Below are 260,421 nucleotides of genomic sequence, written 5' to 3'. Positions count from 1 at the left end.
AGTGTCTAACAAGTAACATGTAATGTAATAACATTTCTTCACAACTATTGGATGAAAGTGTCCAAAAGAGAAGAAAAAAAAAAGTTTATCCAATAACTAACTTAGCGCCATCATCAGATTAGCATTTGGTGGGTACTTAGCTCCACCCTCCTGTGTCACTTCTGGTTCCAAAAATATGGACGCCCAAAAACCAAGATGGCGACGGCCAACATGCCAAACCCGACGCTTCAAAACCCTTGTGAACACATGAATGGATGACAACAGTTGACTACATTTACTTTTTATAAACAGCCTATGATACAAAATCCCTAAACTCAGATGATGATAATGCTACACATGTTAAATGTCAACCTGTTAGCACTGTCATTGTGAGCATGTAGGCAAGCTGTGTTGGTATGTTAGCATTTAGTTCAGAGCCATTCTTCAAGTAGCCACTAGCTTGTCTTGTTATGACCATCCCTGGATTGACGCACTGTGGTGGAGCAGTTTCCTTTTGTTATGACTACTTCTAAATTACATTTCCAGTTTCTTAATTTGGTAAAGAACCAGACCCACAGGGTGTGTGCTGCTTTTCTACTGTTATGCTAACTTCCTGTGGGTACATAGTTTCCATCTCTCTCAGCCTTGTTCTTTCTCTAAACCAAACATGGAGCGTGTTTGATATAAGTTATCTACTGAAGGTGTAAAGACTCCTTTGCTACCAAACATGGCAGTGCTTATAAGTCCATGAGTGTTGCTCTCTCTGTTGAACAAATGTCCGCATCCAGTGCCAAAAACTTGTGTTTATCCTTGTGAACCAGCCCTGACCCGCTCCATTAAACCATCAGTGGTGCAAGATTTTCTCAAAGATGTCTTCAGTTGTAATCGGAAATGATAGAGGCTGTATGCTGTGTATATCTTTAGTATTCACCAGACCAACTAATGGAACAGTCTTGCTTTTCTTTTAACTTATCTAGTTTGGATTCAAAGAGTCTTTCTTGATCAGTAGCTCTTAACATTCTGATAATGGAAGCCTTTTCATGTGGTTTGGAGAGACAAAACTGTTGTTGTGTTTTCCCACCACAGTTTAACCCCTATTTTTAGTGAAGTAATTACTCTGTGATTTCCAAATTCTCTTTATTAGCTCTGTAGAACTGTTGTGGTTGTGATGATTTTCTTTCTTGTTTACCCCCTAAACACATACAAACACAACACACTTCTCATTCTTCCTATCTTATCCTAGCCCTTTTTCAACCACAGGAAGTTTTGCCGAACCAGAGATCTTTTGAGGACCGTTTTGCATTTCAACCGCAGGAAACTAAATTGAGTTCCGGGGACATTATTTGACCCCTTGAAATGAGTGCCTTCAGTCATGTGAGATTTTGAGCCAGGCTTAACGCTGTTAATATGTGACTTTGTAAAGTTAAATATGTTCTCATCCAAAACAGTAACCATTTAGATTCCCGATATGTGGTCAGTTTATGTAAATAATGCATGTTTGGAATGTCCTCTGCAGGCTTGGAATTTCGTCATTTTAGGGGAAAGGCCATTTGGCCTTTGGTGTCAACAAAATATTTTAGGGCACAAAGGCCACATGCCAGGGCACAGGCCATTGAGTGAAACATTAGGATTTGGAGCTTTCAAATAAATAACTACACTTTCTGATAAGAAAAAAGTGATTTGTTCATGCAGAACAAATCACTTTTTTAATATCAATAATGTCAAACATTATATCATCACAGGCCTGTGCCTCCTTAGTATTACTGTATCTAAAATAAAATACTCTACTTTGAATAATTAGTGTTTGGTATGTTTTTCTATCTACTACAAATAAAAAAAATCTAAAATTCTATAAATATGTAACAAATATATTCCATTTCAGAGCAGAAGAAACAGCCTTCAAGGGTCAAACTCTGCACATAAATCATTCAGCAGTGCACAGTGAAGCTCAAACAATCAACTGTATGAACAAGCAATACTTTGAAATGCAAAAGTCTGTGTGTGTGTGTGTCTACGAGAGTCTCTTTAATACATTTTTTCAACTCGAGCGTCAAATTCGTGTGACGCGTTCTCGCGGTTGCCAATCAGCGGTGAGAATCTCAGCCTGCCGTCACTGACGTTGAATCAGAAAACCAAAACATCAGCCGTCTGTTCAGAAACTGGACAAAAGTTATACATGAACAAAACACAGACTGTCTGTGTCATGGCGAATACAGTCGCTGTTGTATCTGTGTCTGTATCATGTTGTTGTGAGTGTGAGTGCTACAACGTTAGCTTAGCCTGATCGATCCGATCTCCATTCAGAAAAACACGCATTTTAAAAGTTTTTTCCCCTGCCATCTTGTCTGCACACTTGTCAAAGCATTAATTAATGGTTTTTACTAACCGTTATCAGTATGTTGTTACTTCGGCATCATTTTGAAACATGTATTGCAGTTAAATCACGGTAAAATATGTTCATTTTGTTGTAGTTGGTTTCTACCACAGTGTTTACATGGATATAAGCCCCGCCCCCTCTCCAGCGTGTCCTGTTTGAATGACAGGAGTAAACACAGCCGCGGTGAAACTCGAGCGATTAGAGCAATGCGAATATTCGCATCGCGTCCGGTGTGAACGCAGCATAATGCAGTTCAGAGACCAGACCACTGCTCTGATGCCTTTAAAGCAACTTCGAGATGTTAACAGTGTGAGGTGCACAAAGGCCATGGTGGCCGTAGGACTTACAATTATTTTCGGGGCATCACGGCCAGACCGAGGGGCAACGACGGCCATGGCCTTCATGGCCGCCGTGAAATTCCTACCCTGGTCCTGTGACATTTCCAAGATGTGACAGAGGTCCCGGTTTTCCAGTACTTGATCTCAAACATTTTGTGTAAAACAGCCATCGTTTTTTTCATGCGTCTGCGGTAATTTATGCCGAATCGTTGAGACTGCGGTGGACACATTGACATCATTGGGCTGAAGGCATCTTTTGCTTCCTATAAAAGTAGTTCCTTTGGGTGGCAACCCCAACTGCTGACATAATTTGTTCCAAAGCCCCCTAACCTTAACTCAAACCATAACCACCACAACTAAATGCTTAACCCCAACACTTACCCTAACCGCCTCTCTCAAGTAAGGACTAACCAACATTTCTTGGTCCTCACAAAGGTAAATGAACAAGAACCATAATTAAACCACCATCCCCTTCCTCACAAAGATTGTTGCAACTGTTACCACTGTAATTACTAAACAGATGTATTTTCTAATCACACATACACATTAGCCTGCTTTTGTGCATTTTTCGAGCTGTTGCTTTACAACGTAAAAGCTTTTTTTGTTGTTGCTGTTACTTGGTGGTTTTCAGCAATGATCATTTTTTGTAAAACCCCAATTGAGTAAAGAGGAGTTTGAAGCAAACAAAAAAAAATCTGACCTGGGTCATTCTTCTAGAAAGACTGTACTTTAGAAAGTTTGGCCTGTTGTCTGCTCCTTCAGTCAACTTGAAGCCTGTCATAAGAGTCTGACGCCACATGACATTATTGGCAGTCGTCGTTGAGGTCATTTGTCCTCTCCCTGACAGATGGAGGGATGCTGAGCGGAAGCGAGGCACACCCTCCAAAAGCCCAGGCTGATAAGTGACCTCATTACAGCTCCACTGGGCTTGTTTTTCTTATTCACAGAACACCATGATGATGGCTGGCTCTTGAGCCGTGCCAAGATTTTGGACTTTCTGAGAGTTTTTCTTTACTTGGCCCATGGCACACAATCAGCATCTAGGACTATCACTAACAGCCTGAAACACTTAAAAAAACACGAAGATGCTCGACATCCCTCTTCACAAGTTGTTTATAAGTACATTCATGGCTTGTAAATGTTCTGTTTGAGTGGATTGTAACCAAAGCAGAGCGAAGACAGCAGGCCTTAAACATGTTATGTAAGTCTCCTTTATCTGCCCCTCAGTCATCAACACACAATACACGCAAACGCCCATCATAAAAAACACTCTAAATCATAATATTAGACATAATACATTGTGTTTCCATGCCCAGAAGCTCTCAGACCTTGGGTTGCAGTGCTGCATCTGTAAGTAATTCTCTCTCTGATTCTCTCTTTCCCTCTTTCTCTCCTCATCCTCCCCTGTGTCTGGAGAATGTAAACATCAAGAGGGAGGCCCAATCTCTGCCATCACAACTTTTCTTACAGCTGACGTGGAGACAGGGCTACACTGACCGGGGGTCTGAGCCCGAAACAGTTTCATGTACACAGCGGGTCGAGTGTGATTAGGGTTTGCAACAATTTGTTGATAGTTTAACTTTATCCTGGAGCTTTTCCAGTTCTAGATCAACATTTCAGTCATGCATCTCATGTGAACAAACTCCCTTGAAATGTTGCCATAGAAGTCTCTCGAGGATGCAGGGCTAAAAATCAAAACCATTCCTTCTTCATATTATTTTATTGCTTGGTACAGGTTGGGGTCTAACAATGATGACACCTGCCAGTGTATTGGTCAATCACAATTACTCAACGTCTGGAAAACAATGCATTCGTATGAGGAATCACTTATTTAGCAATCAAAAGCGTTCCAAGAAGAATTTAGTTAGAGCTGGTGTTGAGAGGAAAAGAGGTGGAACGCCTTGGCCAAAATGTAATCTCTGAACTCTTTGGCTAAACTAACTGCTTGTGAAACCATCCGTTCTTAGACGTCATCTTTCAACTCCATTATGGCGTCTCAAGTTGCAAATCATACTGTAAACAATTGACCGGGGAACGGAAAAGGAAGTCTTGACCCTGATATCCATTATACTGAGATTCTGCTATACCCAGAAATATAGGCCTTTATCACCAGAACCTTAGGGTTATCAGGCAGATAGCTGACGTTTTTCAAGATAAGCTAAACAATAACTGCTATAAATGTAGTTCTGAAAATTCATGGCAGCGTTCCTAGTGTCAGCCCGACCTTTGCCCCGACGGAGCTTAATATAAAACAAGGTATCCAATGCTGAGTTTAGAACCCCAGGAGCTTTTCACTAGCTCAATGATCGGGTGACATTTTAAACATGAGATAAGTGCCAGATTTCTATCATTATAATGTATTGTTACTATTCATGGTTCCCAGAGGAGAAATGCTTATGAATTGGCTTTGGACAATTTTGCTTTGCACTATTTAAAAGGAGTATTGTCATGACATTTGCTGAACACTTCAGGGAAAGATCTCTTGTAGATGTGGTTGTATCACTAATAACCTTTGACCTAGTGACATCCTGAGGACAAACTGCAGTTTTGACTGAGTAGAGTAGTAAGAGTAGAGTCAAACTTTGTTGTTGAATCTTTCAATTATTTTGTGTGCTCATCAACAAAGCTCTACTAGTGGGGCTTTAGACTTGTTGTATTGTTTTCTACTAGATGTTTCAATCGTGTAGGGACTTCCACGAAATCTCCTTACTACACTATCATGTTACTTGAAGTTCTTTAAAAGGCATTTCTCTAAGAAACCCCCATTCCTTGTCCCCCCAGTCACTCCCAACCTCTCGAACTGATTTCCAAACCCCAAAGTCCCAAGGCTATTGCCCCCTCCTCTTATTTCTCTCTCTGCTTAAGAATTTGAACAAATTACCTCCATATGTGTCTGAAGGAGCCCCATGGGAAAGGAGCCAAGAAGAATTTACTGCTGACGGAACACAAACATTGACTTCATCAAACATTGCGAGCAGCGTGCTCTGATGCTCTCCGTATGCTCACCTGGCACAGGCAGACATTTGCTGACAGCACAGCAACATCTCACCAGCGAGGCCCTTTATCTTCTTATGCCACATGTTGTTTAGTATCTCAGATGAAGAGGTGGATGGAGGTTACAGTAGGTTTGCTGGATGGAAGTTAGGTTTGCTGGATGCTATCACTAATGAGGTAACATGTCAACGTGTAGAGGAGGGTTCGTGTTTCCTCAGGCCTTTACATGATAAGGTAACCAACAGATTTAATGTGTCAATCAAATGTTAATGTTTTTAACGGAGCTGAACGAAATCCCAGAACCCCTCTTTAGGGCCTCATGTGTTTCCAGTTAGTAACCAGAGAAATGGCAAAAAGGAGGAAGCGTGAGACAGGACAGAAAAATGGGGAAAATGAAGAAATGTAGCTGAGTAGGAAGACGTGTGATTAACTTTAAATCTCAGGTACGGCGCTCGTTCTCCTCAAAACCTGTATTTCTTTTGGCACCTGGCCAGAGGCTTTTGACCTTGTTCACTTTCCTTCACATGTCACTCCGCACGGCAGGCGCTCGGTTGTGACCTTTCTGGCAATGAATACATGTCTCTGGAGAAATATCACTTACAGAAAGCCTTCACGGACCTTACGTAGAAAAATCACCCAATCAACAGCGGCTATATTTCACGTAACCATCAATGTGTCTTGTGCTGTAGTCAATGCTGACCTCCAACACTTGGAATGTGTGACTCACCGGGGGGGGGAAAGGGTGGACTGCTCCTATCTGACTAACTCCAAGCTGCACTATAACAGAGCTACAGGTTGATGCAGAGGAATCCTCCTCCCTAACGTGCCTGGAGAGAGTGAGGGGGAGAGAGCGTCAGGGTTTTGGCAATAACAGACTTTCTGAGTGAAAGTGGAGCTCTGAAATTGCAGGGGGGTTCATTGTGTTGCATTCCATTTGGTTACACACTGGTCAGCTGTTTGACAGGTCGTATAACGGCGATTAGAGAAGAATCGGATCCCAAGCCAGTTGACGTAAGACTGAAGAGTTAAAGAACAGAGCGACTGATTGGTCATGTCCAGGAGGGTTTTCGTTTGGCAAGACAATGACACCCGCAGAGGGAAATGTCTTTAAGGGCAGATTTGGGGAGTTTGGCTGATTATATTAACGTAGTTGATGATGTGGTGGAGAATGTCTCAGGAAATGCTGGTTTGCCAATGTTCTTGGCAACATGGACTGGTAAAAGAAGCAGCTGTCAGATGTATTTCGTGAAAAAAAAAAAAAAAAAGGAACAACTGAACACTACATGCTCAGTGCCACAGACTTGTTGATGAACGTAGTGGAGCATTTAGCAGCTAAAGAGCCAGATATTTCCCTGGCTTGATGGAAAAGCAAAACGGAGCCAAAAGGAGAGTGAATATTGGACTTATATTTAACACATGGACACAAACCAGACCTAAATGAGTGCTAATGTTGCTCTTTGTCTGCAAAATGTGTGCATAGAAAACATCGCCATAACAACTTCAATATTGTGTTAACAGCTAGAAGCACTAACTCCAAGTGGCCAAAAATCTATTTAAGCAGGTTTAAAAAAGAGAGATAGACATCGAACAGTTCTTCCTAAAATGAGATTAGGCATTGATTGAAACACTCACATTTTCTCCATATTTGAATCAATATTTCATGATTGGTTCCAACTGTGTATAAATGCCTGAATGGAGATTATATTATGGTTGTGTAAGATGCAACTCTTAACACCCTTAAAATATATTCCATAGGTCTTTATGTCAAAAAGGTAACAATGCAAGTTTAAGACTAATTTTAGCACAATTTACCAGCCTAAGCATTTGCGTATGTGTATATACCATGAATTATGGATGTCTGATAGCACAATCAGCGACATTTTTCTAAATGTCACAATATGAACAGAGCGGTATATACAGGAACTGCCAGGAAACAATCAATCTTTATATATTTCAACACAATGACTGACTGTATAGAGCAGTAGACAATGTGACATAGTTTAGCAACCATCAACTATGTATGTGCTTTTGGCAGTGCCTCAGTATACATTTACATAATACATTCATAATGCTGTACATGAAGTGAAAAACCCTTGAATGAGGTAAATTGTGATATTGGCTCCATAAATAAAATGGACTTGACTTGACTATACTTGACCTACCCCCACTAATCCTCTTTAGTACAAACACATGTCACATGGAAAATAATAGTGAAATATTGTGGAATGAGGAAAGACATGGAATTTTGCAGTACCAGGCAACCTTTTTGGCAAAGACGAACAATATGTAAATTAGGACAACACATTGTCAAAAGGCAAAAGGCTTTCCCAGTGAGGATTTAAAGCCAGAATCACCACAAATCTTTCATCTGGTGCAATTTGCTGCAATTCCTCTCCAAGGAACGATGGGATGAAAAGGGGTTTTAAAAAGCTCTTCACTCTGACACCGGGTGCTTTGCTCCTGACCCGGGGCGATGGAGACGCCAGAGTGATGCCTGGCTGTTCTCCTGGGCTCTGGAAGGAAAATCCTGTTTAACGTCTCCACAATAACATTCCCTGGGGTTATTTATTCAGGAATGTTAATGTGCTTAGAATCTCCTGGCCCCTGTGGCCTCTGACACAGGCTCCTCCGGGCTTTCCTATCAAGCGTCCGATCAGGCACAGCACAAGCTCTTTGGTGCCGCTGCCATCTGGTTAAAGTACAAAGATTGATGCAGCAGGGATCTATTGATAACCCTGCAGCCGGACAGCAAAGGCTATCCATTCGGGCCTTTTGCAAACACATCTCTGTTTATGTGTTGCCTCAATTTGACATTGCACTTTGGAAGTTGGTGTTGCAAGCCTTTCAGTAGAAATGAACTGACTTCTTGATATGCCTCTCACGCACTGTAAACACTGTATTTCATGTGTCTTCTCAGCTGCGGGATCTGTGCTTTATATCATGGTTTGAATAAACACAACACAATTACAGGATGTAAATGGGCCTCTCCATACATATGAGATCCATTACTGTTCCACACTCATTTAATCTCTCTGTAGGTCCCTAAATGGAAACAGATGCACAGAGCAGCATGATCACTTAACTCAAATTCACGAGCGGCGGGAGTTATTAACTAACTGCTTCTCTTTAAACATTGGGCCTTTTTGCATAATTGTTAAATATGTCTGTCAGGTCCTTAAAGGAAAAGTTTAGCATTTTGAAAAACAATGTTTTTTATTGTACATTAGTGTGTTTGATTTTTGACAAAGACTTACATTAAAAGGTGGATACCATTCCCATACCTTTACAGTTAACATGAAGGCTAAATAAGCTTAGCATAAAGAATGAAATAAGGGGATATTGGGACAATAGCCCCCTGGGCCCAACCTCCTCTCCTACAAGGAGCAAGAAACACACACTTTGTGGAGGTTTTGCCTAGTTTTGTTATTGTTTTGTGTTCCTTTTGTAGTTATTTTGTGTCTTTTCTCGTTGTTCCTTTTCCTCTTTGTATTTATGTTTACTGCAGCTTTTTATGGTTGGTACATGTCTTTTCCGGTGACATTTTGCAGGCGAAGGCCAGGGGAGCCTCTGACAATTTGGGCCTCTTGGCCTGTACTCCAAGGGCTCGCTTAAGTAATCCATCCATCCCACCAGCGCCCCTAAAGCAATTCTTGTGCACTGTACATTTGAGGATTTCCATGCTGAGTGCTTATTTTTCTTGGGAAACTTAAATGGACCATTTAGTTATTTCTGGCCTAATTGGGCTTTAAATAAGGAGGGGTTCCCCCCCTCCCTGATTGGCTTTGTTTGCATGATAGGGTTTTTCCACCTAATTCCCAGTGCCAGGACTTGAAGCCGTTTGTCATAGTGGCCTAACGCCAACTTTTGGGTTGTGCCACATGATGCCATTCGGCCGAAAAATACTTTGGCTAAAACACTCACACTGGGAAAGAGATGATTGTAAATGAGTTAAACATTTATTTTTTATGCAACACACCCCACGCAAAACTCCGAAATTAATCTGTGTGGTCCAATAACATCATTATTGTAGTGTAATGAAGAAGTATTCATATCCTTAAGTAAAAGTTATACCATACTGAAAAAATACCTTGTTACAAGTAAAAGCCCTGCATTTGAAATGTTACTTAATAAAAATAAGTAAGTGTAATCGGTATTAGTCAAAGTAGACAATGAAAATCGAAACACCAAAAATGTACAAATACTTTAAATAAATTAGAAAATTGTTCATAGATGCCCATTACCTATCCCTACATAAGAGAGATGGGTGATTAATTGACTAACCTATCCCCCACCAACACCACCATTGTTGTCGACATAGTGACATCACTATGTAAAACTCAACCTTCTATTAGCTAGCGCTCCAACACAATGTACCTGATAGGATAATGGGCGGGTCATCTCTAAGCAGTTGACCAATCACAACAGAGCTGACCAGCTAACCAATCAGAGCAGACTGGGCTCTGGTTTCAGACAGAGGGTGAAAAGAGGTGCTGCAGCACAGGCAGTAAGAGAAAAATAAAGAGCTTTTTGAACATTAAAGCATGGAAACATGTCCCAGTAGAGAAACTAAATACCAATATGAACCTGAAAATTAGCATTGAAAGGCCCACAAATGTGCCCCTATGAACAATTCTTGAGTAAATGTACTTAATTACTTTCCACCTCTTTAGAATGAACTCAGCCCCATCTCAAACACTGTATCCAGTTCTCTTCATGTATGCTTCCCATAGACCATATGAACTCAGAGGATTTCCTGGCCTCAGTGGCCTCACTGCTGTTTTTCTAACCTTTGACTCAATGCATGCAAACACAAACTCCACGCTTCAGGCGTATTCACTGGGGAGTTATGCTACACCACAAAGATGATCAAATGTATTTTCCTCTTTTCCCAGTAACATGTTCTCTATGTAGTTATGTATTCAACCCACATGAGTGAAAGTGGCTTAATGTTCATTCCTGTTCTCTTCACGTTTCAGGTGGTTTCTCAAAAAATAAAATAGTAGGGCAACTCCCCTAATAAACCCCACATCCTCTTTATGATTCACAGTAAATCAACCTTAATTGCACTGACAGGTGCTGTAAAACCCTATCTGCTCATAATTCCAGCCTTTCAATGGCATCCACAATTCGACCGGTTCTTAATGTTTGTGTAAGTTTATGATTTCCCTAAACCTGGAAGTCAGAGGCCCTGACTCGTAAAAAACATAATTCTTTCTGTGTGAAACATTTTTATGTTTACCCTCTACCTCCTGTAACGCTCACCCCGGGGTCACTGAATGCTGAAAACACTTGCTTATACGTGGGTAATTTTTTTAAGCCCCCCCCTGCGTCCAGGTAACCTGATTATGTGCCCACATCATCGTTTTTTTCCAAGGAAATTACAAGAATGTTGTTTCCAATATGACATATTTGCTGTCAGTATTACGCCTCAAGATGAAATCATGGAATGCGCTAGCAGCCGTCCAGCATGTTCGTCAAGAAAATAATTAATGGCTGAGACTCTCCTATAAAATTACAGAAAACATATTATTCATATTCCTGAGTGGATGGGATGACCTCAGAGTGTTGACTTAGGCTCAGTTTTCAGGCTTGCTGCAGGTTGGACAGCCTCATCGGTGAAACTTGATCTGCACTGAGAAAACAGAGCTAATGAATGAAATCCCAGAGGTGAGGAAATCAGGCTTGATTGTTCAACCTCTGAGAATGTCATCGTGTACCTGAGGGTTTAGAAAGGATGAATGTCTGCTGCCATCTACAGGCATTACAAGGGGAAACAAGCTAAATGAATCGAGTTGGCTGCATCTCAAAACAAATCAGTTACCAGATCACGTCAGGAGGAGCTTTACAATGTTATGACCAAGTGCGGTTCTGAAGATGTTTCCTCACTCCTAAAGGCTTTTATGTTGCAAGTAGGGAATAGTAATGCTTTTGTAGTAAAGTGAAAGGATTGGACGAGTCCATACATTTCTCAAAACAATTAGACCTTAGGAGTCTTTGTTGCTGATTTGTGTACTTACATTATCCCGAATGTTTTCCTAACCTGGAGATTAACATCATTTTATTAAAAAATATAAACATGGGATACTATATACATTATCAAAGTGTGAAAAGTAGTTGCAGTTTTCTCAAAATATATGTGTGCCAATTGTTTAAGTAGCATGGTTAAAATGAAACTTTGAAGCAATTCGTCATTAATGTACGGTTCTTCTTGCTTTAGGCCACATTTTATCAATACATTTTTAAATCTTGGTCTACATTAATATTTTTAACTGGAATAGGTATTAGACTTCTTTATCTCGTGTTAGCGGAAGAACAAGATTGTCACATATTGTAGTTTTGAAACTTAAAAAACACATATTATCAACAGCCGAGGCAGTGACTAACAGTTTCAGGTCCATTATCTGTGTACAAACGTTTATTATCCTCCTAAATCAAATGTTAAATCCCTTCAAAAATGTGGCTTTTAGCTTTGTTACTCAACTTGTGTTTGCCCTTTCTTCCTGGTTTTGCCTGATTTAAGAATAAAATGGATGATACAAAACAATTTCACATTTTATGTAAACCCTGTAAAAACAATAGCTCTTAGAAGACATGTCAACATACCTCAGTTCATAATATGGTTATAATTCTCAACACTAACTAATAAGATTAATATGTAACATTTCCCCGAAAATAATAAGGGAATAAAGCCTTTAACTGAATCCTACATTCATTTTCATTCCGCTTGGGACTGCCTATTACCTGCAGTGTTATATTGGTCTCTGCAGAGCTGCTCCAGTAAAAGCAACCAGGAGATTCTGTTGCACTGCTGAGAGTTAGGAGGAAAGGTGAGTGAGCTTTATGAGGCCCTAAACTGTGGAGCAACCCACAGAGGGGGGTGAGGCTGGGGGCCAGTAAAACGTCAACTTTTAAATCAAACCTGTGACATCCAGATTCAATTGTAAAACTTAACTTACCTTACATTGATATACTGTCTCTTAATTGTTGTGTAAGTATTGTACAGTAGCAGCTGTTTGTTGGTTGTGCTGTTACTACTGTGTAATTGTATTTTTTACATTAGATTAGGTATTGGGCTCTAGTTTCCGACGGAGGGTGAAAAGAGGTGCTGCAGCACAGGCAGTATGGGAACAACAAAGACCTTTTGACATTTGAAGCATGTAAACATGTCACAGTAGACGCACAAAATACAAATATGAACCTGAGAATGAGCATAATAGGAACCCTTTAATTGTATGTTTATTGAAAAATCATGTATGCTAATTTCATCCTGCATAAAATAATAATACAATAAACCTAACAGCTGGCACTACGCTGTGTTTGTCTCCCTCTATCAGTGCCCAGTAGTAAAACCTTCCTAAAGGTTTTTTTCCCTCAGTCACAAAGCTTCACATAAAACCAACTTCTCTTTGTTTAGTTGTTCTGTAAGCTGAAGCATAATAAACGTATATTCAGCCATGCAGTCTCCATGTTGCTTTACTTTTTCTATCTTTTCTCACTGCATCATCAATTTGTATTTTTTAAGAGATTAAGATCACCTTTATTACTTCCAGAGGGGAAATTCAGTTCTTCACTCTTGTGTTAATTTACAATTTCACACATAGGCCGGACATACACACCCACATGCACAACAGGGCCTATAGACATGCACCAAATGGAGAAGTGGCTGAGCGATGGGGCTGCTTTTCCTCACTCTGCCAGCGCTCCGATGCCTGGGAGTTGGAGGTTCGGTGCCTTGCTCAGGGACACCTCGAAAAATTGAACGGGCGACCATTCGGTTCCATGTCCCAACGGACTGAGCTACTGCCGCCTAACTTAACTTAACTGGTCTTACCCTTAATGTTGAGGCAGAAAGAAACTCCCATATCAGCTGCCCTCAATTTTGAAAGACGTCAATATGGGGCAAGATGACAGATGCATTAAAATAAACCCTCTATTTTAGTGGATGACAGATGTTGGCCTCCTCACTGCTAACTTGGCCCGTCTCGGTGTCTAAACGTGGGCTAAAACTCTGCAGATCTGTTTCTTTTAAAGTCTCTTTGGAAAGTTGTAAGCATTAACTCACAACAAAGTACAAGTTTACATATTTCTGATGCAAAAAGTTCTAAAACTCATGAATGGCAATACAGTCAAAAATCTATTGACAATCAGTCAAAATATGAAACACCATGATGTTTAATATTTGATAAGCATGGATATTCAACTCACTTTTTTTTTAGGGTGGATGTGGACTTTTACATTCATTATAAATGTATCTCAAAAAACCACTTTCATTTTTAAATGTGATCAAGCATATTTGCAAACATTAATCATAAATGTTACCCATTTTGTTGGAAATTGAGGTACTTACTTTTAGCAAAGTTCTATATGTGGCTTTATCTAATTCTTAATTTTAGTGAATGTTGGAGAAATCTACAGATGCAAATAGACAAATTATAGCAGAATAAGCTAAACAAATTATTTTTTGGAAGTTTTCTTACCACTAGTCTGAAAGAAGAAATGTATCAGGCATCAAATCCCAAACTCAAAAAATAGGCCAGTACAATCAAAAGGAAATGCCTGTTGTGTATCACCTTAAGTCTTTTATTATGCTTTTTCCTTTTGCTTGCTTCACCTGAATCCACCCGTACAGTCAGTACTAATATAATCTGTCATCTATACCACTTGTTGTATTTTATAATTCTTACATTCAGGGAATCTGAATGAGTATGAGAGCACTAACTACGATGAAGTTCACATGAGCGCCTTATCCGAGGAGGAGAAAATCTATCTGCCAAAGCAAACAAAAGCCTTTGTGAGCTTGTAATGGAAACCCTGAGAAATGTAGAGAGAAAAAGAGTAAAACAGTATCAATAAGTTAAGATCTTGGTAAACGATTGGTCTATTATGGAGAGTTTTAATTCATTATTAACATTTCATATTGTATATTCTTTGGATATTCTATTGATATGTATATTTTCGAATGAACAATTGTCGGGCTAAGCCCCTGATGTTACTAGATCGAGGGAACGCCCCTTCTATCACCTCCAGGTAAATTCCTCCCGCTAGCCTCACACACAGGATTCACAACATCTTTGCATTTAGAAATGAGAAAAGAGGTATCTGGTCCTTTTTGCATTAATATCTGAGACCCCTTCTTTTTTTTTGGTGGCACCTTGGCGTTTAAACAAAAAAATGTGTATTGTGTTTTTTTCGACTGAACACACAACATTTATTGCACAACTGTCAGTGGGAGAGGGATCCCTCCTCTGTTGCTCTCCCCAAGGTTTATTCCATATTCTGCCCATCATTTTGGTTGTTTCTATGTGGAGTTTTTCCCTTCTGCTGTGAGGGTCTAAGGACAGAACGTGTACAGTCTGTATATCCCCCTTCTGAGACAAATGTGAAATTTGCTAAATTTTGTAAATATAGTTTGAATTAAATGTGACTGTAAAGATAAATACAATCATAATAATTTCCCTTGATGTTGCTGGTGTTTACTTTTGGTGAGGATATGTAGTCTGTCGTTTTGACAAATACATATCTTGACGTATCTATTTCCAATCCAATCCAATCCAACTTTATTTATAAAGCACTTTAAAACCAAAGCGCTGTGTACAGAGAGATACATAAAATATAAAATCACACAGCTCAGCTCACAAAACATAAAAATAAGTATAATTTTATACTTATTTATCAGAAATAATCTATTTTGAACAAGTATTTCGATCTTTCTGTGTGTACAAACATATTTTGAGATTGACAATAAAGTTGACTTTGACTTTGACTTTGAAGGAGCTATCTGGATACATTTTCCAATATAATATATAACTTTTCTTTTATATATCACAAGTTCCCAAAACATATGTGAAACAAACACTATAAGCCTACATTTTTTTATTTTAGGCTACTTTTTCCATTGATGGTGATGTTTTAACCATTTATATGTGTCAGCACAATGGTTTAATATATGAATTACATATTTATCCTTTTTACCAAATAGACTAATGTATAATTCAATGGACTATGTTTAATATCAGCATCATTTAGAGTAAAGTCGTTTTATTGTAAGTGTGAGCTTACTGAAATGGCTAACTAAAAGCATTAGCGCTAGCGAAGCTGCTTTTTTGCAACCAAGTATCTTTTATAAAACCTAAAATAAAGGAACATGTTGCACATAATATCGTTTTGCTTTTTGACTTGAATTATGTAACAGGAAACAGGTGACATTTTTGCTTCAAAGTTCAGAAAGAAACTAAGGTAATGTTGTTAGTTAACGAAAGCCTAAACTTAGCATAACATTAACCAGACATTAGCTAACCCAATGTCTAATTTAAATCACATTCTGATGTAATATTTTACAATATAAAATAAATATAAACCAAAAAATGTTAACTAACACTCCATGTGGAAGAAATTCCCGTGTTTCCTTCATGTGGTGCACCAAAGTTAAATACAGTAGGCTAATACAGTCGGTCATCACATGAATTCACCGATTTAGAACAACGTAATGTGCGCACTTGTGTTACTGTAACCACGTGACTGCTGGTATGAAACACACACCTTTGTTTCAGGACACCACAAAGAGCATTTCCACTTTCCAGCATCACATTCACGGCTGCATACCATCAATACCTCTGCTGCCTGAATGGTGACAGCAGTCAGCAGGTGAACAGGTGACATGCTCGCTCACTTCCAGCGTTTTCATGGCTCGTTCTGCGCCTCTGTGGCACGTTTGTCATTCGTGATCGCGGTTTATTGTGGACTGTTCAGGAATATAACGAGTGGGACATTATTGTGAGTGTTTGAGAGGTTTATGGTGTGTTATTCTCCCGCTACGGGGTCTTATTTGGATTTGGAAAGCGACTTTACGCACAAGATCTCCTCAATCCAAGATTTGGAAGTGATTACTGCGCGGTGGGATGGCGGAGGAAACCTTCAACGAATCATTTCCAGATCTGAAGGAAGTGGAAAATAAAGTTGGCAGGAAGACACCGGAAAGTCTTCTAATTTGGATGAGGGATGCTGCGGACGGCGAAAATGGATGGAGGTCTGATGTGGTGGACATGGGAGACCGCAGCTCCGATAGTTTTTCTGACAAAATAAGCAATTTAAAACAAGAGATGGTGAGTATTCTCACCCTAAAGATATAGATATAGGCACTACATGTTTTCTACATCTGCTGTTTATTGCACAACTTGTTTCTGCCATAGCCTATACTTTTATTCTAATTACATGTTTTTCTCTAGACGGAAGAAATGTCAAAGTCACACCTGCTTATTTAGATTCCTAATGACAGTCAGAATCACCTGTCTCTTCACCACACCCCTCACCTGGCCTCTCTGTTTCACTTCCACTCCACTCACTTCTGGATACCTCTGGTCATACTCTGGAAGCCTTGCACATCTTCTTTGTTCCTCCCTCATTTTCCTAAGGTGTTTTGCTCTTTCTTCTGCCTCATGTGTTGTGGCTATAGCAGGGGTCTTCACTAGGGGGGGACAGAATTGTTCAGGAGAGAGGTTAAATGCACACAGCTCTCCACACTCGTATAACTGCAGTGCACATGGGCGAATTATGATCAAATAGGCACCTGGGCACAGGCATGCAAAAGGCCCCACAAAAAAGAGACACTTATAGATATTCTTTCATTATGTGTGTGCCTCTTTGTATTCTCCTGTCTGTGATTGTTTTGCACATTTTTAAGACATTTAAAAAAAAAAAACATAATGTTTTCAAATGTTCCGCCCATTCGTCTGTCCACATGTCCTGCTGAACGTGATATCTAAAATATGCTCTACGGGAATTTCTTAAAATCAGCAACAACCGTTCACTTGGACTCAATCATAAACAGATTTTTTTTGGGAGGCAAGTGTCAAAAGTAATGATAGCTGTAATCTCACAAAACATATTGTGGCCATAACTCATGAATTCATACCCTATTAATGAGTGTTATACATTTCTAGGATACAATGACAAAGTGTTGAGATTTTGGATTGACATGGATATAACTGTATATACTGAAACTTGACTGGTTGGAAGAAGTATACAAACCACAGTTATTGTAGTTAGTGGTAATTGTTTTGTCCCTTTGTATTTGTTTTGTGTTAATTTAAACTTGTTGTAGCTTTTTTGGGGGGGTGTTTTGCCCCTTTTTGTCACCATTTAAAAAGCCAGTCTGGCCCATGATACTTTGGGCTCCTGGTCCTGTGCCCGGTATGCCCAGGCAGTAATCTATGAGTGCACATACTTTAATCACAACCTAAGTGTCCTTATTTGCTTCACGTTCATATATATATATATATATATATATATATATATTATATATATATATATATATATATATATATATATATATATATATTATATATATATATATATATAACTCTGCACTGTTCCTGCATATAGAGGTGTCTGCGTTCTGCTGATGTGAGGATTCTGCGGCAGCTGGTAGCTGTGCACGAGGGAATCGAGGCGATGCGTTGGCTGATGGAGGATCGGGGCGCCTTAGCCAGCCATGGCAGCAGCCTGACAGGCAGCCTGAGCAGCCTGGCCACGGTGGAGGAGGCCTCCATGTCCCCCTGCAGGTACTGTACAGTGATTCGATTGGCAGGTGTACAGGACCATGTCCTCATTTAAATCCTATATTTTTATAAAAACTAATTTCAGAATAAATGTATGAGGGCCGCCATATAGCTCACTTGGTATAGCGGAGAACCTGAAGGTTCCAATACAGGTAATTTGCTGTGTGTCATCCCCCGCTGTCTCCCCCTTTCAACACTGTCACTTCAATAAAGGCACTGGTTGCCCAACAAAACATTTTCAAAGATAAATACAACGGGTATGAACATTTGCAATAAACAAAGTAATACCATGACTTACATCTTACCAAACATATTGGTGTAGTGTAGTTGAGTCTTCCTATTATCACCAGGGGTGTTTGCATTACAGAAAGTCTGCAATACGCAATATATGACCAGATAAGACACCCATAAACATACACAAGTAATTTAAGCTAAATGTCGATGTACTTTCATATTTGGCATATTAATGGACAGTATTTGACAGTTCATTTTTCAGGATATATACACACTTTTTATAGTATCACTGCTGTGAGAATACACTGACCAGGATTGTGTTACATCTCTTGAACATGAACTGAGCATTTCCTTACATCCTTGTAAATGACCACAGTTTTTTGACCGGGTCCATACAGTGTAGTTGTGTACATTCAACCTTTGCTCCCACAGAGAAAGCCAGAGTCCAACTCAGGATTTGACTGAAACATCTGGAGAGGAATCAGCTGATCACACACTATCCTCTGATGACGCGGATACAAACCACATGGAGATCCCAGAGTCTACTGAAGCAAGGCAATCAAGTCCTTCCACCCCTGAGTTTGAAGTCAGTATTTCCACACATGGCAGGCGTGATGGGGCATCATCTACTCCTGTTAATGGTTTGGTTAGAGCCAAATTTCCAAAGTCACAACCACAAGACCTTAAAGCCGGCACTGACATTGTCAGAAAAGCTCTCCTCAGATCTAGCAGAGCAAAAAAAGACATGAGAGCAGAGAGTGGTAGCTTTTCCCTCACTGAACAGTCACAGACAGATCACCAAGCTCAGGAGAGTCCCCGAACCTCTCTGAACAATACCATGGAAGAGGAAGAGACTGCGCCCAATAGAGAGACGGCTTTGCTGGGCTATGACGCTCAGTGGTGCTGGGTGGAGTCACTGGACGATGTGGTGTTTCTATGATCTTCCATAAGCACCATTTGAATGGATGATCTCTGGTTTGAAGCTATTCCTTTCAAATTCGACAGTAATGCAGTAGGATTTAAATTGCACTTTAAAACTGCTAAATAAATTAAGTAGATGTAAACTGTTTGATATGTGTATTTGTAATACTTTCAAAAGCCCAAAAACATGTTTATCCTATGAAGGCAACCACAAATGTGAAGAAGCTCTTTTAGAAGATTACTAGAATTGCAGAGATATTGATCATGAACTTTTCTCTCGTTTTCATGTGATTGCAATTAATTTAATTCAATTGTCTGATTTGTTCATATACTTTAATGGCTGCTCGCTTTCTTGTGCTTATTTCTCTCATATTGTTCAGTGTCTTTTAAATATTTGACAGTTGTAAATATAGGACAACAATAAATATGAGGTAAATAGTGTACTTTTAGTTCACTACATTTATTTTGTACCGTTAATTTCTTTACAGATTTGGATTAATAATGTGAAATATAATCAACTCTTAAATCAGACTTTAGTTTCACCTGGAGTAAATTCACAAGCTATCCAGGAGTATACAAAGTCATTAAACTAGCTGCACCTTTACCAGCTTTGATAACACTTTAATGATCAATCATTATAATCAGAACATATAATATCTATTATTTTGTAATGGGCCAATCTGCGCAATGAGTAGGCTACTTTTACTTTTGGTACTTTAAGTATAATTTGATGCTAATACTTTTGTACTTTAACTTGAGAACCATTTTAATTGCAGGACTTTTACTTGTAACATTGTATTCTTACACTGTGGCATTTCTACTTTTACTTAAGTCCAATATCTGAGTAATTCCTCCACCTCTGGAATAACCACAAAAAAAAAGAATAGCAGATGAAGTATGAATACTGTGTGTAAACATCACATTTGTTGTAATATAATATTCAACTATTAAAATGCTGGATATTAAATAAAGTTAAACAAGTCCTTCGTGACAGATACTACACATTTTAGGTGGTTAAAAACATGAATTGCAGCGTTGTCTTTTTGGTATCTAAAGCTCGTAGTTTTAAGTGTCAATATCATATAACTACAACACCTAAATGTAATTCATTGTGTGTATTATATTTGATTTATTAACACAAATGTGTAGTTACAGGTGCTTTATTTGGATTTGTTTTACATTATATCTTTCAAAATGAGTTAAATTACAAATTAAAGGCGGATGTATCACTGTTTTGTTCGTTTCTGTATATGATGATCATCTTTCCGACAGACAGCAAAGGCAGCACCCGTTAAATTCGTGACGTCGTGTATTTACACAGAAACAAGGAAGTGCTGTGCAGGTGGAATGATTTGTCCGTAGCGTTAGATTTGTTTGACATTAGTGGACATTACAAGTGGATACATAACAATGTAATGGTGCAAAAACTGGCAAAGAAAACATGGAAATGTGTTTTCTACGTGCTCTACTTTTCGTCGCCCTGTCAGCTTGGACTTTAGCAGACGGTAAGTGTTTTTTAAGCCAAAGGGACGAAGTCAGATATAACTGGTGTTAGCATGTTTGCTACTATGTTTGCTCCGAGTTTAGCTGAATGACAGAAATCTTTAGCGCAGTCTGTGCTCTGTAAAATAGTCTCACACTTCTCTCACGTGAACCTTTTTGTTTAAACAATGTATCTATTATTGTTAATATAATTATGTTCACTATACCATACTACTAATTGGTTATGGAGCTTAGAAGCGTTGACATGCACCAATGTTTAGACTTTTTTTTAGCCCTTATGAGTGTGTCAGCATTTTAGTGTAAACTATTAATTTCGTCACATGAGCTGTATACGTTATTCTTTATCTCTGTAGTTAAGATTACCACAATATTTTGTAATTTTTTTTAACCCAAAGATTATATCTTGCTTGATTTGGGAAACGCCACAACATTTGTTCTGCCTGGTTAAAGTCTTGATATGTGCTAAGGCCAATACAATATGACAAGTTTTGATCACAATAAAAGTGGGACTTTTTATAACAAAAACTATTAAAAAAACATCAACAACAGACTACACGAGATTAACAGGGGTTACCTTTTTGCATGCTTTGCAGTTTATAGATTTATCAATTTTAATAAAGTATTCAAATAGTCTAAAAAATGATATGAGTGGTCAACTAGGATTTTCTCTACAAATTAGCATAGCCTACACCATTTTAGCATAATGATAAAAAAAACGTCTTCCCCATTTCCATATTTCTTTCTTCCCACTATCCGCCCCTAACAAATACAATATGCATTAACTACATTCAGTAGAAAATAACTGTGTCTTTTATCTTACCCACTACAGATGGACAGGTGACATTTGTCTCGGAGCTCTCGTCCAAACCGGCTCAGAAGTTGTCAAAGTACGGTTGGTATGGCAACGTGAGGCTGCAGAGGTTTCATATACCAAAGGAAACTGCCATCGCCCGCTGGCTGTTCTCCGTCACCAAGGGCAACAACTTCAACTGTGGAAAGCACAATGTCACCATGTAAGATATACAGTACTTATTCAGTCTATCCATTGTCTATGATATTTATTTTAGTTTCTGTTCTATTTCTCTTCTTCATCTCTATAAAGCAGTTTTGTGCTGAATGTTAAGCCAATAACCTTACCGTTTTTTATCAAACTAACTTTGGAACTCTCTTTTTCTGTAGCCATATCCAACACGGTGCTCCTCCAGTCATAAATCCAACAGGGAAGGTGTTTCCCAATGCAACACTATGGAGCCCCCCTCTGTCTCTGATCCTACCGGTGACATCACAAAGCTCCATGACCTTTAACCTCTCCAACCCTGCTCCCGGAGACTGGTTCGTTGGTGCCCACCTGCCTGAACATGATGGGCGTATTGAGCAGAAGGTTTGTATGGAGTCATATACAGTATTTTGCTTTCTGATGTGTCTGTTGTTTTAGTCCTGATTTCATGAGTCCCCCCCCCCCCCCCCCCCCCCCCCCCCCCCCCCCCCCCCCCCCCCTCTTTAACTGAACTGTCACTCTGGACGTAATGCACACATACACCATGCTAATTGAAATTACTGCAATTTTTTTGAAGACTGTTTAAAATAAAATCCAGTATAACACCAGTATTTCAAGAGTTCCATGGTTTTAATGTTCAAAAAGGTCTTTATTTTGATCATACTGCCTGTGCTGCAGCACCTCTTTCCACCATCTAATTTTCAGTCTAACATTTGTCCATTATTTTGTCTGAATTGATGTAATGGTAATATTAATAATCATAATAATACATTTCATTTAAAAAGCGCCACTTCAAGGTACTTTTTTAAAAGGTTTTTTTATGTAAAGAATTATTGAAATCACTGAAGATATACCGAACATAATGTTAATACCAGAATAAAATCAGTTCCGAAGAGGTGAGTTTTGATTTGTTATTTGAACATGGAGAGATTGGTGCACTCTCGAATGTGTTGAAATGAAAAGGCCATGATAAAGTGTTCCCATCATGCTCCACTTGTAGATTTCCCTTTAAACCCAACCTGTTCTACCTGAGCAGGGGGAATCTAGCTGCGCCACATTCTTCACCTTCTTTACTTTGGCTCATATTGTTGACTTACTGAGTCTTACTTAATGTTTTATTAAGATTACTCACCTGAAAGACTTTGAAGTGCCTGTATGAACTGGCACTTCAAAGGTTGATCAATTTAATAGAAATATGTGGCAGTATATTCATATTTTTCTCTTCTCTGTTAGGGGTTTCCATCTTGTTCGTACCTCTTCCAGCCTCAGCTGTCAATCAGGAGAGCGGTGGACACTCCCATCATGCAGCAGGGCACATTCCTCCAGCAGACCGCAGCTCCTGACACACCTGCACGCCTTAAGTAAGAACTGCCTTTGTGGTTACTTCCTGTTTTCCATCTCGGCAATGTCAAAATCTCATGTCACAATTTCATGCCTAAATAATTGGCATTCATCTTTTTCTCATCGATAATCATCAAAATACGCAAAATCAATAAAAGAAATTGGAAACTAAAATGGCACCAAAACATACTGGACTCACTTTGTTTTAAGAAAATCATTTTGTATTACATTTGATAGGCCCCATCTTTATAAGTCATCAACCTTTTTAGTGAAAAACTAAACATTTGAATTGAATCAGTTGTATTTCCTCCTGCATAAATATTGGATAAATACAATTTAAAAAATGGCAACATTGTGTCCTGTATTATATATAATGATGATATTCTCAATTGCCTCAATAATGGACATTTACCAAGATCAACTTATTATGATGTTTTTCTTTCTCTTTTTTTTGCGATAAAGTCCCAAATTGTCCCATCCCAAGTCCCTCTCATTGTTCTGTTTTATATTTTCTTACAAAATCTGTCTGTTAATGTGTGTGTGTGTGTGTGTGTGTTAGGTTATATGTTCCAGAGTTTGCGTCCTCCCTCTCGGTCTCCGTGTCGGACTGTTCCTCTGGTGAGGCAGCAGGCGATGGGAACTGTTCCCTGGTGCTCCGGCTGGGCTCCACCTCCCTGCAGCAGCGCCCGGTAACAGTGAACTGCTCAGGGATTGGCTGCTCAGCTACTCTTTCCAACCCGCCTTGGGATACCTGGTTACGGGTTGTTGTGGAGAGCGGCCTAGACAACCGCACCGTCACCTTTAGTATCGTCTCAAACTACACAGGTGGGCACAGAAACACATGTCCATAAACACACGTACAGTACACACTTATATGTGTTATAGAGCTAATTATTATTTTCGTTATTGATTAGTCTGCTGAATACTTTCTTGATTAATCTATTACTTCTTTGTTCTATAAAATGTAACAGTCCATTACAGTTTTTTTTTTATGTGTTTTTTTTGTCAGTCCAAAACCCAAAGATATTCAGTTTAAAAATAATATGAAACTGTCCTGGGAGGGAAATGTCCATATTTGAGAGACTTAGGGACATTATGTTTTGACTAATGATCTATCTGTTATCAAAGTAGTTGACATCTCTACTCTGTTCTAATCTGCTTCACAACATGTGTGTGTGGAAGTTATTATATTTGTCTTTATTGATAAGTTTGCTTATGATTGTTTAGGTTTATTTATTAGTCGTTTCAAATGTCAGAAAATGATATATAAGTTGGTCCCAGTTTCCTAAAGTCCAACATGATATGTTGTTTTATCATCTGAAAACAGCATTTTATGCCTTTTTTTTCAAAATAGTTGATGGGTCGCCCATCTGTCCCCCTTTTAAAATCTATCTCTCTCTAAAAATAGACTAAAACTGATCAAATGTTTTATTTGTTCTATCTATAAGATATCTAATGATTGCTATTTTACTCTATTCCAATCCACTTCCTGACCTGTGTGCGTACTGTATTCTATTATTTTCAATATAGATATTTTGTAGATTTATTGCTTTCAAATTTCAAATTGTGAAGAAAAAAGAAAGTCTGCCCTAACTTCCTAAAGTCTAAGGTTGCATTCACACCTAATAGTCCGCTTCTCTGGTGCGCACCAGACGACAGTTTGTTACATGGTTTCATTTTTCAGAAGGTTCGGTTTGCGTTCACACGGGCAAAATTCAAACGGACTATAAACTTTAAACACAAGTCATGTGCTCGGAAATGCTGTTCAACAATTGGTCAGACATTAAGGGGGAAAAACGCAAATCCCGGCAATTTCTACCGGAGCCTCCGCCATGGAGCATCGGCACTTTCGCCAGGTTATTTTCATGCTGCTGTTAATCTGGAGAGCATATCAACAGATTCTAGCAACGGCGCATATGATTATATAATCAGACAACGTGCGATACAAAACATGATAACACATATAATGAGAGACGTTCTGCAGTAAGGAGGGGGTTTCACCAACGGCAGGTGGCTCTGACTTTAATGTATAGTTTTTAGTTTGATAGTTGTTTTTACTTTACACAACACTGTTCAACACTTCATTCTGCTTCACTCTTTCGCTAACGATTTTGAAGACATCCGCGTTCTTGTGACACGTAAATACTACGCTTCCTATGTTTTGGTGCGGACTGCGTTCACACCAGCTATGAACCGCTCCAGAGTTCACTAGCAAGCGGTCAGAGACCACCTCTTTTTAGGCGGACCAGAGTCCGGTTGTTTAGTTCACTTAAGAGGTCTCGGACTGTGTTCACACCGACCCAAACAAACCGCAACAAGCGGCTAAACGCACCAGGGTTCGATTCAACCGGACTATACAAGGCTGGTGTGAATGCGACCTTAGATGATGTTGTGGTTTATAGTTCAAAAACCCAAAAGTATATTGAGTTCAGTATGATATAAAAAATATATTACCACATGATCTCTATATTATTATATTTGAGCAGCTGGAAACAGCATTTTCTCCCATTTTTGCAATTAAAAACTATTTTAAAGCATTAATCAAATGACCCATGTACTTTGGCTTAGACCCTGAAGCAAAGGACGCAGCTTTGAATCCAGCCTGTGGTCACGTTACGCGTGTGATCCCCACTATCTCCCCCTTTTTAATCTAGCTCTCCAAGAAAGGCTACAATTGGCTCCAAAAATAAGCTTAAAGAAAACCAAAAACATAATTTTTTCATCTATTATTTATCTTGTCTTTGCAGCTGTATTCTGTTTTAATCCACTTCCCGACCTGTGTGTAAGTATTCTATTCTGCATGTGTGTGTGTTCCTCAGTGGGGTGTAAGCCAAAAAGTGTCGGCCTTAAAGTAAATGACGACATCAACACGCTCCGCAGCAAGAGCAACCTCACCAACTCAACATCAGCCGACAACGACACGGTGGTTACAGACGCGGTCGCCCCGAGCAACGACTCAGCATCCCCGTTGACGCCACTGCTGGCGTCGGCGTGCGTGTGGAGCATCCCCGTCCTCTACGAGGAGCTGGATGTCCTGTCCATGCGCTTCACTCCCGCTAACGGACCCAACGTCAGCGTCACTGACACACACCCTACGCTGCTCACCTACCCCCTGCACACACAGGCAACCGGGGGGACGCTCAACCTGCAGCTCACACTCAACACTGTGAGTACTACTGCATTATCACACACCCACACACACCATTACACACACATGAGGATGTTGAAGTGATCTTTTGTGGTCTTCTACTTTTAAATGATATCATATTTGTCCAACATCGGGGAAATTCACAGATAAATACTAAAAAATAAACATTATACTAACATATTAAATAAAGAAGTAGGCAAATAGAAAAATAAGAATACATTCAAAGAAGAAGAAAATAAATAGGTAGCAGCATTTTAAAAGTAGTTGGAGCATACAAAAGTAGGCTACAAGATCATCTGAAGTATTGCACGGTGTTATCTTGACAACATTGTTGTTACAGTATCAAAACACTGTTATAAGTGCAAAACAAAAAAGGAGCAGCCAGTTATAACATTGTGAAATCAAATATATAATTTTGTACATTTTTTAGACAATCTATCAAGACACGGCTGAATTCCTTTGAAATTCGTTTCACATGATCTTGACTGTGGCTTAAGAAACAACCTTGCTACAGAATTTAGTCGATCAGGGCTGTGTGCAATCCAGCGTCCATATATATACTTTATGACAAGCCATTGTGTTGTATGTTTTCAGGTTTAACTTTGGTGTGTGTGTGTGTGTGTGTGTGTGTGTGTGTGTGTGTGTGTGTGTGTTTCAGACTAATATAACCATGGCGAACAGCAGCAGTGTGGTGGCCTGTCTCTCTCCCTGGGCTCCAGTCCTCGACCTGAACCACTCTCAGCCCTGCCGCACAGGTGAATGAAGACATGGATATAACTGCAGTATCATAATGCAGTGGTTCTCCGGCTGGCCGCTCTCTTTTATCTCGAAAACGAGGGCTAAGACGTGTTCCATCTGTGTCTCTATCGCTCTCCTCCACCCGGTCCAATCAGTACTGTGGACAGTGACACACATGCACAAGCAACCCCTAGTTAAACCATATTTAGCAGCACCAACACCCACTTGCTTAGAGGTAGAAGCCACCTTGTTAATCCCCTAGGGACAATTCAGGTTTTCACTCTGTAAGTTATGTATACACACAACTACGCACAGTACCTATATACATTAGACGCCAGGAGGCAGTTGGGCGTTCATTGCCTTGCTCAAGGACACCTCAACAGTGCCCATGAGGTGAACTGTATTCTTTTGATTTATATCAAAAATCTGTGTTATTTTTGTTCAATCTGGACTTGAACCTACAGTACAACCGTTCGGAGCATTAAACCATTGTTTAATTATATTATATTATTTATTTATTTATCATTATTAGAACCCAGGGCTTAATGAGTCTTAAACTTTTCATCAGAAATATTTTAATTATCACAGAGGGAAATTGGTTTTTGTGACAGTTCCATTACATTACAGAATGAATAAAATGGAAGATAAATAAAATATAATGTATTATATAATATAAGAATAGCAGGAAATATATATGATATAGGATTGATGATTGAAAAAGGAAAGGGAATGTACAATTGAGTTCATCTTATTAAAAATAATGGAACAAGTCAAATTTAGAAATGTATAAAATATCACGGTCAATCTTTCAAATATGTTTTCCTGGCAACTGCCAAGTGCATGCTGGAATAGGTTTCAATAATGCTTTGACTCCCAAAAAAAGTCACAGTAAAACGTCCAAGCTTTTGTAAGGAATTGTGTCTAATTTAGCGGCAGCATGTGGACAGTAAACAAACAAACCAAGTCGGGAAGCTTGCCTCTGCGATATGGAAATGAAATCCTCCTGTGTGTATCTGCAGCTTTGTTCGGAGGGTACGGAGTCCGTGTGAACGTCAGTGATCCTAAAGCTGTGGTCAGGCTGCCTTTCCCTCAGTCAACAACATGGTACCTCACCCTGCAGCTCACATGCAACAGGTAACACGCACACACACACACACAAACTCTCTCTCTCTTTGTGCATTTTTCAGATAACACTGCTATTTGTTCAAGGATGTGTTTGGGTGAATTTCAGTCTACAGATAAAATGGCTTCTAAATATTGGAGTATATCTTCCATTTTTCTTCCATTTGAGAATAAAGTTTAAATGTCAAGAATAATGTCTAACTTTCACTACTAGAGCCACGCATCCAGAAACAAAATCACAGGAGGAATATTTTTTATTTTGCATTTTGAGAGACCTCATTTCGAGACTGTATAATCTAATGCCTGACCCTAATTCTAGAACTGTCCTGTGTTTGATATGTACATGTGTTCTCTGTTCTTGCAGCAGTGACTGTGGTAATGCCTCCTTGGTGTCTGTGGTCCCTGAGGTGTTCCTCAGTGCCTGTGTGGAGGACTGTGGGAAATATGGAGAATGTAGACTGCTCAGATCCTACAGCTACCTGTACGCCGCCTGTGTCTGCAAGACTGGTACACACACACACACACACACACAGATACTTTCTTGCTTTCAGTTAAATAACAAAAAGGTTCATGCAAAGTCTTGAAAATCTACATTTAATAGTTCTTGAAAAAAATCCTGTCATCAGCTTTCTTTGTCTCCCCTGCAGAAATGAGGGAAGTACTCAGATCTTGTACTTAAGGAAAAGTAGAAGTACCAGAGTGTAGAAATACTGTACTATACTATAAAAGTCCTGCATTCAAAATGTTACTCAAGTAGAAGTACAAAAGTACTCATTAGGCAGATTGGCCCAAGTTTCTCAAAATGTTACTTAATGACAGTACTACTAGATACTAGATACTTTACACCACTGCTCCCCTGTCGTCTAACCACAAACACAGAGAGGACTAGCTAAGCATTGAAATAATGATCCAAAAATGCAAACACATGCACAGCCGGTTTTATAAAAAAGCTAGGGTGTACATGTATTGATGCAGGTATAAGTACATTAACTCTCTAAACGTAATGTGTGTGTGCGCAGGGTGGAGCGGGTGGGGCTGCACCGATGGCTCCTCAGCTCAGTCGTACGGTCGCCAGCTGACGGCCACTCTGCTGCTCACGCTCAGCAACCTGGCCTTCCTGCCCGCCACCGTGGTGGCCGTCAAACGCTGCTTCATCACCGAGGCCTCCGTCTACCTCTTCACCATGTTCTTCTCCACGGTAACAGAAACACAGTCTTGCGTACATGTGTGGGAATGTTGCATTCTAGCCATGTTCCTAGAGTGCTGTTCATCCTCTTGAGGCCCTTTGGTATAATGTTGTGTACGGTTTGACATTGTGTTAACACTTGGCTGATTGCTATGTATCACAATTGATCATATACTGTATTGTGATATTGTTTTAGGAGTTAGGGTTTGGAGTAAATTGTCCCTCAGTTTATGTATTTCAGGACACTACAGACTTCATGTTGATTTTTTTTACTATTACTATGTGTGTATTAAATATGCTGACTATTTATTTGATTTATTAATAGAGGTATTAATAGAGCCTATATCTATGATGATACATTTCTTGAGTTAAAAAAGAAACAAATGAACCCACGCAAGATTAGATCAACATTTCACACGATTTCACCTCAAGGATTTCTTTCTTACTTATGCTGTAATAAGGTCATTTGGATATACTTATATTAGTATATATTTGTATGTAACTTCTTGTTCTCTTTTATATTTCAGTTCTACCATGCTTGTGACCAGCCGGGTGTAGCAGTAATGTGTATAATGGACTACGATGCCCTGCAATACTGTGACTTCCTCGGGTCAATCTGTTCCATTTGGGTCACCATCCTGTGCATGGCCCGCATCAAAGACATATTCAAATATGTAAGACACCGACTATTGTTTATTACTGTAATACTATTATGTACACTTATATTATCATTAGTTATTACATTTAAAGGGATAGTTTGGATCATTTGATTTGTGGTGGTTTGAAGTACTTATCTATAATTAGTGTATTAATAACAGTAGATGGCACCTGGCAGGTCCTCAGCAAAGTGTTTATCCACCTAAAAAGAAGGCCCACCAAAAACAATCATCATTTCACATGTACACTATATTTTTTATATTTTCTCTGCCTTTTGTTGCCATCAGATTCCATTGATAAAAACTGTGTGACTTGATGAATCAAAACTACGTCCTTTTAAACACCAACGCCACACAATAACACAAACAAAATAACTATTAGAGCAAGCATTAGACCGGCAACTTCTGTGTTCTGCTGAGGTAAAATGATTGTTTTTGTCAATGATAGAGCATAGATAAGGACCATAGTTCCCAGAAAAGGCTCTCTGATGGCAAAGTAAAGTCATGAAAATATTCATACACCTTAACTAATATTGATCTACCACATCTATAGGGCTCATAGAGCATGTGCACTTGCGTTTCCCCTTAGCCCCGCCTCTAATCTGCTCTGTCACATCCGGTCAACTGATTGGAGAGGGAAAATAACTCTAGTTTCGACTTTTAGCGCATTTTACAACTTTTAAGGTCCTATTGGTTTAAAAAAAAAGAAAACACCACGATCTACCTTTTGACAATACATATGGATAAGTACCTCATACAACCTCACTTCAGAATTCCAAACTTTCCCTCAAACTCAGGAAGAACATGATATTTGAACAGTTTTTTTTGTATACCTTGTGTGTGCAGACTCTGTTTATGCTCGGGGCTCTGCTTATAGCCATGTCAATGCAGCTGGACCGAAAAGGCCTGTGGAACCTGCTGGGCCCTGTCATCTGTGCCATACTGCTCATGGTCACTACCTGGGTAAGACATGTCCTTCAGTGAATGGGATTCGCTGCTAACTTCGCTGTTAGCTGCCAAAACAGAAGATTGATAATAAAGCGGTGTTCTTGAGTTGTGCTAAACCCAGTTCTCTTACAGGTGTACCGAGGGGTGCGGCGCCGACACTGTTACCCACCTTCTTGGAGGCGCTGGGTCCTCTTCCTGATCCCCGGAGCAGTCTGCGCTCTTGTGGGGGTTTGTTTGTACATTTTTGCTGAGACGGAAGACAACTACTACTACACCCACTCACTGTGGCACATCCTGGTAGCCAGCTGCGTGGTGTTCCTGCTGCCGCCAAAGGAGAAAAACAGGGAGGTGCTGGGCTGGAGCAGAGGCTGGAGCTGGACCTGGAGCTGGAGACCCCAGGTCTGTGGCTACACGCTATGTCAGAATGACAAGGACGAACTCTACACTGTCACGTAGTAGGACAGGAACCACTGTAAGGAAGTGACGAAGCATTGATAGTTTAACGGCACTGTAAACAATCACAAAAGGTAAAAAGACACACGGGTAGGGTAACCTCTGTCATTTTTTTAAACTGCATCCTATTTACACTTGTTTTCCTGTCTAAGTGGGATGGGAACACCATTTTCTTTTTTATTGGCAGCCATAGCTTTCTTGCGGGGTCTGCAACGATCGTTCATGGCAAATCCGAAACTTCAGAGAACGTTGACAAAAAATATTCTGTTTTTTTCACTGACATGCTCAATTTGTTATATCATTTTTTTGACAACATTATGGAAAGGACCCTTCAGAAAGTTAAATGTTTTTCACATGAGCGTATTTAGCTAATTCAGCGAATTCTGAGAATTTTGATGCGATGCAAGATATCAGAAAAATACTTCTCTTTCAGCAAGACTTGCACAATTATGTAAGGAAAACATTTTATTTCTCTTCTTTTCTCATGATGCCCGATATTATTACTTCACAGCCCATTTAAACCATTAATAACAATTTAAGTCCCCATAAGGCACTTAAACAAAAAACAGGGTTCAAGTTGAATAGTACTGGAGTTTTCCTTTATGACTCTGACTCTTCAAAGTGTATTAGTATGTTTAAATACTAAAATACCTTAAAGGTTTGTAAAATTCTTCAAATTTAAGTTTGGGAAATACATACCACATTTAATCCAAATGGAACCTGCTAATACCTAAGGCGGTCCCTTCCACAAGCGAGGGTATAAACAGCCAAACCGTCAGGTGGCACACCAACTGACCTTTGACCTCATGACGGTCAATTGTACATATTGTGTATGTACATATTGGCTACACAATTAATCTTTTGAATATTTATTAGGAATCAGACCCTGTGGAGCTCTTTCAAATCTTTATATTCTGCCTATTGTATGATAAAGTATAACATATATTTATAGTCAATTTAAACACTCCTCATTCTTGTATCCTCTTGTATTGTCTTTTTCCACCCAGGCCTGGGCTAAAACTTTATGATCTATTTTAAGATATGCTTGTATTTTAACCGCCATGTGGTTTAAACAGCCTTTAAAATGTTATATTTACTAGCTAATAACAAAATTATTAGTTATTTCAAGCTTTTTTCTGAAATGAATCATTGAATAAAAGTGATCAAAACAGCTCAAATAAATTGCTTAAAGGGGCCCTATTATGCTTTTTGGGGTTTTACCTGTAGTTTGTTATTTAGGTCTTTGTGCATGTAAATGGTCTTCAAAGGCTAAAATCCCAAAGTTGCCTCCATAGGGAGTTTCTCTCCCACACACTCTCCCCAATCAGAGCAGACTGGGCTCTGGTTTCAGACAGAGGGTGAAAAAAGGTGCTGCAGCATAGGCAGTATGAGAAAAATAAAGAGCTTTTTTTAGCATTAAAGCAAGTAAACATGTCACAGTAGAGCAGTGGTTCTCAAACTTGTTTGTCCTTTGGAGAAAACTATTTCTCAACACAAATAGTCACATAATGGGCCAAGTTAACATTTATTAAAATACATCAATATGAACGTGAGCATTCCTTTAAAAAAAAAAAAAAAAAGAATCTGTGATAATAAAACAATGCTCCATAAGTCTGTGTGCTCAAAGAAATATATACAATTGTGCAATCCCTTTGCTAGAACAATGAGTTATAATACTTTGCCACTTTGCAATCTGTGCAAAAAAATGAAAAGAAAGAAAATGCTGATATTTGGTAAAAAGGTGTCTTATCATTAGTGGCTGCAATGAGCCTGTTTTGCACTGCACATTTCTTCAAAACGGGGTTGCAGGCTCAGTGGCGGAGCCAGAGATTTCTTTTGGGGGTGCCGTGGGGTAGCTTGACGTTTCATAGAGGGTGCTCAAACATTTAGGGTTTCCCATTAATGTACCGGGCCCGACAGTGGAATTTTCTACTGCAACACTCCCCACGCAAATACACAGTGTACCCGCGACAGTTACAATGAAGGCTCGATAATCAGCTCATGGCATATAGGTGTAAGCAGGGGTAAAGTGCTATTTTTATAAGTGGTGTGTGGATCTCACATCCTCTAGGGGGGTCCGGGAAGATTTGTTTTTTAAATATTGAAGTTAAAAGCATCAATCTGGTGCATTTTGAAAGCAAAATGAAGAGATCTATGGATACATCTCTCAACACCCATATGAAACAGAACTGTAAACAGATTTACTTTTTCTTTATGGATATTTTACAAATCGCTCTCCTTTTAAACTCTATTCTTTTTTTACTCTCATTCTCATTTATTCTCTTATTTTTTTTATAACTATAATGATCATATAAACGTGTGCCTCGGAAATAATTGTTAACATTAATCGTGACCAAACCGTTTGAGACCCACTGAGATAACTTAGACTAAAGTTAACTATCTAAACACTGAGAGAGTCCTTTAGCTCACTGAGCCTCTCAGTCTGACAGGAGAGGACTCTCCTCCACTTTGTTGTGGAAAAAGCTCCTTATATCCGTTAGCGTAGCTCGCTAGCACCAGAAGCTAACAACAGCGATCTCCGGTACCGGTGCGCTCTCTCTCTCGCTCGCACACAAAATGGCTTGTTCCACACACACACAGAGCCGAGCTTGAATGAAACAGAGACCCAGACGTACTTGTACTGTATCATATTATTTTCTAATCAATAATTTTCCAAATTATGATTTTTTTTTTTTTCATAACCATTTTTCCTCCTGGTCTCTCGTGCCCCCCCTGTCATGCCTCTGCGCCCCCCACTTTGAGAAATACTGCAGTAGAGGCACAAAACACAAATATGATCCTGAAAATGACTGTAATAGGGCCCCTTTAAAACCAACGTCTCTTTTTGCCTGCCACATGTATCATGCCTTCTAAAAATCCACATTTGTATGTACATGGCAGAAGGCTATGTCAATGTTCAGTTGTAAATGTAGCTTCTAATGAATCTGAATGGCAGTATCATTTTTTGGACTACTATCTTCTCCTCTGTTTTTTCCACTCTGAAACCTTATCAGTTCTTACTTTTGTCAACACTCATTCTTAAGCACTTTGTAAGGAAAAAATCCCTACGCTATGTACTGTGATGTACATAGGCAGTATGCGTATGAATGGGCACTACGATTGTATATTTAGGTTACTGTGTCCAGTGCCTCCTCTTGTCTTCGTGTTTTCTGTGAATGAGTGCACTTTACGCACTTGTACATGTGTGGGTGAATGTGTGATTTGTCTCTTGCACCTGTGAACCTACTGAGCACTTTCCATTCAAATGTAAGTCATATAGTATGTTTATTTCCCATGCTGTGATGATTTTCTCATTAGAGATTTTACACAAATTGAATGTTTCCGTCACATTTGCCTTTCTTTTTTTTGAAATATTGTTTTTTCCCTTGTATCCGAGTGTGCATCACTTCATTTACATGTCATATTCAAGTAGGAATATGAAAGGTATTGTACCACTACAACATATTATATCTCTTATGCATTAGGAGGAAGATATGTAATGTTCTATGTAAAAAAAATAAAAAATAAATGTCTTCCTTCTACTGGTAGGCTACTATTCAATCTGCTAAAAAAATCCAAACAGCATTCAGTCTTCTGAAAATAAATCTATGGTATAAAGAGAAATGTATTTTTGTTATTGCTTTTTATCTGAACAGTCTCTTTTTTTCCTGAAGCACTCTCTCACACACACTCACTCAGGCCAAGAGTGGATGGAGCAATGGGAATAAGCGGATTAGGATAATCCTGTGTGTGTGTGTGTGTGTGTGTGTGTGTGTGTGTGTTGCTCACCACTCTATTTTAAATCAAAAACAACACAGGCTGACATTTAATCTCTAGTATGTATCAGGTTTAAATCATTGGAGTGCCCCTTACCTGGAATTGTCACCTAAAAGGTAAACTTGCTCAGTCATAGTGGTGATATGTCATCAGGATAGACTACAGTATAATTATGTATGTGGACAGCGATTTTATGTGATGCATTTACAGCAGTGATTCACTAACTGAGATGAATCGGAGAGGGTCTCAAGATATTTAAATGGATGAAGAAAAAGTCTTCCCACAAAATGGCGTTGAAGAATGATGTAACTATTCACAACCTGTTTCACGCCTTCCCCCCGGTACCGGGCGGATAAACGCGTCATTTGCAGGAAACAACGTCTAAGGAATCTTAATATTGAATAAAACTATGAATGTGTTATATCCATGTAACGGGAAGAAACTCAGCTAACTGATCTTTTTAATTTTTTTTTTCAAAAAAAACCCACATTGCTAGCACTCAGCCTCTGAATTAGCCTCAAGCGAAAGAAACGTAACATACTAAGGCAACTAAACTCACTCTAACTCCCTTATTACTTATCCTAGATGCACAACCAACCACTCTTTTTTGGTGTCCTGGAGACACTGAATCTACCGGTGCCCTCCTCAACACTCAGTGATAAACATTCGCGACGCTCTAAACGAAAGCGTACATCATCACATGTGGAGCTAAGAAGCTAAACACGTAAATATGGCTTACCTTGGTCAAAAGTGGTCTTCAATGGCATTAAAACGATAAAAAAACGATGCTGCAGTTAATCCATAGGTTCATCCTATGTGTCTGTGCCTTCTTTGAAATTATTTCTGATAATCCATAAGCAATACAACTGCGTTTTAGTTTTCCAAACTCCAGAAGGAGACATTCCTCCAGTTTGGTTTCGTTTTCCACACGCGAAGCAACCACATTTTTTCTTTACAACGTGTCTGGGTGGGAGCCTCCCCCTTCGATTCTATTGGCTCTAACGGTCACAAGGGTATGTCAACCAACCAAATCGAGCAAGGGGGGCCAGAGATAGGTCAAATCCACCCAAATGACCCCAGATGGCCCAGTTTTTGGCTAAATCTCTCTAAAAAGGTCAAATTTCACTTGTTTTGCATCAATCTTGATACAGGGTACTTATTATATGTTGTACTTTGGATTCCTAAAGCTTTTAGTCTACTAACCCATCATCCAAGGGTAGTTTTCACTATCTGTAAAAAATTATTTTTGGACGGACACTATAATTTACAGTTTTTTACTATGTAAAATCTGAATTTTCTTTAAAATAAAAAACATTTATATTGATTCTGACACTTCTACATCCAACTCACAGGTTTATCATTACTTTGAGAACAAAGATTATTAATTTAACCCTTTTAGAAGGGAAGATATGGTCATTTGTTCTGGGAATGTCATTTTCGAGCCTGAGACCTGAAAAACAGGCTCAGAGTGGACCTATCATGCTATATTTGAATAATATATTGTAAGGCCATACCTATATAAGGTATATTTATACGTTTTCTTTTTCAAAATACCAAACAGATCATGCATTTTAGCCATGCCTCATTTCGCTCTATTTTGCTCTCCTCCACCCTGTCTTTGCATGCGCTGCAGCTGACCACGCCCCCCTGCAAAGGAGGGGGCCGAGTTACGAGCAGGCGGAGCTCCTCTGTCCTGACATCAGAGAAATGTTCAAATCTGTATCAGTCTGTATCAGATCCGTTGCAGCCCCGTTTTTAGAGATTTGGGTATGGAGGAAAAGAGAGAGGGTTGTGTTTTCTGACACTTGGTGAGTTCCCTGACACACCGGGGACACAGATTCATGTATAAAAGACGTACAAAAGTGCATTTTGCATGATAGGTCCCCTTTAAATCAATAGCATACAAATACGGAAAAAGCGTAAGGTTTTAAGGCGGTAAGTTGATTTTGGTCAAACTGGATCATACTGATATAGATATTGTACAGCTCCTCTTCCTTAATTATTGCAGTTTACTAATTGTGAAATAAATCTTTACTTGTTGCTAAATTATTGCTGACGGACGCTATTGTTAGCAATGGTTAGCACTATTTTGGCAAAGAGTCAAGCTTTTTTCAGTTGACCATTCTGTCAGTACTAGGAGCTCAGAGCACTGGGGAGCTTTGAACCCATGGGATGAAGAGGTTTTCAGAACGGAAGCCATGTGAGTGGGCTAACGTAACCGGGTGAGTAACATTTGCTGGCTAGCTATGTCTTCTATTGTGGCATTTGATTGATGTTTGGCTGTGTTGTAAAGTTGTCAATTTGTTTTTGAAAGTTATGTTATATAAAAAATGCATGTGTAACGTTACAGTTGTCAGTCATAATTACAGAATGGAAATTTGACGTCATCAACACCAAGGTGGCAATCTTTGAAGGGAACCATCGACCATAACCCGTTACCTAACCATTTCGCAAGCAAAGTAGCATTAAACCTTTTTAAAATGTCTCGATAGGCACTGTTGTGTCTATGACTGTAACAGCCAATCCAACAACCAACAAACAAAACGCAGAAGGGACCATGGGATTACTCTAAAAAATGGAAACTTAAGGTAGGCTAGACAGTAAGACTAACCACTACTCGGGGAATAATATTGAAGTCAATGTTTTATATAAATTGAATGCATCGCAATCCAGATATTTTATAGGCTAATTGCGATTTAAAACTGTAGGGGCGCTAACTCACAAAATTGCAAAATCTTACAATAAGGTGCCTTAACCTATGATAAAGGGGGGACATTTGTTAACTTTGAAGTGGCACAAGCCAAACCGGTGGGAACCACTTATTTACAGTGAGTATGAACATTTATGTTACTTTGACTTCATGCAGCCAGAAGATGGAGCCAGTCCGGTAGGAGAAGCACTAAGTTCAGACACAGTACTGAAAGAGAACAGCATGGAAACAGACCTGAGCCTTTTGAAGTAGTTGTCATATGGGCTGAGTTACTGGAAGTCTATAATTCAATGCCTTCACATCTGGAGTTAAATAAATGCAAAAAAAAATACAACATATAAAGGCTTTGTGCTTAAAATACTCCCAAGGCTATAGAAACAGGACACATGAAAGCAAGTGAGGATAACAAAAGCCTGATCACACACACACACACACACACACACTGTTCACCATAGCATGCAGCACTGAGAGCACAACACAACACAGAATGCTGTTGTGACATTTTTTATTGGGATGAAAACATGCTCGAGCAAAATTAACAGCAACAACCATTGCAATGTGAAGCTCCGGCATGGAATGATGAAGACAAGCAAACTGCACGATAATCACACACATGCTGAGACAACGTTTTCAATAAATACATATTTTACATTTCTATTGCTTTTTGAACAATCGTTCTGCCTAAACCTGCTTATGAGATACAGAGAAGTTTCTATATGAAAGCTATTGAGCGAAAAAGGAAGACTTGTTTTAAGGAGTCAATATCAAAAACAACAGGAAAGACCTTTTGGACTGATATTAGATAAAGGATGGCTAAGCAGCTGTAAAAGCTATTTTTCCTTTGCGGTTCACTGCTCTGGGAATAAGATGTGGCGCCGCTGAGGTATGCATTAACACCTGTGCTCAGAGAGGAAGCTTAAAGGTTGATATCCTAGCTTTTGTAATGTTGCAGTAGAAGTGAAGCTCTGGCTTGCACGCAGACAGTTTGACTAGAAAAGAAAGCAAAGGAGGACTGTTTTTTTTTTTTGCCCAGCATCAGACATTGGAGCCAGCTGCAGAGTTGGTACCTGCTTGCCCGGCCCCCTTGGCATTCCCGCCTTCCTCTGTCGCCTGGGTGGCAACCTGAGCAGGGGAGGGGCTCGAGTGGCGCTGGCGTCTCATGAAGGGGAACACACTGAGAGGAAGAAGAGAAATAAAGGTTTCATGTTAGAGAAATAATGTATGTAAGTAAAGTGAAAGTGGTAGTTCATTGTTAATGTTACCTTTTCTTTGTCTCCTGGGGGACAATACCTTTGGCCAGCATGTTTTTGTATAGGTCAGACTTCAGATATCTTGGATAAGAGTCCTAAAAGAACAAACATACACACAAATACACCATTATCACCTACAAATGTTCTGATAACTGTCAGCTAACCTTTAAATTTGCCATTTTAGATGTGCTTTTAGTTAATAGACGACAGACAAGGATATACCATATATACCCAAAGGTGACAGAAAATGTATGTTTTAACCAAATTAAAGGGTCTTGGTTTGCATTCTATCTGAATGAATGGCATTTCAAAATGTGGTGTCCCTCAGGGGTCAATACTGGGACCACTGTTTAGTTCATATTGTGCTTCTTATCCACACAATCCAGAATACCCATGCTAGAGGTTAAGATAAATATGCTGATGACACACAGGTATACCTATGTTTCTCCTAAACCTAAACCCATCCCGAAAACAATTGAATTTTCCCTTTTTGAATGGTATGATAAACAATTAACACATTTGTGAAACTTGCTCAGGTCGTTACTTTTATCACACTGAATACCAAGACTGCAATCATTTTCGGCAAAGTCACATTATCTTTGCATTGTAATATAATTTAGGTGCACTGCATTGTTGCACAACAAAAAGTTAACTTCGACAATGTTTTAATCTAGACTTGAAAGTCCTCATAAATGACATAATTCCAAATACTAAAAAAGGCGGATTTTCATATTCTATAGAATTTAAGTTAAAGCCATTTGATGCATGGAAGTGAGGACAAAGTACATGTATATGCTTCCCACAGTAGCATGGCTTGGAAAATAATCGGTAGAATTGATTGAGGAAAAAGAGGCAAGAAATTATAATTGTGCAGTATTTTAAGATCTATATCCAATGGTTAAAGTTCCAAACTACAGTGGATCAGTGGTCAAACCTTCTTGATGAGAAAGTAGATGTGCATTTGTGCATCTTCCATGACAAAACGATGTGGGTGTCTGATCCCCGATAGAGTTTTATCCATTGTTTTACTGTCGATGTTGACCCATCTGGGAGCTCCCGGAGCCAGGAAGTTTCTGAATCACACACGAAAGAATGGCAGTCATCTGACCTATTATACGTGTCTATTTCAGCTTGTTTGTTTGCTTTTACGCTTACCTGTAGATTTCTTCCACTTTCTCGACGATCCTTGAACTTTCTCCATGCTTAATATCCTCACAGGCCTGCCAGAAACCCAGGTTCTCCCCTAGCAGAGAGACAGATCATCAGGTGTTAGGAACGTATGGTGGTGAATAACACAACAATGACGCAGGAAAATGTGACAAACAATTAGGGACTTTTTATAGCATCGCTGCCCTCTGCGGAAAACTTTGGCTCCTGGGAATATTTCATATGCATGGATGAACAGATCCTTTTTCTTCTTCATGTCACCTATTCCTTATCTATTCTTTCCATCCTCTCAAATAACCATATCATGAAATGAATCTTCCACTACCTCAACTGTTCCATTATCACCGCCGGGATTGGAAAATGTTACTAGGGGAACTAATTAAATGCTGAATGCTTATAAGAGTTAGAATAGATTTGAGATGATTTTCCTATGATAACAATCCAATTAATATTTCTAGCTTCTCCATATATAACTTTGTTTGCAGTATTCCATCTCCAATTTTTACCATATAATAGTGATTCAACATGTTAAACAGAAATTAGCTTTGAATAGAAATAGATGAAAGAAATATCTGATATTTTGTGTTTGAATTGGATTTGACTTTTTTTGAATTTTAAATTGGATTGACTCTAATTACGAAACGTTATAACCAAAAGTTTTAAGATTTGAATTTAACTTTAACTTTTTCTGTAAAATTGCAATATGAGGTGTAATGAAAAAAAGCACAGTAAAGATAGGCTATCTAAAATGTACAGTAATAATATTAGGACAATGCCAAACTAAAAAAGTATGTTTTAAGATGTATTTTCAGGTTATTCAGGCTATTGAAAAATGGTGGTGCCACACACTAAATTAAACCTCCCCTAAGGTTAAAAATTAATTAATTAATTAAAAGCCCAGTGTCAGAGGACCTTAGGGATTTAGAGGGAGCATACAGGGACAGCATGTCTGACAAGTTTTCAAGTACTAGTTCGTTGAGTTATTTGAACACAAATGAAAGATTCTTAAAAGGTTCTATGAAGGGAACGAGATTAGATATGTGCTCTCCTTCTGGTGTTGGTCAGTACACGTGATGCGTCAATCTGCACGATATGTAGCTTATTTATAGCATTCAGAGGTAGACCAGAAAGTAGAGCATTGCAGTAAATTAAGCTTGCTTGCGATAAAAGCATGCATGGGTCTCCTCTTATCTTCCTTGGATAGAAACCGTTGCACTTTCTTTTGTTTTAGGTTTGTTCTCTCTGGACAATTGCTCCAATAATTACAACCTGTCTTATGATTGAAGTGTTTTAGGGCTAATGTCATTGGATGATAAGGAGATGAACGGCAGTGTATCATTAGCATGAACGTTCAACCCGTGTTCTCTTTTGATATTTTGAACTTGGTTAACATTCCAAAATGTTTGTCACTCTTGCTTACCACTAAACTCTTTCTCCAGGTAGGTCATGAACTCCCGCCTCCCCATCTCGTCATTGAGAAGCTCCATGAAGCTGAAGCTCCAACGCTCCACTCGGAGACGTGTCGGTGTAGGTACCCTGCTCACGCAAACACACAAAAAAAAAGAAGTGATACGTTAAGAGATGCTACAAAACCTGAAACATGATCAACTAAATGACTCCGTTTGAGAAGTGTGGATTTCCTCACATTTCTAAATTCATTGTCCAATGAGCGGAGTCATCAGAGATCCAGGGGTTGCTTGGAAGGCACCCTTGCATAATGGGGTCGTGGTTCTGGTACTGCTCGCTGTATTTCACAAAACTGGACGTACACACAAATGTAGAGGCATTCACGCACACAAAAACACACACACAAACAGACACACACAGTATTATTGTATTAGTGAGATCATAACAGTTAATGGAGGAAGCATGCTCAGGAAGCATCCATTAGTGGCTCTTATAGTGGGAGCACTAAGCCTTATGTGCATGTGCGTGCGTGCTGGAGAGCTGGAGTTCAGCCGCTGCAAGACTTCAAGTCCATTAGTCCTTGTGTGTATGTTTGTGTGTGCACGTGTGTTCGTCAAACTGACACGTACCCTTCCAGGCAGATGGATGACTTTACACGGTTTCTTCCAAGTGCCCTTTTACAGGTGTCAATCTGTAAACAAAGGCAAGAAGCAGAAATGTTAACTCACACATTGCACGCTTTAATGTACACTCAATGTACTTAAAGTGAAGGTGTATACATTATATATGATGTTTACCTCATTTTTGTAGTGCTCACTGTTCTAGTTCTGTGAGAGAAACGCAGTGTCATCACTTTAAGTCACACAATAACTGTATTATGCATTTAAACTGAATCATATCAGTAGTAGAAGGCAGCTTTCCTGCTTTCTATATGTGTTCAGGCTTTAAATATTAAAACCCCATATATTCTGGCTAATAAGAAATTCACAGTGGGAGGTTATACACGTGTCATAAAGTAGTATATGTTTAATTATCATCACAAATGGGTATTTCTATGTTTTGCTGCTTATTAGTAATTGTTTTAATCTGCCGTAACTTCTGTATGGCATAAAGTAACCTTTATTTAAAATGTTAAAGTGCCCTATTGTGCTTATTTCAGGTTTCATATTTGTATTTTTTGCCTCTACTGTTTGACACATTTCCATGCTTTAATGTTCAAAAAGCTCTTTATTTTTCTCATACTGCCTGTGCTGCAGCACCTCTTTTCACCCTCTGTCTGAAACCAGAGCCCAGTCTGCTCTGATTGGTTAGCTAGCCGGCTCTGTTGTGATTGGTCAACCACTTAGAGATGTCCCCTCCCCCTTATCACGTACAATGTGTTGGAGCGCTAGCCAATAGAAGCGCAAGTGTTACATAGTGATGTCACTATATTGCAGAAGTAAACAAAGGACTACATTTGTGGCATTTTAGACAGGGGGAGAGAAACTCCCTCTGCCTTGAACTTTGGGATTTTAGATAAAAACCTATGTTACTTGTTACCCAGTTTATCAGTTCATACTGTCCTGACTGAGCACACACACCTGTAGCCTTGGCTGCTGTGCTCTCAGTGTTTTGTCTCCCTGTTCCTGCCTGTTGGCGTCAGCTGATAGAGGTGTTATGATTCTATCTTGTTATGCACAATGTTGATTATTCTCTCTGAACTAGCTAAATACACGGGTCTGGGGTAGAGTTCTTCAGAATTGACGTGGCAACTCTACCGTGAAGTCAGAACCTCTGACTCTTTGACTTGTTTTGTGAATTCTCCGGCCGAAGCTCCTAAATAAACCCATCAGTGTTTGACATCAAAGCTCCAGCTCTCCCTGTGTCTCCTTTTGAGTCGGTGACTCCTCCTGCATTGCTACACAGAAGTTTCCCCCACATTACTCACTACAGGAAAGGGAAACTTCCAAAAAAGGGGCCCCTCTTTAAAACATTATAACATTCTGTAATTGTCCAATGTATAGCATAGCTGTCTTGGAAACTTACTTTGAAAAAATCAGAGCAGCAACAAAGAGAAAGAGAGAAGAGATACATAGAAGAGGTGTTATCACATTGAGTTTTTCAAAGGGGAATAAACAGTCAAACAGGAAGTAAAAAACGTGATGATGTCACTGACCAGTGTAACTCGTGCGGTGTTATTTGGTCTCTCCAGACCCATGTCCAACACACTACGTGCCCCGGGCTGAAAACAAATACTCACACATAAGCACACTTATGTGTGTGTGTGCGTGATGAGCCTGTGCGCGTGGGTGAGCACTTATCCTTCCCTGAGCTTTCCACTCCACTGGCTCTGATTTTTACTCTCGAGTTTCTCTTTCTTTTTCTTCATGTCCTCGTCCCTAATTTATAAGAGCAATACAAGATGGAGTCCCTCCTGCAAACCCTTGCCCTCGGCTTCAACCTCTGCTCTGCCCACAGTACCTCCACTGGCCTTCCTGCAGCCTTCCCTCCCCCAACAGACATACATCCACTTTTCCTTCCCTTCTCTCTGGTCCTTCTCTCTACCTGTCTCCTTCTTAAAACAAATGGACTGCTATGATGTCAGGGCGACATAAAGAAAGATGAATATGATGACTGATATATCTCTATCTATCTATCTCTCTCTCTCTCTCTATCTATCTATCTCTCTCTCTCTCTCTCTCTCTCTCTCTCTCTCTCTCTCTCTCTCTCTCTCTCTCTCTCTCATATATTCTCATTCTCATTCCCTCTCTCTCTCTTTCCCCTGTTGTCAGCTGAAGCTTTTACCAGATGGGTTGAATATTTCATGTGTGAGGCAGAAGGGACTGTGAGGGAACATTAGTGGGACTTCAGAGAGTTTAATTCTGTAAAACATGTTTCTATAGAAGTATGGTCAAGAGTATTATAGTATAGCATAGTACAGTATTGTACATTGAAAATATAATATAAGCAGGTTTAGTGATGCACGACACAGGATAGCAGGCCTATAGTATAATATAGAACAGGTTTGAAAAGTAGTAGAGTAAGTGCACTATCATATAGAATAGCATAATATTGTATTATGAATAGTACTATACTATAGTTTAGTATTTATTTTAACCCAATACAGTGGAGAAAAACCTAGCATAACATAGCATAGTGATGTGTAGTATGTTTTCAAATCTATCACAGTAAAGAGAACTATACTATAGTATAGTTTAGTGTGGTATGGCATAGAAGGACATAGTATAGCATTGTTTCGTACTGTATATTAGTATTTAATGCAATATAGTAAAGTAAAGTATAGTATAGTGTGGTATAGTATAGCATTCTATCGTATCGAATATCCTATTGTATAGTATAGTATAGTATCATACTGTGTATTTTAATCAATTACGGAAGAGAAAAGTATAGTTTAATATAGTTTAGTATAGTAGTGTATAGTCTAATCCATTACGGTGGAGAAAGATATAGTATGGTATTAGTATAGTATTGTATAGTGTAGTATATAGTTCAATACATCACAGTACAGGTTGAATAACGTACCGGGGGTCTGTTGATGAGCCAGTAGGCCTGCTCCTGACATTCTAGAACAATGCGGTCTGCCTTCCTCCTCTGTTTGGATGCTCTAAACATAGATCACACTGTAAGGATGTGTGTGTTCATGTGTTTGTATGTGTGTGTATGAGTGTGAGAGTACCTGAGTTGCTCTCTTGCTTGCATCACCACAAAGTCCCAGGTGTGGTTGATCCTCTTGTGTAACACACTGTACCTCTCCTAAAAAAGAAGAGGAAAAAGAACCAGGGATGAATAAGAAATGAAAACCGAGAGAATAGGACTAGAATAGTGAAGAGTTCAAATGACATGGGCCTGGTACCCCAGACTACTGCATAATTCATGATGCACTGACACATGCTCTGTCTTTCTTTAACACACTCACACGTTACTCACCTTTTCATATTCCATCAATTCTCCTTGTTTTCTTATGTTCTTTTTAGCCAAATAGATGGCTGATGGCACGTACAAAGGACCACAGAAACAGTCAAGAAAGAAATAAGAGGTTAGGAGGTTTCTGCCCATATGTTTTGCATAAATCTCATGTAAATGCTATCTATGTATAAATCAGAACTTTTGTTAAAAGTTATATTTGAGCTGGAAGCTTTGTTGCTTAGAATTATTGGTAGTTTGTTTATATTTTAAAATGTGATGGTGGGTGAAAAATGTTCTCCATCCTATTTAAATACATAAAAGTACTTAACTGATCATTCCTCTTGACCCTTCAGTTTGTTTTTGGATTGCCTTACCATAGTCTAGCTCTGATGCAGGCCAGCGGGTACTGGTCCAGAAGTAAGGAGTCTGAAAAAAACAAGCAAAATTGTTACAAATTTCTGATAGAAATGTATCGTAAAACGGGTAAAAAGTGCAAAGGGGCAGATGGAAGGGGGATTAGAAAGTGGAATAGAAGGAGGGATATCCAAAAGTGATTCAGCATTTACACTTGATGGTGTTTTCTTTACCAGCAGGTGAAATGATTATACTGAGCAACGAATGACTAACCTGGAAGCGGTAGGGCGACTCGTCGGGCCGTAACACCAGAGATCGGGGCTCCTTGAGGGGGTAAATGTACCCGTACCTCACCAGCAGGCCACTGATGTGCAGCGACTCTGTAAAACACCACAGAAGAAACTCATCGGGGCTATACACTTAAAGTAGTTCGTCCAGCTTTTTACTTCAACCTTTAAGGATACCGTAAATGTTTTGATGTCTGTTTATAGGAGACATTATTAGGCTACGCTAAGTAATTACATATGAGGATATCTAGGTTTTTATTTGTTTGATGTCTCATGAAAGAGATTTTTCATAAGCTCTCAAATTGAACCATCATAACATGGAAAATCAATAATGCTTATTAAACCAGCCACCAACGATTATTTTCACCCCTCTCTTTAGGTCTATGAAACGTACGAAAATGTTGACATTTTTCCATCCCAGATACTCAGATTCCTAGGATTCACTTTAATATGATATGAAACAGACAAGAAGGGAACCTCCATATTTGAGTCTAAAAAACAACTTTTTGTTGCCAATTTTGCATTAAAAAAAAACTTTTTCCTATGATTTACCAATAATAGAAGTTATAGGCTACTAATTTCTGCAGCTGAAATACATTTGTTTTATTTTTAATCAAACATTCATACTCTGCCAGCAATCTCTCAAAAATCAAGACCCAGTGATGAAAGCGTCATCAATCTTCAGTCTTTCCTCATTTGGTAAAGAGCCCTACTTTATGATTGACAGCTACCCCAAAAAAGAGCTGTGCTATGCATTCTAATCAGCTCTTACCAGTCTCTCTCTCTTGCTGACTGGCTCTTCTCTTTCCTCCTTAAGTCTGCTCTCAGGCCAAAAGGGACCTATGGGCTATTTTTTCCAACCTCTAATTTACTTCAGGTACAGAAAAGTCTCCTGAGGTTCATCCACAGGGATGCTAATCAAACCCAGATCATCAGGTGAGTTAATCAAACTTTTATCCTCTGGGGCTCACCCCATTTCTGTTTACTGGAAACCGCTATTACACACACACATGTACACACACACAGCATTACCATGTCAGCTATAGCAACGACACACAACAAGCAAGGGAAACGGAAATCACACAGCAAATACTCTCTTCACACAAATTGTATTATTACTTACCCTCCTCACAGATATTATATTTCTTCATCAACCAGTCAATAATATCACGGCCTGAAAGAAAAAAAAGAGACCGACATAAGAGACAAACTTCCTTCCTCTACTCTGAAAAGCACACACAGTATTCTCCAAAAATCACTGCTGCATTATGCATGATCGCTGCCTGGGACACACACACAAGCTGCATGTCCACACACAGAAGGTAATGCACTCTGACATAAAGGGACTCACACACACTCACACACATACCTGTCATAGCGTGTGGAATGACGGTGATAAGGAGCCTCTGGTTTCTCATCTTCATGCCCATGTCAGGGTCCTGCATGGCCACAATCACTTTCTCCATCTGTCAAGGGAACAGACACAAATTCACACACAGATGCACATGCACATGCAGATGCAAAGAAAATAGAAAATAATAACACAAAAAGTAACTCAAACTAAGTAAGTCAGAAAATGAGATTAACAATGCATGTTCTACCCTTTTATAACTTGTTCTCATCATCACCATGCTGTAGGATTTACTCAGGGTTATATATAGATATACAGTATATTGTTTTACATGATGAAACGAAAGGAGACAGAATAACATATTCTTACCTTTCGAAAGCATGACATTTGATCCCGGTGCCAGCCTCCTTTAGCCATGGTGTTGATGGTCATCTTGTTGCGGGATGCTTTGAATCACTCGACGGGACGGTAAAGTGCTGGAGACCGAAGTGCTGTCCGCGGGAGCGCGCAGCAGAGCGTGCACTCTCTTTCCTTTTTTTCCCCAGCAGGCGGTCCGGCGCCTGGTGCGCGCGCCCCTGTGTAGATTAGAAAGGATTAATGTGCCAAAGTGATTTGAATATGATATAAAGTTCCTGTACAGAATGAAAACAACAACATGTGTTTATATCTCCGTTTCAGTATTTAGTTTCTTATAGCTTATGTATATTTACTTTTTCGATGTACTTATTGCAAGTATGCTGAGGAAAAAAAACATATTTAAAAACAGTTAGCATACAAATAATATCAATAGCACATTTAGATATAGAGAACCACTTACAGGTATTTTTTTGACAAACATCAAGTTTGGTTTTTAAACTTTATGTTTGGTTAAATAGGCTAATACATTTTATTTTCAAATATTATTAATACAAATTAATGAGCAATGTTTTTTTATATGCCCGTTTAAGACTATGAATACATTAAAACATGTAACCCTAAAGTCTTTGTTATCTTATAAGTGTAGAGCCATAATAAATACATATTTCAATCGTTTTACATTGAAATATTACATTTTATGTAGTTGTGGTTTATTTTTTGATTTAAATAAATAATATGCCTTTATTGTTTTTGGATTTTAATTATGAAATACATTTCTGTATTGACATTTTAGCACGCGCGTTAAAACGCCTATTGCCTTCGTTTTATCCTACGCGGGCTTCCGTACAGCAGGAAGTGGTTCCCTCGTCGCACTGAGACAATTCACTAGTCACTACGTCGGCTAATTTATTAAGTATATTAAGGGCTTTCCCCAGAGGTAAGAGCTTAGCTAAATACTTGTGTTTCATTGTTATGGCTCAGACCATAACTAACGCACATTGAAGCTGCTGCGGGTTACAAACCAGTATTTGTAGCTAACCTTGCTAGCCCTAGCTGTAGCAGGATGGAGGAGAGCGACTGACTGTGAGCTCCTCAGCCTGGAAAGAGTTGACTGACAACCTACAGTTTGAAACCCTGATACAAAGTGATAGATATGTAACGTTAAAACTCGAGATTGTAATTACTTTCTCTTTATTGGTCGTTTTACAGTCGTTGTTCGTCTTACGTGAATGGAAAAGTAAACAATGGCTGAAGATTAGTGCATTGTGTTTGTTATATGACCATAATGCCAATTAATTAAATGTTGAAAATCCCAGTTAACTACAGCATTACACTCTTATTTTTAAGCAGTTTTTTAACTTGTCCATTTTAAACTTTCATCAATTTTACTTGTCATGAAGGTTTTAAATGTGTCCCATTTTATTTGTATTGTTGTATTCTATTATATATGTTGCATTGTTGGAGGAGCTCGGGTCAGAAGAATTTCATTGCCATTTCTACACTGTATGTGCATATGACAATAAAACCTTTGAAATGAATTTTGTATGGGTTTCTGTCAGGTGGTGATGGGTGACATCCGTCAGTCGCTGCTGCCTCGCGACGTGCTGAATGCAGCCAAGGAGCTGCTGTACCACCTGGACATCTACATCTGTAACCTGGTGCAGTCCGGCCGGCAGCCCCCCCAGGTGGACTCCAAAACCCAGGAGCTGGTGGAGGAGTTCATTCTTCATGCACCGAAGGACAGAAACACACCAGCCAGGGTAATGACCGCCACATGTACATACACTTTATAAACACACACATAGAGGCAGCCATTTAACTGTCTGTGTGTTTCTTTCAGAGGATGAGTGCCCTCCAGGAGCTCCAGCTGTTGGAGATCATGTGCAGCTGTTTCCAAGAGCAGAGTCGTGATACTGTCCGTCAGCTTATGTTCTCTGCCCTCTTTAGTCTCCAAGGCAACCAGGCAGACGAAAGTCGGATGGCGCTGTTAGGCAAACTGGTCTCCATGGCAATTGCTGTGGGCAGGGTTCCTATCTTGGAATGTGCTGCTTCGTGGTTACAGGTGAGGAGTCAAGCATGCATACATACTTTAAATCACGATGTGAAAATATCTGGCACAAGACAATAACATAAGTCAGAGGTTGGTGACGTCATGAGGAAGCATGGGAAAATGGGACAGTGGAGTTTGTTAGCAGTCAACCCCTGTCGGTTAGTACTGTTCATTGTTCAGGAGGTTTTCAACAAGAGGTGAATTAAATGTAGATGTCTCCTCTCCAAAACAAAGAGACCAGTTGATCACATTTGGTAAAAACACCAAATAAAGCGGTGTTGCGTTGAAAATCTGCGTTTTCCGTCGCAGCTCGCCAGATAATTGGGGCTGTTAGCTGAGTTGCCACTAATGATGGCCCAGCTTGTTTGTGTAAGACAGTTATGCAACAAATCAGTTTCACTTGCAATCTTTGGCTGCCGCTAGGGTTTGTTTAGCATGTTTTTAAGAATACTTCAATCCAGACTTTCAATGACTAAAACCATTCTCATGGTTAAAATAAAAACAAAAAAAATGACCTATATCTACAAAGCATATTGTGAAAAGGGCCTTGAAACTGGATACAAATTATATTAATGACCACTTGTAGCAGACAACCAGAATACTGACTGGCCTAAACGTTTGCATATGCATACAATACATGTACAGATCATATATATATATATATATATATATATATATATATATATATATATATATATATATAATATATATATATATATATATATATATATATAATATATATATATATATATATATATATATATATATATATATATATATATATATATATATATATATATATATATATATATCTATATCTATATCTCTATATCTATATATCTATATATATATATATATATATATATATACAACGATAAGTCAAATCAAGCAATCTGATTGGTTCTTATCCGTGATATAATGAGCGTATATCACGGGTAGAATTGTAGTTACTTTTCTCAAGTCAGTATCCCTCCGCGTCTGAGAAAAACGAAACTAACTAACTAACAAAGCTTAAGATGGAAACATTTAAGGTTAACTTCGACCTCCGGGGTGGCCTTACTATGGAGGAATGGATTGAGCAGTGCCTATCTCCAGAAAAAAAAAGCACCTAAACGACGACATGTAGAGCTACGTGAAGAGCAGGTAGACCAACTGGAAAAGTATCACCATTCAAAAGCTTTCTGATGCGGGTCTTGAAACAAAGCAGAGAAATTATGACCGTTAGTGGCCACAGGTGAGAAAGCTCTCTCCAGAGCTACTGGAAGCCGAATCTCGGGGACCGGAGAAAGTGGAGCAATATTCTCGCCACGCCAAGCAACAGCCTAGAACAACCTCAGCCTATACAAGTAACCACGTAAGCCATGCTACTGATGCTGGACAGTTTTTCAGTGGCTGCACAACAAATGGCAACATACACATTAATGTAAATGAATAGCCAAATAATGGATCAACGCTGTCTGTCTAATATAGCTAGCTGTTAGTGTTGTTGCATAGCAACCACCTCGCATTATGTTTTGTGCAGAAGGCAACGGAGGGACTATTTTATTTTGAACATCATTATTTACTAATAACAACTATTTGAATTAGAGTGTGTATTTTTCTTTCATATTGCCACATTTGGTAACCGTTTTATTAAAGCAATAGCTCACTTCAGGCCGTGATATATGCTCATTATATCACAGCTAAGGGGCGTGGTTCGGCCCGACGCGAAGCTTATAGCTTTATTTAAATATAAATATATATATATATATTGCATGTTATACCTTTTTTAAACTTTTTATACTTCTATGCAGTCTTAGAGCTTAGACCTTGAGGCGGAGGCTTGTCTTGATTGAGTACTCAAAGTCATGTGAGATATTTCAACTCCCTTCTAACTCCAAATGTATGTCCTGAACATGACTCTGTTTGTGTCCCCAGAGAACGCACCGTGTGTACTGTGTGCGGCTGGCTCAGGTTCTCGTAGACGACTACTGTAGCTTGGTGCCGGGCTCGGGGCCCACGCTGCAGAACATCCACAGTGCCAGTCCGCGCTTCTGCTGCCAGTTCATCACGGCTGTCACCACGCTCTACGACCTCACCACAGGTGGGACAACACCAAAGCACCAAAACACATCTAAAACTGGGCCCTAAAAAACTATAAAAAGAGATTTTCCCGTTGTACATTTTTTTTGGGGTGGCTGGAATGCAGTTAGTCAATTGTTTGTTGACTAACACTGTGTTTCCACACAGTTTTGTGACAGTAATTCTGTGTGGTGTACGCCCCCTCGTGTGAACATTGCCAAACAGAAACAGGACCACAACTACAGAATAATAGAAAGTATAACTTCATGTAATAATCCCACTTTTATCAAACTTTGATTTGGGTGGCGTAGGCTGTGCTAACCATCTGCAATTTTAGCAAAAATAACATTTTTTAAATTCAAGTGTTAATTAAACTAGCTGAATTTGTTTTATTATGCAATTACACAATTCAACTATTTCACTCATTCCACAGGAAGTGAGCAAAACACTTTTTTAGCATATGGTCTTTCCTTAAACTGCCACTAAAGGTTTCACTTTTTCACCCACTCAAGGCAGTTGATCAAAATCAGAGCAGATGACTGAGGTTTCCATGGAAATGAATGAACTTGTATGTGTCAGCTATATGGAAACATTATTTGACTATTAGCCCAGTCCACAAGACATTAGCATAAAATGCTAAGCCCAAAATGCTAGCTAACTCTGATAAATGGTCACATTTTTCAGATACATTTCTGATAAAAAAAATTATGAAAGGAGGAATTTAGCAAAAACAATGAAGATCACAGAGGTTCCCATAGGAATGAATGAACTTCCAGTTAACTTGCATATGTGCAATAGCTTTATCTAAATGAGAGAATTCCCTGAAAAGTTTCCTCATAATGTTCTCATCTTTTTATTCACCTTCTCTTATCTTTGCGTGTGTTTTCAGAGGAGCTCACCCCCCCGTTAGAACTCCTCCAGATGATTGTGTCGTGGATCCAAGACGACCCCCGTCTAGTCCTCATCAACTTCCTGAACACGCCCCTCTCCGGCAATCACCCAATCAGCTCACTGGATGTCACACCTTTAGGGGGCTTGATGCGCTGGTGCGTTAAAGCCCCCCTAGCATACAAGGGAGACAAGGGAGACAAGAAGCAGGCCTTGACCAATGGCAGCACAGAGAGAGAGGGGGAGGTGGGGCCTCTGTTCTCTGCTCTCCATCTGAGCGTCCTACAGGTGCGTGAGATACATTTACCCACAGTACACATGTATGTACAAACTGCAAAACACCAACAACATGAGGATCATCTCATGTCTTTATCAAACGAGGACCAGGCATACATGTACATTCATCTCAAAAAGAGAAGCTATTAGCTATTAGCTCATTTCCATGTGCAGTTTCTGTGCAGCTACTCATTTCATCAACAAGCACTTATACAGAAAGATCAGAGTACAGATCTATGGATTATAAATACCACTACATTTTACATTTAAGAAATATATAATTACGTTATGTTGACAAGAATGGTTGCTCAATATACATTTTCAGAATCAGATTTTATTACATTTATCCTCGGGAAAATTGGATTTTTATTTTTAGAATAAAATATAATTAAAGGATTAATAAAATAAAAGATTTATACAAACATAAGAAGAAGGTATGTGCAATAACCAATATAATACAGTCAAATAATATATCAATACTTCTTTACTGCACTATGGGGAAAAAGTGTTCACCCTAAAAGCTGAGCTGGAAGCACTTGTCAATGTGTGACGGCTGTAAAGGGAAAATCTGATTTTGCAAAAGCAGTTCCTCCCAGCTGGATGTTTATAAGTCTGAGTAAAGAGCACATTTGAGGTTTTGCCCATTTGCTAAGAAAGAATTGTATTTTTTTCTGAGTGAGTGCAGGTTTGAGTGTCTTACGTTTAATATTTCAAACTCTTACTTGATTTAATGTCTTCCAAAAAAAACACATAGAGGATCAAAAACAGTTGACATTAGGGCTGCCCTCGATACAAGATGTTTCTAGTCGTCAATTCAGGCAATCAGTTAACTAATTCACTTATTTTTTCAACCGAAAACGTTTTCAGTTTCAAAGGCTGATAAAGAACGTTATTTTTAACAGCATGGTACGTTATGCCTTGCATCAAATATATGTATAGGATTTGTAATGTGTGTCGGAACAAGCAGCGAGGACACACACTGAGCATTTTAGTTCTAGTGCCTATAATTCATATCTGAATATAACAACCCAATAAATACTACATAGGAAACGGAAACACTGAAGATATGCGCGTCGGCAAAAATCCCTCTGCAAATGACGCCCTCATAATGAAATGAAAGGTTGAATTGATGGTTTTCTGAGGTCAGAATGATTATATATTATAGCTACTGCCTGACTCACTGCTGCGTTTTTCCTCCGAGTCTGAGAGAGGAACACACGTTGTCGGGGATAATTAAGCTCTGTGTTTTGTTATAAAGCCGGCACTCAGGAAGCTGCTCTCCGATGACTTTGATATGGAGGAGACCTTTTTTGCTGCGGAGTTCTCATGTCCCCTTGTGGGCTCGTCCTGTTCTCGCTCAGAAAGACACAAAATAACCTTAATGAGTGAAGTCTGAGGGGTTTTCCAACTGACGTGTCAAAGCACAGAAGTAATAGTGGACTAATTAGGGGCAGTCCTAGTTGACATCACATAATATGACATCCCCTCTCACACATACAAGCATGTAGATACATACGTTATCTTGAATTCCAATTGAACTTTTGAAAGCAGAATGAGATCTTTAAACTCGTCTCCTCCCACCACTCTCAGGTCCTCATGCTGTTGCCGAACATCCTGAATGAGAAGGGTCTTTACGGTCGCCTGGCGCTGCTGCAGATGGAGTCTCTGGCCTCGCTGACTTCTGACCTCTCCAGGCTGTTGGACCAGGCGGACAAACACGCCCCATCCACAGATACCCGAGCGCTGCCTCAGCTCGCCCTGGACCGGCTGGCTCAGGCTCTGCAGGTGTCCATGGCCAATGGGGCGCTGCTCTGCTCCAGAGGTGAGAGAAGGGATAGAAGCATAGAGGACATTCATAACATATACATTACACTTGTCATAGTTGGCCTCAAAGGCAAAAGAAGCTGCATTATTGGGCCTCATTTGTCATGAACTTGACAAATATTAAAACTCAGCTGAGTGTACATTACATAATGTTTTATCCAAAGCTGTTAAGTATCTTCCCAACGGACACTTCTACATGGTGCAGGGGCTGGGGTCAAACTGCTGACCCTCTGATTGGTAGATGCTTATTGACCCCCTGCAGCACAGTGGCCTCATCTCTCTTTATTGTACAAAGCACACATACAGCAACAAACACTTTTATAAGTCTTTATTTATTTGTTATGCTATTATCACACTCAATAAAGCTGGTATCTACATTTCTTTATCTTTTATGTATCCAGGAATGTTCTTGGGATACATTGTGCTTTTATAAGAGAGACCTCAAAGACTCCATCCGTGTGAGGTGTCATAAAACAAATAGGCCCTTTTACAGAACAGTGAGGACTAGTTGAAGCTCCACTAATCATGCTATGTTTGCATTATCTGCATAAACCCTTATATCTGTTTCCTAGCTATTGCATTTTCATATTTCTTATATATATATTAAACGCACCAAAACCAAAATGATTATTAGGCTAATGATTTAGCTGTGTGGAAAGCTACAGATTTGAATTGATGAATGAACAAGTAACTAACAGGTTTGATCCCTCGTCATATGGATTGTCTAATCTTGCTTATTCCATGCTGCCTTCTCTGCAGAGGACCTGAGAGCCATCTGTTCCCGCCTGCCACACAACAAGTAAGAACCATCCTCTGTCTTAAGCCCATTGGACCTAAGATCTTGTCCATGGTCGCCTGGTTTCATCTCGATCTAGAGAGAAGTGGCTCGGGTTACAATAGAATGTATTCCTTCATTTAAATGGCGATAGCTGCAACACCTGTCTTTCGGGTTTGACCACCATTTTAACACATCTGTACCCCACCAAATCTTTTTTCTTTCAAATATAACCATTGAATATTTTTGCAGTTTAGAACAGGATCCTACACAGTGAGGTAGATCCCTGATGAGATTTTAGATTTGATCATAGGTGAGACCAAGTCATTTTTTGCAAGTCACAAGTTGGTCTCAAATGTTTGTGCTTAAGTCCCAAGTCAAGACTGGCAAGTGCCAAGACGTTAGTTTTGAGTTTCAAGTCGTAAACAAATAACATTGTGTCTCCACCTGCTCATTTTTGTTGACCACCATGTTGTATGCAGACTAAGTTGATTTTGCTTTGAGTTTTTCCCACTGATTATCAGTCAAATTAATAATTCATGGTTGTTTCCAGTAACCTGATTGATTGTTGTCATATTTGTTGAAATGAAGTGAGGGATTTGGTGAACTGTCGTCAAATCTCCCAACAAAATCTATAAAGCGATCCCCAGCTTTCACACCTGCGCTTAAAATGCAGAGGTTTGGACTTGAGTCACAAAACACACATTTCATGACCTAAGAATAAATAGTATTATCAATAGGTGATACAGGAAATGAAGGGGAATGACTCATTTCATGTCACACTTTTTAATCTTTAAGGTGGGGGAAGGTAGCATGTATTTTCAAGTCATAAACCATTGGGGTTGAGGTACAAGTCGAGTTGCAAGTATTTTTAGATTTTGTAAAGTAGCGTCTTTAGACAACAATTAGTCGTTCAATTGTTGACGATTAATTGTTGTTTTTATGGAGGCCCTTTTGTATTGTGGATGTTTCTCAATCCTTGTTTTGTATGTACCTAAAAATGACTTATTCAATTAAATTCCATTCACTTTATAATACGTAAAATAGTACACTTACACCATATAAGACAGATTTAAATTGTACTATTATTTATATATATTTTCTTCCATACAAACATTTACTCACTTTTTGTCCTTGTTTTTCCCCCAGTTTGCTCCAGTTGGTGTTGTCCGGCCCTGTGATGTACTACAACAACATCCACTCTCCTGCAATGGCCTTCAGCCCGCACGCAGCGCATTCCCCCATCGCCTCACACCCCACACACCCCCCACACCCCCCACACACACCTTTACCCACACACCCCTCCTCTCACCCTCAGTACCCGGCTCAGCCTTTCATGACGGGGATGCCTTTCCCCTTCAGACCCAGCCACTAACGCAGATGATGTGTTTGCAATGTGAAGGTGTGTGTTAATGTGTGTGTGGACGGGAAGTGTTTTTGTCAGTTGAATGATGTGTGTGAGTGATTTATTACGATGCGAGTGATTTATAACGATGTAAACAGGCAGAGTTGCTTTTGCTAAAAGTCTGTGAGGCTAACGTTGTCCAATAAATATTTTTTTTACCTAACTGATGATGTTGTTCCTTTACCAACCACTTGGTGTCACTGCTGTCTCCAAATACAGCACACCAGCTTTCAGAATGGGTTATTAAGGGCATCATTTGAATTTTTGAAAAATACAAGATGGCATGGAGAGGATTTTTTCTAAGGGTTGGTTATGCTTTATGCAAATCTTATGTGTTTCTTTTTTAAACCTTAAATGGTTTCTGTGTCCCGGGGGAAACGGTCATTTGACAAGCTGTGTCCATGTGTAACATACGTGTAAATTGGGTGTAATAACAGTAGTAACGTAGGTGTAATACATGTACAATAGGGGTGTAAAAATAAGTTGATGATAATCAATGAATATTTCTAAATATTTATATGTGATTTCCCATTTAGGAGTTAGTGTTTGAAAGACAAATTAAAGAGCTCTTAATGTGGAAAAATATATATATATTTCTCCACATTAAGAACACAATAAATATTTTGTGCTTGCTAAGAATAATGTGAATTAATGCTTTGTATTACCTCTAAAATATAGGAATATTATATCTGTATAACACGCAAAAAGTTTGAAAATAATCAGCAGCCAGCACGAATCCTGCCTTTTTCATTGAAAAAGATTATAAAGGGGGGATGCAAAGTTACAAATATCTACCGGTATACTGTTCACTTCTGCCCTAACTATAACGTGGGTCATTACGTTGCCAAATATGTCAGTCTTCTGGAGCCAGCCCTGTGTGCATCAGCAGCGCTGCCATTAGACAGATAGCTTATCATCCATCTGCAGGACCCCAGGAGAGTTGCATCATCCCCACCCCTCTTTTTCCTCTTTACCTTACTTCCTCATAATATACTTTTGTGTGTGTTCTGCCTGCGCTGAGAAGGAAACAAACGGAGATTTATTTTGTTACTTTTAATTTCAAGATTAAAGTCAAATGTTCCGTATATGAGCTAAGTTTGAATTGATGAAAAGTTTGACATTAATCCTTGACATTTCGAGTTTATTCTTGACTATTCATTTTATTCCAACATTTTGTGTTTATTTTCTAAATTATTTTTCTATTTATTTCCATGATTTTAGAGTTTGTTCTTCAATACTTTTTTTTTAACCTTATTTATCAGTTTTTCATAACAGCACAAATGGTTGAGCATTGAAGTTGTAAACCCCCAATCCCACCCTTCCCCCCTCCATGAAGCGTTCCCAAATGTACATACAAATATATAGCAAATACCAATTCAATTGATATTTTATTGGGTACATATATTCATATATACACAATTGGTCCTCTTATCAATAGGAGTATACATTAATGTAGGAAACTTCCAAAATATGTTTTTACTTAATCCCTACGATTTCTAATTTATTCAACAAGTGTTTGTTTTTTTACTTTTCAATTTTTGGGGAGTTTGTTCTTAAGGGTATTGAACATTATTCTCAACATTTCAAACTTATTCTCGAAACTCAAATAAACAAAATCTTCCTCCTCAATTTGTTGCCCCTTTTCCAGACTCTAATACTCTTCTGTACCTTCGTGTGCTCAGTATCGTTGCCGTAATTAGAAATCACTACTTCCCTATTTATTTAGTAACGTCTTACAATGGTGCAACTGTACTCTCTTTAAAGGTCCCATGTCATGGCCATTTCTACTGATCATAATTCCATTGTTGAGGTCTACTAGAATAGATTTAAATTGTGCAATTTTCCAAACTCACATTGGTTTCTCATACAGCATATATGTGTATTCACTCTCTGTCCTAAACGGCTTGTTGGAGCTCCTGCCCCCCCCTCCCTGTGAGCCCAGTGTGCTCTGATTGGTCGGGACGTTGCGAGGCTCGTTGCTGCTTGCCGCTGCTGCGAGCTGCTGCGAGGAGCGGACAGGTTTCCGGGTCGGCGATACAGCGAGAACAAGCGAAACTCATCCTGAGCACACACAAACACTCACAGCTGAAGTAAAAACAATAAGTGTGGCTTGATATTGAGTAAGAAAAAGGTTTATAACGCTGTGAGAATGGGTCTGCGGAGAGCATTTCTCCGCCATCCCAACTCGTCTATTACCAGCGTTCAGGGAGCTCTATGCAAGTCAATGGGGACTCCCTGTTAGTTAGCCAAGGGATCCTGGTGTGTGAGGTGCTCCGCGGATTGGTCCATTTGGGCCAATCCGGTCATTTGTTGTTGATTTGGGTATTGACACGTCACAGAACCCAGGAAGCAAACAATGGAAAAAGAGAAATCTCCAACGAGGCGTTCTGGGGCAGCATAGACAGGTCTTTTCTGTGTTAGAGTTTTACTCGCTACAGGGTGTACTTTGAGGGTTTGTGACTCTGCAAACCGTTTACATGCAGAAAAAGCTTCATAACACACAAGGGGACGGGTAATAACCAGAAAAGCATGACATGGGCCCTTTAAGACTTCCTGGAACAACTGTGCCAAGAATCCTGCTCTACTTGTTGCTGCACCTTGGCTTCCAGCTGTCGCCTCACATTGTCTCTCACGTGTGCAGTGGGGTTCTGTTAGAGGCAGATTGTTCTGTTCTCATAATGCAGATTGCACTGTCAGTGCAGGGCTCAGTAGGGCTCATGGGTGGGACGTTGATAAGGACATCTGTTTCTGAGAAAGTGATGCATTACTGTTCAGCTGTTGGAAGGCGACAACAGATAATATTCGAGTGAAAAAGGCGCGATCGAGAGAATGAGTGTGAGTTCATTCTGAAAGGCTGTAGGAGGTTTGTTTCTTACAGGAACTGTGTAGGTGGACCCAGACTTGATGGGGCTTACAAATGATGTAAGACAAAATAACATCTTAAGACAGTAAATAAATGAATCATATCTTATTGATATAGCCTTATATCACAAATTACACCTTTTGTTCAGGGTGCTTTACAATGTGTACACCATACAACACCATCTGTCCTTAGAAAATCGTTGTGGAAAAGCAAAAACCACAATTAACTGTGAAAGAATATTATCTATAATGGTCATTTTCAGGTTAATATTTGTATTTAGTGTCTCTACTGTGACATGTCTCCAGGCTTTAATGTTGAAAAAGCTCTTTATTTTTCTCATACTGCCTGTGCTGCAGCACCTCTTTTCACCCTCTGTCTGAAACCAGAGCCCAGTCTGCTCTGATTGGTTAGCTGGCCGGCTCTGTTGTGATTGGTCAACCGCTTAGAGATGTCCTATCCCTTAGCAAATCATGTGCAATGTGTTTGAGGGCTAGCCAATAGAAGCACACACATTACGTAGTGATGTCACTATGTTACAGAAGTTAACAAAGGAGTTTGTGGGAGAGAAACTCCCTCTGGAGGAAACTGTGGGATTTGAGTCTTTGCAGATCATTTACATGCACCAAAACCTATATAACACACTACAGGACAGGGAAAACCCACACAGCCTTTAATAAAGTTGTCATTTTGCAGGACCACGGCAACAGGCCCAGCCATGAATCATAATAAAGACTTAACCGTTAATACTGGCGACCTGCCAGGCGAAAGACAGAAACTCTAGAAAAGATGCCCTGGATGCTAATTTAAAAACATGCAGTTTTGGGACATGAGTGCATACAGGCTAGGATAATATGAGAAAAAGACAAATTAAAAGGGAACGTGTATGCCTCTAGTTTATGCCCAAGACAAGCCTGAGCCAGCCCTTATTTATTGGCATATATTAGCTATGATCTAATTTTCCACCTAATATATGTAAAGATGTTACGATCATATGTGGCTTTCATGGTGGGATCAAACAATGCCCCATTTAGTCTGGAAACTCAGCCTACATTAGAACATTGTTTTGCCAGAGTATCACCACAGCACCAAGCATGCTGGCCAGAGCTGGTTTTGTCTGAGTTTCAGAAGTTTGGTTTGGTTCCACTTCGTGCTTGCAGGTGTGTGATGTGGTTGCATAGGAGTGTGCAGCTGCATAATCTTGGTTTCCTGTCAAATCCTTACCCAAGGCCAAACACCAAGTCCGTGTCTCTACAAACTCAGTTTTATAAGCTAATCATTACCAGATGGGTGAACCTTTAGTTAAAGCCCCTCAGAACTTAACCGTGTCAGTTTGGACTACAAACTCTAAAACTGATTTTTGCTTGAGATAACCAAAAGCAGAAATAGAGAACAGTATATCACTTTTTTTCATAACTGCTTCCCCCTCCATGTTGTTATTATGCATGACTCAATCACAGGTGTTCACTGTTTAACACTCTCTCTCTCTGTCATTTATAACAGAACAGAGGGTTAATGTGATGCTCTTCAAACCAGGTAGTCAGCAGTTGGATCCCACCCTCTCCAGTCAACATGTCAAGGTGTCCTTACTTAACCCCAAATTGCTCAGTACGCATGTCGACGGTATTACGTTTATGTTCGTCGCTTTCGATAAAACGTTAGCTTAATACCATGTAATAGATAGATTGCAAAATGAGGAGACATCAAAACCTTCGTTGGAGGAAGACAAAGAAAGGACATAAATCTCCTTCACCTGGCTTTGTTCTGTCAGTGAATGTGGATATAAGCATAAGGTATCATTACCAGCTTCTTCTGTCCCATATTCAACCAGGACTCTTGGTCTATGAAAGACTTTAAATCCAGCTTGGGATAATGTGAGACCAACATTGTTTGCTTTTCTCAAAGAAAGGATCACTGCTTCTGAATTTACATCCTGCAAAGTCTGCTCTCATTATTGACTTTAGTGTTTATTGTTTTTCAAGAGTTCTTTATTATGGGATTTAGAAGCATTGATGGAAACGGACTTCCTTTCTCGCACAGGTCCGACGTCTTCAGAGAAAATGAAGGATTCTCTGAGATCAGTGTCGGTTTTACTAGCAGCAGGAAAGTTTTCACATTAAAGAATTGTATTTCATTTACCAAAGCATATTTTATGGTCCATGAAGTGTGTTTGATAAGCAATGCTGAGAGGTGGATACATGCTAATGTGCTAACAGTGACAAGCTAACATCAAGGAGAAGTACCATGCCACTAACAGCCCTAAATATTGATTTAACTTCAAATCAAACGGGGGTTATATGAGTTTCTAGCAACAGCCCCTCAACATGTCTGCACTCGTTTCTAGCATGAAGATGTTAAGCGGGTAATATTTGCTAAGTATACTGGCCGTTTCTCAATGTCGAGTATACCTGCTGCAGAGCCACTATTTCAAGCATACTACGTCATCGAGTGCCGCCGAAGGACTGTTCCAATGTCCAGCATACTTGGAATTCTACCGAGCCCGGCGTACTTCGTAGCGAGAAATTTCGAGGCTGCACATGTGTAGACTCCGCGGTCTTAAAATCCCCATAATGCTTTGCGCACGGACCAATTTCCCCAAATCACACACTTGCTCGCCTGTTCCACTCTTCGTTTTCCGAATGCCAGGAAGTATTCTTGCCTCGCTTCTGAAGCAAGTGGGTGTTTCTCAATGTAGAGTACGCTTGCTTGGTAGCACATGTCTTCCGAGTCACTTGCTTCAGAAGCGAGGCAAGAATACTTCCTGGCATTCGGAAAACAAAGAGTGGAACAGGCTAGCAAGTGTGCAGGTGTGCGTCATATGAGAGGCCCCGCCTTACATTTTCCGCCACAGATTTGGGGAAATTGGTCCGTGCGCAAAGCATTGTGGGGATTTTAAGACCGCAGAGTCTACACATGTGCAGCCTCGACATTTCTCCAAACGAAGTACGCCGGGCTCGGTAGAATTCCAAGTATGCTGGACATTGGAACAGTACTTCGGCGGCACTCGATGACGTACTATGCTTGAAATAGTGGCTCTGCAGCAGCTTTACTCGCGATTGAGAAACACCCAGTGACTCCGAAGACATGTGCTACCAAGCAAGCGTACTCGACATTGAGAAACACCCGCTGTCTTGGTTTATCCTGAAAGCTAATTGTTTAGTGCTCTTTGTAAAATAGCACCAAACACAGATTTCCAATGAGACTAATTGTAAACCTTTTTAATCCATGGAAAATTAAGTAGTCAGATATTTTACTCAAGTAAAAGTATACCACAGTGTAGAAATATTCAAGTAAATTCCTGCATTCAAGTAAAAGTATACACATATTAGCTTCAAAATGCACTTCAAATACCTAAAGTGAAGGTACTCATTCTGTTCATTGGCCCATTACAGAAAAATACATATTATTTATAGAATTTTCCTAATTGATGCACCAATGTGGATCATTTCAATGTTATTGTTTTTTCGTATTTTTATTTTGAATCTTCAGATTGAGCTGTCAAATGTGCAGTGAAAAGTAGAATATTAAAAGTGAAGTGGCAGGCAACTGAACTACTCAAGAAAAGTACCTCAATACTTAATTACAATTCTTTATTTAATGTACTAAGTAACTGTCCAACATAATCTATATCCACTTGAACTGTTCTGCCTTAAAGTGTTCTTTTGTGATGCCTATGATGCTCTATTTGGGTGGATAGCCATAGAGGTGTTTCTTAAATGATAGGTTGGCGTCATAGTTAGCAGTGGTGCTGTACTTGTCTGCATTATATTTAGAGGTGTTTGTAATATTCGTCACCTCTTATGTATGTAAATGAAGGAGACAAACAAATAACAAACACCTCTCAATATAATGTGGTCCAGTTAATCACTACTTTTAATTTTGACCCATTTAACAAGAGCAATATGAGTTTCATAAGCAAGTTATGTTGGATTGAATTAGATTTACCTTTAAAAGTGGGATCTGAGTGTATTTTCCTGTGCGGGATAAAATCGTTTCTGAAATCAAGTTTATTTGCAGACGTTATTCAAATTTGTAGGCAGTTATGGAGTGGTTCCTCAACAATATTAACTTCTCTAACGTCTCCTTGACCAGATGGGATATTATGACTTAGCTGGTTACTTGTTGACATTAACAAAACAGATATCAACACTTTATAACAAGCCTAAGCTATAATACATTACAGACATCATACTGAGAGAAGTCTCTCTGTGGTCACTAGATTTAAGGATTTTTCTCATGACTTAAAGCAAACAAACTTACAGTACTAGAATGCATAATAACTGTAATTATATTACATTTTTAAAACTAAGAATGTATTACAACTATTGGAATTATTGTCAACTTCTATCCTTGCAAACAATTGTCAGTGCATGACCAGTAATTTTGAAGTATTATGTTACTTAAAAAATATTTATAATATATACTAATTAGGATGTTTTCACATTCTAGAAGGGAACTAAAGTGTTGCATGAGTTGTTTCTCAATCATTTCATCACAGTTTGATCTCTCGGCCGACTTACTGCAAACTGCACACATTTTCCATGTACCATGGAAGGCCCAGAACCATCTCCACCTCCACCTTGAATTTAAACTTTCTGTGAGAAAACATTCCCTTTTTCACACAGTAGGTACAGATATTGTGGAAATCTGTTAGATGTGCTGTCTGCTCTAACATATTTGCTCCAGAGTGATCAACAACACAGGCTAAGACATTATTACCTGTTGCTTGACACCAGCCACAGAGTGTCAAGTAATAATTACACAGAAAAGAGATTCATTCAATCTGCTGACAGCTTCTACTGGGACTTCACATTCTTGGCCTAGGGACGGCACAAAACTAGGACAACGACTCACCGTGGACAATGCTGTTAAACTTTCAAACTCTAAATCCTTTCCAAGAGAGAAGAGGAATAAATTGCCATTATGCCCAGTGTTTTGTTTAGCAGAAGATATACAGTGGCTTTATAAGGGTAAGAACATATAGCTTGTAAAGAACCAAGGTGTTTAATATACATGGAGAATATAGATATTTTAATCAGCTTGCCTGAACATTTGTAAGCAGGGAATTTGACCCAAACTGTGGGAAGATCACGCTGTGGGAAAAATATTAAAACCTAAGCTCTGACAATAACATGGTTTGCACAAAATATACATTAGCAGCTTAGGAATAGCCATAAACATGTAATTACTGAAAGTACCCCAAATTAAAGGGACGGTCACACAACCTTGCTAAGGCTGTTTTGGTCCAAGAATCAATAATTAAACGTGATGGTAAATAAATGTTATTGCAAAACTAGCTATCAAAAAAGTAAAAGAACCACGTGTTTACAAAGACTTACTAATAATTTACCACCACAGACGCCTGCTCTGCATCGACCCACCTCAAAGGCCCAATCCCAGGAGCTGCTGATATGTCAACCCTGTCTGTATTGACACAACAAGGTGCCGAATTATCGATATTGTCTCCATTTTAAGTGTGTGTTTTTCTGTTATGTAAAAGCAAATGTATCCTCTTTTGTGCTAAATAATTTACCAGAGATGGCTACAGACGCTGGAAGTTTTTCAAAATATGGCAAACTAAGTTTTCCTTATATATTACTGTATTAATGGTGGATCATAGAAAAAGCCGGAATAGACCCAGACAACCTTACTGGAAAAAATCTGTGCTGACCAAACTAAAAAGGCCTACACTCACTTTCCTTTTCCAAGCTGATATTTTCACAGCTGCAGCATAGAGAAAACTCTGTCTGGTTCTGAAAAGTGAACAGTCTGTGGCACACTGGTGTTATGTTTGTTCTCATTTCAAGGCTTCGGGATGGAAGTCCCCAATTTGTCTGTGACACACTGGGGGCTATTCAAGGTAATCCACAACTTAGGTGGCTTTTCTCTAAACTAGATTTTGATTGTAATGTTATTAAAATAATATTAGTATTAAAAAAAGTGGGAAATTATATGAAATGTCAACTGCACACATTTTTACTTTTTGTTTTACTTAATATGTTTCATGCTATGGTTATAATATAAATAAGCCATTAAATCAATCTAGAGGAGTGCAAATTGCTATTTTCCCATTAAAATTAAGTAGGTGTTTTACTAAATAAAAAATATTCTAGTAAACAAGTAGGTCAAATTTGTAAGTAAAAAAAGTGAACGTGTACAGTAGGCTACAAAGGAACGATGGGTACTTCCCTACACTAACCACGACCTTATTTCAACTCTGTATCTGTTTGATCTTCAAAAGAGCAGTATAGTATGATTAAAGTGATCTCTTCAAATGTATAATTACTTCCTAACAGCTTACTTCTTCATACAAAAACATATATGGTAAAACAGAAATAAAAAAAAGTTGCCCCATCCTATACACATACTGTATGAACCATATTGTGTCAAAAATCACATGGAGCCCTGAGCATCACCAACCAAATCTCGCGAGATCATGTCTGGAAGTGACGTTGAAGCTACGCCTTTTGTAGTAAAAGCTAACCAATCATATAGGCATCGCTGCTAGACGCATGGTCAAGGGCACCGGCTCAACTACATCAGAAAGCAGCAAGTAGGAGCGGTACCTCGTGTCAAAGGCTGTCACAGAAGAAGTCAGTGGGTCAAAGCTGTTCTGAGAAAAGAAGGTGAGAGTTTTTACCCCTCACATACAGCTAAGCTCTAACTAAGATGTGAAATTGTACTGAAATATAAACGTTACCGTGACTGGAGGAAGAACAGCTCCGTTTTACCTCAGAGAGATTGTTATCACATGGCAAATGTATGACCTGTTTAAGTTGTGTTACACTTATGAATGTAATGCTAACGCTGTAGTGTCCTAGCTTGTTACACAAAGCGTGCACCAGGCGTTGTTGTTTGAAGTCATGCCTCCTCTCATTATAATAATGCTCACTGGCAGGATACGGTAGTAGTGGCTGTCATGTTGCCGGGGCTTCATAGCGAGGGAAGCCGGGAGACACGTTCAGATAGTCCGGCTAGGCTCTAGTGGTCTACACAGTGCTGGGGTTAAAGCAGCTAGCCTCCCTGAATGACCCCCAGGGGTAACCGTGTCAGTAGGTAGACATTACACCGTCCCTGTGTGGACTGACCTTGACAGGCTTCAACTGTAGAGATAAGATATGATAACTAAAACAATCATAAATGTTACCTCCAGTCTAGACTGTTTACTTTTATTTTTACAAGCCAACATGCTGGTCTATATTTAGGTGAAAATATAAAGCTCAAAATGCTTTTTAGGGACTTTTTAAATTTGGTTGTGGAGGAAGTTTCTCAATGGTGATACAGTGTGATATTACTCATAACTGAAGATAAAAAAAACCTGTTCAGACTAACAGCAGGTGAAAAGCCAAACTGTCGCCTTTATTTGTTCTGCCAATGGGAATGAATTTGATTTTAAATAACAACCACAGTATAACAGGTTTAACTAGTTATTGAGTCAAGCAGTACAAATAAAAGTTCTGCTTTAGTTTTAAGTGTGTCTGTAGTAGAAGTAGCTACTTGAATCTATCTGAACTTATCTGAAATAAAGGCATATTGTGTTGCCTCCCTGTATTCATAGCTAGGGACCTCTATAGTGAAATTGACTACATAACATGTGTTTTGTATAAAAAAAGAAAACCCAGTTAAAAATAGGGCAAATCTGTCAAGTTGTGTCCTTTGCTTACAATACAACCAAGTCCTGTGTTGCTCCCTCCTTACGTTTTATTATTGTGAATGTCCTGCTTTTGAAAATCTGCAGGCCTAATACTTTGGATTCGCCCGCCTAACTGTTCTACTTTGGCCCATTTTCCCATGAGCTACTTGCAGCTTTTCTCCAATGTGACTCTCACATGATTTGCCACTGCACAATGACTCCTCCGTACGCTTGACCCTCTCCCCTTCTCCTCTCCTACTCCCCCGATCCTTGTTCTCTTTTTCTCACCGTTTCTTTTTGTCTCCCACACTCTTATCTTTTTTTCCTCACTCGATAACAACAATGTTTTTCTACATCTCTGGTCTCTCTGTGCCATGGTCCTTTTTCAAAGTTGGACAAAGTGTGGTCGAAACGGTGCATGTTGCAAGAAGCCTGCAGAGTTAGACTAATTTGTGTTGACAATGTTTGGCACAACATGGGATGGTAAAGGAATTGTTATGTTCATGATTACTGGGGATTTTTATGAGACACATTGGACAAATTCCTTAATGAAAGGAATTATCGAACTAATCAAATCTTTGAAAATGTGTTTTTGTTTGGCAATATACTTGTCAGTTTGTATTCTACAAACTTTTGGATGAACTGGATTTGGAATCATCAGTTTAGTCACGTTTAATCAAAGCTTGGGCTTTCAGCTGCAAGTTGTTGTTTTGCCTTAAATAAATTATATTAATGGTTAAACTGTTGAATAAGGATTTGTATTAATGTAATTGGTAGTTATAACATATCCGTATCTACAGATGTGATAGGTTTGTCTCTTTGCACCTCCAATTTCTCTTAATCTCGTACATACATAGATGCATTTTCTGCTTAAAAAACACTTATATTTAAAACTGTGTTGTATCCTGATGCTTTGTGTGCGTGTATCTACAGTAGTTGAGGCTCAACCACTAGTTGGACAGGATTTTTACTTAATTGTATAGTATTTGAATATGTGGCACGAGGATGTTCTCGCTGTACCAGGAAGAAGAGAACTTCCTGGAATTATAGTGTGATGTCTTTTAATCAAGTATATCTGATCATATCTCTTCATGCTGTACAAGACTTAGCCTACTTGCCTTTTACAGAAGTAAGCTAGGTCTTTAACAGCACAACTAGGTATTATATTAAAATCCCTTTGGCAAATTCATATATTATTGCACTGAGCAATTCACATAATGCAGTGTTATGTTACAATTTAACCTTTAATATGGTAGTGATTAATGATGTCAGCGTTTTTAAATAACTTAATTGGATGGTTTGCTAACAGTAATAACAGTGCATATTCAATAAAGTGTATTTAGCAACAAAGTATGATTTAATTTGTTATGTGAAGAGCTTTAACACTTCCCACTTATTTCACCCCCCCAATGACCCCTAACTGAGTTCACAATAGTTCTGTTTTAATGTTAGAACAAGAGTCTTTTTGCCGCAGTGAGCATCATTTAATATATGAAGCAATGGTTTTTAAAGGAATTTGTTCAGTAACTGAGCAGACTATGAAGAAACTACTTTTGCAACACGTCCGACCCTTGAAACCAGAGAACAGTTCTCTCTTCAAACACTGAGAATGATTTAAAAAATCTGACTGCGGGACTATTAGGACCTTGAAGTTAAACATATTTTGAAATTCAAGCTCTTAATTGGAAGCTGTTTAATTCCTATGCATTTAGCCGTGTCTTCCAATGGTTCATTGGTCCTGCTAACAGGTGAGAAAAGGCCATCTGTTCCAGACCATTTTTCAGTTCTTTTTTTACTTCAAGTGCTCAGTGTGCAAATAACCTCTGTCCAATATCACCTCTTGTTAAAGTTAAGGGACTGTGCTGACTCACCTTCATTAAGCACGCCTGCCTAACAGGTCATGTCTTTCCCAGAAGGGCGTGACTCAAGTTTGCTCTTACCACTATCTCCCCTTTGCACACACTTGGCTACAAATTATTCAATGGAGAGATACAAGTAGTGCCTCTTTGTGGTCATGGTTCGAGGAATGATTTACGCAAACTGACCCCTACAAGGACACAAAGCCCATGCTATCACGTGGAGATTTTATAGTGTCAAAAGTCTTGTTTGAAACTTTAGCTATCTCCTTCATGATTTGTATTCTGTTTTATAATGTTAATATCCATAGGTCTCTCAACTGAAAGAGAAGCTAATCTGATTAAAGTATTAAGGGCCGGTATGTTTGGTATGTAAGATTATAGACAGCTCTGCCCACCTTTACAGGGTAATTAGCCCTACAAAGTCTGGTCTGATAACATTTTAGAAGTCCATATTCTCCAAGCGTTGCAAAGCAAGTAATGAGGCTAGTAATTTCTTTAGTTTTTAACCTTTTTTAGGTCTACCGTACTGGGTTGTATCTCCCCTCAAGGTTGTAGAAGTCAATGGAGTCCTAGGGTTGTCTGAGGCCAGGGCATGTTCTAAAGTTAGCCGTTCACAATGCTTAACATAGCCAACGTGGTTTGCAGAGGTAAGTTATTGTATGGCTGGGCTCCAACATGACTGTATCCTAGTTTGAAATAGAAAAACACTTGGAGTTCAAGGTTAGGCTTTTTATCTATGCTGTGTCTATGCTAAACGCTGTTGGAGTTTTACAAGGCCCTTCTGTGGCAGTGCAAATGAGTGCCTCTACGTTTCTGTCCGCTTGGCATTTGCCCACACAAGCTCTCCTCACGCACGGCCCAGTTTGGGATCTCCTTCCAGCAGAGCTTGTATTTTAGCGCGTATGGATCATTAACAGTTTCTCTCTGATTTCTGGCTGCACTGCACACATTATAATTACTCCAGACAAGCTTGGCGTCTTTTTGTCTATTTTGAGTTTAACCCTGACCTTTAAATATTACAGAATAAACTGAACACATGGCGCACAAATATAGTTGTGAGCAAAATTAGACTTTGAATATATGGTTTGTAGGGATGCTCCGATCGGCAATTTTGGGGCCGATCGCCGGAATCAGTATCGGCCGATACCGATCGCCGATCCGATCGAGTGGGCGGGGCCTATGGGGATCTTCCATTTAAAGTGATGTTTAAAACTCAGTTAATGGGGCTCATTCACTGGCGCTTCCACAAACAACCAACATCATTATTACATTCAAATGAAGTACATTATTCAAGTTCACATTACATTTGGATAATAACACGGGAGAAATTAGCGGAAGTGCTCTCTTTTCCTCTCTCTCTCTCCTGACAGCCCGTCAGTATCTCATGCAGCTCACTGATCCAGTAATGAGTGACCCGACAGTGAAGAATACATATATTTATAACTAGTTTAGCTTGTTCCAGAGGTAGATAAAATAGTGAAGTGTGTTAGGTCAAACTCTTAGCGTGTGTTTTGGTCCGTCACAGCAGGCGGAGCTGCAGGATTTCTGCTTCACACACGTTGCATACCGCTATTTTATTGTCATTTTCAGACACCTTAAAATACTGCCAGACCGGTGAAGCCATTTTGGCGAGCTTGTTTTGCAGCGCACAGAGAAAAGTCTCATGTATTTTACGTCATGCGATCGGCTCTCGCGATCGGCATTTTTAGAGAGCACCGATCGATCGGCAGAGAGTGAGTATCGGCCGATATCGATCGGCGGCCGATCGATCGGAGCATCCCTAACGCAGCGTCCACACGGCGGCGTGCGTTGAAGCTTGCCGGTGAGCTTGTCTGAAACTCGACCAACAACCAATCACATGAATCTCCCATCCCGGACACACAAGCACGCGGTTTGATTGGCTAGAGCAGGGGTAGCCAACACGGTGCCCGCGGGCACTTAGTCGCCCGCAGGGGCAACGTGAGTCGCCCGCGGGGCATGTTCTAAAAATAGCTCGCCAAGACAATCCAAAATGTATAAAATACACAAAACAAAAAAGGAAATGTAATTAAAAGAATCTACCCTATGCATAAACGAAACCCCAATCATAGCGAACTCTATCTACTTACTACAACTCTATATCTATCACCCCTCCTCCCCCCACCCCCACAATGAATATCGACCAATCACGTTCTTGCTTGATTTGCGGGACCAGCGTTGCAGTCGGGAAGAAAAGCAATGTGGCACCTCCCCGCTGATTTTCCTTCTGGCAGAATCTACACAACACATCAGCCCCATTGAACAGCCTATCATGCCAGCCTATACAACACATGGGGGGCAGAGTTTTACTCTGTGTGTGTTGCAACTTGCATATATATTTATTGCACTTGACGCACACACGCGCATGGCGTAATCTCCACCTGGGACAGGGGGGAAATGTCCCCCGCTCTTTTCGAAATCCCGTTTGTGTCCCCCCACTTTACAAATATGTTTATTATTATTTTTTAACGCAAGCCGTCATCGCCACGGAGGAGCACACAGCCTCTGTGAGCGAGAGAGACAGAGAGAGAGAGCTAGGGAGGGAGAGAGGGGGCGAGCTAGGAAGGGAGAGAGAGAGAGGGAGAGCGAGAGAGAGAGCTCACCTTTATCTATTTAATATAGATAAAGTAAGAAATCATTCCAATGTGTACTATAGGACAGTAAAAAAAACAAAAAACAGTTTGAAAGGGGAGTGATTAGTAAAATATGCATAAATGAAAAGAAAGAATGTAACTAGGTAACATAAGATAAGAATAAACCAGTTTAAATGATTTGTTATTGGTTGTGATCATATTCTAAAGATGTTTGGATTATTGAAAAGTATACAGCTCCCTTTCATCTGAGTGTTGAGAGCTGTATCCATGCATTCATGTTGTGCTCAAAGTGTACCAGATTGATGCATTTCACTTCAACATGCCCCCGGACCCCCCTTGAGGAGGTGAGGACCCCCCTTGAGGAGGTGAGGACCCCCTAGAGGAGGTGAAGCCCGTCCACCCCCAAATAAAGCAGGTTAAAATAATTAAATTGCATACATGTTCTTTTAATAAACCCTGAAAACGGGTCCCACAGACCCAAACAGCACACAAAGGTTAAAGGTCAGCATATTATAATGTTAAAATGTGCTAAATATATACACTGCAAAAAACAAAAAAAAGAGGAGTAAAAGTAGCCCCCGACTTGTTTTATTTTTTGAAAGTAGCCCTCACCCTAAAAAAGTTTGGTGACCCCTGGGCTAGAGCTTGTACTGGCATATGATTTGATTGGCTGACGCTTCCGCCGAAGCTTCAAAAGTTGAACATTGCTCAACTTTTGAAGCGAGCAACGCGAGCAAAGCGAAGCAACGCTCCCACAATGCAGTTCGGCAAAGTGTGACGTCACCCCATTCAAAGTGAATGGGCAGAAGCGTTGAAGCTTCAACGCACGCCGCTGTGTGGACGGGCCGTAATGGTTTGTGCTTGAGCCTCCTGTCAACAAAGCAGTGTTTGAATCAGTCCAAAGGCTGAACCGTGTTGTAATGGTTTGACCTATATAATTATCTACTTGGCTAGATAAGAACAGGTTATTTGAGAATTTGTGTTCTGTTTTGTTGCTGGAGGTCAGACAAGATAGGAGGTAAAGAGCACTCTTATCAGTAAAATCCTCCTATACGCACACACAACAGTAGGAATGTCTGTCTTTGTAGCCTTAGCAGAGAAAAAAAACGTTGGAGGGGACACTTGTGATTTCTCTGCGTCCCGTTTTATACCGTCCCCGTCAATTGTTTATAATTTTTTCATCGACTTGGTACCAAATTATCGGTATTGAAAAAACATCCCACTCTTTGAAGCCACATTTGGGAAAACGATATCCTTTTAGCGGAAATACTGCCTTTTTTATTTTCCCTTCTTGATCATGTCCGGTGCTGATATTCCTTCACCCATTCGTATATATTTAAGAATACATTGTTAAAAAAATCATGAACAGAACTACATACAGCCAGGAGATTAAGATAAGGGCAAACAAGTACAATGATCTAGTCGTGTTATATGGCCTATTGTTGTCGAGTGATGCCCTGTTACCTGTTAGACAGCTTTAGTTCACACCCACATACGTGCTGTCTACACTGTTGCCTGGTGCATTAGTTGTAGAAACGTGGTGTTACTTTATACTACTTCTATTGTTAATGTCTCCTTTGTTCAAGCTATATTAAAAAAGAAAGCCTTTCCAACAAAGAGCTATTATGGCGAACAAGGAAGTGATGCCACTGTTATTTTTCTGTAGCATACCACTTGTTGTTCATTAGTTAATTCCCAAATGGGTATAAATGTCACTGCAGTAGTATAGTTTCATTTGGTGTTGATTATTCAGACCTATCACTTCAACTATGGTTGCAGTGAAGCTGAATATGGTAAGCCAGATGGGTCAAAACCTGCTTATTACTTTAACAAATCTCACAAATACCATCATTAAAAACCCCACACTTATCCATTTAAGGAATATCTCCACAATGGAGCGAGCTTTCTCACTTTCGATTGCATGATATAGCCCAGCGCAACACCTTCGTCACACATGTTGCCACTTGTTTGTACCATTTTTAGGCGATTTGTAATCTGTTCTAGAAAAACGATGTGTTATTTTTTTAGATTTCAAGAAGCGTATAAAACAAACAATGGATGTATTTTATGAACATTTATCCATGCTGAAAGTAGATTTAGATGTTTTAGGAGTGAGATAGAGATTATTATCTAATATATGCATCCAATGAAGCTTTCCATGAAGTCTGTTGATGATCAGAGGCTGTTGTTGGGGCTGCATAAACGTTTTTTTATTTTAGTTTTGTAGGCAGACCATGCAGGCCAGCCCGATGGTCACCAAGGTTCATGTTTTAATAGCATTTTTTCAAAAAAGCCCAGGCGAGCCTAACATGTGAAAAAAGGGCTTAGACCTCAGAGAGTTAAACTTGGGCCTGCGACCATAGTTTTACTGTATTTTGTACAGCGGAGGTTTGTCTCGTACTACATGCGGTGTATTTTGCATATCTCGGCTCGGACATAAACTCCGTAATAATAAATGTAGTCTACATTCCATAAGAGGTGTAAAACCTGAGAGCATTTTAAATCGCATTTGAACTAAATGCTTATACAATCTGTAGTTGTATTTGTATTGTTGATTTATTGTGTGAACGAGGCGATATAGAGAAGGTCACGTTAAGCTGTCATTATTAGGCTGTTATGTACTGTTGGAGTGGTAAGCAGGCCTATTGTTTTTGGATATTTGTGGAGTTAGGTGGCTATTTTTGTGTTTCTTACATTACAAACCCATGCCACATTTTGTAAAGCTTAATCAATAGTTGCATTGTATTTGGTGACCTTTGGAATTGGCTTATATAGTGATTCCGGCTCTGTAGTCGGTTGTATTCAGAAAATTCTCACAATTGTTACAAAAGAAAAACCCTTAGCCTGCTTTGGCAAAACAGCAGTAGAATGCCACGAAATGACTTTGCTGTGTCAAATATCAGCAAATCAATTTCCGCTGAGAGGACAGAAATTCTATACTGTCACATAGTATCTCTTATGTGAATTACATGTGCATTTTGGTTTGATGTGATGATTCTACTGATGGTTGTATGATTATAAGCAGGGGTGCACATAACTGGTACGCAGGTACGCATGCGCGGCAACAATCTGAAATGCGTACCGTCACTTGTGTCACAAAGCGCATTTGCGAGTTAAGTCGTTTTTGATCAAACAAAAGAGTTACGGGATTGTTGGCCCTCTGTAGCTGAAGCTCCTCTCATAACCAGCCTTTCCCCTGAGGGCCAACACATGCATAGTTCTTATTTCACTGATATGGCTATACTATATGAAAGAAAATATGTACAGAAGACTTGCATTTCAGGTCTTGTTTCTTCAGAAAAATTGAAACCCTGCTTTGTTTCGCTCCTCTTTGGAATTGAAGCTAGTTATTGTATTTTCGTGGCAAAGGAGTTCACATGGAGGCATGGTGTCTGTGTTGACCCCTGCTGGACACTGGTCTTTTGTGTAGGAACAGTGCTGCCTTTCAAGTTAGCAGAAAAGGAAACCCCGTGGATGTTTGGACAAGAGGTGGGACGTGTTCTTTGGACACCTCATTATTCCCAGAGGTGAAACGGTAACACTGTACACACTGTATTGAAATTAAACCTGAAAAAGTGAGTTATATTATACAACAAATCTATTATTTCAGTAAAACACACTCATCCCTTGAAAACCTGAAAATTGTTCTCCTGAAAAGCTTATTTTATGAATAGCCATCAAGTCTATAGGGGATTCATGTTTAATGGGACATATGCACATTTTCATGTTCATATTTGTATTTTGTGCTTCAAAAAGTGAGTTCTTTTCCTGCTGCACCCCCTTTTTCCACCCTTTGTCTGAAAACTGCTCTGATAGGTTAGCTAGCAGGCTCTGTTGTGATTGTCAACTGCTTAGGCTAAAGGGCGGGAAATCTCTATCACGTACAATGTGTTGGAGCGCTAGCCAACAGAAGCGCAAGTGTTACTAATGGCGCGTTTCCACTACACGGCCTCGCTCGGCCCCGCTCGGTATGGCTGGGCCTCGTTAGGACTGGCTCACTTTATGGCGCATTTCCATTACAGTTTAGGAACTGGGGTAGTATCTATAGTAACGCAGTGTAGGCGGAGCCGTGACGTGATCTTCAGAGGACCCCAGAAAATCAACACAGCCGTTAGCTGTTAGCACTCAGAGCTCACAGCTCCTCATATCTGTTCAGAAACTAGACAAAAGTTAAACAAGTACAAACCACAGACTGCCTGTGTCATGGTGAATACAGTCGCTGCTTTATTTATGTCTGTATAGGCCGTTGTTGTGAGCGTGGACGGTCGGAGCATATACTGCGTTAGCTTAGCCAATCTCCATTTAGAAAACACGCATTTTAAAAGGTTTTTCGCCTGCCGTCTGTCTGCAGACTTGACAAAGCATTAATTCATGGTTTTTACTAACCGGTATCAGTATGTTGTTACTTCGGCATCATTTTGAAACGTGTATTACAATTAAATCACGGTCAAATATGTTCATCTTGTTGTAGTTGTAGCCCCCTTGCCAGCGACGCTCTCTCTAGTTTAGCATACTCAGCCCGACTCAGCCTCGTTGTCTCTGGCCCTGGACCCGCGATTTTATGAGGCCAGAAAAACTGTGAATTAGGACCCGCCGGCCGGTACTAGGCCAAGTGGAAACGCAACCAAAGACGGGCCGCTGACGTCACAGCCCTCTTAAACCGTGCTCCGCGCTGTAGTGGAAACGCGCCAATAGTTATGTTACAGAAGTAAACAAAGGAGTCCAATGAGGCATTTCAGGCAGGGGGAGTGTGTGAGAGAGAAACTGACCATTTGCAGACCATTTACATGCACAAAAACGTATATAACTCACTACAGGGAAGGGGAAAACCCCAAAGAGCATAATAGGGACCCTTTAAGATTGAGTTTAATCTTTTCTTAAAGCCTCAACCACATAGAAAAATGACAAATAACCTATCTTTTGGCCTGACTCTTCACTAATTATATCCTTGTTTGTTTTCCTCTTTTAGATTGACGCAACCATGGACCAGGCAAGGTCAACAATATCTAAAATTGTGAGTATTACAACATAATACTTCATGCTTAATTTCCTTGTTACCACGTGAAATGAGTGTCATTATAAATGCCTGTATTGTATAATTTTAATGTTTTTTCATCCTGGGAACAAATCAATATGACTTTACCTCACCATGCTGAAAGGGTATCCTGAAGAGTGCAGTTATTGTTGCATATTATTTAAATGAAGCTTGAGTAAAACTGTACCACTTTCGAGTAAAGGAAACTGAAAATGAACCAAAATTACATTTTGGTTCCACCAATGGTGAACTACGTCAGACTTTTGGACAAATTACAACAACAAAAAAGATAGAAAGAGGGAGTGTTCTCCATTGTCCTCGAGGGTAGTCTCTCAAGGCAGCTCTTCGTACTGTACTTCTCATTCTCAGTCATCTACCATCATTCTATTGTAGCTCTCCAGAAACAAAGGCTTGAAGGTAATTCTGTAATATGCTTGTTTGACATTCTATATTTGTGCATATTATTGATAAAAAAATAGATTTTTGATTCTTATAGTCACATTAGGAGATTGTGTTCTTTCTAGAGTGTCTGCCTGAATGCCTAACCATGATTTTGAAGAAACCAAAGTCAGTTTGCCGAATGTAAAATGTTCAGATCACATCAGCGCACAGTGAATGCTACGCTAAGTTTGCTACTTTGAACACATGACAGAGAAAGGAGAAAGAAATGTAGAAAGAGTGAGCGATAATGAAAGTGAAATGAAACTGATACATAATGTGGGTGTTTTGCTACTTATTTTACTTAAAAATACAAATAAACTTAAATTGGTGCAGTTTATACAGTAGGCCAGAAGTTCCGGGGACTTTTTTTCCAGAAGCTAAGTAGTCGAATGATTTCATTGGAGAGGTCTTTCTGATGAATGCAAGCTTAAAGAACAAATCAACTCATCCTGGAAAAAGAGATTTCTCACAACCTAGCAAGATAAAAGTTGGTCCGTGTTACTTATTATCTAGGCATTATAAAGGATTTACATTATTAAAGTCATTCGCTAAAATTAGTTTGTTCATTTTTTATTTGACGCACATTTAGAAAGTAATACCAAATACTGATGTTGGAGCATTTAAAGGGGAACCTTTTATTCCAGCTAATGTCCTGCTTCCTTTTTTTAATAAAGATTAAACCCAAACCAAATAATAAACCCTATTTTCTCCTATCTTTCTCTTATCACAGTTTAACGGGGAGCCTCACTCCTACACACGTTTCAACCTGACCCAGAACATGGAAGGGGATAACAGCCAGGTGGAGATGAAGCTGTCGTCAGACATGGATGAGGACACAGGGGGCAAAGGCGCGGGAGAACACCTCAATCACAACTCCAACCGCAAACCCTACGTGGCTCAAAAGCTTGGGCGCACACCAAAGAACCTTTGCTTCATGGCCGTCGCCACCCTCCTCATCTTTATCATCGGTAAGAGGCCGCTGATTGAAGATTCTGCACCTTATAAGAAGTTTGGATGACTCTAAAACACCTTCGGAGTTCCTCTAGAATCTATCATGGGGCCACTCATTTTTTTTATTTCAATCTTTATCTTTCTATAGTGTTACAAGGAAACAGGGAAATCACACAGGATAAAACCAAATCAGTTATAGGCCGTTGTCTCAGATAGGTAAACTGATGTTTCTAGGACCCGCTCTAAGCCAATAGGCATGACAACTGGTGTCACCTACAAGCATTTATATCAAGTCAGCCTTTTGCATAAAATATTTGATGAATTTACTGCATTAGACGGGTGAAGTTTCTCCTGCAGTAAGAACTATACATTACAGTACTTTTAAGAGATTCTGACTGTGCAGTTTTGGAAGTAATACAATGCTACTGGTCAGTCCTTATTTCCGTCAGTGCTTTCAGTTCCTCTCGGTGCGCCTGGCTGTTCCTCATTTAAAGCTGCTGCTATTTACAGGCTACTTGATTGGCTACTTGGTTCATCGGAAGAAGGACTTGGCTCCCACCTGTGATGACTCCACGGTCATTTTTGACAACGGTGCTGACATCGAGACGGGTGCTGCCCCCCTCATGAACTGGGACAAGGTCAAAAAGCTGCTTGCTAAACAAGTCTCTGCAGACAAATTCGATTCTGTCTTTAGGTAAATATAAACCCCAAAGTTGCCTTTTTAAGAGTCTGGATTAAGAGTATCTCTTTAAAAGTGAGCCTTTTCCTGTTTTCTTGTCTCTCTTTTCCCCTCGTGTTTTATTCCCTCCTGTCCTAGAGAGTTTTCCAGTGACAACCACCGGGCCGGTTCTCTGAGTGATGAGGTCCTGGGAGAGAAGGTGGTCAAGAGGTTCAGAGAGTACGGGATGAAAACCTGGACCGACGAGCACTTTGTTAAGGTTCAGGACCCCCCAGCGTCTGGCTCCAACAGCTTTAGTTACAAGGGGAAGCAGGAGCGTCCAACGGGATTCCTGTCCTACAGTGCCAACGGAACAATAACGGTAAACTATAGGAGAAAATGAGTAGTGAATCCATTTCTATGACACCTGTGTCTATATTGCATTATAAACATAGTTATCATGTGTTATAATCTGTTGATTCCACTTTAATCTGTTAATTCCACTTTTATAGTTTTATTATAGTCTTAAGCACTCATAAATCCTCAAAATGCTTTGATACAATATGTATAACGAGTTGTGATTCATTATATAATGACTTCTAAAGTCAGTATCATAATACTTTATAATCGCTTTTCACTCACTGACACTTGTGTTGTTGCGTGGATCATATGTATTTCAATTCCCATAGTTGTAATACATTTCAAACATTACATTTCGGGGTGAAAATAATCATAAAATCTGCAAAATAATGAGTGCTAGTAATTTAAATGGCACAATAGATTATAATGTATTACAATTATAGCAGATAATAAAACAATATGACCCTGTCAAAGAAGGTAAGGGAGTGACCAGCTTTTTGAGTAATGTGTTATGATTTTAAAGCATTATGAATAAGTGCTTATAATGTATATAACTTGTGTGCTAAGCATTATAGAATGCATTTCATGAATTTATTCTGCATGAGGGTCATGGAAGGTATTACAGATGTTTTTTGTTTTTTTTAACTCAGAACTTTACACTAAATGCATTTATTAATCTTTGTTCAAGGATTCCGTCTTGTATGCGTTTTACGGGGAGGAGGAGAACTTGAGGTTGCTGAAAAGCCGTAACGTCAACATGACAGGCAGGGTCATGCTGGTCAGAACTGGTCGGATCAGCTTTGCTGAGAAGGTGGGTGGTTTGAGAAAGAAATTCAAGATGACTTAATATTACTTTGCGTGTGGATTTTTTACGAATTATTTTGTTGTGGACTAATCCTTTCCAAATCCTTTTTTTTCTTCTTCTTTCAGGTAGCCAATGCTGCCAAAATGGGTGCTTCTGCTGTGCTGATCTACCCAGATCCCTCTAAATCCTCTATTGGTGGATCCACTCAGCTCTATGGACATGTGAGTGTGGACAGTTCAGAAACATTTTGTTGGAAGATGAGACCCATTTGTGCCATATAGCAATTTATTGATGAGGCGTTCCCTTTTTGATTGTATCTTGTGATTGACTAGACTTTTAACAATTTTTGTTGGTCAATATTTTGTCCTGGAAATAATTGGATAAATGATATTGTGATTGTAGGCCAGTTTTATACACAAATAATTAATGATAATAACATAACATAATTTATGCAAGAAAAAAGAAGAATTTGAATTCTCTGCAATATTCAGACAATGGAAATGTAATGTATGATTTAAATATAACACAAAAAAACCCAACCAAACTAATAAACAAAATGGTGAACAAAACATTATTTATATTCAGCATGACAACTCTACTTTTCTTTCCTTAAAAACATGTTTCAAGTAGAGCCTGCAATTGTATGTTTAGCCCAAAAGATTAAGTCTTAAAACTAATACGTCATCATAAGTCTGATTTTTAGAGTTTAGAAGTTAATGTGTAAATTACCTTTTTTTCATATAGTATTCTTAGTTTCAAATGTTGACGTTTTAGGCTTGGGTTCAGGCTGCTGGGAAGACGAGAAAACATTATAAACCATATCTTTTGAGCAATCTTATCAATCGAAAACTCCTGTCTTTTCATCCCACAGGTCCACCTTGGTTCAGGGGATCCCTACACCCCCGGCTTCCCTTCCTTCAACCACACCCAGTTCCCACCCGTCCAGTCCTCAGGCCTGCCAAAAATCCTGGCCCAGACCATCACCCTAAACATGGCCATGAGCATTCTGCAGTATGCCTCAATACTCTGTGGACCCCCTGAAACAATGCACTACAGTTGACTCTGTAGCAGCTCACGTTAATATACATTTTCTTCACCCTACAGGCAGCTGGGGGGTGCCAATGCGCCGCAAGAATGGGAAAGCTCCAAACTTGGGGATGACAGCGATGTTATTACCTTGGGGGTCGACAACGTGCTCAGGGAGAAAAAGATAGTAAATGTCTTCGGGGTCATCAAAGGCTTTGTGGATGCAGGTACAACAAGATTTGTATCTAACAACAACGGGTACTGTGATTTCAGAATTCTGTGTATTGAATAAGAGTGATGATCGCGGCTCTGTCTTTTTGTCATAGATCGATATGTGGTCATCGGTGCACAGAGGGACGCATGGGGTCCAGGTTTTGCCGCGTCAACTGTCGGTACCAGCGTCCTTGTCGAGCTGGCACGCTCCATCTCAGATATGGTGGAGAATGGTAAGACTCAGTTGATTCAGCGATACCTGGTTATTCATTTTAGTTCATGTCAATGTTAATGTCCGGTAAATATCAATCACTCCGGGCACAATTTCCACTTTTGGCTACTTTAAAGACGTTACCGTTGTATGTGCCACAGAATATTTTTTTTAGTAAAGGGTTGTGTAAGTCACATGGAAAACAAGATGGGGAACTTTCATTTCATGATTGTGTGAGATGGTTTACTCAGTTTTTGGACCCAGTTGTGTTAAAAGGGGAAGACTACAGTGGGCTCTGTTAGGGATGAAGTTGTTTAGTAATCACCAGCGGATACGTGCGAGGGCCGACCAGTGCAAACGCGCTGCAACGGCCCAAAACACTGTTGGGAGAAATGCGCTGCAGCTTCAGAAATTATTCAGTTCTAAAAACACAAATGAGCCAAAACGCATGCAAATAAAGAAACGTCTTCACCAACTTGACAAAACATGCACATCGTTTAGTAACAGTGCTACATAAACAAGACGCTGAGAAACCCAAACGGCTGTGTCCCCTGGTTTCAGTTTTATTTTGCGCTCCTTTCATTGTTTTTCATTTGCAGCATTTGTTTGTTTGCAGCGTTTGATTTATGCATCACTTTTAGTAAACTCTGCGCATGTTTTGACAAGTTGGTGAAGATATTTCTACACTTGCATCAGTTCCCCTATCTTAGTGTTTTGGGCCATTATAATGCGTTTGCACCTGTCGGCCACCGTACATTCTTGTTGAGGGGGACTCAACAATCTGCGCATTGCTGTTACGCCAGTTTCATTGAGAACTCATTTATATGCACATCCCTTTGATGATGTCATACTGTCCTTATAAAGCTAGCACATCAATTCCCTTTTTTTTGAGCTTATTAAAAACGGATGATTTTGGACCTGTAATTCCTCCCGTATGTCCAAGACATTAAAATCTTGAGCTGATGTTTATTTTTTTATGTGAAATAATGCCATATTTTCACTTTTCTAATATTGATTGGATAGATCTACACTTCACGTCAGATCCTTTCTGCTTGAAATCATTGAAAAGGTTCTCGCTTATCGTTCTGTTAATGTGTATTTGTTATCTCTCTGGCAGGTGGATTCAAGCCGAGGAGAAGCATTGTGTTTGCCAGCTGGAGCGCTGGAGAATATGGGAGTGTTGGCGCCACCGAGTGGCTGGAGGTGAGAATTGCACAATGTACTTTCTTGATCAGCAGCTTTTATGCACAAGTAAACCTGATTGTTCTTCCTTCATTTTTTTTGTATATCCAGGGTTATCTTTCTTCTCTGAGCATGAAAGCCTTCTCTTACATCAACCTGGATGGAGTTGTAACAGGTATTGACTTCAGTTATGTAGGCTTTTAAATAATTAACAGTTTCCAGTATACCTGCAATATGTGATTTTCCAAATGCCTGCATTTTTTTATTGTCTTTTTCAGGTCAGAAACATTTCAAAGTGGCAGCCAGTCCCTTGCTGCATGGCCTGGTCGAGAGCACTCTGAAGGAGGTAAATCCACAGACTTTAACCTGTTAAGCCCTGAGCCTGTTTTTCAGGTCTCAGGCTCGAAAATGACATGCCCAGAACAAATGACCATAACTTCACTTCTAAAAGGGGTAAATTAATAATCTTTTTTCTCAAAGCAAGGTTACATCTGTGAGTTGGATGTAGAAGTGTCAGAATCAATATAGATGTTTTTATTTGAAAGTAAAAAAAAATGTAAATGATAGTGTCCGTCCAAAAAGAAAAAATGACTTGCAGATGTAGCACCTCATTTCGGACGCCCCTACCCATGTGGGCCCGTGATCGGCACGGGGTGGGCCCCTGCTGAAAGGAAAACCCCCCGCAGGACTTGATACGCCCCCTTGATAAATAAATAAAATTATAATGAAACCAGCTGCAATGGATCATGGATCCACCAGGGGGAGCAGTGATTAAAAAGCTGCCACACTACATCTACAGGTATCTGATATAGCGGATCTTTAAGATCCATATGTCACGGATAGGATCATATTCTGTGCTAAAACATCACCATGTTTTTATTTAACAAAAAATAATGTTGTTTAATCCACGTAGGCGTACTACAAACCATCGGTTTGTTTTTTCATCAGGAAATGCAGCCAGGCTCAAACAAACAATTTGTAATCATCCTCACGATCATTTAATGTATCATATGTTCGCCGAATTGACATGAAAGCACTAATAAATAAGTTTAATCCACGTGAGTTTACAACTACAAAAATAATCGGTTTGTTTTTATATCACATCCGACGGGAGGAAATGCAGCACGGCTCTCACTACCGATTTTAAATCATAATTTAATCATCATCTTCACGATCATTTATGTTTATGTTCGCCGAATCGACATGAAAGCACTGACAAATATGAATACTGTAGTCAACTTCATTAAAACGTTATTAACTTGCCCAAACTCAGTAATTCACTAAAAAGAGGTTTATTTTTAATGGAGCCTCGTCATCTCACCATGGGCAAACGGGCTATAATATTATACTATTGTTAATAGTTTAATGTATTATTAGTGTTTAATATTACTGCTACAGTATAACCATCACACATTGAGTTCATTGTTGTGCAATGTTAAAATCAGACCGTTTTTTTTTTTAAATAGTCTGAATGAAACGGCAGCTCTCAGGTGATCAGCTGTGTGTGACTCTCTTTGTTTACACACCTAATGGCCCATCAGCCACAGCTCTCCCCCCCCCCCCCCCCCCCCCACCCCTGATCTCTCTTCTCCAGCAGTAAAGTTAACTGTAGATTTGGGCTTGCATATTTATGCAGTGACCTGTCTCTTCCTCTCTCCCGCAGACAGCTGATTCTGTAGAATACAGAAGAATTGTGATGCCGTGGCTTTATCTGAAAACTGACAGCATAATTGCATTTATGGCCCAGGACACACATATTTATTTAGATATGTTTTAAACAAGTTTAAATAAAAGGCTGGAGTGTTTCTTGCTCTGCCAGGTACAACAAGTGGGAGCGCGGTGCAAAGTATCTAGATAGAATACAGCGCTGGGTTGTTGTTGTTCTTATTATACATCATGTAGAAAACTGTAGTTTCCCCACAGCAGCAGACGCACATTCATGACGTCCGCTGGCGCATCATAAATACGTAGATAGTGAAAGTGCAGTCGGATTCTCAAAGCACTGCAGTCTCTTCTCCTAAATCCTTTTGAATTCTCCTATCCACTATTCATCATCGGTGTGACAAAGCTCTACCATCCCCCGTCTGTTAACAAGAGATAGTAGCCTAGTAGCCTATAGCCGCGTTCACACCGGAGTTTAGTTCCGTTAGTACCCCTTATGTCGCCTTCACACCAAAAAGAGCACTTAATCTCGGGAACTTTTACCCCCATTTTTATGCCTGCTGAGAGATGGTACTTTCCTGGGGAAAAAAGTGCCCCAGTTCTGATTGGCTGGGCGAATTGCAAACCACGCCCCGTACAACTCTGAAATGTTTTGTTGAGCCGCCATTTTATTATCCTGGCATTAGCATTATTAGCATTAGCATTCGCTGAGTGCACAAACGCAGAGAGACTAACTTATGGCAACACAAAAGAAAACATGGGAGCGGTGGAGATGAGGAGGTGTCGGCGTTCTGGCGATTTACTCGGAAGGCTTCAGTAGAAGCTGCTGGGAGTCCCAGCAGCTTCTACTGAAGCCAGTCCTCAACTCCGGGGACTTCCGGCCGGGGACTCCGGGTGGCAGTATACGCCGTGAAGTTGTTTGCGGCCTGCCAGTAAACCCAAAGCAGAAGAAGACGAAGTGACGTCAGCGGCTCATTTGCGTAATCCTCCCTCAGGGAAAAGTACTCCGGTGTGAACGCGATCTGTACTAAATGCCCTGGGGTACTAAGTGCTGGGGCTCTGAGTGCCGGCACTAAATACGGCAAAGTACTTGGTGTGAACGCGCCTTATGTTTCAAATAATTGCCCATCGGAATGTGTGGAGAAAGTCTCCCAAGGGGGATGGGAGACTTTTGACTTTTGTGACATTCCGATGGACAATCGGAATTACATGCAGGGCAGCATTGCCGGTCTGAAAGGGTCTCTGGAAATATCAAACATTTAATTCAAGTTTTAAAAACAGTGACAGGTTCAAATCCGAGGTGGAAGAAGTATTCCGATTATTTACCTAGGTAAAAAGACGTGTTCGAAGCAAATGTCCTGCATTCAAAATTGTCAATCGCCCAAGTGAAAAGTATTATCATCTGAAAGTAAAATTAATCATTATGTTATTAGTATTAAATACTTATAATTTGTACAACTTATATTTAGAAATACTCCGTTGTAATTATTGATGCATAAATGCATCCATTCAATGTGGCATCTGCTATAATGGGGTTAATGTATGATATTACTTAATAATACAACACATTACTGTATAATACGTGATAATGTATGAGTTGATTTACTTCGATCTACTGTACTGTGTACACCACAACAATATTACAAAAAATATACTGCACATTAAAGCAAACTATTGTAAAGGTAAAAGTATGAGCATAACAAATAAAGAAGTGTAAACATTTACATTATGATTATTTAATATATAAAGACTATATATTATTGAATTACAATTAAGATAATACGATTAGATATACTTTATTTGATCTAAAATATTGATGTTTTTTCGTTATAGCAGCCTGTGAAAACCATAACAAATAAGTGATTAAATGCTCTTCAGCAAACACAACTGCAGAGCTGCAAACATTGCAAACAAACTAAGTTCTACAACACCAAGTTGTCTGTGTGTATTTGTGAATGAAGCGCCATCTCATGGTTAAATCCTGTAATTGAACAAATGGGGAAATTTGGCAACGCCCTCTAGCAATTTGGCAACGCCCCCAGCCACTGGGATCTGCTGGGTTTTCGGTTGGAATCTGCTGGGTGGAGTCCTATCTGGAGTGCTACATCTGTATAGTGAAAACCACCCTTGAATGAGGGGTTAGTAGACTAAAAGCTTTAGGAATCCAAACTATAACATATAATAAGTACCCTGTATCAAGATTGATGCAAAACAAGTGACATTTGACCTTTTTAGAGAGATTTAGAAAAAGAAACCCACTTCTGGGGTCATTTGGGTGCATTTTCCATATCTCTGGCCCCCCTCGTTCGATGTTGATGATTGACATCTCTTTTTAACCATTAGAGCCAATATAATCGAGGGAAAGTTCCTAAAATCCATCTAAACATTACCCATTGGTGAATAGAGTGATGTGCAGCCAGAATGCTTCGGAACCGGAATCTGCGATACACTCTGGTGGCTACCATTAGCAGCTAATATAAAAACTCAGTTTTTGACATAAAAATGGAATGATGGATTATCAGTAATGATTTCAAAGTGACAGACACATTGGATTAACCATTGGTTTAACCTTCAGCAGCGTTTTTATCGTTTTAATGCCATTGAACACGACTTTTGATCAGAATAACAGCTAAGGTGAGACGATCTCCCGTAAATGCTCCGTAAAGCTACGTGTTGTGACGTCTGTGTTTGCTTCCCCTGTCGCGAGTTCTGATCGCTCAGTGATGATACTAATACCTATAGAATCTGTGGAATCTCGTACGTTATGCTACATATTAAATATAATATAAAACTATAATAATAAGCCTTTGAAATATAAATTCAATTTTACATGTGAAAAGCGAACGTGGAGCACGCGTGTCAGAGTGCCCCGTCATTGGTAAAAAAAAGAAACAAAAGATAAAAACTAAATTTAAAACTAAACATTGTAATTTATGACGTAAATAAATATAACCAACCAACCAACAAATAAATAATACACGTCAAACTGAAAAACTCAAAAATATGTGCGTCGGCAAAAGTGCCTACACACTGCATTACATCCTGATCATGAAACACAAACATTTAAATGTTTTCTGAGGTCAAGATTGTTATATATTAAAGGTCTCTATATTGGTATTTATATTTAGAGAAGGCTTGGCTGCTGCCTGCCTCACTGCTGCTGTTTTCCTCTGATTATGAGAATAACAGAACACACGTTGTCAGGGATAATTAAGCTCCGTGTTTTGTAGTCCTAATGCTTTCCATATCTTTGTGAATGTTAAGGCTTAACCTGCATAAACATTATCTCCTCCTCAGGTGAACTCCCCGAACAAAGCTGGGTCTCTCTTTTCTGAATTTGCAAAGCCCAGCATGGAATCAAATGTGTAAGTCTGACCGGTCTCTGCAGTGTTTATACATCACCTCCTCGTCCACGCTAGAATCACGTCCTCACGTGTTCACTTCCCAATCATCTTTATTTTACAAATCCTCACCCAGCACAGCTCAAGCTAACCCATCTTGTTTATTTCCCAGGTTGGAGCCTCTGAAGTTGGATAACGCTGCGTATCCTTTCCTCGCCTTCTCTGGCATCCCGTCAGTATCTTTCAGATTCACCTCTGAGAACTCGGTAAGTCATCCCCTTGTAACATACGTTTTTTAATTGATCTTGTTTTGCCAATTTCGCCGTAGCCCAGAACATCCTTCTCTTTAAAATGTGGCTTTCTTTTAAAGGCCATGTCATAACATGTCATGTAAACCTTTCCTTAGAGTAAGACGAAGTTGGAACAGTTTTAGTATTTCACATTTCTGTGTTAATACTCATTTAAAATGGGATGGGGCAAGGCTGATTACACCTACGTCCTTGCACCAATCCGAATTTCGCAACATTTGAATGAAAATGGTTATACATTTGTGAGAGGTTGTTGTTTATCTTGCCAGGCAACTGTCAATCGATTGTGATCAACCTCCGTCACAGAGTATAAGAATTGTATTTATTTAGAGTTGCATAGTATTTATATTACAGTGTGCACCTTCATCATCAGTTTTATCAATACAGTGATCCATCTTTATTCATTCTTTCCAGTATAATTACACAACCAAAGAAAATACAAAAAACAGTAAACAGTGTAGTAAAGTATCAGAATTAGAAAAAACTGCTTTTACAAACTTTAATTAAATGTTTTCTTTTTTAGTGTTCAATATTCATTACTACTAAAGAGTACTTTTATTTTTAACCCTTAACAAAAAGTTCTTACTGTAACTATTATTCTTTAGCTGGAAATCTCTTTAATCAATGAAAATAAATGCATATTTTTTATACGTAGAGTAAATAAAAACTTGAAGAATCAACAAAACAATAATCCAGTTTCTTAATCCTCAATGTCACCATGATGTTTGCTGTTATGCAAATTACACCCAGCTCTACCTCTCCAAAAAACTATTTCTGCAGCCACACGGACATTTAAAACTTGTCTGTAAAACCTTCTCTAATTGGACTTTCACATCGGGCCATTACATCAAAGATTGTGTCATCTCCATTTCTGAACACGTCTTGTGTTCCCCTCTCAGGACTACCTGTACTTCGGCACCACGCTGGACACCCGGGAGAAACTGAACGAGGCCACCAACAACAAGGTGCCTGAGCTGGCTGAAGCAGCCACGCGGGTCGCAGGTCACATGGTGCTGAGGCTGGTCCATGATCATCTGCTGCGCATGGACGTGGAGAAGTACAACAAAATCATACATAATCGCGTGGGTCAGATCAACAACAAGGTCAATTCTATGCTGAGGGTAAGTTGTTTGTTTGCGTCCCAACAATTGACCCTGCTGTTCTTTCTCTTTTACTCCCAATTGATAGTCCAGCTCTGTAAAGTAGCCAAATAAAGGAGCAGTGTGTAGAGGCAAGGCGGAAGAAGTACTTAGATTCTGTACTTAAAGTGGACCTATCATGCTATATTTGAACAATATATTGTAGGGCCATACCTATAGTTTTTTTTTTCAAAATACCAAACAGATCCTGCATTTTAGCCATGCCTCATTTCGCTCTATTTGCTCTTTTCCAGCCCTGATTTTGCAAGGGGCTGATTCTGTGACGTAGCTTTAATGCAAATGAGCTGCAACTGACCACGCCCCCCTGCAGGAGAGGGGAGCGTGCTTTGAGATCAGCTGCTGGGCTGTCAGAAGAGGGGGAGAAAAAGAGATCTCCGTCCTCCGTGTTTTATTATATAGAGTCATTATTCATTTGTTTTAAAGCTCAATAAATAACAAAGAAGACCTTTGACCGGCACTTTTCTAATTTTGTCCGGAAGATTTAAACTTTAACGGACATGTTGACCGGCGAAAAAAATATCTAACTGAAACTCTGCCGCACGGTCCCCTCGTTCCTTGGAAGAGGCGGAGAGGTGGGTGTTTGTCATCTGCTGGTGGACTAACCGGAGAGAATTACAGTGCTTGCCTCGACGGGGAGGGATTGCATTGAATTAAAGCAGCGGGATCAAACGCTTGCCTCGGGGAGGGAGAAAAAAAAGCCACAGCGGAGAATAAACAGAAGGGCAACCATGGCAACCATGCGCGGGAAGTCTTCTTCGCTGCTTTTGTGGCAGACTACAGCACCACTTACAGGCCTGGCATATGTACTACAGCGTCTCCAGCGCTTTCGAGCAGCAATGGCCGGCCGTGGCCCAACCCCACATTCCCCTGATCGGTGGAGAGTTGGCCATATAGGCGGAGCTCCTCGTTCCTGACGTCAGAGAAATTTCAAATCTGGATCAGTTTTTATCAGATCCGTTGCAGCTTTTTTAGAGATTTGGGTATGGAGGAAAATAGAGAGGGTTGTGTTTTCTGACACTTGGTGAGTTCCCTGGAACACCGGGGACACATATTCATGTATAAAAGACGTACAAAAGTGCATTTTGCATGATAGGTCCCCTTTAAGTAAAAGTAGAAGTGTGTGGGAGAGAAACTCCCTCTGTAGGGAACTTTAGGATTGTAGCCTTTGCAGACCATTTACATGCACCAAAACCTATATAACACACTACAGGAAAGCATTAAAGGGTCTCATAAAGTACCATACTTGAGTTTTTTGTTCCTTCCCAATAAAGGATATATTATGTTGCTTGAATGTTTTTTCTTCAATTTAAATTTTTAAATATATTTGTTGACAGCCCTGTAAATTTTAAATGTTCATTATTTTGCAAAACATTACGATTCTATCAGTTTTTTATAAAAAGAACAAAAACAAAGTTATAAATATTCAGTGTTTCCCCTATATACAAATAGTGGCGGCGCAGCGCCGCTGCTGAAATATGCGCGCCGCTGCTATGGGGGCGCCAGCCAGGTACCCAAAAAAAGAAAAGAAAACGTATTAATAATAAGTGGCGACCCTTATTCATTTTTGATTGTTTGTTATGTGGGTTTGTAGTATTTGTGTTACTGTATGTTCAATAAAGGTGTATTTTTGCTGAATCTTGAGACATTGCCACTGTATGTACTAGGCTAGATTTTTGGCATAGGAGACATAGGCGGTCGCGAGTGTATTTGTCTTTTGTAGAGATTTTTCATTTATTCTTTATATATAAAATCTCGCCTAGGGCAGCAAATTGTCTAGAACCGGCCCTGGTACTAGGCCTCAAGAGCCTTTCTTGTGCTGGCAGACACATAGAAACAAATTGGCGGGGCGCACTTCGCACGTGCACACACTAAAAAATTCCACGCGCTCCGCGCTCACATTATGATAGGCCCACGTGCCTTAGCACCGCTGCTATGACTCCATCCTAGGGGAAACACTGATATTATTTTACTACGTATAAATCAAATGCTTCCTGATGAGGTGTTTGGAAGATGTGCAACCCTTTATTCTTCCTGCTTCCTCAGAGCACCTAGCGACCTGTGTGTTCTCTCTGTGTTCCAGATGCAGCCCCAGCTGCTGCCCAAGGCGCTGACCATGCAGTGGCTGACGTCGGCCTCCGGCTCCTACAGCCGGGCCTCCAGAGATCTGGCAGCAGACATCCAGAACAGCAACATGGAGGACATTGAGATGTGCCGTACCCTTAATGACCGCATCATGGCGGTAAGAACCAGGCTAGATGAGTATCTAAAAAGTTAGTTCTGGACATCAAGGTTCAAGGTTCTTTATTGTCAAACTAACATAGCTACAGAGTAATTATGTCGTTGAAAATCTTAGGTCACAGGCTTCTCCAACAATGCAACACAATAATACAGATAAGCAGACAATATTAAAACAATATTAAAATATACTATATTAAAAGTAATACAAAAAGAAAAATAGTTAAAAAAAAGTGGAATAGTGCAATACGAGTCTATATAAAAGTTATTGGAATGATATATTAGATAATAGATAAATAATTACTAAGTAGCAGATGAATGTTATGAAATTGTTTCAGCAGTTCAGGTGTTTAACAGTCTTATTGCCTGCGGGATGAAACTGTCCCTGAATCTGGTGGTTTTAGTCCGGATGCTGCGGTACCGCCTGCCAGACGGCAGCAGACAGAACAGTTTGTGGCTGGGGTGATGGGGGTCTTTTATAATCCGGAGGGATTTCTTCCTGAGCCGCTGGGAGTAAAGGTTCTGTGCAGTTTTCACCACCCTCTGTAATGCCTTACGATCGAGGTCGGTGCAGCTGCCGTACCAGGCCGTCATGCTGCCAGTGAGGATACTCTCTATCGTGCACCTGTAGAAGTTGCAGAGTATCCTGGAACCCATTTTGAACCTCCTCAGCCTGCGGAGGAAGAAGAGCCGCTGTCGAGCTTTCTTGGTGATGGTGGTGGTGTGAAGAGTCCATGTCAGGTCCTCAGTGATGTGGACCCCAAGGAACCTGAAGCTGCTGACTCTCTCCACCGTAGTCCCATTGATGGCGATGGGGGCGTGTCCCTCTCTCTGCTGCTTCCTGTAGTCCACAATCAGCTCCTTTGTTTTGCTGACGTTGAGATGGAGGTTGTTATCCTGGCACCAAGATGTCAGGTTTTCGACCTCCTCTCTGTACGCCGTCTCGTCGCCGTCTGTGATCTGGCCGATGACGGTCGTGTCGTCAGGGGGGACTCCTATAGTAGAATTGAGCAAAAGCGATCTTCGCAACCTTTTTTAAAGAAAAACCGGTTAAAGAGTTTCTGATGACAACCCTTATAGTAAAAGTGAGTTCCGGAAAATGATTATGAGGTGTTGTTTATTTTGCCAGGCCACTATCAATTTATTGTGATCGCACCATTTTAATTATTTTAATTTTAAACCAAAAAACGAAGCTTGCCTTTACAAACTTTCATTTTGTTTTTGCCTTCATTAAACCAAGTTTTAAGGGGCATAAAAGGGAACTACCGTAATTTTCGCACTATAAAGCGCACCTGAATATAAGCCGCAGCAGCTAAATTGAATGATGTGTACATATATAAGCCGCACTGGACTATAAGCCGCAGGTGTTTTAATGTTTAATTACCATATCTAAGGGTTCGTGCACAGAGGGGATTGTCGGGAAAGAGATGGCTGTTTGAGGAAGCTCCCATTTATTAACATTTCAACAAACAAGTTGCATATTTGCATAACGTATTCAAGTGTTACCATTTAGTGCAATAGTAGCTACAGAACATGTACTGTGCTGTGTAAACTGTACTGTATCACATAGCGTTTCAGACACACAAACTTTTCAACTTTCAAACTTAGGAGAGGTTACGTCTTCTTTGTGTTATAAGATAGGACTGGCAGGGTCAGTCAAACCTGGTCGTTATCCCGCGGAGCTCCTGTCCCGGTCCCTTGCGCTCTCTCGGCCCGGTGTCTACAGGGCTAGCCCGAGGATCCCCCGCTAGCATCCCCCGCTAGCATCCCCCGCTAGCAACAGGCCTTCAAAACAATGTTAGAGGCGCTCCTGAAACAGCGTCAAAACGGGTATATTTCCCGGGCTTTAATATACGCTTTGTTTCACTCGTTTGTTGTTTTGTTCCTCCGTGTTTTCAGAGCAAGTCGTCGGAGCTGTAAAAATCCATAGATTAGCCGCACCGTTATATAAGCCGCAGGGTCGAAAAATGGGGAAAAAGTCGCGGCTTATAGTCCGAAAATTACGGTATTTATCATATTGCTTAAACTGCTTTTCAGCAGTAAAACAACGTAATAAAACACTTAAAGACAATAATTGTTCCTGAAAAAAACCTGACTGAGTATTGAAATGTCAACATCAAAGAATCATCCAATCAAATTGAAAACATAGGAAATGACGTCCTTTCCATCATTCTATTTCTGCCTTGTTTCTGTAGGTGGAGAGGAACTTCCTGTCCCCCTACGTGTCCCCCAGAGAGAGTCCGTTCCGCCACATCCTGCTGGGCTCGGGCCCCCACACTCTGCAGGCTCTGCACGGCCACCTGGAGGCCCTCAGGATGGACCACCCCGAGGCCGACGCCGACCTGTTCCGAAGCCAGTTCGCCCTCGCCACCTGGACCATCCAGGGCTGCGCCAACTCACTGGCAGGGGACGTGTGGTCTCTTGATAACGAAATCTAAAAAAAAGTAACCCCCCCACTTCCTCCCTTGTTCATCATTTGAGAGGATCAAACGCCAGTGTAAAACAGCTTTAAAATTCATTTAAGCTTAGATTTAAAGTGGAGCCGTTCAGTAATTCATTCAACTTTGAGACATGAGCTCATGTTCCTCCTTTCTGAAATTCTTTAAAAAAAAAAAGCCTTACGTCTTAACAAAAAGGATGTTTTTTCGTTTCAATGAAATGCAGTATTCTGAATACTCTGGTGCTAGCAACAATTAGCTTCAAATGGTCCTATAGGTGACACTTACAATGTAGTCACAGTAAGTCTGTGTAAAGCAGCTCGGAGAAGAACAAAATGCCAGTATGATAATATAAGATAAAGAGCATAATGATTACAAATCCAAACTGCTGGTAATATTACTGCTGCTGAAGCCCCGTCAGAAATTCGGGAGTTGCCTAAATAGAAGAGATGATGAAATAACACTCAAACAGCAGTTCTGTTGCACTGAATTAGGGCTGGGCAATAAACCATTTTAATATCAATTCCTTGAATATCTTGGATATCGAAAATGATGTCATTTCCTGCTTTTAAAGGCACAGTACAATACATTGATGTTTTTTTCTAAATGTGCCATTACTGTTCTAGGAGTTCTATTTGTTTCTTATTAGAAGTTGTTGAATTGACATTACTGATGCCAATTATCCAAATTCTCATTGTTTTTTTATATGCACCAATGGTCAACCCTACAATATCTTCACGATATTGCGGTTAAAAAATATCGCCCAGCCCTACACGGAACTTGTTTAAAAGTTTGGCGGAATCGTTACAAAAAAAAGTCCACGCAACAATCAATAATAAAAAATGAAGGCCTTTGAAAAACCAAGGGGAGGGTCTGAAGGCACTGAAACAAACCGTACGTCTATTTATTGTGTTATTTATTTATCAGTGGCAGGGTTCACTATAAATAGTATTTTTTATTGCCTTTTATAAAAAATGAAAAAGAATGTGTTTAATTATCGGGAGCAGAGCCTTCCATAATTATGACAGTTATACTGTTGAAATATCAAGAGCAGCATCTGCTTAAAAAGAAGTGTACATGTCGACCTGGACTGAAGTACGAACAATCGTAACGCACAACTCTGGATTGTGTTTTCCTTTTAAACTGACACTGGATTGGTCTCTTAGTTGAGGCCTGGTCACACATCAAGTCACATGTACACTTCTCGTCCTGACAATATTATCGGGAGCAGTGTCTTCCATAATGTGAATAAAAGAAGAAGGTAGTTTTTTCCTACCAGTATGTGTCCGTATCGGAGGCAGTGCCCTCCATATTTCACTGTAGGAGTGGATGTTTTTATTATCGGGAACAGTGTTTCCCATAATGCGTGTAAATATACAGAACATTGCTGCACCATGTCCGCATCTTTAGATCCCATTTCACGATGCTTACGTTGTTTCCCGCTTATGAAAAGCTTAGTCATTGGCTCTTACGGAAGAGGATAAGGGCCAAAAAGGCTTTTTTTTTGGTTTTTAGTTCTGAGAGAAAGTCAGAATTCTGAGAGAAGAAAAGTCTGTGGTAAGAGAATTCTGAGACTTTTTTTCTCAGAATTCAGAAATTATTAGTATTTCAGATTTTCATTTAAGAATTCAGATATTTTTTCCTCAGAATTCTGAATTTAATATCAGAATAAAAAAATAAATAAAAAAAGACACTTTGGTCAGATCTAAAAATCTGTCCCGAATCCTCTGCAGTAGGCTCTTCATAAAAACATTTATAACATAAAAAAAGCTAAGCTTAAATTGTTATGGGTTTATTTATGTATCATTTTAATCTGATAACGTGTCGCCTTTTCTTTCGGTTTTATGCTATGTAAGCCTTTTCTTTTTGTAACGAACATTTTTGCGGCCAGAGCGGTGGTCAACTCTTACAAAAAATGTTTGTTTTTGATGATTCAGCCGTGTGAAAGTTACATTCTACCTTCTTTGTGTGAATTCATTGTTGTTTAAAATTTCCTTGTGCCTTTTTTGTGTGTCATGACTGCATCGTAGAGCTGCATTTCTACATACAGTACTTAAAGAGTTTGCAGAGTATTCTTGTTTGGCTTGTTTAGTTTTGACATTTCTGCGTTTAGTTTGTTTCTGTTGTATGCTAAAATCAAAAGTTACTGGGTTAAAGACCTGTTAACACTTTCTTTTTTTAGATGATGTCACTGGACGAATGTTAATTGTAAAAAATCAATGTAAATGGGATTTAAAAATTACACATTGAATGTTACAGTAGTTAACTTCCTTTAGCTAATCTGCTACATTTGGTCACTTGAATTCTTATTTTTGTATGAAACACACCATGCCTCGGCAAAACAACTTGAATTGTTTTAGATCACCAGCCTTTTTAAAATGGTCCAATAACCATTCAGAGTTTGAGTGATTCAACTGATCTGTCGTGGAAGTTACATTGCTAATATTGCCATCTTGCTGAGGATACAAACATAGAAATGAGGTCGCAATACCAGTCTTTGTTGGACTTTCAAAATTCTGAATTTGTGGATAAAGAATGTGTTTTTTTTTTTTCGACTGTATACAAATTTGCTTAGCTTCACATTTTTGTTGCTTCAATAAACAATCACATCACAGCTGTTGACTCGTATTGTTATGATTGTTAGGTGTAACGTCATCTAGTTTTTAAACCTGCTTTTTAAAGTAACATCTGGACACAATGTTCACCTCATTTGAATGATAACGCATTGCAAACATTCTCATAAAGACGTCTCTTGGCATGAGCTGTAAATTATTTCTTCAGATATACCTTCCATGAATAGTTCCCCAATAACATTGTATTGAATAGAGATAGTCAATACAGAAGAACATTACTAAATCCAATTACATTCATAATATTTGAGGGATCTTTATACTTAAACTTTGAGAAAAAACTTTTGAATACATTGCGTTTGTAAAAAAAAGAAGTTAAAGTTAGTACAATAATGCAATGGGTACAAATAAATCTCTTAACTAAACTCTGTTAAGTCGATTTCATGGAATATTCATGAATACTGTAAAAGCCCGCTAATTTTTAAAACACAAGTTAATGTTGAAAACGGCAATGCGTCTTTAAACACCTTTTTCATCAATGACAACAAAAGTTGTGACAACGTTTGACCAGATGATGGAGACAAAGTAAACATTGTTTTTAATTCCAGTTTGTTACCTTTAGTCTCAGTAGGCCTATGGTTAGTTGTGAAGTGAATGGTTGCGTTTAAAATGGAGTTCGCCATTAGAGGATCTTAAACCTCTTCCTGTCAGAACTAAAAAGTCTATTTTTGTCAGGGAAGTTATTTACCATAGATTAATTCCATCACTTGTACTTCAGCTTGAATTGGAACAACATTGATAAACTAATTTTGTAACGTTTTTACTGCTTGTAGGTGAAATGGCAAACATGATTTGAATATTATGTTTGAATACATTTTGCAAACCAAAGCTCTAAACTTGCTTTTAGAAGTTTAGAAGTTCACCCACTAAGTGGAGAATATTGCAAAAATTGTAGCATGTTCCTTTAAGAGTGGGCAGACAGCCTGAACGTTTACCAGAGATATGAGAGAATTAAAGAGCTCTCACTTCGCTTCTGATTCCGGCTGCAAATAACATCATAAAGAGTGGTGGACAAATTAGGGAAAATAATGCAATCCTATTTTAATGTAGATTGTCATAACATGTATATTTTCTTATAATGAAAGATTTCAAAAATGATGCTTTGTAAGCAAGTGGAAATGTAAAGTATTAACTCATACAATAAAGTATAGAAAACAAAGATGGAAACATATATTCATCACATTCAGCTATGCCCAGCTGTTTCTATAGGAAAATATAACAACTAACTAAAACAAGTGCAGAAAAAAGAGTCGGTTTGTTTTCACGTATTGGAGTGATGCATCTTCAGAAAAACAAACGATCTTTGTGTCGTACAAAGACAGCACAGAACCGACGCCAGCGCTCAAACTCAGACAGTGTTTTCGGAAAGGGCTGACAGTTATACCATTCAACAAGGATTGCTGCAAATATAATTTGGTCTCTTTTGCGCCATTTAAAGCGTTACAAATGTCAGAACTTGTAAACTTGTAGCCTGTTTGTTGGAGTAGCAGAGCACACCGGAACAGCAGGCGACAGCAAGTGACAGTCGCTGAGATTGACAGGTAGGCACACTCACTGGAAATTCGTATGTAGCACATATAACTACACTTGTATTAATAATATACGTTTTAACACGTTGGTTTTGCGATTTATAACTAGTACAGAAGATGCTCATTCCTGGCCACTTGTCGGAGTCGTTTTTTACCCAGCAAGCTAGCAGGTTGCTGAATTTGTTTTGGTGAGCGGGTAAAGTTCTCAAAAATCTCCTTTTTTGACAAAATGTCGCGAGAAAACGTGAGATGATAACATGGTTGACATTGTGCTAACTGACTGCACTGTTAAAATATAACAATCGAAAATATTTGATTTCTATATATATAATGATGATTGAATTACTGATATGCAGTGGTGAAAGAAGTACTCAAATTGTATACTTTAATACAAGTATCAACACCCAATTGTAAAATACTCTGCTGTTATAAGTAGTCCTGCAATCCAAATCTTACTTTTTTTTATTGATTCAGTTCGAATGTATTCACAATAAGTTTATTCAAAACAGAGTTTAATTTCTCATTCATTCAAGCAAATGTGTTGGCACTTGTACAAACATATATACCCTATATAAAGTGTGAGTAGGTACAATATGTAACTGAAAAAGGCAGGATGTCATTTTGTGGCACATGTTGGGGTTAATGTAGGTGACTAATCATGCATCATTATTCAAAATTATCATTTTTTAGAGTTTCTTCTATCAGAGGATCTGTACCAACACCTTTTTTTTGTTAAGTGAGTAGTAGACACGTTTTAGGCTAGGATTCCTCTGCAGCTCGACATTACTTCACTCAAAATGCAATGTTACAGTGTTGACTGCTTTGGTGAAAAAGCATCTATGCCTTTTTGACTTTTTATTTTGCTAATGCTAGCATTGACAAATACACTTACACAATATCTTGATTCGAAGCATGAATTAAACATGTTTAGTGGAGTGCAAAAGTCATGTAGCTACTAACCTGTTAAGTTCCTGTTTGAACAGAGAAATCCTTAGTGTTGTTACAAAAAATGAACATCACAAAAACGTAGGTTTTTCCTTCCATAATTACAACATGTATAATCTCTATAAAGAAGAAAAGGGAATCCAAAGACTACAATTAAGTCTTATAATTAGTTCAGAATGATTTTCCTCACGAGAAATCCTGTATTTTGTTATCTCTCTTTCTCTCTTCCTCTCGCTTCCTCACACCCACACACACACCTGACACACCTGGTGTCAGATATAAGGCCTGAGGGCGGCAGAACCAAACTTTCTACCTACACACCCACACACACTCACCCTTTTAGAGAAGTTACAACAATAAGGAGGTATCAGTTGCTGTCAATATCTTTATGTTTGTAGAAAACGCTATCATTCTCTTTATCTCTGCCACACACTTTGCCAACTATAACAACTTTCGTTATCTGTAGATCTATGATTAATGCTCATGGTTTTATGCTTAGCATTATGTAAGCCATTTGCACATAACTGATTTTTTATTGGTGCAATTCACTTTAATGGCTGCCAGTGTTTGACTATAAAACCAGATTGACCCACTGTCACCCGACAGGGTAAAGTACAGTAGCTTGTTGATAATGCAAATCAGGTAGTCGTCACTACCCTGCACACCAATTTGTGTGATTTGTTTATTTGATCATTTTAATGTTTAAATGAATGTATACAAATGTCTAACAGTCAGTCAATGACAATCAGTGATGATTATTACTAGGGCTGTGCATCTTCACTGGTGTCACGATTCGATTCGATTACGATTATCCTGTCAACGATTCGATTCGATATCGCGATGCATCACGATTCATACCAATGCGTTTCCTCCTCAATTTTCTATATTACTGCACATGGCTTCTTTTTCATCAATGAATACATGCAGTAAATACATACAGTATGAACTCTCTTTTTATTATTTAGAAAGTGCCTCAGAAATCAATAACATAAATGTCAAAATAAATCAATTGTATAGCTCGAGCATCCCTATACAGTATCTGTGTGTGAAATTGTTCCATCCTCAAAAACAAAAAATCTAATACTTCTGCAGTCTAGCTGCAGCTTCTAGCAACGGTCTTCTGTTAAAAAAAGGACACTGAAGGTCCTGAATGTGGCATCACTAACATGACTTGAGTCTGAACACAGCAGACAACAGGAGTATTTACAACAGCATATACAGTAAAAACAAAAATACTGCATGTGGGTGCACAGTTATTCTCTGTCTTACTGTTACATAAATCCCATGAATGTAGGAGATTAAGTTAGCTTCATCATATCTCAATCGGTGATTAAGTGAATAATAAAGTTAACTCATTATTTTCAGGGAAGGGGCGGGGTTTGGCATGGGAGCATGCCTGCAGGCGCCAGTCTCAGGACACCTCCACTCTGAGGACACCTCCACTCTCAGGACAGGAAGTGCATGCACGCTAAGAATTACAAAATAAAATCGCCACTATCAGTACAGCGCCACTTTCCGAACAGGAAATGCACGCAAATACAAAATAAAATCCTTACTGACACTTATTGTATACATATGTATATATATATATATATATATATATAAAAATAGGGACACCTTGTATTGTTTACTCTCAGTACAGCACCACTTTCCGAACAGGAAATGCACGCTAATGCTAATACAAAATAAAATCGCACTGACACTTATTATATCTATATATATATAGATATATATATTTATATATATAAATAACGACATCTTGTATTTTAGTTACACCCGCTAGACAACAGTGGAGGGTTCGAGAAACAACCGTATTTGCCGTGTTTGCCGGGTGCACCGCGGCGGAGGTGGGGAGGTTCCAGCCGGGAACCTCCACCCTGCTGCGGGACCCGTGGTGGGACCCCTGAGTCAGAAGTCGGTAGAAGGAACCGGGTGAAATATAAAAAAAAAAGAAAAATGTATAAAACCGGGGAAGATAAGATAAGATGGTACTTTATTGATCCCAATTTGGGAAATTGTTTTTGTTGCAGCAGCATAAAAGACAAGGCATTTTACAATAAAACAAAACTAGAAATAAATAAACAAGAGATAAATAGGGGGAAATAGGCACTCGTAAGTCGGGCAGAGTCCCCTGTCAACTCCCGTTACATTCCTCCATGGTGTCATTTGAGCGAAAAATGGCTAAGTCAACTTTTACGAGAACCAGGCTGGGGGGGTCAAAAGGGCTTGACCAAGGCCGACCCAAAGTGCATGGTGAGCGGACTCATCACCTCCGTGATGAGTCTCCATTGTGATTTGAAAATTTCCATCAGACGAGTCCTTCGGGGGGCGGGGAAAAAAACGTGTTCGTCAGAATCATCACTTCCTGTACTGAGAGTGGAGGTGTCCTGACAGTGGAGCCTACACCGGAACTGTCCTGAGAGTGGAGGCCTGCAGGCAGACCCCTCTCGGGTTTGGAGGAACAGAGGAGACGGTGATCGCGGAAGCTTTTTTCCTCCTGCCTTCACAAACTTTACACACGTATATATCGTCTGAAAATAGCAAGAGGACATTCATACTCTGCAATCCAAGACTTAAAGGAGAGGTGTCATGCTTTTCCGGTTATTACCCGTCCCCTTGTGTGTTATGAAGGTTTTTATGCATGTAAACGGTGTGCAGAGTCAAAACCCTCAAAGTACACCCTGTAGCGAGTAAAACTCTAACACAGAAAATACCTCCCCAAAACGCCTCGTTGGAGATACGTCATTGTCCATTTGATTCTTCCGGGACGGCATGATGTCAAGCCGTACCCGGAACGAAATGGACCAATCCGTGGAGCCGTTACGTTACGTCCGCGGAGCCGTTACGTTAAGCCCCCGCTGATTGGTCCAAATTGACCAATCCACGGACTTCCTCACACACACATCTGTGTGCAGGGAGCAGGGAGCTCTGCTGATTTCTCCTCCCTGGCTGCAGGCTGATAACAGACCGTTGGGATCGCGGCGAAATTCTCTCTGCAGACCCATTCTCACAGCGTTTATCAACCTTTTTCTTACTCAATATCAAGCCACACTTATTGTTTTTACTTCGGCTGTGACTTTGTGTGTGCTCAGGATGAGTTTGGCTGTGTTTCGCTATGTATCCTAAACAAGGAAACCACACCTCCACGGAGCTCAGCGCGATTCACAACGTCCCGACCAATCAGAGCACACTGTGCTCATAGGGAGGGTGGGGGCTGGAGCTTTTGGAGCTACAACGAGCCGTTAAAGGCAGAGAGTGAAATTCAGTGAATACACGTAGTTGACAGAGATGCTGTATGCCAAACCAATGTGAGTTTGGAAAAATGCACAGGATAAATCTATTTTAGTATACCTCAACAATGGAATTATGATCAGTGGAAATGGCCATGACACCTCTCCTTTAATTAAATCCACCAAAAACCTGACATGATTGTAACGCGAGTATTTTATTAAAACATAAATCCCTGTGTGTCTGAGCCGCAGTGACACAGACTGATTCAGAGCGGGTCCTTGTGCTGTTGGTTCTGGACTGGTGTTCTTGTGTTGGTGGATAAGGCAGACTGCCACTGTCACGTCTGTTCCCTGATCTCTGCGTCACCGACCGATTTGATATTAAAGTGACAGAAAAAAATACGTTATTGTAAAGCCGCAGCCGGAAAATCAGGAAGCAACGTTACTACGCTATAATCGATTATGTTCTGTCACTGCATCGATGCAGAATCGTCCACGTCCGCATCGCGATGCATCGTAGAAACGATTAATTTCAACACTCCTAATTATTACTGGTTTCAGTTTGACACAATCATCAATCACCTATTTGTATGTATTTTAAATCAGTGTTGATGGTAAATATTAATATAACTTTAGAATCAGCTTTTAGCTCATTTTACAACTTTTAGGATTTAAATAAGGGGCTATTCAAGTGTACTTGCTTGTTGATTTACTTCGCAAAAAACGTTATTTAATTTTTTTTATAATTACTCGGAATTCAACTTTTAGCGTATTTGACACCTTTTAGGACCTAATGATTCACACAAGAGGCATTAAAGTGTTCGAGCTGGCTAGTTGATTCATACAAAGTATTGGCTGATTTACAGACTTCTCTTTCCCAATGTAAGTTAATGTAAAAAAGTATTTTTGGGCCCATCCTAGGACCCCATGCTTGTTGCGTTTGGTCTGGCTTGTACGGCTGGTCGAAAGAAGCAGTGCGAGGTTATCTTAAGATCTGCCGAGCTTAATTCAATTTCTACGCTTCCTTTTAAAAGACAACGTGTTAAAACTAAAATGTAGCAATGTTGATTTAAAATACTTGTTTCCTCCTCATTTGATTGGACTTAGGTTCTCCAAAAAAGACAAAAGAAAGAATAAAAGGATTTTTTAAATATCTATTTCCTTTAGTGTTTTGTGCATTGTCTCAACTGAGCCAATAGGTCTGCTGACAAACCAAGATGTCTGGTTTGGGTTTTAAATACTTGTGGTTGCATTTTACAATGTGTATCAATAGATTCCTGCTCCTACATTGAACTCTGGCTGGGATTTGGGCTATAACTACTCCCAGTTTTCCCATGCTGTAGCTTGTAAATGTCTCACTAAGACCACAGTATGTTTGAAGTGGATACAATCCAGTTTTCAATCTCTGTCTTTGACTGAATATGATATACTGTTGGTCTGTAGTGAGTACTCGCATAAATACACATCATGGCAGTGAGGGATAGTAGAGAGCTCTGTGGAATGAGCGGATCATTGAGAAAACCAAATGTTGTGCCTCCCAGCTTCCTGTAAATCCTTTATATCGCTCAGACCACATGTTAAAGCATCTTTGAGTAAAACGTTACAATTCCAACTCTTAAGATGTTTTTTTTGTACTGGAACAGGCCATGTAGCATACATCTTTTATAAAAGTTAATTGTTTGCTATTGTATTATTTTACAATCTATTCTTTTTCTTTTGCTGTTCTAAAGTCAGAAGCCGGCCCTGATCTAATTACTCGCGGGATGTTCCATTAGTGGCTAACTAGTATGAGCTGACAGTCATATGACATAATGCTGTTAAACACATTGACTGTCATGCTCTCCTCACTAAAAATTGATTTAGTGACGGACGGACATTTGCGTGACTGATACTGATTTTAAGATTACAAAAAAGCAACAACAGTTAAATAGATTGTTAGTTTGGGTAATTTGAGGTAGCACACTCGTTCAGCATCAGTAGAGTAAGCTGTAGTATATTTTGTTAATATTAAATCATTTCATAATTCAATTCAGTTACATTTATTTGATTCCCCAAAAATTCAAGTACAGCCAATAAACCGAGATTTGGGAAATGGGACACCCCAATAACCTAATGTAATCTAATTATTTAAAATAGAGGCCAAGACATCTTTACACTAACCAAGTACCCTTAACTAATCTAACTAAATGGTCTGAAAACATTCATTCAATCAGTCTAAACATTGGTTGGGAATCGGTAAAATATAATAAACAAAGACACATTATAAGGAAAGATGATAATACAAATTAAATGCATTTCCAGGTAAATTAACTAATCAAGATGTCTCGAGTGATTTAGTGTAAGCAAATAAAAACAAATAAAGCAATTTTCTATAGTGTTATCAATCTCATACCATAACTGTGGACTGCTGCAAACCACACAAAAACTGTTACATTTAAGTATTTGTTTTTACCCTTCTAAAGGATGCGTTTTCCTTGTTTTACATGTATTTTAGGGATGAAGTCACACAGTTTGTTGATGACCAAATACATTAATCATTAAACAGGCATTGGGAAAGATATTCACATTTTCAGGGGGAGGAAGCTGTGAAAAAGAGACTGCATCAATCTCCGACCACATATAGAGTGAAAATGATTAGAAGGAGCTGAATTCTATTAAAGGTGGGGTAGGTAAGTCTGAGAAACCGGCTCGAGATCGCTAGAATTTGAAAATACACAACCGGAGAAAATCTGCCACTTCCTTACAGAGCCCCTCTTCCAACACACACGAACGTGCACATGACCAATGAGGGCACGAGATAAGTTTGTGCACAGATGGAAGGCTGACAGGCAGGTAGGCCATCCAGTTACTTTAGCCGGGCCGGCTAAAATGATTAGTCATACTTTTTACAGTATTACGGCTTCCACAGATGACATTTTTTTATGGATTTTTTGTCAAAGCACTTAAGATATTCATTGCTATCGGGATGTTAAGAGCATTCCATGGAATATAACAAAAAGTGTATCTCGAGCCGGTTTCTCAAACTTACCTACCCTACCTTTAAGCCATAACTCCTGTGTCATTGTAAGGCTGTGCTTCCTCCTCATGTCACCACATGGTGGGATAATTATTATTCCTAAAAAGGGCCTTTGAAAGTGAAAGAAAGAAGACACTTCTGACATGTTAAAACACAGATATTTAAAGCTGTTCTCATCAAAACGGCCCGAGGCAGTTGGATAACAGTTGATTGGACATGATGCAATATGGATTGAGAGGAAGCTGTCTGTTAATACTGGCTTGATGCCCCAGCGAGCAGTTACACACGGATGTCACAGTGTTTCAACACCTTCCGGCCGGAGGAGAACTCTTCATCAAGTCCAAGTCAATAATTAAGAATGTCAGCGTGGGGTGATGGTGTAAGCGTGCCAACGAGCAGAATGTGAACTATTAGCTATTAACTATTATCCGGCCTATATAGCTGAACTCCTCCAGCGCTACACCCCAACCAGAGCTTTAAGGTCTGCTGACCAGCTGCTGCTGGTAGTGCCCAAGACCAGGCTTAAAACCCGAGGGCACCGAGCCTTCGCAGCAGCTGGCCCTAGGCTCTGGAACACTCTGCCCCTCCATGTGAGGTCGCCCCAGAACCTAGGGGTTTTTAAATCTACACTAAAAACACACTTCTTCTCTCTGGCCTTCTAGTTAGAGCGGAGCACGACTCCTGACTTTTCCTTGTGTTTTATTTTTATTTTTTATATATATCTGTTGTAATTTATTGTCTTTTATTGTGATTGTAGTAATGTGTTTTTATTACATGTACAGCACTTTGGCTCGACCAAAAATTGCTTTTAAAGGTGCTTTATAAATAAAACTTGATTTGATTTATTACATTTAAAGACATTAAGCCATTTGACTCATTTTAGATAAAGAGGATGTTGTATCTGATTTTCCACTAGCTTGTATTGCTTACTCATCTGTGCCAAAAACATTTAAAAACCAATCATTGAGCCACACTGTTGACATGTTCCTTCATTATGATTATCATGAGGAAGGTAGTTTATTTTACGGATATCTCGTATACACTGTCTTGGGCCGTAAACACTCACCGGAGGACCACACCTTTATAAATCTGTGGCTAAAAATAGTTCCAAACAAATGCACTATTTACTCATGTTTATATTACATTTGATAGAAAAACAACCTTCCTTATGTTCAAGAAATGGGTACCTCTTACCAGAAGCGGGATAGAGATGTTTACACTGTGTATTTTTGGGGTTTGTTGACAGTAGGAAAAAATACTATCAAGGTAAGTTATTTTCTGCCAGTCCGATATAGTTACAACAAACTAATAACGTTGATTCCCCCTTCATTCATCATACCATAAATGAACCACTGTAATGGTAGACGTGTGCGACTGAACGTATATTAACGATGTTACATTGTGATTTATTCTCCTTTTCCTTCCACTATGTTACTCACACATACTATAGACTATATCTGTGGGTGTGAGACATGGAGCAAAAGAGAGAAATGTGCTGTCTCCCCTGTTGTAGAGAGAAGATTATGTTTCCCCCCTCTCACTTTTCATAGTGTCTCGTCTTCTTCTGCTTTGTCCTCAGAGACAGTATAGTTGGCCTGGCCCCTGTTAGTTCATCTCTTTTTACCATAGACACAATCGTTATGAAAGTAATACCATTCAGTTTCCACAGAAACATCATCAAAACAAGACTTCTGTTACAAAACTTAGTTAAATATATTACACGTATATATCATGTTTTATTTTTATGGTTAAGCTAGTGTCATGAGTACCTGATTTATTGTTGGCAGTGGCAGAAAGTAATTTAGTACATTTACTGAAGTTCTTTACTTCAGTATTATTTCGACATACTTGTACTTTCCCTGAGTATTTGAATGTTATCCTACCTTATATTTGTACCCCCCTCCCTTCTAACCCTTACTTTTCCAATATAGGCTAGTACTTTTTTCCACTATATTTTAACAATGATATAGTAAAGTATAGTATAGGATAGTTGAATAAATATGCATTTATAAGTAGCTTAAATTGAATTAACCTATGCAAACTAAAACATTAAAATGCCCTTACATGTATTTGTAAGTAATAAAAACATTACTACTATAATACTATATTAATATAATACTGCATGCTGAGTACTTTTACTTTTCATATATGAACATTAGGCTGATAACACTGTAACATTTGGAATTCAGGACTTTTACTTGTAAGGAGTAGGTGAAGTGATGAGTATTTTACAATCTTAGTATATCTACTTTTTAAGTAAGGGATCTGAAGACTTCTTCCAACTCTGATTGTTGGTATGAAAATGAATTGCTGTATGAATGGTTAGCAGACAAGCTAAAAATACAGAACAGTTCAACACAAAGACAATTGTCAGTGTTCAAGAGGTCCTGGTAAACTAAAGATGCAATTCAAAACACTTTCTTTTGGTGAGTGGTGCCATTTTGGGGATGCAGCATGAATGAAAGGCTGTTGTTCACAGTGCATGAATCAGCAGTAACTTTGCAGTGGAAATAACAAAGGAGGAAAGCCTACAATTCATTCAGACCAATCCTGGTTTTTTATAAGCTTTTATAAATAGACAAAGAGATGGGAGGCTGGATGGAGAGCTTTATTTATTTATATTGTTTTGTTAATGCTGTAACATTTACAGGATTACTCTCTGTGGTAAAACAGTGTAACTAGCCATAGTTTTATACAGTTGGACTGTGGGAACAAATGTTGCTTTGTTTCAGACTTGAATTTGCATCATGTAAGGTGATATGCAAATGTTAACTGCAAGGTCACCACTTTAAGGCAAATTCTCTCAGCATTTCCGTTGCCAAATACTGATGAGTTGATGTTCAAATAGCCCTTAAAGGAGAGGTGTCATGGCCATTTCCACTGATCATAATTCCATTGTTGAGGTATACTAAAATAGATTTATACTGTGCATTTTTCCAAACTCACATTGGTTTGGCATACAGCATCTCTGTAAACTACGTGTATTCACTGAATTTCACTCTCTGCCTTTAACGGCTCGTTGTAGCTCCAAAAGCTCCAGCCCCCACCCTCCCTGTGAGCACAGTGTGCTCTGATTGGTCGGGACGTTGTGAATCACGCTGAGCTCCGTGGAGGTGTTGTTTCCTTGTTTAGGATACATAGCGAAACACAGCCAAACTCATCCTGAGCACACACAAAGTCACAGCCGAAGTAAAAACAATAAGTGTGGCTTGATATTGAGTAAGAAAAAGGTTGATAAACGCTGTGAGAATGGGTCTGCAGAGAGAATTTTGCCGCGATCCCAACGGTCTGTTATCAGCCTGCAGCCAGGGAGTAGAAATCAGCAGAGCTGCCTGTGTGTGAGGAAGTCCGTGGATTGGTCAATTTGGACCAATCAGCGGGGGCTTAACGTAACGGCTCCGCGGACGTAACGTAACGGCTCCACGGATTGGTCCATTTCGTTCCGGGTACGGCTTGACATCATGCCGTACCCGGAACGAAATGGAAGAATCAAATGGACAATGACGTATCTCCAACGAGGCGTTTTGGGGAGGTATTTTCTGTGTTAGAGTTTTACTCGCTACAGGGTGTACTTTGAGGGTTTGTGACTCTGCACACCGTTTACATGCATAAAAACCTTCATAACCAGGGGTGCACATAACTGGTACGCAGGTACGCATGCGCGGCAACAATCTGAAATGCGTACCGTCACTTGTGTCACAAAGCGCATTTGCGTACCGACGTACTTGTGAAGCTTTTCCAGAAGGCGGAGAGATCACCGGACGACAGAGTCGGTCTCCGTGTGCACAGACAGGGCTGCTGTTAACGTCGGTCTGTACAGCAGCCCTGCGCTAAAACAGCTGATCACAACGTTCACACGCTCTGCGGTCCCCCCCGTTGACAATCGCCAGAAGTTGGAGTACCAAACACTGACTCCAGGTACTCATCTGAGTACCTCACTGAGAAAGTTGTGTGCACCCCTGTTCATAACACACAAGGGGACGGGTAATAACCGGAAAAGCATGACATGGGCCCTTTAAGCCATAACTCCTGTGTCATTGTAAGGCTGTGCTATTATTCCTAAAAAGGGCCTTTGAAAGTGAAAGAAAGAAGACACTTCTGACATGTTAAAACGCAGATATTTAAAGCTGTTCTCTCCAAAAGGCCCGAGGCAGTTGGATAACAGTTGATTGGACATGATGCAATATGGATTGAGAGGAAGCTGTCTGTTAATACTGGCTTGATGCCCCAGCGAGCAGTTACACACAGACGCTGTGCCAACTCCCCAAAAGGATGTCACAGTGTTTCAACACCTTCCGGCCGGAGGAGAACTCTTCATCAAGTCCAAGTCAATAATTAAGAATGTCAGCGTGGGGTGATGGTGTAAGCGTGCCAACGAGCAGAATGTGAACTATTACATTTAATAATTTAATAATTAAGCCATTTGACTCATTTTAGATAAAGAGGATGTTGTATCTGATTTTCCACTAGCTTGTATTGATTCTTACATGATGTCATGCCGTACCCGGAAGAATCAAATGGACAATGACGTATCTCCAACGAGGCGTTTTGGGGAGGTATTTTCTGTGTTAGAGTTTTATTCGCTATAGGGTGTACTTTGAGGGTTTTGACTCTGCACACCGTTTACATGCATAAAAACCTTCATAACACACAAGGGGACGGGTAATAACCGGAAAAGCATGACACCTCTCCTTTAAGCCTAGAGCCCTCTAGAGCAGGGGTGGGAACTTCCGGCCCCCGGGCCGTATACGGCCCGCGAGACCATTTGGTACGGCCCTCGAGGTAATTTATAAACACACGCAAAAAAGAAAAAAAATTAAGAAATCTAGACCGCAAAATAATTAAACAAGCGAGTGCCTGTTTTTCCTGGCCAAGGTCAGGGTCCTTGAACACAACACGAGCCTAACGTGTCATCACGTGGTATATGTCTCGTCTGACAGGGGTGTAGTTCTGACGGCGAGCACCAGAACGCCGCTCCGGGCCGGGGCTTCACAAATTGCAGTACCCATAAGGAGGCGTACACATGCCGCAGTTTCTGCGTGGCTGTGTCTTTAGTTGAAAGCCCAGTGGCATCTGTTCATCTGTCATACTGATCATACAGTCAATAACTTTGTTGTTATTAGCATCTGGTTAGCTAGCTATGCTAACGAATATAAGAAGCTTTTTCTCCAACCAGTGAGGTAAAGGCACATCTTTATATGATCATTATAGTTATAAAAACACAAGAGAATAAAGTAAACAGGTATAAAATACTATATGACAGTAAAAAAAAGAGTTGTTATTAATAAACAAGAATACAGTTTGAAAGGAGAGTGATTTGTAAAATATCCATAAAGAAAAAGAAAATCTGCTTACAGTTCTGTTTCATATGGGTGTTGAGAGATGTATCCATAGATCTCCTAATGTTGCTCTCAAAGTGCACCAGACTGATGCTTTTAACTTCAACATTTACATTTTTTATTTTTTATTTTAGTATTTTTAAGCAGAGGTCAATCATTTGTACGGCCCTCGGAGGATGTTGAAAAAATTGAAATGGCCCTTGAGAGGAACATTTTTCCCCACCCCTGCTCTAGAGTGTGTATGAAAAAGGTCTAAAGTCTAGCTGGCCTATTTGTGAGGATAGAGCTAAAGGCTAACATTAGCATGCTAACATGCTCACAATGATGATGCGAATATGCTGACAGTTAGCATGTAATGTTTAACTTGTTCACTATCTTTCATGCTAGCAAGCTAACATTTGTCATTAAAACATTTCAATATCTTTCATGTAAGCATTCTAACATTTGGACTTTATAAAGTTTGGTTTGATACTGAAATATGAGAGGTGTAGGAATATATTTTTCTTAGTTTTAGACTTGGATTGTCATAATGTCAACTCTTTAAGGCAAGTACCCTTGCCATTGCTAAATTCTGATTCAGTAATGTTTGACTAGCAATTTAGCCCAGACCCCAACAAATTCTGTATGAAATAAGTTTAACAGTCTACCACCATGCCAGCGGCTATGTAAGGCTGTGCTAAATGCTAACATCAGCATGCTTACTTGCTCACAAAGACAATGCTAACTTACCAATAGTTAACAGGTGTTGCATGTCTTGTTAACTATATTTTATGTTAGCTTGCTCATATTAGGTTATTACCAAAACAGAAATTAGTGCGGGAATGTTCACACTAATATGTCTGATTTAATACTGTAATATCAGAAGTGTGCGAACCATTTTTGCATTGTTTTATGCTTGAATGTGAATCTCGTACATTCGCCATGTAAGTTGCTAAAAACTGATGAGGTGATGTCTAAGTAGCCATTTAGCCCAGACTAAAGCCTTAATAAAAGAATTATTGAGGGCTACAGCCATTCTAATGGCTATGTAGCGCTGTACTTTGAGCGTAATGCTAACATCAACATGCTAACATGTTAACAATGACAATGCTCACATGCTGATAGTTAGCAGATAATGTTTACCTTATTTGCTATCTTTCATGTTAGCATGCAAACATTTGCTAAATGGCACTAAACAGAATCGCTGCAAAATTGTCTTGTTTTTCAAGTACAATATGTGGTCATAAAACAAACTAACGGAGCATTTTTACACTTCATCCTGAGGGGAACATGAATGTCTACAGAATTTCATGACAATTCACCTAACAGCTGTCAAGACACTTTGAAACCACAACGTTAACCTTCTGGTTCTGCAAGAGGAAAATTCAAGAGGATCATCAAAGTCATTAGGAGTTATTCTCTGAGGAACATTAACGTCTGTACAGAATTCCATGGTAATCCATCCAACAATATTATTCCACTCTGGTCCAAAGTGGCGGGCTGAAGGAAATATTTTTAACATAACTTAAATCACATTAAATTCCATGAGTGTGTGCTAGTAAACAGATAATAAACACAGCTCTTGAGGGCGCTAAAAGTCACTGCCTTCAGTTTCTTTCCCTCAGTTAGGCCTGACAGCTGCTTTTCTTGTACATTTGTAGTGTTCTAAGTAGCCTCTGTGCTTGACCGTGTTTGCACGGTTTATTTTGGGCCTTTCTTACACTCTCTGGGGACTGGGTGGTGTTTGTGTGTCTTTATGTGCCAGGGTGGGGGCTGAGGCCATAAACTACCTACTCCTCTCTGCCCTGCCCACTGACAAGAATTGCGTAACAAAAATGTAAAAATCCACTTGGGTCATGTGATGTCGCCCTCTGGCTTGTTACGGATTGTTCTCAGTAGAAAGAGATGCAGCTTTAGCCATGCAGAGCCACTAATGCATTAAAAGTGCATGTGTCGATAAATGAATGACATCCCATTGGCTATTTGTCACTGGAGAGTGTGTATTTGTTTATTTTTAACGCCTGTGAGCTTGTTTGTGATTGATTGGCGTGTGTTACTGTGCATCAGGCTTGTGTTTCTCCGCGCACAGTTACATACGTAGTCTTTTATTCTCAGAGACAAAGGAGTCATTTGTGTATGCGTATGCAGGGAGGAAGAATAGCCTGGTGTTTCTCCTTGTTGGGAGCTTCTCATCTGACACTGTAGGCTCCAGTCTGCTACTTCCCTAGGTGGTGGGTGGACTGTGTCCTTGTGTGTCCGTGTGAATTGCATTGATTCATTCATACTGCACTCTCCTGCACAGGGCCCCCTACGGCATTCCTACCACAGCCCCCAGACCTGGCCGGAACAATGTCCAGTTAATTCACATCGAGCATCGGAAGTTGCTTCCGGTTGTAGCCTACTGTATGTTATTAACAGAGTTGGCACTAAAAAAGTATTATTTTACAGTTACTAGTGCTGTCAATCGATTCAAACATTTTTCTGTTTACCACAATTATAATCCGTGGATAATCATAAGTTTAAAAAAATAGTATTTGGGGGGTGTTAACACAAATATGTGTGGTGTTGTAACTGGTTAAAGAAATCAGAGGGTTTTTTACTTAATTATGAGATGATTTTTGAATTATTGGCATGAATTCAGACAAACCCGCTGTAGAGCCATTGTGATCCCCCTCTGTATAATGTGGGCTACACAGGGCGTATGGCCGTACGGTAATTTTCTCCTTGCTGCTCTCATACTGTTCGGACTATCTGTTCGGACAGCGGTGGTCCGCTATCTCCTAATGCTATACAGCTTCAAGAACTGCCTAGCGCAAACTTCAGCAAAATCCCAGTTCTCCGTTTTCATCACAATTTAAGAAGGAGTTTAGAACACAGTCATGGATTAGGTGTGTTGTTACACAAATAGGGATGTTTCTTACCGATGTCCAGTGGTCTCCAGTCAGTGCAATTCATGTAGCTTGTGCCATACTTGGTCATGTGATTAATTTGCAGTGGGTTTCCAGATGAATCGCTAGCTTTAAAGCATCAATGTTGATAACCATTACCTATTCAAATGTAATCGTTACCTATCTAAGTATATAAAAGTAATGTAACCTGTTTACTTTCCGATACTTTTGTTTTTTGTTAATATGAAATGCAATGCAAATAAATACAAGAGAGAAGAAATATCAGTTCAAGATTCAAAGGTTTTTAACTATTATCATAACATATACACAACTACGGTGTATATGTATGAGAAACTTAGATCACATGGTCCTCAACATCCTTTTTTTTGTTTTACTGCAAACGTATAATAAGAATATTATTCCCTCATCAACACGGTTTCACTTTGAGTCTTGTTTTCAGGATTTATATTAAAATCAACTGTGGAGTTATAATAATAATATTATTCCCTCATCGACACGGTTTAACTTTTCAGTTTTGCAATGGTGTTATTGTAAGAGGATTACTCATGTGTGTGGTTGAGTCAGTTCAGGTGTTGCCAGCTCTGTTTGGCCCTGTGTGTAATGTAGTGTGAGTGCGTGGGTGGAGGTTTGTTGCTAAAAGCTCAGCGTCCGCTTTTTGTAAAGTTTCAATTTCCTTGAACTGGAAAGAAAGAAAAACGTTAAAACAAGAATCTTAGAATAACATTTATGCAGTTTCTATTTAATGTGTTATACTGTATACAAAAGCGTGATGATATTTAGATTGATTTGACTCCACTTTTTTTTTACGTTTGTTTCTTTATTGTTGAATTAATTGAAGTCATTTTGGATAAAAGCTTAATCAGAATCAGAATCAGAAACAGGGTTATTGCCAAGTAGGTAACGTATACGAAGAAATTGCCTTTGCGTATATGCTGCAAACATAAACACAGTCAAAGAACATACATGTTAAGAAAAGGATAAAACTAATACAAATTTATAAAAAAATCATAACATTGAAATATAGCAATATTTAAATGAAATATAGATATACCTGTCAAATAAAATATGTGCAGTATTGGTATGACAAGTGGAAACCATGCAGATATAAGAGGTAGCTTTGTGTACAATATGCAAGGTATTGTTTGCATTGTGTGCATACATGTAATGTAGTTAAAGCATGTTGTTAAAACAGTTAGTCTCAGTGTACAGTCCCCTGAAGTGTCTCTTAGTATAATTTCAGCAGAACTGTTGAAAGTATATTTTCTTATTCTCTGCTGTGCTGACTCCTGTGCTCATTACCAGCCTGTGTTCAAACTCAGTGTGTGTCTGCAGGAGTCCTTTTCAAACCTTGTAAACCTATCCAGGGCCTCTCACTCATTCTCTCATCACAATATTAGGTCTCTCAGTGGATGCACTAAGACCCATGGTTGCTCACTTTCCGTCACTCAAAACAAGAAGACCAAGTGTTTGTTAAAGTTTTTGTCTGCCTCAGGAAACACAGAACATCTGCTATTAGAGGGGACGAGACAACCTGTCCATGATGCTTTAAGGAAGGATATCTAGTCCAAATCCGAATACAACATAACCATTTTTGTTTCTTTTATTGTTTTCTTTTCAGGCAAGTCCTGAAAACATACTCCTGGGTTAGTGTCGACCAATGGATGAGGATGAAATCATGTGAGCGTGTGCTAGTGTTGCATCACCATGGACTTGTAGCTTGGCAGAATCTCACCTCGATGGACTGGGGGCCTCGCCTGCACACGGTTGATCGCCTGTCATCAACCTGAGGGGAGCATCTACGGTGTCATAGCAGACCAGGGAGAGGAACCAGGGTTCTATGGATCAAATATTGCAGGTAAGAATGTTGTTCTGACTTCCCTGCAGCTGGGTGTGACTGTTCTGTGCATGTTTTCGCTGACTTGTACACTGTACAAACACACAGCGCAGTGTGGTTTGCTATTCTGTCTCGGTGTCTGAGCTATGCAGACATGAGATCATTCCAAACGGTGACTGTGCTTTCCTCAGAGCCATGAGGTCGACAGAGCAGCTCACTGTGTGTCTGCATGGGAACTGTTCACCTTTGAAATGCAGCAAATACCCAGGGTGACATCATCTTGGGTCAAACACTGTTGGTTTTTCGTGTGTGGGTTAAAGATATCATGGCAGGATGATGAAGGAAAGAGAAACATTCTCGACGTCTTGCTAATGGTTTCCTTGCAAATATATTCCCTAAAAACAGAAGATCCATGTCGAGATCCAAGGAATGGCTGCGAGCCTAGAAGCCACATTTCATAGATGCAAAATCGTGGAATTATAACTTCCAGATCACGTAATGCCATTGGGCCCCCCGAAATACTTTCTACCATAGGCTAACATCGAAAAAAGGACGTCGTTAAATCAGCAGATATTTCATTTGTTAAGGTAAATCAACTTCCCAATGCGAACACCAGAAAAGTCCTCTTTTAAAGCATTAGGTCCTAAAAGTTGCACCGTTAGCCGAATCTAGATTTTTGTCATGGAAATGACACCATCGGCTAGGAGGCGGGGTTCAATGAAACGCTACGCTAGCTCTATGGGCGCTATTGATGCGAAAGATTGCCGGAGGATCTATTTCATGTTCAGGGGGTGAGCAATTTGTTTTAAATATTTCATTGTAATGGCCAGTTTTGACTTTATTAGAAAGATATATTTAATAAGGGAGAAATAGAGATGACACGGGTAAAATGACCGCAGGACGGATTCAAACCTGTGACCGCCAGAGCAGGGCATGAGTCCAGGTTGAGCAATTTTGGCTTCATGAACCAATCAGAACGAAAACCAGTCTACAGCCAACATCCATTTGTCTTTATTCATCCGTGGGGGATGTGGTTGACCATTTCCTGTTTCATCAGTCCTGTGTTTGTGTTCCCAAATCATGATCTGCCATGTCCCAGATTTGTTTATTGTCTATTTGTGGGATATATTTAGAGAATAACCATTCCTAGCTGATGAGGTACAGTATCAGGAAGTGAGAGTCACACTGGTGGCTTTTATAGAACCCACTTTGTTACTCAGGCACAAACAGACCCACCTACAGGATGTCAGCCAGCCAGACGCCCAAACAGGTGTCTGCAAGCATCGGTGCAAAAGAAAGGATAATCAAGTGTGTGTTTGAGAGCTACGAATAACAGAGAGTGAGGAACAGACAACAGAGTTAATGAGTGTGAATTCAGGAACTGTGCCAACATGCCTTTGTGCGAGTGTGTGCCCTCAATGACACTTTGTATATACTTTTGTTTCGTGAAACACCACCCAAATGACCGCATGCTACTACCAGGCCCGTTGTTCACTTATCTGAGGCAGACCATCAATGTTTAGCTCTGTAAATGGCTCTATAATTGGAACAGGTAGCATGGCAGCCCTGTTAAAGATGCTTATCTCACACATCTCACAGTAGGCCAGGCCTATTTCCTCTGAGAGAGGAAGTCATTTAAAGCTAAGCAGAATGCAGATTTGATCGGTTGGCACCTCTGCTTTGATTTATTAAATGCATACACTGTGCTGTTTATAGTGTGACTGAGTAGCAAATGTACACTTATCAGAGAGGATTTTTTTATGCAAAGAGAAAAGTTAACCTCTCAACAGGGTCATTCAGTCATTTTGCTTTAACCCTCCTGTTGTCTTCGGGTCAAATCTGACCGATTTACTACTTTCATCAATCATAACTTTTTAGTTTTACATTCAATTGCATTAAGGCTTTATGATATCCTTCACAGTAGACATTTGAACATATACAATTGCGGATCACTACTTTCTTTGAATTTTGGATGATTTAGTCAACTTTGTAAGAAAAGGAATTAGTAACCATCCGGATCAGATAAAACACACACACACACACACACACACACACACACACACACACACACACACACACACACACACACACACACACACACACACCACACACACACACACACACACACACACACACACACACACACACACACACACACACACACACACACACACACAGAACAATTTGACACATTTCCCGCTCTTCTGTGCCCATCCCCCCACATGGATCACACCTGGCACACGCAATACATGTTCAGTGTCTATTCTTTGTATATTTACTGCAGTTTCCCATGTATACCAGTAGTCTGATACAATATGTACAGTTTGAAAGGGTGTTAAATGAAATGTGGTGATGATTAATGGTTTTTGTGTTAATGTAATAGCAGTTAAAACAGGACCGGTAAGTAAGGGGGGGAAACGAAGACAATAGGAGGGTTAAATAGCAGATTTAGGGATATCCAGACAGAGACGAGAGCTTCAGGAACAACATTTTATTCTGAAGATGTGTCAATAGAGTGATGCAGTGGTGATCTACTTTTGTAGGTTAGCATTGCAAATGGGTCCCACGACAAAAGGCTTTTCTGTATATTGCAGAAAATAAGCTCTTTGGCAAACCCACACACTTTGTTCAGCAGGATAATCTGTGCTTATTAACGCCATTTTTTAAGCATAAAGCTAATGCTAGGCTATAAACAACTATGGCTGCGCTTCACCACCGCTAAGTTAAAGGTGGTCTGGTGTCGAGTGATGATGTTTAGTAGTCTCCATTAGTCACCAGTTAGCATCCACTGTTTTATCCACCGCTGGAGGATTTATTAACATATTATATGTCAGAGAACGTCATGTAAACATATCTAAGGCTTGTTTCAACCACATATTTCAGGCTTCAAACCACAAACACATTAAAAAACGTTGCCTTTAAGACGAGGGAACCAGAAGTGGTAAAATGCTAAGTTATTTTCGGGTTTATTAAAGTCTGGTTGACATTGAACAATTTAAATGGAAAATAGACAACGGGTGGTAGAAATGTAGGACCGTTTCACATTGCACAAATTCAAGGAAATCATTCCTGTAAGGTTAACTAACCTAAAAGATATCAGTTCCCAGAACTCCATGCGACTGGTGAAGCAGTAAAGAGAATACTTGGTTTCACTGGCTGTATGAGTTACTCTGGATTTAAATAGACACCTTCTAGTGAAGAAGAATGGCAGGCAGGGAAGTATGAGGATGCAGGGAAAGGGACGAAAAGAGAAAGCGGAGAGGAAGCGTCCCAGAATAGCAGCAGTGAGTGTGCTTTTTGTGGAGAGTGTCTCTGAATGCTTGGAGGGCCTCGGGGGCCCAGACTGACAGAGGAGAAGTCGAAAGGAAAGGGAGCCTCTGGGAGTCGAAGCCAATGAGTGTGTGCGTGGGTGTGAGAGAGAGGACAGTGTTATTTTAACCCTGAACTTACATCCGGCTGTCACCCGGCTGACTCCTCAATCAATCTACCTGCCGACCAGTTGTCACACACTGTCGCTCCTTCTTTGGCTCCCTCTCCCTGAAGCGCTTCTTTTCTCTCCCTTATCCTTTCTCTTTTCTCTTTCCCTTTATACGGATACGCAGGTATTGCGTTACCACCCCCCCTGAGGACTGGTGTGTTGTCTGTCGCTTCCTGTTGTATTGTATTGTATCAGTGTTGTTAACGCATCAGATTTCATGATTAGGGGAACTCGAACAGATCACATTGCGACAGTGGCAACTGACGCCACCGGCTTCCCGTTTTAAATGTAAGCTCTGCTTGAGCGCTTTCTGCGATTAGGTATTGCACTAGTCCATATTGTGATCTTGATCAATTGGACAGACCTCATATGGACCTTTGATTGGATTTGATGTGAATAGTTTTGTCATCACAATCTTGCGCAGGAAGTGCAAAAGGATATATATATATGATGACAGTGTTTCCCCTACCATTGTCTTGGAGGGGCGCTGCATTAATCAATAACAATAATCCACAGTTCCTCTCTCTGCTCCAGAGGATTTAAAAAATATATATCCCAATGACCCCCCCCCCACGCTCAAGCAGTAAACCTAGGGGAAACACTGCTGTTTATATCATTACTTTTACGTCGCAATTCATTAGAAGACAGATTTCAGCTTAACACTGTCAAAGGGTTGGGCTATATGGATAACCGTCTATATGTAATTTCAGAAAATGCTATAAAGCAAAGTTTCTGAAAATTATATTCATAGATACGACAACGTGTCTCAATTAGGACTGTTCCCCTAGTTTACTTTCGTTCACTTTAAATAATTGCGCAGTGCGTGAATTGTGACCGTGTAGTGTTGTCTGAAATCGCACATGGCTGCTTTGCCCTCACTGTACAGTAAGTGACGAGTGCCGCTGTTTGCTAGTTAGATAGCTAGCAACGTAATTGTTTGTGGTAGCTAACAGTTACAGACTGCTCAATTGACCAAATAAAATGAAAGATGTCTTCTTTCCAACAGTTGTATAGTGTAAAAGGGAAGAAAAAAAACATACGTCCATTTTTTATTTGTATTGTTCTATGTTTACTGGAGAAACCGGCATTGTGGCTGGTTGCGCAACTTCCGTTATGTAGCCAAGATGGCAATCGTTGAATGTGAGTGTCCATCTTTCTGCACTCAACGTTTGGTTGTTATGAGTGCACCGTTTTGCAGCTCTTAGTGCATTTTGCTATTCCCCATTGGGACGCACTTATGCACTCAAAATAGCAAGTGTAACTACAGCAGTATGGTGATTGAGACGGCAAAAGTTTACAGATTATAAGACATTCGTTTTTTTTGCTAATTCGATTACATTACATTACATTGCATTTAGCTGACGCTTTTATCCAAAGCGACTTACAATAAGTGCATTCGACCAAGAAGATACAAACCTGAAGAAAACAGAATCATATAAGTACATTAGGTTTCATAGAGCCAAAACATTTCAAGTGCTACTCAACTGGCTTTAGATAAGCCAGTCCTTTTTTAGTATATAAGTGCTTTGTTAGTCATTTTATTGCTCGAAGTGGAGTTGAAAGAGATACGTTTTTAGACTGCGCCGGAAGATGTGTAAGCTTTCTGCTGTCCTGATGTCAATGGGGAGCTCATTCCACCATTTTGGAGCCAGGATAGCAAACCCACGTGTTTTTGCTGATGGGAACTAGGGTCCCCCTCGCAGTGCGGGTGCAGCGAGCCGTTTGGCTGATGCAGAGTGGAGTGCACGTGCTGGGGTGTATGGTTTAACCATGTCCTGGATCAGCGTTTCCGCCAGGGGGGCGTCTTGCCGCCAAAATAAATAATTAGAGAGAAGATCGAGAGTTTTTATCGCTTGAAATGACGAAAAGGAAAAAGGACAAGGACATCCCTCTGTTGGAGGGGCAAAGGAGTCTGGTGGGATTCTTTTCGCCGCCAGCAAAGCGTGTTCCTGTTCTGAGCCTTGACGGGGGGTGCTAGTGGAGCACGCGCGTGAACTGCGAGCGCCGGAGCCTCGCAGCGGCGAAACTGAGGCTCCGTGGTAAACTGTGGTAAAATGAAGAGCCGTTTAGGAACCGAAAGAGCCGGCTCTTCTTAGTGAGCCGAGCCAAATGATCTGGCTCACTAAAAAGAGCCGGAATCCCAAAACAATATTTGCACCGGGGCCAATCACAACCTTGTTACGCCACTGCCCACCCCCCCGCTCTCGGGGTGGACGCCCTCTCAGCCCTGGTCTGGCGAAAACACTGTCCTGGATGTAGGAAGGGCCAGAACCATTCACAGCATGGTACGCAAGTACCAGTGTCTTGAAGTGGATTCTAGCAGTTCGATCAATCAAATACTTATCTTTTATATAAAATTATCTGACAATTCGTACGTTTTTATTGTCTCGTGGTCTATTCTGTCATGTCTCTACAGCATGCATGATTACAGCATTTCAGGCAGCCGACAAGTTGACCTGCTATGAAGTTCGCTTGAGCTGCTTTCTGTTTACCTGTAGTTAAAATGACCAAATGTCACCATGGACAAGAATCTGACTGACACCCTGTATATAAAATACTGGAAATGTGTATAAAGTGCATACACATTTCACATTGTAAACAGCGACAGGCTTACCATGAAGTTTAGGGTTCATACAGTTCACACCACGCAGCACAGTCACATTTTATTTGTTTGTGAGGACTGGATTCAGTTCAGCTTCCTTCATGATCATTTTTAATTCATTCTGTGCGCTTCTGTAAAAAGGTTTGCTCCGGATTGTGAACAAGCTGCCTTATCTTTCTTATCTTTTAATCTCTCCCTCCCTCTCTCCGTATTGTTGTCACTCTCTTATCGGTTGTTACTCTTCTCTATTACTCACTCCTTCTGAGTAGGGGACCGGAAGAGCAGCTTATACATTGACTAGGCACACACACCCACACACACACGCATGCCTGTGCACTACTGTACACAGCGATGATGCAATATTACACAAAAGACAAGGGTTAGTTAAAAAACACATTCCATTTTTTTTTGTTCGAGGCAGTTTGTTAAAAGTTTAAAAGTCTTGACATTTTATGATGACATTATGTTTTAGTAATGCTTCAATTTGATTAGAATGTGTGTATGGAAGAGTTATCAGAGCATGCATGTGATAAATGTTGAGGATTTCCAATGTTGCCATGTTTGTTGTAATGTTGTAGTCCTTAAAATGCAATCTGTTTGGTTGTTTGGAAGGCCATGGTGAGTGTGTGGATATAAATCCTTCATCTGGCAGTTCAAAGGATAATTGTCATGCTGATATGAGTTCTAGGAAGGGCTGTTGGCTTTTTCCTAAAAATAGAAGAGACATAATCGAGAATTATTAACATTTAACTTGGCATCGTCTGTTATCTATTCTGGTTTCTACTGAATCATTTAAATTACTTTACTACTACAATATGTACTAGATTTCCAATCTGTTTTCAATGTTATTTTAAACCCTGGTTATATATTCTCCACTGTAATATAGTCTACAGTTATTAAGACTTATGTCATGTGAACTCTGCTCAGACCGTTTAGAAACATAGATGTCTAGATACTGGGAAATCAGGCCAATTCAGAATTGATTGAAAATGTTTTGCCCAAAGTGTTTTTAAAGAAACAGATTTGAGTTGCATACAAGGAATACTATCTAGTTTGGGCCTACTTGCACATACCTTATACAAATGAATGACAACTGCTTCAAAACGTCTTCTCACTGTCTGAGGCTGCCCCCATGTGGCCAGATCAAGAAGTAATAGTAGCAGATGCATTGGAAACTGAACACTGTTGTATGTGCAAGTTCAATTAAAAATGGGAGCTCATTAGGCCTGATAGAATCCCATTTCTAGAGTTTGCTTTGCGTCTGGCAATGCAACAATCAATTTCTATTAAATGTTTCTTTATGTTGGTACATATGACAGTATGGTAAAATAATATAAGTGATATTTAATGGAATGCACTTTGTTTGCTTCTTTATATTGAAAATTATCAAAGCAACCAATTTAAAAAGAAATCCACTGACATTTATTGAACTAAATTTGCGCAGACCTCTGCCAAAGCAAATGGTGCCTTTAAGTGCTTCCCATTTACCAAGTGTGGAAGTTGTTCTTTTTCTTATGTCGTAATGTGAAAATAACATGGACGCTACAAAGAATATGTGTTGTATTTTGTGTTTACTCCACACTTTTATCTTTCTATCTTTCGAATTGTTCCAATTTGGTTCCCATTAATTTTCCAGTTTCCAAGTCCATCCATCCATCCATCTTCTCCCGCTTATCCGTGGTCGGGTCCCGGGGGTAGCAGTTCCAGCAGAGAGCCCCAAACGTTCCTTTCCCTGGCCACATCAACCAGCTCTGACTGGGGGATCCCAAGGCGCTCCCAGGCCAGCAAAGAGATATAATCCCTCCACCTGGTCCTACTGTAGGTCTACCCCTTGGTCTCTTCTCAGCTGGACGTGCCTGGAACACCTCCCTAGGGAGGCGCACAGTTTCCAAGTCATTTTGATAATTATTTCGACACCACTTGGTCAAGCACAAAAGCCCCGTCTCGCAATGTTAGCGAAAGTGAAAGATAATGCCTGGATCTGCAACGTAATTCGAATCTGCTTGAAAAGTGAATGGGTTGTAGCTTCACTCTCGCACCAAGTTTCCTGAATATGGTGCCAGTATTTTTTCCCATTATCCAGTTGACATAGAAAAACCCAGCCAGAATGCATATACTCCTCGACGTAGATAACAAATCAAAATCTGCTCAGGATCTATTTTGATCAACAGTAATTAGTAAAACCAGAACACATAATGTGCTTTTGGTCATAATAAGAAAGTTGATAAAGATAGTATGGGTTGATATCATTTCCCTGCCCAGCATTGGATTATGTTACTCACATCATGAAACTGAAGGAACCGAAGGGATGTACCTTGATTCCACGACAGCAGGGTTGGCATGTGAGCTGAGGGTGTGAATACGTTGGTATTCTCAGTGTCACTTCAATGTCAACACACACACACACACACACACACACACACACACACACACACACACACACACACACACACACACACACACACACATGCACAAAGCCCCTGGAAAGAGGCATGAGCAGGCACCCACGGCAGTGAAACACAGAGAGCTTTGGATTCTGATCATTTGCATACCTCATCACCTGTGACCTTGGCACCCAACACAGATGAAGTGAGACAGCGGGACCCTCGTCCCGGCCTCCTGTCCCCCCTAATCCTGTCCTCCGCTTGCCTGCATGCCCCGGTGTTGCCCCGCAGGCTTTAGATCACCCTCTTAAATCCCACCTGTTTGGCCTGAAGGGACGGGGAAAGCCAACACCACAAACACTCACGTGCCCCTTCAACACTTCCAAGAAAGACGGCCTGAGAGCTGAGGATTATAAAGCGTGGAGGTCTATCTATCTCTCACTCTCTGTCACACTCACACACATGCATTCCCTCTTTCATCCCTCTCCCACACCTCTGTCCACAGTGGATTTGTTCGGCGTGCCTATCCGCCTCTCATTCAGCCGAAGTGGAAATCTTTCTGGGAAGGGGGCGATGAGAGACGATTTGTCGAGGATATTACTTTTCCTGACAACTCGGTATGAAAAATTGTGTGTTCTACGATAAATGGAAGTCATTGGGGTTTTTGACTCCGTGCCCAACCATGATTGATCCCAATTGCGCCTGCTGGGCTGTGGAGAAGACATCTTTCAACCACATCATTTTTCATTTGCTTTTCAGTTTTTTTACTCACTTTTTGAAGCCCTACATAGTTTTTTTTACTCTTGATGTAAAGCTGATGATACAGAATGTTATGTTTTATGAATCCACCAAAAATAGGACCATTTGTCACCATGCTCATTTCCTCCCTAGGACAGTCAAAGTAATTACACTAATTCAGAATGAAATGAACAGATTTGTGAACATTTTTTATGATCTGGTATTTTACTATTTTATGTTCGAACTGGACACCAAAAGTAACCTTGAAACAGTAAATTAAATATGAATTAAGTAATTTAAAGGTCCCATGTCATGGCGATTTCTACTGATCATAATTCCATTGTTGAGGTATACTAAAATAGATTTATATTGTGCAATTTTCCAAAATCACATTGGTTTCTCATACAGCATCTCTGTATAGTATGTGTATTCACTCTCTGTCCTCAACGGCTTGTTGGAGCTCCTGCCCCCCCCTCCCTATGAGCCCAGTGGCCGTCTGCAAGACAGCGAGACACAGCGAAACCCAGCTCGAAACCAGCCCGAACACACACACACACCCGCAGCCTGGCTGGGAGTGTGTGTGTGTGCTCACACACCGACTCACAGCCTCGCCGCGTCCCGCCGTCTCAGGGAGGAGAAATCGGCGGAGCTGCAGCTGAGAAAAGATTAAGTGTGTGTGCGAGGAAGTAACGTAACCGCTCCGCGGACGTAACGTAACGGCTCCACGGATTGGTCCATTTGGACCAATGGGTCCATTTGGGTATGGGCACGTCACTGTACCCAGGAAGAAAAAGAGAAATCTTCAACGAGGCATTCTGGGGCAGCATAGACAGGTATTTTCTGTGTTAGAGTTTTACTCGCTACAGGGTGTACTTTGAGGGTTTGTGACTTTGCAGACCGTTTACATTCATAAAAACCTTCATAACACACAAGGGGACGGGTAATAACCGGAAAAGCATGACATGGGACCTTTAAAGATTTCACCTTGGACTTCGGCATTTTCTGACATTTTATAGACCAATAGATCAATTGACTAATGTTAAAAAACGACATCAATGTATTAAAAGTGTAATTTAGTTTTTGTTTGAACAATTTCCACAAAATACAGTTTAATCCTATATGCCATATATTAGATTATTTCACATATATTTGTGAAACAAAGTAATTATTTATAATTAAAATACCAATATGGACAAAAGCCAGTCACACCAAGTGGAATGTCTTTAGATTTTTTTTTCTCCAAACAACAATTAAATTAACATTGATGATAGTCAAGAAAATCTAATTGGCAATTGAGCTTGAAAAAATACTTACAATATTCAATAAATAACTAAACGGTTTAGCCAAATAACTTTCATTGTTAGTTGTGGATTGGGCTTTTAATATCAGCTTTTGGGAACTTGTTTTCCAAGATAATCTTAGTTATGTATTAAAGTATCATGGACATTGAAAACGATTTTGGTAGGTCACCTTGGTTTTCCTGATTTGCTGATGTCCAGTATTTTCAGCAACATCATATTTTCGCTTGACAGTCTTATTAAGGCTTATCAGCATATGGTGCAGATTTAGGGAGGGCAAAGAGGTTTAGCCTTGACCCGCAGCACATGGATCAACAGTGCACTGGTGTTGTGCTAATGATAAAAGGGACTTTTGAATCAGGAGAAAAATGCTGAAGGAGCTACTGTGCCATTACTCCACAGTACCACACCCTGACCACAGCTACATCATTTCCTCACCAGCCGATGACGCAGAGTCATTGGTCATTCTTTACGTTTATTTTCATAGTGTAGAGTAGTGAATCATCTGGCAGCATGTGTACCGTCTTTTCACTGTCGCTGAGGTGAAGTCATCGTTTAAGTCAACAAGATTTCGTCTCTGACCAGAAGTCGTGGGTGGGTGCTGCTACCATGACCTACAAGAGGAAGTATTTCATGGGTACTTTCAAGTGTCGGAGGCCAAAATTGTTCGTCAAAAGGAGTCATTTGCGGTTCCACCAGAAACAGGTCTGTTTCCAATTTTCAATTCAGTAATAGCTAAAGTAATCTACTATTGACTTATAGTAGATCAACTGTTGGAACTTCTAAGATATTTTTTATAATAAGAACGTTTTTTCTGTTCGATTTTATATAAAAAAGAGCCCGTACCAGATGGGTTGACGAGACGTAATACTTGTGTTGACAGGATGGGATCTTGGAGAGTACATTTTTCCAAACAAAACTTAAATAATAAAATGTTAATCTCAAATGTTAACACTTCTAGGTTCATTTGGGAGTACTAGGTGCTGGTTCAAACAGTTCTATAATGATTTCTGGGGCTCAAGAGGAGCTCTGTCAGATATGCGAAAATAACTCTGAAGATGTCATTAAGGAATGGAAATATAAAAGAGCACTCTTTATTTTACAATAAATCTGCAAAAAAAAGTGGAGTTTGTAAAGCATGCCAATCTCATAAGTTATAGTGAAACAAATACAGTAAAGGAAGTGTTTAGTGATGTTGAAGTTGTTATGTGTCCAACCAATGGTCCAAAACCAAAGGATATTGAGTTCACAATAGATAGGCTGGAACCAGAGAATGTTTGACATTTGTTCTTAATAAGTGACTTTTATAGACAATTCATATATTTTCAAAATAATTGCTCATGAACTCTCTTTTGATTGGCTAATGGATTAATTTACCAATCTTCACCTCTCTTTTTTATTCCTCTCAGTCCCCAATTTTATGGAAATGCTATTCTTAAAAGCTTAACATATATCCTCCACAGTGTGTACACCAACAACACGTGTATTTTTAGTGTGATGATTTTATTTTGTATATCTATAAAGAAATCTGCACTCTATTTGACTCTCCCATAATAAATTAAAAACAAAATACAGTTTAATCCTATGCCATATTTGAGATTATTTAGATTTTTATTTTATAAAAAATACAATTTCATAACGTTAGTTCTACGACTTCAAATGATGTCCTTGTTACAGTATTACTCTATGGATTATTTAATCAAATATTCAATCATATAGTCTTTTTAATGGGGGGAAGAATATCTTTTTCAAAAAATATAATTGGATTGTTGGTTGAAAAAAAGAAAAGAAACGTGAAGTCATGAGTTTCTGTAATTCTGATATAATTTTTTCTTGACATTTAAACACAAACTTAATTTGGAAAAATCTTTATTGATACGTTAATATTATAAGAGGATATATAGTAAATGCTTTATTTTCCACAGACGTATACTCACACACATGCACACACACACACACACACATAGATAGATAGAAAGATACAGTACTGTCCGGTTCCTACCCTGATTATATTTCCACCCTGAGTCCCACATCAGCACTAGACATCAGGGATTACATCCAGCTCCTGTTCTAAAGCTTACCCCTGCCCCCAGAGTCTGCAGTCTACCCACCGTTAGTCGTAAAGAGACAGGAGGGACCCAGGAGTTGCAGTCCTTCTAGTCTTTAAGGACTTAAACGGTCTCCTAAAGGGAGCCATTAAACGGGAACACCATTACCATTACACCCACAGTATGTCTGCTCCGCTTCTCCTCGCTCTCCATCACAGGGACGGAGAAGGCGTTCACACGTTTTAACAGGCTCAACTTTATTGTCCCCCTGACACAAGATGGCTGTCAAATGAAGGTTCTGGGGTCAACGGTCAAAGTCCCAGCATTTGGTTATTAAAGGGGTTTTCCAGGTTTCTGGAGGAGAAGGCGTGAAATGTGACGACTAGTGGGAGCAGAGAGGTCAGAGGTCAGAGGTGAAGGGCGGGGTTCACTCTGAGTAACTTATATCTCTGGGAAGATTTTATGCTGTGGTTGAATACCTAAAATACATAACATATATGAACTGATAAAGTTTGGTTATAATATGTCTTTAATATTAGGAAGAAAATATTTAGCATATCCAATCACACAAAAAGGGCTTAGGACACATATTTGTACATAGTAGATTTATTTTAATAAATAATAATAATATAATATGGTTTAATATAAAACAACATTGGATCAAATCAACAATACACCAATAATGACAGGAAAAATCATGCTTAAAGGAATTGGCGTAGACAATGGTTGGTCTAATCTTAACTCATTGCTGACACTGGTTAAAACAAATAGAAACTGGGCAAAGGCCATACTTCATAGAGTAAGTGATGACATATTTTTGCAGGCCGACCCGGAAGTTAGCATCGTAAGGTCTCCCTTTACAAAAAGCACTGGGATTTCCCCATTGGATTTCAGTATATGCAGAACATAAGCTTTGTGGCCAACACATATTTATGATACTTACACATTTAGTTCAGCAGGATAATCTGTACATATTAACACCACTTTGTGATTTATGAAGCGTAAATACAATCACCAGAAGTAAAAAGCTATCGTTATGTTATAAACAAACTTCCTGACAGTCACATCTTACCTCCGCTTTGCTTAAGGCAGAGTTTTAGTGGTATTTTAACAACTTGTTAGCTTGTTTTATGAGAAATAGAAGCTTTGGAAATTCACCAGTTGGGTGTTTACTGACGTGTTTTATGTTGTTGAAACAAAACGTGAAAGTCTTTTCAGCTTGTGTAAACCGCATACCTTATTTCAGGCATCTTACCAAAAACATTTAAAATAAAGTTAACTTCAAGACAAGGGAACCGGAAGTTGTAAAATGCTAACACATTTTCGTGCTTCAATAATAAACCATGAATTTAACCCTCTATTTACCACTGACCTTTCTACCATGCTATTGTCTTTTTTTTTGCCTTTGAATCACTGTCTTTGCGTAAATCATATTGCATGGAAAAATGCAGCGACAGATAACATGATTGTTGTTAACAATTCAGCCTTGCCCTCTAGTCTTACCAAGCTGCCATACAGTCAGTAATGGAGTGTGTTAACTTTATCGGGGGGAGCGAGGGGAAAGAGTAACCCCACATGACACCACAGCTCAGCCCTGCTCCATTTATCATGGCCTCAATTGGCCAGGATGTCCCCTCTCTGGCTTTGGTTTCTCCCCTGCTTCTCTTCTATTTCTCTGCTATCTGACTGTGTGTAGCTTCCTTCTTCATTCAGATTTTACACTTTTATTTTACACTGAATCCGGATTATGTACTCTTGTGGTTTGTGTGTAACCATGTATAGTATTGAGGTCATATTCAGTGATAGTTTACAGGTGTTGCTTTAATTGTGTCCACCGCGTGTGTGATGAGTCATTGTTTGTTGATACTGTCTGACTGTTACCGATAAAGTGGACCTGGAGACTTTGGTTGCAGTCCAATTGTCAATCTTGCTCTGGAAGGTTCCTAACAGAAGGAAATGAACTGGAAGTACCTAAGTTCCAGCCATTATAAGAGCTGTTTGAATTCTCCTAGTTAAATCAAAGTGGTTACTTTTTTTTGGCTGGGCAGTGTAGTTTTACACACCGTCTTATTTGACTTTCTCAGGACTTAAAATCGTTTTTTGGGGGCAGACCCCCACAAAGAAAAAAAAATATTTACACACGTAAGGTCATCATCTTAACAGTTGTTTATGCTCATTGAGTCATCCGTGAGCAGAGCATCAAGTTGGCATGCCTATAACAGCTGAATGCGGCGATTACCATCTTGTCCAGCAAAACGCCTCACAAACTTATTAAGATCTAAAGCTTTAGTGCATTTTGATTCAATGCTGAGTACAGCCAAACTTGACAGTCTCTTCTCTGTCATTGTAGACCGCAAATACCACTACCAATACTACCGTAATTTTCGGACTATAAGCCGCGACTTTTTTCCCATTTTTCGACCCTGCGGCTTATATAACGGTGCGGCTAATCTATGGATTTTTACAGCTCCGACGACTTGCTCTGAAAACACGGAGGAACAAAACAACAAACGAGTGAAACAAAGCGTATATTAAAGCCCGGGAAATATACCCGTTTTGACGCTGTTTCAGGAGCGCCTCTAACATTGTTTTGAAGGCCTGTTGCTAGCGGGGGATGCTAGCGGGGGATCCTCGGGCTAGCCCTGTAGACACCGGGCCGAGAGAGCGCAAGGGACCGGGACAGGAGCTCCGCGGGATAACGACCAGGTTTGACTGACCCTGCCAGTCCTATCTTATAACACAAAGAAGACGTAACCTCTCCTAAGTTTGAAAGTTGAAAAGTTTGTGTGTCTGAAACGCTATGTGATACAGTACAGTTTACACAGCACAGTACATGTTCTGTAGCTACTATTGCACTAAATGGTAACACTTGAATACGTTATGCAAATATGCAACTTGTTTGTTGAAATGTTAATAAATGGGAGCTTCCTCAAACAGCCATCTCTTTCCCGACAATCCCCTCTGTGCACGAACCCTTAGATATGGTAATTAAACATTAAAACACCTGCGGCTTATAGTCCAGTGCGGCTTATATATGTACACATCATTCAATTTAGCTGCTGCGGCTTATATTCAGGTGCGCTTTATAGTGCGAAAATTACGGTACTTTGGTCAGAATAAGCCGTCCCGTTCAGATGAAATCGCCACCAATCACATTTCCTCGCTCGCGCCAGGGCCGGGGGAGGGGTTACAAGGCTCGCGTCTTGTGCTGCATTCACTTGCACTCGGACATTAGGGATTTTCTCTCATAAATGTCCGATGAGCCACAACTTTTATTTCAAAACAAAGCTGCCAACTGGGGTGGCAGCTGGGGTGGCAAGGCTATTTTTATGGTGGCAGTTTCCACCCCATGCCACCCCGGTAGATCCGCCCCTGCTTGACCGGTACTTGCTTTTGATCAAAGTCAATGCGGAAAACCCGCACTCACACAGGTAGGTGGAGGTGAAGGGAATGAGCACTTTTACAGCCTTTTTGGCGAGGTGGGGGAACTCGGTCTCCAAAGACAGCCAAAAGTGTGCAAGTGACGTTTTCTGCCAGACGCTGTCTCCTCTTTCACTTTAGGTAACTTCACTAAAAATCGATCTATGTTGCCGCTCGCATAAAGTTAGCTGAAGTTAACTAGCTAGATTTCACTGTTTCTCGTTATTCTTTTCTCACGCTGCGCCTCCCCTGAAGTTCTCTGGCTCCCCTCAGGGGAGGCACGCCTCACACTTTGAAAACTGCTACTCTAGATGATAAGGAGAGGAGCCTCAGTTTCCTTTATTATCTACTTGAGTTTAAGATACACAGGATCAATTATCACATTTGGCTGTTCAGGGAAACAACCAACTGACCAAAAACCGTAACTTATGCCGTCACTTTGGGGTACTATGTTTTACATTTCAACACTATATTAAACAAATAGCCAACATTTGAACGTAACACTTATTACTACAAAATGATCAAATAAAGTTGACATTTCAAGGTGTTTACTGAGTTGTGTGGAGTAAATCTAAAACATTTTTCAACATGTTTGCATGGTTGATTTTCGTACAATCTTACTGATTGGATTAATACGTTGTGACAGCAGATTGAGGGTGAGTGCGAGCAACCATTAAGTTAAAATTTCATTTATTTATTTCAATTCCAACCTTGGTAATGAAGTTATATATTTTTCACGATTATAAAGCCTGCATAGAGCAACACCAGAAAAAATTGATGGGGCAAAATATCTAGAGGCGGTTATTGTGGTCAGCTGTACGGAAAATTGTAGTTTCCCCAGGTCAAACGCACATTTAATAAAAGCCGCTGGCACGTCATGAATATCTCACCTAGTGTAAGTGCAGTCGGATTCTCTTGCACTGCAATAGACTTTTCCTAGTATCAAGTAAAGTATCACGTCCTGATGAAGTGTCTTCCACATCTTTCTTGACCCCAACTTTGGATGAACTGTAAAGGATGAATTGACAAAACCCGTCCGAGAGGTTGGAGCAGTCGATATTGTTGGGTGCAGCTTGCACAGTAAGTTAATAATCTTTGAGTTTTGCAAACAGAGATTTGAGATGATGATTTATTTGGGATTCAGTTGTGATACAGTGTAGCCCAGAGACCAGAAATCAAAGCTATATCCATAAAGGCAGAGAGTAAAAAGGAGAGGTCAGCTGAGGCTCATTTAAGACAGATGGAATTGTAATTGCTGGCAATCCCCTCAAAATGTTTGGATACATTGAGCGTTATGTCCGGTCGTAAATACAGGCACAGTGTTTCTGTGTTCCCATTTTCTGCGTGCATGTTTTTGTATTTACCGTGGGATGTTGCGTGCCACTCTCACGTGTGTCAGTCGGTCTCTAGAGGAAGAGAGGCGAAGGAATGAGAGCAAAAAGCAAATGTTGCTCAGCGGGCTGAGAATAACCGGCCCGAGGACATCAACAGGACTGGAATGGAGTCAAAGAGAGAGTGCGAGAGATAGGGGAAGAGAAGAAAGGGTGGTGGGGGCACGAGAGAACAGGCACAAACGAGAAGGGAGGGAAAGGGAAAGATAGCGAGTGCTTTGTATGGGAAGAGAGATTAATGAAAGCGACATGGATTGAGGAATGGAAAAGACGATGTCATTTAGATGTATGAAGATTTAGCATTTGTGTTAGGACTACGGTTCGCAACATGGAACGGAAATGCAAAAGGTAGTATTGGATTATAGAAATGGCAATATTTGGTAAAGGAAACATATAATTCTGAATTATGTATTGTAGTGTTTCAGTAAAGTACTGGCCTACAAGCAGTATTCTACATAAATAATAAAAAACCTTCGTACAGATCCTCTTAAAAATCTTTTAACACAATGCCCATTTCGATTTTTTTAATGATGACGTAAACCATTCTATAAAAATAATTATTTTGCTAATCATATCACAGTTGCAATATCAGTCAATCTTTCATGTTGATTTACACAATCCAACTTGTGAAAGACTGGGAGGTAGACACACACACACACACACACACACACACACACACACACACACACACACACACACACACACACACACACACACACACACACACACTGTTCTTTTATTCTATTTTCCCCTCCATCCAGATGTCCACTCAGCAAGGATCCAGATGGCCATGATACCCTGCCTCTAGTGGAGAGGTGTTTTTCTCACACACACACACACACACACACACACACACACACACACACACACACACACACACACACACACACACACATAAACATAAACACACACAAAAGCAGCATGGCCGTGTTTTTCTCAGAGGGAGGATTAACCCTCCTCATTAGGGCTCCCCCCGCCTCTCTCCATCCTCTCCCCTCCCCCTCCCTTCCCCCGTTCGGCCTGCCTCGCTCTCATTGGCCGCTTCCACCAGGACCACGGCTGACTGGATCGCCGTGACTACAGGACACAGGAGAGCGGGGAGGGAGGTGGGATGGGTTGATGTTGCCACGGTAATAGTGGAGGCGACCACTCACCAAATCATCAGGCTGAAATGGAAAAAAAAGTGGAGCCGTGCGGAAAGCGGGTTAGAGGGTGAGGAGGAGGGGGGGACAATAACAACAACAGCCAGGGATTAGGCATCGACCGAGCAATCAGGAAGTCCATTTAGGACAAAGCAGCGTTAAGAATCCTCCACGATTGGACAGCTGCTAAAGAAAAATAATAGAAGCGCACAAAGGAAGGATGAAACATGACAGGTGAACATTTCTAAACAGTTCCTGTACGAGCTGTTGCTGTGATATTTCACTGCCAGCAATGAGAGAGAGAGGAGGTAAACCGGCCGGTGTGATGCCTGTGGCTCAGAAATAGAAACACAAAGAGAGAGGGAGTGCGATATTGCTGGATGTAAAGAGCATGCGTCAGCACTAAGGCAGGGCGAACAGGAGCAGTCGGAGCGAGAGACAGATTGAGGGTAGAGGTTATGACAGTGGCGTTAGATGGCACGACAAGAATAGAGCCTGCCAGACTTCTCACCTCCTGTGCCACACCTTGGCTGCATCATCCCAACGCTCCATCCAGCGGCTCTGACACATGGGATTCCCTCGTCCAGGAGGACAACAACGGCCAGGAAATCAATTTGGAACAACCACTTGAACACCTGCATGCTCCCAGAAGATTTAAGACACCCACGTGTGAAAAGGACAATTGGTGCAATCTTTTAGTAGTCGATTTTTTCTCCTATTTTTATTACAGAAGAGGAAGAATCCTGTCGAAGCAAGGCAAAAATAGGGACTGTATTTATTCTGAGTTACTGTCTGAAGAAGCTGTTTCGAGACAGAAAGGCAACAGACTGCTCAGTTATCACGGTGTGGATAGGATGAACTCATTGTCCACCCATTCTCAAGGAAAGCTGACTCCTAAAAGACAATGATGGTGGGAGTATCGGAGGTATCAGTGGCTGCTTATTCGAAATATTGTGCTCTGTGAAATATTGGGAGTGCTGTTTTGTAAATGACATGGAGAACACTGTACTTGTCTTCCCAACGACAGCACACACCTCGAAGCAGGCTGACTGACCGACTGACCGACTGAGTGTGTGGGTGGCTCGCTGAGCGGAGCTGTGGCTTTTCGTGGACTTTGAGGACACGTACCCCCGGGGGGAGATACCGGCCGGGTGTTGGAGCCCCGCCATGGGGGAGACGGCAGAATACCAGAGGCTGAATGACACTTCAGAGCCTGACTTCCAACGCCTGCCCAGCGATGACGAAGAGGTAGACCTTCACAGTCTATGTTTATTATCGTAGTGACCCTGCAGCATAGCTTTAGACCAGGGGTGGGGAACCTCAGGCCCCCGGGCCGTATACCATTTGGTACGGCCCTCGAGGTAATTTATAAACACACGCAAAAAAGAAAAACAATTAAGAAATCTAGACCGCAAAAAAATTAAACAATCAAGTGCCTGTTTTTACTGGCCAAGGTCAGGGTCCTTGAACACAACACGAGCCTAACGTGTCATCACGTGGTATATGTCTCGTCTGACTGGGGTGTAGTTCTGACGGAGAGCACCAGAACGTCGCTCCGCCACTTCAGAAATTGCAGTACCCATAAGGAGCCGTACACATGCCGCAGTTTCTGCGTGGCTGTGTCTTTAGTTGAAAGCCCAGTGGCATCTGTTCATCTGTCATACTGATCATACAGTCAATAACTTTGTTGTTATTAGCATCCGGTTAGCTAGCTATGCTAACGAATATAAGAAGCTTTTACTACAACCAGTCAGGTAAAGGCACATCTTTATGATCATTATAGTTATAAAAAAATAAGAGAATAAAGTAAACGGGTATAAAATACTATATGACAGTAAAAAAGAGTTGTTATTAATAAACAAGAATACAGTTTGAAAGGGGAGTGATTTGTAAAATATCCATAAAGAAAAAGAAAATCTGCTTACAGTTCTGTTTCATATGGGTGTTGATGTATCCATAGATCTCTTAATGTTGCTCTCAAAGTGCACCAGATTGATGCTTTTAACTTCAACATTTAAAAAAATGCCCCCAGACCCCACTAGAGGAGGTTAGGTCCCCCCCCCCCACTTAAATGATGTCCACATGGATAGGAAACGAAATACATTTGCACACATCTTGTGTCCATATCTTTCTGTTTTGGTGGTCATGCCACAACCGTGCACGTGCACGCATGCGCGAGTCATGGTGAGATATCTGGATTAAGAGGTTGCTTTTTCTTTGCACAGCATGAAAGAAAGGCGAAAAGAATGGGCTGTGTTTTAGTATTTTAAGCAGAGGTCAATAATTTTTACGGCCCTCGGAGGATGTTGAAAAAATTGAAATGGCCCTTGAGAGGAAAAAGGTTCCCCACCCCTGCTTTAGACAAACATCAATGGTGGATAAACAATGGGCAGTTTCAGCAGGTAATATAGATCCTGTCAGAGGAAAATTAAAGGGCGTGAAATGACGAAAGGCTGTTCTGGTGTTTTCCGAGAGAACTGTTTGCGATAAGGCCAGGTAAGAAGTATATTAGGGTCTCGGCGCACAAATATGTATCTTAAGTTGTAGAAAATGTGCATACATGTATATTTTTGTGGCAGTAGCCTAAGCAACAATACTGCAGCTGTGATTTTGGATATGAACATTTGTGTGAATGTTTGTGTCATTACCCGAAAAACAGAAAGAACATTTTGGTTACATTCCCAAGCAGCTGTTTTCTTACGACCTCAGGGATTTCATGATATTTGAGTGTTTTTTAAGGTCACTTCACGTATTAAAAGTGGTGTTATAGTGGCTGTATTCCATTCCATGTATCTGCTTCAGTATCCTTGGATTGTGCATATAGAACAGTTATTAGTAACACGTGTGCTTTTATTACCGTAAAAAGATAGAAAATACCTAATGTGTAAATATAATTTGGTATAGATCTTTCTAAACGCTCCAGCTCTTTTACACTCCACCACCACATACTCACAACACCGCACTTCACACCCACACACAAGACCGGCCCCTGTGTGTGCTGAGTTATTGAATGCAGAACCATGAGGTCATCGATGAGGTGCTGCTGAATGGGCTGGATGACAAGCGAACCATGACATTTTATTGCCTCCCACCTCTTTCGCAAACCCCCACGTCCTCTCACGAACCCTGTGATGTACGGACGGACCTCGTTGTTCTTTTGGCCTGGAACAGGTCAGCAATTTCACTTTACAATCAATGTTCTTGCCTTTTTAAAGTCTGTTTTGGTAGCGTACTCATATGAGGCAGAAGGGAAATGTGGCAAAGATAAAGAGGGAAAAGAGGTAGCAAAGGTTTTCTGTCTCGATTTAAAAAGAACACTAGGCCAGTCCGACATTAGCTCAATGCTTACAAATATTGTACATGTTTCTTGACCAGTAATAGTTTACAAATATTTCAAACACCATACAGCCCTGCTCTTTCACAGTCTTTGCCTAAATCAATTCCATCCCCCCAGGACCCTGGAAAAAAAAAGTCGTATTCTAAAAACTTGAAAAATCCTCTTACAAAATCTCAACATGATCATTTTACCACAATTATTTAATGGTAACAAGAATGGAAGTATCCAGTATCGTAAGTCATATCTTGCAATAATAATCAAAATAATCGCAATAGGGTATTTTCTTCTCCAAATTATACAGCCCTAGATGGGGGGGATGAGTGGATCTGTGCAAAAGTTTAAATATCATGAATATAGACTCTGTGAGGCATTCAGTGTCCGTGTGTGTGCTAGTTTAGCATAGTTAAGCTAGTGAACACTGCAGCTGTCCTGGTGTCTATGTGGACTGAATCAGATCACTCTTCCTACAGATGCAGCATTGTAGTGAATACAGCGGTTTTCTAGTGAGTTAAAACACACAACCATAACTGCATGCAGCCATATCCATCAGAACTCTGAGAAAATTGTAATACAAGATGATTCAAGGCACTACATCTACACATTGTAATATCAAAGCAATCCTTTTATTCTTAATACCAATCTAGTTTTGATATGCTTTGGAGCACGAAGGGATTAGTGAGCTTACAGCACATTGTTTAGCATCTGCTGTATTTTTATATATAAAATGTTTATATATAAAAATACTAAATATTATCCTTTTATCTCACTTTGGCCCATAGTGTGCTTTGGTTCACACGCTTTTGAATGTCTGCAGAGGTCAACCATCTTTGACCAACATTTTTCCCCAACACCCTCTTAACCAGCTTTAGGGGATCAAAGGAGAGATTGCTTAGGGGGCGACGTTGGGAATTATTGGTGGGGGTTGTTGTGCTAGTATGGCATTATGTATATTAGGCCAAGCTACCAAAAGGGGACACATATGTTCTGTTTTGGCCTCGGAGCGGTCTGTTTGTGTCCAATATTTTTTTTATTCCCACATAGGGTCTCAAAATTCCGGGAATTTTCAAAGATGGAAACTTTCCATGGGAATTAACAGGAATTTATGGGAATAAACTGGGAATTTTCAAAATTGAAGGTTGGCTCTTCATAGGGAACTTAAATATAGTTGGGGAAAGTATATTTTAGCATAATCTTGACTAAAACAAACAGATGCCATTCAAGTACACTTGAATATCCATGCCATAGCACACTGCTTACTGCATGGCTATTGAGACCACACAAAGGTTTGCAACAGGCTCACACATGTGAGAGTGGAAAAACTGGTTGGCATTTGGGCAAACCTAAGGCTCTTTGAGCCGGACACAGAGCCATCCTCAACAAGGCTGGACAGTGACACTGAAGAGGAAGACTCAGAGTTGGATGTTGATGAGGCCCAGGAAGAGCCCATTGACTGAAAGGGTTTAGCAATAATGCAGAGGATTGCTTGAAGGAAGATTTGCATGTTTAATGGAAACTTTCCGGAAATGTTCCGCCCCTTTGCAACCCTATTCCCACAGTCTGTTAGGGGTGTAACGGTTCACATAATTCACGGTTGGGTACGTACCTCGGTTTGGGGGTCACGGTACGGTACGGGTTCGGTACAACAAGAAAAAGCAAAAAAAAGTCCCAAATGCATAATTCCAGGTTTGTTGTTATTTATTTTTGAACAGTGATGCAAGTTTCAGTATAAAAATAAGGATCTCTAACATTTAGAATAATTAACTGTATTACAAAGTTAAAAACAAACCACAAACAGTACCACACACACACTCAGATGGCCATATTATCTATAATGGCTGATGTCAAACAAAAAGGTTTCATCAAGCTGTAAAACTAAAAAGAATGTCTTGAAAATATTACAAGTGAACAAGTGTTTCAAGGGCACATAGCAATTGAAATATATATGCCAATAGCTTCCGTTATTTATTTTGGTCTCTCGGCTTTCATGTCTATTGGCTTCTTAAAAACAGCGGGGATAAGCTGTTGAACTGCTGTTGTCTTTTGGCAAATCAGTGTGATGCCTTCTGATATGATTTAGCATGTTTGGCGTGGGTTACCATTAGCATACTGCACCACTGTCGAACAACGGCGACACACCCAGTGCTTGAATTGGAATAAAAAAGGTGCCAGTACTCTAAATCAGCAACTGTTTCAAGTCAATTTATTTATACAGCCCAAAAACAAGTATTTGGCTCAAAGTCATAGTATATCCTATAATGCTGGTGGGTTTGTTTCTTTACTGTATATTTTAGAAAGGCTCACTGTACTTAAACAAAATGACTCAGGGTGCATCTGAGATTAGAGGGGGTGCAGGGGTACCGCCCCCTGGATTATATATAGTGTAGTGGATACTGCCCTGAGTCAGTGACAGACTTTTCTCCCACTCATAAAAAAAGGCGTATTCGTCATGTGACTGCATGTGCCGAACCGTCACGGTTCGGGACGAATACGGATACCGTTACACCCCTACAGTCTGTTCTTCTCAACGTTGAGAAGAACACAAACATACAATGCCTCTGCTCTCCTGACTCTTTGCTTTTCACAGGAAAGGGATTTTAGAAAATGTAAAAAGCCAGACTTTGACACAGCGTTACAATCTTTAAGATCAGGAATGACGCATGCCTGTCTGCCTGTGCATGCAGTTCTCCGTCGAGGCATCGTCTGCGTTTTGTTTGTGTGTTTAGATATCTTGCTTGCACAGTTGTAAGAGGGATTACTCATGTTTGCTTTACTAATCCTTCCCTCTGCTCTGCAAGTTTCTGGCACCCGCCAACGAACCGCAGATTGATGTTATGCCACCAAAAGGTTGCGACTTATTTGAGAAATGCACTGGGAGCGCTTCCAACCATATCCACTAAGCTTTCTTAATTCACAGCACTGTACGTCAGTGTGAATCCAGCCGATATGGGTGCGTGCCTCTGCATGCCTGTGTCTGTACAGTGAGCCTCATATTACAGAATCAGGCTTAATGTGTGTGTGTTGCAGCACACAATGCAGACCTCACACAGCGCTTTGTTCCTGATAATCTTATTAGCCGGCAAGCCACTAATTTGATGTCAATTCGTGATAATACAATCTACAAGTTTAGATGTTTCATTTGGGGTTTAGCATCCTTACATATTCAATTTGAACAGCCAGACAGACTACTTTGTGTGTTTGTCTGCACAAAAGATTGTAAGAAAGGGAGATGGAGGCTTGATTGGAGCAACTGGGGAGTCCTACAGTAACCATGCAAGGGAACAGCACGTCAGACATGATAAACAAGTTTTATTTACACACATTTCAATATGTTTGAAAAAAACCAAAGGGGCAATGTTTTTGGTTTGGTCTGTTTGTCTGTCAGCAGCAAAAGGAAAAACTGCTGGCCCAGTTTTCATTAGACTTGGTGAATGGTAGGAGCATGGGCAAGGGTAGAACCCTTTATATTTCCAGGTTACGGGATGGACACACATTGTGTTTTACTTTCGTTCAAATTGTGAGATCGGCATTTGTGGGGCATTCATGTTTGGAAATAATCTGTTCCAGACTGGGAAAACTCACGTGATCGCCCTTCAAGTTTTAACACAGACTTGGACACATATATCATCATGTTGTTTAAACGCTCTGCGTCATGAAATGCATCTATAAGAATGCATCATTGACATTAGGCGCTTTCACACCGGAGTACTTTTCCCAGGAACTAGGCCGATAGTTCTTGAGATTTTGGTTTCACACCAAAAAGATCTGGAACTAGAACCTAGTTCGCACGAACCTTTTCACCCCCAGATAGTCCCTGCTAGAGAGTAGGCACTTTCCTGGGGAGGAAATGGTTTGTGGGTGACAATAAGACAGTGTCATATGGGAGCACCTTAGACAGACCATGGAGAAATGCTGTGACCCTGCTGAATGGGAGCCAGGGCAGGAGGCTTAACATGTTGATGTAAAATATTTGTGTTGTACTCCTGTTATCACTTTAGAGCCCTTTTAGAACGTATAGGGTTATCATTTCAGCACCCCACTCTCCATTGCTGTGTATGTTGAAAATAAAACAAAACTTTTCATAACCACAATATTTTAACTGATTTAAATGCGGAAACTGGGGGATTTTCGTATGACTTGACTTGTGACTTGCTTGACCTGAGCAATGACTTGACTTGCTTGACTCTCACCACAGTGACTTGGGACTTGCTTGAGACTTGTAGGTTAAGACTTGAGACTTGCTCATGACTTGCACATGTATGACTTACTCCCACCTCTGGTCTCAGGTATCATCACTGTGCGACCAAAACTCAGGGCAGCGAAGGCAAACAAAGACAACACACAACTTCACTCTACGGGGCCGAAACGACAAATTCGTCTTACCGTTGCTGTTTTCTGATCAAAAGTTGTGTTCAATGGCATTAAAACGCATATAAACGTTGCTGAAGGTTAATCCAATGTCTCTGTGTCACTTTGAAATGATTACTGATAATCCATCATCATATTTATGGCAAAAGGCGTAGTTTTCTATAGAGCGTAACCCAGCTTCCGGTTTTGGGCATGCTGGCTGCGCATCACTCTCATTCACCAATGGTAATGTTTAGATGGATTTAGGAACTTCCCCTTGATTCTATTGGCTCTAACGGTTCAAAAGAGGTGTCAATCACCCAAATCGACCGATGGGTTCCAGAGATATGGCAAATACACCCAAATGACCCCAGAGGTGTTTTTTTTGTTCTAAATCTCTCTAAAAAGGTCAAATGTCACTTGTTTTGCATCAATCTTGATACAGGGTACTTATTATATGTTATAGTTTGGATTCCTAAAGCTTTTTGTCTACTATCCCATCATTCAAGGGTGGTTTTCACTAAGTAATGGGTTTTTTTTGGACGGAAACTATAATTACATTTTTTTTTACTATGTTCAATCTGAATTTACTTTAAAATAAAAACATCTATATTGATTCTGACTTTTCTGCATCCAACTCACAGGTTTATCATTGCTTTGAGAAAAAAGATTATGAATTTATCCCTATAGTCATTTGTTCTGGGCATGTCATTTTCGAGCCTGAAACCTGAAAAACAGGCGTGGGGCTTAACAGATTAAGGGGGACCAGCTATTCTTTTACAATTCATAAAGCCCTTCCACACTTTGTGCTTGTGGACATCAGAGTTTGAGCATTGTGGTTTTGGGATTTTAGGAGCTGCTCATGTTTACTATTACTATTTTTGGGCAGACTTACATAGGAATTTCAAGTATGATTTTTGATCAAATGTGTGTAGTTTCCATCAAGTGTCCCCCTTTGTCACGATAGACACCAGGACAGAAACTGAGGCGTTGTGCACACGGGAACGTTTGCGTTTATGCACAGTATGCGTTTTCAAAAAAGTCTTCCGTTCACATGCATTCGTTTCATTTAACGTGTCTGTTCAAACGAGACCGCTGGACACGCTGGACACGCTGTAGTACATATGCCGGGACTGTAAGTGGCGCTGTAACTTCCGCCACAAAATACACCAAAAGCAGTGAAGAAGACTCCGGAGCAGCCCCGCAGCAATGTTGCCATGGCTACCCTTCTGTTCATGCCCCGCGGGCGCGGTGTATTTAGCAACATGTAGTTCATGTAATTCTCCATGTCCACTTGTTGCTGATGGTTGTGGTAGAGGAGCTGTAGATTTTGCACTAATATCTGTAGCATGGTCAGTAGCAGTAGCACTAGCAGTAGCTACTGACAGGAGGAAGTGTGTGTGGCGATTGCTGGTATTCAGCGGGATATAGTCATTTCCTCAGCATGTAAATATATGGATAAATGCAACGGGGAAGTTAACTGAAAGAAACCGAATCTGTGGATATTGCATCGACCGACCAAGAAGCACGTCTCTGTGGAGAGGACGCGCTCAGAAAGAGAGATATTCTCTACAAACACCGGGTGAGATCGCTCCACTGAGACACGCCGGTCCTCTGCCTACAAACATTTCTCTTTTTGCCGCCGACGGGCGCAGGAGCAATGAACAATAATGGCCTGGATTAGGCAGTAAAGACAAGTTTGGTGTATCGCAGAGCGGACTGTTTAATTTTGTTTGTGTTGTTTGGCTGGAAAATTGTCAATATAATGGATCAATGCATGAAATCTGACTCTGTTTATTTTGTTTAAGGAGTATATTGGGCGTTAACAATTCTGGTTTGCCTTTTATAATATTATTTCATTCAAGAACCCCTTGTGCGTTTAATTAACACAGCTATTTTTGATAGCTGATCGTTACAGATGGCTACTGGCCATGCTACAGCAGTGAGCAGGAGAGGTGGGGCTATCGTTATTTTTTCAGGAAATATTCGTATAGAGGCGATTACACGGACTCGGTTGACCCCCCAGAGAGTTTAGTTTGCAAATCTATCCACCTTGGGACCCGTTATCGTTTGTGGGGTCAGTTTCTATCGGCCTCATGTAAATAATAGGGCTATACGCAAGAGAAACTATGCAGATACAAGCCGTTTTGTCCTCGTGTAAACGGCACCTAAGGCGGTCAGGAATAACACATGCTAATTAAATTAGCATGCAATATGCATTGTGTCCCTATTTAAGTAGGAACCAACAACTGTGAACACCTCATAATGACAAAATAGAGGTAGATTGTGACATTGAGCGAGGGAGTTTAACTGCAGAATTGTAAGATTTTAAATATTTTCAGAAAGATAAGAGGTTTTACTTTGCAGTCATCACTTATAACTCACCCACCCAATGAATAAGAGCTGAACATAAGTGACTTAATGTCATTCTGTGGAATCTACATGTCAGTCAGCATAAAGTAACCCAATGCTAAGACTAGCCATCCATCTCCCTGCATGCTCCATCATAAGACTGGTGCAACCTAGTGGTGTCACAGTGGAGCTGCAGGTCAACATATTGACCATTAATCGTATATAATCTCCTTAGTGAGAGGCAGCTGACAGCACTGTGACACATTCTTTCCACTGATATAAATCTAACCAACATCTATCAGTTCGTTCTCTTTCCAATAAATGGTTTATTTTCAGACTTAAAGTGCATTCTGGTAGTTCATGAATCAATTACAGGCTTTTTTCTCTGCTGCTGATTTTAAGGAATTCAAACTATTTTATATAACCTATTTTTCAGCCTGACTTGTTCCTATATTCAATCTAACAATACTTTCCTATTTGTCATAATGGTGACTGAGTTTTTTTAGCAGAGTTCTTGTGGACTTGGAGGAATCTTTTATGCAATTAATGGCACAACTCACTACAGGGAGTTGTTTCGTGTGTGTGTGTGTGTGTTGTGTGTGTGTGTGGTGTGTGTGTGGTGTGTGTGTGTGTGGTGTGTGTGTGTGTGTGTGTGTGTGTGTGTGTGTGTGTGTGTGTGTGTGTTGTGTGTGTGTGTGTGTGTGTGTGTGTGTGTGTGGTGTGTGTGTGTGTGTGTGTGTGTGTGTGTGTGTGTGTGTGTGATGTGTGTGTGTGTGTGTGTGTGTGGTGTGTGTGTGTGTGTGTGTGTGTGTGTGTGTGTGTGGTGTGTGTGTGTGTGTGTGTGTGTGTGTGTGTGTGTGTGTGTGTGTGTGTGTGTGTGTGTGTGTGTGTGTGTGTGTGTGTGTGTGTGTGTGTGTGGTTGCAAAGGGAAAGAAAGTGTTTTTCTTTCTCCTCTTAAATCATGACGTCACCTCTGCGTCTGTGAGAATATTACCACTTGTGTCTGTCAAGTCAAGAGGAATCCACACCAAATGGAAAATAATGGACTAGTCCTATTGTTAATGGCAATGGAGGATTCAAAGGAACTGCTCTTTATTCGTCACACACATATACTTGTACACCGCACACACAGTGTCTCTGCATTTAACCCGTCCTACTATTAAGAGCAGTGTGCAGCTATTATACGGGGGCCAGTGTGAGGGGCCGATAACTGGTACCATTCTCCTTACTTGGTCCAATCAACTGGCTGCCCTCCTGTTCCCAAGCCATTTCCCTAGAGATATAGCTCATGCCGCCAAAGGAAAAAGGTTATCAAAGTTTACATTTTTCAATATGATTATTTTAAATGTTTGATTCTTTCTATTTCCATTATCAATTAGTTTTCATTCACTCTTCCACTACCAAACTGAGAATTTAAATAGCCTCATTAATTGCCATTAGATATAATATTTAAATCATACTGTATATAAAGACCTGATTGCATCTGAATAGAAAGAAATTCTCACCACCACTGTTTTGCGGTTTTGATTTATTATAGCATAAAAAACTCATCTGGAATGAATAACATTTAAATGTTTTTCTTTTTTTTATGGTCAATATCGTTTAATCCCGTTTTAGCTCTTATTTTCGTTGAAGTTTTGAATAATAACCCTGGAATACAGACACAAACACACCAGCATCCTCTTAAACAAACCATCTTAAACTGCACCACATGTTCTTCAGATATCTCGGCTCTCCCGTCTTTAATTAAAGCGACTAGTTTTACGACAACATCCTCATTTCGTTGTTGTTTTTTCCTTCCTTCTCATAAGTGAACCCACCGATCCACTACTCACTTCCTTTCCTTCCTCTAGTAAACACGAAACTTCCTAATCAAAAGCAGAGGAGAGTAGAGAAGCAGAGAGTGCGACAGAAGAAATGTCTAGAAGCAGGAGGCCAAGTGGAAACGCTGAATAGGTTGATTAACTAGCAAGGAACAATGAAAAACACAAACCTGCAATATTATAAATGCAAAAGCTTAACAGTGTCTGTCAAGAGACAGAAGGAGAGGGGCCTTGCTGCTACAGAGGGTCCGAAATGCAGCTGGTAGGGTTTGTTTATAGTCAGCAGAGGGGGAGAGAGATAACATTTTTGGAGGATTAGAGGCAGGAAATAAAAGGCAGCACCAAATAAAGAAGGGGAGAAGGCTGAGAGAGAGTGAAAGAGCAGAGATGAATGAAGGAGGGGAGGAGAAGGGTGAGGTGAGGACTTTTATGCTGCGGTGGTGAAACACACAATCAATGAGTGGGGGGGCCTGGGCCGGGTCGATCTTGTTAAGTTCATTGTTTTCTTGCTTTAGTATACTGTAAGTCACCCTCTGCTAGACATCTTCTCACTCTGTGATTTATTTCCACCAGTCATCAGGCACTTTTCATTTGCTCTATTTTAAAATGATTTAGTGCGTTAGATGTGTGAATGTTTATGCAGTGCATAAGTGGAGTCAGTCTGCTGCTACTGGGCTGTGACGGTTTGTAAGCCAAATACTGCGATCTTTCAACCTGCTTTTTAGGTTAAAAATGACACACAAGTACAGTTATATCTTCTATATCATACTCATATTTAGTCATATTTATAAAAGTCTCACTGTCTATAGTGTGTTATATTTAAACTGCCATAGCGTTCATACTTTTAAATACTAGCTCTATCATATCCGTCATATATTTATCTATTTATATAATGCCTATATATAACACTGCACTGTACTGCTTCTTTCACACTGCTGGTTAGAAATTACAATAAAGTTATTGTCTAATCTAAAAAGTACATTAAATTGCTTTAATGTGTAGTGCTGCAACTGACTTTTTTAAATGATCAATTATTCTATTGATCATCTCGTACTTTAACTGATTAATAATTGAGTGCTTTAATGCTTCTCTAAAGCCTAAATTCATTAAATTATCCAACAAATTAGCTGTTTTTGTCCAATCATAAGTTCAAACCCCCAAAAATGGTTAACCCTAACTAGGGTCGCAAAATTCCGGGAATTTTCAAAGATGGAAACTTTCCATGGGAATTAACAGGAATTTAAGGGAATAAACTGGGAATTTTCTAAAATGAAGGTTGGCTCTTCATAGGGAACTTAAATATAGTTGGGGAAAGTATATTTTAGCATAATCTTGACTAAAACAAACAGATACCATTCAAGTACACTTGAATATCCATGCCATAGCACACTGCTTACTGCATGGCTATTGAGACCACACAAAGGTTCGCAACAAGCTCACACATGTGAGAGTGGAAAAACTGGTTGGCATTTGGGCAAACCTAAGGCTCTTTGAGCCGGACACAGAGCCATCCTCAACAAGGCTGGACAGTGACACTGAAGAGGAAGACTCAGAGTTGGATGTTGATGAGGCCCAGGAAGAGCCCATTGACTGAAAGGGTAAAAAATTCAGAGGATTGCTTGAAGGAAGATTTGCATGTTTAATGGGACTTTTTGGAGGGAGAAGGGCTCTTTTCATTTAACATTTTGAATGGGACTTTGTGGGGATTTTTGGATGGGGGGTGCATTTTTGTTCATTTTTTAATGAGTGGGGTTGGGGGGGATGAGTAACATTTAACTCAACATTCCTGTTTTCGTTCTTCAATGAAACAAATAATTGTTCAATAAAATAATTAAAACTTGTTCTGTTCTACTTAAAAAAAGAAATATTTAAAATTTTTAAAAATCTCTTGAAATGTCATGTTTTTTGTTTAATTTTGCATCGAATATTTCCAAAATTCCCCAGCTTAACTTCCCATGGAAACGTTCCGGAAACTTTCCGGAGATTTACCGGAAAGTTTCCGCCCCTTTGCAACCCTTACCCTAATGATGACCGTAACCCCAATATTAGACAAAGCCATACATGCATTTGACTAAACTCTGAGAAGCTGAAACTAGGTATTTTATTTGGAAAATTACTTTAAACTGATAAACTAATCAATCAATCGTTTCAGTTGGATGGTGCTTGAAGTTGGCGTCTAGGTTTGTTGAGATACTCTTAAAGTCTTAAAGGTATTATCCTTTTTTGTTGTAAGACCTCTTTATAAATATTCCCATACACACTTGGTCCTTTTAACTACCCCCAGATTGTACAGTATAACAAAAGAGTGTCACAAGTTTCCTCAAAACCAGTGGTTCCAGTTAAAGTCTAACTAGAAAACCCCAAAATTGAAAATGTATTGTGGCAGTAAATTCTGCAATGAGCAAGAAGGGATATGAGAAGAGATCAAGTGGTGGAAAATGGGAAGAAGAGGTTGTGGGCCTGGGTATTCGTGTGTGTATTTGGGGGTTGCATCACAGGAAACAAGCTCTCCATCCTGCAGTTGAATGTGACCCTTTGGCCCTGGATCAAATGCTCCTCGGGGCTGAATACCATGAAGCCTCTGTCCTCCGCACCACGCACTGCTCTGCGCTGCACGGACTGCCGGCCTGACTGCAGGGGGCAGAAAGATAGGGGGGGGAGGAGGTGGGAAAAGGGGGTACATTTTGGGAGAAAGTTGCATAATCACACTTTGCTGTTCTCTGTAACCGAGCAGACAAACATCTTGTTGCGCCCTAAAATGTGAAACCAGAGACAGTCACTCGGCCTGGCTCTCACGTCCGACTGGCAAGCGATTCAATCGGGGAGAAGTCGCTCCTATATTTAGCCCCATGCTCGATGGAGGGATGGAAAAGCAAACAGACAGTCGCTGCACGCGCAAAGACAGACAGAGAGGGGGAGTCTGTGTCTGTGAGGGAGTGAAAGGAAGGGAGGAAGGAGGAGTGACTTATTTCTGAAGTTCTGCAAGTTTGGATCACTGGCTCGCTGCTGTCTGAAGGGGACACATGGCTGTGACTGGCACAGGGCAAAGCTCAGAGGATTTCTCTTCTACAAACAGCAGCTCTTTACACATATTTTCCCAAATATTAAAAGATCATTGTAATCTCTTGCATGCTGAGGTGCTGCATGGATGCCTGTTTGCCTTCTCGAGGGAGCTGACCAAACAAGGGGCTTACAGGACTTTTGCCCCGCCATGGAATGTTGGAGATTTGCTTCCAGGATCTTAGGAAGTTTTTCTTCTTGGGTTCTGGGCTTTGGATTTGAGGAGCGTGCACGCTTCTTGGAATCCCCTCATAGACTGGAAACGTCAAATTGGAAGAACTGTATCTCTGGTAATGGTATAAGAGACAAGCAGCCACCTCTGGCATTTTAGAAGCACACATTTTTTTCTATTTTCATTCATCCAGACGAAGGAATTCAGGATGCGGCGCTTTGACAAGCTGAAAAAGTCATTCCCCTTCCTGGCACACTTTCACGTATATCGAGTAAGTCTGGTGTCCGTCTGATGACTGCTATCCCTGGCCCATTGAGGATTTTTATAATTATGAAATATGACATGGATTTTTTGGAACTTTAGTCAGAATCATGTGGTCCTCCCAGATGTTTGGACATAGCGTTTGTATTATGAATATCATGTGTGTGTGTGAGCTCTCCAGCTGGACTGAGGGCCATCCTCGGGACAGTTGTTGTTATTGCAGCAGGATGTTAAAGCAGAACTGATCTGATACAGGATGTGTGTGTGTGTGTGTGTGTGTGTGTGTGTGTGTGTGTGTGTGTGTGTGTGTGTGTGTGTGTGTGTGTGGTGTGTGTGTGTGTGTGTGTGTGTGTGTGTGTGTGTGTTGTGTGTGTGTGTGTGTGTGTGTGTGTGTGTGTGTGTGTGTGTGTGTGTGTGTGTGTGTGTGTGTGTGGTGTGTGTGTGTGGTGTGTGTGTGTGTGTGTGTGTGGTGTGTGTGTGTGTGTGTGTGTGTGTGTGTGTGTGTGTGTGTGTGTGTGTGTGTGTGTGTGTGTGTGTGTGTGTGTGTGTGGTGTGTGTGTGTGTGTGTGTGTGTGTGTGTGTGTGTGTGTGTGTGTGTGTGTGTGTGTGTGTGTGTGTGTGTGTGTCCACTACCATGAGGAATGAGTTCAGACCAGAGGCATTTCTCAGCAGGGACATCATGTTGTTGTTATTCCACATCTGAACCCCTACATACCTCTCCCCTTTTTCTGTATCAAACTTGTTGTTTGTGTCGTGTGTATTACTTTGATTTTGTACTGGGTACTAATTGGGTTATACTTGTCACAGTTCATTTTCCTTTAAACATTTTTAGAAAGGTTTGACATGACATTATTAAGAGCCCTAATACTGGCCCTTGATGGATTCCTCAGACTCCTGCCACAAGTCACACTTAAAGGACTTTGGACGTAGTGTTTCTCCTGCTGACCTCACACCTCCATAACGTGATTCTTCCTCTGCATTCCATTATAGAAAAAACAAGATAGGCAGCTCAAGATGTCTAATATATGACAAGATAACAAAAAACGTACAATTTTCCCAAATGTTATTTGCTATATTGGTTGGCAACAATACATGATCTTTGTCATAAGACACAACCTATCTGACCCACCTTTACAAGTGGACGTTTGACAACTGTACACAACGTCTGAGCAGCACCTGTCTCCAAAAATCTTGTTTTAATGAGTTTTGTAAATTGGGTAGCAAGTTGACAGAGTAATCTGATATGAGGGGCTCAAGCACCTTGATTTTGACCCCTCATGCCTCAGATATGACACTGTCATGGAAAGAGGCCCAAGAGGAAGCTGACTTGCGTTTTTGGCACCGTCAAGTGAAATAACACTTGCATGTTGACTGCCAGGGAAGACCAGACTCGGGACTGCAATGTGGAGGACAAATAAAGTTAAGCCCCATATTGGACTATAGCGCGCTTTAAAAAAATATGTTTCTTTCCTGGATGCAAACACAATATGTTGATTGGATCTAAACTCCTAATTGTGGTTGAAATGATTGTGGTAGAAGAGCATTTGGCACAGTTGAGGGCGAAGCGGAACAGCCAAACAGACGGTTGTATCGTCTTTCTCAGAGTAGGGGTCAGGCATGATGCAGCAAAATGCAAAATATGGCGACGGATTCACGTGACTCCAACTGTAGTTAATCCTAAAGCCACAGGCATTCTGTGCAGCCTGCATCTCTATGAAGTGGATCTCACAGGTTATTATATTATATTGTGTTTGGTTGATAATGGGCTTACCTGCTAAGCTCGAAACGGAGGATTTCTCTTCAAGTGGACTATTTTCCATTAGTGAGCCAAAGCCGCATGTTTAGACATGGCTAAAGAGATATCAGCTGACCCACTTTAATTTGCATTGCAATGAATTTGTATCAGGATACGGACATCTGGCACAACCATCGGGGATTGAGTTCTCTGTGCAGAACGGCCTCATTGCATCCCAAATTCATGGGAAAATCCAGGACCACTCACTCTGATAAAGGCACAGTAGACACAGTAGATTTTTACAACCAATATTAGGTGTGTGTTTGGAAAGGCGTTCTTTAACTCCACAGGTCATTTAGCAATAGGAAGTGACCTCTAACCGAGCCCATTAAGAAGTTTGAATGACGGAAAGGAAGCCACGACCTCTGACACTTTCCTCTGGACCTTGTAACCTTGCCTATCCCAGCACAGGAAGTTCCTCATTCACTCGGTGTAATTGCTACTCAGTGGAGTGACCCCTACGCCCCGGAGCCTCCACCCTAAAGGTCTCCCTGTCAGTCTCTGCAGATTAGGAATGTTTGTCATTTTGTTGTGACACTTCCCCCAATGAGAATGGGAACAGTACTGTGGAGCCGTGTGAGCAGGTGTAATTCAGAAGATGAGCTTTTGAAGTGGTTTATCTTTAAAGTTCTTTACTGGATTTACTCTCTATTCAACTGCGATGTCCTTTTGAAAAAGCCCATCAGGATTTAAAAGGAATTGCATTTAAATTGTCTTAGGTTGTTATATTAAGAAGACGGTGGCTGATGATTTTTTAAGGGGGGTGTTTTGTTTTGACGTTGAAGATGGTCTGACTCTGTCTTATGGAGGAGTGTAGTACAGTGTATATATTGTGGTCAGATTATTTGGGAGCCTCCCGTTTGTCTTTACTGACACTTATGGATACCAGATGTGTGTTATTCATCTCATGTATCAATCCGTTTTTGTTTTCGAGAGCAGTTATTGTACGGTGGTCGACAGGTGCAAACACGCTACAACGGCCCGAAAACACTTTCATTAGGAGTAACGTGCTGTACGTTGGCCAACTGTCACTGAGTTAGTCTGTTTCATAAAAGTAAGGGTTTTGTCAGTATGCTTGAAATGACTAGGTTAGCTACGTTAGTTAGCTAGCTTACAGCGATCTGTATTATATCGGAAGTAATCATCTTTCGATCACTTCGTTAAAATAAGCCAATAAAACGTCCATTTGAGTTAAGTTTCTAGTGACGGCGACAGTTGGCCAACTTTATAATCCCCAAACTTCAACAAGCACTCCGTAGTGTCCCCGTTTCAGTTGTGTTTTGAGCTTCTTGTAGCCTTTTTTGTATTTGCAGCGTTTCGTTTATGCAGTAAACGCTGGGCATGTTTCGTCAAATGGTCTAATGTTTTCTAAATGCTGCGAATGTGTTATCAAGTTGGAGAAGATTTGTCTTCATTTGCATGTGTTTTGGCCCATTTGTGTTTTTTTTATTTGCATCATTTTTTTGGAAACCGCTGCGCATTTCTCCTAATGAAAGTGTATCGGGCCATTTTAACGTGTTTGTACCTGTCGGCCACCATAGTTTTGACTAAAAGGGTGTTAACACCAAAATGACACAAGATCTATGTAATCAACGCCTATTTATTACTAAGTAAATAAGTGTTGTCAGTTTTTGAACCACTGACGAGCAGCTAATGCTATATTTAGCCCAACATGACCTTGTTTATATGAGGTCAATTAGGCCAACCCAGTCTGCAGTGTGTGCTTGTGGTTGTGTGTCGAAATGTGTGTGTATTTTTGAGTGTATAGGATAAATAGGGTTGATGGATAGAAACAATAAAAAAATAAGCTGCAGAGCATTCAAATGTTGGTTTTAGAATTTGAAATTCAAGCGTTATGATTGAAGTTCTTTACTATTCGCTGCATCCCTAAATAGCATCTAATAACTTAATAATGGCTTGTGGATTTTAAGTCCAAGCAGGTATTTCAGTGGGCTGTAAACAATTACTTGAGCGCTCAGTTTCCTCTCCTTTTATTACAGAAAAGAATAGTTGTATTGTTTCTCAGTGACTTTCTATTCAACTGTATTCAATAGCTGTGGGACCAAGCATTTAAGAATGTGTTGAAAGAACATTGAACTCAGTTTCCTGTGCTCTTTGTGGGTCTTTTACAGAAACTGGGCAGTAGCATGCAGTGTGAAGAAGGCACAGAATGGCTGCTGGAGCTGCTGATGGAGGTGCAGCTGCAGCAGTACCTCCTGCGGATCCGAGATGACCTTAACGTTACGCGGCTGTCACACTTCGACTACGTCAAGAATGAAGACCTGGAGAAAATTGGCATGGGTCGACCTGGTGAGAAACTGTGTGTGTGTGCAGGTTGTTTTGTACTTGAGAAAGTTTGTTTGCACAGTATGAGTTCTTAAACATCTGTGATCAGTCTACTCAAAGGCCAAATTCTGTGTCAGTCATGCTAGGCTCTTGAAAATAATCTTAACCAAGACAAATTACACTTAAACTGAGCATAAAAAGAGGACATGTTAAAATGTCCATGATTAAATGCCTTAAAAAAACACAACATTGGTATTTCCTTCTACACATTGGTTCTAGTGATGGGAATTACGGCTCTTTGAAGGGAACCGGATCTTATGGCTCCGTTCCTTTCCGAGAGCCGTTCAAAAGAGCCGTTTTAAAGAAAAGGAGGCAGGGTTACTAACTGGCAAATTTGCATTCAGAAAAGCAAGTTTCCTCACTTTTGAGGACTTCTCCTCTCTGAGAACATTTGTCCAGTCTTGGAGAATATTCTCTCCGAGGGAACTGACGTTGCCACAATGCAAAGCCTTTCCACCATGAGCTTGGTGAGCCTGGGGTATAGGCATTGAACCAACGATAAAAACAACGGCTCTTACCAAGTAAGACTCGGTTCCCTTCGTTCTTACCAAAGAGCCGTTCAAAAGAATCGGATCGCTCACGAACGTAACATCACTAATTGGTTCTAGGGCTGCACATTTCGGGAAAAAATAACGAATTGCGATTATTTTGACTGATATCGTAATTACGATAAAATGCACATATATTGAAGGACAACTCGGTCATTATTTATGGCAAAATATATTAAATAATTATTGTGTGGTTATTTATTTTTATTTTTTTGTCTGTTGAATAGGATTTGTAGGCCTAGTTTTCTTTCGCGATACATTAATCATTGATAATGAATAAATTCAAATACTTAAAGGTAGGGTAGGTAAGTTTGAGAAACCGGCTCGAGATCGCTAGAATTTGAAAATACACGACCGGAGAAAATCTGCCACTTCCTTACAGAGCCCCTCCTCCAACACACACGAACACGCACATGACCAATGAGGGCACGAGATAAGTTTGTGCACAGATGGAAGGCTGACTGGCAGGTAGGCCATCCAGTTATTTTAGCCGGGCCGGCTAAAATGATTGGTCGTGCTTTTTACAGTATTACAGCTTCCACAGATGATATTTTTTTATGGATTTTTTGTCAAAGCACTTAAGATATTCATTGCTATCGGGATGTTAAGAGCATTCCATGGAATATAACAAAAAGTGTATCTCGAGCCGGTTTCTCAAACTGACATACCCTACCTTTAATTAATCTCAGATGCAAATGAGGTTTTGTGCACATAAGAAGAAAATAAATAAATATTTATATAAACACAAGATGAAGTAAAAACTGTGCAATAAAAGTCCTTGTAACCACAGTGACAGCCTCTGAGGCACGGCATATTACAAGACTGGACGTCTTCAACAGCACCCACCCTCTAAAGACTCAGACTCATACTGAAAATGAATGAATAGCAGAAAAATAACAAGTCCGGTCAAATAATAAAGGTTGAAAAACATACAAATATAGCAGGAGCAACTGCAAAAGGCTGCATGCACGGTTGGCGCATGTGCACTAAATAGGACATAACAAACACTGAGCTTCCTGCCATCTAAATATTTTAGCATATTGCAATAAAAAAAAAAAATGTGATTAGTTGTACAGCCTTAACTGCTTCATATTATTGGGCGCACTCAAGTTTTACTTCTGTCGGGTGTAATGTGCTCAGCATAGCTCGAGCAAATCCTCCATCACTAACACCCCTTATTTCATTTACAACCGGTAATTGGCCACAATAGGAAGGGACTCTTAAGTCACAAGTTTATTGTGTGCAGTGTGATGTTTCAAATCCAGTCACTGAGGCCCTCAGGGGCTCCTCTACCGAGCCGCTTAAGACTAATTACACCCACTTCTCCTGCTCGTATATTCATCACTTCTTAGCTCACTGTTCTGTAAGCTCTCATATATATTTTGTATGTTGTATTTCTTTATCTCCTATTTCTTTGCATATAGTATAGTATTTGTTTCCCCTTTCATATTAAATCTAGGCGTGTATTTATTTCTTCCAATTATGTGAGACTACGTTGAATTTTAAATATTCCACCTTTCGTATATGATACCTTCTATAAGGTAAACTCTTAACTGATCATAAGATACTTCCTGATGCTTAAACCCAGAGAGATAAGCTGTTGTCTTTGTCCTTGTGATCATCTGCTGACCTTCACTGAATATTTCTTGTTCTTTTTTTTTATTTTCCTAAAGGACAGAGACGACTGTGGGAGGCTGTGAAAAGGAGAAAAGCCATGTGCAAGCGCAAGTCCTGGATGAGCAAGGTGACAGACATAGACAGGAAACACACACACACACACACACATACACACACACACACACACACACACACAGTACTTATATATTATGGTACATGGTATGCTTAACGTTGTGTCGCCATGGTCTGTATTTCCGTCCTAGCGTAGACACACTCATGATGAACAATATGGCACAAACTTTCCCCTTGTACAGATGATATGATCTGATCAAGTTTATCCCTTAAAGAGACAGTACAGTAGTGTGAAGGTGCATTCCCATCCATCTCTTTCTGATTTCAACTTGTGCATTAAAAACCTGAGTGGAAACACAGACAATTAAGACAAATCTAAAATCTTGAAATATCACAAGAATAAAACCTTTTTTATGCTTAGTTACCACTTAGAGATGTCCCGCCCCTTAGACTATCATGTTTAATGTGGTGGAGCGCTAGCCAATAGAAACATGAGTGTTACGTAGTGATGTCACTATGTTGCGGAACTTAACAAAGGAGTCCAATGGAGGCGTTTCAGGAAGGGGGGGGTGTGGGAGAGAAACTCCCTTTGAGAATTTAGCGTTTGCAGACCATTTACATGCACAAAAAATGACATAACACACTACAGGAAAGGAAAAACCCCAAAATGCATAAACATTCGGATGGAAACCTTGCTTATGAAAAAGTTAAAGCAACCTTATACACACGCTCATGGAATATATACCTAAACACATACAAGGTTTAAAACTGAGGCAGTAGGGAGTTTGTGTGTGTGAGGGTGTGTGTGTGTTTTTGCTGTTCTCAGTTGAAGTCTCAGTGCCCAGAGGACGGTGCTTGCCTTCTATAATTACACTTGTCTGTTTCCGCCTCTGGCACCATCCTCTGCTAGAGCGATCTGCTTCCTCAGCCCCCTACGTGTGTGTGTGTCTGTGTGTTTGTGCATGTGTGTGTGTTCACGCGCTGCCATATTCAGAATCTTTTGAATGTCGAGCCTCCTATTTGAAACCCACTTACCACACAGCGACCACAGAGATGTGGTGTTTTTAAAAAGGTCTGCAGCATTATGTCATGTCTGGTCCGGTGTGAATGTGAAACCACACACCGCTCGCTACTGTTTATATCGGGGCCAGTCAAATATGTCGGGCACCGGGCATTCGTCGACACCTCTTTTTCACTGACGGTGCTGTTTCTAAATACTGACCTTTGTTTGCCAGCCAATAATGAGTTCACGTTGGTCTCATTCAACTTTCTGGGGAAATGAAACACCTGTTTCAACTGCACCTTTGCTATAACAAGTAATATATTTTGTTCAGTTGTGTACACTTAACGTCATTAATGTTTCCAAGAATTTCAAACTGGCACATAAATCACCGTCAGCATTTTTACGGTAAACTATTTTGATCTGGGTTGTTCTTAGCATGATGAAATCATTTTAGTCATCAGACGCCATCAGAGTAAACCATCTGAGCAAAAATTAGGGTCCACTCGGCCAACATCCAATTTTCCACGGAGCAATGTTGACGCAACCCTTGTTTTTTCCGTGAAACAGTTTTATGTAGTGTTTTTACAGGTTTATGTACATTCTTATTTTGGCAAACTGTCTTATTTAGGGCCTCAAAACAAAGGTTTTCATTAATGGCTCTGCACAGAACACACATTGTATCGGTTAAAACTCAGGGGAAGCTCACATACAAAAACACACACATGGATACATTCAGGTCACTTAATCTAATCGTGCTTCTTAATGAGTACTTCCTAACTGCTAAGTCATTCCTGCTCTGTTAAGCCAAGAGGCTGGAAATGTCTCTATCCCCAATAATGATAAGTGTGTGTGTGTGAGGTGAGTGTTACATAGAGTTTACAATTGATTTAGCACCAACACTCCTTCTTTAGTCACATGTTAGCAACTGCCATTAAGAAACATAAAAGTTTTACACATTCACAAGTGGGGTATTTACTGATATAACAAAACCTGAACATCTGAAATGCTTCTATTACCTTAGACCTTATTCCAGGCATCTAACCAAAAAGTCTATTCTATTTTAAAAAGATGTTGACTCTGAGACGAGGGGACCGAAGTGCTAATATGCTAATGTTATGCTAATTCTAATATCATCTACTGTATGGGTTTTAGGACTCATTCCTTCACTACTCTATTGGCCTTTTAATTACTATTAATAATTATTTGACACTATTTCACCACATTGTTTCTCCTAAACACACACACACACACACACACACACACACACACACACACACACACACACACACACACAATATGTCTATTTTGCGTCCTTCATTGCAGACCCAGCTTCATGTGTTCTCTCTCTTCCCCCCCCCCCTAGGTGTTTAGCGGGAAGCGTCCAGACGGAGGAGACTTCCCCCAGCAGGGCCAGCCGGCCTCCTCCTTCCGTAAGCTGTCTCCCACCCCCCCACTGGGCCTGGGGGAGGGAGTCCTGTCCACACAGCCTGGTGGTGGTGCTCCTATGGACGGGCAGCAGCAGACTCTGACCTGCCTCATCCCGGAGAAGGATCTGACGCTGTTCGAGAAGCTGGGCGACGGCTCCTTTGGAGTAGTGAAGAGAGGAGAGTGGCTGACGCCTGCGGGGAAGGTGGTGAGGAGATTGAAATAGTTCACTCATTAAGTATAAAGAAACTCCTGTATGTTGATGGGGTTAATTAAGGATCTGGGGCATGGAACACTGGTATAGTTATTTTACATAATGCTAGTTAGCATTTTGTGCTAATGTAAGAATACAAAAAAGCAGGCAAATCAATCTGGGTACTCAAACTGTCTTGATGTTTGAGTGAATTTTGTTTATAAATGCTTCTGCCCAAGCCTTATAAATGAATACTTTAAAAAAAACTTTTGTTGGACGAGGAATAATTACAATAAACTAACAAACTTTTAAGATTAAGGGACATTTTATGCCACTGATCTAATGAAAATATAATGCAAATACACCCTTTCAATTAGTTATTAACTTCCTAATTATTGAAAATATTCATAAAATAAAACCACACAAACGCAACAGCAAATTCAATGTTGGTGACATTCTTATGTCAAAGGTTTTTCAGTAAAAAATAATCAAGTTCACGTCTATATATCATGCTATAAGTAAAAAAACGTAATCATATTCATTTGCATGTAATGTCCAATATTATTATTATTCAATAACATCATTGGCATGAAGGGCCTAGGTTTGCCATGATAAAAACATGTGGGGAAAAGGTTAATTATTTGGAATCTACTTAATCTAAATCTTGGTCCTTGTCTCCAGCTGAACGTAGCTGTGAAGTGTCTGAAGACAGACGTGCTCAACCAGCCCGACGCTCTGGAGGACTTCATCTGCGAGGTCAACGCCATGCACTCCCTGGACCACCAGAACCTCATCCGCCTCTACGGTGTGGTGCTCACACACCCAATGAAGATGGTAGTGGACACACAGAAACACACACCCAAAGGGACCCATAAACACACATCAGTCAGCCTGTAGTCCAACTTAGATCCACACACTTAACACAAACGTGTTTGACTCTCTTGGCCTTAAGGCCTTTGTTATGCCAGGAAGAAGTGATAGAGGGAAGAAGGGAGACAGGAAGGGTGGGGAGAAAGTGGGCCGAGGACCAAAATAAAGGGCTGACATTTCAAGGCTTTTTTTAGTCATTTCCTGTTGCTTTTATTTTTTTTCCGTTTTCTTGGCCAATATTTTTTTCTTCTCTTTTGTACCTTATAGCACTTACAATAGTTTTTTGCTTATTGATAGCTACTGTTTTTACTCCCTCCTTTAGTCTTCTATCTATTTCTAGTCACCATCATCCATTCCTCATTACTTTTGCATTTCACTCCCACGTGGCTCTTTTCACCCAACATGCCTCTCCTCCTCTGTTTGTCCCCCAGGTGACGGAGCTGGCTCCTCTGGGCTCTCTGCTGGAGCGTCTGCGGTGTGTCCGTCCACAGGGCCCGGTGTTGATCCACACTCTGTGTCAGTATGCCGTACAGGTGGCCTGTGGAATGGCCTACCTGGAGCAGAGGAGGTTCATCCATAGGGACCTGGCAGCAAGGTACGAGCAACTTGAAACGTGTGGTCGTGTATTTTTTTATCGTGTTTTAGTAATTTAAAGGCAGTGCTGTAGCACAAAGCCTGTTTTCAAATCATCAAGTCTGTCGTGGGTCGGGCGGAATGTTGTAATTTACTTTCAATTAACGTTCATTCAATGTTTACCTCCTGAGGACATAAGGTCTTCATTTAATGTTCGGAATTGTTCAAACACTAGTCAGAACTAAGATACATTGCAGATTAGAGCTGCATTCACATGATAGGGGGTAAAACGGCCGAGCATCACGATGTAAGACTTGCGTTCCTATTGTTTAGCGCTCCAACACATTGTACATGATAGGCTAACGGGGCGGGACATATCTGATCGGTTGTCCAATCACAACAGAGCCGGCCAGCTAACCAATCAGAGCAGACTGGGCTCTGGTTTCAGACAGAGGGTGAAAAGAGGTGCTGCAGCACAGGCAGTATGAGAAAAATAAAGAGCTTTTTTGAACATTAAAGCATGGAGACATGTTTAAGGAGAGACACAAAATACAAACATGAACCTGATTATGAGCATAATCGAGCTCCTTTATATATTTGAGCCCCTGAACGTTAAAAACGTATTTTTAAACAGCGTGTTTTTCACATTCTCTATGAAACCGATTTTTCTTTCAGGGATTTTTTACTGCTATGTTTAATTATTTATATTGCCTCTCCTTCCCCACCCAGAGATTTACAGACTATTACAGGGAGACTTGGCCCACCAGTATAATGAGTCAGAGGTTGGCGGGCTGGACTGTGTGGTTTAAGCTCTTGGTCTTGCCCAAATGAGTAACTTTCACCTAACTGTTACACATAGATGCTTGAGAATAATCATAACGATGGGGAAAAATAAGTCATTTTCACAGTTAGGGCTGTGATAAAATGATAATGACTGCCCACAGCTATTTTGCAAAACACTAAGTGGATTTCTCAAGCTTTGGTTTTAAAAACAGGACTTTTTTTAAGTGAAGTTATAACCTACAACACAGTTAATTGTATTCCTAATAAATCTTAGGTTTATTTATTGCCTTCATAAATAACCTGAAGTAGGTCCTTATTCTTTTAGGGCTATGTTCACAACAGAAAACTACTCACACTTTGGACAACATGTTAACTGTACTGTAACTGTCTGGCACATGGACTCAATTTTATTTGACTGAATTACATTCTGAATGTGGATCGGATTGACTGTAAACTAAATTATCTGTTTGTGTCTCTGCCTGCTAGGGCTGTGACCATTCAGCATTACCAGTATAGGATTTAAATGTTCAGTTTTTCAGTCAAAATGTGTTTGTGTGTTAAGAATTTTGCCTTTGCCGACCATACATACAACATAATTGTAATTTTAAATTGCAGTTACAATAATATGCTATAACATTTGACTTTCAGGAACATCCTGCTGGCCTCGGCTCACAGAGTGAAGATCGGAGACTTCGGCCTGATGAGGGCGCTGCCCAACAACGATGAGCACTACGTCATGCAGGAGCATCGCAAGGTCCCCTTCGCATGGTGGGTGGACTGAGAGAGCAGCACAAAAACCAAAGCTGAACTTGGATGCATTTCATGCACGGATATGAGAGGGTTTAGGGAGGGAGTCTGATTTTATTGCAGACATTTTCCACAGAAAAATCTGATCGGTCACGGCTGCATTCCAGCCATTCTGATAGTTCTTATTTGAAAGGTTTCCTTTCGCAAACTTCTACATTGATCAAGAAATCTCAGTTGTTGCTGCCTTCATTCATATAGATCAGAGTGGCCCAAACTCTTTTTCCTTTTGGGCTAAAACTTAACCTATTGTATTCTATTATATGTTTGTAAGTAATATTAGTTGAAATGTGTGTGCCTCTGTTTCTGCCTGTCTATTTTATTCATACCTACCTTAGGCTAAAATGACTTGTTTTGAAGGAGTGACTTTCTTCTTCGATTATGAAAGATGTTAATAATAAGGGATCCTACAATCTGAGAGTACATTTCTACCCCAAAAAATATGAAACCGGGGCTTGGTACCCCATGCGGAGGACCCGGGTTCGAATCCGGCTTGGAACAATTTGTTGCATGTCATCCCCTATTCCTCCTTGGCCAACTCTGTCTCTACAATAAGGCCCCAAAAAACCTAAAAAATAAAACAGCTTAAACTGTGATTTATATTATCATTTTTAAAACGTTGTATTTTTAAAAGTATAAAAAAAATATGGCAGGATTACTTTGGCACAAAGGCTACATTTTCCAAATACAGAGCTTATTTTGTTAAATGTGAAAGTAGCTACATTAAATAACTGGAAAATATTCTCTGTCTAAAGTGACAATATGTTCAGACATGTACGGTTCAAGTTTAAAAAAACAATTCCGTCCTGCTGCAGGTGCGCCCCAGAGAGTCTGAAGACCAGAACGTTCTCCCACGCTACAGACACCTGGATGTTTGGAGTCACTCTCTGGGAGATGTTCACACACGGCCAGGAGCCCTGGCTGGGCCTCAACGGAAGCCAGGTGAACATTCACACAATCATTATTTTTCCCAAAGATACAGTAGTTATACAAAAACATCTTAAAGCTATTGTAACATAAGCAGACACAAAGAATGGTAACATGTATTCACATCTACAATGTCTTCTTTTGTTTTTCTTCTGCATTGTCAAAAAAAAACAACCCCAGATCCTGCACAAGATTGATAAAGAAGGTGAACGCCTCCCGAAGCCTGAAGACTGTCCGCAGGAAATCTATCACGTGGTGCTGCAGTGCTGGGCTCAGAAACCAGACGACAGACCCACCTTTGTGGCTCTGCGCGAGTTCCTGCTGGAGGTACGACAGCTGTCATTTTTGTCCCTTAAGAAGTATATATAGCCACTTTTAGCCACTAAGCAAAGGACACTTGAGGATAACCCTCCAGTGCAGAGGCCACTTTTCCCTCGGCAGTCATCTTTGCAGGACTGGAGTTGTAGCTCCACCTAGTGGAGTCACTGCAGAGTTCATACTAACATACACTCAGCTGGTAGGATTATGAAAACCAGCTGCATTATGGCCCACTCATAAATGTGGGCTGTGTTAAAATGTCTAATGTTTCTCATATGTGTTTTATGTGTTTTTCAGACCATGCCAACAGACATGTGTGCTCTGCAGGACTTTGACGAGCCTGACAAACTCCACATCCAGATAAATGATGTCATCACCATCATAGAGGGGAGGTGGGTGTTAATTCTCGTAAAAGTTTTTTTTTAAAAGAACGTTCTTACAAATTTGTACTTTAACCTTACATACTGACCTGCCAACATCAATACTGATAAATACTGTTAAAAGGAAAAAATGCATCTCTTTTCACTAAATAATAACAGAAATCTTATTTAGTGCTCACTTATAAAAAGGTGTTCAATGGCTATTAAACCAAATTATTTAATTTTTAATTACGCACCCTACACACGGTTCTGTCGCGTGCTTCAACGGAGATGCTTCCCATTCACTTTGAATGGGGTGACGTCACGCTTTGCCGAACTGCATTGTGGTTCCGTCGCGTCGCTTTGCCTCCATTGCTCGCGCTGAAAGTTGAGAAAAGTTCAACTTTTCAAACGTCGACGGAAGCGCCAGCCAATCAAATCATATGCCAGTACAAGCGCTAGCCAATCAAACCGCGTGCTTGTGTGTACGGGGCGGGAGATTAATGTGATTGGTTGTTGGTCGCGAGCCAGACACGCCCAGCGGCAAGCTTCAACGCGACGGAACCGTGTGTACGATACGTTAGTGATGCAACGATAAGTCAATCCACATTCTTTTTTATAAATTAGTCTCAGTAGTTTTAAATGCAAAAATGGCAGAAATGCTGTTTTTAGCCTCTCGAATATTGAGATTATTAGTTGTATTATCCTATTTAATATGATCATATTAAAAGTAATATATTTGGGTTTTGGACTGATCAAACAAAAAATTCAAAGACATAACCTTGTAATTGAGAGAAACTTGAATGGACAATCTTTTTATATTTTCTGACATTATTCCTTATTTTATTATCTTTTAATTCAAATAATTATTAGCTGCATAGAATATCTGTATTGTCAATGACTGTCCATGTTTCAACCTCAGCACCTCTGTGTCTTTCAGAGCAGAGAACTACTGGTGGCGAGGTCAAAACAAGCGCACCCTGAAGCTGGGCCCGTTCCCCAGAAACGTGGTGACGTCAGTCGCGGGTCTGTCAGCGCACGACATCAGCCGGCCCCTCAAGAACAGCTTCATCCACACGGGACACGGAGACAGCAACCCTCACCACTGCTGGGGCTTCCCCGACAGGATAGACGAGTACGATCCGGCTTCTTTACTTTTACTCTTATCTTAAATGTTTCACATGGTCTAAATGTCTCTTATCACTTTCTAAATATCCATCATAATTTTGACCGATGTTGAAAGTTGGTGGTAAAAGTCTATTTAGATTTGAATGATTTGTAATGATACACTTTAACCAATAGATGCAGTAGCACAATGTTATAAATGTCCAACGTTTTGCAACTTGACACCAACAAGGTAGAATCAGTATCTTTCCCTCCAATGCAATTAATTGGACAAATATGGCAATCTGACCTGACGAACGCAATGAAACTCGATCTTTTCAGAACAACCGTCGAGCCCATTGTCATATACGAGACCTGGGCCCTCACTACTTGACTCCATCATTGTCGTCTCTATACCAACCTCATTCGCACGGTATTAAATCTACCCTGGACGAATAACCCACAGATATATGGCCTCATGCCATGTCTCAGTAAGCGCCTGATTTAACGGCCACTGTTTACGCGCCAAACTCATTTCAGATCTTATCCTATTGAAGCCTTCAGAAGCTTACCTTCACAGATCTCCTGGTGTGGGACACTAGTATCAGTCTAACCTTGGAACAGCCATGAGCAATCAGAAAAGGAAGACAATAGTGCGAGGTCTCTAGATTTATATCGCACAATGATGATGATTAGCATCACTATAAATCCAACTACTGTGATTAAATCTGTCTGTCTTCCCTTCAGTTTGTACCTCGGTAATCCCATGGACCCTCCAGATGTTCTCGGTGTGGACCCCAATGCTCGGCCCTTAAATCTGCCAGGACGAGCAAAAAGTGAGTAGAAGAGCTCTGATTCAAGACTTACACCACGCCATAATGATCACCATTTGAAATATATATCTTACCAAGGATAAACCATTGTCTCCAAAAACATACAAACACTGATCATCACCTCAAACTAATTCTGTAACTGATGAAAACAAACCTCAACAGCATGAAGACACAATTATTTCAGATACATTTCATTGTTGTCTGGTGCTAATACCTATATTGTTTATCATTATTACACTGCGCAGTTGATACTCGATTCTGATTGGTCAATTTAGACAATCCCCTTTTCTCTATAATGACCAGGTCGCTGCTCATTGTCCCTTTCATACAATGATCAGATTCCTCATTAAAACATTGCGGCTCCATCCACATTGTTGATTCTTTCTTTGGAAAATAGCCCCCAGCTTGCTTTTCATCTTTCTTAACACTTGCTGGCAAACTTTCACATACAATCTGACATTTGCTTCCTGCTTTATTTTCTAACCTTTCTATCTTTGCTGCTTCTTTTTTCTTTTATTTCTCCTTCGCGGCGGCGCTATTCGCTTTTATTCTTCCAGAGGACCCTCCCCCCCGCCCTCCCCAGCCAGCCGTGATACTCAAGAGTAAGTCTGGTTTCTCTCAGCAGCTCCTCACCCATTGCTCCTGCCCTCTCTGTTCCCTCCTTGCTCCACTCCTCAAAGGTACATCCCATATTTATTTGTGCCTGTTTTTGCAGTGCTTCCATCAGCCACTTTTATTTCCCTTCTTACCATCATCTTCCCGCCTCTGTTTCCCCTCTAACAGGTGTGCAGTGTGCACAATAGGACTAACTTTCAACCTGGAAACTTTTTTGGAGTGGAGTGTGTCTTGTGTTTTGTGCCGTTTTCGGGATTTTAAAGTGCATGAGTCATCACTTTCTACATTTTCTCAGCAACTAAACTAACGTATTGTGTGTTCCTGTCTCCAGAGCCTTGCTACGATGCAGTAAACGATGAAGAGGATCTGACTTCAGCAGGACTAAAGAGATTATCGCTTCGGAAAACCGGTTCCATCAAAGGCTTAAAACTGAAACCCGCTGCGTGGGTCTCCGCTTCCAAACAGGGGGGCGGCCGGACTTCAGGCTCAGGCCACACCCCCAACAGCGAGGTGTCGCTCATTGACTTTGGGGAAGAGTTCCCCTCGCCCTCCCCCTCACCTGTGGTTGAAATTCAGATTCCTTCACTGGCGAAGCTACTTTTGGGAGCAGAGAACCTCCTGGACCGAACGCCGCCTCAGAGTCCGTCTAAGTCCTTGCCTCGCCCCCTTCACCCTACACCTGTAGTAGACTGGGATGCCCGGCCCTTACCTCCACCCCCGGCATATGACGATGTAGCCCAAGACGAAGACGATATGGAGGTACGGTAGGGGGTGACGCAGCACATTTTACATTATGCAAAAAATGGTTTATCTCCGGTTCTAATCTGTAAAGAAAGTTTTAAATATTCTTTCTCCCCAAAGGTGAGCTCCATCAACAGCTCGGAGCAGCAGCAGGAGGAGGAGCAGAGCGGTGACCCAGATGAGACTCAGAAGGTGGATGGTGAGGGTCTTGTCTCCAGGAGTCCGGACAGATCAGGCTTTGAGGACAACCTCTTCCTCCCCAGCAGGCAGAGCCAGGTCCTGTCCTCCTCATTCTCGCAGTCAGCAGAGATCTTCCAAGAGCTCCAGCAGGAGTGCATGAGGAGGCTGAACGTCCCGACAGGAAGTACTACGCACTCAAACTTGCCGTCGTGGACCCAGGAGGGACACCAGCAGAGTATCCCTTCTTCCAACGAGGACAGACCCCAGATCCCCCCACGTGTCCCCATTCCCCCTCGCCCCATTAAGAGGGGCGACTACACCTCTCCTCGCTGGTCACGTGATCTCTCCCTGTCACCGACGCCGGCTGACACCACTGAGGAGGTTTTAGGCTCGACCCAGGAGCGCCCTCCTCAGATTCCTCCCAGGGACCCTTTGTCCCAGCCGGGCTCAAGGACCCCCAGCCCCATGGGCCTGGTGGTGGGCTCCCCTCAGCAGAGAATCTACTCTGCGAGCCCCACCACCATGCCAGCTCCCATATCCTCCTCCTCTGCACACACATACGGCTGCTACCTCTCCTCCTCTCCAGGTAAACTCATGCCCACCACTCACAGCTTTGCCTCGGATCCTAAATATGCTGCACCCAAAGTGATCCAGGCGCAGGGGAAGGACGCCAGCAAGGGCCCCTGTATCCTCCCGATAGTGCGTGACGGACGTAAAGTCAGCAATACACACTATTACCTTCTACCAGAGAGGCCCCCGTACCTCGACCGCTACGACCGCTTCTTCAGGGAGGCGGAGAGCTTGCCTGCCAGCGGCGTGGAGGAGAGACATGTACGACAGGCTAACACGGCCACTGTGAGACCAATGGTGGTCAGCAGCCAGACTCTGCAGGGACACACCCAGGGACAGGGGCTCGTCCTGCCAAGCGAGCTGAAGACTAATTTCTCCTCCAACAACAACAGCAGTCTGGGGGGCCCCCGGTCAGGGATGAAGACATCAGTCAGTCTCCCTCGCGTGTGTACAGAGGGGCTGACAGCAGCGGTGGTCCCCACGGCTTCCTGTATCAGGACAGACGGAGGAGGGAACTCAGCCGACAGGGTCAAAATGGTAAGGTTAGACATAAATAAAAAAATGTAATTTAGTAAGGGCAAAGGATATACATATAGGACACAACAGCATGATGAAATGACAACACCAGATTCAACAGAAAAAACCTAAAGAAATATATATTCAAAAAAAAAATAGGTAATTAAAAATAAATATGTAGACGACCACCCAAGAACCAAAAACACACATATTTAAAATTCCATATGATCACACTCTTTATTCAAGCTCATTTTGTCCCTTGTAATGTTGTCTTATGTTATGTAATGGTTAGTGCTATACATTTTCCCCCTAAAAAGTGTCTTTGGATGTGTTTTTTAAAAACCTAAAAGTGAGATTAGAGATATTTGGATGTCTTTTGAAACCTCTCATTTGGAATGCATAATTTTAGGATTTATATCATGAGCTGAGAGGTTATTTATTGCTTCACTAATTAAAGTGCTCAGCTCAGTCACTTTCTCCCTCATGATAGATAGTTTAGCACCATTAAAAGGTTGACCTTAAATCCCCCTTAATGACACTTTGATTGCTTTCTCTTTTTAAATGAGATTTTTTTAAAGTACAGCTCTTAAACTAGATAGCCATCAGTTCTTGGTTTCCCATCACTAGTATGAGAGAGTAATTCTTCCTTATTACAAGACAAAATATGAGTGCAATGTTCAGGGTCATTCAGTAGGATTGACTTTAATTGTAATGTAATAGAGTGCAGTGCCTTTTTGATACAACACTTGCTTGGTTCCTAATTTTGAATTCTCATAGTCAATATACATTTTACATCTCAACCTAAATATAAACATTTTGGTGCATAGTATATTTATTTGATCATTCTCTGAAGTGATTTTGTATGTATAAATCTTTTCTCTCCGTTTGATCCAAACATTTAGCTATTTACAATATTAAAGGGGCCCTATTATGCTTTTTGTTTTTTGTTTTCCCTTTCCTGTAGTGTGTTATAAAGGTTTTTGTGCATCACTATGTAACACTCCCGCTTCTATTAGCTTGTGCTCCTACACATTGTACGTGATAGGCTAAGGAGCGACTCATCTCTAAGCGGTTGACAAATCACAGCAGAGCCAGCCAGCTAACCAATCAGAGCAGACTGGGCTCAGAGCTTTTTACTTATTAAAGTACATCAACAAAAAAAAACTTTAATTCCCATCACAATGAAAAGGGCACAACAATCTTTAGCTTCTGATAACTTATTTGAAATAATGCTGGTGTTCTTTGAGGAAAAAGGCCATATCAATCTTAGCTGTGAATTGAATTAAAAAACCAAGTAACAAGTTTGATCGGTTTCTTTTTGCCGGCCACTTGATGCTGACACCAATTGAACTGGAGTCAGAATCACTTTGAACACCAGAGGCTGTTCATCGATCAAGCACTTGGTAGTGGATAGTGAGATAGATGCCCTGTGGATGTGGGGTCGAATATACTGCAGAGGAGTTCAATGCCAGAAGTAGAAATGAACTCTGCATTCACTTTAGATAATAGTGGAAGAAGTTGCAGAAAGTGATGTGGTCTTATTAGAGCTTTCAATTACATTTGAATATTTGAATAACAAATACATAAAAGTGACTATGTTGCTCGAAAGTGTTATCACACAGTGGGAGTTTAAGTGTTATCTTGTCAAAATTAGATCAAGTTTAAATATAATTTGCATAAACATAATCAGGAGAACATCATGAACAAATGGGGTATTGTTGAAAAAGCCTCATCAATCTGCCAGTGGATCTTATCATCCCTTCAGGTGAAGCTTAAAGTAAACAAATGAGCTTGGATAAGTTCCAAAAAAGGCAACAAGAAAGCATATTTTTAAGAAAAACAATATTGTGTTTAGGCCCTCTGGGATGTATTTGAAGAGACACTCTCTGAGATCCTGAATATGGATGAAGTCCAGCTACGTGCTTGCTGGGCATTCATTTAACATTTGCACAAAGAAAACCTTCAACAAATCGCATTATTCTCAAAAGGTTAGAAAGGCCAACTGTTTCAACTTATTAAACCGCTCGAGGACTTTCTGCCTCCTGCCTGTCATATCTCGACTGGGGAGGTTACAGTTTATGAGATACAATAAGGTCATTCCGGGACTCAAATCATCACAGCTGCCTCCCTGGGAAATAAAATACATTATTGGAACCCTAATATTCACTCTGGGCCTTAGTACTGACGACCAGAGTGAACCCTGTAAATCTTACATAAAGATAACAGCAAGAGTAAGGAAAACAAAAATACAAAAGAAGGATATTTATGTTGTGGAGTCGTCCATGTACTGAAGCAAGACCATGTGCATGTATGTGTTCCTATGCCAGATTTGTAACTGTAAATAAATGGATCTCAACAATAAGACCTGGTCATGAATGTTACAATTTCCATCAAGTGATGAAGAAATTATAAATCAGAGTGAGGGGAGTGTGTATGAGTGTATTTGGATGTTGCTTACACTGTTGACGTTGTGTGATTCAGGTGCAGGATGCAGTTCACGGTGTCACGATAGAGGAGTGCCAAGCCGCCCTCCAGAACCACAACTGGAATGTCCAAAAAGCTGTGCATTATCTCAAGGTGAGTGCATTCAATAGCAGAGTATGAACATTCTTAATGCACTATGCAGGTCACTAAAATCCTTCCTACATCTGCTGTTCATACTGGGCATCTGTAGTTTTGATACTATAGCTAGCTTAACTGAAAACACAGATTTTTTTTTTAAAACACTAAGCCAAAGCCTTTTCAGCTTGCAAGGAAGCTAAAGCTAACGGTATTTGAAGGTTCACTTATATCTGCTTTATTATCACTTTCTAAACTAATGTAATAGTAGCTAAAGCAGTTTAGCTGTTGAGCTAAAAGTACAAAAGTTAGCTAGCTAATGGTATTTAAAGTTAACTTATATCCGCTGTAGTATCACTGTGTAAACTAATTAAACAGTAGCTAAAGCAGTTTAGCTGTCGAGCTAAAACTACAAAAGTTAGCTAGCTAATGGTATTTAAAAGTTCACTTATATCCGCTGTAGTATCACTGTGTAAACTAATGTAACAGTAGCTAAAGCAGTTTAGCTGTCGAGCTAAAACTACAAAAGTTAGCTAGCTAATGGTATTTAAAAGTTCACTTATATCCACTGTAGTATCACTGTGTAAACTAATGTAACACTAGCTAAAGCAGTTTAGCTATCGAGCTAAAACTACAAAAGTTAGCTAGCTAATGGTATTTAAAAGTTCACTTATATCTGCTGTAGTATCACTGTGTTAACTAATGTAACAGTAGCTAAAGCTGTTTTGCTGTCCAGCTAACGCTAATGAAGTTAGCTAGCTTAAATTATTTGAAAGTTCATATCTGTCTTGAAAACACTATCTCCAGATGCATTTCTTTAGGAAGAACCAAAATAACTAGATCTTTGATTTTTAATCCCTCACATTTCAACCCAGTCTCACGGCATTTCGTGTTATTAGTCACGAAATTAATTTAATCTATTGATTCGTGTTCACCAACACGATTTTCAAAAAAATTTCGTGTCACACAGAACGATTTTAAATGCAATGTATTTCAATTGGTAGTATGTTTCGTGCCTGCAACACGTCTTTTTGTCCGGTCGGGTCTTGGAAGACCAGAAGCTGTGTGGTTCATACTGTAAAAACATGTTCTTACTCAATATCTTACCCTAAGCCTAACCCTATCCCTTTTATTTTAAATTGTATAATGTCTGAGTTTTTTTGCCGTCAGTGAGGAAAAGAAATGGGGCTCAGAGCCTCAGAATACTGAAATCTGTATTTTATGTCATCTTTTTTTCCTTCTAATTTGTTATTATTTGGTGCAGGCACGAAACATACTACCAATATAAATACATTGCTTCTAAAATCGTTCTGTGTCAGAATACTTAAATCTGTATTTTTTTAAATGTCTTTTTCCTTCTAATTTGTTATTATTTACATTGCTTTTAAAATCGTTCTGTGTGACACGAAAAAAATGGCGAAATCGTGTTGGTGAACACGAATCAATAGATTAATTTCGTGACTATAACACGAAATGCCGTGAGACTGTGTTGCACATTTTGTAGATGTTTGTTATTTAATGTTAATGACAGCTTCTCTCTATTTTACCAAGTATTTGGAGATTCAAAGGATACATCTGATAATCTTTTACTGTTTTTTGTAAGTTTTCTTTGGTCCATAGTATTGAAGTACCTTATAATAATTAACATTCAAGGCATGAAATAAATGATTAGATGCAATGTCAGGAGCAATAAAACTAATATTAGTGTAACTTTGTTATATCAAAAGTACGCCGCTGCACAAGATGGAGTCAGATGCGCCGGTGAAGATGGCCGCATTGTCTTTGTGCTCCTCTCCAACTTTGCCCATTTTCGTATTTTGTACATATTTCTTTTACTTTTGACGTTTTACTTTTAACATGGTTCGCAACATGCTAGCCGACCGCACCTACTCTGCCATACAATATAGCAGAGAGGAACTTTTCCAATTGCGAAACTTCGTGGACAATATTAACCCTCCGACAGACAATGGAGATTCACCATGGCTACCTGTTGCTGTTCTACCTGAGAGACGCAAGAAGAAGACAAAGCGAGGATGCCGGGCCGGGTTGCTGGTCAGACTGAGAAAACGTGAGAATCGGCCCCCTCTTCCGAGTATTCTTCTGGCTAATGTTCAATCCATTGAAAATAAGCTAGATGAACTCAGAAGCCGGATTGCTTTTCAACGGGACATTAAGAACTGTAACGTGTTAATTCTCACTGAGACTTGGCTCAACCCCGCTATCCCGGACTCCGCTATTGTCCCTGACGGATTCTCTATTTTTCGTCAGGACCGGACTGCAAACTCGGGGAAAAGTAAGGGAGGCGGTGTGTGTGTAATGACTAACAACAACTGGTGCTCAGATGTGAAGATTATTTCATCGGACTGTTCCGCACAGCTAGAGCACCTCATGATCTCATGTCGGGCCTTCCATCTGCCGAGGGAATTCACATCTGTTGTGATAACAGCAGTGTATATCCCGCCGCAGCCACTCGCCGACAACAACACGGCACTCGATCAGCTGTTTGGGTTTATTGATAAAACCGAGACTTCACGGCCAGATGCGGCGTTCGTTGTGGCCGGAGATTTCAACACCGCCAACATGAAGAAGGTTTTGCCAAAATATTACCAACACATCAACTTCCCGACGCGCGGGGGAAACATACTGGACCATGTTTATTCCCCTTTCCGGAATGGATATAAGGCTCTCCCTCGCCCTCCCTTCGGCAAATCAGACCATATCTCACTACTGTTGTTGCCTGCTTACAAGCAGAAACTTAAAAGGGACAGACCGATAACAAGGACAGTACAACGATGGAGCGAGGAGTCAGATTCAGCACTGCAGGATTGCTTTGCATCTACGGATTGGAGTGTGTTTGAGGACAACAACATCAACACACACACGGACACGGTCATCTGCTACATTGGGAAATGCATCGATGACGTGGTACCGAAGGTTTCTGTACGGACATTCCCAAATCAAAAGCCCTGGGTAAACGGTGAGGTGCGCGGCAAACTGAAAGCGCGCACTCTCGCGCACACAGCGGGAGATTTGGAGGAGTACAGGAAGTCTAGGTATGATCTCCGGAGAGCAATAAAAAATGCAAAGAGACAGTACAAAGAGAAGGTGGAATCTGACTTCAAAGGCTGTAACACTAGGAATATGTGGGCGGGACTAAGGACAATGACTGACTACAAAGGAGCAGCGGGGGGTGCTGCGGGAGTGTCTGCGTGCGCATCTCTCCCAGATGAGCTAAACAGTTTTTTTGCACGCTTTGAGAGCAGCCAGGCTGTGGAGGTACAGAGGGACCAGGAGCTACACTGCCCTTTTGTTTTAAATAGGGCAGATGTGTGTAAATCCTTTAAAAGGGTTAACCCACACAAGGCTCCTGGACCTGATGGCATCCCTGGCCGTGTTCTCAGGGTGTGTGCAGTTCAGCTGGCAGAGGTGTTCACAGACATCTTCAACAGGTCCCTGCTGCAGTCTGTAGTCCCCACATGTCTTAAACACTCCACCATCATTCCTGTCCCCAAAAAGACAATCATCACCTGCCCCAACGACTACCGCCCAGTAGCACTCACCTCCATCATAATGAAGTGCTTTGAGCGGTTAGTCAAATTATTCATCACCTCCTCCCTCCCTGAATCTCTGGACCCCCTGCAGTTTGCCTACAGAGCAAACAGGTCCACAGACGACGCCATAGCCCTCACCCTCCACACTGCCCTCTCACACCTGGACCCGAAGAACAGGAACACATATGTGAGAATGCTGTTCATTGACTACAGTTCAGCATTCAACACCATTGTGCCCTCCAAGCTGGCCATCAAGCTCAGAGACCTCGGGCTCAACAGCGCCCTCTGCGACTGGATCCTGAACTTCCTGACGGGCAGACCCCAGGCAGTGCGGGTGGGAAACATCACATCCTCCACCCTGATTCTCAACACCGGTGCCCCTCAAGGCTGCGTGCTCAGCCCTCTCCTCTACTCCCTGTTCACCCACGACTGCGTGGCCACACACAGCTCCAACACCATCGTGAAGTTTGCTGATGACACGACCGTCATCGGCCAGATCACAGACGATGACGAGACGGCATACAGAGAGGAGGTCGAAAACCTGACATCTTGGTGCCAGGAGAACAACCTCCATCTCAACATCAGCAAAACAAAGGAGCTGATTGTGGATTACAGGAAGCAGCAGGGAGAGGGACACGCCCCCATCGCCATCAATGGGACTACGGTGGAGAGAGTCAAAAGCTTCAGGTTCCTTGGGGTCCACATCACTGAGGACCTGACATGGTCTCTTCACACCACCACCATCACCAAGAAAGCTCGACAGCGGCTCTTCTTCCTCCGCAGGCTGAGGAGGTTCAAAATGGATTCCAGGATACTCTGCAACTTCTACAGGTGCACGATAGAGAGTATCCTCACTGGCAGCATGACGGCCTGGTACGGCAGCTGCACCGACCTCGATCGTAAGGCTTTACAGAGGGTGGTGAAAACTGCACAGCACATCACCAGGACGGAGCTGCCATCCATGGAGGACCTTTACTCCCAGCGGCTCAGGAAGAAATCACTACGGATTATCAAAGACCCCCATCACCCCAGCCACAAACTGTTCTTTCTGTTGCCGTCTGGCAGACGTTACCGCAGCATCCGGGCAAGGACAAGAAGATTCGGAGACAGTTTCTTCCCGCGGGCAGTGAGACTGTTAAAAAATTGAACTGTTGAAACAACTTCAAACATTCAACTGCTACTCAGTAGTATGTATCTAATACCTAATATATATATATCATTCCAATAACTTGTATATAGACTCATACTGCACTATTCCACATCATAACTTTATTTCATTTTTATAACTATTATTATTTTTGTATTGCTCTTGCTCTTATTGTTATTATGTTATGTTATTATGTTGCATTGTTGGAGAAGCCTGTGACATAAGATTTTCAACTGCATAATTACTCTGTAGCTATGTCAGATTGACAATAAAGAACCTTGAACCTTGAACCTTGAAAGGCAAACTGAGGTGGCAAAACAACACTTTGGATGCCAAAAGTGGATGCTTATTTTGCAGCAGTGCAATTACTGATAAAGTAGCTAAGTCCTCAGGGGTGACCATTGCTGTTCTGAGATCCACTGCATCTCAGAGTCCCTCTCTGTAGTCATTCAACATTTCTTAATGTCATGTTTGCTTTCTTGGTTCATCTAAAGTTATGATTAGTTCAACTGTGTTGAACCTTAAGGGGAAATCATGTCATTGCTGCTGCAAAGAGCCGGCTATAAATACAACATAAAGAGTCACTGATGTGTCTACAGAAGCATTCAGCCTCCTCTCAGATGCGTTAGGGGCCACAGTGGCAGGATGGAAGATGTGTTTGGATGGCAGTGGGCAAAAGGGAACACTTGAGTGCTCCTTAATAGTGGCGGTAAAGTAACAGAAGTGTGTGTTTGAACAGTAGGCTTAGCTAACCTAAGATTAAAATAATTTCCAAATGTGCTTACTGGTGCTGTAATCCCACTGCAGGAGTGTTTCCTAAAACAGTACAGCTCTTTCACCCCACTGCTGGTTCTTCATACAATGGTGTTCATCTTGGTTTGTTCTCCGTGTCTCTGTAGGTGGAGCAGTTGTTCTGTTTGGGTCTGAGGAACAGGTCAGAGTGTCGTGAGCTGCTGGAGATGTGCGATTGGAACCTGGAGGTGGCCAGCACTCACATGTTAGATAACTATGGATCCACAACAAGACTAAGGTACTTTATTCTGGAGCTTTGTTAGCTAAACTGGGGGTCATGACTTCCAATTTCAACTTTTGATCGGCTGTCCTTGGGGCTGTACAGAAAGTCTTCTTTGCCAAACAAAAAAAGTCCCCCCAAAGTCTTAGAGAAGCAATTGTATAGTATGTTACAAAAACGTGAAAAAAAACTATTTTGCCATTTCACAAAATGTTTGAAGAAATTCCATCACTGCGTTCCTAAGATATTGTGTTCATGACAATGGGACTGACGGGAAATCATAAAGCCTCCAGCCACTGCTCTGGTCAGCTCGGAGGCATAAAAAAGCAGAGCAGAGTCTGAATGTTATAATAATGTCATTATGGATGACGCTTTGAACTATCCGGTACAGCCTTAGCTTAACTCTTAAATAACGGACACACATTACTGTCCATCCATCCAGCTTTTTAAACTCTTTGGCGTTGTCACTTCGCATATCACCGTCATGTAATACTCCGTCCAGAGAGGAAATCTGTGTCATTGTGGAGTGAATGCTCATTGACCACATGTTTAGACGTCCTTTCCGGAAATGTCATTGTATCAGTTATGACTTTGCTCAAAAGTTATTTTAAAATCCGCTTCCTTGCTGGAGAATCTTCCAAATCTACACTACTGCAAGTTAAGTGAAAAAGTTTTGCAGCAGTATGATGCAATGATGGTATGCTTGTTATGATGCTAACAATCATATCTGGCAGCTAGACTGAGAAACTTCTCTGCTTTGTTGAACTTTTTCAATAGAAATGATATATACATTGGGAAAATATTTGTTAGCGTTCAATAATTTAATATGCATCTCACATTCAAAGCCTCCCAGTAAGACAATGCAAATATCATTCAAGTGAAATTAGGAGGATATATCATATCATCTCACGATTTCCTCAATCTTATCTAAATCTTCTTTATATTTGCAGACGGTGACAGGAATCTCAAGCTGCTGAGCTCAGATTGGAACTTCATCCTTAGAAAAACATCATCAGTGGAGGTGAATCTGCTCCTGAAGCCTTCCCATTAACGCTTCTGACCACCTCCAATCAGCAGACTGTTATTTGATCACGCACATTTTTACTGAACTAGCAGAGAAAAGTCTTTATGAAGGCTCCGTTCATACCTAATATGGACAAAGGAATTTATCCTGGGGGTAAAAAAAGAAGACTTTGACTTTCAAAGACAAAAAAAGACACTTGTGAGTTGGATTTCATTTGATCAGCCTGAAATGTGCCATCATGACAGAGTCACAGATGCTGGGTGCTACTGTGTCAGATCCTCTCCCTGCTGACCGACTTTTTTTAGTTAATAGCCAGTTTTAAGCGATTCTGAAAAGGCCAAAACGAGTTAAAGAGCACAATATACACAGCGGCACTTCTAAGAAAAGGTCCTTACTTTGTCATAAGGTCATTTTATTGTCAAAATATGCCAAGAGCTGGTTTCTCATTTAGGGAACAGTGTCAGAATATAACCCAAATACCTTATATCCAGATATTGCCACTGCCAAGTAATGGACGAAAAATACAAAGTTAATACTTAAAGGGCTGTACAGGTATTATACTACAGGACATATTATCGATAGTTTACAGTAATAAAAACTGCTGTGGATATGAAAATTCGACTGAAAGACAAAATGCTGCTGCAAAAGAAACATTCAGACTTTGTTAAAGTAAAAAATAAAGATCATATCCTCAGTACTTTTTTAAGAATACATGAAGTATTGACATCTCTAAGAGACAAAAGTAAAACCATCCCAGTTACAACGTAGATCATAAGAATACATCTAAATAGAAAAGAAGGAAAGTGGTTACATTCACATATTTAAAGACCCACAAAACTGTCTAATATATATAAGGGTACAAACCTAATGTGTTAATTTACAAAATATTGATATTTTATTTTAATATATTTCGAACACAATGCTCAGAGACAAGAGAGGACCCATAACTGGGAAGGTCATTTTCTGAATTATTTAAATCTCTCCTTGAGCTAAACACTGATCCATGACTTGCCACATGTGGCTGTAAATAAATAAAAAGAGCAGGCAGTGGGAACTACACCTCAGACAGTCTCTCCTCCCCTCTAAGCACGAACATAACTCCTGCACATCAGCTGACAGCTCCATCCAGCTGGGTCTCTGCACACTGCGTTGGCAGCTAATAACAGCCACGCAAGTGAAATCTACCCCCAGGCACAGATCCTGTCTCATAATCATCACTTCAAAACCACAACTGTGATATTTCGGTCTGCGGCTTTGGGGGGGGTAATCATTTTAAAACTGTGAGGACGTGTCAGCTCGCTGCTGGACGTGACCATACATTTTCTCACTGGGTATTGTCACAGTACTGCCCCTCGGCGATGAACATAAAAAAACTGTCAGGCATGACATTTCACTCCAGATTCAGTCTGTTGGACTCTAAGAAGGAAGGGAAATAAAAAGGCACTCCACATGCTGTGACTTCTATGCACACCTATTCAAAAAGATGCTTTGCTACAAACAGCCCCTTCAACCCCAGTATAACAGGTTTGAGCCCGATGTGATTGGGCAGATACTCCAATAAAGAAACCACAACAGGCCTGCTACCTGTGTGGAATACTAGGAAAATAATGTGTATATTTCTAAAGAATGCACAGGACTGATTTTGGATGACAACCTCCTGTTTTCTCCCGTGTGCAATAAGGCTGCTGTAGAACCTCTCATTCTGTCCATCCATCAATACTTTCATCTCTGTCTCCATGTATTTTAAGATAAGATAGAACTTTATTGATCCCATTGTCCAGGGAATTACAGAAGAGGATCAGCGCCAGATGGAGTCTTTTATAGATCTGACTCAAAGTAAAAGAGAAATCCGAAGATAGTCGGATTCTGACTTTTTTCTCTGAATTCTGATTTCATTCAGATCTCAAAAATGTTTACACTGGTTGCCCTAACCCTAGTGAATGAATGCACAGAAAACACCTTTTCTAGTAGTAAATGTTTCAGTTTTCCTCCATATATTAGGAAGTTTGTCTGATCAAGATGCAATTTGTGCCAATCCCCCCCCTCTGATGTGGTGAAGCTGCTTGTTAACCAGTGCGTGAGGACAGCTTGATGAGGCCTCCACAGTCCCTCCATGTTGTTTGTTTTGTACCCAGCTGCTGTAGTTGTTCTGAAGGACTGAAGAGAACCTTGTGGTGTTATGATCGACCCAAAGCAACATTTCCTGTTGTGGTGTTGACACTCTGACGTTAGAAAAAGTCATTCTTATTGTCGCTGTTTTTCCTTCAATCCAACCTGCCATTTCTTCCTCATTTGTATGTATGTGCTTCCCTGAATATGTTTTATTTTAAAATGCCTACTGTACAGTTGGTTTTCATTGTTCCTGTCTTCCTGGGTTGATGGAAATGTTTAAGAGAAGTTCATGCTGCCGAAGTTATAAATGTATTTTTTATTAAAGATATGAATTATTTTTTACTCCTTCTCTTCAGTTTCTTTGACTTTTTCCAGACTTAATTATCTTTGTTACCATGAATTGAAATGCTTAAGAGCTTGTATTTAAGTTGTTTGTGATTATCATCGGTTGTTGGCAACAAATGTATAATGCTGAACACTTTATAGATCATTCATTCAAGAAAATGAGTCGTCAACAACAATTAGCGTCGCTTTGAGCTAATCGCTAATGCAATGACTATCAAATTGCTGATGTACTGCATAGAGGGTACATTCAAATGTTTACCATGGGAGCCACATTAGCTTAATGCGATTTTCGAATGGGCTCCAAACACAACAAACAGCTGACACTAATGGTAGTGTAATTATTTGGCAGGTATTGAGAAGTTGTAATTTATGATGTTGCTGAATGAGGGGTTAAGGATCACCACTACTCGTCCCTGTCAAGAACAGCAAGGCCTGTACCAAATGTCAAACCATCCACCATGCTGCAAACTCCAATACAGAAAAATGTAGCCAAAGTTTCAAAAATGACCATACAACTGGCTTCCCATAGACCCCTTGTTTAAATTCACGACTTTACAACAGATACAAACATGTTTACAGTTTTGTGCGTTTTGTGGTACCATTGGAATTAAAAAGCAAAGCCCGGGAGTGTCAAGATGGCAACAGCTGGAGCCACACATGTTTAGCTTCATAAGTCAAGGACACTCAAGTTTCCTTCGCATTAAGTGTATTTGCTCTTTGCTAATCGCGAGGTAAAGCCTGGAGCCTTGCTGTGAAAATGTTCTCTTAGACATTAAAGGTGAACAAGCTAGTTAAATTACGTTTCTCTTGTTACCTCCCATGCTAGCTAGCGTTGCTTCATACTGCTGGCCTCTGATTGGTTGATTGATTGGTCAAAGTTAAAATGATTTGAAGTTCCAGCGCTTGGTGACAATTTCCAGCATTGTGCAACACCGTGGGTAGCGGCGCTCTCTCCATTGAAACACATTACAGTTCCATTTTACCGCTCGTCATGTGATGTTGAGTTAATGTTTTTGACAGTCTATGCAATCCACCCAACAGCTGATTTATATCCGACTGATCCAAATAGACCAACCTGCTCATGGTCCCCTCTTGTCAGTGGGATTTGTTAAATGGAAGCAGGAACATATGACATTTTTTTGACAAATGAATAATTGGCGGATTAAAAAGTAATAGAAAACATTGTAAAGGGCAACCCTAAACGCCTACATGTGCAGTGAACATTTGACGGTGAGTAACTTTATAAGTAGTTGTCCTCTCATTCCCCGTGTGACGGATCAATGTGAATCAATGATGCTGTTTGTGTTTGTGATCATCGACGTTCCACCATTGCGAGGCCATGAGCCCCGTGAGAGAAAGAGCTCAGACCTTGCATGTGTTGACCGTATTGATCATCAGACACATCCATTAATTCAACACTATGGTTCATAGGTCATGCATTGATTCCGACGTGTTAAGACCTAAATGAATCACACACTCATTTGTGTATAATGATACGGCTGGAGTCCTTATGCTGAAAAAGGTCTTTGGGTCAATACAACTTTATTACGCAATAAAACTGGAACTTTACTAAGCGAAGAACAGCCGGTTAGAAATGCAAAACACTGCTGAACTTTTCCCCCCTCCTCTCCAAACATTCAATACCCAGGACACCTCTGCTTAATAATGAGATACGCAGAAGACCCTCCATTCGTCTTAGTGGTGTGTTCAGTACCATTACTCAGTTCCAGGGCAAGTTATTAATGCCTGTTGTTCCAGATGGGCATTGGAGCAGAGGGCTCACAGGAATCCCCGGAGAAATTACTGTGGCTTTCACAAAAAAGATCAGGGTAAATAAAGAGGGAGGAGATATAAAGCATAAGGAGGAGATGTGCAGAGGAGCAGATAAGAACTCGAAAAATAAATCCTCCAGCATTTTTATATTTATATATGCGTGTCTACTGTTTGCTCTATAGAATATGATTTCTCACCCTCTTTTTTTAAGAAAGTATATTTTCCCAAGGCTGTCTTATTCTATCATCCCCTTTGTTTTTCTTCAAGCTCAGATCTCAACCTACAGTATACGCAGAACTCATTGATGTGGGATGGATGGGAGAAAGACAGGGTGACGCTTTAGAGTCAGAACAACTCAAAAGAGAAGGATGGATTATTCAGTAAAGCTATACTCCCTCAATATCTGTTGTATGTATATCAAAGTCCCACATTACATGAGGAAATCATATGCGTGGAGTCTCTTTGGAGCAATTGACTTAATGACCTAAGAACGTGTAACATGTTTTTAAAGCCCGGGTGTGATTGAGCATATTCATGCCCATTATATTGGCACATTATGTGCATGTTCCCTCTCTTGACCTCTGCTCATATTGTAATTGGATTTTCGGAATTTCCAATACATGTGCATATTGAATAGAACAGCTGCACGTGTGAGATGTGCGATAGGAGTGTGATAGTATGAACTGTTAATGGAAATGAAGCAGCATGGTTTCATGTGTGTAAAAGTGCATTAATATAAGAAAGCTGTGATGTTCATATTCATTCCACTTTTTGCCTTATGTTAATCACGTGTGTACTGCATAATGATTGGCTCCATTATATGCAGTTACATTTTCTCTGACTTGCTTTGTCATATTGAGAACACGTTTTACTAATAGAGATGGTGTGCTGCCATTCATATATTGCCCGAGAGTCTAGGGTCCGTGACAGTTTGTTTTCATCTGATTTCAAATAAACAAAGTCTTGGTTTTTAGAATATTAAACTTGTTTCGCCAAATTCAGATGATAAATGCAACTTTGAAGCTTGTAAAGGCATAATTACAAGCGGTAACTTAACGTCACAGCAGGCATAACAACAGCCGGCGTGTCTTGTGAGTGTTTCCCCGGGAAACAAACACAATACACACAGACGCGTCACAGATTATTTTGCGGTATTTGGCTGCCTAACGAAATCATGTACGCAGCTCACAACGTAACTAGGAGTCTAGTGGACGGTATCAGTACTACAAGTATTATTAAATACGTTGTTTATAAATGTAGGGCCGCAAAAAGAGGAGGTGGGGGCCGCCATTTGCCCATCCCTGCCCTAGACCTTAACAAATAAGTACGTTTTTTTTTTCTCAAATAGGATAATTTATACCATAATAGGTTACTTATGTAAATCTGTACACTTAACAATTTTATAGTTTGGTGCATCATGCATAAGGGAAAGTATACTTTTCTTGTATTTACCAAAAAAACAAGTAAGAGTATAGCATGCCACAAAAATTGTCATAAATATGTCATACATTTTTCGACATACTGTACGATGACATTTTTTCTGAAATTACAACATACTTGTATGTTTTTTATAAAATGTCGACATACTATACTATGTCTTTTTCTCTCATGTTTTCAACAAACTATACTATGCCGTTTTTTGTCATCATTCTGACAAACTATACTCTGATCCCAGACGGCGACGAAACGACTACAGAGAGGAGGTCAGAGCCCTGATATCTCATATTTGTTCTCATGATTTTGACATACTATACTATGTAGTTGTTCTGAAATGTCTACATACTATACTATGCCAGTTTTTCCTCATCATTTTTTAATACTTAATATGCCGTTTATTTCATATTTTCGTCATAGTATAATATGCTGTTCTTTCTAAAATGTTCGACTTTTCCCATTGTTTTCTAGTCTTTACGCTAAGCTAAGCTAACAAACTGCTTGCAAAAGCTTCATATTTATCAAACTAATCATTAAAACCTATATAACTATGTCCCTTGATAACACTTGATCTTCCAATCATGAAATATATCTTACAAACAGTGGTTAAATGATGGATGATCAGTTTAGATCAGGGGTAGGCAAGTAAGTTTGGCCGTGGGCCAATTTTTTTCTGAGCCACTAGATGGCGGGCCAGAACATAATCAAAGCCTAATTCAAGGAATTAATTTTGGTAAGAGGGCGCAGCGCCCCTGTTCCCTGGTTCAGAAAAAACTCTGATATCGCTGATAACCCTCCCCATCAACACTTTAATTTACCTGGTTCCCCACAACCACACATTTGCCATATGTGACCCGCTCTATCGAAATCAGTCGGAAGTCGCAACGGCTCATTTAAAAATAAACGTGGATTTGCGTCAAAAACTCGTTTTTCGGGGTTCGGGTGTTTTGTTTGATTTTAACTAAACAAAGTCTTGGCTTTCAGAATATGAAACTTTTATTTCCAAAATCACACGATAAATACATGTTTGAAGCTTGTAAAGGGAAGATGACAGCTCTCACTCGCCACTCTGCTCTTCCAAAGCGCCGCTTCCCCTCCCTCCGGCTGAAATTATGAATGTAAGCGTATAGTGATCATAGATAACACGGCAGGGTCCGTTACAGTTTGTTTTCATCTGATTTCAAATAAACAAAGTCTTGGCTTTCAGAATATAAAACTTGTTTCGGCAAATTCAGATGATAAATACAACTTTGAAGCTTGTGACGGCATAATTACAAACGGAGAACGGAGTAACTTAACGTCACAGCAGGCGTAACAACAGCCGGTGTTTCTTGTGTGTGTTTTCCCCGGGAAACAAACACAATACACACAAACACACACACACATACACACACACACACACTCGCGAGCTTCCCCCAGACCAGTAATCCAAAGCAGTAATGTCACTCTCCAAAGGTCTAAAGAGGAAAGTTGACGGTGAAAACAGGGCATTTAAAGAGGAATGGACAGCGAACTATGCGTTCATCCTACCTGGTTTCATCAATGCAAAGCCGTTGTGTCTTATCTGCAATGAAGTTGTGGCTGCTTGCAAAGAATATAATATTAAGCGGCACCACGAGACGAAGCATGACACCTTCAAAGTGGCCTTTCCCCCCAAGACAGAGGCACGAAAGCGCAATATTGAAGCACTGACAGCAGGTTATGCGCACAGCAGCAGGATCCTGGTGCGAGGCCTCACAGCCCAGCAGAAAGTGACAACCGCGTCCCTAAAGGCGTCGTGGGTGCTCGCAAAGCATAACCGGCCATTCACTGACGCAGAGGTTTTCAAGGAGGTGATGGTGACTGTTTTGGAGGAACTGGCCACCGACAAGTCCATGGATGGTGTCATTGCGTCAGTGAAACAAGTGTCCCTCTCTGCGAGGTCCGCTATACGCTGCATAGAAGCACTGTCGGACGCTGTGCAGGGGGTAATCATCAAGGGTCTCAGTCAAGCCAATTACTTTTCCTTAGCCATTGACGAGAGCACTGACAGTACAGATGTAGCCCAGTTGTGCGTCTATGTTAGATATTTTGATGGAAAGGAGTTCAGGGAAGAGCTGCTGTCTCTTATTCCATTAGAAGGGCACACCACTGGGGACGTTATATTTACAAAACTGGAAGAGTTGTTTAGGCTGCATTCATTGTCATTTGAGAGGGTTAACCTAATCGTGACAGACGGGGCTCCTGCTATGGTGGGAAAGCACAGAGGTCTGGTAAGCAGGTTGAAGGAGCACGCCCCCCAAATGCATGGACTGCACTGTCTCATCCACCAGAGTGTCCTTTGCGCCAAACTCAGTGGTGAGCTAAAGGAAGTTATGGACAAAGTGATGCGTGTCATTAATTTTGTCAGGGGTACATCAAGCACCCAGCATCGGCTTTTCCGACAACTTGTGGCTGAGTCAGAAGAGGCCACCCACGATGACCTGCTGCTTCACAATGACGTGCGCTGGTTGAGCAAAGGGAAAGCGTTGGACCGCTTCTGTGCGCTACTGGATGAGGTCAAGGCGTTTCTTAGATTGAGCAAGATTAGGGCAGCAGCTGACCACCTTGCCCTTCTGGGAGACGAAAAGTTCATGTCCAATGTAGCATTTTTAGCGGATATATTTGGCCACCTAAACCAGCTTAACCTGCAGCTACAGGGGAGAGGCAAAACCATAGTGGACATGGTTGAAAAGCTTGAATCCTTCACGAGGAAGCTGGAGTTGTTCGAGTCAGACATATCCACTGGCAGGCTCCTCCATTTCAGTACACTAAAATCACAGGCACTGGGACAAGTGACAGAGCTTATGGTGGACTTCATCAAGCAGGTACGGGCCAACTTCACGTCAAGGTTTGAGGACTACTCCATCCCAAAAGACATCATTGCCTTTGTACGCGATCCTCTCACAGTCCGACCAAGTGGAGACTTCACCTCCCAGGCGAAACAAATGATCCCCTCCTTAGACGAGGCTGCATTAGAAATGGAGCTAATTGATTTTCAAACAAGCTCCCTGGTCAGCGATGCGCTCAGAAGTGCGGAGTCTGTGAGTGCCTTTTGGGTGGGAAGCTCAGAGGAATATAGCACGATCAAGAGACTCACATTTTATGTGCTCACAATGTTCCCTTCCACCTATACATGCGAGTCGTCCTTTTCTTCAATGAATGCGATAAAGACGCACGAGAGGAATCGATTGACGCATAAAAACCTTGAGAACTGCCTGCGGATTAAAGTGACGTCCATATCACCAGATATCCAAAAAATAGCGACCGATGGGAGATGTCAGTTTTCACATTAAGTGAGTACCAAGCCTGTCGTAATTGTATTTAATAGCCTAATTATATTTTTTATATTTTTGAATTAATGGCTCATTGTAATTATTATCCCTAATGTAGCGTGCTCTGTCGTTTCAGGAGCATATGCACCACCACTCCTCGCCCTCCATGATCAAGTGGCTTCTCCAATTTTGTTGTCAATGTTTTGACTGAACTTTGTTACTGTTCACATATAAGTAAACATTACGTTTGAATGATTTAGTGAGCTGGTGTTATTTTTTTCAAACCACACACCGAATGTTGGCTATTTCAGCACCACGTGCTGTCCACCTATTGATCCACTATCAGCGTCAGTGCACCCCGCTGCCTGATTGTGCCTGTGCTGTATGTCATTCCTTCTCAACATGGATAAAAGTACAATAAGCATTCTTCAGGTGTAGGTAGATTCTCTATTCAGACATTATAGCCTACACAGTATATGTGCGACTGTCGGTCCGATGTTGAAAAAAAAAAAAAAAAAATCTCAAAATATTTTTTTATTTTTTATTCTCAAAATGACGGGCCAAATATTATTGCTGGCGGGCCAACAATGGCCCGCGGGCCGCCTGTTGCCGACCCATGGTTTAGATTATGGAAATTGTCTTTGAGTATTATGAAGATCACCCTATGAATACATTTATCTTTAGTTCTTAGCTTGCAAACTAGTTTGTACTCCCAGACAATTTAAGTTCCTAATTTGGCATCAACATCTCATCCCCAGGCAGGAAGTGAGGACATATTCTTATCAGAGGGACACCATACAGGAGTGGACTCCAAACACCCAACTATGCAATCAGAATTCTCGCAGATATGTTGGGTCTGGCAACGTTTCCTACCTGTGAGGACAGAATATTTAATATTCTTTGCTATTTTAAGGGTACATCTCGCCTGAAGCTGTTCTGACCGGGCAATTACTCACATTGTGCCATCAGAATATCAATCAAGCCAAACCGGTGTGGAGCCCAGGGGAAACAGAAGAGCTCGGAGACTGCAAACTAGGTAGAGTGTGCATTCCTGCACAAACAAACTCTGTGGGCATCCTGTCCTGCAGGAAGAAAACAACAACTTGTGTGCTCCTGGCATATTTGCGATTCTCTTTCATCGACAGATGCCATCGATTTACTAACATCAGCTTCTCCAACACCACAGAAACAGAGATGCTGAAGGCCTCAATTGGAAACACAACCTGTCTCTTGTTCCTGCCAGCTTCTATTCAGTTTAACCTGCCAGCCAGAGCAGACGTAAGTGCCACACACTATCCAGTCTAGTGACACCAAACTGCCCAACAATCTCTACAATATCTCTTGGCAAAATGATCACTGAATGTTGCTGTGAAAATGGCCTCCTGCTTGTTTAAATTCAATTGCATGAGTGACACCTACCATTTTACGTCAGTCAATACTTTATTGTTGTTTCGGACAGATAGGTGGCAGTTTGTTTACTAAGACCCCTTCTGGCCCGAAAAGCAGTTGGTTTTTTAACATTTCTCCAGAATCCAAGGTCTGTATTCCCTGACACTTAAGTATTTTGATGGACCTTAACTTCGGCTGGACAACTTCCTTAATAATGCAGACTTGTCTTGATTGACAAAGAGAAAAGCTTACGAGGATTAAGACTAACCTATGTGTTTGTTAAGTGTAAGACATGGAACATATTTGGCTGTAATTGCTTGCGGCACTTTGACTGGGGGCGGCACAAGCGCAATACATTTTTTTTGCCAATTTGCACGGAATTTCTTATAGTGTATTGTTGTTGTGGGTCGAAGGGGGCGCGGCCGCCCTTATGACACAGCAGGCAGCTCAGCTGGGATGGAAGGTCTCACACTCGAAGAAGGGCGGGGGGGATCTCAGGTCGCCTCACTAGAGAGAGAGGGGGGTGGCGGGTAAACTATCTTTATCAAATAAACCCTTTTGATGTTCAGAAAGTAGTACTGCAATTAGTACAATTAATCTCACGCCTCAAAATGCCACCAAATTCATTCCTACAATATAAATAGTTTTGCAGATATATATTTTTCCTGGCCTGGGTTGTATGAAACAATAAATAATTATTTAAAAACTGAAAATGACGGCAAATTGGTATAGTCTTGACCTGCAGTTGACAGTGTTGGGGGAGGGGTACGCTATGCATTGATTCTCGGGTCGAACATTAATACCTACGGTGATCGAGAAAAAAAGGCACAAGGCATCAGGTGCCCAGTTTAGAAAGAAAAGGAAAGAAGAAGAAGAAGAAGAGAAACGCTCAAAAGATAAAGGTATGTATGCATCTGTAACATCTCATTTATTTAGTTGGGCTATATTAAGCTTGTCATTCAATTATGCCAGTAACCTTAACTCCAGTGCTGCTTGTTAGCGGCCTGTGTTTCGTCGTCAGTTCAGCAACTAACATTGGAATAATTCAAACCGTCTTACTTCAAAACGATAATGTGTAACCCTGCAATAAAAACGTTATAAACAACCACTATAACCGTTATTGATTTTGTCACCTTAATTTAGCAAACACGAAAGGTGCACCGCCCAGGGCACCATATCAGCTTGAACCGCCACTGCACCTTGGCTCCAAAACAAAGAATGATCCAGTTATGAAAAGGGTACTCTAACATTGTGTGTATCCTCACCAAATATTAAGGAAGGGAAGGAAGTAATTGGCTTTGGATAACGTTAGGATACAACTGTGTCTAGTAAGCTAACTAACCAGACATGCTTTTGTCAGCAGGATCTGAAGAGCAGAAAAATATATTGTTAATCCATTCTCAATACGTTTCTTCCAACTCTTGAGATACCCATTGTAATAATATAGTACAACCCCATGCATACTGCATCAGCATGTGGGTGTACAGAAAGGCTGCTAAACTATGATTGCACAATCACATTACACAGCTCTTGCACAGATTTTGTAAGTGTGCATTTGCCTATGATGATTGCCAAAACAATTTATCATCACTCGTGATGATTGAGTGTCTTAGTTTTTCTAAATCCAGCCTTATTGTCACTGCAAACCGCTTTTTACGGCAATACAAAACGTTTTAAATTATACTCTGCTACAGGAATCCTGACGCACTCAAATAAAACAGCACTGTAGAGACTTGTTCCTGCATTCATTAATATGAGTTTCTCCCAATTATAGGCTGCAAAATAGATATACAGATATAATTTAAGATGCATTAGCCAATAGGTCATAACTATGAAAATGTTAATTATTTAGATGCATCATGGGCGTCTTGTGAGTTTATGGTCACTTTTAGGACTGCGCTGCTGATCTCTGGTCTTATTTATGGGCAAAAGCCGAGCTGCTGAATAGTGAAATAGTTACAGATGGTAACAAAAGTTTATATCTGAGGGGACATAAGTGTGCCTATTACTAAAATATTTTTTATTAGGTGTACTGTATGTGACACTGCAACACTTTTGACATGATCCTTGAAATTCTGATGAAAATTATACAAATGTTCCCTCACTGTATAACAGATAATAATAATAATAATAGCTTGCATTTATATAGCGCCTTTCAAGGGACCCAAGATCGCTTTACAAGTAATATAGCAAAAACAAACATAACAAAATAAAAGTCAGACAGACAAAACAACAGATCGATTAGGGGCCGAAAGCCTTGGCCAAGACAGGCCATAATCACCTTCTTAGGACTTCTGAATGTCTTGCATTATTTTAACCCTTTTTCTCTGTGGTTTCACATATTTTTCTAATCCTTGTTCAAGACGGTTCACACAGATCTCACAAAAAGGCCCAAACCATATTTGTTAATCAAATGGAAATCATCTTTTTACAGATGATAGAAAGTGCTGCATTATTTTGAATCTTAAAGGGCCCATGTCATGGCCATTTCCACTGATCATAATTACATTGTTGAGGTATACTAAAATAGATTTATACTGTGCAATTTTCCAAACTCACATTGGTTTTGCATACAGCATCTCTGTCAAGTATGTGTATTCAGTAGTATTCACTCTCTCCACTAAACGACTCGTTGGAGCTCTTGCCCCCCCCTCCCTGTGAGCCTAGTGTGCTCCGATTGGTCAGCTCGGCCACTCTGTTCTGATTAGTCAACCACCAGAGAGGCTCCGCCCGCTTTTTTCGGGGAACATCAGTCTTATAATGGCGTCGGTACAGCCGTATATTTTATACGCTAACTAACCGAACTGTACCTACAACTGTTGTTATAGAAGAGTGTGACGGCCCCAGGGCCTTTGTGCAGGTGTGTTGCAGGTCTTACGATGGGGTGGAGCTGAAGAGGCTAATCAGCGCGATCACGGACACCTCCGTAGCCGAGGTGCTATTAAGCCCAGCTGCCCGGAGTCACTCGGCGGCCCGTCTCTCTCCAAAGCGGCTCGGCGTCCCCGTCATGTATTGTCCGCCAGGATCTGGCTGGACGAAATCAAATGCAAATCACAAAATATTAGAGAAACTTAGTTGTTTTAGATTCGTTAGTAGTAGTTGTGGTAGGAGTGTGGATCTATCTAATGAACAGCTTGCCAGCTAATATGCTAACCTAGCTTTCTTGTTTACTTTGGTAGCTAACACGATATGAACGCTAGCTCGGAGGAACGGCAACTATAATGTAGTGTAATAAAACTACTATGAACAAAAGCTAGTGGTTCATATTAGGCTTGCAATAACGTGTTTATAATTGCAATCTTATACGGGTATTCTGCTACGTTCGGTAATACATTGTAACTTGCATGAATACATTGTTTTGCGCTAGCATACAGCTAGCCTCGTTAGCTATACATGCAGTATGTACATGTACTGTCACAATGTACGGTAAATCACCCGGAGTATACTGTATGAGTATTCCGTGTGTGTGACTGCAGACATTCTCCTGCCATGACAAACATGTAAGGCCATCTGCTGACATTGTAGTTGATATATTTAAACGCTAGCAACGTAGCATAACACAAATGTTTTTCCGACCAAACCCATGTCTAGCTCCGTCGGTTAGATCGGTAGCATACACGCTACGCCAGTTATAATGTAATTACGTTTCGCGACTGACCGCACGGCAAATCACCCGGAGTATTCTATAAATAGGTATTTTGTGTGTGAATGCAGACATTCTTCTGCTATGAGATACATGTATGCAAGGCCATCTGCTGATATTAGAGTTGATATATGGAAACGCTAGCAACTTAGTTAGCACAGTTAGCACTGTGTCAATGGCTTAGCAGTCCAACACAGTTTACACATTTAAACAGTCTTGTTTGATAAATACACAAATAACAATGCAAACTTACAGGTTGTGTACCCGAATCTTCCCCTGCTCCAAACGGTCCAAACAAACTAGGAATAGCATCGTCCTTCAGTTTCAAATGCTGTGCGTATCCGGCCTCAAACTGGGCAATGTTTTGGAAGCTTTTGTCTGTGAAATGCCGGTTCTTCGAACCTCTGAAGGAACAGTGTTAAAAATAAATGTCAACCACTGACTTCGTCGTGGTTCTTCCGTCGGTAGGACAAACAGCTCAGATTTCTCCTCACATTTCAGGAAACAGGTCCTTGGCAGTGGCATGACTGGATCGATTGTGAACTGAACCAGAGCTTCCAACAGTAAATGTTAGGCTGGCAGAGGGTGCGGCCAGCGCCGCTGGGTGTGGCCATAGCTCTTCGGGATTGGTCCATTTCGTTCCGGGTACCGCATGACATCAGGCCGTACCCGGAACTAAATGGAAGACTCAAATGGGCAGTGACGTATCTCCAACGAGGCGTTTTAGGGAGGTATTTTCTGTGTTAGAGTTTTACTCGCTACAGGGTGTACTTTGAGGGTTTTGACTCTGCACACCGTTTACATGCATAAAAACCTTCATAACACACAAGGGGACGGGTAATAACCGGAAAAGCATGACATGGGAGCTTTAAAAAGCACCTGAGTAGCTCCTTTGCACTTCTCTTCAATCAGCCATCGTTCCATATCCATTATTTAAAGATACCACCTCTGTGTTCTGAGTATTTCTCAGTAGAGGTGCGGAGTGCAGCAGGGTTTCTTATCTCCGTTATCTTTGGAGGAAAGAATACAATTCATGCAGAAGTAGACTTTTTTGTCACACACTATAACGTGACATTTTAACAAATGGAACAGGCATATAGCACAAACCAGTTCTTGTTGAAAGCTGTTTTTTTGTTTCGATCATGTAATGAAGAATTGTAATGGAGTTCAGAGATTTCAATACAAATACATTTTAATTAAATAAAAACATTTTATTGAGTGGCTGAATACTTTTTTTGACTTCTTTTAGTCTTACAGCATTTATGGATCTAAAGACGACTTATATTTTAAAGTGGCCCTAATATGCTAATTTTCAGGTTCATATTTGTATTGAGTGTCTTTCCATGCTTTAATGTTCAAAAAGCTCTTTATTTTTCTCATACTTCCTGTGCTGCAGCACCTCTTTTCACCCTCTGTCTGAAACCAGAGCCCAGTCTGCTCTGATTGGTTAACTGGCCGGCACTGTTGCGATTGGTAAACCGCTTAAAGATGTCCCGCCCCAAAGCCTATCACGTACAATGTGTTGGAGCGCTGGCAAAAAGAAACGCAAATGTTACATAGTGATGTTACTAGGGAGGAAAACAAAGGAGTCCAATGGAGGCGTTTCAGACCGGCACATAAACCTATATAACACATTACAGGAAAAGGAAAACCCAGAAACCATAACAGGGCCCCTTCAAGTTCTGCTCAGTTTTTACGAGACCAATGAAACAATTATGCCTTTAAATTCAGACTCAAAGTTCTTTATATGGAAAGACAACAACATGCTTTATGTTTTATGTTCAAAACGCTTTTGTTCAAGCCTGTTTAGAACATTGAATCTGATCCGCTGGAGGTGACCCCCATCTGCCTCCAAATGAACACGTTCCACTATGCCAACCATGTAATAGATGTCTTCATTATTGTGCTTTAGAAGGGACACAGGCACACATGCTCACAGCCCATTGATCCACAATGATGACACTGTTGGAGCCTTTAACAAAGAATAAATGCAGCTGACACCAAATGAGCTTTTTGTTTTCCTCAAACTTGATCTTTAATGGCCAATATAGCATTCATTAAACGGCTCCATCCGAGAGATGAAACCCCCAAAGTGAGAACAAAGCTAATCAAAACGTGCCTCTCTGCTGTGTCTGATCCCGCCTGGCCTGTTTCTCCTCTGCCATCTGTCCATGTATTTCTGTCCTGACCAGAGGAGCAAAGAACAAAGCAGAAATGTGCAGCCTTGCAGACCAGGCTGACCTGAGCCAAGTGTCTGATGTTTAAGCACTGAGAGTTGCCTCCAAAAACAACACATAAAGCAGATTTGACCTCTCGCAACAAAAAAGACCCTGCACATGGTCTGCAGTGCACTTTATGGTCATAAAGGAAAGGCACTAAGGAGAGAGAAAGTCCTTGTAACACAATATTGATTTTCCCGCAGAATATATCAGAGCAGCAATAACAATACACCCAGACATTAGCAGTGTGTGAAAATGATGCCAATCAACCAGTCTCAGCTTGGGTACCTCCGTTTGTTATAATTATGAAAGGACAATAAGTGCAGTGGGAATAATGTGGAAATTGTATCAACAAAAAGAAAAAGAGCGATTCAAGTGGCATAAAATAACACTCTTGCTTTAGGTTATTATTACAAAGTATGAAGAAGATTCAGAAGATTCAACGTATTGTCATTACGTAGTACAGGTACTATGTAACAAAACGGTTTCTCTGCATTTGACCCATCCTAGTGTTAGGAGCAGTGGGCTGCCATTATGTACGGCACCCGGGGAGCAGTGTAGGGAACGGTGCCTTGCTCAGGGACACCTCGGTAGCACTTGGTCTTTCTGGGACTTGAACTGGTGACCTTCCAGTTGCCAAGCCAAGTCCCTATGGACTTCGCCACCACCACCCTTGCTTATACACAATGTAATTGCTGAAGAATAATGACACCATCAGCATGTATATTGTTTCCTATAAGCCTCGCTTTCTGTCTGCCACCAGGTCAAGATCTCCCTTTCACAATCAAAGTCCTATGTTTCTAGATCTTAGACATCACTTTTGCATCGCTTCTTACCAGAGAGCATCTATACTTGGAGTCATTTCAACACTATAGTTTAAAGCTGGACAGAAAAGCTTTCGTCAGCCGTCCCCAGGTAGCAGTAACAGGGGGCGGGGGAACAATTCAAGTTACTGTAAAAACCTTGTTAAGATCTTGCTGGATAGACGAGGCAAAGAAAGCGATACAAAATGATAAAAACCTAACTAGATAAGAAAGAAACCAAACCTGCCTACCTATTAATGTATTAGTTGAAGATACCAATGTGTTTTACTAGGCATTTATCACAGCACTGAGTGGTGCAAAGGGGTTTCTAGTTGAAATTGGCTTGTTTCAAGGCTGCCAGTGCTAGCCATTTTGCTAAAGTGTTAGCAAGTAGATCGATCTTCTTGTTCATATGAAAATCAACGGAAAACTAAAGCTAAATTGACCCTCATGAAAGTGTCAGGTAAAGGTACATTTAGTTTCTGGTAAGACATTTCAATAAATACAATTGGTTGAAGAAGATGTTTTAACAGTAAAAAAAATGTAATATAAAACATAAAGAAGCGGGACATTGAAATACAATTTAGGAATACAAATTTTAAGTACAGTTCTAGAAAAAATGTAGTTACATTCCATCACTGATCATGTTTGTTTGATTAAAACCACAAAAATACAAAAACAACATTCATTAACAAGTTCCATAAATATAATGTGTTTCAGTAACATGACCTCAGAGAATCGTACTCTAGAATAGTCAACCCTAAAAAAAACAATCTATGGTGCAAGAGACACAATTGCTGTTTCTAGAGGTCGCTGAATAGAGGCTCAGCCAGGGTTTTATAGTGAACAATGTAAAGCGGCAGACTGTAGGAGTTGTGTTAACTTGTTTCTGTTGGATATTGTGGAGAGAGGAGAATGAAGCAGATGGTAGTTGTTAATATTGCTTCTCGGGATACATTAGATTGCCCAGTAGATTTTTTAGTGAAAAATAATGAACTCCCAAACGTATCGGCTCTATCCTACTCAGTCAAACAGAACCGCACAGATAGAATTTGACATTATGTAAAACTCTTATCTGCAATTTCTATTCTCCACACCATTCTTGTGTCTCCTGAAAAGAAAATATAATCGAACTTTTTCTAACAATTACACTGTGCGTAACTTTTACAGGGACTGATGCAGCACTTGTTCTCCTCTGTGTTTTTTTAAGCCAAGCCCTGTCACAGCTCCCATCATATTATTGCAGTGGTATTTCACTTTGGTTGCCTGCAGCGGAAATACAGTGCACAAAAAATATTGACCCCCTGCGGATATTTTAAAGATTTAGAAAAAACAACATAAATATGAATTCTCAAGCTTGGAATCAATTTCATTTCATTTCAAACCTTTATTTAACCAGATGGTCCCATTGAGATCATAGATCTCTTTTTCAAGGGAGACCTGCAGCATATAGGTTCCACATGAAACATAAAACAATAAAGGACCTCATACATTATATTTACAGGATACATTTACATAGTTATAGACATTTACAAGTACCCATAGTATCAACGAGCATTTCATTTAGCCTAGCTTTAAGAGGAAGAGGAATGCAGAGGAATGCAGAGGAATGAGATTGCTCAGTTTCAATTCTTGCTGAAGATTGTTCCAAGCAAGTGGAGCTGCGCACATTAAAGCTGTCTTACCTAAGAGTCCTTGCTCTTGGCACATCTAACAATACTACATCATGCGATCTCAGACAATAGCTGCTTGCAACTCTCTGTGTTATCAGAGAGCAGATAAAAGTTGAAATGCACGTGTGATGAACACTTCCTTGATGATTGTAGTCATTTATATTTATGTCACGTGCTGATGGTCCAGCATGATGCCTTGCTGATATGATATCGATTAATCTCTCTTTCCACACATCTCTGTCTTCTTCTTCCTCTTTCTCTCTTTTGCTATGCCCCATTACTGCTGAACAGCCGTCAGGGAGGCCTGGGGAAGCTGAGTGAAACCCTGAACAGAGCTGACAGTCGAGCAGGAGCAGAGGGCAACAGAAGAAATGTACCCGAGTGATGTAGTGAAGCAATAAAGTGTGTTTATGTACAATATAGCGCGTATAGGAGCTGGCCTTCCCGTCAAAAATGACTTTAGAAAACAACAGAAGGGAGACAGGCACACATTAGTTTGACCCATTCATATGTAAGTAACACAACACAACTAAGAATGCTTCAATTATTAGCCCTTCCAACTTAATTAGAACAAAATTGGCTATTTTTATACATTCTTTTATTGCTGATAATCATTCCACTAGTGTTTATGTAGTGGGTGATATGAATGCTGACATATCAGACAAAAGTTCCTTGTTTGCTAAGCATATGCTACAGTTCTGTGATGATAACAATCTTATTTTATCAAGCCAAATACTTTTGCCTACAGATAGCTATTCATATGCGAGGCCTGGCACACAACTTCATGGCTTGACCATTGCATAAGCACTGCTAATGCCCATGACATTTTAAGATCAATTGAGATTGTGTATGAGGCATCAATGTCTGATCACATTCCTTTTGTAATGTCACTAGATTATGATAGTCTCCCTGAGATGTCTCAGGAGGTTAAAAATGCCTGTAACACTAAAGTGGATTGGTCCAAGCTTACAAATGAGAATAGGCTATTGTACTGTGGGAGAACTGATGTCCTATTGAGTGAAAGTAGCAACTTTGTGTATTGATGTGGGTTGTAATGAAAGCTCTCACCGTGAAGACCTCTGTAACATGTATGATTGTATTGTGGGAGCTGTATGTGAAGCCAGTAGACCGTGCTATACCTACTCTGGGAAGAGACACAACGTCAAGCCAGGGTGGAATAAACATGTGGCTGATCAACATGCTGAAGCTAAGAATGCTTTTGGGGCCTGGGTCCGGGCAGGAAGGCCCAGAGAGGGGCCTGTCCTGGATCTCAAAAAGCTTACAAATGCTAGATATAAATATGCAGTTCGTTATGTCAACAAACATACAGAAACATTGAGAGCGGATTCTATGGCTGAAAAGGTCCTTCATAATGATGTGACTGGCTTCTGGAAGGAGGTGAGAGCTCTGAACAGGGCCAGTACGTCGTTACCGTGTACCATAGAGAGAGTATCTGGAGCCCATAACATAGCTGAGTTGTGGAGGCAATTGGCTATACTTAATTGTGTTAAAAGTGACCCCTACAAGGTTGGTAATGTTGTGAAAAGTGACACAGTGGGAATCACAGCCCATGAGGTTTATCGAGTAATTGCACAGCTAGCTGATAACAAAGCAAGCAGCTCTGACCGAATCACTGCAGAGCACCTTAAACTGGCAAGCCCGATGGTTGCAGTTCTTCTTGCCATTTGTTTTACCGGCCTCATGACTATGGTGTGTTGCCGGACTCCATGTTGACTGTTACTTTGGTGCCTGTCATTAAGGACAAAGCGGGCAAGGTAGGGAGCTTGGATCATTATCCACACACAAAACACATAAAACATATTCATTCCAAAGTCTCAAGAAATATTGCAATATTAAACAAGGCAAAACAGATTCTTGACACTGCTAAACACCCAGCCCTCGTGTCACCATCATTTTTAACTTCCTGTGGAGGAGGGGGCAGGAGCAACAGTGTGCAGAGCGAAGTTTTTGCGACTATTGACAAACTTACTTTTGTGCATGCGTAACATACAATATAACATCTTAATCGCTGGATTCTATCAAAGTACTTCATGGGTCCAAAGAAAACCATCGCTGCGGAGGAGGTCGAGGACATTAAAAAGTCGCTTGACTTCCTGGCGGAGGAAATTTCTGCTGTCAGGTTGCAGCAGAAAAACATTTTGGACCTTGTAAAAGAGGTTAAGGATCTGCGGATCCAGAATGCTGAGAAGGACAAGAGGATAACTTACCTGGAGAGCAGAGTGGAGGACCTTGAGCAATATACTAGGATGAACAATGTTATCGTTACCGGGCTCAACATAAAACCCCGGTCATACACTCGGGCTGTGACCGTTAACAACAGGAGTGAGTCCGGGGAGCTTGATGTCAGCTCCACGGAGCAACAGGTGGCTGCTTTCCTCCAGTCCAAGGGGATCGAACTGGGCTGTGAGAACATCGAGGCATGCCACCCCCTGCCAAGGAGTAACGCTGGCAACAAACCGGCTATTCTCATCAGGTTTGTGAACAGGAAACACAAAACAGCCTTACTCAAACAAGGAAGGAAGCTGAAAGGATCAGATGTCTACATCAACGAGCATCTGACCAAGTACAACGGCGACATAGCCAGAAAGGCTCGCTTCATGAAAAAACAGAAGAAAATTCAGAACACCAGAGGCCGTACTACGAAGCCGGATTTTCGCTTAGCCGGCTGACTTCAGGGAAAACTCGGGCTTTCCGGTCCTACGACGCTGGTTCTCTTTTTAGCGGGCTAGATCTCCATGGTAACTTATGCTGAGCGGCTAACCTCCTCGGGAGGAGGTTAGGTTGCAGGCTAAGAGATCAAATCAGTGAAAGCACCGCCTGCTGACCAATCAGAGCTCCGTGTGCGGAGTATAAAGATCAAGTCATATTACAGGATAGAGGAAATACAGAAAAACTGCCGTTGCAGGAAAGACGGCCGGCAAAAATCAACTGACTGTGTGAACGTGAAAATTAATAGAATATCCCCTCCCATCTTCAGAGCAATCTGACTATTATAACATTAGCGTTAAGAAAGCTTACTTAAATATCTGCCACAACATAAGTAACCGGATCAGAGTAACATTAAGTACAGTCCGCGGCACTGTGAGTGCAGACGTAGATGTGTCCCATTATCATTCACATCATATCACATCATAATGTATCATATATTTCCTTATCTGAGTCAGCTTCTTGAGCCGTATCTGGCCGTGCAACACTCACAGTGTCACATACTGTATGCAGAAGTATTATTTTAAGCAACACATTAAGTTGACGAAACACTCGAGTCAAATGTAATTAAAGTCAGATCCACTCGTGTCTTGGACGGGGCAGTGATTTCATAAACCTGTTAATGTACGCATTCAAACACTTTTTCTTTTACCAGCTGTATTCACCTTGCAGGTGCAGCTATGTGGCTTTTATCCTGGATAAAGTGTTTAAGTCATGGATGTTTAAAGTTTAACTTCTTATTTGACTAATATTAAAGTTCACTTTTCATTCAGGAAGTATGACGCTGCGCTGTCAGTACGCTTGTCCATGTTTGAGATTGGTCGAATGCTCCAAATACCACCCCTTTCATGTGAACGTGCACCTAACTAGATAGGACACGGCTGGCTTGAGCGATCCACTTGATAACCAGCGTCGTAGTACAGCTTAGCGAGAGCGCGTATGTTTTGGATTGGGCCAACCGGCTAACTCAAACATATCCAGGTTAGGAAAATCCGGCTTCGTAGTACAGGCCTCTGGACAACAAACTGCAAAATATTTATAAAGCTAAACGGAACACCTGAGGAGGCCAAAGTACTGGTCATCAGAAACATGGAGGATCTGGATAAATACCAATAATCTTCATGTTCTGGACCACACATAAGGTAACAAGCACTTACACACAACCATGACTCACACTGAATGGAGGCAATCATCTTCAAAACGGGAAAATATTAATATGTCTCAGATGATCAAGGAACAAGACCAACTGTTGCTAAAAAACATTTGAATACACTGACTATAAAACAAAAGATCTGGATTATGAAATAGACCCGGACAATAATTTCTTCTCTTCTATCATCAACAAATGCTGTTATTACACTGATCAACAGTACAACCAGAGCATATCATCAGAGGGCAAGCTATCTATTATTCACTTCAACAGCAGAAGCATGTATGCAAACTTTAATCTCATCAAGGAATATTTAAATCAGTTTCAACAAACATTTAGCATCATTGCCATATCTGAAACTTGGATCACGGAGGACAAAGGCATAGTCTTTGAGCTGGAGGGCTATGAACTCAGATACATAAATAGACAAAACAAGGGTGGAGGAGGAGTAGCCTTGTATGTGGACGATACTTTAAAATGTAAGGTGATGAATTATATGTCAACAGTGATTGATAATGTATTGGAATGTATCACGATTGAAATCTGCAAAGAAAAAACGAAAAATGTAATCATCAGTTGTATATATAGAGCACCCGGCTCTAGTATTTCAAGGACTGGATGGAGGAAATATTCTCAAAAGTGATTAATAAAACAGTTTTCATTTGTGGTGACTTCAATATTGACCTTATAAATCCAAATAATCACAGCATGACAGAAGAATTTATCAACACAATGTACAGTATGGGTTTATATCCAAAAATTACTAGACCCAGCAGAATCACATCGCACTGTGCTACTCTCATAGACAATATATTCACAAATGACATAGAAAACAATACAGTAAGTGGACTCTTAATAAAGGATATAAGTGACCACCTACCAGTATTTGCAGTTTATGACAGAAACTATAGTAATAACATGCCGGACAAAGCTATTCAATACAGACGAGTTAGATCAGAGGAAGCAATGAACGCTTTAAAAAATGCCTTACTGGCACAAAGATGGGATGATTTATACAAAGAAAACAATATTGACAGTGCATATGATCAATTCCTGAGAATTTTTTTATCATTATATAATACATACTGCACAATTGTCAAATACAGTAGAAAAATGAAATATGCAGAATGTCCATGGATCACAAGGGGTTTACAAAATGCCTGTAAAAAGAAAAAATCATTGTATAGAGATTTCATGCGAAATAAAACAAAAGAGACAGAGATTAGATATAAAAAATATATAAATAAATTAACAATTATAATAAGGACCTGCAGAAGTGAATACTATCGGAAAATACTAGACAAAAATAAAAACACATTAAAGAAATATGGAGCATACTGAATAGTATTATAAAAAATGGGTCTAGAAAAAGGAGTTATCCTACTTCATTGACAAGGATAAGGAAGAGGAAAATATGGATGTTGTATCCAACAGTTTCAATGATTTCTTTGTAAATGTTGGGCCTGAATTAGCAGACAAAATCCCTGATGGAGGAACATCAGAAAAAAAGCTGGAAAACTTAATAAAACGTAATCCTTTCTCAATGTTCCTCACAGCAGTGCATGAAAGGGAAGTAGTTGATATTGTAACGAAATGTAAAAACAAAAAATCTACCGATTGTGATGACATTGACATGACTGTATTACAGTGGCGAGCCGTGAGCTTTATACCTAGGCCCTCTGACCCTCACCCCTTCCTTCGAAAAAAAGACGTTATTACGTCACAGCGTATACTTCAGCGGAATATCAAAACAACGGCCCAGGGTGCAAAACGCATCAATGACAGCGACCCTCTACCACACAAAACAACACCTGTGAACCCAATTTGTGTTCTTTGACATTGAAAATGATATTGCATTGTGTTTGTTACTTTCATTGCAGTTGTATGTCTTAAGTGTAATTTGGCATGCTTTTATTTTGAAGGCGAGTTCACGCTGTTGACAGGAAGTTGTTGTTGCTATGGAAACAAGAAAAGTTTCACAGCGGGCGGAACTCGTCATAAAGTCCGCGATAATAAAACCCACCCATTTAGAGGGAAGATATGATTGGTCAATTGTACTGTCATTTGACATTACTCTCTCGTTCAGTTACTATAGCGGGCCCTCTGTGAATCGCAGACAGGCCCGCTATAGTAACTGACATTCAAACAGAGACTGAACAGGCAGATTCGAAGGATTTATTTCTTTGGAAATGTTATTTTATTAAATCAAGTTTTTTTTCGGTAAAACTAATGAAAAATATAACAAAAATAATATTAAAAAAATATATATTTAAAAAAAATATATATTTTTTTAATGTTTTTAAATATTATTTTTTGGAATATCTTAGGCCCTCACAGAGGGCCTAGAGGGCCCTGACGGCTCGCCACTGCTGTATTAAAAAAGGTTATAGATGTTATTTCAAAACCATTCACACACATATGTAATTTATCATTCCAAAATTGTGCATTTCCTAACAAAATGAAAATAGCAAAAGTCATACCTTTGTTCAAAGCTGGGAACAAACATCACTTCACAAACTACAGACCTGTCTCACTTCTACCACAATTCTCAAAGATTCTTGAAAAGCTTTTCAATAACAGACTGGACAATTTCATAGAAAAACACAAACTTCTCACCGAAAGTCAATATGGATTCAGAGCCAATAGATCAATATCGATGGCTTTAATAGACTCACTTGAAGAAATTACTAACTCAATTGACCAAAAAAAACATGCCATTGGAATATTCATTGACCTAAAAAAAGCATTTGACACAATTAAAGGTAGGGTAGGTAAGTTTGAGAAACCGGCTCGAGATACACTTTTTGTTATATTCCATGGAATGCTCTTAACATCCCGATAGCAATGAATATCTTAAGTGCTTTGACAAAAAATCCATAAAAAAATGTCATCTGTGGAAGCCGTAGTACTGTAAAAAGTACGACCAATCATTTTAGCCGGCCCGGCTAAAATAACTGGATGGCCTACCTGCCTGTCAGCCTTCCATCTGTGCACAAACTTATCTCGTGCCCTCATTGGTCATGTGCGCGTTTGTGCGGTTTCTCAAACTTACCTACCCTACCTTTAATCATGACATATTAATAAAAAAACTGGAACGTTATGGAATCAGGGGTGTAGTTTTGGAATGGGTAAGGAGTTATTTAACCAACAGGCAACAGTTTGTGAAGCTGGGAGAGTGTTGTTCTTCATATTTGGACATTACATGCGGTGTCCCCCAAGGGTCAGTATTGGGGCCGAAACTATTTATTATGTATATTAATGAAATATGCAATGTATCGACAGTACTCAAGTTTGTTTTGTTTGCTGATGACACTAATATATTTTGTTCTGGGGACAATGTACAGCTACTATTGGAAGAGATCACAGCTGAAATATGCAAACTAAAGTTATGGCTAAACAGTAATACGTTATCATTAAACTTGAATAAAACAACATTAATCATATTTGGAAACAGCAATACACAAGCATCCATTAAGATAGATGGGATTTGCATTGAGAGAGTTAAAGAACATAAATTCCTTGGAATCACAATTGATGAGAAACTGAGCTGGAAACCACATATAAAACATATGCATTCCAAAGTCTCAAGAGGTATTGCAATATTAAACAAGGCAAAACAGATTCTTGATCAAAATTCCCTCTACATTCTTTACTGTTCATTGGTTTTACCTTATTTAAGTTACTGTGCAGAGGTTTGGGGCAGTAATTATAAAACTACAACACAATCCCTATTTATTCTACAAAAAAGAGCAATAAGACTTATTAAAAATGTCGGCTATAGGGATCATACAAACCCATTATTCTTAGAGCTAAAATTATTAAAACTGTCAGATCTTGTTGAATTCCAAATCGCACAAATAATGTTTAAGGCAAAAAACGTTCAATTACCTGGGAATATTCAGATATTGTTCAATGAAAGACAAAGGAATTATTATTTACGGGGTTAATTTATATTCACTAATGTTAGGGTGCGCACAACAAAGAGAAGTTTTTGTGTTTCTGTTTGTGGGGTGAAGATCTGGAACAATTTGAGTGAGGAGCTAAAGGGATGTCCAAACATAAAACTATTCAAAAAGAGGTATAAAGACACAATTCTCACAAGGTACAGGGATGAAACTGCTAAACCATAACTGTTTATATTCTTGTTTTGTATTCTATTTATGAATTTGTGTATGTACATATGTATATATATAAATATATAGAGACCATTGTCCTAACTTGCCTGTATATATTATATGAATGATTATATAAATTATTCAAAATTATAAGTATACGTTTATATTGGATGTTAACATATATTAAGATGTAAAAAAAAAAAAAAAAAGGGAGAAGGGGTCGGATTAAATAAGTGTAAACTTCTTCCGACCCCTTTTCGGACGTGTAATTAGCTAAAGCTTTGTTGTTTATTGATATCAGACAATGATACTACAGATTATTCAATTATTAATTAAATGTTTCGTTTTGTTATTGCATTCATTTGCATAGTACTGTATCATGTCTGTATCACCTTTTGTTTCATTTGTATTTTCTTTGGTTTTACACGCTCGAAAAAAATAAATAAACTAAACTAAACTAAACATGATCTGTTTGGTATTTTGAAAACAGAAACGTATAAATATACCATATATAGGTATGGCCCTACAATATATCATTTAAATATAGCATGATAGGTCCACTTTAATGTAAATTTAAATTTAAATGTGAAGGAATGTGTGTATAACAAAATACAAACGTCATAAAAAATACCGGAAACAGACGTAGGCAAGGTCCTCAGCTCGGTGATTCGATGGTTTAGCCGCAATACACATTGGGAAATGGTGTTTATGCGATGTGAAATCTGAAAACATTTAAAAAAAATAAAATAATACTTTATTCCGAGTGTGCTTGCTTTTCTCTTTGAAAGTCATCACATAACGGCATTGTAATACACGGTTCGGCTGCATTGAATATTACATATCTGCCGTAGTTCTGTATGTATAGAGCCCTGATGAGAAGACTTCTGGACAAACAGGAAGCACTGCCGCCAAAACTGAAAACGTGACGTGGATCATAAATATATCAGCAATTAAACAACATCTTAGATTTCTTTTCACACAATACGTCTCCTTGCAGTATCAATACTAATTCGGCTGACTTTTATATTTGATCCAATTGGTAGATAGACTGTATTTACACCATAACGGTGCACAGCTGATAGAAAGGCATATCTAGTGGTTAAAGGGCCCATGTCATGCTTTTCCGGTTATTACCCGTCCCCTTGTGTGTTATGAAGGTTTTTATGCATGTAAACGGTGTGCAGAGTCAAAACCCTCAAAGTACACCCTGTAGCGAGTAAAACTCTAACACAGAAAATACCTCCCCAAAACGCCTCGTTGGAGATACGTCACTGCCCATTTGATTCTTCCGGGTACCGCATGACATCAACAACGGAACAAAATGGACCAATCCGGAAGAGCTATGGCCACACCCAGCGGCGCTGGCCGCACCCTCTGCCAGCCTAACATTTACTGTTGGAAGCTCTGGTTCAGTTCACAATCGATCCAGTCATGCCAATGCCAAGGACCTGTTTCCTGAAATGTGAGGAGAAATCTGAGCTGGTTGTCCTACCGACGGAAGAACCACGACGAAGTCAGTGGTTGACATTTATTTTTAACACTGTTCCTTCAGAGGTTCGAAGAACGTTACTGTGTGCGCGGCATTTCACAGACGAAAGCTTCCAAAACATTGCCCAGTTTGAGGCCGGATATGCACAGCATTTGAAACTGAAGGACGATGCTATTCCTAGTTTGTTTGGACCGTTTGAAGCAGGGGAAGATTCAGGTACACAACCTGTAAGTTTGCATTGTTATTTGTGTATTTATCAAACAAGGTATCTACCATGACTTATTAAATGTGTAAACGTGTTTCGGACTGCTAAGCCAGTGCTAACTGTGCTAACTAAGTTGCTAGCGTTTCCATATCAACTCTAATATCAGCAGATGGCCTTACATACATATATCTCATAGCAGGAGAATGTCTGCATTCACACACGAAATACTCATAGACAGTATACTCCAGGTGATTTACCGTACGGTCAGTCGCGAAACGTAATTACATTATAGCTGGCGTTCCGAGCGTGTATGCTACCGAGCTAAACAACAAGGCTACTAAGAGCTAGACATGAGTTTGCTCGGAAAAACATTGTTTTTATGCCAGCTACAATGAATGTAGCAGACTACCCATATAAGATTGCAATTATAAACACGTTATTGCTAGCCTAATATGAACCACTAGCTTTTGTTCATAGTAGTTTTATTACACTACATTATAGTTGCCGTTCCTCCGAGATACCGTTCATATCGTGTTTGCTACCAAGGTAAACAAGAAAGCTAGGTTAGCATATTAGCTGGCAAGCTTACTGTGTTGATTAGATAGATGGATTAGATAGATCCACACTCCTACCACAACTACTACTAACGAATCTAAAACAACTAAGTTTCTCTAATATTTTGTGATTTGCATTTGATTTCGTCCAGACAGATCAGGAAACTCCTGGAGTATCTGGCGGACAACACACACACGGGATGACCCACTCTGATGCCTCGTCCTAAAAAGCCCCGGCAGCCGCTTACAAAGCTGCGATAGGCAAGATGCCGAAAACGCCTATAAGGGGAGGAATGGATGATATACAGTGTATATATATGTATATTTACGCATGTTCATTTTGTACATTTCTAAAAATAAAGTTTGATGGAAATACTTAGTAGGCCTATCCTTTCTTCCCTGAATTATTTGCTCCTATAACATATCATTCATATATAGCAAACCATGATTTGATTTCTCATCAAACAGTAGTAGTTTATTACAGGTAAAAATAACTTACTCTTTTATAACAACAGTTGTAGGTACAGTTCGGTTAGTTAGCGTATAAAATATACGGCTGTACCGACGCCATTATAAGACTGATGTTCCGAGAGCGAGCCGAAAAAAGCACTGTTAGACATGGGCGGAGCCTCTCTGGTGGTTGACTAATCAGAACAGAGTGGCAGAGCTGACCAATCGGAGCACACTAGGCTCACAGGGAGGGGGGGGGGCAAGAGCTCCAACGAGTCGTTTAGTGGAGAGAGTGAATACTGCTGAATACACATACTTTACAGAGAGCTACAACTACAACAAAATTAACATATTTTACCGTGATTAAATTGTAATACACGTTTCTAAATGATGCCGAAGTAACAACATACTGATACCGGTTAGTAAAAACCATGAATTAATGCTTGACAAGTCTGCAGACAAGACGGCAGGCGTAAAATCTTTTAAAATGCTTGTTTTCTGAATGAAGATCGGGTCGACCAGGCTAAGCTAACGTTGTACAGTATATGCTCATTCCACACTCATAACAACGGCCTACAGACATAAATAAACCAGCGACTGTATTCGCCATGACACAGACAGTCTGTGGTTTGTACTTGTTTAACTTTTGTCCAGTTTCTGAACTGCTAACAGCTAACGGCTGATGTTGTGTGGTTGAACGTCAGTGACGGCAGGCTGAGATCCTCACCACTGATTGGCTTCCGCGAGAACGCGTCACGTGAATTTGACGCTCGAGTTGAAAAAATTGAACTCTCGCGTTTAACACGGCACCGTTCAATCGCCTCAATCGCGTGATTCGCGCCGCGTCCACCGCTTCATGCGTGCCGTCGGAGCGAATTCGCCTCTGTCCGCGTCTCTGCATTGACTTTACATGTAATCGCGCCGCCCCCTAACATCGCATCTCGTCCGGTGTGAACGCAGCATTACTGTATAACACTGATTTGAAAAACATACAGAAAAAACGAATTCACTGCCCTTAATAAAGTATTTAAATATACATTTCAGGTGTGCTGTTTTGTTTAGATCATTAACATCTGGAGCTCTTTTAATGTCCTTTTTGATTATTGTTACACCAGGTCTTGTCAAAACCTTTATTCCATATTCAATATCCATTACTAAACAAAACAGCAATTCTACTCCACTACAATTCAGAGGTTAACCTGGTATTTTTACTCCACTACATTTATTTTAGTTACTTTGCAGATTCTGATTAATGATGTGAAATATAAACAACCCTTAAATCAGGCTTTAGTTACACCTGAGTAAAATTCAGGGAAAGGTGATTGTCAAGTGCCAACAATCAGGAGAGATATTTGATAGTTGCTGCTTGAGAAGACTAAACATTTATCTGCAGATCCCTATAAAGTATATTCATTACTCGTTATTCTCTACTAATAGTTAATTAAAGACTGTATATAATGGCTATTTTGCATATCCCTTTCAAGATTTCAAGATTTTCTAAGGTTCATTGACATATCATATACACAACTAATTCAATAACGTGCTTTAACCACTAGGCGGTGCACACAGCCATAATAACTTTGTATTATTAGTGTAGAACACTTGTGTATGTATAACATCTGAAGATGTGTAGTTTTATTCATGTTTTCACATAATTGTACAGGATATTGCTATATTATTTCACATGTTTTACTTCTAATATCTGATTTGTAAAACATCACAGACAGAAAGGTATATCCGTCATTTAACAGTAAGCTATTGCAATTCTGAATCCATAGATGTGTCTCCCATCACCCAAATCCCCTGACTATTCTCTCAACTCAGTATTTACATTCTTATATTCAAAGAAAATCAGTAATATCTTTAAAAACGACATGTCCTTTTATATCAGCTGTGCACCGTTATGGTGTAAATATAACCTATCTCCAATTGGATCAAATATAAAAGTCAGCCGAATTAGTATTGATACTGCAAGGAGACGTATTGTGTGAAAAGAAATGTAAGATGTGGTTTAATTGCTGATATATTTATGATCCACGTCACGTTTTCAGTTTTGGCGGCAGCGCTTCCTGTTTGTCAGACTTGTTATACAGTCTATGATCCACACACATGGATTAACATCGATTTAGTACATTAATGTAGCCTTTGTTTCTGCTAAAAGAGGTGTCGACCAGCTAGGGCAACAAGAAAATCGGCGAAATTGAGTGTGACGATTAAAAAATAAATTAAAAACATCTAATTTTGACAATAAAAACCGACCAATAGGCGCGGTAGACTATTTGCTTGGCACTTCCGGGTATTTCTCCACTGGGTGGGCCATGTTAACAATACCGTGTAACTGTCACGTTTGAAGGGACGAAACCGTGACATATTCACGTCTCCCAGCATGGTAGATCGTCACATGTTCACGTCTTGCCGTGATACCGGGTTGCTTGTTATATAAAGAGTAAAATCTGAATTATGGGTCGCACATGATTTTGTAACAGTGTATGTTTTTAAAAACTGATTTTATATATATGTTAAAGGTAGGGTAGGTAAGTTTGAGAAACCGGCTCGAGATACACTTTTTGTTATATTCCATGGAATGCTCTTAACATCCCGATAGCAATGAATATCTTAAAGGGCCCATGTCATGGCCATTTCCACTGATCATAATTACATTGTTGAGGTATACTAAAATAGATTTATACTGTGCAATTTTCCAAACTCACATTGGTTTCGCATACAGCATCTCTGTCAAGCATGTGTATTCAGCAGTATTCACTTTCTCCACTAAACGACTCGTTGGAGCTCTTGCCCCCCCCTCCCTGTGAGCCTAGTGTGCTCCGATTGGTCAGCTCGGCCACTCGTTCTGATTAGTCAACCACCAGAGAGGCTGCGCCCATGTCAGTGCTTTTCCCGGCTGCTCTCAGCGTAACATCAGTCTTATCATGGCGTCGGTACAGCGGTATATTTTATATATATATATATTTTTAACTGTTGTTATAGAAGAGTGTGACGGCCCCAGGGCCTTTGTCTTACGATGGGGTGGAGCTGAAGAGGCTAATCAGCACGATCACGGACACCTCCGGACCCAGTCTCTCCAAAGCGGCTGCAGGAAGACTAACTCTGCGATCCTCTCAACCACCTATCTCTGCATTTACCACAATAAATGTGCCGTGGTTTTGTAAACTCGTGTATGTCTCCTTGTCTTTCCGTTGTGGCCTACGAGCCACTCTCATAACAAAGAGTAAGTTATTTTTACCCGTTATAAACTACTACTGTTTGATGAGAAATCAAATCATGGTTTGCTATATATGAATTCAGGGAAGAAAGGATAGGCCTACTAAGTATTTCCATTAAACTTTATTTTTAGAAATGTACAAAATGAACATAAATATACATATATACACACGGTATATCATTCATTCCTCCTCCTCGCATCTTGCCTGCGCACAGTCGGTGCGGTGCCTTTTAGCACCCTCAGTAGTAGTAGAATCCCTTCCCCGTCATGGATTGTCCGCCAGGATCTGGCTGGACGAAATCAAATGCAAATCACAAAATATTAGAGAAACTTAGTTGTTTTAGATTCGTTAGTAGTAGTTGTGTAATGAACAGCTTGCCTGCTAATATGCTAACCTAGCTTTGTTTACCTTGGTAGCTAACACGATATGAACGTTAGCTTGGAGGAAAGGCAACTATAATGCAGTGTAATAAAACTACTATGAACAAAAGCTAGTGGTTCATATTAGGCTAGCAATAACGTGTTTATAATTGCAATCGTATACGGGTATTCTGCTACCATACAATGTAACTTGCATGAATACATTGTTTTGCGCTAGCATACAGCTAGCCTCGTTAGCTACATGCAGTATATGTACGGTCACAATGTACGGAAAATCACAGTACAGTATACTGTATGAGTATTCCGTGTGTGTGACTGCAGACATTCTCCTGCCATGACAAACATGTACAGTAAGGCCATCTGCTGACATTGTAGTTGATATATTTAAACGCTAGCAACGTAGCATCACAAAAATGTTTTTCCGACCAAAACTAGCTCTAGCTCCGTGTGTTAGATCGCTACGCCAGCTATAATGTAATTACGTTTCGCGACTGACCGGCAAATCACCCGGAGTATACTGTCAATAGGTATTTTGTGTGTGAATGCAGACATTCTCCTGCTATGAGATACATGTATGCAAGGCCATCTGCTGATATTAGAGTTGATATATGGAAACTCTAGCAACTTAGTTAGCACAGTTAGCACTGTGTCAATGGCTTAGCAGTCCAACACAGTTTACACATTTAAACAGTCTTGTTTGATAAATACACAAATAACAATGCAAACTTACAGGTTGTATACCCAGATCTTCCCCTGCTCCAAACGGTCCAAACAAGCTGTGCATATCCGGCCTCAAACTGGGCAATGTTTTGGAAGCTTTCGTCTGTGAAATGCCGGTTCTTGGAACCTCTGGAGGAGGAACACGCCGCTGCTGGTGTGGCCATAGCTCTTCGGGATTGGTCCATTTCGTTCCGGGTACCGCATGACATCAGGCGGTACCCGGAAGAATCATATGGGCAGTGACGTATCTCCAACGAGGCGTTTTGGGGAGGTATTTTCTGTGTTAGAGTTTTACTCGCTACAGGGTGTACTTTGAGGGTTTTGACTCTGCACACTGTTTACATGCATAAAAACTTTCATAACACACAAGGGGACGGGTAATAACCGGAAAAGCATGACATGGGAGCTTTAAGGGCTTTGACAAAAAATCCATAAAAAAATATCATCTGTGGAAGCCGTAATACTGTAATAGCCGGCCCGGCTAAAATAACTGGATGGCCTACCTGCCTGTCAGCCTTCCATCTGTGCACAAACTTATCTCGTGCCCTCATTGGTCATGTGCGCGTTCGTGTGTGTTGGAGGAGGGGCTCTATAAGGAAGTGGCAGATTTTCTCCGGTTGTGCATTTTCAAATTCTAGCGATCTTGAGCCGGTTTCTCAAACTTACCTACCCTACCTTTAAGTGAAATGGTATAGCGTTGGAAAATGTATCTTCGTAAGGGTGTGCCTTGGGATAAAAGGTAAAAAACAACAACTGCTGTACAAAAAGCATTGCATCTATATGTAGACATAGAGAGTTGTTCTCTTGGAAATGTTGGCTCTGAATGTACAACTGTTTCTGCTATAGGACACTTCACCTTTTAGTCAAGTTTTGCTCAGACATCTCACTCAGACTTCTTTAAATTGGAGTAGTGAGTTAGACAGGTAAGAAAAAGTCTGTCTATCACACCACTCAACCTTTACCAACTTTTGTCCTCCTCTCACTCTAAATTGCTTTTCTTTTCAAAACATTATATTGACATCTTCATTATCCTAATTTCTGTCATAATAACTGTTCCAGCTTGTAGTTATTTTAAAGAACAAAGCTCTTTCTCAACTAAAATCTATTAAGACATATATTTTGAGATGAGGCAGATAGGATTTTATTATTTCAACAAAATCAAAGGGTTTCGATGCAAAATAGTTGAAATGTTTTAAATTAAAAACATATTTGCCACAGTACAACTTTCTTAATTTCTCATCTTAAATTAGCACACTTAGACAGCCTTATGCATGTGTATCATAATTATTACAGAACTATTCCGTTTTATAACCAGCTGTCTGCAGATATCTCTTCCGCTGTAGAAGTTGTCATATCAAAGCTTACTGAGGTTATTTAATGTACATATAGGCCTTGAAGATCATAAAGAATAAATGTGACATTTAGAACCCTATCTTCCTCTTCAAATGGGAGCTGGGTTTGTATTTCTGCATGTTGACTGATGTTGCTTGTAATGTATGTGCTGCTGCAGCATATAGATTGAAAGGGCTTGCAGTATACAGCTTCTAGCTCCTAAGGGAATACCTCTCCTCCTTTTCCCACTCCTACCGCTTTTCTCTACTCTCCTCAGTCCAAGTACATTTTCCAGCCTAATATTATTTTTCTCTGCTCAATATTTTATGTATTTTAGGTCCAGATGTCGTAGATCCATGTGCTGTGACAGTCAGCAGGACAGCCTCAAATGTAGGCTAAATCTGCAGCCATATCCTTACGTTTTTTACTGAAACTGAAATAAGTCACGTGCTTTGACACCCTCTCAGCTATGATTTAAAATGCCTTCTGGTATATCCAAAAACATGAATGAAAAACAACTGATAAAACATAGATAAATATGAAGTGTAGGTGATGAAAACACAAGTAGCCTACATATCCAATCATCAGTTAATTAAAAAGATGTTAGTCAAAATGCTAAATCATCAACCATTCCTTTGAGCTTTAAAAAAGCCAGTTAGCACTAAAAGACATAAGGTCCAGACTCCTGCAATGTCTCAATGACATGATTCACTCATAATATTATAGAGTTAAAAAAAACTAGCTGCCGCTGTGCAGTAAGTAGCTAGCAAGCTAACCATTAACATACTAGCATACTCCAGAGGCTCACAACAGCTTCCAAAGCTTTGCTTTATTTATATCTTATTTTCTTATTTCCTTGGCCAAACATGTGGCATTTGTGTGAGTTGACTTCATTTTGTTCAATGAGGAGTTACTGGAGAGGAAAAGCTCTCCAAGCTAACAAGCGTGCTAACAAGCACATTCTCACCTACTTTTTCAGCTAACAAGCTTTTTAGCTCGGTAGCTGGCTAAATTAGCATTCAGTCAGTCTCCTAATGACGGGGAGTGAGGTGGTCATCCTACTCTGTGGTAAACACTGGCCCCCTTCATAACAAATCCCAATTTAACCCCTGGGTGAGGCCATTAAGATACGATAACCTTCCCATATTTGGACTCTAGAGCCCTTTAATTCCCCACCACCAAGCTAGTTTTCTGCTATTTGTCAACAACAGTTAATTTGCATACAGTTCACCAAGGTTGAAGTTCACCTAAAAGATGTGCGCAGATTTATAAACGAACTCACTCATGCTATTCCATTGGAGGAAATCATTTTGCAATCAAATTACCGTTTGTGAATAATGCATGTATTTGCATGTGCTTATTTGATGCTTATTTGATGTATAATCACTGAATCACCTTTGAACATTAACCTTTTTCTGTTGTTGCTGATATCACTTCAAATGTTATTTTCACTGCTTGCTGACTTTCAAGTTTGAAATAAAAAGAAAAGACTGGAAAAGCAAATAATTAAATAAGCGTGACTGAAATTTTTGTCAGACAGGTTTCTTCTGACTCTCTGGCCTTTTGCGTCCTCACTACATGAAAGACTTTCATTTCACCCATGAAAGATCAACAATTTGAAAGAGATAGATTATACATTTTCCATTAGGTAGTTCAACATTCAGCACACACAGCTCACCTTTTCCATCAAAGGAGAAGGGAAGCGTACAGACGCCTTTGACACAAATCTGGTCAATAATGAGTTTTTTTTTGCGTAAGGACAGAAAGTCAGAGGCTGAACTGTCTGTGGTGACTACTACAACCAGTGAAGAAACATATGGTTCTATAAGGATAAATGTCCACAATGCACGCTGTTTCCATGTGAAACAAGTTTTCCAAGTAATATATTCCTTTAGGAAATATCAGCAGTATGTCAAGCCCAGTGGCGAGCCGTCAGGGCCCTCTGTGAGGGCCTAAAATATTCCAAAAAATAATATTTAAAAACATTAAAATAATATATATTTTTTTTAAATATATATTTTTTTAATATTATTTTTGTTATATTTTTCATTAGTTTTACCGAAAAAAAACTTGATTTAATTGTATTTAAAATAACATTTCCAACGAAATAAATCCTTCGAATCTGCCTGTTCATTCTCTGTTTGAATGTAGGGGTTACATGAAAGAAGCTTGTCTGTCTGGCCCTCTCTGCGATTCACAGAGGGCCCGCTATAGTAACTGAACGAGAGAGTAATGTCAAATGACAGTACAATTGACCAATCATATCTTCCCTCTAAATGGGTGGGTTTTATTATCGCGGACTTTATGACAAGTTCCGCCCGCTGTGAAACTTTTCTTGTTTCCATAGCAACAACAACTTCCTGTCAACAGCGTGAACTCGCCTTCAAAATAAAAGCATGCCAAATTACACTTAAGACATACAACGGCAACGAAAGTAACAAACACAATGCAATATCATTTTCAATGTCAAAGAACACAAATTGGGTTCACAGGTGTTGTTTTGTGTGGTAGAGGGTCGCTGTCATTGATGCGTTTTGCACCCTGGGCCGTTGTTTTGATATTCCGCTGAAGTATACGCTGTGACGTAATAACTCTTTTTTTTTCTTTTTTCGAGGGAAGGGGTGGGGGGCAGGGGGCAGAGGGCATAGGTATAAAGCTCACGGCTCGCCACTGGTCAAGCCTTTATTCACCTACTACCTTACTTGCACAATGGTGATTATTAACATCTAAAAAACGCAGTTCAATTTTTTCAGTGAATATGGTGTTTGATAAAATAGAAAAATTAAACAATAAATATTCTCAAAATGTACATTAGGCGTGCATAACCATCAATGGTGGTGGCTTTGGAACTTCAACTTTGGTTGCATTCGAATAGTCCATTTAGCTTAGGAACCTTCCTAACGGAGTGAAATGACCCGGAAGTCCCTCAGTGGCAGCCATGATAAGTGCCGTTCGAATTCTCTAAATTAAAAGGAAAGGAGGTTTCAAACTTCCTTTATAACCTCCTTTAGCCTAGGAACCACTGGACCTCCCTAACCGAAAGGAGAGGAGAAAATGCTGCCCCACAATGCCTTGCGGCCGCAGCATTTGCCGTCACACAACAGTCGGCCGTTCACGGAAACAACCGATTATGAACGAGAAATGATATCATGAAAGTTACGGTGCTTATTAAGCATTTTAAAACGTATGTGGTAAGTTGCCAAAGTGCTTTGTTTTGAACGTTCATCAGTATTATAATCAAAAAGAGAAATATGAACGTTAGTTTTTACTGAAATGATCAAATAAAGTCAACATTTCACAGTCTTTACTGAGCTGTGTGGGGTTTGTTCAACTTTTAAAAGATGTTTGAATGGTGATATACACAGTGATAGATGTTAAGGACTAACGTTTATAATAAATACATTTGTATTGATTTTAAGATCTTTTCATACAATCATATGTATTGGGATCATTTGTATTAATGTGGACCGGAGGGAGAGGGTGACGAGCATAAGTTTCACTTTCCTTTTTTATTTCAATTTCAACTTTGGTCATGAAGAATATGTTTCTCTGTTGTCCCCGTTCATAAAGCATAAAACAACAGCATCAGAGCACAGTGCAGAGTCTCTAGATGAGTTTACAGTAGTCCCTCGTTCTTATTAAACATCCATGTTGTAGTCCGCTGTATAGAAAACTGTAGTTTCCATAGTTTCCCCACAGCAGCAGGCGCACATTTATGACCTCTGCTGGCGCATCATAAACACGTCGGATAGTGAAAGTGCAGTCGGATTCTCTAAAGTGCCGCAGTCTCTTCTCCTAAATCCTTTTGAATTCTCCTATCCACTATCCCTTAACCCCATGACGTTTCACTCCGAGGTCAAGGAATAGACGATAGGGTTAGAACTTAGGAGCTGTTTTTTTGGAGTATTCGAACGCAACCTTTGACTGACATTTCCCCCATGTACCTCCATGAATATTTCAGTGATTCTCAAGGTGTACCGTTAGTTTAATGTATTACCTGTAGTCAGTGGCGACTGGTCATTAGGGGCAGGTGGGGCACAGCCCCACCTAGTGTCAGCAGAAAGTATTACAAATAATGATTACAAAAATGCAAAAAAGAAAATAAAAAAATATATAAAATATATTTTAAGATCATGTTTAATCATCTGATTCGTCTGTACATTGCTGTTTTAGTCTGTGTTCTTCTAATTAGTGTGTCTACAGTCACAGTGTGTGCCTATTGAGCTGTTTAGAGCCATGTGGGACAAAACCTGATTATGCCCCTTCCTCTCCCTGTGAAGTCAACGGTGACTGTAAAAACTTCACTGCGCATGCTCAGAGTATTTTGTAATGTAATGTGTGTGGCAAAAAAATAATGACCAGAGGGGCACGGAGTTACCATCCCCACCATACGTCATCTCAAATCATTCAGAGCTGATTGGCTGTAAGTACGTGTGCCGCGAAAAGTGTGGTGCTTGAAGAGGAGACGAGAGAGCTGCAGTGGCGCGTCCTAAAACCAGGAAGTAAGCACAAAAAAGCAATGAGATTTCTCCAGAGGATTTTAGAATATAGCTCGAAATAAGATCTGTGGGAAACGTACCTGTTAGATAAATGCACGTTTTGATTAGCCGGATAACATCCACATGTCTACCCTACTTTTATAATTTTTTTATCATAAATCTATGGATTAGATTTATGATAGACTTTTGAAACTACAAGAACATAAGGAGGACTTTTACAAAAAAGTAATAGAAATGTTTGTCCAGAAGGATAGGCAAATGGACTTCATCTTCAAGTCAAGGTAAGACCGCCATTTTATTGAAAATGGGATCTTACTAAGAGAGAACAATTCAATATTTAAATGATAAAATTACATTTTTTGGGTATCCTTTTGTTGAACTGTCTGTTTAAAATTAATCGAAGCATCAGACAAAAAAAGCTTTTGAAAATAATATTATATTTTGGTTTAGGTCAAAATATAATATTTGTAAACCTGAAGAGTCAGTGCCAGTACCTCACCAGCCATGAACCTCACTGCACGTCACTGCAGAAGCTTATATATAGACATCTAAGTTTTTTGTGCCCCACCACTTTTGTACATATAAAAACGCCACTGCCTGTAGTTCCTCTGTCAAAGCAAAGACAGATACAATTGAGCAGGAGAGAACACATTTTAGTGATCTGCCACTTGCAAACCACCACCATAACTGTTGGGTGTTGCATGTTTTTTATTTATTTTTATTACGTTTTCTTCAATATAATATCACAGATATCACAGATTATTTGTTGTTGTTGTTTCAAGCAGCTAAAGCTTTCCCCGTTGTACCCTTTAAACTTGTTTTCTCTAGTTTTATGTGCAAATGGGTGTATAGCATGTGAACATATAGGTGTCCTGCTTTGTGCGGGACTGCACAGCATTTTGATCATTTGTCCCACACATTTTGCCGATGTCCCGCATTTGATTGACAGTCGCTCGTCTTAAACAAGGATTTTTTACAAAGGTGTCTAGAAAACGAGAGGACTATCATCACCATTAGCTGTGTCAGATGTAAATCCAGTGGTGACTCGTCATTAGGGCCATTAGGCACACAGCCCCACCTAGTGTCAGCAGAAAGTAATTAAAATAATAATTCCAAATATATGCAAAACATATATCTCTTAAAATATATTTTAAAATCATGTTTAGTCATCTGATTCGTCTGTACATTGCTGTTTTAGTCTGCGTTCTTCTAATTAGTGTCTACAGTGTATATAGGGTGACCAGATGTCCCGCTTTGCGCGGGACTGCACAGCATTTTCACGACTTTTGGTGCGTCCCGCAAATTGAGACGATGTCCCGCATATTTCATTTTGATTGGCTAAAACGCTTTTCTAAAATCAGATTTATCCAATGGCTGTTGAGAAAGCAGGGAAGGCTATCATCACGGAGCTGTGTTTGCTGTCAATCAAACTGTAAGACACGGCGGGTGCTGGTCAAGTGTTAACCAATGAGAGTAACTCACTCACACACACACCGCCGCGGCCCCGCCAAACAACAACAACAATGAAAGTCAATAACGCAGGCGACGCAGCAGGTTATGGAAAATGGAGGAAACTGAAACTACAGCTAAGAAAAGAAGAAGATGCACATACAACAAAGACTGGGAAGACATTCACCCGTGGGCAGCGGCGGTCTGGGACTACAAATCAGCCCGGGACTCTCGACCGGCCCACCTCGGTACCGCAAATAATCACCGCTAGTACATTTTCAATGTGGGGGTGGGGTGGGGTGGGGTGTTGAGAGGGTGTCCCACATAGAGATGGCAAATCCGGATCATTTTACGGACTCAGGGTCTTCTGAGTCAGTCATTGAAGAGATCCGGATCATACGAGTCATTTGAGTCATATGAGTCAGCATCACCAAGACCGTAGAAATCCTATTGGTGAAACCGAAAAGTTGTTGCATTTCACGAGCATATTATTATTCCATATATTTTGAATATATATATATATATTTGTATATATATATATATATATATAATATCTGCATGTATATTTTCTATTTCGACATGTATATTTTATATTTTATATTTTATTTTATTTTTATTTCTATTCTTGTATATTTTGTAGTTTTGTTTTATTGTAAAATGCCTTATGCTGCTGTAACAACAACAATTTCCCAATTTGGGATCAATAAAGTACTATCTATCTATCTATTAAACTGACGTTATATTAACCTCCGCTACACAGTGTATTTTGCTTTAATAAAAAATGTTGATCACAAAAAAAAGGGTTATTTTGCGATTTGGCAAATCTGAGTCTGCTGTTGACTCGTGCATGAGGACGAGTCTGCTGGATCTCTGGATCTGCTGCTATATACGGCTCCGAGTCCGCACGAGTCTGCTCTGCTGTGTGTTGCACACACAGTGAGTCAGGATTTGCGAATCCGAGTCTGCTGTGTGGACTCGTGCATGACGGACGAGTCTGCTGGATCTCTGGATCTGCTGCTATATGGTTACGGCTCCGAGTCCGCACGAGTCTGATCCGCTGTGTGTTGCAGCGAGTCAGGATTTGCGAATCTGCGAATCTGCGAATCTGCGAGTCTGCTGTTGGAGCCGTCGGCTCCTCTGAGTCCCCACGAGTCTGCACGAAGTTTCACTGATCCGCATCCCCTCCCCTGAGCCAAACGATCACTTCTGGCAGCTATCCTGTGACTGTATACTTGCTAAAGGGTAGGTAGATGGACTTGGGGTACGTTGTAATGTGATTTTACATGTTATAAAGAGAGTAGCGAGTGACGCAATTTATAGTTTTAATTTGTACGTCACACCAAGTGTGGGACTCAAGGACTCGGGTTAATGGAGAGGGGAGACTCGTCATGACCAGCTCATTTCTAGGATCCGGGTTAATGATCCGGATGAATCAGGACTCGCCCATCTCCAGTCCCACATTGTCCCACACAAACATACTCCTTGTCCCACATTTGGTTTGTTGGGACCTGGTCACCCTTAGTGTATACCTATTGAGCCGGGTTGAGCGATGTGGGGAAAGCGCCGGGCTGCCCCTCTCTCTCGCTGTAGAAATTAATGGGTGCTGTAAAAACTACACTGCGCATGCTCAAAGTCTTTTTGTATTCAATGTGCGCGGCAACATTTTTTTTTACCAGTGGGGCAAAGTGCTGGCAACTCCACCAAAACGTCATCTCATAATTCAGAGCTGATTGGCTGTAAGTACGTGTGCCGCGAAAAGTGTAGTTGTGAAGAGGAGACGAGAGAGAGCAGTTTATAGCGATTAAAATCAGTAAAACGGAAAGAAAATGAATGAAGTTGACCATTTACTTCAGCTTTGGTAAGTTCATTTTATGTCATACAGTATATTTTGTTGATCTTCTGTGTTTTGCCTATAGGCTATTGCTCTGCTGTATCGATTGATATTGTGATCTCGGTGATGAGTGTCTGTGTTTTCCTTATATTTACAGTCTATGGTGTTTTAATACTGAAGCATTACGGTTGTTTTTATTGTTAAAGGTCCCATGTCATGCTTTTCCTCCTGAAACCAAAAGAGATGAGGTAACAGCAGCTGATTTAATAAACGTTTAGCACACAGGGAAGCAGACCGGGCAGAAAGCTAGATCCGGTCATTTATTTCTGGTCATAATCATTTGTTATGTTAATTCCATTCAAAACAAATATATTTAATATTTCACTTGCATAGTTTGTGCAAACAATTAAACCAAAGTAAAGCGTTGTTATTAATATTTATAAGCTTATAGTTTGATAGAAATGTTCTTCTTAAGGGTTAGATAGACATTATATAAACATCTAATATAGCTCTAAGCAACGCAGTAACATATCCCGCATTGTCCCGCAAAAACGTCCTATTTGTCCCACATGTGGCTTGTTGGCACCTGGTCACCCTATGTGAACATAGTATGTGTTTATGCACTTTGTGTGTGTATGTAAAGAGTAAATACAATACATGTATATAAACTTGTTTTTATCACCTTGTCTCACCATTTTTAAACAGTATCTGTTGTATCTGATGTTACAATTTTTTGAAGCCCTTTGTAGCATATATTTAGAAAAAGGAGCCATATTAATACATTTATTGTATTATTTATTACTCAGCTCAGCAGCATGAGCATTGGGTGCATGCACACATACTGTAGAGCAAAAACTATCTCACAATCTTTCAAAAATACCCCCTGGCAATTGCAGGAGTATTCTCTTGGGTACAGGTTCCATGGTCTAGAAGCTGACTTAAAGAATACATGTGCTTTTTGATGCAAGGACACGAGAGGAGATCAACTTGTCAATATATACAGTATAGGGGGCACCATACAAACTCCAACATAACAAACACAGAGGACTAATAGCAACCTCTGTAATAACACTAAAACCGTTATAGTGTGACACCTCTGTGAACACCCAGATTCATTACAATGTTTTAAAGCTCCCATGTCATGCTTTTCCGGTTATTACCCGTCCCCTTGTGTGTTATGAAGGTTTTTATGCATGTAAACGGTGTGCAGAGTCAAAACCCTCAAAGTACACCCTGTAGCGAGTAAAACTCTAACACAGAAAATACCTCCCCAAAACGCCTCGTTGGAGATACGTCACTGCCCATTTGAGTCTTCCATTTAGTTCCGGGTACCGCCTGATGTCATGCGGTACCCGGAACGAAATGGACCAATCCCGAAGAGCTATGGCCACACCAGCAGCGGCGTGTTCCTCCTCCAGAGGTTCGAAGAACCGGCATTTCACAGACGAAAGCTTCCAAAACATTGCCCAGTTTGAGGCCGGATATGCACAGCTTGTTTGGAGCAGGGGAAGATCTGGGTATACAACCTGTAAGTTTGCATTGTTATTTGTGTATTTATCAAACAAGACTGTTTAAATGTGTAAACTGTGTTGGACTGCTAAGCCATTGACACAGTGCTAACTGTGCTAACTAAGTTGCTAGAGTTTCCATATATCAACTCTAATATCAGCAGATGGCCTTGCATACATGTATCTCATAGCAGGAGAATGTCTGCATTCACACACAAAATACCTATTGACAGTATACTCCGGGTGATTTGCCGGTCAGTCGCGAAACGTAATTACATTATAGCTGGCGTAGCGATCTAACACACAGAGCTAGAGCTAGTTTTGGTCAGAAAAACATTTTTGTGATGCTACATTGCTAGCGTTTAAATATATCAACTACAATGTCAGCAGATGGCCTTACATGTTATGTTTGTCATGGCAGGAGAATGTCTGCAGTCACACACACGGAATACTCATACAGTATACTGTACTGTGATTTACCGTACATTGTGACCGTACATATACTGCATGTAGCTAACGAGGCTAGCTGTATGCTAGCGCAAAACAATGTATTCATGCAAGTTACATTGTATGACCGAACGTAGTACCCGTATACGATTGCAATTATAAACACGTTATTGCTAGCCTAATATGAACCACTAGCTTTTGTTCATAGTAGTTTTATTACACTGCATTATAGTTGCCTTTCCTCCAAGCTAACGTTCATATCGTGTTAGCTACCAAGGTAAACAAAGCTAGGTTAGCATATTAGCAGGCAAGCTGTTCATTACACAACTACTACTAACGAGTCTAAAACAACTAAGTTTCTCTAATATTTTGTGATTTGCATTTGATTTCGTCCAGCCAGATCCTGGCGGACAATCCATGACGGGGAAGGGATTCTACTACTACTGAGGGTGCTAAAAGGCACCGCACCGACTGTGCGCAGGCAAGATGCGAGGAGGAGGAATGGATGATATACCGTGTATATATGTATATTTATGTTCATTTTGTACATTTCTAAAAATAAAGTTTAATGGAAATACTTAGTAGGCCTATCCTTTCTTCCCTGAATTCATATATAGCAAACCATGATTTGATTTCTCATCAAACAGTAGTAGTTTATAACGGGTAAAAATAACTTACTCTTTGTTATGAGAGTAGCTCGTAGGCCACAACGGAAAGACAAGGAGACATACACGAGTTTACAAAACCACGGCACATTTATTGTGGTAAATGCAGAGACAGGTGGTTGAGAGGTCTTCCTGCAGCCGCTTTGGAGAGAGACTGTGTCCGGAGGTGTCCGTGATCGTGCTGATTAGCCTCTTCAGCTCCACCCCATCGTAAGACAAAGGCCCTGGGGCCGTCACACTCTTCTATAACAACAGTTAAAAAAAAATATATATATAAAATATACCGCTGTACCGACGCCATGATAAGACTGATGTTACGCTGAGAGCAGCCGGGAAAAGCACTGACATGGGCGCAGCCTCTCTGGTGGTTGACTAATCAGAACGAGTGGCCGAGCTGACCAATCGGAGCACACTAGGCTCACAGGGAGGGGGGGGGGCAAGAGCTCCAACGAGTCGTTTAGTGGAGAAAGTGAATACTGCTGAATACACATGCTTGACAGAGATGCTGTATGCGAAACCAATGTGAGTTTGGAAAATTGCACAGTATAAATCTATTTTAGTATACCTCAACAATGTAATTATGATCAGTGGAAATGGCCATGACATGGGCCCTTTAAGGCAAACTCCCTTTTTGAAGCGTGACACTTTTTGTACCTGTTCGATTGCACACAAAATAGCCCTTTAACAAAAGAGTTCAATTACAAAAAACAGAAAACAATAGAGTCAATCAAAGGCCTTAATGACTGTCATCAACAATAAAGTTCAATGACTTTGATTAATTAGGTGATATCCATAATTAAACAAAAGATAATTCCACTTAATCTATTAGCCCTTTCTTCTAAAAGTGATTTTCCTCTAATTTATACATTAGCTTTTTACAATTCCTTCAGGTGAGCCATTTTAAAATAAATAACAAAAATGGCCCTAGGTTTTCCCTTTCCTATAGTGTGTTATATAGGTTTGTGTGCATGTAAATGGTCTGCATGATAAAAATAAGAGGGAGGGGCGGGGTCGGTGTGTAGCAGGCTGCAGCACTCTGCACTCTGCGCTGCTGGCTTCCTCCAAGTTTACAGTAAAACAAACTGATGGTGTGATCAATGGTCATTTACAATTATTAATACTATTACTATTATTAGCATTAGTCTATATTTTGGTTGAAACCAAACCAGGAAAAAAAAGAAAAACATAAATATTAATAAAAAAATATATGAATAAAATCGATTTTTAAAAATAATATTCGATTATGGAGACTGTAACGAATAATCGAATAATCGAATAATCGAATAATCGAATAATCGCTGGCATCCCTAGTACGTGATAGGCTAAGGGCCGGGACATCTCTAAGCGGTTTAGAAATCACAACAGAACCGGCGAGCTAACCAATCAGAGCAGACCGGGCTCTGGTTTCAGACAGAGGGTGAAAAGAGAAGGAGAACAATAAATAACTTTTTGTAAAGATGTCACAGTAGAGGCACAACATACGATTATGAAAACTGAAATTGAGCATTATAGGGCCCCTTTAACCATTATAGTCTTCACACTATTATGCCATACATAGCTTTTCTCCTGCACTCCAAACCCTCTCTCCCAGTTTGAGTACAAACCATCTTTCATTATAGAGAAACATAACATTATGTTTTATAGCTGTACAGTAAGGGCATTTTTTTTCCATTTGAGACTATTATGTGCTCCTGGGTTAAAGTAGGGAAAAGGACAATACAAGTGATACAACCACTGCAGTTAAGCAGCGGTTGTGAAAATTGTGACATCGATGTCTGAAGTCTATCTAGGAGCAGTGAATTTGAATACTTTAGTTCATCCTCATCTATTGCCTCTAATATCATGATGGGACTCTTCATCTCACACACACACATAGCCACTAACACACATAGCCACTAACACACACACACACACACACACCACACACACACACACACACACACACACACACACACACACACACACACACACACACACACACACACACACACACACACACACACACACACACACACACACACACACACACATACACATACACACACACACACACACACACACACACACAAAGACTTTACCCAACAGTGCCAGACCTCACAGAAAAGCGAGAGCCAGGTCAACACGTGAAATATAATTGAATTTGAATGTGTTTTTTTTACACAAAAGTCCTCCCCACAAGATTCCCACTGACACCATGATAAATTACTTTTTGATTGCCAGAAGCACTTGTCTATGTGTGTGGTGTAATTGCTTGTATGTAGGGAGGTTCACGGCACAGCGGTTGTCACCCCTCAGAACAAACAGCCCCCTCCCCCTATTACGCTGGCTAAAAATAATTAAACCTACTTTTGAAGAGAGGCCTGTGCTATTATTTATTTACTTGCATGTCTCAGATGATACATGACAATAGAGGAAATAAGGAAAAGGCTTGGGGTGGATATTGCAAAGCATGGCTTATCCAGGGAATGGAATGAGAGAATGAGGATGAGACCTATGTAATGTGTGTGTCTATTGAGACCACCGAAGCTGTGAACAAACAATACCTACGTGTGTGTTGGCATGTGAGCAGTGCACATTGATTACTTGTGTAAGTAATATTAAATCCTAGGACTCACTGTTGTCCCCCGCGCAACAATGACCTTGACTCAAGTCTAAATCAGACGCAAATGTACAGGCCTGGCTGCAGCAGACCAACTGCTAGCTTTGCATTGTAAACGTCTACTATTCGCAAATATCAGACACTAGCTCCACGCTTTCAAAAAAATAGTCTTTCTACGGTTATATATGCGGAGCTAGAGCTTTCTTAGCAGGAATAGGGAAACGAAAGCCATAGCTAGCCCGTTTAGTGCCCTAGCTATAGTAATTGTGCCTCTTCTACATCAATAGCAAAGGAGGAAGTTGGATGACCTCCTTTTAGAGAAACACAGGCTGCACAGGAAAGGGTTTGACGCGTAAAGCTACAGTCACATGATACACGTTTTTCTCTTTGCTCAGCATGATGTTGGGCACAGAGCCTTCAGTGAAAACAGCCAGTAAAGTTTGGTTTCGAATTTTACGTCCTCTGCTATAATACGCCGCTACACCCAGCTGATATCTGATTGCTTGTGCAATGAAAGGTCAAAGTATAAATAATTTGAACTTTATAGTAAGCGCAGCACTCTGTGATAAACCTCGTCAAACCTTAAAGGGACTAAGATTGAGGGACTGTCTCCACAGCTCTCAATATAGACAGGACTAAGATGTATGGACTTCAAATAACCTGTTGTAACCGTAATTTTACCTATATTTAAATAGCTTATCAATAAAATAAAGTGTATAGCATAATACAAATAAACTATATAGCATATAAAAGACACTGGGAACTATTATTTTGTATATGGAAGAAATACATTGAACTTCAATTTCTACATTGTCCTCGCAGTGTTTCATGACAAAAGAGAATACCGATGCAATTTAGATTTGACATTTTTTTCCTCCATTTTTTATTTAGTTGAATTATTTAGCATTTATTCTCCATGTAAAATAATAAACATTCATGCAAAAATAAAAAATATAGGGTGGTTCTCTCCACCATCTCACTGTACCTAATCAAACTTGTATTGCAGACAATTTGGAACTTGTACACCTAATTGTGAACAACAATTGATCAGAAATAAAGATTCTATCACCAGATAATTGCTCAAGCAACAATCCCATTCTCCAATAACAATCCTTGCCTGAGCCGAGCCCACAAATCAAAGGTCACGCTGAAGTCAGGGACATTTTCTCCATCTCATTGACTTATTGACGTTCTTGAGATGACATAACAGCAAATAGAACTACGTGTGAAAAACAAACCCATGACTGTAAGCATCTCAGAAGCTATTATCAAACCTGACTTTGATCTATAGAGGCCAACGTAAGACCACCTCATCAATTTACCTGTCTCAATTCCCCCAAATGTCTCTAATAGCGCCTCAAAGAATGATAAAAACCTCCAATGTACTGCAGACTCATTACGGTGACCCCAGACTGTTAATATATTCCTCCACAAGGGGCCTCCATAAGGGACAGGTACTGCAAGGAAGTGTTCCTTTGTGGCTCTACTGAACTGTATGTTTAATGCACAGTTTTGATGGTAAACCATTACGGTGTCTGCTCTTAGACACAGCTCCCACCATCGGGAGAGCTGCAACCAATTATAAGAAACCTTGGATGGGAGTTGCTCTGAAGGATGGGTATATGTCAGTCTGCCATGTGCTTTTTTCAGAACATTGGTCTGTTGGAAAATAGCAATAAAGAGAGGGGTTATGGTATTAGATCATGTACACGTTTGGGATATTATGCATCTGTGCCAGCTGTTCAGACAAAAGAGCAAGGGGTCGAAAAAACATGAAATGGGACTCAACTTCAAGTTCCTGTCACTGTTATTTAAAAATAGCTCGCTGTGAGCATTTTCAGGGCTGATGTGCCTGTCACTCGCTCCGTGACAGTGAGTAATGAGCTTCACTCACCTCTGAATTTCATTTACTGGACAGAGCCTCTTTCAGTCCTGTTTCACAATTGCTACATGTTAACAGCAATGTGTGTGTGTGCACGATTTCTTTAAAGGCTGTAGTATGGAGGACGACAGGTGATAACACGCTACAATGGCTACAAACGTGAAAACACATTCGTAGAATTTAGGAAAAACATGAACTGAGTGGATAAAACATGCCTAGCACTTACAGTTTCTCTCAATTGCTAACACACATTTTTTTTTTTAATTGCTCAGTTTCTCAGAACACTAAACACAATTCACAAAACCACACACCCAAAGTGCAAAACACCTCATGTTTCCTGCTAAGTGAAGAACTGCACTCAAAACTACATAAACACTTAGCAAATGCAAACTTTAGCACCAAATATAACACGCTTCATTCATAATACTAGATTGTTTGACCACCCAACTACACACTGCTGAGCATACTCTAAAGCACTTTCATCTGTTATGGGCTATGCTCTGTACATAGAGGTTTCTGCAGAGACAGAAAGCTTGAGTATACAGAAATACAGTAAATGAAGAAATACAAATGAGTTGTTGAAAAAAATCATATTTTATTCAAAAATAACATTGTGCAACATGCATCTCAGCACATAGTTACAGTTGTTTCTGTAACGCAAAACCAAAATGATGCTTCTGTCAAATACAGTAGATAGAAATAAAAACTTAGAGTAAAAACATATTAGGCTGAACCCTCTGTCCAGCCTCTCTCATCGTCACACCATGGTTGATAACATGGTCAATCAAAGTGGCCCGGATTTCATCAGAGAGTACTCTTCTTTGTCCACGTCCTCTCCCTCCAGCTCTACCTCTACCTCTCATTCTTCCTCCTCTCACTCTCACCCCACCTCTTCCTCCTCCTCTCACTCTCAGCCCACCTCTTCCTCCTCCTCTTGCTCTTGCTCTTGCTCTTGCTCTTGCTCTTGCTCTCATGTTGGCTTCCATTGTTGCTGTAAGAAAGTACTCACCTGTGGTCTTTTTATAGTGCTAACATCCTGATTGATGAGCCAACAATTATGCTATCAGGTGTTTGGTCAGGTGGAACGTGTTTCTTGATTATTGGTCCATGTGTGAGGCATTTTGAATATCAGTGTTTTAAACCAGCTAACACGTGACTTCATGTCAGATTCCTGTGTCTTACGTGGAGAAACGTGTGCAGTGGTTTGCAAAAAGTGCCATGTTGATTTGCAAATTGTGTGAAAAGCTGAAAACGTGTTTAGAGTTTTGGAGATTTGAGCTGATGTTTTGCTCTTTGAGTGTCAGTTAAAATAATTGTGCTTTATGTATAATGTTAGTGTGTTAGCAATTGAGAAAAACTGGAATGAAGGCTCTGCAAAAACAAAACGATAGTAAACAGTTTGAATGTTTCTTCAATGTTGTGATTGCACTTCTCCTAATTTAAGTGTTTTTGCCCGGTGTAGCACGTTTGCACCTGTCCGCCACCGTACTGTAGGCTTCTTAAATCAATTTTAGGTTGAAAGCCTTCAGGGCCTTCAGCAACATGTCTAAATGTTAACATATGTTAATAGGCCATACGTATTATGTAAGTGCTTGAGGCTACCAGAGTTAATTTGAATCTGCCTTCACATTGTCAGTGGTAAAACCTTCCTGCGCCAGTTGTTCCGTCCTAAAAGTTCAAATTATTCAAATGTTGACCTCGATTGCTTCTGACCTTTCGAATTGAACCAATGAGATAACAACTGTATGAAAAAGCACAGGCAAGCAGGGGAGGTAACCATTGAAATGAAACTAACTAGCTGTCTTCACCGAAAGGCCCTTCGCACTCCCTTGTGGTGAGCGGAAAGCAAATCTCTAATAATGTGAAGGCAGCTTAAAACTCCTGCTCTTAACTGGATTTGGGCAACCTCCACATTTTAAAATAATTATATAAATGTGAGAACAGGTCAATGATGAAAGGGCCCTATTAGGTTTTGCAGTTTTCCCTTTCCTGTAGTGTGTTATATACAGGGGTGCACATAACTGGTACGCAGGTACGCATGCGTGGCAAACATCTGAAATGCGTCACAAAGCGCATTTGCGTACTGACGGACCTGTGAAGCATTTCCAGAAGGCGCTTCGATCACTGGACGACAGAGTTGGTCGCCGTGCGCACAGACGGGGCCGCTGTTAACGTCCGTGTGAATTGTGGAAGATGCGCCGGTGAAGATGGCCGCATCGTCTATGTGCTCCTCTTCCAACTTTGCCCATTTTCGTATTTTGTACATATTTTTTTACTTTTGCCGTTTTACTTTTAACATGGTTCGCAACATGCTAGCCGACCGCACCTACTCTGCCATACAATATAGCAGAGAGGAACTTCTCCAATTGCGAAACTTCGTGGACAATAATAACCCTCCGACAAACAATGGAGATTCACCATGGCTACCTGTTGCTGTTCTACCTGAGAGACGCAAGAAGAGGACAAAGCGCGGATGCCGGGCCGGGTTGCTGGTCAGACTGAGGAAACGAGAGAATCGGCCCCCTCTTCCGAGTATTCTTCTGGCTAATGTTCAATCCATTGAAAATAAGCTAGATGAACTCAGAAGCCGGATTGCTTTTCAACGGGACATTAAGAACTGTAACGTGTTAATTCTCACTGAGACTCCGCCATTGTCCCGGATGGATTCTCTATTTTTCGTCAGGACCGGACTGCAAACTCGGGGAAAAGTAAGGGAGGCGGTGTGTGTGTAATGACTAACAACAACTGGTGCTCAGATGTGAAGATTATTTCATCGGACTGTTCCGCACAGCTAGAGCACCTCATGATCTCATGTCGGGCCTTCCATCTGCCGAGGGAATTCACATCTGTTGTGATAACAGCAGTGTATATCCCGCCGCAGCCACTCGCCGACAACAACACGGCACTCGATCAGCTGTTTGGGATTATTGATAAAACCGAGACTTCACGGCCAGATGCGGCGTTCGTTGTGGCCGGAGATTTCAACACCGCCAACATGAAGAAGGTTTTGCCAAAATATTACCAACACATCAACTTCCCGACGCGCGGGGGAAACATACTGGACCATGTTTATTCCCCTTTCCGGAATGGATATAAGGCTCTCCCTCGCCCTCCCTTCGGCAAATCAGACCATATCTCACTACTGTTGTTGCCTGCGTACAAGCAGAAACTTAAAAGGGACAGACCGATTACAAAGACAGTACAACGATGGAGCGAGGAGTCAGATGAGGCACTGCAGGATTGCTTTGCATCCACGGATTGGAGTGTGTTTGAGGACAATAACATTAACACACACACGGACACTGTCATCTGCTACATTGGGAAATGCAATGCGTGGTACCGAAGGTTTCTGTACGGACATTCCCAAATGAAAAGCCCTGGGTAAACGGTGAGGTGCGCGGCAAACTGAAAGCGCGCACTATCGCGCACACAGCGGGAGATTTGGAGGAGTACAGGAAGTCTAGGTATGATCTCCGGAGAGCAATTCAAAATGCAAAGAGAGAGTACAAAGACAAGCTGGAAACTGACTTCAAAGGCTGTAACACTAGGAATATGTGGGCGGGACTAAGGACAATGACTGACTACAAAGGAGCAGCGGGGGGTGCTGCGGGAGTGTCTGCGTGCGCATCTCTCCCAGATGAGCTAAACAGTTTTTTTGCACGCTTTGAGAGCAGCCAGGCTGTGGAGGTACAGAGGGACCAGGAGCTACACTGCCCTTTTGTTTTAAATAGGGCAGATGTGTGTAAATCCTTTAAAAGGGTTAACCCACACAAGGCTCCTGGACCTGATGGCATCCCTGGCCGTGTTCTCAGGGTGTGTGCAGTTCAGCTGGCAGAGGTGTTCACAGACATCTTCAACAGGTCCCTGCTGCAGTCTGTAGTCCCCACATGTTTTAAACACTCCACCATCATTCCTGTCCCCAAAAAGACAAAAATCACCTGCCCCAACGACTACCGCCCAGTAGCACTCACCTCCATCATAATGAAGTGCTTTGAGCGGTTAGTCAAATTATTCATCACCTCCTCCCTCCCTGAATCTCTGGACCCCCTGCAGTTTGCCTACAGAGCAAACAGGTCCACAGACGACGCCATAGCCCTCACCCTCCACACTGCCCTCTCACACCTGGACCCGAAGAACAGGAACACATATGTGAGAATGCTGTTCATTGACTACAGTTCAGCATTCAATACCATTGTGCCCTCCAAGCTGGCCATCAAGCTCAGAGATCTCGGGCTCAACAGCGCCCTCTGTGACTGGATCCTGAACTTCCTGACGGGCAGACCCCAGGCAGTGCGGTTGGGAAACATCACATCCTCCACCCTGATTCTAAACACCGGTGCCCCTCAAGGCTGCGTGCTCAGCCCTCTCCTCTACTCCCTGTTCACCCACGACTGCGTGGCCATACACAGCTCCAACACCATCGTGAAGTTTGCTGATGACACGACCGTCATCGGCCAGATCACAGACGATGACGAGACGGCGTACAGAGAGGAGGTCGAAAACCTGACATCTTGGTGCCAGGATAACAACCTCCATCTCAACATCAGCAAAACAAAGGAGCTGATTGTGGACTACAGGAAGCAGCAGGGAGAGGGACACGCCCCCATCGCCATCAATGGGACTACGGTGGAGAGAGTCAAAAGCTTCAGGTTCCTTGGGGTCCACATCACTGAGGACCTGACATGGTCTCTTCACACCACCACCATCACCAAGAAAGCTCGACAGCGGCTCTTCTTCCTCCGCAGGTTGAGGAGGTTCAAAATGGATTCCAGGATACTCTGCAACTTCTACAGGTGCACGATAGAGAGTATCCTCACTGGCAGCATGACGGCCTGGTACGGCAGCTGCACCGACCTCGATCGTAAGGCTTTACAGAGGGTGGTGAAAACTGCACAGCACATCACCAGGACGGAGCTGCCATCCATGGAGGACCTTTACTCCCAGCGGCTCAGGAAGAAATCACTACGGATTATCAAAGACCCCCATCACCCCAGCCAAAAACTGTTCTTTCTGTTGCCGTCTGGCAGACGTTACCGCAGCATCCTGGCAAGGACAAGAAGATTCGGAGACAGTTTCTTCCCGCGGGCAGTGAGACTGTTAAAAAATTGAACTGTTGAAACAACATCAAACATTCATCTGCTACTCAGTAGTATGTATCTAATACCTAATATATATATATCATTCCAATAACTTGTATATAGACTCGTACTGCACTATTCCACATCATAACTTTATTTCATTTTTATAACTATTATTATTTTTGTATTGCTCATGCTCTTATTGTTATTGTTATTATGTTATTATGTTGCATTGTTGGAGAAGCCTGTGACATAAGATTTTCAACTGCATAATTACTCTGTAGCTATGTCAGATTGACAATAAAGAACCTTGAACCTTGTACAACGGAATTGTGCCACAACTTCCGGCGCGAGTTCCACGCGTGTGCTCAACTAGCGCCCACCCCCACCCCCCCAGTCGACGTTCAATACCACACCCCCACCGACGTTCGTGAAACAGAGGGGCTGAACACATAACTTTGCGTGGGCAGCCCTGAGTACCAAACATTGTCTCCTGGTACTCATCTGAGTAACTCACTAAGAAAGTTACGTGCACCCCTGGTTATATAGGTTTTTGTGCATGTAAATGGTCTGCAAAGGCTCAAATCCAAAAGTTTCTCTTCCACATACAGCATAATAGGGCCCCTTTAAAATAAAAGAACAGTATGATCTTACATTTTCCTGAATGCAGCATAATTTTACTTAACTGATAGTTTTGTCCCAGTATATGTAAATATATATATATGTATATATTTTTTTTTTAAAGAAAATTACATTATTTCATTGTGTACAGACTCTTTATATACTATGTAGTATGTGGGACTAATACAGGTATTCTGATTCTGCTTCTGATAAAGTGCGTAAATTGCCCATGGCACTATGTGTGCAGTACAACGAGTCCTAGCACTCTCATGGTCACCATATCATTAAGTGGGAGACTAAATCAGTCCCCCCGGAGAAAGCTATCAGCACAAACATACATCTAAGGTACATTATCTGACTTCCCATTCCCTGCAGCACAGGTGCATCATTAATCAAATCCCCTCGTGAAGAGCTGCAACTGCCCCCGGTTAACTGGAATACTGGATTTTCTCCCAGAGATGGCTGGTGCTGGTGGATTGTTGGGCGATGATCAGTATCATTGAAAATCAATATACCGTCGATCGATGGTCAGCAACATGCAACACCTTATAGATTCCCCTGATAGGGTCAGGCGCCTTGATTCATATAATTTATTAGAAATATTCAAGCGTATTGAACTTAAGTTGAATGATACATTTTGTTCTAAATGTCTGACAGCTTCCTGTTTTTCCAATGAGCCTCCTGCAAAGTAAAGATAGATTTTTTTTTACAACCTAGGATGTAAACATCTAGTTAGTATTTAGTATCATCAGGGGCATGATAACGTCACAGTGATGGTGCATAACAATACTTTTTTATGATGTATACACCAGAAGGCTTTTAGGAACTTAAAAACACCCTCCAATAGACTGGTACCTATACTATAAAGGATTGTTATCAATGTAAAACTGAAAGAAATTGCCTAGGAATAATAATAACAATATATGTGGAAGACAGCATAACTAAGATTTGGATTTACTGTAGCATTTGACAATATCCTAAAATTACAAAATACTCTTGTTTTTGTGTGTGTCACTTAAACAGAAATACAGTCTGTTCCGCTCATATATCTGTAGAGCAGGGGTAGCCAACACGGTGCCCGCGGGCACTTAGTCGCCCGCAGGGGCAACTTGAGTCGCCCACGGGGCATGTTCTAAAAATAGCTCGCCAAGACAATCCAAAATGTAAAAAATACACAAAACAAAAAAGGAAATGTAATTAAAAGAATCTACCCTATGCATAAACGAAACCTAAATCATAGCGAACTCTATCTACTTACTACAACTCTATATCTATCTAACACCCCTCCTCCCCCCACCCCCACAATGAATATCGACCAATCACGTTCTTGCTTGATTTGCGGGACCAGCGTTGCAGTCAGGAAGAAAAGCAATGTGGAGCAGCAGCTCACCGCTTCATAAGGAGTTTAACCTTTCCTTCTGGCAGAATCTACACAACACATCAGCCCCATTGAACAGCCTAGTCGTGCCAGCCTATACAACACATGAGGGGCAGAGTTTTACTCTGTGTGTGTTGCAACTTGCATATATATTTATTGCACTTGATGCACACACACACATGGCGTAATTTCCACTGGGGACAGGGGGGACATGTCCCCCCCACTTTTTGAAATCCCGTTTGTGTCCCCCCACTTTACAAATATGTTTCTTATTTTTTAACGCAAGCTGTCATCGCCACGGAGGAAAACACAGCCTCTGTGAGCGAGCGAGACAGAGGGAGAGAGAGAGAGAGAGAGCTAGGGAGAGCACACCTTTATCTATTTAATATAGATAAAGTAAGAAATCATTCCAATGTGAACTATAGGACAGTACAAAAAACAAAAAACAGTTTAAAAGGAGAGTGATTAGTAAATGATGCATAAATAGAAAGAATACTAACTAGGTAACATAAGATAAGAATAAACCAGTTTAAATGATTTGTTATTGGTTGTGATCATATTCTAAAGATTTTTGGATAATTGAAAAGTATACAGCTCTCTTTCATCTGAGTGTTGAGAGCTGTATCCATGCATTCATGTTGTGCTCAAAGTGCTCCAGATCCCGGGGTTGTATGCCCCCGGACCCCCATAGAGGAGGTGAGGTCCACCCCCAAATAAAGCAGGTTAAAATAATTAATGGAAACCTATCATGCTATATTTAAATGATATATTGTAGGGCCATACCTATATAAGGTATATTTATACATTTCTGTTTTCAAAATACCAAACAGATCATGCATTTTAGCCATGCCTCATTTCGCTCTATGTGCTGTTTGCTGTCTACGGGTCTGATTCTGCTGACCACGCCCCCCTGCAGGAGAGGGGATACGTGCTCTGATCAACAAAAATTCTTTTCGTAAACTGTTTGTGCACTCTCTGGAACATCCACTAATAAGGTCACTTTTTTTCCTTCACAGGGAGGAGGTGAACGTTACATTACCTGCCATTATTGCTAACCTGTCACAGCATATTGATCATGGAAGAGTCAGCAGGTTCAATATTTCAAGGGCTAATGTTTGGGATGGAGCAGTCAGAGGTTTCAAGCGTACATCGTATTCAGCAAACTGTGACATGCTGGTAAAATTCACTGATGATGCTGGTGTTTTCGAAGAAGGAATTGACTCATGTGGTCCCAGGAGAGAGTTTTTATCTCTACTAATGAAGAATCTGAAAGACCGGCCCATTTTTGATGGACCAGACGGACGCTGGTTCTTGGTCTACAATGCAAATGGTATGCATACGGTTAGAAGTGTTAATACAATTGTTAATGATCATTAACCATATACTGTATATCACATGACATATGATTAGTTGCTTGAACAATTTTTCCCAAACTTTATATACATTATGTTTTAATTTTGCAATATGAATACATTTATTCACAGCTGTTAGGGAGGATGAATACAACTTGGCAGGAAAGATGATTGTGGTGTCAGTTGTGCATGGAGGTCCAGGGCCACATTTCCTGTCAGAAGATCTTGTACATTATCTTGCAGGCCAGCCTTCATTCAAAGCAACTGTTTTGTGATCAGAATCAGAATACCCTTATTAGTCCCACAGAGGGGAAATTTACATTGTTGCTGCAGAAAAGAGCAAAAGACAGCTTAATGTTAAAGTGGACCTATCATGCTATATTTAAATGATATATTGTAGGGCCATACCTATATAAGGTATATTTATACGTTTCTGTTTTCAAAATACCAAACAGATCATGATTTTAAGCCATGCCTCATTTCACTCTATTTGTTGTTCTCCAGCACTGTTTTTGCAGGGGGCTGATTCTGTGAGCTGCAGCTGACCACGCCCCCCTGCAGGAGAGGGGAGCGCGCTCTGAACAGCTGCTGGGCTGTCAGAAGAGGGGGAGAAAAATAGATCTCCGTCTTCCGTGTTTTATTATAGCCTATTATTATATAGAGTCGTTATTCATTTGTTTTAAAGCTCAATAAATAACAAAGAAGACCTTTGACCGGCACTTTTCTAATTTTGTCCGGAAGATTTAAACTTTAACGGACATCTTGACCGGCGAAAGAAAACCTAACTGAAACTCTGCCGCACGGTCCCCTCGTTCCTTGGAAGAGGCGGAGAGGTGGGTGTTTGTCATCTGCTGGTGGACTAACCGGAGAGAATTACAGTGCTTGCCTCGACGGGGAGGGATTGCATTGAATTAAAGCAGTGGGAGCAAACGCTTGCCTCGGGGAGGGAGAAAAAAAGCCACAGCGGAGAATAAACAGAAGGGTAACCATGGTAACTATGCGCGGGAAGTCTTCTTCGCTGCTTTTGTGGCAGACTACAGCGGCACTTACAGGCCTGGCATATGTACTACAGCGTCTCCAGCGCTTTCGAGCGGCAATGGCCGGCCGTGGCCCAACCCCACATTCCCCTGATAGGTGGAGAGTTGGCCCAATAGCCGTAGCGTCACTTTACTGACAGTAAAGTGTTCAAATCTGGATCAGTTTTTATCAGATCCGTTGCAGCCCCTTTTTTAGAGATTTGGGTATGGAGGAAAATAGAGAGGGTTGTGTTTTCTGACACTTGGTGAGTTCCCTGGAACACCGGGGGCACATATTCATGACGTGTAAAAGACGTACAAAAGTGCATTTTGCATGATAGGTCCCCTTTAACCTCTTAAGCACGGCGGTCCCCCCATTGGACCCCTCCCACCGTTTTGTTTTCGAGATAATGTCTCAGGGCTTCTTAACATTTATGAAACTATTAATGTGTAGCACCAGATTAACGGGAAGAATCTCAGCTAACTGAAGATATGAACCATTTTTACCAAAACAAAACACAAGTCTCATAAGAAGGGTCTAAATGACCCCTGAGCGAAAAAATTCTAACGCACTGCGGCACACAATTCAAGATAAAGATACCCTTATTACTTATCGTAGCTGCACATACAATATAGCCGATTAAAGCTGAGACTCCACTGATTATTTAGGTATAGTATCATCACTGAGCGATCCGAACTTGCGACAGGGGAAGCAAACACAGACATCACAACACGTACATTTACGGAGCTTTTACGGCAGATCGTCTCACCGTAGCTGTCAATTAGGTCAAAAGACGTGTTCAATGGCATTAAAACGAAAAAAAAAAATCTACAACTGTTGATCCATAGGTTGATAATGTACCTGTGCCATTGCCATGTGCACAGTCAGTCCTTCTCTGTCCGTCTCTGACACACACTCAGATGAATGCTCCCACACATACACACACTTCGAATGCCATTAATGCCTTGAGAGGTAGGCAGCCTTTTATTTCCATGAAAATGTATGGAGAAATGTGGTGCAGTCAGCTGCAATCCTCTTATTTGAAACCACATCGATTGTCATTCTCACCCAACCTTATAGAATATGTCACCTCTTCACACACTGATGCTAATCTGGATGAGGAATGTCAAGTATTAATATTTTAACAATATATGTTTTCCCAAGGGATGTATCTCCCCATAGCCTCCAAACATGTTACTATTAGCTTTACTTTGACAAAAACAGAGAATGTATAGTGAACATTGAGCCCTGAAGAATATGGCAATTTTCAATGATTGTTCCTGGAAATGCAATAAAAAAGGCGAGCATACTCAGGTTTATATATCTTTGAAAAATCTGTTCTTATACCTAAATGCATCTGTTGTGAGAAACTCAACTAACAATATTGGCAACAAAAAACACAGGATATTCAAGGCTCACCTAGACAAACCCCTTGAAAAGGATGCTCTTGGTTTGCACATTTTCAACAAATCCAATTACAATCAAAATACTCCAAGGCTCTTACCTACTGAAAATAAAGTGGTGAAAAGCCTTTGTCGTTTAAAAATCTTTCAGAGACATTCAGCCCAAACACGACATTACCATACCTTGGACGCTGCAGAAGCTTTTAAGCTGCTATACAACAGGCAGACCAATTATTGTTGCAAGGAAATGTATTTTTACGACTTGGAAGTAGATGATTCCGATGGAAGAAATATACCTTGAAAGAATGTGGGTATTTCTTTTGGAACCAATGACATAAGGACTTTGACCTGCCTGGATACATGAGTGAGTTTGTTTTTTAAGTCTATTCATTTATTCTTGTTACCTTGCACCAGATATTTTACCTTTTTGAAAGACTATTTATCACATTTTGTCTGCTACCTGGACTGAGTGGTGTGTTTTAAAAACATTTTCTGTTATATTTGTTAAAATCCTCTTTTCATCCTGACAGCAGTAAATAAATCAAATGCTCTGACAAAAAAGGAAATAAATGTTTTTCTTGATTAATAATGCATTTGATTTGATCAATCTGACCCTGGTATGGACAGTTTTCTGATAAAGATCACAGTCACAAATGTTCCAGAAAAGAAAATGGATATTATCTCATAATGGATATTTGTACCTACGAAAAAAAAGCTAAGCATAAAAATAAAAATACATATACAGCATTGATGAATGGATGTTTACTCAGAACTGGAGGGAGATTTGTTACAAAGTGTTCTCAAACCTTTTAGGCATACAAGCTAATTATTCTACACATAATTGCTTTTCTAGTGCATGACAGATGCGAGATAACCCTTCTGGTTTCCCTTCAGAGATTACAGTGGATGTCAATATTTAGCCTGTTTTTCTAATAGAACAAAATATATGCTAAAAGGAAATTGTAAATCGTACTCTTTTTCCTGTCTCCTGGCATTAAAGGGTGTGCCCAGGGTTCTATACTAGGACCAGCAACAATGTATGCTGTAGCTTATAAAGTGTGTGTTTTTAATGTAAGATAATTTGTTGGGGGAAAAATAACATCAGCAATGGAAGGGTGGGGGTGTGTTAGTGCAGGGGCTTAACTTTTAGTGTATGTTGTTTGAAATAGTGTCTTTAAGTACTGTAACTTGTGACTGTTTGTTTTGTGTATTGTTTGTTTTATTACATTGTATTAAAACCTGTTCCACTCTGAGCCTGTTTTTCAGGTCTCAGGCTCGAAAATGACATTCCCAGAACAAATGACCATATCTTCCCTTCTAAAAGGGTTAAATTAATAATCTTTTCTCAAAGTAATGATAAACCTGTGAGTTGGATGTAGAAGTGTCAGAATCAATATAAATGTTTTTATTTTAAAGAAAATTCAGATTTTACATAGTAAAAAACTGTAAATTATAGTGTCCGTCCAAACATTATTTTTTACAGATAGTGAAAACTACCCTTGGATGATGGGTTAGTAGACTAAAAGCTTTAGGAATCCAAAGTACAACATATAATAAGTACCCTGTATCAAGATTGATGCAAAACAAGTGAAATTTGACCTTTTTAGAGAGATTTAGCCAAAAACTGGGCCATCTGGGGTCATTTGGGTGGATTTGACCTATCTCTGGCCCCCCTTGCTCGATCTGGTTGGTTGACATACCCTTGTGACCGTTAGAGCCAATAGAATCGAAGGAGGAGACTCACATAGACACACATTATAAAGAAAAAATGTTGCCGCTTCGCGTGTGGAAAGCGAAACTAAACTGGAGGAATGTCTCCTTCTGGAGTTTGGAAACTAAAACGCAGTTGTATTGCTTATGGATTATCAGAAATAATTTCAAAGAAGGCACAGACACATAGGATGAACCTATGGATTAACTGCAGCATCGTTTTTTTATCGTTTTAATGCCATTGAAGACCACTTTTGACCAAGGTGAGCCATATTTACATGTTTAGCTTCTTGGCTCCACATGTGATGATGTACGCTTTCGTTGATAGCGTCGCGAATGTTTATCACTGAGTGTTGAGGTGGGCACCGTTAGATTCAGTGTCTCCAGGACACCAAAAAATAGTGTTTGGTTGTGCATCTAGGATAAGTAATAAGGGAGTTCTGAGTGAGTTTATGTGCCTTTGTCGGTCCCGTTTTTTCGATCGAGGCTAATTCAGAGGCTGAGTGCTAGCATTGTGGGGTTTTTTTGAAAAAAAAAATTAAAAAGATCAGTTAGCTGAGTTTCTTCCCGTTACATGGATATAACACATTCATAGTTTTATTCAATAAGATTCCTTAGACGTTGTTTCCTGCAAATGACGCGTTTATCCGCCCGGTACCGGGGGGAAGGCGTGAAACAGGTTAATTGTTTTTGAGTATCTTGTTAAAACTCTGTATTGCTGCTGTTTTGTATAAAATTACATCGTATTATTTGTACCTGTCGTAGTATTTAAGGTGTGCTCCAGGGATCTAAACTAGGACCTAAAACAATGGTTCAATACATTGGTTTGGTATGAAAAACACCAACACTCCCCGGCTCAAGTCAATATGTGAATAATCAATAATCACCAATTTTATGTTCTTTGCTGCTTCAGCCTGTCGTGTGGAATCGGCTCCTGAGAGTTTATTATCCTGCTTATGTTTGGGATGAGTATGTTCAGGGAGGGTGTGTGTGTGTGTGTGTGTGTGTGTGTGTGTGTGTGTGTGTGTGTGTGTGTGTGTGTGTGTGTGTGTGTGTGTGTGTGTGTGTGTGTGTGTGTGTGTGTGTGTGTGTGTGTGTGTGTGTGTAGGCAGTCTTGTTATATGTACTCTAAGGAAAGGAAATCCATATATTCGATCCCTCTCACACTTTTCTCATCCCATGTTTCCTCCTCCTCCTCCTCCTCCTCCTCCTCCTCCTCCTCCTCCTCCACCTCTTCCTCTCCTTCTAATTTTCTTCTTTGTCCTGGGTTTTCGGTGGCAACTGGTGAAAGGGCCTTTTGGCACATCACATGATGACCCAGTGGACCATACTGTAAGTTCACTCCCAACACAAGTCAGACGGAGTGAAACGAGGCTTGAAGCATTTCCAATCTACTCTACGAGTCCTTATAGCTCTATTGAATATGGATTCATACCCACCTATACATTCTATATAGTCTGTGTTTTCATATTAAAGTATTGGACCATGATTTTAAGCATGATATCAATCTAATAAAAATATATATATATTAAAGAATGTCTTCTAAGACAAAACAACTCGAGATAAGATCAAAAAGGAGACAGGAAATGAAAGTGCCCTTAGCCTCTCTTTATGTTTTTCATTCTCAGCATCTGCGCTCAGTTGTCCGACATTTTGTAAAGTCCTTACTCTGTGCTCATTGTGCTATTCATCCTGTTTGCCAATTTCACACCTTTTAGCTTTTGAGCGGCACGGATCAAAAGAGAAGAAGGAAAAGCACAAATCGGAGAAACATGAAGACATTTGGTATTGTTTCCCAAAACAAAGCATAAAGAAAGGGAAGATTAGGAGTAGGATGAAGCGTGAATAGAGGGTAATAGCTTAAACCTCACCTCTTAGCCATTTGTATTAGGCATGATGAAAGATAGCTTTCTACCAATCGTTATCCTTCCTGTCATCAAACTGCCCTTTGATCAAACTGAAAAGCCTTTAAAGCCAGAAATGTCCCTCCTTCCTCTCATGTTCCAATTAGGTCTTTCCTACATTGCCTCTCTCCAGGTGACTTTTCATGATATGTTAAAAGAGAGCAAGTTGATAAATGGCCACACGATTATTTTAAGAATTAGGGTGTTTTCTACACCACCTTCATTGTAATATATTCAGAACAGAGCAATTATCTGACACGTCTGGCCTTATTCTCTCTGTGGGAGAAAAGCCCAAGTGTCTTGTTCCAGCGTGAGAAGAAGAGGAACAGACCAATTTGCCTGAATCGCCATTATCTATCATTTCTAACTATTTGTACTATTACACAAGAGCTATTTGTGAACGAGTATTTTAATATCTGATTCAAATTTATTGATAGGATTTATGATTGCAGAGCCGCTGTTGATGCCGATGTTGTGAAACTTCTCCCAATTATGTTGAAAATGTTAGACATACAAAATAAATAAACCACCACTCAAAAAGACAGTGATATCATTTTTCTGAAAGAGAAGAATTCCAAGACACCAAGCATAAAATGCAGTGGAAGATGTTGAGTTTAGAAACCCAGTGGCGAGCTGTCAGGGCCCTCTATATTCAAAAAAAATTATATTTGAAAACATATTTTTTTGTTATATTTTTCATTAGTTTTACCAAAATAACTTGATTTAATTGTATTTAAAATAAACATTTCCAAAGAAATAAATCCTTTGAATCTGCCTGTTCAGTTTCTGTTTGAATATGAAGGGTTAAATGAAAGAAGCTCGTCTCTGCGAGTTACTGTGAAGATAGCTGATTGGTGGTCCAGCTATAAATTCACAGAGGGCCAGCTATAGTAACTCAACGAGAGAGTAATGTCAAGTGACAGTACAATTGACTCAATCATATCTTCCCTCTAAATGGGTGGGCTTTATTTTCGCGGACTTTATGACAAGTTCCACTTGCTGTGAAGTTGATGCATGTGTATATCAATCAATCAATGTTTATTTATATAGCCCAATATCACAAATGTTACATTTGTCTCAGTGGACTTCACAGTTTGTACAGAATATAGTATAAAGTGGTGCAGTGACGCGTCCTAAAACCCGGAAGTAAGCTGCGCTCGGGTTCCCTCGACAAAAAAGCAATGGGATTTCTCCATAGGATTTTGGAAAATTGCTCGAAATAAGGTCTGTGGAAAACGAACCTGTTAGATAAATGCACGTTTTGTTCAGCCGGATAATATCCACATGTCTACCCTACTTTTATAATTTTCGAATCATAAATCTAATCGATAGATGTATGATCGATAGATTTATGATTAGCATAAGATCGTTCATGATGGCTCATGTCAGTGATAGTGATGACATCTTTGCGAAATTATGAACCGAGTCATTTTCAAGATTGAGTTACAATGATAAACTGGAGTGGCAAAGGATCAGCTGCATGACCCCGCCATCACCAGAGGGCCTAGGTATAAAAGTCACGGCTCGCCACTGTAGAAACCTATTCAATTTTTCCACCAAATAATGGTCAGCTCTTTATCGTCACCTTCCTTAACACATCCAATAAAGCTGCCACTTATCTAAAAGTAATCAACTACATGACAGTACTATTTCAAAGTCTTGTGAAAAATGCTCAATACTTCTGTAGCTTGCAGATTAATCTCCTTGGTTTAATGTCACGGCTGCATTCCTGTTAGTACTGTCAAGGATAAGATCAGTTAAGTTACTGTCAACCAAAGATTTCCTGCGTCACACATTAAAGCATTCTGGCATTGATAACTTTAGAGCGGTGCAGTAATGAGTCTAAATGAAGTTACTTCCCTGACACATTGTTGGTATGTCACATGAGGTGAATTATTGGATTAAAATTACGAATGACTTGGTGAGTGACAACAAGAGAGAACGTTCACACGTTTGCAGCCTTTCAAATAGTTGACATTCTCTGCAATTGTCCTGCCATGCTGTGCTTTGACAGGTAGTCTATACTCCAAGACAAAATGGTGTTGCAAGCTGGGTAAAGGCCATCCACTATTAGCAGGTCACATTCAAACGCAGGTCAAACAACTCAACAGTCTGCAGATCAAAGACAACCTGCTATGAACCTTGTTGTCTTTAATAGCGATTATTTGATGTTGGTGACCTTTTAAGGTCCCAAGTCGACTCTTAGTAACCTCACTTTGTTTCATTTTCATATTTGTGGATCAATGTACTTTTATTTATGTCTAGAAAACAATAACAAATACACACAGGGGAAAGGAGGACACCAGCACAGGAGGAGTAAAACGTACTCAAAGAAACTCAAGAAATTAGAAGGTTTTATTATATGATGTCCTTTAGTCTTCCAGCAACAATTGTGGTATGTTTAAAGCTCCCATGTCATTGCTTTTTCCGGTTATTACCCGTCCCTTGTGTGTTATGAAGGTTTTTTATGCATGTAAACGGTGTGCAGAGTCAAAACCCTGAAAGTACACCCTGTAGCGAGTAAAACTCTAACACAGAAAATACCTCCCCAAAACGCCTCGTTGGAGATACGTCACTGCCCATTTGAGTCTTCCATTTAGTTCCGGGTACCGCCTGATGTCATGCGGTACCCGGAACGAAATGGACCAATCCCGAAGAGCTATGGCCACACCAGCAGCGGCGGGTTCCTCCAGAGGTTCGAAGAACCGGCATTTCACAGACGAAAGCTTCCAAAACATTGCCCAGTTTGAGGCCGGATATGCACAGCTTGTTTGGACCGTTTGGAGCAGGGGAAGATCCGGGTACACAACCTGTAAGTTTGCATTGTTATTTGTGTATTTATCAAACAAGACTGTTTAAATGTGTAAACTGTGTTGGACTGCTAAGCCATTGACACAGTGCTAACTGTGCTAACTAAGTTGCTAGAGTTTCCATATATCAACTCTAATATCAGCAGATGGCCTTGCATACATGTATCTCATAGCAGGAGAATGTCTGCATTCACACACAAAATACCTATTGACAGTATCATACATGCCAACCTTTCCAAATCCAAAAGAGGTAGGTTTGCGCGCGGCAAATGTGCACGCCCAAATTAGGTAATCAGAACCCCAGTAATTACATGTATAAACCATGTATTTAACATATATTGCATCATTTTATGCATTTTTCAGAAAAAGTGGTAGTTTGGTAAACACTAAACAGTGACATCAACGACATGTTTGGTCTGTAAAATGCCCGAAAAGTAAAAGAATGGGAGATAAATATCCCAAAGTCTCCACATTTTATTATATTTTTAATGTGTTTCTGGTCCTCTTTCAGTTGCATTGTTGGAGAAGCCATGTGACATAAGATTTTCAACGACATAATTACTCTGTAGCTATGTTAGTTTGACAATAAAGAACCTTGAACCTTGACAGTGTAGATCAGGGGTGCCCAACCTTTTTTGAACCGAGAGCTACTTTTAAAGTTGCCAGTCTGCCGAGATCTACCAGTCCAAATAGAGAGGCGTAGCCATTACTGGCAGCCTACTACCAGTTAAATACACACTTCTACTTGTATAAAACTGACCTTTGTAAGATTAATACTTCATAAAATACTGCAGATCCTTTATCTTACCTCTTTCTAATCTCCACACACACAAGTATTTAACTGAAGTTACACAACAGTGTTGTTGATACAGAGTTGGAGTTTATTCACACGTCACATACTACAGTGGGTCATGTTTTCAAGAAACATTGAACAGTGCTGCCACATATGATACAGGAAAAAAAGAAAAGACTGAACCCTTTCTTTGCCATTATATAAAAATAGTGTTGCTACAAAAGTATAAATTAGTTTGACTAATAAGACAACTCAGATCTGAAGCTACACAGGAATCTGCTGCCAAAGTGCAATAAAAAAGACAAAGTTAATAGAATCAAACCCTTTTCTTTTTTTTGCATTTTAGTAGAGTATAAAAAGAAATGCCTTTAAAATAGGAATGCAAGCCAACACTAGTTTCTGAATTGATAATAGACTATAATCATGTAACAGAACAGATCTTAAAGTTTGCATTCTTATACCATTTTGTACAATAATTATAATGAATAAGTTCAAACAAACTAAAACTTACAGCTGATTAATAACGGTAATCTAACTTGAGTTTTTATTATTTTCAAAAACCCTTTTGAAATGCTACTGTTTATTTTTACTGTCCCAAAAAGCGCGTCGGCAGCCTCCAGGAATGCTTCTTTCACAACTTCGCCGTCTTTGAAAGACTTCATGTGTTTTGCAAGAACGTGACTGACACGATAAGATGCTATGGTAGCAGCCCTTGCTCTTGTTGTTGGCCTGGTGAAAATGGACTGCTGTGCATTTAGCTGTCCTTTCAGGTCCCTCACCTTTTGGGAGCGTAGGACAGAATTAGGAGGGAATTCCGTCTCGTAGCGTTTGTGCACTGTTTTGAAATGCCGCTCCCTAAATGACCCTCTTCTTCGATAAAGCCACCGCTCGCATTGCAGATGAGAGACAGATGGACTTTGAATTGGAAATAGATACAAAAATAATCATCCTCCCCACTCGGAGTGAAAATTATATATTTTGGGCTCTTTTGCTTCTGCCATAATTGTGGTCGTGTTGCGGACTGCACAGCAAACTAGTGCCCACTGCCTACCAGCCACGCCCCGATACATGGGGTCACACCAATCACAAAGCTTTGATGCGTTCAAGTGCCTTATTCTGGCACAGGAAGATGTTATAGGACATTAACGATAAACAGAATATTGTTGTTCTATTTTTAGACACATCTCGCGATCGACTGAAACACAGAGGACTGTTTGTATGATGGATCACAGACACGCTGCAAACGGTGTCCGCCAAAAGTCGAGTCCAGTGTCTATGTAGTGTCATTTTTATTTGTTATAGTTTGGGAAGATTGAAAATCGGTAGGAGAGTCAGCTAATCGGTAGTCGGTAGTAGAAACATGTCAAAAGCGGTAGACTACCGCCCAAATCGGTAGGGTTGGCAGATATGCAGTATACTCCGGGTGATTGCCGTGCGGTCAGTCGCGAAACGTAATTACATTATAGCTGGCGTAGCGTGTATGCAACCGATCTAACACACCGGAGCTAGAGCTAGAGCTAGGTTTGGTCGGAAAAAAACATTTTTGTGATGCTACGTTGCTAGCGTTTAAATATATCAACTACAATGTCAGCAGATGGCCTTACATGTTTGTCATGGCAGGAGAATGTCTGCAGTCACACACAACGGAATACTCATACAGTATACTCCGGGTGATTTACCGTACATTGTGACAGTACATATACTGCATGTATAGCTCGAGGCTAGCTGTATGCTAGCGCAAAAACAATGTATTCATGACCGTTACAATGTATGATCCGAATGAGCAGACTACCCGTATAACATTGCAATTATAAACACGTTATTGCTAGCCTAATATGAACCACTAGCTTTTGTTCATAGTAGTTTTATTACTCTACATTATAGTTGCCCTGCCGTTCCTCCGAGCTTACGTTAGCTACCAAGGTAAACAAAGCTAGGTTAGCATATTAGCTGGCAAGCTGTTCATTAGATTGATTAGATAGATCCACACTCCTACCACAACTACTAACGAATCTAAAACAACTAAGTTTCTCTAATATTTTGTGATTTGCATTTGATTTCGTCCAGCCAGATCCTGCCGGACAATACATGACGGGGACCGGACTACCACACTGAGGCCTCGTCCTAAAAAGCCCCGGCTGCTATAGGCAAGATGCCGACAACGGGGAGTGATTGACGATATACCGTGTATATATGTATATTTACGTTCATTTTGTACATTTCTAAAAATAAAGTTTAATGGAAATACTATATATAGCAAACCATGATTTGATTTCTCATCAAACAGTAGTAGTTTATAACGGGTAAAAATAACTTACTCTTTGTTATGACCGGCTCGTAGGCCACAACGGAAAGACAAGGAGACATACACGAGTTTACAAAACCACGGCACATTTATTGTGGTAAATGCAGAGATACGTGGTCAGGGAAGAGGATTGCTGTGCTGCTTGGAGGGAGAGAGAGGCTGCCGTGTGACTCCCGGCAGCTGGCTAGCACCTCGGCTCCGGCCAGGTGTCCGTGATCGAGCTGATTAGCCTCTTCAGCTCCACCCCATCGTAAGACAAAGGCCCTGGGGCCGTCACACTCTTCTATAACAACAGTTAAAAATATATATATGTATATAAAATATACGGCTGTACCGACGCCATGATAAGACTGATGTTCGGCTGAGAGCAGCCGTTTAGACATGGGCGCAGCCTCTCTGGTGGTGACTAATCAGAACAGAGTGGCCGAGCTGACCAATCGGAGCACACTAGGCTCACAGGGAGGGGGGGGCAAGAGCTCCAACGAGTCGTTTAGTGGAGAAAGTGAATACTGCTGAATACACATGCTTGACAGAGATGCTGTATGCGAAACCAATGTGAGTTTGGAAAATTGCACAGTATAAATCTATTTTAGTATACCTCAACAATGTAATTATGATCAGTGGAAATGGCCATGACATGGGCCCTTTAAAGGTCTCCTACTATTCTATATTTGAACATATTACAGGGCCATATCTATACAAAACAGTGTTTTGCTCAAAATAGCAAACAGATCACCCATTGTAGCCATGCCTCATACCCCTGTATTTCAGCCCTGTTACTAAAGGGCTGATTCTGGGTCTGGCCCTTTAAATGTAACCAAGCTGCTACACACATCAAGCATTATTTCTGAAACAGTATGGAGCTCAAACGCTTTCTCTCTCTCGGGTTTACCACAAGGACAGTACCTTTTTATATCCAGCTTTTTTACACATATTCTCTCCAGTACAGCGTTAGCTGAGTGTTAGCGATGCTTGCTAATGTAAACACAGACCATATAACTTCCAAAATACGTCACGCATTGTTTCTGATACAGCACATAGCTTGATAGCTCAGTGTTTACCGCTAGAACAGTGCATTGTATTATATTTATAAAAACTAAGTCCCTCTCTTAGATATCCTGTTGAATACACAGACACACAGCTGCGGGAGGGGATTCAGCTAGCCGACTGAATATGGGGACGATAGGGCCGTGGGTGTAACGTTTTTTTTCTATTGTAATTCGACCCAAGGATCATTGTCAAAGATTCTTGTCCCTTTTTTACATAATAGACTTTCATCTCATCTACAGTAATCATCCACCAGCAGCACTCCTGAGAAGATGAACAAGGCAGTCAGTCACTATGGCAACCTCCAAGACCTGCAGAGGTGCTCATTGGTATGATCTCATGTGATTTGGTAATCACAAGTTTGAGTACCAACCTTCAAAAAACTGAATATGCGCTTATACTTCTGATTTGTTGTAGAGCATGTATTTTATGCAAATCTGATTGGGAAGCGTAATCTTAATTCACATTTTGGTATGTATTTTTCGCTAAAGCAAACACGTATCAATAAAGGCTAAATAACATTAGCCCTTTTTCAGGTTCATATTTGTATTTTGTTCCTCTACTGTGACATGTTTACATGCTTTAATGTTCAAAAAGGTCTTAAAAGCATTATATATTTAGTTTTTGTGATGGAGAATTCATACTGAGCTATAGTGTTGTAGTAGGATATGTTGCATGAAATATAATATTATACAATCATGATATATCTAAACCATTATGGTTTTTATAAGAAAAACTAAAACAAGGCCTAACAAACTGTGGAACAAAGAGTGTCAAGGTTGAAAGAAAGGCCAACTTCGCATTCATGGAAAGTAATGTGTTACAAAGTTACAATAGGAAAGTGGACAACAGTAAAACTTCAAAAAGGTCAAGTTTCGGTGGAGTTAGTGATAACATGGCCATAGTGATAAGGTGACCATGAACACCTGGAAGAAAACGTTTACGAGGGTTGCAACGAAGAAAATTGGAGTTGGAACATCGTCTTTTGCCAAGGTCAAACAATGAGAAAAAAGGATTCTTTAACTATAAAAAGGCAAATTCCGATTCCGGGGTCTGCTCGGACTTTGTTTTTTATCATTGACGAAATAAAGTTATTTTGCATCCAGCGACTTCTTCTGAACCTGAATTACACGGCTCCAAGAAAGATTACGAACTTTAAAGTGTTGGGGAGGTAGTCCGGACTCTTTAACTGGCCAAGACCGAGATTTCTTCCAACACGTGTCCTAGTTTTTCATTTTTAAATACAATCCAATTTGAATACACATGTTAAATATCGAGCAACTGTATAATTTGTGTGCCAGTGCTAAAATTGGCAAAGAGGAATATCTGAAGAAACCCTTTCAACCAATCAAACGTCAACTGCGGATGTCCCACTTCCTTCTTGGCCGAATAAAGCTACATCAGGGTTTTCTTGTCCCTATACCTATTTACCTAATTGGCTTCTTCTACCTCTTTTTCACCACCTGTCTGTTATTCCTCTCGCTGTCCTGAGGAGTCCCTGAGGATGTGATTAGAATGTCTGCAGTCCCGGTGGGAAATCGCTCATGTTGCCGCTGGTATGTCTATAGTAAGTGATTTGGCGCAGGACTCACTGGCTGCTAAATTACTCCTCTGAGCTGGCCGGCCCCTATGGTAAAGACAAGATGAACAAAGAAAAATAAAGGGGAAGGAGATAGATGAGAAGCGAGAGCAAAAGAAGAAGGGGCATGAGAGTGAAGGGCGGAACGAGGTGCACAGCCAAGAAGGGGGGCGGACTTGAGGAGACGGGAAATGGAAGAACAAAAAAGGAGATGGGAGATGGAGGGAGACAGGGGGGGAGACCAAAATAAGAGGGAGAAATAAGACAATGGAGAATGAGGTGGAAGCTTGAACACAAGCAAAAGAGGAACATTGCAGAAGAAGAAAATAATGAGACAAAGAAGAACACATGTTAAGTGGATTGAAAGTGCTTAGTTTGCAAGACTTTTCGGTCAGACTGTTAAACCAATCTGGCCCCTGGTAGACCACCATACAAAAAAAGACTGTAATATCACTGAAGCGCAAAACCCTGTCTTTAAAGGTCCCATGTCATGGCCATTTCTACTGATCATAATTCCATGTTGAGGTCTACTAAAATAGATGTATATTGTGCAATTTTCCAAACTCACATTGGTTTCTCATACAGCATCTCTGTAAAGTATGTGTATTCACCGGTATTCACTCTAAACGGCTTGTTGGAGCTCCTGCCCCCCCCCCTCCCTGTGAGCCCAGTGTGCTCTGATTGGTCGGGACGTTGCGAGGCTCGCTGCTCAGTGAGCTGGCTTACTGGTGTGGTTTCCGGTTCGGCGATATAGCGGGACAGCGCGAAACTCATCCTGAGCACACACAAACACTCACAGCCGAAGTAAAAACAATAAGTGTGGCTTGATATTGAGTATGAAAAAGGTTTATAAACGCTGTGAGAATGGGTCTGCGGAGAGCATTTCTCCGCGATCCCAACTCGTCTATTGCCAACCAGGGAGCTCTATGCAAGTCAATGGGACTCCCTGTTAGTTGAAAATGTACGCTAAAGGTCCTGGTGTGTGAGGAGCTCCGCGGATTGGTCCATTTTGGTTCCGGGAACCGCATGACGTCAAGCGGTTCCCGGAATAAACAAATGAAAAAAGAGAAATCTCCCACGAGGCGTTCTGGGGCAGCATAGACAGGTATTTTCTGTGTTAGAGTTTTACTCGCTACAGGGTGTACTTTGAGGGTTTTTGACTCTGCAGACCGTTTACATGCAGAAAAACCTTCATAACACAAAAGGGGACGGGTAATAACCAGAAAAGCATGACATGGGACCTTTAATTAAAAAAAAGAGTTGTGCAATACCACTGCCTATTTGCCATTTACAGTTTGTATTGTCATTAGTGCAACTTCAGTCACTTTATATTTTCATGTAAGTCATAATAATGTGGACGCGTTAACGCTCGCGATGAATTCTTCCATAGAGCTTTAAATTAAGACAAATCTCTCTTCCTCTCACAATTTCACCCCACGGGGAAAAGACAAAGAAAACGGAGTAACTGGCAAAAGCTACATGTATTGTGCTGACTGGAGACCACTGAACACCATTTGCTGTAACCTCTCTGTTACTGCACATCTAATCCATGACAGATGGCAACTGCATTCGCGCTTAAAGGTGGGGTAGGTAATTTTGGAGAAACCAGCTTGAGTGCGCTAGAATTAGAAAATACACAGCCGGAACAAATCTGCCACTTCCTTACAGAGCCCCTTCCAACACACACGAACGTGCACATGACCAATGAGGGCACGAGATAAGTTTGTGCACAGATGGAAAGCTGACAGGCAGGTAGGCCATCAGTTATTTTAGCCGGGCCGGCTAAAATGATTGGTCGTGCTTTTTACAGTACTACGGCTTCCACAGATGACATTTTGTAATGGATTTTTTGTCAAAGCACTTAAGATATTCATTGCTATCGGGATGTTAAGAGCATTCCATGGAATATAACAAAAAGTGTATCTCGAGCCAGTTTCTCAAACTTACCTACCCCACCTTTAAGGTGTGGTGATAATGACGGAAAGGAATCTTGTCGAAACTTGCTCCACTTTCAGGTAGAGATGGTGGACAGGGTCACCACCTATAGTGCACGCAACAAGATAGTGGCACCAAATTTCTAGTATTCGAGCATACTGTATGCTCTATCTATGTCACAGTCTTCCTGACAGCAGCTGTGTCTATGCTTTAGCTTGGTGTTGGAAACATTGTTGGCCAATAATCCAGAAATGATGTTGTCACGTATCATTAACATCACATGTGTTTGGTTTTAAATCCTACCAAAATACTAAATAATAAGTAAATACTAGTATTTCAAACTAGTATTTCAAACTTGTGCTTAATTATTGTGATTAACGCAATTACATTTTTATCGATTGACAGCACTACATACTTGGTTGCATTCAGACCTAATGTAAAGCTTAACTATAACTATTTGATTACGTTTTTAAAGTTTTTTTCTGCCTTTATTGAACTGCGGGGGAAAACAGAGGGGACAACACGTGGCAAATGGTCCCAGGCCGGATTCGAACCGTGGTAACTGGAACGTCAACTCTACCAAGTGGGCATAAGCTAAACTTTACATTTTCCATTATTTGGTAACTTATTGTATAAGAACATTGAGAACAAAACAAAATAACTTTTCCTGGGTTATAGGACATTTCTGTGGATATTTTCCTTCTTTAACGAAACTGCTCACTCTTGTAAGTAACTATGTACATGTCTAGCTTTACCATAGCCTCATGTTAAGCAAAGAGACAAACATACAGATTTATCCTTTCAACTCTACCCTCCAGGAGTTTCTCCATTGGAAGCATATGCCACATATTTAAAAGTTGCAAAGCAGGGAGCAGATGCCGACAGCACGTGATTCATTAAAAGATGCTAAACAGCTGTTTTTATTGATGGAAAAATGTCAGTCAACAAATGTGTCAAAATCTCCCTCCTTTATTATGGTGGTGGTGGTGATGGATGGAAGAAGGATTGGTGGTAAAATGCATAGCCGACAGACAGTGAGAAATTGTTAATGTGAGAGACTGGATATGTATGTGTGTAGTCAAACAGTGTACAGTGGAGTTATACATTTAACTAGAGAATGCAATTCCTGAAGAAATTGCTAGTGGGAATGCTTTATGCTGAAAAGCTGACGCTAAACTGCTATGCTGAAATGTAATGTGTAAGAAGAAAGTGAAGAATTTAGATTGAAATGATACATGAACACTGGGGGCTTGTATGTGTGATGAGTGAAGAAAAGAAAGTAAAAAGGCTTGGAAAAGCAGCAGAATATTTGAACTGCAAACTGTTGAACTAACTTGATGGCGAATGATCTGTCGCCATGGCAACGGCATTTGATGACACCCCATAATACGCTTAGATGCGTTGATGGCTGCATCGTTACCAAACCTGTGAAGTTTTGGGCCGTTTGGAACATTTTCACTGAAGTTATGAGAAAACCGTGTTTCAGGCGAGCATTGTGTTGCCATGGCAACGGCATTTGAAGAAACCCCATAATTGACGTAGAGCTGTTGAGGGCTGGACCGGTGATATACAAGCGAAATTTGGGGGACGATCGGACCGTTTCCATTGGACTTACAGCGACATCGTGCTTCATGGCGAGTGGTCTGTCGCCATGGCAACGGCATTTGATGACACCCCATAATACGCTTAGATGGTTGATGGCTGCATCGTTACCAAACCTGTGAAGTTTTGGGCCGTTTGAAGCATTTTCACTGAAGTTATGAGAAAACCGTGTTCCATCGCGAGCATTGTGTTGCCATGGCAACGGCATTTGAAGAAATCTCAAAACTGTCTCGTAGATGTCTTCACAGCTGGACTGTTAGCACACATGTGAATTTTGAGCACTTTTTGTGTGAGAGAGAGAGAGAGAGAGAGAGAGAGAGAGAGTAGAGGAGAGAGAGAGAGAGATGAGAGAGAGAGAGAGAGAGGATCAGACGAGAGAGGAGGAGAGAGGAGACAGAGACGAGAGAGGGAGAGAGAGGAGAGAGAGAGGAGAGAGAGAGAGGGAGGAGAGAGACGAGAGGAGAGAGAGAGAGAGAAGGAGAGAAGAGAGAGAGAGAGAGAGAGAGAGAGAGAGAGAGAGAGAGAGAGAGAGAGAGAGAGAGAGAGAATGAAATGAACAGTTAGAAGTTGGAGTGATGACATCATCGTGTTCCATTACACAGGTGTTTATAGTTGAGCTAACGAGCTCTGTAGAGATCAAAGGTTTGCATTGTTCTGAATGAGAGATAAACCTCTTACATGTGAACGTTTTGTGGAAGAACCATAACAGATATCTGTGAAATTTCAAAACGTGAAGCATGTCAAGGAAGTTGAGTATCTGAAGTGTAATTTTTGTGTACTTTCGGGTTAATAATGTGGCCTTTTTGGCAGTTTAACTAAAGGTGTGCGGCTGCTGCTGTGAGGAAATATCAGCCTGAAATTACAATGGGTTTTAACGGAGACATGTTGAACGTTTTTGTCACTTCATGCCCTCAAGAGGCATTTTGCTTAATAATTTGTCATTTTTCAAGCTACGAGATGTTTTCCTACGTTTGCCATGAAAAATGATGTCTCAGGAATGTAGGGTTTGGGAATTATGGCAGTTTTAAAAAAAAATATGAAGACAAATTTCAAGATTTGCTCCACTCTAGCTGTGACATCACACACTCTAGTTAATGTTAAAATCTGAAGAAAGCCTATTTACCAAGGTCTGAACAATGTTTAATATCTCTAAAAGTAAGAATCAGATTTACAAGTTGTGTTACACGAATAATATCAGAAAGATGTGTAACATTTTAAAGTTGGAATGAGGTTTCTGAGTGAAAGTATGAATGAACAGTTAGCAGTTGAAGTCGCATGAAGATTGTTCAAGTCTGAAGATTTTCTCCATTGACTTCAATGGTTAAAAATGTGATGAATTATGGGATGTATCTCTGGAATTATGAAAGTTATGAATAATCCAAATGATAGCCATCGATTCCCGACCGAGCTGAACGTTTTGATGTTTGAACGGAGTTTCTGCGATGTTGAATGCAGGAGGAGAAGAGGTGCAAAATTCCGGCGGAATAAAAATAATTTTGTCTGTAGAATAACATATAGTTGGAATGCTGTATCAGCACTAAATTAAATTGTTTGAAACTACGCCTGTCAATCCTTTTGTTCATGGCACATTTGCATTTTACAAAAATAACAGTCATGTTCTGTTTTTAGTACTTGTTTCCCCTAGTGGTCATTTGGGAGTCATTGATTATTTTCTTGTTTATTTCCTACTTTTGATTTCATTGGTTGATTTAGTCATGTGACATAGCCAGGTCATAGTTCAGAGATGGCAATCAGGAAAGGCCTAAATTGTTGTGTACATGCATGTATGTTAGAATACAACCCAAATTAACCCTGACTTTTTGGCTTTTACACATGAAAAGTGGCAGGTTAACAATACCCGATTTGGCTATTAGTATTTTTACAACTTTTAACTCAACAACAGTTTCAATAAAGTTGTTGTACTGGTAGTTAAAGGTTTTACCTGAAGGAAATATCAGCCAATCTTCATACGTCCCTTTCCCAATGTACTGTAAGTCTACGGGAAAAGTAATGTTGGGCCCAATGGAATCACATGATGTACCAGGAAGTTGTAAACTACAATTTGGAAACTATATTAAAATGGCTTGAAAGCCTTTTGGTTACGTGGTTACCTGCATCTCCAGCTACCCTTTCCTCTCTTTCCTGTTTGTGCCTTGGAAACCTTTGCCTGTAAGTCATATTTAGTGTATATACTGTGTTATGTTCAGTTACATTTAATAACCTTATACTTTTTAGTGTATACACATTTAAACACTGTCAGTGTTAGCTACTGTAATTGATAGCTTTCCTGCTGCATCTATCCCCATACTGTTTTTTAAGTGGTGTATTTACAGGTATACAGTGATGCTGATAGGGTTTTTAATGTAGGTCTGAAGGTCTGAATGGAATTATGTTACAGCAAAGACGTTTAATGCTAGATTTTATAATAGCACTTTAATTTACATTGTTTCAGCACACATACTGATTACAGTTGCAAAGATTAGACAATTGCTATTCAGGGGAGGGGTTTAGGGAATTGTCAATTTAATATCCAATCAGGTGATCTAAGACACATGCAAAACACTTCTGGTTGTCAGTCTTCTTTCTGTCTTCCCTTAGTTTCAAAGTTATTGAACTTATGGAAATATACAGGCTGTATTTCACAAACGGAGATACAGATAATGACCTGCTGGCAACAGATTAGCTAAATAAAAAGAGATACCGGAATCCCTTCTTTACAAGTGTGTCCAGCACTTTTATTAATACTATATTATAGTGCTCTGTTAACATGCAAATTAAAGAGCATAAGATGAAACAACGAATAAGTAGGGTTAGAAAAAAACGTAATAAGTAACAGCTTTATTTATAATAGTTTGCCAGTTTATTCTATCATGATTACGTAACAATTTAATCTGCGAGGTACTGTGTATTACTTTGTACTATAGTTCCAGTGGCGTTTTTATATGTACAAAAGGGTGGGGCACGAAAAACTTAGATGTTTATATATAAGCTTCTGGTGCTTTTTTAAACACGTAAACAAATAGCTGGCTATCCATGGTTCCGATAGGATAGAGGAAGAGGGGGGTGGGGGTGTCGCTCTATGCAAGTCAATGGGACTCCCTGATAGTTGAAAATCGACGCTAAAAGGCCCCCCACTGTGTTGATAGTGACGCCAAGGGATCCTGACATATAGGACGAGCTGGGAGTGAGAATGTGTTGGACAGTGACGAGAATACTCATTTCCGGCAGCGAGAGCTGCGTCCCTAGCAAGAACTGAAAAAATATTCGTATTCTCCACAAAATGTGTGTTATAGAAGTGAACCAAAAGTCGATATAGAGGCTTGCCTGTCAACATCCGGGTATTTCTGCACTGGTGGGCCATGTTAACAATACCGTGTCACAATATCAATCGATCCAGCAGAGCAATAGCCTATAGGCAAAACACAGAAGATCAACAAAATATATGACATAAAATGAACTTACCAAAGTTGAAGTAGATGGTCAACTTCATTCATTTTCTTTCCGTTTTACTGATTTGAATCGCTATTAAGTGCTCTCTCTCGTCTCCTCTTCACAACTACACTATTCGCAGCCCACGTACTTACAGCCAATCAGCTCTGAATTATGAGATGACGTTTTGGTGGGGTTGCCAGCACTTTGCCCCACTGGTGATTATTTTTTTGCCGCACACATTGAATTAAAAAAGACTCTGAGCATGCGCAGTGTAGTTTTTACAGCACCCATTCATTTTGACAGCAGAGAGAGGGGCTAGATCGGGGCTTGCCCCACATCGCTCAAAATGGCTCAATAGGCACACTGTAGACACTAATTACAAGAACGCAGACTAAAACAGCAATGTAGAGACTGATCAGATGACTAAACATGATCTTAAAATATATTTTAAGGTATATATTCTTTTCATATTTTTTGAATGATTATTTGAATTACTTTCTGCTGACAATAGGTGGGGCTGCCCCTAATGACGAGTCGCCACTGTATAGTTCACAGTTTCACCCTGCAATATTCACTATAAAGTTGTATAGTTACTGTATCAACATCACCTTATCTTAGTTTCTTATTGTAGGCACCTTATTGTTGTTGTTTGGTGATTGACGTTAGCTATTTTAGCCGTTAGCTTTTTTTGCTAAAGTGCTTTAAGAACAGTCAAGTGAAAACGTAAATTTCCCTGTTCGCTCCAACACATTATACGTGATTTGATAAGGGGCGGGACATCTCTAAGTGGTTGACCAATGACAACAGAGCCGGCCAGCTAACCAATCGGAGCAGACTGGGCTCTGGTTTCAGACAGAGGGTGAAAAGAGGTGCTGCAGCACAGGCAGTATGAGAAAAGTAAAGACCTTTTTGAACATTAAAGCATGTAAACATGTCAGAGTGGAGGAAGAGAATACAAACATGAAAATGAGCAAAATAGGGCCCCTTTAAGTGTGGAATTGGCACCCTCACTTCAGAGATAACTTATGGCGCGTTTCCACTACACGGCCCGCTCGGCCTCGCTCGGCCTCGCTTGGCCGCAATTGGCCTCGTTAGGACCAGCTCACTTTATGGCGCGTTTCCATTACAGTTTAGGAACTGGGGTAGTATCTATAGTAACGCAGTGTAGGCGGAGCGACGCTGCTTAAAACTGCCGTGACGTCATCTTCAATGCGACACAACACAAACAATGGAGGATGTGGAGATGTGGAAGCGATCGTTTGCTTGTTTCTTGCTGTGTGGTTTATTATCACAAGAAATAGGCAAGACTTGTTTCGAAAGAGGCGACTTATAGCAAGACAAGGTATAGAAGAAGCTGACGCGAGAGTTCGGGCAGTCCTACGCCGCAGAGACTACAGGACGACTCGAATCACTACCACTAACTACAATGCTACTTGGTAAGCTAACGTTCGCTAACTAGCAATGTGTTTAGGCTCACGCTCCCTATACGACCAAAGTATTTCAAGTATTTAATTAATTGTAGCTACCACTTTTACGTATTAAAATATGTATGCTTTTGTTTGTGTATTTCAGAAGTTGCGTGTATTTCAGAAGTTACGTCGCCGCCTTAGACCATGTGTTTGGATGCTCGACCGAGCTACCGAGTGGTGGAATGTGATTGTTCCATCTTTCACACACACTCAGTGGGTGGAGAACTTCAGGATGTCTGAGGAAACCTACGTCTACCAGGGGTAGCAGTGGCACAAGGTGCAGAGGAGGGCAGGGACATACGAGAGGGTCTGATGCGCTACCGGAATACCTAGAATGTATAATGTAATACCTAAATATTCATTGTATTGTATTGAACATAAATAAATCTTTTTTTTTTCACATACATGTGTTTGTCAAATTATTTAAACCAAAAAAATGTTATCAGAATTGACTATTTAGTAAATATTTGAATTTCAAGCACCAGTACTTACTGCCCCATAATAATAATAATCTAATAAATTAAGCAAATATCAAAGCAAACTATAAACATAAATACAAAAGTGTAAAACACAGCAGAACTATATTCATAAATGCAAGTGTAAAGAATTGTTAACATGGATGGAGGCTAAAGTATCCACAGCATAAAATAATATGATTATGATGGTTTGTCTGAAAGACACAGCCTCAAGGTTCAAGGTTTTTTATTTTGTCATACGAACATAGCTACAGTGTAGTTATGACAATGAAAATCTTAGGTCACAGGCTCCTCCAACAGTGCAACACAATAACCTAGATAAACAGAAATATAGTGCAAGTAAATATTAAGCGCTGTGCACCGCTCTCTTTGTATAGGTGTTTTCTTTTGTTCTCTTCTCTTTGAAATATATAAGCAATGTGTTTGAGTCTAGCACAACGAGGGTATTACAATTGAGTAATTTTTACTACATGTATTTATTCATCATGTATTCTTAATACCATTACAAAATATGTAATGTTATGTTTTAGAGGACCTCAAGCAAACTCAATTTCAAACAGTATGCAGAGTTGTCCTGCTAAAGACTTACAATGTATTATTTAACCAAGTATTTATTCTCTTATTTGCTTTAATTGCAACAGATGATAAAGGTTTCACTGTGATAAGTATTCTCTTAAATCCATAAACCCCTGTACAGTGCTTTGTGGACGATGATGGTGTTTATGATATTTCTGACTGCAGAGGGACGCCTAGATGATGCCATCTTTCTGTGTGATCGCTGTTGGGTGCAATTATTTATCAACAAGCAATAAGATAAGTCAAAGAAGTACTTTATTTAACACAATTTGGGAAGTGTTTTCTTGCAGCAGCATAAAAAAGGCATGGCATTGCACCAGTTTGTGCTGTTGATGTGGAGGATGTCGATGCAGAGGACGTTGTTCGGAACTGTTCCTCCTCGCTAGTCCCAATGTAATCATCTAGAACAGAAACATGACTTGTAAATTCCACAAACTACTGCAGCACAATACTATAAATAGCAACAACAACTATAGAAAAGACAAACTGAACGTAAACAATGGCATATATGGTGTTAGCAAACAATAGCTCTAGCTAATGCTATCTGCCTTAGCTAGCTAGCTAGCCTTCGGGGCTCCATAAAAGCATGGGTTGTCGAACATAAATGTAAGGATAAAATAGACTTATTTGTTAGAAGTGAGCTTTAGAACAGATAGGGAGGGACACAAAGCTTTCAAGCAAATAACAGAGCGTTAGCAAAAACTTACCATGCAGACTCCAGTAACGCCGTTGTAGAATCCAGTGTCTGTGTAGAGACCTCCTGAAAGACTTTGATATTGCGAGTTGTCCCGTCGAGCACCCGCTGGACCTTATCATCTGCAATATAATGGAGGAACGTCGTCACTTCCTCGACCGACCATGGTGTGCTTTTCTTTGCCATTGTTGTAGCTCCTCTGTTAACAAAAATGCTGTTTGTAAAAATGGATTATCTCGTGCGCCGATTGTGACGAT

General features: G+C 40.4%; 6 protein-coding genes across 10 annotated transcripts; 5 read left to right on the top strand and 1 right to left on the bottom strand.

Annotated features, from left to right (window-relative positions):
• The first annotated feature begins 16,309 nt into the window (after positions 1-16,309).
• LOC117488888 (leucine rich adaptor protein 1-like) lies at positions 16,310-19,742 on the top strand. The gene is made up of 3 exons (XM_034138041.1): positions 16,310-16,790; positions 18,070-18,248; positions 18,912-19,742. Exons 1-3 carry the CDS (start codon positions 16,587-16,589, stop codon positions 19,417-19,419), a joined length of 891 nt encoding a protein of 296 aa, XP_033993932.1. The 5' UTR covers positions 16,310-16,586; the 3' UTR covers positions 19,420-19,742.
• Positions 19,743-20,841: 1,099 nt separating this feature from the next.
• On the top strand, positions 20,842-32,781 carry pgap6 (post-glycosylphosphatidylinositol attachment to proteins 6). Its single transcript, XM_034137995.1, has 13 exons — positions 20,842-20,905; positions 21,733-21,916; positions 22,083-22,284; positions 23,134-23,261; positions 23,801-24,066; positions 26,061-26,407; positions 27,048-27,144; positions 28,147-28,261; positions 28,614-28,756; positions 29,269-29,447; positions 29,963-30,109; positions 30,938-31,054; positions 31,172-32,781. The coding sequence occupies exons 1-13, from the start codon at positions 20,842-20,844 to the stop codon at positions 31,493-31,495; spliced, it is 2,313 nt and encodes a 770-aa protein (XP_033993886.1). The 3' UTR covers positions 31,496-32,781.
• A 5,737-nt stretch (positions 32,782-38,518) lies between these two features.
• On the bottom strand, positions 38,519-48,148 carry rgs11 (regulator of G protein signaling 11). The gene is made up of 17 exons (XM_034138048.1): positions 48,071-48,148; positions 47,720-47,816; positions 47,474-47,524; positions 46,337-46,443; positions 46,084-46,135; positions 45,731-45,789; positions 45,480-45,556; positions 45,326-45,407; positions 43,959-44,024; positions 42,601-42,624; positions 42,433-42,494; positions 42,042-42,155; positions 41,817-41,932; positions 40,385-40,472; positions 40,164-40,302; positions 39,242-39,324; positions 38,519-39,153 (listed from the first exon to the last, which is right to left on the bottom strand). Exons 1-17 carry the CDS (start codon positions 48,131-48,133, stop codon positions 39,015-39,017), a joined length of 1,419 nt encoding a protein of 472 aa, XP_033993939.1. The 5' UTR covers positions 48,134-48,148; the 3' UTR covers positions 38,519-39,014.
• Positions 48,149-48,904: 756 nt separating this feature from the next.
• cunh7orf26 (chromosome unknown C7orf26 homolog) lies at positions 48,905-57,500 on the top strand. Of its 2 annotated transcripts, XM_034138216.1 has the most exons (8): positions 48,905-48,995; positions 49,618-49,818; positions 49,899-50,120; positions 52,026-52,191; positions 53,059-53,345; positions 54,924-55,155; positions 55,917-55,956; positions 57,082-57,307. In XM_034138216.1, exons 2-8 carry the CDS (start codon positions 49,624-49,626, stop codon positions 57,305-57,307), a joined length of 1,368 nt encoding a protein of 455 aa, XP_033994107.1. In that variant the 5' UTR covers positions 48,905-48,995; positions 49,618-49,623. The 2 variants fall into 2 exon arrangements, with proteins under 2 accessions (XP_033994107.1, XP_033994108.1); XM_034138217.1 differs by lacking the exon at positions 48,905-48,995 and having other exon boundaries at positions 49,624-49,818; positions 57,082-57,500.
• Positions 57,501-66,695: 9,195 nt separating this feature from the next.
• On the top strand, positions 66,696-96,941 carry tfr1a (transferrin receptor 1a). 2 transcript variants are annotated; one of them, XM_034137951.1, is made up of 18 exons: positions 66,696-66,823; positions 77,271-77,315; positions 78,508-78,745; positions 79,239-79,422; positions 79,546-79,768; positions 80,435-80,557; positions 80,677-80,772; positions 81,423-81,562; positions 81,656-81,804; positions 81,904-82,023; positions 83,119-83,204; positions 83,295-83,358; positions 83,462-83,529; positions 88,143-88,210; positions 88,359-88,452; positions 89,394-89,615; positions 91,735-91,893; positions 94,085-96,941. In XM_034137951.1, exons 2-18 carry the CDS (start codon positions 77,283-77,285, stop codon positions 94,325-94,327), a joined length of 2,310 nt encoding a protein of 769 aa, XP_033993842.1. In that variant the 5' UTR covers positions 66,696-66,823; positions 77,271-77,282; the 3' UTR covers positions 94,328-96,941. The 2 variants fall into 2 exon arrangements, with proteins under 2 accessions (XP_033993842.1, XP_033993843.1); XM_034137952.1 differs by lacking the exons at positions 66,696-66,823; positions 77,271-77,315 and adding an exon at positions 77,686-77,753.
• Positions 96,942-98,252: 1,311 nt separating this feature from the next.
• Positions 98,253-179,527, top strand: tnk2b (tyrosine kinase, non-receptor, 2b). 3 transcript variants are annotated; one of them, XM_034137948.1, is made up of 19 exons: positions 98,253-98,498; positions 115,523-115,759; positions 135,267-135,487; positions 153,516-153,693; positions 155,951-156,021; positions 158,333-158,602; positions 159,269-159,421; positions 159,889-160,052; positions 161,462-161,581; positions 162,433-162,559; positions 162,725-162,871; positions 163,160-163,254; positions 164,162-164,356; positions 165,073-165,161; positions 166,105-166,532; positions 166,635-167,801; positions 170,262-170,357; positions 175,937-176,067; positions 177,000-179,527. In XM_034137948.1, exons 3-19 carry the CDS (start codon positions 135,407-135,409, stop codon positions 177,004-177,006), a joined length of 3,519 nt encoding a protein of 1,172 aa, XP_033993839.1. In that variant the 5' UTR covers positions 98,253-98,498; positions 115,523-115,759; positions 135,267-135,406; the 3' UTR covers positions 177,007-179,527. The 3 variants fall into 3 exon arrangements, with proteins under 3 accessions (XP_033993839.1, XP_033993841.1, XP_033993840.1); XM_034137950.1 differs by lacking the exon at positions 135,267-135,487; XM_034137949.1 differs by lacking the exons at positions 98,253-98,498; positions 115,523-115,759 and adding an exon at positions 133,999-135,164.
• The last annotated feature ends 80,894 nt before the right edge of the window (positions 179,528-260,421 follow it).

This window comes from Trematomus bernacchii, unplaced genomic scaffold (genome assembly GCF_902827165.1).
Source record: "Trematomus bernacchii unplaced genomic scaffold, fTreBer1.1, whole genome shotgun sequence".
Lineage (NCBI taxonomy): Eukaryota > Metazoa > Chordata > Actinopteri > Perciformes > Nototheniidae > Trematomus > Trematomus bernacchii.
Note: the sequence above shows the minus strand (reverse complement) of the source record. Positions and strands in the feature narration are given on the sequence as shown.

Excerpts from the sequence above, each read along its gene's own strand:
- pgap6 (XM_034137995.1), top strand. The coding sequence starts at position 20,842 with ATGGAAATGTGTTTTCTACGTGCTCTACTTTTCGTCGCCCTGTCAGCT. Across the intron at positions 21,917-22,082 it reads GGAAAGCACAATGTCACCAT|CCATATCCAACACGGTGCTC; the intron begins GTAAGATATACA and ends CTTTTTCTGTAG. Across the intron at positions 28,262-28,613 it reads CTGCAGCTCACATGCAACAG|CAGTGACTGTGGTAATGCCT; the intron begins GTAACACGCACA and ends CTGTTCTTGCAG.
- cunh7orf26 (XM_034138217.1), top strand. The coding sequence starts at position 49,624 with ATGGGTGACATCCGTCAGTCGCTGCTGCCTCGCGACGTGCTGAATGCA. Across the intron at positions 49,819-49,898 it reads ACAGAAACACACCAGCCAGG|AGGATGAGTGCCCTCCAGGA; the intron begins GTAATGACCGCC and ends TGTTTCTTTCAG. Across the intron at positions 55,957-57,081 it reads TCCCGCCTGCCACACAACAA|TTTGCTCCAGTTGGTGTTGT; the intron begins GTAAGAACCATC and ends TTTTTCCCCCAG.
- LOC117488888 (XM_034138041.1), top strand. The coding sequence starts at position 16,587 with ATGGCGGAGGAAACCTTCAACGAATCATTTCCAGATCTGAAGGAAGTG. Across the intron at positions 16,791-18,069 it reads GCAATTTAAAACAAGAGATG|AGGTGTCTGCGTTCTGCTGA; the intron begins GTGAGTATTCTC and ends TCCTGCATATAG. Across the intron at positions 18,249-18,911 it reads GCCTCCATGTCCCCCTGCAG|AGAAAGCCAGAGTCCAACTC; the intron begins GTACTGTACAGT and ends TTGCTCCCACAG.
- tfr1a (XM_034137951.1), top strand. The coding sequence starts at position 77,283 with ATGGACCAGGCAAGGTCAACAATATCTAAAATT. Across the intron at positions 78,746-79,238 it reads CCTCCTCATCTTTATCATCG|GCTACTTGATTGGCTACTTG; the intron begins GTAAGAGGCCGC and ends TGCTATTTACAG. Across the intron at positions 89,616-91,734 it reads AGGTCAATTCTATGCTGAGG|ATGCAGCCCCAGCTGCTGCC; the intron begins GTAAGTTGTTTG and ends TCTGTGTTCCAG.
- tnk2b (XM_034137948.1), top strand. The coding sequence starts at position 135,407 with ATGGGGGAGACGGCAGAATACCAGAGGCTGAATGACACTTCAGAGCCT. Across the intron at positions 156,022-158,332 it reads GCAAGTCCTGGATGAGCAAG|GTGTTTAGCGGGAAGCGTCC; the intron begins GTGACAGACATA and ends CCCCCCCCCTAG. Across the intron at positions 166,533-166,634 it reads AAGACGAAGACGATATGGAG|GTGAGCTCCATCAACAGCTC; the intron begins GTACGGTAGGGG and ends TTCTCCCCAAAG.
- rgs11 (XM_034138048.1), bottom strand. The coding sequence starts at position 48,133 with ATGACCATCAACACCATGGCTAAAGGAGGCTGGCACCGGGATCAAATG. Across the intron at positions 45,790-46,083 it reads TGCATCAGAGCTAGACTATG|CCATCTATTTGGCTAAAAAG; the intron begins GTAAGGCAATCC and ends ACGTGCCATCAG. Across the intron at positions 41,933-42,041 it reads TGGACAATGAATTTAGAAAT|GGTACCTACACCGACACGTC; the intron begins GTGAGGAAATCC and ends TTGCGTGAGCAG.